This window comes from Cnephaeus nilssonii, assembly GCF_951640355.1.
Source record: "Cnephaeus nilssonii genome assembly, chromosome: 6".
Classification (NCBI taxonomy): Eukaryota; Metazoa; Chordata; class Mammalia; order Chiroptera; family Vespertilionidae; genus Cnephaeus; species Cnephaeus nilssonii.
Genome location: NC_137077.1, coordinates 86,191,121 through 86,479,478, shown reverse-complemented (window position 1 = coordinate 86,479,478; position 288,358 = coordinate 86,191,121). Strand labels below are relative to the sequence as shown.

At 41.8% G+C, this 288,358-nt stretch overlaps 1 protein-coding gene and 1 pseudogene across 3 annotated transcripts; one reads left to right on the top strand and one right to left on the bottom strand.

Annotated features, from left to right (window-relative positions):
- The first annotated feature begins 18,553 nt into the window (after positions 1–18,553).
- On the top strand, positions 18,554–22,849 carry LOC307101102 (translocation protein SEC62-like; annotated as a pseudogene). Its single transcript has 3 exons — positions 18,554–18,562; positions 21,453–22,230; positions 22,515–22,849. The product of its transcript is annotated as a translocation protein SEC62-like (transcript).
- Positions 22,850–58,389: 35,540 nt separating this feature from the next.
- Positions 58,390–255,914, bottom strand: CRADD (CARD and death domain containing adaptor protein). Of its 2 annotated transcripts, none has more exons than XM_079773943.1 (3): positions 255,783–255,914; positions 254,113–254,416; positions 58,390–60,614 (listed from the first exon to the last, which is right to left on the bottom strand). In XM_079773943.1, the coding sequence occupies exons 2-3, from the start codon at positions 254,408–254,410 to the stop codon at positions 60,313–60,315; spliced, it is 600 nt and encodes a 199-aa protein (XP_079630069.1). In that variant the 5' UTR covers positions 254,411–254,416; positions 255,783–255,914; the 3' UTR covers positions 58,390–60,312. The 2 variants fall into 2 exon arrangements, with proteins under 2 accessions (XP_079630069.1, XP_079630070.1); XM_079773944.1 differs by lacking the exon at positions 58,390–60,614 and adding an exon at positions 205,570–206,332.
- Between the last annotated feature and the right edge of the window lie 32,444 nt (positions 255,915–288,358).

The following is a 288,358-nucleotide window of genomic DNA, read 5'->3' as shown; positions in this document are numbered from 1 at the left end:
AACAATGACATAAAAATTATACATGCATGTGAATGAGAATAATAAAAGTGCTTATATAACAAGGGGGTATGGTTAAAGGATAGGATGCTGATCATTTTTCTTTCATTTAAAATTTCCACATCTCTTCATAGTGTCTTTGAAATCCCTCTTTTTAATAGAAATTATTCTAAGAAAAGACTTTGGGGGGGCGGGGGAAGGGAGGGGCGATTCTCTCAAGGACTGAAAGAAAAGCGCACCTACTGCCTCTCGGGGACCGCGGCCTAAGGAGCTGTCCTCTTTGTCCGCACCTGGGATTTCAAGAGCAAGCATCCACCTGCCCCTGACAGCTCCATCGATCTCTGTCAGTAAAAGGTTTTCAAAACATTGCTTTTTCCTTATAATTTTCTTCTCTCTTTGTTCATTTCTTTTCCTTTCTCTCTTTGTTTGTTTGTTTTTTTTAATACATATTTTTTATTGATTTCAGAGAGGAAGGGAGATAGAGAGATAGAAACATCAATGATGAGAGAGAATCATTGATTGGCTGCCTCCTGCAAGCCCCCCACTGGGGGGATTGAGCCCACAACCTGGGCATGTGCCCTTAGCCGGAATCCAACCTGGGACCCTTTAGTCCGCAGGCCGATGCTCTATCTACTGAGCCAAACCAGCAAGGGCTCTCTCTTTGTTTTTAAAGAGACTCATATAAGTGAGTTGTTATCCATTTATCCTTGGAATATGTGTGTTGCAAGCTCTGGGTCCCTCAAGTTCCAACGGTGTGATGGATGTCTTGGATTGGAAGAGTTCTGGGAAGAATCACTGAGGATTGGGTTGCTTTGTTGGTTTTCCTGAACTGTAGAATATTTTATTCTCAAAGCAGTAAGAAAACCCTGACCTCACCACACCCACCCTTGCAAGCCAAGTTCTAAGTTGTTCTCTAAGAAATTAGTAAAGTCTCTGTGAGGATAGTAAGAAAATTCCTCCCTCTGCAAATTGTTTAACTTTTCTGAGTTTCATTGGGGAAAAAAAAAAATCTTCTGCATAGTAATTTCTGACTTCTTTGCCCTAAACCTTGGGCAGATTTTGATCTTGTATGATCAAATCCATATGAGATGTGTAATATCAGAAGTAATTAAGAACCCTCAAGACTCTCTCAACATGACCCAATCTTACCTTTTCAGCTTCATGGAGAGCTCGCTGACATCTCCAACTCACTCGTGAGACCTACTGGTTTCACAGCTGGTTACACGGCTTCTTCTCAGAAAGGTGGGCCTTCACACCCTGCATCAGGGGACTGCTCTAGCCAAAGCCTCCGATAAGCACCAGACCTAAGGAGACCGTGAGTGGCCTGCACTGAGAATGGGGCCCAGTTAGGAAGCTTCATATTAGATGGCTAATATCCATTCAAACCGATGCAAGACACAGAGCATATAACCACAGCAACAGAGGCAGAAAGAGGAACACTGGAAAGAGAGGAGTATAAATGGAAGGAGTCTTGAGCAGGGAAGAATCCTATCTAATAAAGAGGGAATATGCTAATTGACCCTCACACCGTTGCAAAGATGGCGGTGCCCACAGCCAATAAGGAGGGAATATGCTAATTGACTGCCACGCCCTCAAAGATGGCAGTGCCCACAGCCACAAGATGGAGACACCCAATCCCCTCAGCCCCGCCAGGGCAGCAGGTGCGCGGCAAGGCCGGGCCCACCCCCAGGCAGGCCCAGCCGCTCCGTGCACCTGCTTCCAGAGTCCCCCAGTCCCCTCAGCCCCCCAGCCACCCAGGTCTGGCCCGAGGCACAGGCAAGCCTCGGATGGCGGCTGCCCAGCCACCCAGGGCTGCCCGAGGCTCAGGTAACCCGGGCCAGCCGAGGCTTGTGCTGCTGGCAGTGGCAGTAGCAGAGGTGTGATGGGGTGTCGCCTTCCCCTGATTGCCAGGTAGTCTCCCACCCTTGAGGGCTCCCGGACTGTGAGAGGGGGCAGGCCAGGCTGAGGGACCCCCTCCAGTGCATGAATTTTCATGCACTGGGCCTCTAGTCTATAATAATAAAACATAATATGCTAATTAGACCAGATGACCTTCCAGACGAAGCCGGGGCTATGAGGGAAGCCCAGGTCCCGGGTGTCAGGGGGAAACCGATGCCAGCAGCCGGGGGAAGGAAGGCCTACTCTTGCACAAATTTCATGCATCGGGCCTCTAGTTGCTAAATAAAGAACAATGGTTTCTGCTCTCAGAGGAGACCAGACCCCGGTGACTAGAGTTGCTATGGTTTCTTGCAACATCTTCCAATTCTCCATGAGGCCTGATGTATAGCTGCTGAGATGGCTAACTCATTAAACATATATGTATCTCTATCAAAAACCTCAATCTCTTGAGGTACTCTCAAGTATGTCATTGGTTTTTGGTTTTATTTGTTTTTGCAACTGAAAAGAGTCCAACACGCTTGTTCTAAAAATTAATTTTATAATCCTTCTCTCCTGAACTTTCTTACTACCTACTTGTGGTATCATCATTCTTGTTTGATTTCTCTTAATACCTTACTAGACTCTGTCAATCCATTTTCCAGGTCCTATCAATTTTACCTCCACACTACAGTATCAAAATGTTAGGGTTGGTAAATATTCCTCCCCCGGCATGCCTCTCCCACCCTTCACTCCTAGCACATCTCAGTAATTGATCACTGCATTCCTTCCCACTTATCTAAGCAAGGCTACCAAAATAATAGCTCTAGTCTTTGAATGCTTATTATATATCAGGGATTGTGCTAAGCATTTTGCATGTCTTATCTCATTTAATTCTCATAAAAACTCTATACATATATACTATTGGTTTTTCCATTGCACAGGCGAGAAAACTGAGGCCGGGAGCTGGGAGCCTGGCTCCTCCCTCCCTCCAGTCCTCCAGCCTTGCTCTGTGGCCTCCCACTGACGGAGCCTAGCTGGAGCCAGTTGGCAGGGCAGCAGGGAGACGAAGTCTGCTCCTTGTGGTGCAGAGCAAAGCAGAAGGGCAGGGATTGGATCTGAGACCAAACAGAAAGACTGGCGAGAAGCCGCCTCTGATTCTGCAGCCAAAAGGAATCTGTCCTGACTCGGAAAGCCCATAAATTGATCCAGAAATTTCCTCTGCACTTAGCACTGTTTATCATATAGTTATACATTGGCATTGGTATGGAATATATATTTGCGTGTCTTTTCTCCTTTGGACTATAGGTTCTGTAGGTCTATTGGGTAAGACACAAGTGAATCATTGTCGTTCCTGAACGCATGCCTCGCCCCATGCTTTGCTCAATAAACATTTATTGAATGATGAATGATACATACGCAGCGCCTGTGCTTCTTCAGACTGAGGTGTGCAGCAGTGTGTTGGGTGGGTCTGCCAAGCCACAAGATAAACACCTTACATTTCCCTGGAGAGCCAATTCACAGGGTGGTGGGTTTCATATATTTTTTTATATGAAAACAAAAAAATTAAGTCAAACTTAAAACTTACATGTTTTTCTTTTAGGTAAAATAATTACTTCCCCCAAAACTAGGCTCTTCATGCATTCATTTTTTCCTTTCGTTCTTTTCTTTCAGCGAGTGTTGACTGAGCATTTTCTATATGCCAGGCACTGTTCTAGACAGACAGGATTCCTGCCTTCAAGGGTTTCACAGTGTAATGCCCACAAACATCTATAAAGGACCAGAGAGCAACTGTTTTAGGCAATGTGGGCCAAACATTCCTTGTTGCATTACTCAGATCTGCCATTGTAATATAATAGCAGCCACAGACAATACCTAGACCAATGAGTGCCAATGTGTTCCAGTAAAACTATATTACAAAACAGGCAGCTGGCTATTGGGGGAAACAGACATTAAATAATTTAGGCTGATACATTGTTAGAAAACAATACAGGATGTTCCACAAGCAAAGCTAGTGTTGGTCAGTCCAGGAGCAGGACGGGCTCCAGGGGTGTGCAGCCCGTGCAGTCAGGCAGGGCCCCTCAGAAAGGACACCATGCTTCGTTTCATGCTTGGTTGTCACCATCTTGAAATTCTTAACAATTTTATCTTTGAATTCATGAAGTCAGAAGGGACATGGAGCATGCAAACGAGCAGAGGAGCTATGCTAGGTATTAATGTGCACCTATGCAGGCTCAAGCCTGCCGCCATGGCAGCTGGCCTGGCCAACCGGCGAGCATGTGCACACCTGGGCCTGTCCAGAGCCCTGAGGAGCAGCCCCGGCCAGGACCTGGGCCCAGATTGGTTGATGGAACAGGGCATAGCAGGGGTTGTTTGTGTGTGTGCGTGCGTGTGTGTGTGTGTGTGTGTGTGTGTGTGTGTTGTTGTTGTTGTTGTTGTTGTTTTGTCTCTCACTATGCCTATCTCCCTTTCTTCTTGGCCTTTCTCTTGCTACCCTCCTTCTTCCCTGCCTTCCTCCTCTCTTAACTGGTATGGTCTTTCATATATGTTGAATATGTGTTGATGTTCCCTCTTTTTAGCAACTAGTCAATTTATGCCCCAAATAGAGCCACCAGATTTAACAAACAAAAACACGCGTCAATTTGAATTTCAGATAAATAGCAAATAATATTCAAGATATACTTATACCCCCCAAAATTATTTGCTGGTTTCCTGAAATTTAAATTTATCTGGGCCTCTGATATTGTATTTGGCAGCCCTTCCCACAACTAACTATAGCTCAGTGTGGGCCTCAAATATTTGTCCTGTCAGTAGCTTTTGGAAATAAGATGTCTCATGCCTATTCTATGATAAACTTTGTAGTTCTAGTATTATCTTTAAAAGGTGAGTAACCAATAGTCCCTGAACACAGAGAGCAGAGAGTTTTGGTCTCTGCTTTTATAGGATGCCTACATCGTCAAGGAGCTTTTCCTTGAAGGCAGCTGGTCTTAAGGCATCCCCTGCCGGGCCACCCCAGATCCACCCGCCAGATGGGAGAGGCTGTAGTTCAGAGAGCAGAGGGCCCAGGGGGCTCAAATTTCTATAGGTGTGTCAGGCTTCTGCGAGGGAAATGGTTACTTCTGCATGGGGGTGGGCAGAGGAGGGTGCCTTAAAAGACATTTCTTTCAATTTCACATCTTTGCCTCTTATTTTTGCTACATCACCAGAGTGATGGGGGGGGGGGTGTGTGGAGTGGGGGCAGAAACTCCCCCTTTCAGCGCTCCTCTGGCTCTCGCTGGGACTGAGGCTTATAAGAGCAGGAGTGGTGGCCAGTGACCCCAGATGACATAGAGGTTGGTCGCTGCTGACAGTTAATCCCTGGCCTCCCAGCGCTGTGGCCTTCCTGTCTGCTGGTGTCTGAACAAACAGCCAGCAGGTGAAGGTCACAGGGTTGCATCAAGTCAGCAGGGCCTCAGGCCTCTGAGGGGGTGACGCCTCCTCCCATTGAGAACATTTTTAAATGACTCCAGAAGCTACAAAGCCCCGCGAGCACGGCGCCCCTCCCCCAGGAGGCCCCTTGCCTGCAGCCAGGCCTTTGCCGCTCCTCCGTGCGCGGTCCAGGCCAGGCTTTCTGCTCTCCCTCCTGGAGGCCTGCCATCCTTATTGAGTGTATTTCCAAGAAAGCAGTTGACAGGCTTGGCAGGGCTATTCCTGGAAATGTTCAATAGGCCATCTTCTGGCAGGGCCACCACTGACGGATGGGTCGGAAGGGGAGAGCACGTGCTCAGCGCCCTCCCCAGGCCTCCCCCAGGTGCCTCCGAGCCCGGCCTCAGGAGCGGAGCGCGCAGGCTGTCGGCCTCCCTGGAACTCTCCCTCCCTCCCCGGCAGGGAGGCTGCCCGCCGCTCGCTGCTAACTGAAGACAGGCGTCCTGTGTGTGACCAGAAACTTTAAAACACAGCTGCGGCTGATGCACTGCGTGTCCTGCAGTAAACTCTGCAGGGGCCACTTGGCCACTGCTGAAGGGCATTCTAGACAGCGGCCTTAATTCTTGTGGCTGCCGGGGAGGGGGCCAAGACTGCCGCTGGGCAGAGGAGCTCGAGGCTACTCTGAGGTTGGGACTCCCCTGTGAAGCGGAGCACAGGAGGACCAGGGCCTCTCCCTGAGCCCTGCTGGCACGTAGGGCGGGGGACGCTGGGTTGGGGCTGTACTCTGAGATGTTGAGCAGCACCCCTAGCCTCCACCCACTAGGAGCCTATAGCCCCTCCTCCGGCGCCCCCTTCCCCAACCGTGATAACCAAAACACCCGCAGACATTGCCAAATGCCCCCGAGAAGGCAAAGTCGCCCTTGGTGTACAGGGAAGGAGATGGGACCTTCCCTGGGGAGGCCGGGCAGAGAAAGACAAAAGCTCAGCATTTGGTCTCCAGTTGAGCTGTGTGACGCCAGGAGAGTCGCAGAATCCTTGGGCCTCAGGTTCCTCTTCTCTAAAACAGAAGTCAGAGAAGAGCAGATGAAGGGCACGTGAAGGTCAGTTGAGATAATGCATGGTTTGCACTTCAAGAGGCATTGAAGGGCCACATTAAACAACGTAGATGATTACTGATAGATCCTCCCTTCCCCCAACTGATGGACGGAGCATGACGTAAACTCCACCTGCAGCCGGACATTCCTGAACACCTTATATGGACTGTACATTGAACCACCAATCAGCACCTGCCATATACCCTAAGCCCCCAATTCCTAAATCCCTAGGCCCCTAACCATGTACCTTACATGAAACCACCAATCAGCGTGTGCTGAGTGCCCTAAGCCCCGTCCCCTCTTTTCCTCCCCTTAAAAGACACTCTCACCCCAGCTCTCTCTCTCTCTCTCTCTCTCTCTCTCTCTCTCTCTCTCTCTCTCTTCCCTTTTCCCTTCTGGAAGGCGGCAGGCAGGGTGATCTCCAATAAAGCCTGTGTCCAGGTATCCCATGGTCTCCGGCCCTCTGTTTCATCTTTCAATTACCTAATGCTTCTCAGTCCTTCCCTTCCTCAAAGGGCTTGGCTCCCTTTGAAAGGAGAAAACAGCTGACTATTCATGAAAGTTCCAAGGCTCTTAAAGTAAACGAACAAATGCTTTAGAAAACTTTTCTTTTTATTTATTTTTTTTTCTTCTGAATTCAAACAAGATGGCTATCTGAGGTGAAGGAACATATCTTCCTTGAAAGAGGTTTTTGTATTTTTTCTTTTATCAACACGTGAGAAGTGGCATCCCTCCATTAAAACACGGAAAGTAAGGAAATGGGAGGGTCCCTCTATTTTCTTCACAAAATTAGTATCTCGTTCTTTGTCATTTGTAAAAAGAACAAAAACAAAAAAAAACTGACAAATGCCATAGCCTTGTAGAAAGACACTGTCGCTTTAAATGAGCTTTGCTGTTATATAATTCTCTGGCTCAATTCACCCTGCCGGCTTTCAAGGAACTGTAAAGAAATCTTTAAAGGCTAATATTTCTCCTGCTCACACTGGCAGAAGGACATAAAGGAAATGAGTAACCTGGGCGCCCTTGAAGGTACAAAATGAAGGCCTCGTCCTTGAGGAAAAGGTCACAGTGCCTCCCTCCTCCCCGTCTCGGGTCCTTGTCGAGATCCCAGCAGCAGCCGCGGCCCTTCCTTTGCAGCTGTGCTCCTTGGAAGATCTGAGGCCATGTTTGCTTTGGGAAACAGGACACTGATTAATCAAAGACAACAAAAACAGCTTCATTTCCCATCATGGGCTCATCCAAGGGCTTTTCTAGGAAAAGGCCTGATCAGGCTGTTCCTTCTATTTCCCTAAAGGCTAACCGTGGTGGGGAGGGGGCTGGGGTGCCTGAGGAGGTATCCATTGAAGTGTATTCCCTAATTGTCCCTTGCCTGAAAAAGGCTTCATTATGCTAACTCGCTCAAAGCCCTGAGCATCCGCTCACAGCCAGAGCCCGTGGAGGAGCACAGGCCCGAGGGCCCCACCGGCTCCCGCAGAACCACTCTGATCAGACAGGCTTCCGGGAAGGGCACCTGGGGAATGAGACTCCAACGTTACAGAGAAGGTCGGAGAGGGAGCCAGGCGGCACTGCTGTAAAACTCGCTGACCTCGTTTGAAGTCAGCAGTGTTTTTCTGATACTAGGCAGGGCTGGGACTAGGGGGAGAGGGTGAGGCATCACCTCGGGTGAGAAACTTACAGACACAAATGCACCCAGCAGTCGCTTGGAGTGGCCTCAGGACTTTGGAGGGTCTCAGTGAAGGAGAATAAGCCAAGCAACCAGGGCGCAGAGTCAGGGACAGAAGTGTGGCTCGTGGCTAAGTGGCCTGCAGCATGTCCCAGCCTCTGAGAGTTCTGGTTCTTGTTTGTAAAGTGGACTTAATATTGGCCCCGACTACCTCACAGGGCCTGCTAGGACCAAATAAGATATTGTTCAGAAAGCATTGGTAAACCCTAGCCTGTGGCATCCTCAAAATGTGTCACAGGAAGTATAATAATAATGCTGGTCATTGTAGTCCATAGTAGGCGACATGCAACAGCTTTGGAGAGGAAAAGAGAGAAAAGGCAGGAGGGATGGGCCTAGCTGTGGGGTGGGAAGGGCGAGAAGGCCCATTTTCCCTTTTCTCAGAGCTTCCGTCTTCTCAGTCTTAAAATGGGAATAATAATGAATGACCATGAAGTAATGTGCGCACAGCACACAGTATAGTCTGGTGTAAGCTGATGTTGGCCCTTTCCAACACACACACACACACACACACACACACTCACTCTTATACACACACACTCACTGACACTCATATGCACACATACACTTATACACATACACTCATACACAACACACATACATGCACACACACCCTCACACTCGCACACACACACACACATCTCCTTGCATTCCCACACCCCCACCTCGGGCTTCTCCCATGAAGAGAAAAGAAAGAGAAAGGAGAGAAACAGGAAAGGCAAGAAGAACATAAGCCAAGACTGGATGAAACAAGAGAACAGGATTTGGGGGAAGAGGGCAGAGGAAAGGAAGGAGGAAGAGAAGGTAGAGAAGAAAGTGAGGACACTCAGGCCCCGTCTTAGGCTGAGAGCTCTCTGAGAGCAAGTCAGTCCTAGTTTTCTGGGAAGCGTCATGGAGAGAATCAAACTCAACAACTTATTTTAAATCTATCTGTGATGATACACAAAACTGATTCATTTGTTTTACCTGCTGTAGAATATTCTGGAACATGCCTCCACTTATATAGCCATTCTCCCAAAGGTGGACATTTAAGTTGTTTTAAGGGGGCCTCAATGGTATCAGTAATGTTTTATTTCTGAAGGTGGGTGGGAGGTATGGAAAGTTCCATCTATTGGTCAGTTTTTCCTATGTGATGTCTGAAACGGTCAAGCTCATCTAGAACCCCTGGTTTAGCCAAACTTCCAGGCCTTGTCCCTCGTCAGAGGCAGCCAGGATTTCTGGGAGTGGATGAGGCAATCCACACGAAGGGTCTGAGCGAGTGGGCAGCCACCTGCCCCGCAGGGGGACGGTGCTCCTGGTGGTAATGCCTGCCCTAGGAGAGCAGAAGCCCAGCCCTAGGAGAGCAGAAGCCCAGCCCTAGGAGAGCAGAAGCCCTGCCCTAGGAGAGCAGAAGCCCTGCCCTAGGAGAGCAGAAGCCCTGCCCTAGGAGAGCAGAAGCCCTGCCCTAGGAGAGCAGAAGCCCTGCCCTAGGAGAGCAGAAGCCCTGCCCCAGGAGAGCAGAAGCCCAGCCATGCTGAGAATTGGTGTGCAGGCTGGTGGCGACTCAGGCTCACCCACTACCTGGGACCTGGAAGCCCAGGGTTGGGCCCCACAGGCATTTTCAGACCCCGTGCTGGGATTTTGGGGAAGCTGCAGATATTAGATGCTTCAGGGAACATAGTTTTCTCCCTGACCAGCTGAGCTCCTCAGAGACAAATCTGTAGCTTTCATAATTGGACAAGGGAGAAAGCTATTTGTAAGCTTGGGAGCTGCAGGTCTTAGTGGATCCCCTGGAGGTCAGCCCGTGCATTTTCTTACTACAGAACAGGGGAAGGAAGACATGTCAAGGATCCAAAAGAGCCCTGGCCAGGTAACTCAGTTGGTTGGAGCATCGTCCTGATACACCAAGGTTGCTAGTTCGATCTCCCCTCCCCCATTCCCCTGTTGGGGCACAACAAGAAGAAATCAATGAATGCATAAATAAGTGGAACAACAGATTGATAGCTCTCTCTCTCTCTCTCTCTCTCACTTCTTCCCTTCCCAGCCCATTCCTCTCCCTCTCTAAAAATAAATTTTAAAAATTCCAAAAGAATAAATCTCTGAAATGGTTCTTATTTGCCTTTGGGGTGTGTCGCTCCTTCCCTCTGCTCCCCCAGTAGATTTCTTAGAGTCTAATCAAAATCGGTCTGCTCAACCCCTGAGGGCTGAGCACTGGCCTCCTAGAGTCCACCTGCTGCATCGACAATCCACCAATCCACTACTCTGCCCTGGGATTTAGTGCAGGGACTAGGGTGAGGCAACTGAAGTGCTGGCCTTGGGCACTAAGTTTAAGGGGACACCCAAAACTCAGTAATTGAGACGAGTGTTAACTTAAGAAACATTCAAACTTGTAAAGAATTTGTGTGAGTTTATTTGAGGCAAACTATCAACAATTGCCGGAAAGCAGAATAATGCTCCAGAGAATGGCAGTTTTGCCCCTTATTTTATACACTAGAGGCCTGGTGCACGAAATTCATGTACTGGGGGTGGGGGAGGGGGAGGTGGTCCCTCAGCCTGGCCTGCGCCCTCTCACAGTCCAGGAGCCCTTGGGGGATGTCTGACTCTCAGCTTAGGCCTGCTCCCCACGCGGGCCTAAGCTGTCAGTCGGACATCCTTAGTGCGGAGGCAGGAGAGGCTCCCACCACTGCCGCTGCACTCGCCCCATGAGCCTGGCTTCTGGCTAAGCAGCGCTCCCCTGTGGGAGCACACTGACCACCAGGGGGAAGCTCCTGCATTGAGCGTCTGACCCCTGGTGGTCATTGAGCATCATAGCTACCGGTCGTTCTGCCATAGGGCCGAAACTGGCTCTCCAACATCCCCTGAGGGGTCCCAGATTGCGAGAGAGCACAGGCCAGGCCGAGGGACCCCACCAGTGCACAATCGGGCCTGAGAAGGACTCAGAAGGTTGGCCAGGCAGGGAGGGACCGCGGGAGGGCTCCAAGGTGTGTCCGGCCCATCTCGCTCAGTCCCGATCAAAGTTTTAATTTTAGACCATCTTTTGTGGATACTTTAGGTCTCTGAGTTTGCAAGGCCACCACACAGGCCTTCCCTGAACTAGGTTAGCATGTGGCTCTTATTTATTTATTTTTTTTCCACACAAGTAACATTCTAATGCAATATTTTTAAAAAACAAAATTAATGCCAAAAAATTCCATGATGAACAAAATATCAACATTTCAAATAAAGACAGGGTCCGTGCAGAAGCCCCTGAGTTGAGTTCAATTGGGGGGAAGTGAATCCTCAGACCATCTCCGCAGGTCAGGGATGAGGATGTCCCACCGCCCAGAAACAGGCATCTACCCACAGCAGGGTGGCACAATCCAGCCTCCCCCGAACATGGCCTCCCACAGGCCCCTGAGCAGGGACCAGGCCCAACGCCGGGCCTCTTCCTCCTCCCAGCTGCTTAGCCTCTCTGGTGCAGACGCCCCATCCATTGCAGACTACAGATATAGTCAGGCTCAGTACATACCATGTGCAATGACTACTCTAGTGGCCCCAAATGACTGCTGGAAGACATTGTATTTCATCATACAAAGTTGTGTTTTTTAAATTAATTACTTGACAACATTTAAAAATTGGAGCTATTCACAGAAAAAATCCAAATTTCTAGCCTGTCTTTAAAAAAAATACAGATTTCCATCTGATCTTGAAAAATCCAAAGTTTAGCAACTGATTAAAACAACAATAATAATAATTCCCGTTTATTGAGAATATGCTCAATGCTAAGCACAAGCGCAACACTTTATTCTCTTCTTTTAACCCTCACAGCAATGCCATACTCGCTATCCCTGTTGTACAGATGACGAATCTGAGGCTTAGAAAACGTAAATGTGTTCAAAATAACACAGCTAATAAGTAGCTTGGCCAGATTCAAGCCCAGGGAGTTTGACCCTAACATCTATGCTCTTATACTTCTGTACCTTCCACCCTCCCTGGGCCATGGACTAAATTACTGGTTTTCAAAAGTGTTCCAAGAAGCCTCAAAGCCTCTGAGTATATTAGGTGTGGGGTCTCCCTTCCAAAGGAGGTGGCTCAGCACTCTCCCCCCCCCCCCCCCCCCCCCCCCGCCAACCCCCGGCCCCTACACCTATCAGAGAAGTTTTGTTTTCCCAATTTCATATATTGGAGTCTTGTTCAAACTTTTTTTTTTTTTTTTAAAGGAATTCCACTGCTCAGAAACAAAAGTGGAACAAAGCCACAAGCCCAGATGGTCTCCTTTTCATGTCCTCTCCAAGGTATTATGATTTCCTGGATCAGAAGAACTTCCTTCTCCCATTCCCAACTTACCAGATATCTCCATGGTATTGCAACATTTAGGTTCTACCTTTGAGCACTTGGGTGCCGGTTGGACTTCCTCTTACAACTGGAGACTGGCCAAGCGTCCAGAGATGTAGGAGCCACCGAGCCACGGACCTTTCTCGGAGACCCGCTGAGTGTGGACAGGGAGCGCTGTGTCTGTGACACTATGCTGAGGCCGGCACAGGTGGGATGTGCTGAGTGAGGAAAGGGAGATGGGGGGAGGATGGAGGAAGCTAAAAGCCACTGAACCTGGTAGGAGGGTTGCCCCCTTGCTTCTCTGAGTTCAAGTCTTGTATGGGCCAGCATAAATTTCAGTCCTGTCATGGCTGCCCATATTCTTTAGTGAGTGTCAGGAAGACAGTCTCAAGAGTGTAGTGGGAAGCACCAGGCAGGATCCTGAGCAGGGCTTTGTCACTGCTTGGCACTTCATGACCTTGGACATAATATAAAAAGTGCACTGCATCTCTACACACCTTACCGAATAGTCCAAGGGACACGGGGAGAGATGAAAATGGGTTTTCTGTTTTAATTATAAGCATACGATCTGACAAGTGCAAACCAAGAAAAAGTACGAGCCTCCCAACCCTCTTTGAAGACAGGACTGCCGGAGGCAGTCTTTCCAATGTGATTTCAGCTTTGATTTCAACTGCCAGTGACTTACTAGCCAATGACTCCCAAATCCATAACCCGTTCAGGTCTCTCTCCTGATTCCTCCTCTGTATTGAAGGTACCTTTCCCTTGAATGCCCCACACATACTCCAGCAATTTCCAAAATGGAACTCCTCAGCATCTCTCTGGAAGCCGCTCCTGTAGCAGGGTTGGGTACTTCAGGAGCTGACGTTCTCACCCCAGAAACCTGGGAGCCTTCGTAGCTGCTTCCCTACCTCATTCCTCATGTTTAATCAATGTCAAGGCTTTATTGATTCAATCTACCCCTTGAGAAGTTCTTGAATGTGTCTACTTATCTCCAGCTCTAATGGTGTAACCCTGGTTGAGGTCACCCCCACCTCTGGACTGAATGACAACTGCCTCCTCTTGGTTGTCCTTCTTCCACTCTTGTCCCCCATCCCTTGCCTCATGCTCCAAGTCACTAAACAAACTCTTCTGAAACACATACACACAGAACCATGGTCTTTCTAAAACACAAGTATGATCATCTTTTCCTCATGCTTAAACCCCTGCAATGGTTTCCCATTTGTCTTAGGATAAAGTCCTAACTCTCACGTGGCATTCAAGGCAAGCCCCTGCCCATCTCTCTAGCCATCTCTACTCTCAACATTCCAGCCAAACTGCATCTCGTTCAGTTCCCCAAACACAGTCCTTTCTCTCACCTCCACTCCTTTGCTCGCATTCCTCCACTTGCTGAGAATATGCCCTCTGTGATGGTTCATCAATGTGTCAACTTGACGGGGCTAAGGGATGCCCAGATAGCTGGTAAAGCATTACATATGGGTGGGTCAATGAGGGTGTTTCTGGAAGAAATCATTTTTGAATCAGGAGATGAGTAAAGAAGACTGTCCTCACCAATGCAGGTGGGCGTCATCCAATCAGCTGAGGGCTTGAATAGAACAGAATGGTGAAGGCAGGGCAAATTTGCTGTCTGCTTGAGCTGTGACATCCATCTTTGAACCAGACTCACACCATTGGCTCCCTAGTACTCCTGCCTTTGGACTCAGTCTAGATTACACTCCGCTTTCCTTGTTCTCCAGCTTGCAGATGATAGATCGAGGGACTTCTCAGCCTCCCTGACAGATAGCCAGTGCCTATAATAAATCTCCTCATATATCTCTCTCCATGTTTCCTATTGGTTCTGTTTCTCTGTAGAACTCTGCCTAATACATTCCCATGAACTCCTGTGCATCCCTGGGGCCTTGGCTTAGATAGCACTTTATCCAGGAAATGTTCTCTGATCTTCCAGGCTGAGTTAGATGCACCTCTATTGCTTTGCCATGGGCACCATGTTTTGTGTTCATTGTAGGTCCTACCATAACACACATGTTAGAATTCCATGTTGACTTAATTGCTTTTCCTAACAGGCTGCCACTTCGTGAAAGCTAGCACGTAGTCTGTTTACATTTGTATCCCCTGGACCTAGGTCATAGCCAGGCAAATAGCATATGCTCAATAAATTTTATTTTTTCTGATTACTGTGGCCAGACTAACAAATGTATGAGTTGACTTTTAAAAGAAACACTGAGAATGACTACCAGGAAAGAGTGTGCTTGCTAAGGAAAATATTTCAGTCAGATACGTAAGTCAGACTGTGCTTTAACAATACCAAGAACTGACTATTAACCCCTTGGCAGTCTGTTTCCTAGAAGTGCACATATTTTGAAGTTTGTTTGTATAAGTTGTGAAACAAAATCTCTTTCTATGTATTTGAGAACTTTCTGAGTTTCACTTAATTTCTTTTTGCCAGACTGACACGGCAAATGCTTGGTGTAGGTCTCTATTTTGTTGTGACTTTCCCTTCTGCCCACTCATTAAAAGCCCTGCTGTTAGACTTTCCCCTGATGACAATGTCTGAAAAATGCTCTCATTAAAAGCCTTCTGTGGCTGCTGTTGAGAGTCAGAAGTGCGAGGCTTTTATTTTTGTTTTTGATCAATGTTTTGATCTCCCTTTTGCCCAGAGTTTCCAAACTCTGGACAATTCGTTACGCTATTTTAATTATTTATTTCCCAACACATTTTCTCTCCTGCATTGGCCCCTCCCTGGTGTGAGACTGCAGGAAGTGAAAGGACCTGGATTCAAGTCTTAACTACCATTTATAAGCTTGTGACCTTGATAAGCTACTGAGCCTCTCTGAACTTCAGCTTTCTCCTCTGCAGAGTAAGAGCAACACAACCTCATACCTTACTCTCTGCCTTGACCGTGGAAGGCTCTCTATAAATGTTAATATCTTTGCCAAATGCTTCTGTTATTAATTATACTCCTGACCATGCAATGGCCCCTATGGAATCTCTGCGGATTGAAATGGTTTTCTATGATAATAAACCTACTCTGTTAGCAGGAGCAATTGCCAGCCAGTCTGGGTGTCCACATTCACCCCAGGGGCTAAAGCTTTTAAGATTCACATTAAATGATAGGATTGTTTGCTTTCTCCCCTCCACAGCAGTGCTCACATACTCTGCTCATTCTTGTAGTCTTGGGGAAGGGAAAGAAAGCCTCATCCCACATAGAAAACCCAGTCACTGTCTCAATACTTAAACTCTGGCTCTGGAATTCAGGACCACCATTAGTAACAACAAAATCATGCAAAGAGGGTGGGGGATGCGTTGTCCCATCCCGTGCACCAAAAGGATGTGGTTCGATCTGGTGGGTAGGCAACCAATAGATGTTTCTCTCTCATCTCTCAATCTCTCTTCCTCTCTCTCTCTCTAAAATCAATAAAAACATTCCTCTGGTGAGGATTAAAAAGAAAAAATGAAGTGAGGTGTATGGCCATCCTAGTTTGGCAGTTGGACATCTAATACATTTAGATTTCCAAATACTGATTCCTTACCTTTGCCCAGCACCTGGACCTTACAGAGATCTTTCGCAGCTAACATCTCCTTTCTTCCTTACCACTATCCCGAGAAGTTAGCAAATATTATTATACTCATTTTTCAGAAGGAGAAACTGAAGAGAGTATGCCGAGATTTGACAAGCCTACCCAAGATGCAGCTGGGACTTAACCTCAGGCTTCTAGTTCTGAGACCAGTGTTTTTTTCTACCACATTCTCTTGCCTCTCATACAGCTGGGGAAGAGGAAGATTCCAGTCAATTTTAGAGGAAGCACATACTCGGAACCTCTTCCCAGTGCCACAGAGAAAAAGCATCAAACTGGGGTTAAAAAAAGAAGAAGAAGAAGAAGAAGCCTAGGCCCCATGTCTAACGATTAACTCCTGGGACACTGTCTACTTAACTCTGCAAAGAACAGGTAGCAATACATGATTCCAAGTTTCCTCTCATGTTTATTGTTTTATAACTAGATGTGTATCTTTAGTTATTTTAATATATAACCCAAATACCTGTGGCATAGAAAAAATGCTTTAAAAAAATTGGAGTTCATCACAAGTTCAGCAGCAACTATGGTATCTTTGACTCAACGGGACCACTATGGCTGAATTCAAAACTTGGGATTTTTGATTCATAGCTTCTTGGTAATAGTCCTCACTCAACTTCAACTTTTCCATATTTCACTTTCCTGAAAAACAGAGATGACAATATTTCTGTACAGAGAAAGAGGAATTTTCAATTCCTTCCCCCCTGTCATCTTGTCTCCTCCCATCCCTCCCTGCCCCATCACAAGGGAAGAGGAGTTGCTAACCTGATTGGTGAGAGTTTGGGGCCAAGATAGACCCTGTAATGAGTGGGCAGAGTCACTGTCCCCAGGAATGGTTCTCTGTCTTTTTTACTATATGTAGGATAGGCAAGTGGGCTCTGTCCTTACTCTCCGCCTCCTATATGCAGGTGCTTAGGGAGATGTGTTAAATTACTAGCCATCTTATTTTCTCTGTCATTTGGTCATTGTTCCTTCATGCAACCTTCTCGAGAGTACTAAGATCCAGAGATTTTAATGAAGGAAGGAGTAAAGGAATAAGAGGTCCTGTTTAGGCCTCAAAGCCTAAGTCATATGCTTCCATTCTTTTTTAATCATAAGGATATTAGATGGTGGCTCAGTTGCTAGAAGGCAGCACTGTTTATTTGACTCATGCCTTCCACCTGTCTCTTTCTACAGAACTGTGGTAATCAGTCTCCAAGACAGTCCCCATTGAGCCCCACTCCTGGTATTCATACCTCTTTATAATCCCCCCTACACTGTGCCTGGATTGAACAGTGTGACCAATAGAATATGGCACAAGTGATGCTAGGTAACTTCTGTCTCGGCTGTTCTCTCTCGAATCATTTGCTCTGGGGAAAGCCAGCTGCCATATCTTTAGAAACCCTCTGGAGAGGCCTCTGTGATTCCTTCCTAGAACTTCTCTTTCTCTTCTCTTTCTTCTTTATTAAAGCTAAATAATATTTATATTAATATTCATATTTTATTGTCAAAAGCATGGGGTTTGAAATTTCAGTAGAAGCCAAATGTAGCAATCTATGCTTGATTTCACAGACATTTAAGATCACTGTGTGTGAAAATTAAAGACAAGTCTAAGAAATCTCTTGAACTTAAATAGGGGTTTCTATTCTGTCTCCATATTTGTCCTTATAATTTTAGTTCTATTGTGTACCATAGAGTGAATCCCTTCTTCATAATGGAGCACTTAATTTTTTTCACCTCTTTGTCTATATGCATAATTAAATTATATCTAGTTTATCAAATTACACTTATTCAAGATGAATATTTTGGACCAAAGATGTATTAATTCTAAGTCTTACTGTTGACATTTTGGGTCTGTTTTTACTCAATTACACAGTCCCCTGAGGTTGGCAGGCGTTAGTTCCAAAGACTGAGTGGACCTCTGAGAAGCAAGACAAAGGAGAGGAGGACAGTCTGACATTTCGTTTGTTTCCTAAATCTGGATTCTCAGAATTGAGCTCACATTGAGCCAAAGGGCCCAGCATATCTGCTCCGATCTTCCTGTGCATTCCTTCTCCTTCCCTTGAAGGCAAAGCAGTCTTCAGAAGTTAACCAGTTTATTTGTAGGTACTGAAAAGTTCAACACCTTTCACTCAGAAAGAGGCAACATTTATTTTAAAGATGATTAAGGAGAGAAATGGGAGAGTTACCAAAAGGAATAGTACGAATAGACATTATGTTAATGATGTATCTTAAAAAGTTCTGAAAATAGTCAAACCTCTATATACAAATTTAGGTGAGTGTGTGCATTTATGTATGTGTGTGTGTGTGTATATATATGCACATGTTAAATTATACATATATCCAAACGTTACATATGTTTTTTGAAGCATCCACTTCTTTGATTTAAGGTCCAGCATTCTCTTCTCTTCCTGGGAGAACCTCCCAAGGAGCCATTTTATCAGAGCGCACAGTTCTATTTATCCAGTTTCTGATGACCAGCCTCAGGGGCAATTTTATGTAATACATGTTGGCTACAATATAGGGCTTTTCTACTTAAACCAAACATCCAAATTATGATCCAGTGAGACAAACAGTGCCTTCTCTCCTGCACATGCATGTCTGCGTAGGTGGGGTGGAATATGACTCTGGTAGTGAGACAGCCAGTTCTCTTGAAAATCTTTATCCCTTCCCTCTTCCTAGAGGATTCTGGCATTAGATGTGCGACAAACAAAAAAGAAGAGAAAACTGTTTTTTTTCTTAGAATTCGTAAAAGACCAATTTCCTTATTATTATTTTTTTTCGAGTGCTGCAAAACACACAAAAAGAAGACACATCTCTAAAAAGCTCTGAAAAGCCACAGTCTTTTTTGTGTTAAAAGAGACCAGCCAGGGAAATATTGTTACTTCCCTAAAAAGTGCTGTCTGAATCTTTTTTCACTTCCTCCTTCCAAGGATGACTTGGGCTTTGTAAAAAAATCACCAGAAGACAAGATCTTTTTTGCTTTGAGGAAGGCAGGCCAGTGGAGGTGTAATAACTTTGTCCCCTTAATGTGGTCACAGAGGTCTCAGAGGTTGACCACGCAACCACGGGTAAAAAATGATAATCATCTAAAGAAGAGAACATGAATAGTGTCTTTACTTTCTTAGAATTGGGACTTGGCTTCCTGGGACCCTCTCCCCTACTTTCAGCTTCAAAAAAAGGAATTGCTAGATATTCATTTAGGTTTTTGCCTACTGAGGGTGTTGATCCTCACTCAGGATAAGAAACTGAGGGCCATTTCTGAGAAGGCAGCCTATCACTCAGTTTGGTTCTAACAAAAACTAATGTACTTAAACCAGTGGGGGAGAGGAGACTTACCAACAAAGCCAACTAGAATTGATATTGGTTCTGAAAATAGGGTTTTCCATTAAAGCTATAAGAGCAATTGAATGGTATAAAGAGATCTTTTGGTTCCAAAGGTGATCTGAAGACTCCACCTGTCTGGTTGATCTCCAGAAAGCAGTGAGTGAGGCGAAATTTGTGTAGTGTCAGCAAAAGCTCCTTCTTTAGAAGCATAGCTGCGGGGTGTGGGGTAAGAATGTGTGGGGGACAAGAGAGGACCCAATGCTCTTCTGTTCCTATTAGAGGCCTGGTGCATGAAATTTGTGCACAGGTAGGGTCCCTAGGCCTGGCTGGACATCAGGGCTGATAGGGGCCTTCCAGCTGCCGGCTGGGGCCTTCCTTCATTCCGCGCTGCCCCCTGGTGGTCAGCGCACATCACAACTAGCAGTAGAACTCTTGGTCAGTTGACCTCCTGGTCTGTCAAACTCCCAAGGGGACAATTTGCATAATAGCCTTTTATTATATAGGATGCTCCAAAAGTGGCACTTTTCAACCATATTTTAAAGTCACAGTTGTTAAGGTGATCATTGAGGATGTTAAAAGAAGTGGAATGAAAATGCAAAATGCACAGTTTCTCACTTCTAAGCTTGCTTCAAATGCCAGAATCTAACAAGAACTCTGAGATTTCTTCCTCCATCTCCAAAGGGACTCCAGTTCCAGGGCCAGAGCCAGTGTAAGAATAATTTCACTCAAAGCCTTCCTTTGGGACTCCTATTTTGTTCCTAGATTATAGACTAAGGACTTGGGAACTCCACTAGCCATCCATCTTCCTTCCACCTGAAGAAAAATAAGTTAGTTCAAATGGCGGACTGAGCCAACACAGCTACTCCTTCACAAATCCCAGGGAAATGGGATACATAAAATAAGACTAAGTCCTAGGCATTACCTAGAAAATGCTGGTTGAGTAGAAAATGAAGAATTAGCTTCTAGACACATGGAATTGCTTCCCCACTCAGAAGTTTGTACAGTACATATGCAATTGGAAGAACAAGAAAGAAATTAAAAGGTTATCAGTGGTGTAATTTAAACTTAAATCAAGAATAACAGGTATCTACTTCATAAACAAAAATGATTTCCAGAAAAAAAAATATTTTACACAAAGAGTTTAAAAATAGAAAGGTTAGCAAAACAATAGGTGACTTGAACAAAAGAGGTTTTTATTCACATAAAATAAGCCTGGTAAGTAGTTCAGGGCTTGTATACCAGGAACAATGTCACCAGAACCCTAAACCCCTAAATTTCTGTCCTTTAAGCCATCTGACAGTCCAACAGGCCTGCTGGAATTCCACCCATCATGTCCAGATAGTAGGAAGGGCAAATGAGCATTCACAACTGGCATAACATCTTTTAAAGTGAGTCCTTGGATCCCATTCAACACTTTCACTACTTCTCACTAGCCAGAACTTAGTCACATGCTCATACTTAGGGCAAGAGAGGCTGGACATTTAATCTCATATACTATATGGCAATGTATGCTGAACTGAAAATCAAAGGAGGAAGGGAAAAGTGGATACCGGGAGGCCATTAGCAGTATCTGCACAGAATAATAGCTTCCTTATTAGAAAGACTCAGTATTTTTAAACACTCAAATTTCCTCAAGGTAAATCTACAAATTAAAATAAAATCTTTTTAAAATTTGCAAATAAATTTTTCCCTTCTAATTTAAAAATTTGAGGTGAAACTTGATACAATAAAACACACAGTTCTTCATTGTAACAGCTTAATGAGTTTTGATAAATCCAGGACACCTGGGGCAGAGCTCCGCCCTACCAGCGGGGGACTGGGTGGGGGAAAGATCTAGGTCCTTTCTGCCCTGCATCACAGCAAGAGAGCCCCTTCTACCTGGGACTGGAGAGAGTTAAAAATACCAGCAGTCTGCCCCTCTAAGGGTGAAACTGTAGCCCTAGATGAGGTGCAGGTGGGGGGAGGGAACCCTCCCATGTCACACACAGCCAAGGCACAGCTTCCATATGCAGAGCTGGGGGTGGGGAGAGTAATGGAATAGTTGTGGCTTAAGTGCCACAGATTCTCACTGTTCTTGCCTAGATTTAGTAGATTTTCTTGAATGAATATTTCTGTATGCCCTTAGGACAATTTCCAGAGACTTGGAATGATTTATTAAAATATATATTTTTCAGACACAAGAAGTAAATTCAGGAAATTGGTGAACCAACTAAAGAAGAGAACTCTGTAGCCAAGTATCTTCAATTCAATTGTCCGACAAAACCCACCAATATGATGGGTCACCCAGTTGATTATTTTACTTCTTCAAAAGCAGTGGATTGCCCTTTGGATTCAAAGTAGGTAAAGCAAGAAAGGAGAGGAAGCTTTATTTATAAGGGATTCTGTGGTTGACTACTGTAACAGACTTTTAAAGAAAAAATTTTTCACTGGGCACTAAAAATAATGAAAACAAAGTATGATAAAGACAAAAAGGGGGGAAAGGAAAAGCTAAAAGTGGAAAAGAAGAACATTAAAAGAGCAAGAAAGAAAATCTAAAGGATGAAAAAACCAAACAGGAAAAAGAAAAGAAAAGAAAAAAAAGATGGTGAAAATGAAGAATCCAAGAAGGAGGAAATTCCAGAAACTCCCCAAAAGATGGAAACTAAGAAAAAATTCAACTTTAGCCACATGATGATCAAGTTTTTCTGGATGGAAATGAGGTATTTGTGAGGATCTATGACCCAGTTCACTTTAAAACCTTTGTCATGGGATTAATTCTTATGATTGCTTGCATAGCAGCCACCCTCTGACTGGCAGGAATGAGAGTAGGTGTGGGTGCAGGCTGATTTTTGGCCAGCATCCTTCTCCTTGCTGCTGCTCCTTGCATTCTATTTCTCGTCATTTAGCTCATAACTGGAGGAAGGCGCCTCTTTCGGTTCTTTCCAAATCTGACCACCAATGTGTCCTTCAGGCCTCTGTACAATCCTATATAGTAAAAGGCCAGGGACCATAAGCATAACGACCAGAACGACCACTCGACCAGTCACCATAAGGTGCATTGACCACGTCTCAGTCCCTCCCCCCACTTGCTGTGGGCAGGGCGTGGGGCGGTGAGTGACGAGCAGCAGGCGGGGTGGCGAACTATGAGCGGCGGCCCAAGCGACTAGCAGCAGTGGGCGGGCGGCAAGCTACAAGCGGCAGGTGGGGTCGTGAGCGACAAGCAGCAGCAAGCAGCAGTGAGCTATGAGTGCACGATTTTGTGCGCTGAGCCTCTAGTGTGAATATAAAGGACCAAAAGCAACTTAAAGATGAGAAATCTGAAACCAAAAAACAGCAGAAGTCCAACAGTGAGGAAAAGTCACAGTGGGGAAAAAGGAAGATGAGGAGGGAACAGTAGGGCCAGGAATCATAGACGACTCAGGTGGAGAATGGCATTCTGACACAGAGAGTGACAGGCGGGAAGGTGACTGATCCCACACAGTAGTGGAAATGGGAATGATTTTGAAATGATCACAATAGAGAAACCAGAACAACAAACAGGGGGGAATCATGAAGAGGAGGAAGAAGATGACAACGGAGAAACAACCAAATCTTCACATGAAAAATCATAATCTGCCCAATTTGAGGACTAAAAAGGCACAAAAGGTTGGATTTTTCTATGTTGGCTGATCATCATGATGCCTAGAGGACATTTGTGGCATTCTTCACATCCACTGACTGAAATATATTTGACATCCAAGGACTATTCAGTCCCTCATTCCACAGAATACTATTATTGGTACAGTCAAAGGCCATTTATAAGTATTATCTATTTGATAATTTTACAGTAAGTAGGTCTCATTAGTTGTCAAAGGTTCACTTTCCACAATGACATTTAGATTAATGGCATTTTTGATAGTCGTATGGCTTTTTACTATTAGATTAATCAAAAATAACTAAAAGGGATAAGAATGAAATACCAACACTTCAGATTATGTGTAATTATGGAGCCATTTCATAGTTTTGTTGCAATGAAATGTTTAAACTCATTGTTTTTGATAGTTAAGCTTTTGTTGATTATAAAATTACTAGAGGCCCAATGCACGAAAATTCGTGCAACAGTAGGCCTTCCTTCCCCCAGCTGCTGGCACCGGCTTCCCTCCAGCACCCGGGACCTGGGCTTCACTCCGTCCACTGGCAGGCACCCAGGACCCGGGTGGTTTTGCTCCAGCCCCGGCTTCATCTGGAAGGACACCTGGAATGACATCCAGAAGGATGACCAGTCTAATTAGCATATTACCCTTTTATTATTATAGATACCAGGAAATTTCTAAGATTCTGAGTTAACAGGGTTCAAAAGCATTTTGTGGAAAAAAGCCAACTAGTAATACTGCAACAGCACTTTTAGTTTAGCTACAAATTCTCCTTTTGCAACTTGGAAATCCAAACTGATTTGCGCACCTGACTCAGAGAAAGGTGGCCATCTCTGCTCCCAGAGTGAGCAGCGCTGCTGGAGGGTGATGGCTCTGCTTCCCATTTTCTTGTCCTAAAGTAAAATGTGTTCTGTATGTAATTTACAGACAAACATTGTCTTTTAATTGTTACTTGTTATTTAGACATTTTCTCAACAGTTAAATTTGTAAAATTAAGGTCATTTAAGGGTATGTTTTTAGAGAAATGAAAGTTTCTGTAACCCACAGAACATCTGTGATCTTTCTACAGCAGCTTCAAGTTTCATGCCAACATTCCATGTATTTGAATGAGTTAAAATGATCCCTGTTAATTAAAAATGGACTTGAAGTAGCTGTTTGTATGCCTTACTGCTCACTTTGATTTATCTTAAATCTCTGCATTTGGAAGTGGGGTACTGTATTACCCAACCAGGAGGCACTACTATCTATATTAATAAAAGGGTAATATGCTAATTAGACCAGGTCAACTGGACATCTTCTGGACATCCGACTTCCTTCTGGACAAAGCCATGGTGGTGGGGGCTGAGGCAGAGGCAGTTAAGGGTGATCAGGCTTGCAGGGGAGCAAGCAGTTAGGGGCAATCAGGCTGGCAGGGGAGGGCAGTTGGGGGCGATCAGGCTGGCAGGGGAGGGAAGTTGGGGGCGATCAGGCTGGCAGGCGGAGATGGTTAGGGGCAATCAGGTAGGCAGACAGAGGCGGTTAGGGGCAATCAGGCAGGCAGGCAGGCAGGCAGGCAGGCAGGCAGGCAGGCAGGCAAGCGGTTAGGAGCCAGCAGTCCAGGATTGTGAGAGGGATCCCAGATTGGAGAGGGTGCAGGCCGGGCTGAGGGACACACACCCCCATGCACAAATTTCATGCACCGGGCCTCTAGTAAGAGATAATTTACTGTTCTAAAATATCAAATTAAAATAAAGAGCAATATATATATAAAATAAAGAGCTAATATGCTAATTAGATCGAACAGCAGGACGACCATCCAGACGACCTTCTGGACGAAGCCAGGGCTGTGAGGGCTGAGCCCCTTGCATGAATTTCATGCACCGGGCATATACTAGAGGTCCAATGCACGAAATTCCTGCACAGGGCGGGAGTTCCCTCAGCCTGGCCTGCACCCTCTCGCAATCTGGGATCCCTGTGGGATCGAGCTTAAACTGGTAGTCAGACATCCCTCTCACAATCCGGGACCACTGGCTCCTAACCACTCACCTGCCTGCCTGATCGCCCCTAACCACTCACTTACCTGCGTGATTGCCCCTAACCACTTGCCTGCCTGATTGCCCCTAACCACTCTGCCTGCCTGCCTGATCCCCCTAACCACTTGCCTGCCTGCCTGATCACCCCTAACTGCCTCTGCCTTGGCCCTCACCTTGGCGGCTTCATCTAGAAGGTTGTCCAGAAGGTCATTCAGCTGTCTGATCTACTTAGCATATTTCTCTTTTATTATTATAGATACGTTCATGAGTTAAATTGTTGTTTTTCTAGGAAGAGGGGTCTGGAAAGTCCTGCCCCTCTCCATGTCACTCACCACTTTTTCTCTCCATCAGTTTTCAGCCACTTGACAATGATGTGCCTTGGTATGGATTTATTTTTTTTCTCTGTTTTGGTTTTACTGGACTTGTTAGATTTATAGATTGATATTAGTAATCAAATTAGAAACATTTCAGCCAAACTTCCTTAAATGTTCTTTGTTCCATTAATGCTCTCCTCTACTACTGAATAACACTTATGGTAGATTGCTTATTTTCCTATGGGTAGTTGAGGCGCTGTTCATATTTTTTCTTTCTCTTCAGTTTGGTGATTTTTGTTGACTTTTCTTCAAGTTTCTTGATCTTTTTTCTTCCACTTTCAAACTGATGTTAATCCCACACAATATTTTATCAGATAGAGTATTTTTATTTCAGATATTGTATTTTTCATTTTATCATTACCATATGGTTCTTTTTAAATCATTTTCATATCTTTCCTGAAATCATCATATTTTCACACATTCTATTTTTCCTGTAAATTCTTTAATATATTTATAATAGTAACTTTAAAGTCCTTAAATGATCATTTCAACATCTGTCTTGTCTACGGGTCTCATTTTTTTGCTTCTTTGTTTATCAGATGGTTTTTATTGCATACTGGACATTGAAAACGATATATTGTAAAAAATCTAAATTCTGTTATCTTCCTCTGATGAGTATTGGCTGTTGGTTAAGAAAGGAGCTAAATTGCTTGTGGCTATCCTTAATCATTTGCAGGCTTCTTTCTATGTTTCACTGGGCTAGTTATATTTTATTTTTTGCCCTTTGTCCTAGGATATAGCTCAGAGTCCTGGGATGTGGTCCTTATATCTAAGATATGATGCTTCTGCATATCACAGAAATAAAAGAGATGTTTATTAGTTTAAGCCCCTCTAATTTTGTAGATTTTAACTTCAAATTCTACCTCCCCAGCACCAGGCAGCTGCTGAAATCTCTGCTCAGCTCTTTCGGCCACCCAGCTGTTGTTTTCTGCTGTGCTCCTTGGAGTCTTGCCCTGTGCATTTGCAGTTAGAGGGTTAGCCAAGGTTTTGGGAAGAGTTTGTACATAGATCTGGGGACACCCCCCCCCCCCATTAGTGCCCCCTTCAATTCCCAGTTGATCTGGCAGTCTGTGCACTGGCCTTTTTTTATTCAATTCAATAAGTCTGTGCTCTGCAGACCAATGAATATCTGCAGGGCAGAGCCAGGTAAATGGATTCTAGCTCCTCAGCTTGTGCCTGCTCTCAGCCCTTACTGCTATCGCAAATACGTAAACAGAGTTTGTAATTACTGTCAGTGAGAGGTTTAGTCTGACACACACTACTCTGCCACTACTTGAAGCTGGAAGTCTTTGTATTTTAAAAAACAAATGAGATCATGCTATATATTTTATTTCACAATTTTTTTCTTTTATTTCAGAGAGAGAGAGCGGGAGGGAGAGGGAGAGAGAGAGAGAAAGAGAGAGAGAGAGAGAGAGAGAGAGAGAGAGAGAGGAGAGAGAAGCAACAATCAGTTGCTCCCTGTATACATCCCAATTGGGGATCAAACCAGCAACACTTTAATGCAGAGGATGATGCTCCAACCTGCTAAACTACCTGGCCAAGGATATTCTATAACATTGAACAACATATTAAAATTGAACAACATATTTTAGATATTGTTCTGCATATATATATATATATATATATATATATATATATATATATATATCCACCCACCTTATTTCCTTAGTCTGACATACAGTGCTCCAAGTATTCATCTATAAGGCAATATAACAAGGATAAACTCTTCAATGAAGCCCAGAGTTATGAGTTAGATATTTTCAATATTCTTTAAAGATACTAAATTACTTTATTTTTAATATAACTCCTTATGAAAAATAGACCATAAGGTACTAGTTATATTTGGGTCTGTGGCATCATGAATTTAAATAACCCTCTATTAATGTGCATTTTGTTTTTTTCCAGTTTTCTCTATTATAAGCAATGATATAATGAACATCTTTATACATTAATTATTTGGTCTTTCCAATAGAATTATTATCCTGGAAGTGGAATTGCTGAGTCAAAGTAAATCTACATTTAAAAATGTAATGTGTAATTACCAATTACTCTCTAATAAACCTATATAAATATTTGCTCTCCAATAGTATATGGGAATCCTTATTTTTTCGTAATTTTAAATAACATTGGATATTGTTAGTCTTTTAATTCTTTCCCATAAGCATACACCATGCATATGACATCTCATAAAAGGGGGATATCCAGCCCTCTTCTGCTGTCCTCAATCTTGACCCTGAGCTTTTGCCCCTTCCAATTTTCCAACATCACGTCTCTGTCTTGCCTGCCTTTTGAATAGGACAATCAATGCTGTCTTCTGGGCTCTCCTCAAAAACAACTCGGGTCCTAGCTCCAGGCATGCTTCCCCCACTGTGCTGATAAAGCTTTGTCCCCTACTGCTGCTACTCCGTGGGTATCCCTTCCCCACAACCTACCTCATTCCCTTCACAGTCCCTCATTCACTGTCACAATTTACCTCATTCCTCCAAATTTAAAATAGTTTTGTTTGTGTGAATTAAGGTCATTGCAATTTCATTTGATCCTGCAACAATTTTGCCAACTTTGTCAGCAGGAAATGCTCTAATATGCCTCCAAAAGTACTGCTATCGCTTCCTTACCTTCCTTACTTAAAAGATACACATTAAGAGAGCAAATTGCATACTGGAACATTTTCTCAGTAATATACATGTGAAGAAAGAGTCGAGTGCACTTTAAAGATAGAGAATGAAACAGACATGTTTACTCATACTTCTCTGGATTCCCACTAACTTACACAAAGGGATTTTTAAAAATATATATGAACCCAAAGGTAAAGGGAATTGGAGAGAAAATAATAGCTACAAAGTGATGCAAGTTAGAAAGCAGAAGGAGGAACGACAACTGAGCTAGCTGACCCAGGAAAGCTATATCCTAAGTGAGCATGCTCAGTAGGAGCCATTTTCCAATACAGAGCGTCAAAGTCTCAAGAATTAGAAGTGTGAGGAAAGATAAAGGGGAGGACAGAAGTCTAAGGGGCAGCTAGACGACCCCCCTCCCGCAACAACAACAAAATTCCTCTTCCTTATTTTGTACAACCAGGTGGCTAGTTCTCCTTCCTATCTCAGCAGAAAATGGGGACTGATACTCTGGAGAGAGTGAAAACAGGAGGTCTTTGAGACGGAGAATACATGGTTAGTGATGGTTTTGAAAACAGAAGGATTAACTACTAAATATCCAGTCCCTCTCCTACAGTTCCTGGCCCTTTTTATTTCTTGGTTCCCAGAATACTATGCAGGATATTAGAAGATTCTTCTGTGAAAAACATCTGACAAGCCAAAAGAAAAGACCTAAAGAGAATGGCATTAGGGCTATCCAATTAAATGCCCACCTTATCTCCCCGCGATGATTAGGTGGTCTTCAAGGCCCACCCACAATACAGAGTTGCCATTAAGCTTTTTTTAGTGCCCCCATTTTAAATATAAGCGAACATCCATGGATCACCAGACATTAAAGACAGAGATTAAAAACAGATTAAATTAATTTGGGGAAAACAGAAATTAGATAAGAAGATCAGAGAGCTAAGAGAATATATTGCAAACACGAAGCAATAGGATGCTATTTTAAAAGGAACATTCACAAAACAAAAAAAGTCTTAGAAAACTTAAATATGGCATAAATTAAAAATCCAATTAAAAAGTAGGAAAAATTTTTGATGAAACCTTCCAAAGGATAACAAAATGACAGGAAATAGAAGAGAGAAAAAAATAAGAACATTTAAGAACTGAGCCAGGAAGTCAAATATCCAAACAATATGAGTCATAGGAAGAAGGAATAGTAAAAGGAAAATGGAGGAGATTAAATCTCTGAAAAAAATTCAAGAAAATTTCTTAAAACTGAAAATCATTGTCATATAAAAAGGATCCATCAAGTGTCCAGCAAAATAAATTAATTGTATTAGTCAAAACATATCACTGTTTTAAATATAAGAAAATTGGAGATTTTCAAAGAAAAAAAAAATCCTAAAATTTCTAGAGAGTGAAAAACTGATTAGAATCTCACAGAAATACCAGAATGGCTTCAATCTTCTCAACAGCAACCCTGGATGTTAGAAGGAATTCTGTAGAAAAATGAATTTTTACTAGTGAAACGTAAAAATTAAAATTAATAAAAATAAAGTAAGTAAAAATGAAAGCATATAAAGCTTTTTCACACATGCAAATTCTCAAAAGGCATGCCCACTGTGCAGTGTCCTAAGGCTGCAGGCTGATGAGCTGCTCCACAAAAACAGGGGAGTGAGCCAGAAAGGGAAAGACCTGGGGCCTGGGAAAAGGGATCCAGCGCCAGAGAAGTGAAAGCAACGCTCCGCACGTTGTTGAAGGGAATCTCAGGATAAGAGCCACGCAGCAGGTCTAGAGGACCGCTAGTCTAAACTGGAGCCAGTCAGAAGACAGGAATCTAAGAAGGTGAAATCGGCAGATGCTTAATGTGCATGAACATTTGGAGAGGAGATTAAACTCCCTAGGGAGAGTTTTAAAAATGGATTAGTGGTAAATACATAGACAATAAACAAACAAGGCAAATAACTCCAGGTAAAACCAAGAGCTCTGTAAGGAAAAGCAATCATAGTTCAACATTTATATTAACATATTAATATAAATCCAACCAAAATTATGGCATAAATACTGGGAGAATGAAGGAGAGGAAGTTCATGTGGGGGAGGGGGTATTAAATGTAAGTGAAATTATTCCGTCGTCCACAATGAGAAGCAGTAAATAAACCCTAAGCTTGAAAAATCAGTGACTTAGCAATTCCACTCCTGCGTATGTAACCAAGACAATAGGAAACATATGTGTGCACAAAAACTTGTACATAAATGTTTCTAGCAGCTTTCTTCATGATAGCAAAAAAGCAGAAACAAACCAAATGTTCAGCAATTGTTGGATGGATAAACAAAATATAATGCATATATCCATACAATGGAACACCATCCAACTATAGAAAGCAATGAAGTACCAATATGTACTACAACAAGGATGAAGCCTGACAACATTATTCTAAATGAAAGAAGCCAGCACAAAAGGCCTCACACTGTATGGATCCCATCATATGAAATCTCCACAGTAGGTAAATCCATAGAGACAGTAAGTAGAGCTGTGGTGTTGGAGACTCGGGGGAGAGAGAATGGAGAGTAACTGCTAATATGTATGGGGTTTCTTTTGGAGTGATGAAAATGTTCTAAAATTAGACAGTGGTGATGGTTGCACAACTACTGTACAAATATACTAAAAAAATAACTGAACTTTATAATTACTTAAAGTGGTGAATTTTATGGTACATGAATTATATCTCAATATGACTGTCATAAAAAGAATCAATGCATGGCAGCTATTTAGAAATACGGTGAATCCCAAATGAAACAGCTAAATAAATTAAAAGTGGTTTCCACCGTGGGGCTTTAAATGAGGGGAGAAGGCCATTATGGGACTGATATTCTTTGTAATCAGTCTTACAAGGCTGTTTGGGTCTTTACAGAATTGCATTACTTCAATGACTGTAAAAATTAAAGAGCAAGTGACTGAAGACCATGTGGAAAGATTTGGAAGTTCCAGCCAATACCTGGCAGGTGTTGGAAAGTCTGGGCCATGTGAGTTGGCCTTAACATGATTGTTGTCCCTTCGGGGTGGCAGTTCCTCTGCTGACTTCCTGGTGTGTCCATCTAACTTGGCAACAGTGGGCACAGCTGCATGGAGCGAGGTGCTTCTCCAGTCCTGTCCCCACAGCCCCCATTGCCTTGCACAGCACCTGACACATTGGCTTAAATACTTTTTGAATCAGGGAGTAAATAAAACAACATTCTTAAACTAAGTCCTATAGGCAAATTAGAGGCTAATGAAATAATAGTATATGATGCCACCTCCTAGAACACTGGGGTCCTGGGATACAGGGCCCAGGATGGTACATGATGCCTGACTATGGTGAAGGGCCGGGCCCAAGAAAGGGTTCCTCGCTGCCAGTCCTATAGAATTGGCGCAACAGATTTGCTGTAATGTTTCCAGGTTTCAAGCTGTTGTGTATCATGTCAACTGCTTTCTCCCTGTTTCCACAGTCATTGGCTAGCGTTTGTAAAAGAGATGGCCTTTTTAGAGCTTTTACCCTGTTGTCTTTGGCTACAGTTCATAGAACCAAGGGGCATTGCTGAGAGATGGCATTTTGGTGAGAAGGACCCACAAGCCAAATAAATGGTTCCAGTGAGCCACCAAGATGGAAGGTTACGAGCTAAGGGAACCCCAGGACCAGGCCGGAGGCAGCGGAGCCTGGCTGGGGAACCAGAGTGCCCTCACAGGAACCTGTAACCCCCAGGAGAGGGAGGTCTCCTTTCAGTTTGCTCTCATGGCTCACTGATCCTTTCCTTCTTTTTTCTTTTTTCTAATATATTTTATCGATTTTCTACAGAGAGGAAGGGAGAGGGACAGAGAGTTAGAAGCATCGATGAGAGAAACATCGATCAGCTGCCTCCTGCACACCTCCTACTGGGGATGTGCCTGCAACCAAGGTACATGCCCTTGACCAGAATCGAACCTGGGACCTTTCAGTCCGCAGGCTAACGCTCTATCCACTGAGCAAAACCGGTTAGGGCAGTGGTTGGCAAACCACGGCTCTTTGGCCCCTTGAGTGTGGCTCGGCGTTAGAACCACTTCTTCAAAATAGACTCGCCCAGGCCGAAAACCGACTTCTGCGCATGGGCCACAAAGTTACAATCGCACTGTCTGTGCGCGCCCGCACGTGGTATTTTGTGGAAGAGCCACACTCAAGGGGCCAAAGAGCCGCGTGTGGCTCGAGAGCCGCAGTTTGCCGACCACTGGGTTAGGGCACTGATTCTTCCCTTCTTATCCCGCCTGTAACTTTTCACTAGCTTGTTGGCTCCAGGAGGCAGGACCAATGCTTGTTTTGTTCACTATGACATCCCTCCCCCGTGCTTGGCACAGAGGAGGTACTACAAACATTGTTTGTTAAATGAATGAATAAATGAATCAGGTAAGAGCAGGAACGTGTGAGGTGGCAAAGTGAGATGCAGAGGCTGGAGAAAAAAGGGGAGACCATGGTGTCTTGATGTGGGACACCCACAGCCTGGATGTGGAGGGAAGGGGTTCTCACAGGGGCCGACTGTGCCTGGCGACTCCAGCAGCTGGGGTGCACACAGGTGGGGTGTCCTGAAGCACCCGCCGTGAACCTTGACTCCCGGGGCCGTGATTGCCCAAGCAAGCCCTGTCCTAGAGCCAGGCCCGTGGTCGGAGAGCAATTTAGCTCATGGACAATGTGGCCGGGAAGGGAATTCCTCAGATTTTTAATTAAGAGCCCAAACTTCAGGTTGACCAACAGCAACCGCACACAATCTTTGTTGGAATTAAATTCAGATGATAGTCCATTTCCCAACTGAGGAAAAAAGTCGCTGTTTAGAAGGTGGGATGCAGTCAGTCATCTTTAAAGGGCAGAGGATTATTCCTCAGAGCGGAGAGGAGGCTAATGACATTCCACTTTGAAAATAGTTTTGGAGTCTGCTTTGGGGTGGGGCTAGCTAGCACCGAGGGCTCTTCAGTGAAGTCAGGAAGGAGCTTAGGTTTCACTTGGCTCAAGTCAGAATGCTCCCCAGAATGCTCTGTGGCCAAAGTCAGCTCCAGAGACATCCTCTTGGGCAGCCTCCTTAACTGTGGGAGAAAGGAAATGTAAACTGCTTATCTAAAATCAGTGTTGTCAGAAACAGGACGTGGGATCCCCTGCTCGGCGAAAGGGAACAGGCCTCTTCCCGGAGAACCTGGCTGTCCTGCACTTTTGCATGCAAAAGGCTATCAGGAGGAGGTTATGAATGGAGCTCTTTTCCTTCAGCCAATACGACAAATACCCCATTCAAAAACCCGGGATTATCTTGGCTTTGACCAAATCCCAGGGGGCAATAACTGCAACCTCACTTTGCTGTGCTATTTCTCATGACTTGTTGGCCGGTGGCAAGCAGGAGCTATTAAAGAGCATCTTTTCCAGCGATTTTCAACCGGTGTGCCACGAGAATTTTTAAAACATGCAGCGCCTGACTGTTTAGTCAGGGGCACCTACCTCTTTTCCCTTACACTGTCAAATAAGAGAAAATAACAGCAGCCAGCACAATAGCCATTCGGGGTGAATGAATGAAATTCTCCCAATGTCAGTGTGCCGCAGGACGCTAGCAGTAGTTCATGTGCCGTGAGTGAAGAGGGGCGAACACCGCGGCTCTCTTTTGGGACTTCCACTCACTTATTCTCTGTAATGTGAGGGGAGAGAGGTGCTGACAGCAAAACCCAGCAGGTGGGCTGGGGACATTTTGGTCTGGAGCTGACAGAGCCATTTAGAGGCTCTGGGCGGTGCCTCAGGGGGTTTCTAAAAGACCACTCTGGCCTGACCCGACGTGGCTCAGTGGTTGAGCCTCCACCCAAGAACCAGGAAATCACAGTTTGATTCCCAGTCAGGGCACATGCCCGGGTTGCGGGCTCAGTCCCCAGTGTATGGTGGGCAGAAGGCAGTCGATCAATTATTCTTTCTCATTATGTTTCTTTATCTCTCCCTCTCCCTTCCTCTCTGAAATCAATAAAAACATGTTTAAAAAAATAAAAAGATCACTCTGATGGGCCTGTGTTCAAATTTTGGCACTGCTATGTATTTTAGTGAACAGCCTTGGCTGAATTAGTTAACTGGCTTGAGCATCAGTTTTCTGCCCTGGGAAATAAGGCCCAAACCCTGGCTCCGAACATTGTCCGAGGGTTAAATGACATGACATGACACACTTCAGTCACCTTCCAGTCACCTGGCTCAGAAATGCTGATCCCTCTCCGTTGCCCCCTCCCCACCTCTCCAGGCTCATTGCCTGCGAAAGCCGCGTTCCTGCCGAGTCTGTCAGCTGAGATGGAGCAGGAGTTCAGTTACCTGGACGTGTTCTAGCATTGCCTTAAATAAATACCAAGAGGGAATCTCTGTGTGGCCTGTACCTTTCTGTGCCGAGAACCGCGGCAGGACCCGCCCGGAGCCTGGGAAGTTCTCTCAGCATCCGCGGCTGCCTCTGGGAACACGGGACACCAGGGATGTGGAGTGCAGGAGCAGGCGGCCCAGCATCTGTCCATTCACTCTTTCACCAAACATTGAAGACCTATGTACAAGAATGGCACCATCCATTCACCATCAAATGTTTCTGTAACATTTATCCTATGCCTGACATTGCTCTAAGCACTTTCAAATATCTTATTGACCCTTCATAACAGTGCTGCGAGGTTGGTACTGTTATCCCTGCTCTCAGAGGTAAGGAAACTGAGGCGCAGAGAAGTCACAGAACTTGCTCGAGCATCATGTGCGCAAGACTCTTTTGACAGTAGCGTTGACAGTGCTCTGTTGTCTGTGCCGGGTGCTTTCCTTCATTCACGGAGACGGTCAGTAACCACGAAGCGTGTGCCAGACTCTGCGGTTGGAAAGGTTGGGGCACAAGACGCAGGTCTGCCCTCGCGGAGCCTACAGTCCCAGGAAGCAAATGCCAAGTGAGCCTAACTTTAACCCTCTGACATTGCAACCAGCAGAGAGACAAAGAGACAGCTGGCTTGGGTCAAGTGCAACAGACGTCTGTATGTAAAACAAATGCCCGTAAGGGACCTGAAACAGGTGGGCTTTGCCCTTATAAGGCCCGCGCCAAGGAGTCTATCAGGTGCACTTGTTTATACCTTCATAGTTCCGAAGAGAAAATGTGTGTGAGGCTGACGTTCCCATTGAAAACCCAGCAGGGTATGTGGCCATGAGAAGGACCCAGGGTTCCCAAACTTCCTATGTGAATCACTAATGAAAAATGTTCTATATCAGGTGTTAGGGATTTATGCTTATATGTGCTATAAAATATAGAAATAACAATATCCACCCATTGCTTAAAACACACGATTGCTTAGAGTACAGGAATTTTTTAAAAGTGAGCTAATACAAAGAAGAAATATTAAACTCATGATGGCACAGATATTGAAAATTATCAACAATTGGAGTTTAGGCAACATTGTGGTTCCCACTGGGCACTGGCATGTTGGGCTGGGCCACTGTTCTTCATGTGGGGCTGTTGCCCACACAGCCAGAGGCCTTGTATCCCTAGCCCCTGCCACTACACAGCAGCGGTGCCATCACCCGTCCCCCCTCCTCCGCCCTCTCCGGCCCCCCCCACCCCCCACTGTATGATGACACCTCCCCAACACACACAAAATGCCTCCAAACATTTCCAAAATGCCACCTGGTACAGGCTGGGGCTGTGGGACCGCTCTTGGGTGGGAACCACTGGGAGGGCTTGCTGCAGGCCCCACTGGAAAAACAAACAGGCTATTTTCAGATCTTTTTCTAAACAGAATGAAGGGAAGATGAAAGTCAAGTTCAATTACCCAGTGACTTAGTTCTGGAGGCACAAGAGTAAAGAAATGAGAACCCAAAGAGAAGACAGCAAAGACAGAGGAAGTCAGGCCCAACGAGGACTGGCAGAATGGGGCTGCCAACGGGCCTTCCTGGCTTGGGGCTGCTGTTATGGGACCAGACCGGTTCCTTCCTGCTTGTCTTACAGGTGCCGCCTGGCATCTGACAATGACCAGAGAGAGTGCCCACTGCCTGCTGAAGAGCAGGCAATACAGCCCGTTGCTCAAACTAAGTGCAGTACCCTGCCAAGCCAGGAAGAGATGTTGCAAGGATATGAGAATCACATGACGAAAAATGTAGCGGATTTATCATCATGAAAAAAGGCAAAGAAGGTCCCAGAAAACAAGTCTCTTTCCAAGTGACCCAGAAAGTGCTGCTTCCAGTGGGAATTAATTGTGGGAGGATGAGAATAAACCAACACTGCTTGCACACCACCCAGCACACTGTTCATGCCCTTTAAAGGTCCGAGGTCTTTCGGGGACCTCTGAGTCACCAGTTTTCCCGGCACACTCCAAAGCTGAGTGTCCTCTGCCTCATTGTGTCTACAGAACAAATCTTTGCAAAGAAGGTAATAGGTGGTGTCATAGAAAAAAAGTCTCCAATGCCAAATAAGTTTGGGAAACACTGCACATGCTGCTTTGGGGTTCCCAATGCACAGCGGCTCCTTGAAGGTGTTGAGATGTCTTCTGTTCCTTTGGTAATCTCAAAGGTAAAATCCAAACTCCAGGACTGATTGTTAAAACTTGTCCCACTTTACCCAACCGATGTAATTTGCTTGGAGGCAAACTCATCCCAACTGTTCCCAGGATCTGTCTTATCCATCCCCACTTCCAGGCCTGCTCTCGCCTTTCTCCTTCCTCTAGAAACACACTTCCCCAGCCTTCCTACCTACTCTGTACTCTTCCGTGCCCCAGCCCAAGGTTCACGTCCCGACTACTGTTCCCCACAGTGAGCATGCTCTTTACTGTGAGCTTTCTCAGAACTGTACCAGGTGGTGTCCTGTTACTGTGACTGCATCCATGCTGCCGTGGGATTCCCTTCCAGGCGTGCGGTACATGCAGTCTGTAAGCAGTTTCACTTCTTCTCAACATCTCATGGGACCCGTTACTGTATTGTGGAATATAAAGACATTGTAGAAAAAAACCACTTCTTGGTACATATCCTGACGGATGTGCCAATGTCTGGCTTTGTTCCCTTCTAAAACCACTCAGACTCCCTATGTCTCTGTGAATTAGCAACCACTGGGGAATGACTGGCATATGTATTCATATATTCTATGTTTAATTACTCTGATGTTTCTCAAATTAAATGAAATGTCCGCTACAGCAGATTCGATCTAAAACTGCATAATGTTGGGTGTATTTAAAGAATGTACTTCCTAGAAATGGAATTTGACCTTTTACCTGCCTGAATATTAACCGAATATTTTTATTGCTGATATATTCCCTACCTTCCCCCCACCACTTCAAAACCTGCCTTTCCCATGGTCTTTCTCATATCAGTTAATAGTGATGCCACCCTTCCATTTGTTTAGGACAAAGATCTTGGTGTTTCATCATTGATTTTTTTTTTCCCCCTTTTAACATCACCTCTCATCCATCAGCAAATTCATTTGGTTTTATCTTCAGAATATGTTCAGAAGCTGACCACTGCTCAGCACCGTATGTCACAGGTGTGTTCCCTGGGAGCTGCTTCTGCGCTGGAGCTAAGGGGCAGGAAGAGTATCGCTCCTGGGATGGATGCCTGCGCAAGGGAAGAAACAGGCTTGGACGGTGATGCCGCCCCCGCGGAAGGCCTGCACTGACTCCAGGGGGAGCTCTGAGCTGGGGTGGCCCGTAGGAGATGTTCTGAGCTGAGGTGAGGTCAGGCCTCCTTACTCTCACCAACAGCTCACTGTATACAGGCTGCCCTGTGGAGGCGGAATGCCACTGGGCAAGACAGCTCTCTTCAGAGGAGGCAATTTTTGAGCAGGGCTGACAGCCAAAAGCCATTAGCTGGAGGAATAGATCTTTCATCCCTGAAGGGAGCTGAGCAGCACATCTCACATCCACCATACTTGCCATGACCATCTTGATCCAAGCCCCCGTCCTCTCAAGATGAGTGTGACAGTCTCTTCACTGTTGCCCGGCTTCGGTCCTCTTGGACTGAACGTTAGCTGGAGGGTCCTTTGAAAACATAAGTTAGACAATGGTATGTCTGCTGAAAACCATCTAGTAGCTTCCCATCTCACCCTTAGTAAAAGCCAAAGTCATTACAATGACCTCACACCCTCCACCCTCTGCTCCCCACAACTCCTGACCTCAGCCCCTACTACTTGCCCTACTACTTGGCACGCTAGCCACTCTGACCTCCTCGCTCTTCCTTGAAAACATCTCGCAAGTTCCCATCTCAGGCCTTCACATATTACTCTTCCCTCCACCAGAATGTTCTGTGGGGCAGGTTTTTTCTCAGGTCACCCTCTTACTGAAGCTCCTCTGACCAACCTAAAACCGCACCACTCCCTCCCCTGGCTCTCTCCCCCTTGCCACACTCTTTTCCTCCACAGCAAGGAGCTCCACGAGGGGAGAAGTTTTGGACTGTTGCATTGACTGCTGGATTTTTAGTACCTATACCCATGCCTGGCACATATCATGTGGTCAGAAAATACATGTTAAATTCATTGCTGGAGTATGCTGCTAAGATGGCGGCATAGGTAAACACCTATACTTGCTGCCTCTCACAACTACATCAAAATTGCAACTAAAAGGCAGAACAACTACCACCCAGAACCGCAGGAAAGCTGGCTGAGTGGAAGTTCCACAACTAGAGAGGTGAAAAAAGCACATTGTGACTGGTAAGAGGTGCAGAGGCATAGAACGGGCTGGCACCTGGATGTGCTGCTCTTTTAACCGGGAGGGAGATACAAGCTCCCGCTTGCTCTGAACTCCAGTTCCGGGCAAGACTCTGGGGGACCCAGACACATATGGGGAGAAACTGGACTGTCTGGCATCAGGACAGGAACACAAGGGCAGCTTTCTCTCAGAGGTGCTTGCAGCGATCATTGTTCCTGCGCCGGGACGCGGAGACCCAGGGACCTCTCCAGTGCAGGGCTGACTGGCAGCCACTGCTGTTTGCTCTGCCCTGTGATTCCCAGAGACCCTGCCCCACCCAATTTACAACCCCACCCAAGCTGTGCGCAGCAGCTTTTGCATAAGAATGGCCTGTCCTTTCTTCTCCTAAAACCTGTCCAACTGCAGCTGGGTCAGAGAGCCCCAGAGCTTCCAAAAGAAGGCCCAAGGCCCAGCAGCAGCAGCGTGCCTTGCTTCACAGCTGGGCCTCGCCTGGGCACTTCCAAACCCCACACAAAGAGGAGGAATCTGCAGATGTCTCTATAGCTCCTGCTGGGAGGCCCCAGACAGTGGCTGACCTTGCACCTCCGTGGAGATCCAAGAGCCAGTGTACCCAGTGGTCAGAGTGAGACCATACGAGATTACAACTCTTCACATCCATAAGAGACACACTCAAGGGGCATACTCAGTGAGTACTAAAGCCCCACTGAAGCAAGTCCTGCCCCACAAGGGTGTCTCCTGCAAAACAGATCTTCCAGTGTAGACACAGCTGGTCATCACAGCCAATTGGCCTGGAGGTGAATACCTCCCAGTGATACCAACAGCAATCAAGGCTTAACTACAACAAGACTGTGCACACAGCCCACAAAGGGGTGCACCAAGAGCATCCACCTCAGGTGACTGGGGAGGCTGAGCCACTGGGCCCTATAGGACACCTACACACAAGGCCATTCTATCAACTCAAGGACACTTAGCAGCTATCCAGTACATAGAAACAAACACAGGGAAGCAGCCAAAATGCAGAGACAAAGAAACAAGTCACAAATGAAAGAAATGGATGAAAGCAAAATACTGGAAATAGAGTTCAAAACCATGGTTATAAAGTTACTCAAGAATCTTCTAGAAACCTCTGAGAAATTTAGTGAGACCCTCAAGGATATGAAAAAGGACCAATCAGAAATTAAGCATACACTGACTAAAATAAAGAATAATATACAGAGATCCAATAGCAGACTAGAGGATCCCAAGAATCAAGTCAAAGATTTGAAATACGAAGAAGCAAAAAACACCCAACCAGAAAAGCAAAAAAGAAAAAGGAATAAAAAAATATGAAGATAGTGTAAGGAGCCTCTGGGACAACTTCAAGTGTACCAACATTCGAATTATGGGGGTTCCAGAAGAAGAGAGAGAACAAGATATTGAAAACATATTTGAAGAAATAATGACAGAAAACTTCCCCTACCTGGTGAAAGAAATAGACTTACAAGTCCAGGAAGTGCAGAGAACTCCAAACAAGAGGAATGCAAAGAGGACCACACCAAGACACATCATAATTAAAATGCCAAGGGCAAAAGACAAAGAGAGAATCTTAAAAGCAGCAAGAGAAAAACAGTTAGTTACCTACAAGGGAGTACCCATACAACTGTCAGCTGATTTCTCAACAGAAATTATGCAGGCCAGAGGGAGTGGCAAGAAATATTCAAAGTGATGAATAGCAAGGATCTACAACCAAGATTACTCTACCCAGCAAAGCTATCATTTAAAATTGAAGGTCAGATAAAGAGCTTCACAGACAAGAAAAACCTAAAGGAGTTCATCACCACCAAACAAGTATTATATGAAATGCTGAAGAGTATTCTCTAAGAGGAAGAAGAAGAAAAAGGTAAAGATAAAAAATTATGAACAACAAAGTGACAACAAATACATATCTATCAACAAGTGAACCTAAAAATCAAATGAATAAAAAACCTGATGAACAGAACAGACTGGTGAATGTAATAGAATCAGGGGCATGGAAAGGGAGCAGACTAACAATTCTCGGGGGGGAAGGGGTTGTGGGGGTGTGGGAAGAGATTGGACAAAGAGCTTACACCTATGGATGAGGTCAGTGGCGGGGTGGGGGGGGGCGGGGGGGAGGCCTGGAGTGGGATGGGAACTGGAGGGAGCTACGGGGGGGTTGGGAGAGAGGAACATCTGTAATAATCTGAACAATAAAGATTTAAAAATAAATAAATAAATAAATTTTTAAAAATATAATTTCTGTAAGTCACAGAGTTTCTATGATGGGCCCAAATGGAAAATTGTTCCACAGTTTCTCTAGTTTTCTAGGAAAGTCATAATAGTTTCATTTCATTTTTTAAAATATTTATTGTTTTATTTCAGAGAGGAAAGGAGAGGGAGAGACATAATAGCTTTGTTTTTGTTTTTTTTTCTTTTCTTAAGCTTTAGTCATATAAGCCATTTGTTTTTCTTTTTTTAAAAATATATTTTTATTGATTTCAGAGAGGGAGAGAAATAGAAACATCAATGATGAGAGAGAATCATTGATCAGCTGCCTTCTGCATGCCCCACACTGGGGATCAAGCCCACAGCCCAGGCATGTGTCCTTGACTGGAATCGAACAGGGTGGGGACCCTTTAGTCTGCAGGCCAACACTCTATCCACTGAGCCAAACCAGCTAGGGCCATTTGTTTTTTCTTTATCTACATTAAATGAAGAGATAGTTTGTGTCTTTTATGGTTCAGTCAAGATATCAGAATTTTGTTGTTGTTGTTGTTATCTCATACGGAACCTTACAAAAACAACTTCTTTCAATGTGACAATGTTAAATTTTATCTGAGCCCTGTGCTCCCTGAAAGCAGATTTGGTTAAGAAATTCCTTCACCCTTTTGTATTCCAAGAAACAGCTAACCACCAACCACAAAGGATAGCCCAGCCTTCCCATGTTCTGAGATAAGATCCACCTCCATACTTCCTCATGATTCCCATAAGACTTGTGGATGACACCCTTGTTTACCTGCTTCTATAAAACTCTGGCTTCCTTCCTTTTCTTTAAGACATTTCCCATTCATAAATGTTCTCCCTACTGCAACAGCCTGAATAAAATTATATCCATAATTGACTGGTGTATTTTGTCTTTCACACTTTCATAAAGAGGGGACTGGTGCTGATGGGTTTATTTTTAGCCTCAAAGATAATGTCTATTGGAAAATATGCATTAACAACAGTGACAAAAGAACTCTTGCTAATAAACAACAGACAACCAAAGGCTGCACTCCCTCAGCAGAAAGCCAGTGTGGAGCTCAGTTTCAGAGAAGGAAATAAATACCACTTTCAGAGGCTGACAGAAATTTGATTCAAGCAGATGGGTGGACAAAAAGGGACTGTTGGAGTCTTGGCCAGTTTGGCTCAGTGTATAGAGTGTCGGCCTGTGGACTGAAGGGTCCCGGTTTCGATTCTGGTCCAGAGCACATGTCCGGGTTGCAGGCTCAATCCCCAGTAGGGGGCATGCAGGAGGCAGCCGGTCAATGATTCTCTCTCATCATTGATGTTTCTATCTCTCTTTCCCTCTGCCTTTCTCTCTGAAATCAATATATATTAAAGGGGACTATATATATATATATATATATATATATATATATATATATATATATATTAAAGGGGACTGTGGGAGATAATTTCCCAGTATATAAAGTAGATACAGTCCTATATAATTTCTCCTGAAATCAATTATCCCCAATATACTAGGCACAAAAGTTTTAGTCCATTCCAGTCTAGGGTCCCTGGTTCTAAAGAGATGGGGTGGAGGCAGGATACTCCTAGAAGCTAGAGATTGTCATACATTGTATGTCTATGAGCTCTTACCTTTCTAAGAAGTGGGTATAGGAGGGGCCCTTGCCTGCCCTCCCATAGGGCAGAAGATTTGTGACCAGCCATATAAAGATCAGGGTGTAAGGGTTTCACCTTTATTCCAATACCTAGTGAGCTCTTTATATCAGGAGTTACATCCTAGTGCAATCCAACAGAAACACTTAGCTCCAGTCTGTTAGACACACAAGAACTCCAAATACTCTACAGAATAAAAAAATGACCAGTCAAGCCCAGATGTCAGTGAAGTCTGATACCAGGGGTCCATTTATAATCTACAGACAGCTTTCTTGGGGTGAGTGAATTGGATTCAGGTGTACTGGGAATCCTCTAAAGATTATATACCAAATGTTTTGTGTGTGTGTGTGTGTGTGTGTGTGTGTGTGTGTGTGTGTGTCTGTGCATGTACATTTTTCTAAAGAATGTTTCCACAATCTTTTCACATTATTAAAGCGATACATACCCCCTGAAAGGATAAGAACCACTAACTAGTATCTTGGGCCTTCAAATAAATATTCCCTAGACAGATCTCCCTCTCCTTGGTCATAACACAAGCAGGAGCACCAAGTTCACCACCAGTGATTTGTAGGTACTCGGTCTTCTCCTAGGACTAGCAAATGAGCCAATAGGCCTACCAAAGACCTTGAATCTGCAAAGTCCTGATTAAATCAATTCATCTCCTAGAAGCTGACAAGAAGGAGGTTATATGCCACCAAGAGAAAGACTAATAATTACTTGATCAAATCTAACCCATTGGTAGTGTCTTAGGGTGTTTGGGCTGCTGTAACACAATACCACAGACTGGGTATCCTATAACCAACAAAAACTGTTCGCAGTCCTGGAGGCTATTCAAGATCAAGGCACCAGCATGGTCATGTTCTGGTGAAGGCCCTCTTCTGCTGCATAGCTGAATATGCCTGCTGTGTCCTCACATAGTAGAAGGGGCTCTATGGGGTCTTCATGAGGGCTCCGCCTTATGACCTGATCAACCCCCAAAGGCCCCACCTCCTAATACCTTCATCTTTAGGGGTTAGGATTTCAACATATGAATTTTAGGAGGACACAAACATTTAGACCATTGCAAATATTTTTCATAAATATTCTTCATTTATTAAGAATATAATTTGACACCCAAAATAGCACTGGCTAGAGCTGAAACTTGAAAATGAAGTGGAAACATGTAGTATTATGAAGAAGTTGGGTCTGGTCTTTTTCTTTTTAAGTACTCAAGTCTGGATTTCATGGTCTATTTTTTTAATTAATAGTAGCTTTCAGAATTATTGCCATATATTTTGCATAAGTTCAACAAACAAGACTTAATTGGTTCACTGAACTGTGTCTTTGTAAGACCTTAATTTTCCAATATAAACAGTAAATGCCAACAAGATAGACATCCCTGTTATTTTAAGCTGTTTACAGTTCCAAGAAATAAACAGGCAATTATTTCATTAAAAACATTCCCTATATGCCAACAACATCCAATTTTAATCTGTGGGGCTATTGGAGGGAGAACTAAGAGCTAGGGATGACACAAAGAACTCCAAAATATTCCTGATATCTAAAATCCGACACCTGATCTGATTCCATTGTGAAGGAATGAACCACATGCTTCTCAATGTCATTGCTGTCTTGATGTATAGAATCCTATCTAATAATAGACAAATATGCAAATTGACCGCACCTTCGCTACGCCCAAGCCACGCCCACCAACCAAGCCACGCCCACCAACCAATCAGGACAAATATGCAAATTACCCCAACAAAGATGGCGGCTAATTTGCATATCAAGACAGCGTAGAAAGAAGCCAAGAGCTGCAGAAGGGAGCAAAGCTGCAGAGAAGCAAGCAAGCCTGGGGGGAGGAGAAGGGAGGAGCGGAGGCGGGGCCGCAGGAGAAGGAAGTTGAGCAGGCGGGGCCGGGGGAGAAGGGGCGGGGCCGGGGGAGAAGGGAGGAGCAGAGGCGGGGCTGGGGGAGAAGGGAGGAGCGGAGGCGGGGCCGGGGGAGAAGGGAGGAGCGGAGGCGGGGCCAGGGGAGAAGGAAGGAGAGCGGGCTGGCGGAGAAGGCGGGGCGGGGGAGAAGGGAGGAGCGGAGGCGGGGCCAGGGGAGAAGGAAGGAGAGCGGGCTGGCGGAGAAGTTAGAAAAGCAGGGGGGCTGGTGGAGAATGCGGAAAACGCGGGGCGGGGGACAAGGGAGGAGAGCAGGCAGGGCTGGGTAGAGTGCAGCAGGAAGCCCTATTGCAGGATTTTTCCTGCAATGGGAACGCTAGTGGGATAATATTGGCCACTTAGTCTATCAAATAGATTCTCTGAGTTTCTAAATTGCTTTGAGGCAGTATCTTGGAGGCACCTTGTACAACCACAGCAAGAAGTGCCATTTGTCAAATTGGATGTCAAATATATTAAGTGGAATTCTGATGTCCATATGCATTAATGTCCCCCAAAGGGACCAAGATACTAACTTGGGTAGAACTTACAAAGCTCAGTTAGTGTCACCTTCTCTGAGACCAACTTAATTGCTCCCTCCTCTGTGCTGGCCAAAAGCATCATAATTGCTGGCTGTTGTTTGTTGCCCCAATAGGCTAGTATCCTATAGGAAGAGACTATGTCACCCTGGCCAGTGTGGTTCAGTTGGTTGAGTGTCATCCCATGCATCTAGAGGTCACAGGTTCGATTCCAGATCAGGGCACATGCCGGGTTGTGGGCTTGATCCTCAGTAGTGGGCAGGCAGGAGGCAGTTGACTGATGTTTCTCTCTCTTCCCCTCTCCCTTCCTCTCTCTCTTTCTCTCTAAAAAATCAATTAAAAAAAAAACATTTAAGACAGAGTCTTTTTTTATCTCTGGTAGTTCACACAAATTGGTAGTCTGCTGATTGTTTTGTGATCAGCAAGAATTTGTTCAATGACTGTAGAAAATTTTATTTGATGACTAGTAGCCCATTTGCAGGAAGAATCCTGCAAGCGGCCGCTTCGGCCGCGTGCGCAGCCAGCTGCCACCGCCTTTGCGGCCGCCGCGCCTGCACCCGCGCACCGCTGCGGCCCGCCCCGCTCCGTCCCGCCCCACCCTGCCCGGGCTTTCCGCTTTTCCTCCCTCTTCCTTCTAAGTTGTCTTCAGTCTTCACTCCTCCCTCCCTCAGTGTATGCAAATTAACCGCCATCTTTGTTGGGTAATTTGCATACTTGCCCTGATTGGCTGGTGGGCGTGGCTTTTGCTGGTGGGTGTGGCTTGGGTGTAGCGAAGGTGTGGTCAATTTGCATATTACTGTTTTATTAGGTAGGATAGTCAAATGCTAGATCGGAATTCTATCCCAATTCTGAATATGCTCTGAAGTGTGTTTACCAGTTCATATTCCTTATCTTTAAAGTCCTGGTAAAAGTACTGAAGGACCATGTACTTCATATTTCTATACCACAACTGATAGAACAGAGAAGTGATTCTGATGCCCACACTTCGCAGGACCCAGGCAGGGGGAAGAATATGAGAGAAATTCTGATAGCTAAAATAATTCAACTCAACAAGTTAGCAAAACATTTTTCTGTGCCAAGCACTGTTCTAAACTTTGATCTCATAGGCTCCTCACTGTAACCACAGGTGGGTACTGTTATTGTATGCATTTTACATTTGAAGAACTTAGGAGAGAAAGATGGGTAACTTGCCCAAGTGAGGGAGGGTGTATGAGTATTCCATATGCTTCCCACCGCTGAAGAAGGCAGAATAAATCCCTTCTCTTCTACGTTCCTATGGCTTGACTCAGTCCACAGGCATAGACCGCACTGCACTATGTGGTGATTAGAGAGCCATGTCAGACTCCCTGGCCAAGCAATGTGTTCCTGGAGGACTGGGACTGTGTATTTACTGGTCACATTTGCCTCCCCACTTAGCAGAGTGACTGGCTGACAGTAGCTTCTCAGTAAGTGTCTTCTGAATAAGTAGATGAGGGAGTCTCTTTCCAAAACTACTGCTGCTGTGGAATTGCCCAAAGAAAGGTATGAAGACAAACTCATTCTACTGCCTCAGTTGTGTTGGTGTGTGTGTCCACAGTGGGCTACTGAAATCTGGTGGAACTAAATGGCATTTAAAACCAGCCTCCTATATTTTGCTCAAGTAAAAGTAGTTTTTAAAATAACTTTCAAAAATGTTTTTAAAGTATATGTGACTTTAAAGTGGGCGATTCCACTTCAAGTTTATGCTAAGACTCTTCAAGGCTGTATGCCTAGAGGTACAAATGTCTATGCGTGGGGGGCTGAGCAGGAAATGCATCAGGCGGAGGAGCGGGTGAGGGGCTGCATTCTGCAGATGTCATGCTGGGATGGGCCTGCCCATGACTGCAATGTGATGAGGGGGATCCAGATTAGCCAAACTTTGTTTTTCAATGAGCCCAGAAATTTCAATTTTCAAATATTGGCTGTGGTAGATTGCAAAAAATGGACCCAAGTTATTCCTCTCCCTCTCTCCAAGCCCTTGGGTCAAGCTGACTCTGGGCTGGCCTTGGGATCCACTTTAGCCAACAGGATATGAGTAAAAAGGATGCAAACAGAGGCTTAACCTTTGCACTCGGATGTCGAGTGTGACTCGACACGGTTAGCATCGGTAGCAGCTCTTTTTATACTCTTTGAATGTATCAATAATTTGAAATATAAAAAAATCCAAATAAATAAGTTTGTATGAAAAGAAACTCCAGTTTTTTATTCTACTGCCGCGCTTTGTAAAATCTGGGGTATTTAAAGAATTAAATCCCGAGTAGAATAAAGGAATCGAGAAAAAAGCAAGCGAGTGCAAAGGGTTAAAATTTGCCTGTACACTGGAGCTTGACTTCTTGTTTTTTTTTTTAATATATTTTATTGATTTTTTACAGAGAGGAAGAGAGAGGGATAGAGAGTTAGAAACATCGATGAGAGAGAAACATCGATCAGCCGCCTCTTGCATACCCCCTACTGAGGATGTGCCCGCAACCAAGGTACATGCCCTTGACCGGAATCGAACCCGGGACCCTTGAGTCCGCAGGCCAACGCTCTATCCACTGAGCCAAACTGGTCTTGGCTGGAGCTTGACTTCTTGCTGCCTATGGGAGCCCTGTCCCCACCACAGCAGTGAAAAAAGTGGGGCAAACTTTGAGTAGAGGTGTGTGACCCAGATATCTCTGTTGCCCCAGGCAGCAACATGCCACTTGCCACACAAGCCAGTAAAGCCATCTAAAGCACCAGCCTCAGCCATCCCACCTCAGATTCAAGGGAGCCCAAGAGGGTTCAGCTGAGTCACCCCAGAGCAGAGCAGTCCAGCCAGCTCCCAGGATTGTGAGATTGTGAGCTAAGTTTTAAGCCAATACTAGTACATGTTGGGGTGGTTGCTCTATAATAAAAGCTAACTGATAACAAAAATTTATATATATATATATATATATATGTATATACTAGTAGCCCATTTGCAGGAAGAATCCTGCAAGCGGCCGCTGCCGAGGCGTGCACTGCTGCCGTTGCTTCCGCCGCGCCTGCACCCACGTGCCGCTGCCGCCCGGCCCGCTCCGCCCCTGCTCCGCCCCGCCCCACCCGGGCTTTCCCTCTGGCAGCCACCTTGCTTTCCACTTTTCCTCCCTCTTCCTTCTAAGTTGTCTTCAGTCTTCACTCCTCCCTCCCTCAGTGTATGCAAATTAACCACCATCTTTGTTGGGTAATTTGCATACTCGTTCTGATTGGCTGGTGGGCGTGGCTTGGGCGTAGTGAAGGTGCGGTCAATTTGCATATTACTATTTTATTAGGTAGGATATATGTGTATATATACACATATATATATATGTATATATATGTATACACACAAGCACACACATACTAATATATATATTGATTTCAGAGAGAAAGGGAGAGGGAGAGAGAGAGATAGAAACATCAATGATGAGAGAGAACCATTGATTGGCTGCCTGCATGTCCCCTACTGGGGATTGAGCCTGCAACCCAGGCATGTGCCCTTGACCAGAATTGAACCTGGGACCCTTCAGTCCACAGACCAAGGCTCTCTCCACTGAACCAAACCAGCTAGGTTGATAACAAAATATAAATATGTTTTGAGCTGAACAAAAGAGGAATCCAGTTCACTATAACCTCTGGTGAATGTAAAGATTTAACAAGGGTTTCTTTTACATGACTTTCTAATTGTGAAAAAGCAGAGCACCTAAAGATCCATGTAATGTGCTAGGGAAGTGGTTAACAAGTAATAACACATGCAGATACTAGAAAGGTACCACTAAAAACAATGGTGTAGAATGGCAGCCACACACAGATCTATCAAATCTATGTGCCCCAAATCTGGATCGATAGGCATGATTTTACTGCTCCCAGAATACATGCTCTCATAGGATCAGAATACTGAGCTGAGTGGATTATGCAGTGCAACGCAGTGGGCATCTTGCTGTAAGGAAGAGCTAAAATGCTCAGAAAAGCCCAGAATATTTAGAAGAATATGCTCAACTTTGCTTTTTGAAGATAAAGAGTGCACAATGGGGGCAGTAAAAAGCTCTACTCAAGTGATGACAGGTTTTAAAGGGGGATCAGGCAAACATGATTTAACGGTGAAAGCCTTTGTTATACTTAGCAGCTAGTGTCTTTTGATTTCTTAAACATGCTGCCAAAACTTATAGGACTTAAAAGAGTTCTCCAAACACAAAGGACGATGACTATCACTGGTATAGAAAAATCTTAACTGAGGTGAAAAGATATGTTAACTAAAAGAAGCCAATTATAAAACAGCATGTACAATACAATAAAATTTTGTTATAAAAAGAATATGCAGGCATAGAAAATAACTGGAGGATAGAGACCAAAATTGGGCTTTATCAGTGATTATCTTTGGAAGATGGGAGAGGGGTAATTCTTACTTTTTTCTTCTTGCTTATTGGTATTTTTTTCAAACTGCTATAGTACTATTTCTGCAGTGAGATAATTTAATGAAAGTTATGGTTTTTTAAAAGTTTGAGGGCAGCCCTGGCCAGTGTTGCTCAGTGGATAGAGCATTGGCCAATAGACCAAAGATTGGAGGGTTTGATTCCCAGTCAAGGGCATCTACCTGAGTTGCAGGTTTGATCTCCAGCCTGGGTCAGATCGTGTGTAGAAGGCAACCAATTGATGTGTCTCTCTTACATAGAAGTTTCTCTCTCTCCCCCTTCTCCCTTACACTCTCTCTAAAAATCAGTGGGAAAAAAATATCCTCAGGTGAGGATTAACCAAAAATTAAAATTAAAAGTTTGGGGGCAGATTCAAGGTGACTACAGAATAGCTGGAATAATTTGAAAGAATAATGTTAAAGTAATATAATATGAACAGGAAACATAACAACATCCACAACATAAGGGTACCAGAAGAAGAAAGTGATCAAGGGGAAGAGAACCTGTTTGAAGAAATAATGACAGAAAACTTCCCTAACCGGGCGTAGAAAAAGTCACACAAGTTTTGGAAGCACTGAGAGTCCCAGTGAAGATGAACCCTAAGAGACCTACACCAAGACACATCATAATTAGAATAACACATGTTAAACACAAAGACAGAATCTTAAAAGCAGCACAAGAGAGACAGGTGCTGTGAGAAGGCCGTTCCCCTAAGGCTGTTCCCATAAGGCTGTCAGCTGATTTCTCAACAGAGACACTACAGGTCTGAAGGGAATGGCATGAAGTACTCAAAGTAACGAAAAGCAGGGATCTGAAACCAAGACTACTCTATCATTTAAAATTGAAGGTGAAATAAAGAGCTTCCCAGACAAAAAAAATAGCTAAAGGAGTTCATTACCACCAAACCAGCATTGCAAGAAATGTAAAGGGACTGATGTAATAATAATAAAAACTATATAGAGAGAAACATAGGCAGAAAGAATAAAAATGGCAATAAGCCCTAGCCAGTTTGAGCATAGGCCTTCAGAGTGAAGAGTCCTGGGTTCAATTCCAGTCAAATGCATGTACCTAGGTTGCAGGCTCAATCCCCGGGCTGGTCAAGGCCTGTATGGGAGGCAACCAATTGATGTATCTCTCTTACATTGATGTTTCTCTCTCTCTCTCTTTCTCTCTCTCTCTCTCCTCCTCCTCCTCCTCCTCCCCCTTTCACTCTCTCTAAAAGTCAACGGAAAAATATTCTCTGGTGAGGATTTACCAAAAAAAAAAAAAAGGGGGTGGCAATAAATAAGTACCTATCTATATATATAAAAGCCTAAGAGACCAGACGACCAAACAACTGAACAACCGGTCAACTGGTCACTATGACATGCACTGACCACCAGGGGGCAGACACTCAATGCAGGAGCTTCCCCCTGGTGGTCAGTGTGCTCCCACAGTGGGAGTACCACTCAGCTGACCAACCCATCCCAGCGGCCCACCAGCCCTTCAGTAGTCCTGGAGGTCCACTCTTCGGAGAACGAGCCAGGCACCGACAGACCCGTGTCGCTGGCACAATCCTGACAGCACCATTGGCCTCCTGGAAGCCGGCCTCAGGCACTGCCGCTTCCCCTCCCTCGACGCTCCGCACGGAAGAAATGATATAAAAGCGGTCACCAGGTGGCTCTGGCGTGAATGTCAGCCAGAAGGATCCAGATCCCGGGCCAGTCCTGATCAGAACTGACTGGGCACGAGCCTATGGCAGGCACAGTGGGGTCGGGATGAGCGAAAGGGGCAGGCAGGAGCGGCAGGCAGCACTGGACTGCCGGTTTCGGTCCAATCCCCGCAGGCCACGCCAAGGGACCCCATCCATGGGCCAATTCGTGCACTGGGCCTCTAGTTAATAATAACCTTAAAAGTAAAATGTTCCTATCATAAGACATAGGGTAGCTGAATGGATAAGAAAACATGATATATACACACACACACACACACACACACACACACACACACACACCACACACACACACACACACACACACTAGAGGCCCAGTACACGAAATTCGTGCACTGGGCGGGGGGTGTCCCTCAGCCCAGCTTGCACCCTCTCCAATCTGGGACCCCTGGAGGGATGTCCGACTGCCCGTTTAGGCCCGATCCCAATAGGATTGGGCCTAAATGGGCAGTCGGACATCCTCTCACAATCCAGGACTGCTGGCTCCCAACTGCTCGCCTGCCTGCCTTCCTGATTGCCCCTACCTGCTTCTGCCTGCCAGCCTGATTACCCCCTAACCACTCCCCTGCCAGCCTGATTGATGTCTAACTGCTCCCCTGCCAGCCTGTTTGCCCTCAACTTCCCTCCTCTGCCAGCCTGGTCACCCCTAACTGCTCTCCCCTGCAGGCTTGATCGCCCCCCAACTGCCCTCCCTTGCAGGCCTGGTCCCTCCCAACTGCCCTCCCTCGCTGGCCTGATCGCCCACAACTGCCCTCCCTTGCAGGCTTGGTTCCTCCCAACTGCCCTCCCCTGCTGGCCATCTTGTGGCAGCCATCTTGTGTCCACATGGGGGCAGCCATCTTTGACTACATGGGGGCAGCCATCTTGTGTGCTGGAGTGATGGTCAATCTGCATATTACTCTTTTATTAGATAGGATGCTGTCTATACCTGGTAAGAGATCCACCTCAGAGCAAAAGATTCACACAGGCTGAAAGTGAAGGGATGAAAAACAAATTCCATGCAAATGAAAACAAAAAGAAAGCAATACTCATATCTGACAAAATAAACTTTAAAACAAAGGCCATAACAAGAGACAAAAAAGGACACTACACAATACTAAAGGGATCTATCCAACAAAAGGATATAACCCCAGTAAACATGTATGCACCCAACATAGGAGTACCTATGGTGGACTTTAAGAGAGAGATCAACAGCAATACAGTTTGAGTAGGGGACTTTACGACCCCACTGACATTACTAGATAGATCTCCCAGACAAAAAATCAACAAGGAAACAGCAACCTTTATTTACAGAACATTTAATCCCAAAACAGCAGAATAAACTTTCTTCTCAAGTGCACATGAAACATCCTCAAAGATAGACCACATGTTAGGATATAAAATAAGTCTTAACAAATTCAAGAAGATAAAAATCATATCGAACATCTTCTCAGGTCACAATGGCATGAAACTAGAAATCAACTACAATAAAAAAAAACCTCAAAAACATTCAAACGCGTGGAGACTAAATAGCACATTATTAAACAACAAAAATAATATAAAAGATCAATGAAACCAAGAGTTGGTTCTTTGAAAAGATAAACAAGATTGATGAACTTTTGGCCAGACTCATCAAGAAACAAAGAGAAGGGACCCAAATGAATAAAATAAATGAAAGAGGTGAAGTAACAATTTACATCACAAAATACAAAGGATTGTAAGAAAATACTATGAACAATATATGCTAATACATTGGACATCCTGGGCAAAATGGACAATTCCTAGAAACATACAATCTTACAACACTGAATCAGGAAGAATCAGAAAATCTAATTAGACAGATTACAACTAATGAAATTGAAGCAGCAATTTAAAAAAATTCCCAACAAAAAAAGTCCTTGACTGTATGGATTCACAGGAGAATTTTACCAAACATTCAAGGAAGAACTACCACCTATCATCCTCAAACTATTCCAAAAAATTCAAGGGGAGGGAAAACTTCCAAGCTCTTTTTATGAGCCCAGCATTTTTTTTTAAATCCTCACCTAAGGATAGTTTTCCATTGATTTTCAGAGAGAATAGAAGGGAGGGATGAGGGGAGGGGATTGATCCAACAAAAGAATAAGGAAGGAGAGATAGAAACATCAACGTGAGAGAGACACATCAATTGGTTGCATCCCACACAAGTCCTGACTGGGGCAGGGGATCAAACCTGCAAACAAGGTACATGCCCTTGACTGGGAATTGAACCTGTGACTCTTCAGTCTGCAGAACAACACTCTAACCACTGAGCTAAACTGGCTATGGCAGGCCAGCATTATTCTAATTCCAAAACCAGATAATGACACGACAAAGAAGGAGAATTATAGGACAATATTCCTGATGAACATAGATGCTAAAATTCTCAACAAAATATTAGCAAATCAGATCCAGAAATATATTAAAAAGATCATAACCATGACTGAGTAGGATTTATTCCAGGGATACAAGGTTGGTACAATATTCACAAATAAATAAATGTAATACATCACTAAATGAAGGATAAAAATCATATGATCATATCAATAGATGCAGAAAAGCATTTGATAAAATCCAGCACCCATTTATGATAAAGGCTCTCAGCAAAGTGGGAATAGAGGGATCATACTTCAACATAATAATATGGCAAAACTATAGCCAGTCTCATACTCAATGGGCAAAAACTACAAGAGGAACACCGGTGGTCTTGATAAGGCATCTAGAAGGGTTCAGGAAACCTGGAGAAGGGGCTGTGCATAAATTAAATAAGAGTCCAGAGATGAAACATAATTTTGAAAGGTATTGGGGGGGGGAGGGGCAGAGGAGCTTGGCTGAAGAAACCAAGTTCTCTTTGTCTCAGGACCTCTTGCTTTTTATTAACACAGCTAGAGGCCCGGTGCACGAAATTCTTGCACTGGGGGGGTGTCTCTCAGCCCAGCCTGCACCCTCTCCAATCTGGGACCCCTCAAGGGATGTCCGACTGCCCATTTAGGCCCGATCCCGGTAGGATCGGGCCTAAACGGGCAGTCAGACATCCCTCTCATAATCCAGGACTGCTGGCTCCCAACTGCTTGCCTGCCTGCCTTTCTGATTGCCCCTAACCGCTTCTGCCTGCCAGCCCGATCATCCCCTAACCACTCCCCTGCCAGCCTGATTGATGCCTAACTGCTCCCCTGCCAGCCTGTTTGCTCCTAATTGCCCTCCACTGCAGGCCTGGTCACCCCTAACTAACCTCCCCTGCAGGCCTAGGTCCCCCCCAACTGCCCTTCCCTGGAGGCCCGGTTGCCCCCAACTTCCCTCTTCTGCCAGCCTGGTCAACCCTAACTGCCTTCCCCTGCAGGCTTGATTGCCCCCAACTTCCCTCCCTTGCAGGCCTCCCAACTGCCCTCCCAACCGCCCATCTTGTGGTGGCCATATTGTGTCCACATGGGGGCAGCCATCTTTGACCACATGGGGGCAGCCATCTTGTGTGTTGGAGTGATGGTCAATTTGCATATTACTCTTTTATTAGATAGGATAGAGGCCTGGTGCATGGGGGGGGGGGGCAGCTGGTTTGCCCTGAAGGGTGTCCGGATCAGGGTGGGGGTTCCCTTGGGGCGTGGGGCGGCCTGGGTGAGAGGCCTGTGGTGGTTTGCAGGCTGGCCATGCCCCCCAGCGACCCAAGCAGAGGCCCTGGTATCTGGGATTTATTTATCTTCTATAATTGACTTTGTAGCCTTGAGTGGAGTCCAGAGTGTGCAGACAGCTTGGCTTCCTCTATTGCTGGCAAAACCCAAGCCTTCTGCTCGCTCCGTGGCCGCAGCCATTTTTGTTGGGATTTATTTATCTTCTATAATTGAAACTTTGTAGCCTTGAGTGAAGTCCAGGGTGTGCGGAAAGCTTGGCTTCCTCCATCACCAGGGAAACCCAAGCCTCCTGCTTGCTCCGTGGCCGCAGCCATCTTGGTTGGGTTAACTTGCATACTCGCTCCTAATTGGCTGGTGGGCGTGGCTTGTGGGTGTAGTGGAGGTAAGGTCAATTTGCATATTACTTTTATTAGATAGGATTACTAGAAATTACTAAAACATGAAATTTGCAAACTTGGGGGGGGTCCCTCAGCCCAGATTGCGAGAGGGGCAATCAGGCTGGCAGGGGAGCAGTTAAGCATCAACCAGGCTGGCAGCGGAGTGGTTATGGGGTGATCAGGCTGGCAGGCAGAAGCGGTTAGGGGCAATCAGGAAGGCAGGCAGGCAAGCAGTTGGGAGCCAGCAGTCCTGGATTGTGAGAGGGATGTCCGACTGCCCGTTTAGGCCCGATCCCATAAGGATCGGGCCAAAACGGGCAGTTGGACATCCCTCCAGGAGTCCCAGATTGGAGAGGGTACAGGCTGGGCTGAGGGACAACCCCCCGCCGTGCACGAATTTCGTGCACCGGGCTTCTAGTATTAGCATATTATGCTTTGATTGGTTGAATGGATGACAGGACACTTAGCATATTAGGCTTTTATTATATAGGATTATCATTATTATTATTAAACAGTATAAATCTATTCATTTAAAGTAATCAACTTTCTGATGAACATAATATAATTATTTTAGTAATATATATAAAACCTTTGCTTCCTAGGCAAATACAGGGAAAATCTTTGTTTCCTTACTTTCAGAAATAAGCTTATTTTTCTAATGGAAAACATACTCACATTCTTAAGAAGCATAACAGAGATAGTGAATTCCTTAACTGAGAAACAATTCCCTCGAACTTGGAAATTCAAGTGGGCTCCAATGACTCATTGCACAGTTACTTTTATTGTCTTACTTTTCGTTTTCGAGGGTTCCTTTGTATTTCGTTGCATTCCTGGTTCCTTACACGGGGCACCACTTTGCCAGGGCTGACTGGAAGACCCTGAATGATGGATGAACAGATTGCTCTGATACATGTTTCTGTGAAAGAGAGGGCTGAGGAACTACTTGGCTATCGCCACCAAGTAGCCCTGTTCACCTGCCTTTTTTGGCTTTTATTGCCATAACAGTTTGAACTAAAATTAACTTCTAGATACAATCAGCAGGGTAAGCATCCTTGAGAAATCACATGCTTCTACAAGGTTGTGTCTAAAGACCAAACATGGAGATTCTAACAAAACACCCAGGGGATCAGACTTGTTTGGAAAAGTCAAGGTAGGGGCTGCTGCCTTCAGTAGGTCCCTCCAGAGGCCCCCAACCTTTCAGAGAATCCTCGTTACTCCTTAGTTAGACATTCTAACTAAGTCCCATGCTTCCCCACATGAAACCATAAAAATCCTAGAGGAAAACATAGGCAACAAAATCTCAGACATCTTGCATAGCAATATTTTTGCTGATATATCTTCTAGGGTAACAGAAACAAAGAAAAAATTAAACAAATGGAACCACATCAAACTAAAAACCTTCTGCACAGCAAAGATAGCATCGATAAAATGAAAAGGAAATCCATAGTGTGGGAGAATATATTTGCCAATGATACAGCTGATAAAGGGTTAATTTACAAAATATATAAAGAACTTATACAATCTGCACCAGGAAGACAAACAACAACCCAATTAAAAAATGAACAAAGGATCTGAATAAACACTCCTCCAAAGAAGATATACAGGTTGCCAATAGACATATGAAAAAATGCTCAATGTCACTAATCATCAGTGAGGTATCTATCACCTCACACCTGCCAAAATGGCTACTATCAAATAAATCAATAAACAGCAAGTCCTGGGGAGGATGTTGAGAAAAGGTAACCCTTGTGCACTGCTGGTGGGAATACAGACTGGTGCAGCCACTATGGAAAACAATATTTTCCCTCAAAAAATTAAAAATGGAACTGCTTTTTGACCCAGCAAGCCCACTTCTGGGAATATATCCTAAGAATCATGAAACACCAACCGGAAAGAATATATTCACCTCTATGTTCATAGCAGTGTTGTTTATAATAGCTAAGATCTGGAAACAGCCCAAGCGCCCACCTGTAGATGAGTGGATAAAAAAGCTGTGGTATATTTATACAATGGAATACTATGCAGCTGTAAAAAAGAAGGATCTCTTACCCTTTGCAACAGTGTATGGACTTGGAGATTATGATGCTAAATGAAATAAGCCAGTCAGAGAAAAATAAATACCATAGGATCTCACTAATGAACAAAATAAACTGATGAACAAAATAGGGCCATAGACATGGATGCATGGATGCATGAAATAGACTGACAGATCTCAGAGGGGAGGGGATGGGTGGACTAACATAGATTAGCCAAAGAATATCCTATATAATAAAGAGGTAATATGCAAATTGACCTTTGCACAAGATGGCCGCCTCCATGTGGTCAAAGATGGCCACCACAAAATGGCTGACAGGGGAAGGTAGTTAGGGGTGACTGGGCCAGCAGGGGAGGGCAGTTAGGGGGACCAGGCCTACAGAGGAGGGCAGTTGGAGGTAATCAGGCCGGCAGGGGAGTAGTTAGGCATCAATCAGGCTGGCAGGGAGTGCTTAGGGGGTGATCAGGCTGGCAGGCAGGTGAGCAGTTGGGAGCCAGCAGTCCCGGATTGTGAGAGGGATGTCCAACTGCCGGTTTAGGCCCAATCCCACAGTGATTGGAGAGGGTGCAGGCTGGGCTGAGGGACATCCCCCTCCCCCCCCCCCAGTGCACAAATTTCATGCACCAGGCCTCTAGTATATGCATATATGCATAGATCAATGGACAAGGACAACAATGTACTGAAGGCCTGGGGTGGGGCATGGGCCGTGTGGAGGGGAGAAAAGCATGGGGGAAATAGGGAACATATGTAATAGTGTCCCCAATTTTTAAAAAAGGAATTAGAGGAAATGGGAAAATAAAACTTTGGGGACATATTCATATATGCACATACACGTGAATATGTACAAATAAACACATACATCAAACCAAATGGGAGCAAGACTTTTTTTTAATCAGTGTCTGCAAATGCTGGGCCACACCACTGAACTCATTCAGGATATTATTGGGAGTAGGCATCCTCTGGAATTGTAGAGTCTTCTTCCATGCAAAACCACATGGACTCCTTGCCAGCACAATGCCTACCTGATTCTCTTGGGAGGTAGTTGTCATTGATGTCATTTCGTCACTCTTTGCTGCCAGAGGTAGAGATGAGGCTGTGATCTGGATGTTCTGTTCTTCCATTCTGCAAATCTTCTGCAATAATGTGAGCAGGCCCACACAGGTGCAGCTGCCAGGTGACATTGGAGACACCCTGCTCATGAAGGGCAGCCAGTCAGAGCTCTCTAATGGTCCCAGCAGCCCACCTTGGGGAACTTTGTCATGACTTGTTTTTCACTGCTCACAGAGCAGTGTCTTTGTATATGACAGACTCCTTGCAAATGGCAGGAACATGACTTAGCTAATCATCTGACCACTTCTAAACTGCCATCTAGTCAGACACAACAGAGCCCAGCTATACTCTCTCATATATAAATCTGGTGTGAGCGAATGCCAAAGCAACTCTCTGTTAGCAAACTCAGGGGGATAAATAGCAACAACATAACCAGTCCATGGTTCAAAATGACAAGCAGTTTATTGAAGATACCATAGAAGTACAGTCTATCACTGGATGCAGTGATGGGGCCAAACGTATGAGAATTTTTACAAGATAATGAATTAATGGCTAGGCTACAAAATGGAAAATTAGAGCTAATTAAACCAGTAGACCATTCTTCTGAACTGTTTGTTGAACTATGAAATAACTGACCTTCTTTAGTAAAGGGAATTTGGTTGTCAGACATCCAAAAGGATGTTATCAACACGCCACTGTCATCATTTTGAGCATCCACTTCATGTTCAAGTCTACTACTCTATGCACTTTGAACTCAGAATGGAGAGACATAAAAAGTACAACTGTTTCCCTTTGAAACATCCTGAGTTAGATTAGGATTAAGCAATGGATTCTCTGATTATTGAGAAGCTCAGATCACAAACTGGGATGTTCACCTGTGCCTCTCTTGAGTGGACCCATTGTAGAGTTAATAAAATCACATCACGTTTTAAAGCTTAGCAAGAAGCAGGGGTAGCACTTCCTACAGTGGCTCAGCTTTAGCCACCATGCAGCTTTGTCTGTGAACCGCACCCGGGGTCAGCCACAGCAGCAGGTTCCCAAGAGGTGACTATGGACCAGGCAGCAATATTCCTTTCATCATCCCAAACATCTTGGAGGTGGGGACAATCATTTCCTCATTTTACAAAGGAGGAAACTGAGAGGCTGAGAGAAGTGAAGTAACTTATCCCAGGCGATGCTGCTAGCCGGCAGAAGGCAGGACTCAGTTTCCTCAATGAGCATGAATGAGAGAGGAGAAGCCGTGTGAGTAGTTGCAAAGGATTGCAAAGGACACACGGGAACAGTGCTCCAAAGCACACATTCTAGCTCAGTCACCAGGCTAATCACTTAATCTCCCCGCAGAGGGCGGCTCACCTCTCTTGCCCAACTGCTTCAAAGGATCTTTGTGAGGTCCAAATGAGATCCCATATATGAAAAGCCTTGAAACAGTAAAGCATTTGACAACATGTTTTTAGTAAAAGGACAGAAGTCTAAATCGTACTCCTTAAGAGCATAACACTTCAATCATCAGGGCTTCAGTGGGAAGACTACACCTCCTTCTGTCCCTGGACTAAATCCTTTAAATAAATGGTACAGGATTTTCTTGAGCAATCTTTTAAAGATGAAGGGCTCAGGCATACATGCTGGTACTTGAACTGGTCTTTGCAGGAGGCTTTAGTGACTTAAATTTAATGCAGACACCCTGCCAGAGCTATTTATCTTGAATGAAGAAAGTAGCCATTTTCCTGTTGCTATCGATTCTGTTCCAAAGAAACAACTTCTGTAAATTTACACTCTTAATCTATGCAATACAAGAACGAGGAAAAAACAAACAACACTTTCTCATGAAAGGGCCACATTATATATAGTAATTCACTTTTTATTATAATCATCATTATAAACAGCAAAGTCCACAGTTCAGTTCCCAGGCAACGCAAAAGCAGATGATCTATGTATAGGAAGGACACCTGCATGTAATGTGATAACACAGCATAGCTTTGGAGCCACAATGTTTTGCCAGTCTATTAAAAGGTAACCACAGAATTAAAACCTGAACAATTAAGACAATGCAGTCTTTGAGCAATTAAAAACAATGAATTGTCATGCCAGTGTGGGAGATCTGAAGATCTGAGCAATCCAGCCTTTTAGGTAATGTGGAAATCCTATTTTCTCCTTTCATCTAAGGATCATTAAAAAGAAATCACATACACACACACACACAAAAAGACTACCTGCCCAGGGCACGTGACTTGGGGACACACTTCCCAGAGGGTTGATAGAGGCACCATCATTCCAGCATGTGCTGCAGTACTGAGAGGTCCCCCTCCACAGCCTGGAGGCCCCTTTGCAAGCTCTGGAAGGTGGCCTGCTTCCCGTAGCGCTGCCTCCAGCGGACGAAGGCCTCCACCATCTGTGACTGCACGTTGTGGGGGTGGTTGGCCTTACAGCGGTAGATATCTGTCTGGGACAGTCCCAGAGACAGCACCATGGGCTCCCACTCAGGGCCCAGCCTCTGGGCCAGCTGGTTAATCTGCCGGTCTGATGGGGAGCTGTTGAGGATGTGTGGAGGGATTCCAGTTACCTGGTTACCTGGGGAGGAGAAAGACACAAAGGTGAAGAGCAAGTAAAAACATCACGGGGTGGGGGTGGGGGAGAATGGAAAACATGGGGAGAATGACGTACATTTCCAAATATCAGGGACCAATTTTTCCTAGTCTTCTTGGCGGGTGCTCAGTACAAAGCCAAAGATAGGGGCTTGAGAAATACCATTCAGCATCTATGAAAATTCAGCGTTTATTACAGAAAATTTGAAAACAAGAAAATAAAAATAACTAGAAATCTTACCAGAGAAACCAATTGATTTGATCTATTTCCTTTCAGTCCTCTATGTAAAACATTTAGGATTACATCACACATACTGCTTTGTAACATGCTGTTTTCACTTCCATCTCTCTCACCGGAGAGGCTAAGAAGGGGGTTCCGGAGGAATGTGAGGATGCCTGCAGGGGCCCCAGTTCCCTCTAGCACTGGCCAATGGGCACAGGGGTGACACTGTGGCCTGCAGGACTGGCTAGTGCTGGAGGGTAACCTGCTAAATAGAACAGCTACCCTCTCCTGACAAACTTGAACATCACCAGTGAAGGGAAAGGAAAAGTGTGTATGATGCACCCTGTGCAGAAAGAAACTGCATTGTGCAAAAGCCCTGAGACAGGAGAACATGGTGCATTCAAAGAAGTGAAAGAAGTTCATTGTAACAAAGTGCAAAGATTGAGGACTCCAAATATCCTCAGTTATGGTGCTGGTTACTCTTTAGGCCAGGACTAGAAGTGGGGTATCCACATTCCTGGCTCAGACATCTGCACAATAGCACATTGTACTGCATTTTCTGTCACCAGCATCACAGGTCAATCCCACTTCACACTCACCAGCTCACTGTTTTGATTTATGAAGTCACCTAGAGGCCTGATGCATGAAATTTGTGCAAGGGGCTTGGCCCTCACAGCTGCAGTGGTTTGCCTTGGCCCTTGCAGCCCCAGCTTTGTCCAGAAGGTTGTCTGGTCTAATTAGGATATTACGCTTTTATTATTATAGATAAGAAGACAAAAGGTATCTTATTAGAATAGATAATGTTTTGGCATGAGTTGTAAAATTATTGTCAAGGGCTCTTTCTGGTGTTTATCAAGATTATAATTTTTTAAAAAATGACTAAGTAGCAATTAGAACAATGATACCACTGACCAGTATTTTATATTAACAGTATTAATTTCATGACTTTTATAAAAAAATATGAGCTCATTAAAAGATTCAAGCAACTCAAAAAAGTACAAAGAAGAAAACAAATCATCCAGTATCCCACCATTGTATTCACAGTTGTTGAACATAATTTTGGACATATACTGTTAGAAGAATAATCTAACGGCTATTTTTCTAAGAGTTATTTAAATTTTTAAATATAACAGAAGAAGAAAAAAAGAGAAACTAAATGGCTTTCTGACCTGCAGTTAAAATACTTAAAACACGTGCAAACCACACACACACACACACACACACACACACACGAATCAATACTGAGAAAAAATTTATGAAAATTTAAGAGATATATTGCATATTTTAACATTAATGCTCTACAATGAATACTTTATATTTCCTCTCCCTTTCTTCACACCTCTTGATTTTTGTTGCTCACATCATTTTATTTTGCCAGGTGCATAACATTTACATTATAATGGTTTGAATCATCACCCATGGTTTTTTTTGTTACTGTTTTATAACCATGGAATTTTTATTCCTGAGTTTGTCCTTTTGATTTGAGTCTTTGGGTCAAATTCATCATAGGGCAATTTTTCTGAGGAAATGCTCATGGTTACCATCTTCCTTTAGTTCTTTCAAATCAAGACAATCTGCTTATTCCTTCACTGCCAAATAGTAACATATATTTATTTAAAATGTTCATATTATATTATTTTAATATTATTCTTTCAAATTATTAATACAATTTTATATAACTTTAATAATTTTATTCTTCTTACAAGTTTGTAGACCGTGCTTATATTTCATGGTAGAGAACATTGGTGTGGAGAATTCTGAAACCAATTTGATATCCCCATTTTATATAACTTGTTTTTTCTGTCTGGAGTTTATAGTACTGAAGCTTTAGATTAGGGCATAACTTGGTCATTTTATTTCTGCTTTGCCGGGCATGTGGCATGACCTTGTGACCAAAGATTTAGTTCTTCCTTCCTTTCAGAAAAATCTTGTTATATATTTTTTTGTTAGTCCTCACCTGAAGATATTTTTTTCATTGATTTTTAGTGACAGTGGGAGGGAGAGAGGGGAAAGAGAAAGAGAGAAACATTGATGTGAGAGAGACACATTGATTAGTTGCCTCTCGCATGCACCCTGACCAAGGCTGGGGATGGAACCTGCAACAGAGGTATGTGCCCTTGACTGGGAATCAAACATGCGACCCTTCAGTGCACAGGCTGATACTCTAACCACTGAATCACACTAGCCAGGGCATTCTTATCATATCTTTGCATTATTTTTCTGCTTCATATATTGTATGGCTTTGCCTATCCTCCAAGGCTATCATTTTCCCTCTTACTGCTTTCACTCCCTGTGATAAGCTCCTGGCTTTCCCCAGGCCACTCATTTGATTCCACACTGTGTGTGTGTGTTTTATGGCTCAAATCTTGTATTGTGTTTTGTCCTCAATTTCTTTTCTGGTTCTTCAATCAATCTTTTACAAATCCCATTTCATCTCACACCCATTGGATGGCTACTATCAAAAAGAAGATGGCGGAGTTGATAAATGCTGGGCTGGCTTCCTACCACAACCACATCAAAATTACAACTAAATTAAAGAACAATCATTCTTGGCAACAAGCCAAAGACTAGCTGAACAGAAGTCTTATAACTAAGGATAAAAAGAAGAAGCCATGTTGAGGCTAGTAGGAGGGGTGGAGATACAAAACGAGCTGGTCCCACAACCATGGAGTGATGGTTAAGAAATAGGAGGGATAACTTGGCTGTGAAGATCTCCCCATAAATAATGAGGGGATCCCAACCCCACACAAGGTTCCCCAGCCCAGGGTTCTAGTGCTGGGAAGAGAAGCCCTCATAACTTTTGGCTGTGAAAACCAGCGAGGATTGCAGCTGAGTGAGACAGAGGGCTGCTGGAGTCCAGGCATTCCTCTTAAAGGGCCCATTCATGGACTTACTAGCTCTGAGCTCCAGCATTGGGACAGTAGCTCAAAAGGCACCAGGAACATAGGAAAGGAACTGACTTATCTGGCTTTGGGAGAAACAGAATTGTCCAGCTTCAGGGCGAGGGCTGGAGGGGCAGCTTTCTCCCAAACAGAAGTGCTGGCAGAGCCATTGTTCCTGTGTTGAGCCCTCCCACAACACAGTCTGTAGGCACAGGTGGGAAACAGGTCCGAATCTCTACCAACATAGCTAACACTATTTTCCCTGCCCTGGTGATTTTCTGAGACCCTGTCCCACCCAACTCTCGGGCCTGTCCAATCTGCTTTAAGTAGCTTTTCCATACAAATGGCCAGTCTCAGCTTAAGCTATGAACTTTTCTAAAAATTTTCAAAGGCTCACAAATCCCAAACAAGCAGTGTCTGGCCTCAGTGTGGCCAAACTAGGTAGCCCCAGGCTGGGCACAGGCAGTGGCTGAAGTTGCCTGCACCAGAGCCCCTCCTAAAAGGCCCAGAACCAACATACCCAGTGGCAGGCTTCAGACCACCCCAGAATACTATCCAGTTAGCTCTAAAATGACAAACACAATTAGTGGACTCAACAGGTACCAGAGTCCTGCTAAAATGAATCAAGCTCCATGGGGTTAGCCCCCGCACAACAGCTCATCCAATTTAGTCACAGCCATCCCTCACAGCAACTCAGCCTAAGGATCAAATACTTTCACTGATGTACCAACAGCAATCAAGGCTCAACTACAACAGGAGGCCACACACAACCCACACGAGGACACTCTTGAAGCACCTGGCTCAGGTGACCAGGGAGACTGTGCTACTGGGCTCCAAATGACATCTACTACATAAGATCAATCTACCAAAATGGGAGACAGAGCAGAACCACCTAATACATAAAAACAAACACAAAGAATCAGCCAAAATAAGGAGACAAAGAAACATGTCCCAAATAACAGAATAGGACAAAACTGCAGAAAAAGAACTAAAGGAAATGGATACAAGCAATTGACCAGATTCAGAGTTCAAAACACTGGTTAAAAGGGTGTTAAAAAAAAATGTAGGGGAAGAGAAGATGTACTCAGTGAGAACTTTAACAAAGATATAGAAAACACAAAAATGGAAATGGAAAACATATAAAATAGCCAATCAGAAATTAAGAATACAATAACTGAAATAAGGAAGACTATACAAGAAATCAATAGTAGAGTAGATGAAACAGAGGAGTAAATCAGCAATTTGGAAGACAAGGTAACAGAAAACACCCAAACAGGACAGCAAAAATAAAAAACATTTTTTAAAAATGAGGATGATTTAAGGGATCACTGGGACATTAAATATACCAACATTTGCTTCATAGAGATACCAGAAGAAGAAGAGAAAGAGAACAAGAGATTGAAAACCTATATAAAAAAAATGACAGTATAGGGGGACCATTTTGTAAAGTATGTGATTGTCTAACCACTATGTTGTACACCTGAAACAAGCATAAAATAAACTTTAATTAAAAATAAAATTTAAGCCCTGGCCAGTGTGACTCAGTTGGTTGGGCATCATTCTGTGCACCAAAAGGTTGCCAGTTTGATTCCCAGTCAAGGGCACACGCCTGGGTTGCAGGCTCAATCCCTGGTAGGGAGCATGCAGGAGGCAGCTGACTGATGTTGTGTTCTCACATTGATGTTTCTCTTCCTCTCCCTTTCTCTCTCTTTCTAAAATTCACTAAATAAATAAATAAATAAATAAATAAATAAATAAATAAATAAAATAATATTTTATAAAAGAAATGATGAGAGAAAACTTCCCTATACTGGCAAAGGAAATACATATACAAGCCCAGGAAACACAGAGAGTCCCAAACAAGATGAACCCAAAGAGGCCCATACCAAGACACACCATAATTAAAATGCTAAGAGTTAAAGACAAAGAGAGAATCTTAAAAGCAGCAAAAAAAAAAAAAAAGGCAGTTAGTTATCTACAAGGGAGCTCCCACAGACTATCCACTGATTTCTCAATAGAAACTTACCTGGTCAGAAGGGATTGGCATGAAATATTTAAGTGATAAAAATCAAGGATCCACAACCAAGATAACTCTACCCAGCAAAGTAATCATTTAGAATTGAAGGACTGATAAAGAGCTTCCCAGATAAGGAATAGCTAAACAAGTTCATCACCACCAAACCAGTATTACAGAAATGTTAAAGGAACTTCCTAAAGAAGAAGAAACAGATCAAAGATATGAATAATAAAATGGCAATAACTACATATCTATCAACAATCACTTTACATATAAATGGATTAAATGCTTCAATCAAAAGACATACAGTGGCTGAATGGATAAGAAAACAAGACCCTGAAAAATGGTGGCAGAGTAAGTGGATGATGCACAGACATGCTCCCAGGAACAAGCTGGAATTACAACTGAAATATGGAAAGGCTCCTGAATAATCAATGGAAAACTCGCAGGAGAGAACCCTGATACTCAAGGACCGAAGGTGGAGACCACATAGAGACTGGTAGGAGAGGTGGAGGCATGAAAGGCCTTGCCAGGTGCCCACAGATAGCAACTGAAGTCCTGGAAAGATATCTCATCTGGGGGAGGTGGGGCGGGTGCAACTGAGAACACTGGGATCTAATCCCTAAGCTGAGCTCCTGAACAGAGACCACCAAACTGAGGAGGGTACCCACATAACATCTAGCTGTGAAAAACAGTGGGGTGCTGTCTGCCAGGGAGTGGCAGCTAAAAGTTCGGGCACCCTTTTGAAAGCCAACACACAAAAATTCCCTGTAGTGCCACCCACCTTGTGCTCTGGCACAGGGAGGGTGAAGTGGACTGGAGCTGTGAGAGCAGAACCCAGGACTGGGGACTCAGGGGATAGAGCTCAGAAGGCAGACACCCCAAGTTTCCTGGGCTGAGTCATTCCCTCACGCAGTGGAGGACATCTTTCCCACACAGACATTTGCCTTACCTGGGGGGAGACAGTCGACACACCCTATTGGAAAACACCTTGCCCTGAGGCCACTTAAGAGATAAAGAATAACATCACACAAATAAAGAACACATTGGAAGGAATACACAGCAGATTAGGGGAAGCTGAGAATTGAATCAGTGAATTAGAAAACAGAGTTGAAAATATCACTCAATTAGAGAACCAAAAAGGAAAAACAATTAAAAAATAGGAGGACAGCTTAAGGAGCTGTGGGACAATGTGAAACGTAACAATATTAGGATAGCAGGTGTTCCAGAAGAGGCAGAAAGGGAGAAAGGAATAGAGAAGGTGTTTGAAGAAATAATGGTAGAAAATTTCCCTAACCTGGTATAGAAAAACTCACACATGTTCAGGAGGCACAGAGAACTCTAAACAAGAAGAACCCAAACAGACCCATGCCCAGATACATCATAATTAAAACATGAAAAATTAAAGACAAAGAGGGAATCTTAAAGGCAGAAAGAGAAAGGAAAACTGTTACCTACAGTTCCCATAAGGCTGACTTCTTATTGCTCATCAGAAACTCTACAGGCCAGAAGGGAATGGCATGAAGTACTCAGGTAATGGAAAGCAAGGAAGGATCTGAAACCAAGATTACTATATCCATTCAAATCTAGAGGCCCGGGGCACAAAATTCATGCATGGGGGTGGGGGTCAGGGGGAGGAGGGTCCCCTCAGCCCAGCCTACACCCTCTCCAATCCAGGACCCCTTGGGAGATGTCTGACTGCTGGTTTAGGCCTGATCCCCTAAACGGGCAGTCGGACATCTCTCACAATCCTGGACCACTGGCTCCTAACCGCTCACCTGCCTGATCACCCCTCACTGCGCCCCCTGCCAGCCTGGTCACCCCTAACTGCCTCTGCCTGCTGGCCTGATCACCCCCAACCCCCCCCCCCCCCCGCCAGCCTAGTTGCCCCCAACTGCCCCCCCCCCCCCGCCTGGTCGCCCCACGCAGCCTGCTGCTTGGTCATTTGGTTGTTCCTAATAACCCCCCTGCCAGCCTGGACACCCCACGCAACCTGCCATTTGGTCGTTTGGTCGCTCCTAACTAACCTTCCTGCCGGCCTGGTCACCACACGCAACCTGCTGCTCAGTCATTTGGTTGCCCCTCACTAACCTCCCTGCTGGCCCAGTCGCCCCATGCAGCCTGTTTGGTCATCCATTCGGTTGCAATGGTCGCTTAGGCTTTTATATAGATAGATAAACAGTCAAATAAAGAGCTTCAAATAGGTTTTCAATATCTTGCTCTCTCTCTTCTTCTGGAACCCCCATAATTCGGATGTTGGTACGCTTGAAGTTGTCCCAGAGGCTCCTTACACTATCTTCATATATTTGGATTCTTTTTGCTTTTCTGGTTGGGTGTTTTTTGCTTCTTTGTATTTCAAATCTTTGACTTGATTCTTGGGATCCTCTAGTCTGCTGTTGGATCTCTGTATATTATTCTTTATTTCAGTCAGTGTATGCTTAATTTCTAATTGGTCCTCTTTCATATCTTCAAGGGTCTCATTAAATTTATCAGTGGTTTCTAGAAAATTCTTGAAAAACCTTATAACTGTGGTTTTGAACTCTATATCCAGTCATTTGCTTTCCTCCATTTCTGTCATTTGTGACCTGTTTATTTGTCTCCGCATTTTGGCTGCTTCCCTGTGTTGATAGAGTGGCTTTGTGTGGTAGGTGTCCTATAGGGCCCAGTGGCTCAGCCTCCCCAGTTACCTGAGGTGGACTTTCTTGGTGCACCCCTTTTTGGACTGTGTGCACAGTCTTGTAGTTAAGCCTTGATTGTTGTTGGTATCACTGGGAGGAATTGACCTCCAGGCCAATTGGCTGTGAGAATCAGCTGTGTCTGCGATGGGAGAACTTCTGTGCTGGAGACACCCTTATGAGGCAAGACTTGCTTCAGTGGGGCTTTGGTGCTCACTGAGTCTGTCCCCTGATTGTGTCCCTTATGGATCTGAGGAGTTGTAATCTGAATGGTCCCACTCTGACCACTGGGTACACTGGCTCTTGGATCTCTAAGGAGGTGCTAATTTAGCCTCTGCCTGAAGCCACCTAGCAGGAGTTATGGAGAGATCTGTAGATTCCTCTTCTTTGTTTGGGGTTTGAAGAAATAATGACAGAAAACTTCCCCCACCTGGTGAAAGAAATAGACTTACAAGTCCAGGAAGTGCACAGAACCCCAAACAAAAGAAATCCAAAGAGGACCACACCAAGACACATCATAATTAAAATGCCAAGGGCAAAAGACAAAGAGAGAATCTTACAAGCAGCAAGAGAAAAACAGTTAGTTACCTACAAGGGAGTACCCATACAATTGTCAGCTGATTTCTCAACAGAAACTATGCAAGCCAGAAGGGAGTGGCAAGAAATATTCAAAGTGATGAATAGCAAAAACCTACAATCAAGATTACTCTACCCAGCAAAGCTACCATTCAGAATTGAAGGTCAGATAAAGAGCTTCACAGATAAGAAAAAGCTAAAGGAGTTCATCACTGCCAAACCAGTATTATATGAAATGCTGAAAGGTATTCTTTAAGAAGAGGAAGAAGAAGAAAAAGGTAAAGATAAAAATTATGAACAACAAATACATATCTATCAACAAGTGAATCTAAAAATCAAGTGAATAAAAAATCTGATGAACAGAATAAATTGGTGAATATAATAGAATCAGGGGCATAGAAAGTGAGTGGACTGACAATTCTCGGGGGTAAAGTGGTGTGGGGGGGTGTGGGAAGAGATTGGACAAAAGTCGTTCACCTAATGGATGAGGACAGTTGGGGGTAGGGGGAAGGGCAGAAGGTGGGGTGGGAACAGGGTGGAGGGGAGCTATGGAGGGGAAAAAGAGGAACAACTGTAATAATCTTAACAATTAAGATTTATTTTAAAAAATAATAATAAAGTGGCTGTGATTTGAAGCCTAGCCTTACCTTCAACTGGGAAGAACTCAGATACCTCCCAGGACCCTACAACTACAACACCCAGGGACCAGCTGCGAACCCACGAACACTGGGTCTCAAGCAGTGCAAATACGCAGACACGGACGAGCCCTGCACATTCTCACGGAAAGGTCAAATATTGCCTAGAGCATATATTAGAGCGGCATTAGAAAGGTTGAGAACCACTGGCCTAGAGAAAGGTGAGGTCTACGATCCAGGCTGGAGGGTGAAACACACACAGTGGGATCTAGAGTTTCAAAGGAAGTCTGCGACCCACAAATCTGTGGCCATTGGGGTCAGCATGGCCCGAGAATGTGCAAGGGGGTCCACAGGGCTGCTGGCAGAAGAGAACTCTAGAAATCAACCCATAGCTGAGCTGGGCACAGAAAGGCAGCCTGACGTTCTACCAGTATACTGGCTGTGCAGTGCCAAGGGAAAAAGACGTGTGCAGAAATGCACACAATGCTGGGGGGGGGGGGGGGGCGGAAAGTTACGAGTCTGCGCTTACTCTGGCTTTTTTTTTCTCTTTAAATCCTTGCTTTTGATTCCTAAGCCCAGTACACAGGATCACCCAATTGGGGACACTCTCAGAGACTGCAGGGTAAAGTTGTCTTTGTGGAACCTGGGGATCAGAGCAGAAAGAAATGATCAGAAAACCAGCTCTGGGGCAGTCCATTCCCCCAACCCAGTATTAATTGTGGCAGGGAAAACAAAAACTAAATACTGGGTAGAGAGGATTTATAGCCCCAGATGTCAATACAGAAACACTGCCACCCAGGGGTTGAATCACAAATTGACTCTTGTGTAAATACAACTAAAGGCAGGATGAGAAACAAAGAAATACCGCCTGCTTGAAAACAGGATTGTGGCTTACGACACAGAGGGGCAGTGGAAGGCAGGGAACTTCAATACTGTCCTGACTACCTGACAGGAAACAGGAGTGCCAAACAGAACAGTAGAGGAAGTGAATGACCTTCACTACTGCACATTTTTATTTTTTATCTTTTACTTAAGAAACTAATTTTTTCTTTTTTCCTCACTTGATTTTACCTTTTTAATTATTATATTTTTAATTAGCATTATTACTACTATTATTTTACCTTTTTTAAAGGTACTTTTATTATTTATTTATTTTATTTTATTTTGTTTCATTTTATTTTATTTTGGGATTAGTGTCCTACATTCTATTTTCATTTTTCCTTTAGCATCATTTTACTCTATCTCAACTTTACCTTTATGCCAACACTCTTTCTCATTTTTCTCCTTTTGTTGTCCTGTTTCTCTTACCCTATTCCTGCTTTAGATTTTCCCTATTCTTTCTTTTTACCGCCCATTAAAAATTCATCCTACTTATATATCTAATTACTGCTCCCCTGCTCCAAGTCCATACACACTTCTCTCTTCTCTTTCTTCACTATCCAATTCTTTTTCTCTCTTCCCTTTTTTTCTTTTTGTTTTATGTTTTTTGTTTTATTTTGTTTTGTTTTGTCCTTTCTCTCTGTCCTAATGTTGTTGTTTGTTTGATTGTTGATTAGTTTGGCTTTTTTGTTTGTTTGTGTGATTGTTTCTCTCTCTCTCTCTCTCTCTCTCTCTCTCTCTCTCTCTCTTTTTGCTTCTGTTTTTCCTCTCCTCACTTGTTATTAGTTATTGTTTGGAGATTGCATTCATCTCTGGTTTGTTGTTTGCATTTTTGGGGGTTAGTTGTTGTTCTATTGGAGTTTTCTCCCCATATAAATAGTTTTTCCCCTTCTTTTTTTATTCTCTTTCTTTTCTCTCTTACTTTTTTTCCTTTTCTCAATATCATTTTTGCACTCTTTTTTTAAAATCCCCTAATTCTCTTTTCTCTGGTGGTCACCTTTATTTGGGGTTATTAGTATCATAAATACATCTGTGTTCAATGCCTTGTGTGTTGTGCCTTGTTTGTTGTATTTTGTGCCTTTAAGTCAACGCAGGAGAGAGAAAGCTACATATCCAGACACCGGGAGAGGAGCAATCATGGGGAGACAAAGAAACAGCCCTCATACAAAAGAAAAGGAGGCATCACCAGAAAAGGAAGTAAACAAAATGGAGGCAAGCAATATGTCAGAGAAAGAATTCAGAGAAATGGTCATAAGGTCGCTGAAAAGGTTGGAAGACAAATTCAACAATATGTCTAAGAACCAAGAGGAAATGAAGAAGAACCAAGAAAAGATGAAAAATGACATCGCTGCAATAAAGAACTCAATAGAAAGCATCAACAGTAGACTACGAGAAGTGGAGGACCACATCAGTGAGCTAGAAGACAAGATAGGAAAAAATACCCAAGCAGAGCAGCATCTAGAAAAAAAACTTAAAAAACAGGAGGAGAGCCTAAAGGAACTTTGGGACAACACGAAACAAAACATCTGCATAATAGGGGTGCCAGAAGGAGAGGAAACTGAGCAAGGAATAGAAAACCTATTTGAAGAAATAATGACAGAAAAGTTCCCTGATATAGGGAAGAAAAAACTCACACAAGTCCAAGAAGCTCACAGAGTCCCAAACAAAATGAACCCCAAAAGACTGATGCCAAGGCACATTATAATTAAATTGGCAAACACCAACGACAAAGTAAGAATCTTAAAAGCGGCCAGAGAGAAACAGAAAGTTACCTACAAAGGATCCCCAATCAGACTAGTGACTGATTTCTCAACAGAAACACATCAGGCAAGAAGGGAATGGAATAAAATATACAAAGGCATGCAAAGAAAGGTTCTGAATCCAAGAATACTGTACCCAGCAAGGCCATCAATCCAAATTGAGGGTGAAATCAGGAGCTTCACAGACCAAAAAGGACTAAGGGAGTTTATTTCCACCAAACCAGCAATGCAAGAAATGCTAACGGGTCTGCTGTAAAAAGAAGAAATAGGAAGTGAAGAAGGAACACAGGCATAAAAAATAAAAATGGCGAAAAACAAGTACTTATCAATAATAACTTTAATGTAAGTGGATTAAATGCCCCAATCAAAAGACATAGGGTAGCTGAGTGGATATTGAGCTCTTCTATAGCATGAAATACTAGTGAGGTTGAGTTTTCCTGAATTGGGTTTCCTCTCAGACCAGGTTGGTTATATTTATTTTTTGAAAACATGTTCCTTTTTTTCATTCCTCTGCTGCAGTAATTCCATAGTTGTCATGACACTTACCTTCATCTTGTACATACTTAATGTGAGTATCTCCATCCAAAACTTCTGTTTGCTCTCTTATAGTAAGTTGATATATCTTGACACTCTGCTCACTCTATAGGGGACCAGTTGTCTTTCTCCCCTGAGCCATAATTTGATGTTGGCTGGCACTTTCTGCACAGTGTTTTACAAAGGAGCACTAGGATCACTACTCCTGCCTTTGTTGGGGGGTCCTTCGTTCTGCCTTCTCTTTTGCAAGCTAGCACTCACTCCTATGGTCTCCCTCTGTAACTCAGCATGGAGACTGAGATTGCCTGATCTGGGTTGCCTTCCTGCCTCTGCTGAGGGTGATTCCTGACTTTATGGAGGCTGTCTACTCACTTCTTCAGCCAGATTCTTTCCAAACTGATCTGTATTAGTAGGAACCCTTGCTCTCCTTTCCCAGTATTGCCTCTGGGGAGTCAGGTTGGGATATTTCCTTCATTGCCTCCCACTTTTCAAAGTATATGGACTATTACAAAGCCGTGGGGTTTTTTGATTGGTTGGTTGCTGTTGCGAATGTTTTTGTTTTAACTGCTTTTTGGTTCAGCTCATTGGGTGTCAGGGAGGGAGCATCTGTGATCCTGCTACACTGTCATCATTCTGACTTCTGGCCAACTGTTAATGTAATATATACTTTGAGCAATTAATTGGAAGTGAGGGCAGTATTTTCCCTCATTCCTCCACACTTTCAGGGCCACATATTTCTTGTGAATACTTCCCCATGACTGGGAGATGGCTAGTAGTCTGTGGACATAGACTGGAGCAAAGAAAACTGGCACATAAACATACACAGCCAAGAGCAAATCGGGTCTTCCAAGGAGAGCTTATGCACATAAAGTAACAGCTGTTTGTGCCATCTGACCTCTATCTGGAAAAGTATCCTCATGAGGCCCTTCTAGCTTGTGAATTCTGCTGAATACACGGTTACGTAAAAATGAAAGTTCTAACTCCCAAGGATATACTACATAAAATCAGGTCAAGCTATAAGTTAGTCCACTGTGACCATCTGGCCACTGTTTCTCAAAACTCCATGTGCATTCCACTAGTGGTGTGCGAGATGATGTCAGGTGGTACATGGGTGAACATGCTGTATTTCAACAGTCATGTATCTATTTTTAACACAATTAGAAAAGTATAAATAGCATTTCAAACTCATGATTGCAATGATTAAGATAAGTAAGTAAAAAGTAAATAAAGCAGATATAGAATGACAAAAAAGTAAACAAAAAGAAAAGTAAATTTAAAAATAAAAAGTAAAACTGGAAAAAAGGGTTAAATTAGTAGTACAAATATATGGCAAAAACTGTACAAGTAGAGTCAAAATGATTGAAGTGTTGGAAGTCCAGTGTTTCTCAACAATTGCACCATTGGCATTCGGGCAGGACACTCCCTAGTTGGGTCTTTAACATCACTGACCTGCACCTACTAAGTGCTAGTAACATCCCCCAGCCCAGCCTGAGCACACATGTCCACATACCTGGGGTGAGGCAGTACTACCCCCGGTTAAGAGCCATACGACACTGACATAAGAATGTCCAACTAGTTTTTTTAATTCTAAGCAAGGCGTTAAACCCTTTCATACTGATAAAATGTTCTCCCTTATACAGATCCTAAATGTTTCATGCAACCCTTTAATCATATTCTCAGGGAAGTTAAAACTCACCTATTTCAAAAAGGATCAACATTCTCTGATAAACCCATCTACCACAATGAAGCCAGGGATCCATTTGAAGGAATGAACATTCCCACTCCCACATCCCCCATCCCTTCACCTCTACTCTGCCTTCCCCCCACCCCCCGGCCCCCCGCCATTTTGTGGTCACTACATAAATGAAAGCAGCATAGTGTTCCCCTCTCCTTCTCCAACTATCTCTTTCTCTCTCACTCATACCTATCAATTACTGTTCTGGCCTCAAACCTAAAAGACTCCTTTCCAATTCCTACTGCGTTTAGTGGCAGGTCTAAAATATTCACACAACTTTTCTGTTTCTTAAATGACACTGCTGTTTCCCAAGCTCTTTATGGGCAGAGACTTCTATGTTCTCCTTTTTCAACCTTTAGCTCCATGCTGAGCACAGAATAGAACACGATGAATACTTTTTCAGTAAATGATCATAGTTTTAAAATAAAAAGTTCCTCCAAGTTGAGTTTTTGAATCTCTGTGCGGACAGCTCTCCATGGTCCATCGGGGTGTAGGTTTTCTGAGTGAAGGAGAGTCCACAGGCCCAGCATCCTGTGTACCTCTCTCTTTTACCCTGTTTCCTATGATATGTGGCTAACTTAATGGTGACCTGAGAAGAGGAACTATACAGGGTTCAAGAGCACAGTTAAAAGACTGGACACCAAGGAGTAAAAGAGGCACATCAGAGATGTAAACAACTGCTAGGAAAGTCAGGTACATCTGAGGTCAGAGATCTAGAAAAACAGAAAGGTATTAAACTATAAAACACCTTTACATTAGTTATTTTGTGACATAACTGGAGATGTTATAAGCATATATGAATTCTTTATAAGAGTGGCTCAGTTGGACATGGGTAGCACTTTAGAAAACTGTACACATTCTTTTTAGAGAGCCTGGTAATTATACCAGCCTCCCCAACTCACTGTTGCAGTGAGCCACTGTCACTGATGGAAGTGTCATATGCTTCAGGTTTGCTGGGCCAAACAAACAAACAAACAAACAAACAACAGTTGAGCTAAGAGATCTTTCCCTTCTAGCACAGCCACTTTTAGGACTAAAAGGCTAACCCTGGCTTAAAAACATTTAAGGATTCTGCTCAGATCAAGTATACTAATGTTCCATTGACCAAAGCAAGACATGTGGCCAAATACAAGACTCATAGGATAAAGAATTAAATCTTCTCACAGGATGAGAGGTGTGAACATTTGCTAATCAATCATCTATAAGCACTCACAAGTATACTAATAAATTTTTAAAATCTAGATGAAGTGATACATTACTAGGAATATATAAGATGTCAAAATTAGTGCAGGAAAAAAATAGAAAATTAAATAGACCAAGTATTAAATACATTGAAATGGCAATCAAAACCCTCCCTTGCTAAAGAGCCCTAGGCCCAGATGGTTTTATAGGTGAGCTCTACCAAATGTTTATAAGACATTAAATTTCCAATTTCATATAAGTTTTTCCCAAAAAAAAAATATCTATATAGCCCATTTTATTAAGCTTCTGTACTTTTTATTCCAAACAGGGTAAGGAGAATACAAAAAAGAAAAATCACTGGCTCATTTTGGTTATGATTTCCAGTGCAAAAATCCTAAATATGAACTAAATGAGTAAAAAACCCTTTAAAAATAATAGATATGAACTAGTAGAATTTATCCCAAGATTACAATAATTTCAAAATCATCAATTATCAATTAATTTAAGATATCAATAGCCTAAAGATAAAAGTCATTATCTTAACAGATGCAAAAGAGCATTTGATAAAATCTGACATTTATGATTTTTAAAAAGATTCTTTAATAATTAGGAATATAAGGAACTTTTTTAATTTGGCAAAGATGGTAAAAGCCTTCAATAAGCATTTGATTTAATGGAGAACTTGAAAATATATTCTCTTTAAGAATGGAGCCAGGGCCGAAACCGGTTTGGCTCTGTGGATAGAGCATTGGTCTGCGCACTGAAAGGTCCCAGGTTCGATTCCGGTCAAGGGCATGTACATTGGTTGCGGGCACATCCCTGGTAGGGGGCGTGCAGGAGGCAGCTGGTCGATGTTTCTCTCTCATCGATGTTTCTAACTCTCTATCCCTCTCCCTTCCTCTCTGTAAAAAATCAATAAAATATATTAAAAAAAAATAAAAATTTAAAAAATTTAAAAAAAATTTAAAAAAAAATAAAATACATTTAAAAAAGAAAAAGAAAAAAAGAATGGAGCCAGGCTGGTATGGCTCAGTGGTTGAGCGTTGACCTATGAAGCAGGTCACGGTTCAATTTCCGGTCAGGGTATATGCCTGGGTTGTGGTCTCAATCCCCAGTGTGCAGAAGGCAGCTGATCAGTGATTCTTTCTCATCATTGATGTTTCTATCTCTCTCTCCCTCTCCCCTCCTCTATGAAATCAATAAAAATATATTTTTTAAGAAAGAAGAATGAAAACAAGACAAGGATAGCCACCATCACCATTACTGCTGAATACTGTAATGGAAGGAGGTCCTGACAACGTTATAATGAAAACAGCAGGATCCAAGTTGACAGCAGAGTAGGTGGATTCCCATCACCAAACTGGAATTACAACCAAAATATAAAGCAATCAACCTAAGTAAGTAAATAAAGACTAGCTGAAGGATTTACAGAAGAAGCTCATCCAGACTGGTAGGAGGAACAGAGACTAAAAAAGGGCTGGTCCCAAATCCATATGTGGTAGTTAAAAATTGGGAGGAATATCTTGGCTGCAGAGGTCCCCACTGAGGAGCAGAAGTCCCAGCCCCACTCTGGCTCTCCAGCACAGGGTTCCAGTGCCAGGAAGAGAAATCCTCATAACTTTAAGCTGTGAAACCAGGGGGAGATTATGATTGAGGAATGAGTGCTGCTGAAGTCCCAGGTTTTCCTCTTAAAGGGCCCATGAACAAACTAATTCACTGACAGTCCCTGGGGCAGTAGCTTGAAAGGCTGAGGAACAGAATTGTCTGGCTTCAAGGCAAATGCAGGAGAGGTAGCATTTCCCCAGACAGAAGTGCTTGCAGAAGCCATTGTTCCTTTGCTGAGACCTCCTCCTGTAGGCACAGGTGACATGACATCTGAGTCCCCAACAATCAGGCTAACACTGATAGCCCCATCCTGGTGATTCCTTGAGACTTCACCCCACCCAACTTGCAAGCCCACCCGAGCCCCTTCCAGTGGCTTTTCTATACAAACAGCCTATCTTGCCCAGTGCTGTGAACTTTCCTAAAATCTTTCAAAGGTTCAAAAACCCCAAACAAGCATCATCCAGCCTCATGCGTGGACCACACTTCTTATTAAGCAGCCCCAAGCCCAGCACTAATAGCAGCTGGCCTCAGTTCACAGCTTAGCCTCTTCCAGGAACCTCCAATCTCAGCACAAGTGGCAACCATCTGTAGATCACTTTGTAGCTCATACCAAGTGACCCTGGGTAGGATACAGGCAGAGGCTGACCTTGGCCTGCACCTCCCAAGAGGCCCCTGCACCAACACATCTGGTGGCCAGCTTCAGACCACAGTAGAGAATAACCAACCATCTCCACAAATGACACACTCATAGGGCAGGCTGAGCAGACACCAGAGCCCTGTTAGAGCAAATCTTAGTCCGTATAGTCAGCCCCTGAACAATAGGTTCTCCACTATAGTCATGGCCAGTCCTCACAACCAATCAGCTCAAGTTCAATCCCTCTCATTGATATGCCAACAGCAATCAAGACTCAACTACAATAGAAGGGCACACGCAACCCACACAAGAGATACACCTAGCTCAGATGACTAGGAAGTCTGCACTACTGGGTCCCATAGGACACCTACTACATATGGCCACTCTACAAAGACTAGGATAGCAGTTCTATCTAATACATAGAAACAAACATAGGGAGGAAGCCACAATGAAGGGACAAAGAAACATCCCAAATAAAATGACAGAACCAAACTCCAGACAAAGAACTAAATGTAATGGCAACAAGCCATCTACCAGATGCAAAATTTAAAACACTGGTTATAAGCATACTCATGACTCCGTGAAAACGTCAACAAAAGAGTTTAACTGATTTGAAAGACAGGGTAACAGAAAACACCCAATCAGAACAGCAAAGAGAAAAAAGAATTTTAAAATATGAAGATAGTTTAAGGGATTGCTGGGACAACATCAAGCATACCAAAATCACTTCACATGGGTACTAGAAGGAGAGGAGAGAAAGCCAAGAAATTGAAAACCTATTTGAAGAAATAATGACAGAAAATTCCCCTTACCTAGCAAAAGAATTAGACACACAAGCCCAGAAAGTGCAGAGAGTCCCAAACAAGATGAACCCAAAGAGGCACACACCAAGACACAAAATGCCAAGAGTTAAATACAAAGAGAGAATTTTAAAAGCAGCACAAGAAAAGCAATTAGTTACTTACAATGAAGCTCCCCTAAGACTGACAGTTGATTTTGCAACAGAAACTTACCAGGCCAGAAGGGATTGGCATGAAATATTCAAAGTGATAAAAATCAAGGACCCACAACCAAGATAATTCTATTCAACAAAACTATCATTTAGAATCAAAGAACAGATAAAGAGCTTCCCAGAAAAGAAAAAGCTAAGCAACTTCATCACCACCAAACAAGTTTATAAGAAATGTTAAAGGAACTTCAAGAAGAAGAGAAAGACATAAAAAAATATGAACAATAAAATGGCAATAAATACATATCTATCAACAATTATTCTAAATGTAAATGGATTACATGTTTCAATCAAAAGACATACAGTGGCTGAATGGATAAGAAAACAAGACCCTCACCTATGCTGCCTACAAGAGATCCACTTCAGACTGAAAGACACACACAGACTGAAAGTAAAGAAGTGGAAAAAAATATTTCATAAAAATAGAAATAGTTCATAAAAAATCTGGGGTAGCAATACTTAGACAAAATAGACTTTAAAACAAAGGCTATAACAAGAGACAAAGCATGACCCAGCAATTCCACTGCTGGGTATATATCCAAAGAAACCCAAGAGGCTAATTCAAAAACACATATGCATCCCTATGTTCACTGTAGCATTATTTACGATAGCCAAAATATGGAAGCAACCTAAGTGTCCATCAATAGATGAGTGGATAAAGAAAACGTGGTGCATATATACATTGGAATATGACTCAGCCATAAAAAAAAGAATGAAATCTTGTCATCTGTGACAACATGGATGGACCAGAGGGTATTATGCTAAGTGAAATAAGACAGAAAGAGACAAATGCCATATGATTTCACTTACATGTGAAATCTAAAAAACAAAATAAATGAACAAACAAAGCAGAAACAAAGTCATAGATACAGAGAACATTTTGATGGTTGCCAGAGGAAGGAGGTTTGGTGGGATTAAGGAGAAAGGATTAAGAAGTACAGATTTGTAGTTACAAACCTAAATATGGCAATTCTTGTAATGACAAAATTTCATAATGGGAAATGAGAGACTTTCTCCAAACTGGGGAAAAGGACTTAATTATATAAAGGAAAATAAAACTGAACTTTTATATCATACCATAAAGAGTGACAGATTCCATGTGGGTAAAGGCCCAAGTATAAAAGGTAAAACTATAACATTAATGGAAAACAATGTAGGAGTATCTTTATGACCTGCAATGAGAAGACTTCAAATTAATACCCAAAAGATGAATGTTTAACATTAAAATTAAAGATTTCTGTTCATCAAAGGAAACCATGATTCAAGTTGACAGACAGAATTGGAAAAGATATGTATTAATACTATTTAGATAAGGTCCTCCTGAAACCAACAGGAGAAGATAAGAACTTCCACAGGAAGAAGGACAAGGGCATTACCAGGTCATTAAAATGAGAAAAGATGCAAAGGCAAGCCTATGAAGCGATGCTCTGACAGAAATTTAATCAAAATGAAAACAACAATGAGAAATCACTTGATGTGCATAGAAGCCTAGACAATACCAAATTTTGGGCTGAAATGTGGAGATGTGCGGAACTATATTCACTGCTGGTAGGAATGAAGATTGGACAGTCATTCTAGAGAGCAAGATTGCGATGTGAGTAAAATTGAACATAGTTTACCATCTTGTTCCTGGGTATATGTACCCAAGAAAATTCTGAAAAAATACCCATAAGAGACACATATAAGATTGTCTGTGCAAAGTTACATTATTTGTGTTAGCAAATATACATATACCTTATAACTCAGCAGTCCTGTTTGGGCTTATGTATTCCAGGAGGATTTTCATATAGATCCATGAGGGGTCATGTATGAGGTTGTTTATATCAGACTAGAGGCCTGATGCACAAAATTTGTGCAAGGGGCTCAGCCCTTGCAGCCCTGGCTGCCTCGGCCGGCCCTCACAGCTTCCGCTGGCCCTTGCAGCCCTTGCAGCCCCAGCTTCATCCAGAAGGGCATCCAGAAGGTCGTTTGGCTGTTCGGTCTAATTAGCATATTAGCTCTTTATTATATAGGATAACACTGTGGGAAGAAAGAAGTGGGAAACGATCTAAGAGCCTACTGGTAGAGGAACAGATAGATAAATAACATGAAGGGGCACATAGGAAGTAGCAGGCCAACTTAGAAAAAGGATCGCCTAAATCAAAAATGTCAGAAGAATGAAATCTATAGCAATGAAAAATTTTAAATATATGTTCAAAACAACACCATTTACAAAAACACACAAATAGAAGAACATCTATCAGACAGAATAGTTGGTTATGGGAGGAGAGGGAATGGGGAGTGGGCTGGCTGCCAGGCTGAGAAAACTAATCTGACCCGCCACCGCCCTGGGCCACGTGTTAACCTTGGTCCCTGAGTGCAATGGCTGGCAGAGAAATCCCTCTGGCTCAGGGACTGGCTGCCTGGAAATGAAAGAAAAGCACGTTGAAAAGAAAACTAATTAGAACCCCTTGTTCTGATAGATAATCACAGAGAACAATCTGGGCCTCTTAGAGAGGTGGAGAAATAAACTGTTCGGTCTTTCTAAAACCGATTTCCAGGATGATGAAGTGACAGCCTACTCCAAATAACAAGGCCGTGTTGCAAAATACAAGTAAATCATACTTACTGTAATGGAAAACTTGATTTGACTATCAAGTTCATGGAAGGTCAGCAACAAAAACGTTAGCAATAATTGAGTTCTCAGTGAATTAAAAGGTAGGAGATAGGTGGACACAGCTCTGGGCTGAGAATGAGCAGGCCTGTGTACTATCTAAATTTGAACCTGCCACCAGCTAGACATGTAACTTGGGATAAGTCATTTGGCCTCACTTAGATTGTTTTCTCAATGCTAAAAGGTAAAGCCAGATACTTCCAAAGCCTTGTTTAAATATAACATGTTATACTATCTTTTTCAAATGCAATTTTATTTCCTGCAGATCTTATGTTTTTGACTTCTCATTAATTAGTAATTATTCATTTATTGATGCACCACTTTTTCCTACATGTATTCTAAGATAAAACCAAGGCTTTTGGTGGCTTTTATAATATTTTTATTTTTTGCTTATTTACTTCTGCTTTTCAAAGATCACTCATGGAAAACATATCCTTACATAGTAAAAAAACAGGGAAGTAAATATTGGCACAGTAAAATTTTTCAAAACAGTCTAAAACTTTTTAAAGTTCAAGCTGCTGGGCCACTCATTTTTCTCACATACTCTCACAAACCTGACTGAACTCTATCAATCTGTCATTCATCCTGCTGCTTGAATACACTGGCCAGCCTGGAACCTACGGCCTTGCACTAACTGGTCCCTCTCCCTGAAACACTGTTCTGCTGACTCCCTCCATTAAGTGTGACTTCTCAGTGGAGCCCACCCTGACCTCTCTATTCACAATTGCAACTCCCATTCTGCCCTGTGATTGCCCCTTATTCACATATCACCTTCTAACATATTATATATTTTGTGGGTGTGCTATATTTGTTGTTACTGACTGCCTCCACCCCACACATCATCCCATTCCTTCGAGAATATAAACTACTCACAGGCAGGGGAGTTTTGTTAGTTTTGTTCAGTGACATACCCAGGCACCAAGGACAGTGCCTACCACATAGTTGGCACTCACTACCTATATGGATACGATTGGATAAATAAACAAATTGAAAGGAATGATCCATTATAATTACAACATGTTCATTTAGCTCTGCTCTCTAGTGCCACAGTGTTACCAGGTGCTCCCACTTTTAGTTTACTTAGCACTTAAAAACCAAAGAAGTTATATTGCATAATCTGGGCATTGGTAGAAAATTAAATTGGGGGGCAACTCCATAACAGCCCAAATCTGTCAAAATTAAGGATAGGTAGCTACCTACTTTCAATATGAACTGGGCAGCAATAAACTCCTCCTTCCCATATTCATGTTTAATTTGAAAAGAGTTAGAAGGCAAAATCAAAAAACATTTCTTACTATGAAAAAAAATGTTTATTCAAAATTCTGTAATTTCTTAATTTTCACTTTCTTTTTCCCCAATTAAATTCAAGTAAAATTAAATGTAATGGTTTTTAAATTTAAAAATTAGAATGCATCATGATCCAACATTTATGAAAGTCCTTCTATCCATCCATCCGTCCATCCATCGAGAACATCTACAAATATGCTTAGAGAGCTGTCCAACATGATTCACTTAATGAGACACATTTTTAAATGATAGGATTTGTGACCTTTCTTTTTGCTTTTCTGTATTCCTTGAATTCTCTATAATGAGATGCATCATTTTCATCAACACAGTAATTATTAGAATATGAATGAATTGGAAATAACACTTGACCTTGAATTATTGAAACTTAAAAACACTGGGTAGCAAAAAAGAGAAAAACAAGTTTTTACATTGCTATAGAAAAGGAAGGGGGATTAAAAGAAGAGAAAGTATGATATTTCATGATTATGCACTGTTTGAAATTACAAAATGGGTAAGTGCTGGTACCCTCAGGCCATGCAGCTGGTTTAAATCAGCTGTATAAAGAACATACATTTCCATTTTTACCAATTTTTAAAAAGTCTTTTATATCTTATTCAGAATAGTTCTTCATATAGGTCAGGGCTAATGGAGGTCATTCTTACCAAATCAAATATTCAGTTGTTTGCCCTAACCGGTTTGGCTCAGTGGATAGAGCATCGGCCTGCTGACTGAAAGGTCCCAGGTTCGATTCCGGTCAAGGGCATGTACCTTGGTTGTGGGCACATCCCCAATAGGAGGTGTGCAAGAGGCAGCTGATTGATGTTTCTCTCTCATCGATGTTTCTAACTCTCTATCCCTCTCTCTTCCTCTCTGTAAAAAAATCAATAAAATATATATATATTCAGTTGTTTAATGTAGGTGGTTCTAGAGAAATAGAGTTGGCTTTTTCCAACTCTATGAACATCCTATCTAATAAAAAGGGAATATGCTAATTGACCATCATGCCCTCACAAAGATGGTGGTGCACACAGCCAATAAGGAGGGACTATGCTAATTGACTGCCACGTCCTCAAAGATGGCAGCACTCACAGCCACAAGATGGCGGTGCCCAGTCCCCTCAGCCCTGCTGGGGCAGCAGGCGTGCAGTACGGCTGGGCCTGCCCCAAGGCAGGCCTGGCTGCTCCTCGTGCCTGCCTCTGGAGTCCCCAGTCCCCTCAGCCCCCCAGATGCCCAGGGCCAGCTCGTGGTGCAGGCAAGCCTCAGATGTTGGCTGCCCAGCCAATGCCCAAGGCACAGGCAAGCCTCAGATGGCAGCTGCCCAGACACCCAGGGCCAGCCCAAGGCGCAAGCAAGCCACTGATGGTGGCTTCCCAGCCACCCAGGGCTGACCTGAGGCACAGGCAAGCCTTGGATGGTGGCTGCCCAGCCACCTGGGCTGCCCGAGGCTCAGGTAACCAGGGCCGGCCAAGGCTTGCACTGCCGGCAGTGGCAGCAGCAGAGGTGTGATGGGGCATCACCTGCCCTGATGGCTCCCGGACTGTGAGAGGGGGCAGGCCAGGCTGAGGGAACCCCCTCCAGTGCATGCATCTTCATGCACCGGGCCTCTAGTTAAATATAAAGGTACAATTAATAAATTGAAGAGGAAAAATAACTTCTAATCAGAGCCGACATCCATTAGGCAGGTGGGGACAGTGCCAAGAGCCCACAACCCTTTTTGCAGCCCATGAAAATATTTTAATTTCTTTTAAAATCAGAGGATAAATGAATCTTAGGTCAAAGAAAATGTTTGAATATATAATATATATTTATCTTCACACCAACTCAGTCATAAGCTGCAATTTTTAATATTTTTTTAATGGAGGAATAGACCCACAAAGGCCTCCAGCCCATGAAAATCATAATGTGGCTCTGTTTCTCACATTTGTAAGTCACAAATTCATTACCCCGCTGGCAAAAATTACTTAGTTAGTTGAAACATGTACTTAAAAACTACCTTTTGAAATTAAAATCAGTGTAGTTATAGATGGACAGAATTCCAAAGAGCTTTGGTCAGTTACTCAGAGTGCACCATGACTAATGTAAATTCCCAATATAAATGACAACACTTTTTTCACAGACTATCAATAAACAGCATTAAAGATTCCTTTATACGGAAGATTTATTATACAGATATAACGTTTTGACTCCCCCCTCCCCCTTTTCTTTTGTTAATCTTCACCCAAGGATATTTTTTCCATTGATTTTTAGAGAGAGTGGAAAGGAAGGGGAGAGACAGAGAGAGAAATATTGATGTGAGAGAGATACATTGATTGGTAGCCTCCCACATGGGGATTGAGCCTGCAACAGAGACATGTGCCCTTGACCTGAATCGAACCTGCGGCCCTACCGTCCATGAGCCGACTGAGTGTCGGCCCGTGGACTGGTTAGGGCTCCCCTTTTCTAAATAGGAACAACAACTCTTGAATCACATCATTTCCCACAAATGATTGTTCCTCACATTTTCAAAATTTAAAAAATTTATAGCTTTATTTTAGTCTTTAAGATCAAATACATAAATTTTTAAACTGATGCACAAATTAAAGAAAACAAGCTGGCCCTGTGCTCCCTTGATACTTTCTTTGCTGCTGGTTCCTGGGCAGTAACGACTAAAGAGAGAATTCGTTTAAGAAACTTCAATTGCCTATTAAAATTATAAAAGAACAGCTCAGATGGATGTAAGTTTTATAAGTCCTAAACCTGCTTAGAAGAAGGATATCAAGTAAGGAGTTGCTTACAGGCATCAAAAGTACACTCCTTTGATGCGAGTTCTGCTGGGTTGAATGCTTGGCAGTAAGACCCAAAAAATAAAAAAGGAAGAAGGTCACATAAATTTGACAAGAAAAATTTTTCAAAGCTCTGACACAACAATAATCTTAAACATAAAAATGTTAGTCCTCTTATCAGGAACCTAGGGAGAGAGACAAAAGGCAGGCTTTTTAATTTGCTGCCATTCCACAACTGGAAGGGACAATGAATGTGGTGACTGACATAATCAAGAATCAAAATAATGTGGATAGATTGATGAAATGATACTAACAAGATTTAATTTATTTTGGAATAAATGTGACATCTTACCAAGCTTAAAAATCAATTATGAAGACAGATTATTTTCCACTTGCCTTAAATGCACTTTAGGAGAAAAAGTTCATATGTTTTAATTGATTGCAATATGAGAAACACAACTCAAATAACAAAAAACAAAACCAAAAAAACCCGAGTATAATCTTGGTTCCAAATACCTAAGTTTGGATACAAAACAAGGGAGATGACAGTCTCACAGAATTCACATTAGTCAGAGAACCCTTTCCAAATCAATGACCTGATTGCACACTATATGGATAGAGAGGCAGGCAAAGCCTGAATGCAGGGTCTGACCAAAGATGCTGGCCTGCAAGCACGTATGAACTCAGTATGAAAGCATTTGGCATCTACCATGATGAACTGTGAACTCTAGCAAGGCAGGGACTGTGTCTGTCTGGTTCATAGCATGGAGCTAGCACATGTCTGGGACCTCAGAGCTCCCAAGAAATATCTTTTTAAGACTTGAGCTTTAAAAAGTTATGGAGCAGTTGCATTTTCTGCAGGGAATGCATTCAGAAGGTCTCACATAATGTGAGACTAACCTAGTTAAGCACAGCAGCACTGCCATGTAGCAAGAGCTAAGCTCAGTGGAGAATTCCACTTTGTAATTCTAGGCAAAATTTTAATTTTCTAGGATTTGCATTATTTCAAATTTTACACCTAAAGTGAGATTTCGGTAATAAATTTTATCAACTACTTCAAATATGCCTAATTTCACATGAAATGCACTGGCACTCTGAGGATAGTTACATTAATTCAGCAAATATTAATTGATACCTACTATGCTGCCACATACTTTTTAGTGCTAAAGATATAGTAGTGGGCAAATTTAGCTATTTATGTAAATTGTTTGCACTTTGTCTAAAGCATCTTCATGGAATTGAGGGCTTGAAAACTCTCTGTCTAAATCAATTCACTTAGATTACCAATGAAGGGAATAAAATCAAAGGAATTAAAGTCACTTGTTCACTCTCACAATTAATTGGTGATGGAGCTTGAAAGACAGTGACCTACAGAGCCCTGTCCTAGCAGGTATTCGGTGCCCACTTCCAGTTGCAGGTAAGCAGCTGAAGTTACAATTTGGAGGCACATTTATGAAAGGATATCACAAATAACATTGGATTAATATTAATAAATATTCTGATAATCTCCTTGTTAAAATTTTCAAAAATGAGAAATTTTCCAGACTACGTTTTTCTGTTTTTTAACCAAAAAATTTTTTTTAAATATATACATGTATTAGAAGCACGTGCATATATGTGTGTGTGAAACTGAAAGAAAAGTTTAAGAAAACAAGAAATACCTATATTTACTATATGCTATCCTATTTTATTTTATTTTAATCCTGCTTAGGAACCACTAAATTGACTTCATGTTCCACTGCCAATAGCAGCCAGAAGTCTGATGAACACTGTTCTGGTGTACATTCGGCTGGCTAATTACTGCTCTATATTCAGCAATTAGGGCACATGCCACCTCCTCAGAGAAGCCTTCCAGGACTCCTCCAAGCAAAGGCAACCATGACATTTTTAAAAGCCTGAAATCAGTGACAGTGAGGATCTAGAGAAGGAGCAGATCCAGGAGAGACTAGAAGGTGGCACTGGAGTGACTCTCTATGCCACACCTAAGCCCCCACTGGAGCAGGAGTCCCTCAAGCACAGGGGCACAGAAAGTACTCCCAACCCTCTTCCCCAGCCCATCATACATTGTCTCTCAATAAGCAATTGTTGAAATAGACCTTTTAGGGAGCTGATAAAAGAACTGACCCAGAAAGCAAATGAAAGAACCCATTCCTCATAGGCTGCACACTGATACTAGTGGACTGAATTTGGCCCACAGGTGTGTTTCATTTTGTCTGTGCAGTTCAAAAACTACAGAGACCGCATTTGAAAACTGGGAGGTTTTGCCCTGGCCAGTATGGCTCAGCTGGTTGGAATGTCATCCTGTACACCAAAAGGTGGCGGGTTTGATTCCCAGTAAGGGCACATGCCCAGGTTGCAGGTTCAATCTCCAGTCGGGGCCCATGCAGGAGGCAACGGTTTCTCTCTCATATTCTCACATTCATGTCCCTCTCTCTCAATCAATCAATAAAAACATCTATATATATAAAAGGCTAGTATGCAAAGTGTCCCCTCAGAAGTTCAATTGGGAGACCGGGAGTTTGATCGCTCGCTATGACGTGCGCTGACCACCACGGGGCAGTGTGGAACGAAGGAAGGCCCCTGCTGGCAGCCAGAAGGCCCTGATCAGCCCTGATCTCCGGCCAGGCCTAGGGACCCTACCCATGTATGAATTTTGTGCACCAGGCCTCTAATATATATATAAAAGGAAATAAAATGGGGAGGTTTCACAAATTTCCAGATTTCTGGCTTTGCTTGCCAGCTCACCAGAGTTACCCTCATGCTGGTTACCCCCAACATCCACTCTCTCCCACAATGCATGTGAAAGCAACTGAAAGCCAGTTGCTGGGCTGCTTTCCCATGTCCAGCACCTCTCGGGCCCTACAGGTGTTTCATTTGTGATTCTGTACCAAGCAACAGGAGAAAATTGTGTATAGTACAATAGTCAAATACTTGGTGAATGAGCCTCTAGCCATCTGGGGGAAGGAAGAAAACAGCAAAAAGGATCCTTCTTTCTCAAGAAAACACAGACCCTTCCAAGTATTTGTGACCCTTTCCCAGGGGTGAAAGGCTGCCTGAGAGAACTGGCTTTACTCTTTTCTCTCTCTGGGAGGACATGGAAGAAAAGGGAGGGAGGGTGGTGAAATAATAAGAAATAAGGACCAGCATTAGAACATTTTATTTTTCCTGTATCCTTTGGCATTGAATAACACCATTTTTCACAGGTGGGTTTTCAATAAACTTGGAAGCTAGGCTGTGGAAAATATTTTAAATGCTGTATTGGTCTCAAAAATTCCAGCTGTACAGATACAAAAATGATGTTTGAATACCTTCCTTCTATGAACACATCCTCATGCAATCTCCAAAACTTCCAGACAAAATGACTCTCGATCAAAATCCCAGCATATTTTAAAATAGAAATTGACAAACTAATTCTAAAATTTATAAGGAGATGTGAAGGAACTAGAAGAGCCAAAATCATTTTTAAAAAAGAGTTGGAGAAATTATACAACCTTGTTTCAAGACTTATTCTAAAGCTAAAAAATAAAGACACTGTGATATTAGTGAAATGACAAACAGATCAATGGAACAGAAATTAAGTCCAGAAATAGATTTACGCCAATGTGGAAAACTAATTTTCAACCAAGGTGCATAGGCAATTCAGAGGAGAAAGAAAAGTCTTTCCAACAAATGCTGCTGAAAAAATTGGCTACCATATGTACACACAAAAAAGAGAACTTTAATCCATACTTTATACTACATACAAAAATTAATTCAAAATGGATTGCAGACCCAAATGAAATACCTAAAACTGCAAAACTTCTAAAAGAAAACAAAGACAAAAAATATTTGCAACCTCAGGCAAAGTTTTCTTAGAAACAATACCAAAAGCATAGTCCACAAAAGAACAAACTGATAACATCAAAATGTAAAACTTCTGCTCTTTGAAATACAATGTTCAGAAAAAGACAAACTGCAGACTACAAGAAAACATTTGCAAATCATGTATCTTATAAAGGACTTACAGTATATACAAAAATTATCAAAGCTTAATAAAAAAAACTCAATTAAAAAATGGGCAAAGATTTGAACAGACATTTCAATTGAGAATATATGGATATGGGAAACGAACACATGAAATGATGCCCAACATCATTAGTCAATAGAGATTTAAATATAAATTAAAACCACAAAGAGATACCACTATACACCTATTAAAATTGTAAAAATTAAGAAGACTGATATACAATGCTGGCAAGGATGTGGAGAAACTGGAACTCTCAAACACTGTTAGTGGGAAAATAAAATGGGACAACCACTTTGGAAAACACTTTGGCAGTCTCTTAAGAAGCTAAACATACACCTACCATACAATTCAGCCTTTCCACTCCTACTTATACACCAAAGAGAAAAAAAGCCTACGGCCATACAAAAACTTGTACATGAATGTTCATAGCAGCTTTATTTGAAATAGCCAACAACACAGGTGTTGATCAAAAGGTTAATGGAAAAACAAACTGTAGTGTATCTGTATAATGAAATATTGTTCTGTAACAAAAAGGAATGAAATATTGATACACACTTCAATATAAAAATAAATATGCAGAATGAAAGAAGCCAGACAAAAAAAGAGCACTGTATAACTCTGTCTATAAAATTCTCAGGAAAGGCATCCTATCTAATAAAGAGGTAATATGCAAATTGACTGTCACTCCAACACACAAGATGGCCACCCCCATGTGGTCAAAGATGGCCGGCAGTGTAGGGCAGTTGTGGTGACAAGGCTGGCAAGGGAGGGCAGTTAGGGGTGACCAGGCCTGCAGGGGAGTGCATTAGGGGTGACCGGGCCAACAGGGGAGGGCAGTTGGGGGCGATCAGGCTGGCAGGGGAGCAGTTAGGTGTTGATCAGGCTGGCAGGGGAGTGGTTAGGGGTGATCAGGCTGGCAGGCAGAAGCAGTTAGAGGCAATCAGGCAGGCAGGCAGGCGAGCAGTTGGGAGCTAGCAGTCCTGGATTGTGAGAGGGATGTCCGACTGCCCATTTAGGCCCAATCGGTGGGGTCCCAGATTGGAGAGGGTGCAGGCTGGGCTGAGGAACACACCCCCCCCCACTGTGTACAAATTTCATGCATTGGGCCTCTAGTCTTATATAATAAAAGGCCAGTATGCAAATGGACCAAATGGTAGAACAACCGGTCGCTATGATGTGCACTAACAACTGTGGGCAGACGCTCAATGCATGAGCTGCCCCCAGGTGGTCAGTGCGCTCCCACAGGGGGAGCGCCATTCAGCCAGAAGCTAGTCTCACCGCTGGCGAGTGCAGTGGCAGTGGTGGGAGCCTCTCCCGCCTCTGCAGCAGCGCTAAGGATGTCTGACTGCTGGCTTAGGCCTGCTCAGGGCTCCCGGACTGCGAGAGGGTGCAGGCCAGGCTGAGGGACACCCACCCCCCGAATGCATGAATTTCATGCACCAGGCCTCTAGTTAATGTATAATTGCAGAAAGCAGATCAATGTTTGCCTGGGGAGGGGAAGAAATTACAGAGGGGGATGAGGAAACTTTAAGGAGTGATAGATATGCTCATCATTATTTGATTGTAGTGATGGCTTCATGGGTGTATACATGTGTCAAAACCTATCAAATGGTACTCTAAGGATGTGTGTGATTTATTGTATGCCAATTATACCTCAATAATTTTTTTAAAAACAAAAAAATAACACTCAGCTGTGCTGTCCCTTCTTGTCCCCTGACCCCACGTCACTGTGATGGTCCTCTTTCCTAGACTTCCTGTAGCACTGCATGCTGGACCCATTGCAACATACTTGCAATAGTATAGTTTCATCTGCTTGTTAAGTTGAGCCATATGAAAATGCCAATGTTCTACCATTTCTGACCTTAAAAATGGCAGCGTCCCATGGCTCAACCTAAATGCTTTCTTGTTTACTGTACCTGATGGTGTGCTCTCTGAGGTCCGAGAAGGTCTAGCCCAATGATGTTTGCTGAGTGAATGTGCTGCCATTTTGAAAGTCCTTTTCTTTCCAGCTACCACTCTCTGCTGGGTCATGGCAAGCATCTGAGAAAAAGGCTCTGGGCCCTGCCTTTACAGCCTCATCCCTTTTATCTACTCAAAATCATGCAAGCACCCTGTACTGTAAAAACTTTTTGCATAATCTTAACACTTCCCATGTGCAAAGGATCTTTTAAAGCAACAGAAACATATCCTTAGGCTGCTAGAAGTAGAAGATGTAGCTTTGAAAATGTAAAAAAGTGTTCAACACTTAAAGCCACCATAAATCAAAGTAAAACTCTGATTCTGGACATCTCTCTGAGGAAAAATTCCAGAGGCTGCAGCACTTTAAAATATCATGTGCTTTGGCCCCCCGCCTTGGCTGCTTCTCCCTTAGAACAACAAAGAGCAGCATGCCAGCTATTACAGGCAGGCTTGTTATATAATGCAGTTAATCTCACATACTCTTCCCTATGGGACTTAACCCAAGTTTCACAGTGGTCTATTTTATTTAGCATTGATAGTTTTATTCATTTCTTATTAAAGAAATCTTTCCACAAAATTGGCTGCTCTCTCAGCTTGGCTTGAGAAGGAGGAATATCTGAATTAAAAATCTGTGCAGCAGATGGACCTCAGTTACAAAGAACATCTCTGGCTTCAGAAGTTCCTCACAGAGGCAGGTGTCAAGCCTGTTACTAAGTTCCTGGCTTTCAGATTTTCCTGAAGACACTTCCGCCTTCCATTTAAGCACTTTGTAGGCAGAACAAAAAGTAAAAAGCAAAGAGCTCCACAAATACTGCTTGGGTTCTGGGGGTGTATTTGCCTCACTTTTTTAAAAAAATTTAAAAGTAACTTACTTTTATTAATGGGAAAACAATGCCATCAGGCAGATTTGGGGAGGAGGGAGAGAAGAGGTGTGTCATATTGCCCACCCTCCTGTATAGGTGGGGTCCCAGGCAATGAAGGGTGGGGAGAGGTGTACTGGATGGACATCCTGTTTGCCCATGCTTCTTTACGAGAAAGGGGCCGAGAAGGGCTGCACAGAAGAGGTTCTCTTGGCCTCTTCCTGCTGTTCCTCATCCTAGCCTTAGCCTGCCTCTATTTTTCCCTCCTAGCTACTGGGTGGACAACAGAGAAGAGCAGCAAGAAGAATCATTTCCTTCTCTATGGTATATCTGAAATGACAAATGCCGTGTTTGAAGCTTGCAATATTGTCTGGTTTCAGAGATTTCTCATATGTGTGTTCCTTCCTTCTATCATTTTAACACAAGCAGAGGGAAGATATAAGGAACACTTTTATTCTTAATGGCATCACCATGAAGTAGGTATTATCATCATATTCTTTTTATAATGAGGGCACTCTAATAGGAGTAGTTGAATGACTTGCCCCAAACCATTCAACCTAAGGAGTGACGGTGCCTGGTTTTGAACCCAGGTCTGTCTGGCTCCAGAGTGTGTGCTTTTCTGATGAGTCTCTCTATGCTCACGAATGAGTAGATTGACTATGTCTCTGATTGACTAGATGAGTGCTGACAAATCCCTTGAGAGAGAAGATTACTGGACAGTGATTTCACCCTGGTGCAAATACAGTTCCCAAACTATAGGTGGTTGAGCTGGAGCCAATATGGAAAGAGAATGCCTGCAGAGAAGAATGTATTCATTGTACAGCCTGAGGATCCTGGAGGGAAATAACTCTGGTCAAACAGTTTGTGATTACATGTACTTTCATAAATAAAACCAACAACAAAAACAACAAGACTTTATTTTCATGATTGGCTTAAAACCAGCCCCTTATAAATCCATACCTGTAAAGTCTACCTGACTAAGAGGATAATGTGACCATTTAAGTGCAAAAAGATGGTGGGTCCCAAGGGACACCTCCTATAATGTGCTGCCACCTCACACCAACACACTCTACTTTGTCTAGTTTCTGCTGATTAGTCACATTCCGTGGACAGAACAGCCATCCCCCTCTACCCCCCACCCTGCCCCAACCCTATGCAGGAGATGCAGACACCACAACCAGCATCTAAAATTTTGGTAACTGAATCCTGTAGCTTTCCAGCGTGCGCACCTTCAGGAATATCACTCAGCAGAAGGCTAGGGTTTTAGTTTCAGGTACGATATGTCATTTTAAAGTATTCTTCAGTGTTAACACAATTGTTCCATAAGTAACCTGAACTCTGACAAATACATTCAAAGTAATTTTTTTGAATTTCCTTCTCCAGCATTAAGAAGAAAAAAACCAAAACAACAGAAAACCGCATGTAATATTTTTCAGCCTACTTACTGGCAGCATTCTGTGTGTGTGTGTGTTCCAAAGAGCATAGAAGCAGCTTTTATGGTTAGAAAATTGAAGTGCTATCAAACCCAGGAAATTATAGGGATGAAAAACAAAACAGCTTATCTACACATGTCCCATCTGCTTTTGGTTTTGTGTTTTGCACAGTCAATTACTGGAAGCATTGGAGAGTATGCGGAGACACTGAAAATGAAACCTGGGCTGGGTCATAACAGTGACCTGGAGTGGAAGTAACGCTCCATAGAGCTTGCACCAAAACCCAGACTCGCAGGAGAGCTTCCAGGAACTATCAGGGCAAGCATCACAAATAAAATCACAACACACACCAAACTGGAGCCAGTGTTTTGGAACATGGTAAAAGCAAATTTCCATTCACTGGGAAATGCTATCTACTTCATTATTTTGTCAGTGTAGATCCTTGTGTTCCCCACAACTCAGCATGTTCACTGCAGAGAGCAGTTTGCTCCAAGCTGCTTGGATGGTGGACTCCACTCTGACAATTTCCCAGACTTGTGCAGCTGGGTTTTATGACGGGAGCCCTTTAGAGCCTGGTCTTTTTGGACCACTCCATTCCAACAGCCCTCCTTCTTTCTTCTCTGACAATTCCCTACTCCACACCCTATATCCATTACCTACATCTAGACTCTCCCTGCATTCTCCACAAAATCATTATCTCCACTTCTGCAAGAGCCACAGTCAAGATAAATATTTCACTTTTAACTTTTTTATTTTGTTATTAATTAGAGAGAGGAAGGCAAAGAGAGAAAGAGAGAAAAAGAATCACCAACCCGTTGTTCTACTTATTTATACATTCATTGATTGATTCTTATATGTGCCCAAAACCCTGGTGTATTGGGATGATGCTCCAACCAACTGAGCTACCTGGCCAGGGAAAAAAGACCTCACTTTTAAAAAGGCAAAGTTTGACAAAGATGAGAATAGCAATGAATTCACACTTTAAATCAGGAGTGGGGGATGTCCAGCCCGCAGGCCATTTAAGACCTGCAAAATCATTTGATCTGGTCCTGCCAAGGAAATCACTGGTGGGACTTGAAAATCAATAAATCTAGGAGCTTTTTTCATAACAACATACATTTATATTAAGTGAATTATATTAAGTGAATGACGTTATAAATATCCAAATGGCCCTTGGCAGAAAAAATATTCCCCACACCGAACTTAAATGAATACAGTGAATGCCTGAACTACTGTTATGAAGAAACATTCCTTAGCTGAAAGAGCTTGGTGGCAGAAAATTCTTAAAAGGAAAAAGCTTTCTATCCCTGTTGATCCAACCAATTAATGAAAATACATGATCAGTAGAAGCAATTTTAGTCTGAATTTTGAAAACTACTTTTGTCTAAGGGAAAAGGGAACAGAGGGGGGTGGTATGAGTTATTGATTCATTACTTACTCTTTTGGTATATTCTTTAAGGGAGCAAAACAGATAAAAGCCCCAAGGATTCTAGAAATAAAATCAACAATGTGAGCTTTGATTTATTTGCATAAATCACCATATTCATTAATCTGCCATCATAAGATGACAATCTGTGAAATCATAAACCTGATTTCCATTGTTGAGCAATGACTTAAGAAATTTGAAAGAGTGATTGCAACACCTATATCTAGAGGAAAATATTTCTTTCACTGATAAAATATTCAAATTACATTGGCTTAGCATAAGAAAGTATTAATGTATGCAGAAATTCTTAGATACACTTGAATACAGATAAAAGAAGCACTATTAGGTATCATTAAACATTTTTAGATTCCAATGGGAAGCAAAAAAGAGAATAATACAATAGAGACAAAGCCCATAAGGTGAATGCATGTAACACCAAGCTGGCTCCCATGACTTGAGTTTGGGAACCTGTCCTGTCACTCACTCCTTTTCCCTCATAAACAATCTGCCTTTCTACAGCTAATAAAGAAGGAGCCCTGAGTTGCTATGAGGATGAGGTCTAGTGTCCTGATTCGTGACTCAAAGCAGTCTTGTCTCTCATCTGCTTGGCATTTAAACACTGTGGTGCAAAGAGGATGCAGCATCTGGGAGGAGCTGGTAGCTCTCAGGCTAATTTCCCTATGGCCTGATATGGCCTCCTTCTCTAAAGAGCACAGGAAAACTTTTTTTCTTCTGACTCAGGACTCTGAGATTGCATTTCATTCCAGTTTCTCTTGATTAGTCAAAGCCATTGTTTGCCAAGGTAAATTGCAAATTTCCCTCTTTGCAGTGATTGATCTATACACAGTAATTTTCAGGGTGTGATAGCATGGCACAGGTCACCAAGCCCAAAGATCTGCTCTTCAGTCCTCTTCCTGCCAGTGACTCATTGCTGTCTACATCTCAATTTCTACATCCCTGAAAAGGTGACAACCCAGCTGACTCCCCTTCTTTCTGCAACACAATAAGGTTTAGTTTCCATGTCATTTTCAAACCTATTTCTCCACTTTTCTTATTTGGCTAGAGTCTCGTGCAGAATAGGTGATCTTCACAGAACACCATCTTAGTCCTCAAAATCGTATGTTCTAATTTTCACGTGGCCACATATATAAACCAAAGGGCACATTGGCTAGCACTTGTAGCAGGAAGAATAATTAGCTAAGTTGCACAATGTATTTCCTTTCACTCTTCAACTGAGAGGCAGCTGTGATTCAGTAGGCAGCAGAAGCCAGGATAGTTCATGATCCACCTTGCTAGCCTCCACTTCGTCACTTGCAAAATTAAGGGGTTGACCAAGCTTAAGGGCTGCAAACGCAAATGTCAGCAAATGCAAATGTCTGCTGGCCTGGTGGGGAACACACAGTAAATGGGTATAAATCTGAAGCATGGGGCTGGGAGGACAGGTGGGCATGCTCCAGCTAAGGGAAGCAGCTGCTGCTCAGCAGCCGCCAGCTGTCACCTGGGAGGAGGATGGCCCAACATCTCCACATCTTCTTTGAGAGGAGCCAAGAATCTATATTTTAGGTGAAATCTTGATTTTAAATAGTGTCAACTAATTTGAAATTTTTAAAAATGCTTCGTGATCCAAGCAAAATATGTCCGCATGCTGGCTACAACCCTTCGGTGTTCAGTCTATGGCCTCTGCTCTACGTGGAGTGTCTCTCAGCTCTCCATAGGACTAATATTCTATGACCTACCCTGGGTCTAGTTTTTATAGCAAAATCTTCTACCTTATTAACAGCTATTAATATATAATTAACATGATGGATATTAATATATCACTGTAGATGGAGCTCAAATTTGATTTGGAGCTCAAGGGTAACAGGAAGCTACAGAAGGCTGGGGGTAGGGTGATATTGGAGAGAAGTGAGGCATGATCCAATTTACATTTTAATAAAATCACTCTGACTGCCATTGGAAGAATGAACTGGAAAGAAGGGCCAGTGCATATGGTTGAGCAGGTATTGAAGGGCAAGGGCACCAGTCACGTGAGCAAGTTAGGGGTGAAATCTGGCTTTGGTCTGCTCATGAAGGCCTGGCCCCAGCTGCATCCTCCCATCAGGGCAGTGTACTTTTTCTACACCAACATGCCCTGTAGGCTTTCTGGTCTTGGGGCAGAGGTAAAACAGGAAGGCCAGTGTGAAAGTTGCTAGAGGGGAGAAATGATGATTCCTTGAACTAGAATAGAAGCAGTAGCTATGTAGAAAAGCAGATGGCTCCAAAGATATTAAAGAGGTGGCATGGACATCTGTTGGTGACTGACTAAATATGAGGACAAGGTAGAAGAAGGCATCAGAGAACACTGTCATGTTTCTACCTTGAGTGACTGGGTGGCTGGTATTGAAATGGAGAAGGCTAAAGGAGGAGCAGGAAGAAGCAGGATCCCCAGATGAGTTTTGAATACGTCAAGTGTGAGATGCTGGGAGCTATCCAAGTGTGAGATGCTGGGAGCTATGTCAAGTAGATGATTAGATATGCAGAACTCAAATGGTTCTGGGTTCGAGAACAAATCCATTTGAACTCTAGCTTTCTTTGCTCATTGTTTTTCAAGGTCCCCTGTTGGGTAACTCTAATATTAAAAGAAGCTAATCTATTAATTGAGGTAGATTTTCTACTGATCTCACTTTGATTATTGGGTGGAACCCACTATCTGCTCCCTGCCTTCTTGTGCATAATAGCAAATATATATGTAGTGCTTACCTTGTTAGCACTATTACAAGTGCTTACCATGTATTAACCTGCTCAACTTCCACAACAGCCCTGCGAGACAGGTATCGTCCTCACTTTCTTAAATGAGGACACTGAGGCATGGAGAGGTGAAATAACCTGCCTAAGTCTGCATAGGTCTTAAGTGCCTTAATCAGAATTTGAACTCAGGCGATCTGACTTCTATCCACCACACAATAAGTTTCACCGCCTCTTCAAATGTGGGATATGGTGTACACGGCTTCTTTTGGCCCTCCGTCTTCCGCAATAAATACCTGGTTCCTCACTTGAATTGGCTTCTAGATCCCTCGTTAGTTTTATTTTCCTCACTGGTTTCTAGACACCCCACCCCACCCCCGCTAACTTTATTTTCCTGCTCTTGACCTACCAAAGTTTGTTGGCTTGGACCATGTGTATGAATGAGTTCTCTTCAAGATGAAGGGCAAGAATCATGCCCTGTGTTTTTTCCTTCTGAATCCTTTACAAAGATGCCAAGAATGCACACACAGGGTGAGCCCTCATACGCAGGGCCAGACCCAGTCGGGATAATAGGTCTGCCCACGTGGATAACAGGAGTCAGCTAGGAACATGCTTTTATTTGTGACAGCCCTAATTAAGGGAAAAGGTCTTACCTGGTGGCTACAAATACAAACATAAAGAATTTCCTAATTGTTCCTTCTTGCTGTAGGCCTTCTCCAGCACGTGTCCAGGTTAATGCATTGAAGCTAGAAGGCACCTTAAGTGTCCACATCATAAGATATGACTGACCCTGTGTATAACATGGCTGCTCTGGGGCCAGACCACTCCTCACAGTATATTTGACCCTGCTCCTCTGTCTCATTGGGGTATCTTTCTGGGACAGGGTAGTTGCCCCCTTCAAGACAGTGTCTCCCTGTGTGGTTTTTCCTTGCTGCCCTGTTCCTCATGGCCTTGAGGAGTGCGGGGGCGGGAGCGGGGGAGAGAATACCCACCATCTGCTCCCTGCCAGGGGCCTGGGAAGACTCCTTTCTGCTGTCACTAGGTAGCCCCTGGCTTAACCCCCTCCCTCTGCACATCCTCCCCTCTGGACAGCACAGATCTTTCTAACTCAGCAGACCCCAGCGTGCCTCTTCTCGCAACTGGCCTCTGTCATTCCCACTGCTATGTCTGTCCCCACTCCTGCCCCTAACCTGTCAAGAAAACATTAGTCCAGGAAAGGGGCCTAACCAGAAGACATAGTAACCTGGCCTACGTGGCAGGTACATCCTGTTCAGGAGGCGGAGGCCTCAGACAATCTAACTTGTGGAAGAAGTTGGTAATAAGGGCTGCCTCTGGGAAAGGGGATAAAAAGAAAGGTGGTGGGGGAGGCCTGGAAGGAGGCTGACCTTTTTCACTAGGTGCCTTTGTAATAATGTCCTCCTCAACTATACTTAATTTTTCAATAATCCAACTCCCCTAGTTCTGATTCCAGAGGTGTTAAGCAACCTTCTTATAAAAGTCTGGCTCCTCACACAAGTTTTCTGTGTGGAGAAATATATGCTGACCTGCAAACATAAATATGTCTGTCCTCCGTAAAAAATAATATCAATAGAGCCACTTTAACATGGGGTTAGAGCTGCCTCTGGAGCTTTCTGCAACCCATAGGAACTGCCTTGCCCATCTTATGCCTTTGGACTGGGCCTAAGGCAACATTGTGTCCCGAAGAACTGTTTGCAAGAATAACAAGAAAGCAGACATGATGACTACTGGGCTGCTGACTACCAAACTGAACATTTTAAACCCTGTTTAGAATTAGTGTCACTATGCTAGCTTACCTGCACCAATAGCAATGCCTCCCCCATAGTGATGTAATTGTTCCCCTTCCCTTTCTCATAAATACCCCTTGTCTTTGTCTCCTAATGGCCGCACCATTTGGGCTTCTGCATGAACCAGAATAGTTATAATTTTTATCTCAAATAAATGCTGTTGCCTCGCACTTTGGCCTTTTATTTTTAGGTTAACACCTCTTAGGAGGAATTTTTCTTTCAACACATCAATGAACAGGTATTGTAGTTTATACGTATATCAGTCTCTTATAAAACTGGTTACCATGAATCAGATTCTCCCATATCCTCTCCCAGCCTCCTCTGCTCTGGGTCTGAGAATCCCTTGAACTGCAGAGCTGAGGTGCAGACCTGGAAAGAAGGGATCCTGGCAAGGCACTACCCATCTGCAAGGCCTGCCTCGGTGGGCAGACAGCCCCCGTCTGGTCTTCGGAAGTAGCTTTTCGTCCCAGGAAAGGCTGAGGCTGCAGGAGCAGCAGCTCCCTGTCTGGATCCCTGATTGGCTGTATAATGTAAAGCTGAATCCCATACTCCCAGCTTGAGCTGCCAGAGGAAGCAATCTGAGCCATCAAATGGAAAACAAGTTTAGAAGTCTGAGGGCCACAGACAGTGGATTAGAGGCCTCCAACTTGTTTTATGATGAGCTGCTCCTCACTCACCTGAAGCACATTTGTGTGGAGGGTGAGGGAAGCAGGGAGAAGAGGATGTTCATGGAAAAGAAGGGTGAATAAGAACGGGCAGGCAGTTTTCTGCCAAGAAACAAAATTCTGCACCCACCCATAAAGAATGGTGTGATGACAGGACTGGGTCCTCTTTTGCCTCCATTTGCTTTTGTGAAAAATGAGGACAACTATGGCATCTACCTCACTTGGTTGTTCTACTGATTCAGCAGGGCAATATACATCAAGCACTTTCCCATCCAGGCTCCACATTCTCTGCGCGCGCGCACACACGGCCATTTTGAAAACATATTTCAAATACTTTAGAGCCACTGTGGGGACACCTGGCCAGAATGCGTGTCTCTTGAAGGACTAGGTCCAAGGCTTTGCTGGACCAACCTCCTTCCAAATCAGGAGGCAATAACATGGACAAGGAAGGACCTTGGGAAGTTACCCGGTCCAATCCCCGTGGTATATGCAGCATCCCATAAATGAGCTAAATAAGAAGGTGAGGGTCAAGCGAGAAGGAAAAAGGATTTAAACAATAGATTTGTGAAATTCTATAGTAAAGTTCTATAGTACTGAGGCCTTGCATTCCTGGCACTCAGCCACTTCTCCAAATCCACATCTCCCATTCCAGGTCATCAGTGTCCCTTTCCGGGGCTGGCGCCTGAGCACCCTAAGCAGTGCGAGTAAGACTTAGCAGAAGCTCTCCCGTGTTTTTAAGACCTTTAACTCTAGTGCGGGGCGTGAGCGAGTGGTGGTAAACGTCACCTGCTGCACCCGCATCCCCCACCAGCATTTCTCAGGGCTGAGGTATCCTCCAGACTGGGAGTCACTGCATGTAATGAGAGAAGTTATGGATGCGAGAGCCTAGACAAGGGAACCTGGTAGAGACAGGAGAAGGTCTGAGAGCCATTATGGTGGCCTCCAGCCTCCTATGAATTGAAATTGCTGTAAGTGTGAAGTCCACAGCAGATTTTGAACCTAGTATGGAAAAGAGTGTAAAATACCTAATAATCATTTGCTATTCTTTGCATGCCGCAATGATAATACTTTTAATATACCGGGTTAACTGAAATATATTAGACTACTTTAACACGTTCATTGTAGTTTTTTAAAGGCAGAACATTTACAATTACACACGCGGCTCACACTAATGTGTTAGATGGCAGTGCTGCAGGCCAGCTCTCTGTGCTCCTTTCCCGCTCACGCTGCTACCTCATGGCCAATTCTCAGCCTTCACATGAGTGAGCAGTGATGCGGTGGGGGTGCTAACTGGACACTCCTGGGCCTTTGCTACTCTGAAAAAGAACGTAAAATCATATTCTTTTTGGGTTGGTGGTATATTCCCCACCCACCCAATGATCAGAGCCAGAAACATTTCTGGCCTTAGATTGCCAGGCCCCTGCCCACCCCCCCTCCAGGCCCCCGGAGCACCAGTCCCAGAAAACCACTGTTGAGGGCAATGGGTTCTCGATGCAGCTGAGCTGCCTAACCAGCTCTGAGGTTTTCTATTTTTAATTTCTCGGCATATATCTATCTTGGCTGCCAGGCTGGAGGCTCTTTGAAGACGGGGATCATTTTTTTGTCCATGGTACCTAGCTATGTACCCACATCCTTAGGACAGAGTCAATAATTATTTGCTGAATGAGCCCATGAAAGACTTAATGGACTTCAGTTTACCTGTGAAGACATTAAACTAAATAATCTCAAAGGCTCATAGAATTTTAAAAAGTTAAAAGGAAACTTAGGATCCTCTAGTCCAGTGGTTGGCAAACCGCGGCTCGCGAGCCACATGCGGCTCTTTGGCCCCTTGAGTGTGGCTCTTCCACAAAATACCACGTGCGGGCGCGCACGTACCGTGCGATTGAAACTTCGTGGCCCATGCGCAGAAGTCCGTTTTCGGCCTGGGCGAATCTATTTTGAAGAAGTGGTTCTAACACCGAGCCACACTCAAGGGGCCAAAGAGCCGCATGTGACTCGTGAGCTGCGGTTTGCCGACCACTGCTCTAGTCCACTGATTTTCAATCCAATCAGAAACAATGCATTTTTATAACATTTTATAGTACTACTAGAGGCCCAGTGCACGAAATTCGTGCATGGGTAGGGTCCCTAGCAGCTGCTGGCTGCCAAGTGAAGCCTCCCTTCGCACCCACCTTGGCCTGGCACCACCCACTCACCCGCTCCACCATCCTGCTGCGGTCCGACTCTCATGGGGGCCCATAGGGGCCGATAGCACCTACTGCCACCCACTGCCAGCACCACGTCGCTGATGCCCGCCATGTTCCGCGCTGCCCCCTGGTGGTCAGCGCACATCTAACCACCGAATGGTCGAACTCCCACCCGTGGGGACAATTTGCATATTAGCCTTTTATTATATAGGATATTTACTAACCTGATATAGGGTAATATAACCTACCTATACACACATTTTTAAATTAATGTACAAATTGTAATACAAAGGAGAAATGAAAAGAATGTCTATAAAATAATATGTTTTTCAATATATAAATACTCTGCACAACCATTCTAAAGGTCAATGGAGACTCAGATTCACACACCTATAGAATTACCAGGAATGTGATCACTACAGTGTAGACTATACGAGTGTGTTGTTTTGGTGACTCAAACATCATTAGTATTTGCTATTGGTGATATGATTTTCCGAAATGATGAATAACTTGTTTCAGTTCTGAACAAAATTCTATGAGCCTTTGAGATTATTTAGTCTAATGTCTAAAGTATAATCTTACCTTGATTTATACATATTCCTAGACAATTTGGTGTATATTTTTAAATGTGTGGAAACTATTATATGTTTTTATATGTAAAACAAAGTTGGATTCTTTGAATATTCAGCAGGACATAAAATCCATGCAGGTTGTGGGACAATTCTTTGAGGGATCATCCAGAATATTATTTAGCAGCTCGGCCCATGCCCATCGAATGTCGCCAGCACTCTATCCCCAATCACTGTGACATCTAAAAAGTACCCCCACAGATTGCTAAAAGTACCCAAGGTGGTAATTCCAATCTCTGTAGAGAACCTTTGACAGGCCAAACCTTTTATCACTGGCGTAATTTGAATAACATGTAGGGGAGAGGCACAGATATGACATAGTAAGTTTTTATATTCTATTTTGAAGGAAAAGTTATGCATATACACTATCACAAAATGAATGGAACCATGCACTTAGGTTTCACAATCTATGTGGTTGATTTCACCCATCATTACTGGTTCTGTCGTGTTTCAAATTATAAAAATGATGTCCTCTGAGAGGCTTTGCCTGTGTCCTTAATTGACAAATGAGGCCTAGCGGCTCGGAAAGCCTGCGGTGGGCTAAGCTGGAGAACCCTGGCCTCGGGGCTGCCAGTTTTATGTTTTCAGGCTTGTTTCCTCTGGCGTCTAAGACGTCACAGCAGAAACTGTACTAGTTGCAACACTTCTGACTCCAACTGCAGTGTTACTTTCGGTCATTACTGCTTACATATGGTTCTGGATTCATGATGAGGGTAGGTTACATATTTCAATCCCTCAAACCACTTAAATTACAGTTGGACTGGATTCCTATTGGCCAATTCCATTTGAACCTTGCTTACTTGGGTTGGGGGGGGGGGGGGGGTGTGTGTGTGGAATATGGACTCTATCCACTTCATTCCGAACCTGCATACACAGAAGATGAAGTTGCTCCTCTCCATGTCCTCCACCCCCAAACTGCGTACCTCAGCATGGGGAACCCATCCAGTTCTTCAGAGGGTTTGCCTTGCCTAGCTCACAACACAGTGTGCGTACTCAGTGGGAACAAATCTGCTCATGCCAGGAAACTAGATCCTGTTTTAATGACAGTAGTTATGGCAAAACAATATGTCTACAGCCAGCACCAAAGTATGGTTGGTACTCTGTGGCTGGCATTGTTTCAGCAGAGAATCAGCAAGCAGCTGAGAAACTTCACATGACCACCAGGCTCTGACAACCAACTCGACTGCTGCTCTTGCTTCCCCTTAGCTGTCTATACCCCTCAATTTAAACATTTGGTCTGGAGGGCAATTTCCTCTGGCTTCAAGACCATTTATTTTCTATGACACCCTCAGCAAGGGTGGTTCTGGACTCTAATCTGCTCCCAGATTCTTCACAAATACCTTAGAAGCACCTTTTTGTTTTTTTCCCAACTTACATTCTTTCCCTTTCCTAGGTGGCTCTAAGCTCATCCTGCCCCTTCCCTGGCTCAGCTTCATGCCCTTCCTCAGGCCGGGGGTTGCCCAATGTCCACAGAACCCAGGCCAAGCGTGCATCAAGCCAGAAACTGCCCCTTGTTGCTGGCACTGGACCACCAAGTGCTCTTGGCTTTGAGATAATCTGTCAGACAGAGCCCAGTACATGAGCCAGAGACCTCAATCTAAAAGGTTATAGGACAAAAGAAGCCAACCACATTGCTCATTAGTTTCTCCAACAGGCATGGATAATGCGGGTGTGAGAGAAGGTATATAGGCACAGATATATGAAGGAAAAAGAAAAGAAAAGAGAGAGGAGTTTCTGTCCCAACTTCCCCTGATTACATGTAATTCCATGTCACAGAAATGAGCCAAGAAAAGCTTCCAAGCAAGAGGTGGAGGATAAAGACATAAAAGTACCATTTAGTTTTTAGTGCTCCATAGAAGCCCAAAGACTATGTGCTCACTTCCGCCCCCCCCTCCCCCCAGCCCCCCCCCCACCCCCACTGACCTGCTAGATTCAAGTTCATGGGATTTGGCCACTCTGGACAAGTTTGCATGTCTACATTTTTAGCATCTAGTGAAAAAGGGAAAGGGATTCTGATACACTCAATTTCAGGTTATAGAATAGGTGTTAGCTCTTATTCAATGAAACAATCCCCTTTATCAGATATTGGCAAAGTTTTCTGTGCACCATTTTAACGCTTTGTGATGCAATTCTCTTATAATTTAACGTATGTCACTTAAATTTATATTTTCTGATTTTTCTTCCCACACTAATTTGAATCATACCAAAAAAAAAAAAAAACCAAACCAAAAAACTTATATTAAAGAGGAGAAACTTCATGCAGGACAAAAAAGGAGATTGCATTTGGGCAATTCTTGATTACAGTCAGCATTTTACATAACAATACAGGATATGGCAAAAATCAACTCAAGATGCTGTATATTGCAATTGCATTACAACTAACCAAGTCCAGACCCAAATTTTACAACAACTGTAAATCATGGACTGAAATAAAACTCAATGAAACTCTGACTTGAGCCAGAGTTTTCGTTCCTTCAATTTAGCAACAAATTATTATTAACTTTGCATAGGATAGACACTAAGTGAGAAAATATTACATTTCTTTGAACCAATCCATGGTTATAAAGGACAGCTAATTGGTAAACAGCTAGATTTTTAAATAATAATATCACTTTTAATTAAAATTGATACATCTAACAAAAACAGAAACTATGTCTGAATAACATTATTGGAACTTAGAGTAAGAATTAAAAACAATATTTATAATTTATTAGAGCATAGTATGAACTGGTTAATTGATTAGGTAGTTTGTGTACATCAACCTATTTGATTTTTTTCTTTTGTTAATTTTATTGTTTAAGGTATTACAAATAGTAGTACATATGTCTTTTTTTTTTCCCCCTGACCTGCCCCCAGCCTCCCCTACCCGCCCGCACCCCCCCCCCCCCCGCCCCGGCACTTGCCCTCATCCCCTTGCCCCCAGTGTCTTGCATCTGTTGGTTGTGCTTATATGCATGCATAGAAGTCCTTCAGTTGATCTCTTGCCCCCTCAACCATCCCCTACCTTCCCGCTGTAGTTTGACAGTATGTTTGATGCTTCTTTGCCTCGGTCTATTTTTGTTCAACAGTTTGTAATGTTCTTTATTATCCATAAATGAGTGAGATCATGTGGTATTTATCTTTCGCTGACTGGCTTATTTCACTTAGCATAATGCTCTCCAGATCCATCCATGCTGTTGCAAATGGTAAGAATTCCTTCTTTTTTACTGCAGTGTAGTATTCTATTGTGTAGATGTACCACAGTTTGCTAATCCATTCATCTGCTGATGGGCATTTAGGCTGTTTCCAAATCTTAGCTATTGTAAATTGCACTGCTATGAACATAGGGGTACATATATCCTTTCTGATTGGTGTTTCTGTTTTCTTGGGATATATTCCTAGAAGTGGGATTACTGGGTCAAATGGGAGTTCCACTTTTAATTTTTTGAGGAAACTCCATACTGTTTTCCACAGTAGCTGCACCAGTCTGCATTCCCACCAGCAGTGAAGAAGGGTTCCTTTTTCTCCGCATCCTCTCCAGCACTTGTCATTTGTTGATTTATTGATGATAGCCATTCTGACAGGTATGAGATGGTACCTCATTGTTGTTTTGATTTGCATCTCTCAGATTAGTGACTTTGGGCATGTTTTCATATGTTTCTTGGCTTTCTGAATGTCCTCTTTCAAAAAGTGTCTATTTAGGTCCTTTGCCCATTTTTTTATTGGATTGTTTATCTTCCTTTTGTTGAGTTGTATGAGTTTCTTGTAAATGTTGGAGATTAAACCCTTATTGGAGATAACATTGGCAAATACGTTCTCTCATGCAGTGAGCTTTCTTGTTTTGTTGATGGTTTCTTTTGTTATGCAGAAGCTTTTTATTTTGATGTAGTCCCATTTGTTTATTTTCTCTTTAGTTTCCATTGCCCTAGCAGCTGTATCGGTAAAGATATTGCTACAACAAATGTCTGCTATTTTGTTGCCTATGGCTTCTTCTAAGATTTTTATGGTTTTCCATTTTACATTTAAGTCCTTTATCCATTTTGAGTTTATTTTTGTGTATGGTGTAAGTTGGTGGTCTAGTTTCATTTTTTTTGCAAGTATCTGTCCAATTTTCCCAACACCATTTATTAGAGAGATTGTCTTGTCTCCATTGTATGCTCTTGCCCCCTTTGTCAAATATTAATTGAGCATACTGGCTTGTGTTGATCTCTGGGTTCTCTGTTCTGTTCCACTGATCTATATGTCTGTTCTTGTGCCAGTACCAGGCAGTTTTGAGAACAGTGGCTTTGTAGTATAGCTTAATATCTGGTATTGTGATCCCTCCAACATTGTTCTTCTTTCTCAAGATTGCTATAGCTATTCCGGTTCTTTTTTTTATTCCAGATGAATTTTTGGAGAATTTGTTCTAGGTCTTTGAAATATGCCGTTGGTATTTTAATGGGGATTGAGTTGAATTTATAGATTGCTTTGGGTAGTATGGACATTTTAATGATGTTGATTCTACCAATCCATGAACATGGTATATTCTTCCATTTGTTCATGTCATCCTCTATCTCTTTTTTTAGCATCCTGAAATTTTCTGAGTACAGGTCCTTTGTCTCCTTGGTTAAGTTTATTCCTAGGTACCTTAATTTTTTTTGTTGCAATAGTAAATGGAATTTCTTTTTTAATTTCTCTTTCTGTGAGTTCATTATTGGTGTATAGAAAAGCCATAGACTTCTGGGTGTTAATTTTGTATCCTGCTACATTGCCGAATTCATTATTAAGTCTAGTAGTTTTTTGATGGAGTCTTTGGGGTTTTCTATGTACAATATCATGTCATCTGCGAATAAGGACAATTTTACTTCTTCTTTTCTAATTTGGATGCCTTTTATTTCTTCTTCTTGTCTGATCGCAATGGCTAGTACTTCCAGTAGTATGTTGAAGAGGAGTGGGCATCCCTGTCTTGTTCCTGTTCTTAGGGGAACTGGTTTTCATTTTTGCCCATTGAGGATGATGTTGGCTATGGGGTTCTCATATATGGCTTTTACTATATCCTTCTATTCTCACAGGTATGATCCTTCTATTCCCACCTTGCTGAGAGTTTTTATCAAGAAAGGGTGTTGGATTTTGTCAAATGCTTTTTCTGCATCAGTTGATATGATTATATGGTTTTTATCTCTCAGTTAGTTTATGTGATGTATCACATTTATTGATTTGCAGATGTTGTACCATCCTTGCATCCCTGGGATAAACCCCACTTGGTCATGGTGTATGATCTTTCTAATGTATTGCTATATTCGATTTGCTAGAATTTTGTTGAGGATTTTGGCATCTATGTTCATGAGGGATATTGGCCTGTAATTCTATTTCTTTGTATTGTCTTTATCTGGTTTTGAGATTAGGGTAACGCTGGCTTCGTAGAAAGAGCTTGGAAGTGCTCTTTCCTCTTGAATTTTTTTGAATAGTCTGAGGAAGAAAGGTTTTATTTCTTCTTTGAATGTTTGATAAAATTCCCCTGTGAAGCCACCTGGTCCAGGGCTTTTGTTCATTGGAAGTTTTTTTATTACTGCTTCAATTTCCTCCATAGTTATCAGCTATTCATATTTTTTTATTCCTCCTGGTCCAGTTTTGGAAGGTCGTATTTTATTAGGAATATGTCTATTTCTTCTAGGTTGACCAGTTTGTTGGAGTAGAGTTGCTCATAGTATTCTTTTACAATTCTTAATATTTCTGTGGGGTCTGTTGTTATTTAACCTCTTTCGTTTCTGATTTTGTTTATTTGGGTCCTCTCTCTTTGCTTCTTGGTGAGCCTGGCTAGAGGTTCATCAATCTTGTTTATCCTTTCAAAGAACCAGCTCTTGGTTTCATTGATCTTTTGTTTGTTTGTTTTGTTGTTGTTGTTGTTTTTTGTTTTTTTTTGGTCTCTATGTCATTTATTTCTGCTCTGATCTTTATTATTTCCTTCCTTCTGATCACACTGGGCTTTTCTTGTTGCTTTCTTTCTAATTCTTTAAGTTTCAGAATTAGATGGTTTATTACCAGTTTTTCTTGTTTTTTGAGGTAGGCCTGTAATGCTATGAACTTCCCTCTCAAGACTGCTTTCACTGTGTCCCAAAGATTTTGGATTTTGGATTGTTGTGTTTTCATTGTCGTTTGTTTCCAGGATGTGTTTTATTTCTTCTTTGATCTCTTTGGTAACCCACTCATTGTTTAATATTGTGCTATTCAACCTCCAAGTGTTTGAATTTTTGTGGTTGTTTTTACTGTAGTTGATTTCTAATTATATGCCATTGTGATCTGAGAAGAGGCTTGATATAATTTCAATCCTCTTGAATCTGGAGAGACTTTGCCTGTGATCCAATATGAGGTCTATCTTTGAAAATGTTCCATGTGTGCTTGAGAAGAATGTATATTCTGTAGTTTTGGGGTGGAATGTTCTAAAGATGTCAATTAAGCCCATCTGATCTAGTGAGTCATTTAAGATTGATGTTTCTTTACTATTGATTTGCAGATGTTGTACCATTTTTTGTCTAGAGGATTTATCCAGTGATGTTAATGGGGTATTAAAGTCTCTTACTATGGTTGTGTTGCTGTCAATCTCTCCCCTGATATCTTCCAGAAGTTTTTTTGTGGTTATTTTTATGTATTTATGTGCTCCTGCATTGGGTGCATAAATGTTTACCAGAGTTATATCCTCTTGTTGTATCAATCCCTTTAGAATTATGAAGTTGCCTTTATTGTCTCTTGTTATGGTCTCCACTTTGAGGTCTATTTTTTCAGATATAAGTATTGCTACCCCAGCTTTTTTTTCATTTCCATTTGCCTGGTAGATATTTTTCCATCCCTTCACTTTCAATCTGTGTGAGTCCCTTGTTCTGAGGTGTGTCTCCTGTAGACAGCATATGTATGGGTCATGTTTTCTTATCCATTCACTCACTCGATGTCTTTTGATTGGAGCATTTAATCCATTTACGTTTAATGTTATTATTGATAGGTACTTGTTTGTAGCCATTTCTGTACTTTATGCCTATGTTCCTTCCTCTCTTTCTATTTCTTCTTTTTACAGCATTCCCTTTAGCATTTCTTGCATTTCTGGCTTGGTAGTGATAAACTCCCTTAGCCTTTTTTTGTCTGCAAAGCTCCCGATTTCCCCTTCAAATTTGATTGATAGTCTTGCTGGATAGAGTATTCTTGGATTCAGTCCTTTGCTTTGCATCACTTTGTATACCTCCTTTCATTCCCTTCTAGCTTGATATGTTTCTGTTGAGAAATCATTTGATAATCTGATGGGGGATCCTTTGTAGGTAACTCTCTGTCTCTCTCTTGCAGCCTTTAAGATTCTCTCTTTCTTGTTAACATTTGCCATTGAAATTATGACATGTTTTGGTGTGGGTCTTTTGGGATTCATCTTGCTTAGGACTCTTTGTACTTGTGTAACTTTTTTCTTCCCCATATCTGGGAAGTTTTCTGTCATTATTTCTTCAAATAAATTTTCTAATCCTTGTTGCTCTTCTTGTCCTTCTGGCAGCCCTATTACACATATATTACTTTGTTTTGAGAGCTCCCTTAGGCTCTCCTCCTGCTTTTTAATTTTTTTCTCCAGTTGCTGTTCAGATTGAGCTTGTTCTCTACATTATCTTCTAACTCACTAATTCAGTCCTCTGCTTCTTCTAGTCTACTGTTGAAACCTTCCATGGTGTTTTTTATTGTAGCTACCGTATTTTTCGGCGTATAAGACAACTTTTTAACCCAGGAAAATCTTCTATACGCCCAGTTGTCTTATACACCGGAAAATATGGTATATCACTTTTCATTTCTTCCTGATTCTTGCATAAGTTGTTGATTTTCTCATCCATCCGGTGTATGAACTGTATGACCATTACTCTGAATTCTTTTTCTGTCATGTTGCATGCTTCTGTTTCACTTATTTCCTTTCATGGCAACTCCTCATTTTCTTTCCTCTGGGGATTGTGATGTCTCCACATTCTGACTATCACCAGAAGGTTCAAATGTTGAGTTGTGTGGGCCTGGGCCATGTGTAGTGGGAGCTTTGCACCACCCGAGTGTCACTGAAGAGCTCCGACACCAAGACGTGTGGCTGCCGTGGGTTTGTGGGAGCCACACTCACCCAGGATCAGAGTCACTGGCACTCAGTGTGGCCTTGTGCTCGTACCTAGAATCAGGGACCCCACCTGTACCACGCTGAAACAGAGACCCTCCTGGCGTGTGCCAAAAATCAGAGTACTCTAGCATGTGCCAGGAGTCAGAGTTCCCCTGTGCCCACACCAAGAATCAAGTATCAGAGTCTCTGTTGCTTGGTGTGGCCTCACACTGAGAATCAGAGTCCCTGTGTGTGCATGCGCCAAGAATTGGAGTCAATGGCTCTTAGTGTGAATACACTGGGAATCAGGGATCCCAGTCGCACACAGTGAGAAACAGAGTCAAGTCACTGGTGCTCAGTGCTGCCTCTTGCATGGAGAATCAGCGTCCTGGTCAGCTTGGGGGACCAGATTGCACAGTAGCACTGTGTCGGCAGGAGGTCCACTCCTGCACTGCGAAAAACAGACTTCTGTGTGCACTTGCCTAGAATCGAAATCAGGTGGCACTGCCGCCCTGTGTGGGCGTGGGGTTTGGTCACCTGATTGCTTTGTGGGGAACAGATTCCCAGTGTCTGTGCATGCCCAGGCTCAAATTCCTATAGCAGCGCTGCGGCCCTGTGCGAGGGGCGGGTCTAGCAGTTCCTATGGCACTGCTGTGAGCCTGCGGGGAGGGGGTTGGGATCTGTGACTCACAGAAATCTGCAGCCGGGATGTCTGGATTCTTGGTATCTGTGGTTCTGCAACTGTCATCACAGGTCTCTGTCCCCAGTGGCTGAGGGTCCCGGTTTGTGTCTGAGACCAGACTGGGTGGTGCTGATGCCAGGATCCTAGTCACAATCAGCTCTGTTTTTCATTTTCTTTTTTCTTTTGAGTTTGAATAAATCTTTATTGTTCAGATTATTACAATTGTTCCTCTTTTTACCCCCATAGCTCCCCTCCACCTGGTTCCCACCCCACCCTCTGCCCTCACCTCCCCCCCGCCACTGTCCTCATCCATAGGTGTATGATTTTTGTCCAGTCTGTTCCCACATCCCACACACACCTTTCCCCCCGAGAATTGTCAGTCCACTCCCTTTCTATGCCCCGATTCTATTATATTCACCAGTTTATTCTGTTCATCAGATTTTTTATTCACTTGATTTTTAGATTCACTTGTTGATATGTATTTGTTGTTCATAATTTTTATCTTTACCTTTTTCTTCTTCTTCCTCTTCTTAAAGAATACCCTTCAGCATTTCATATAATACTGGTTTTGTGGTGATGAACTCCTTTAGCTTTTTCTTATCTGTGAAGATCTTTATCTGACCTTCAATTCTGAATGATAGCTTTGCTGGGTAGAGTAATTTTGGTTGTAGGTTCTTGCTATTCATCACTTTGAATATTTCTTGCCACTCCCGTCTGGCCTGCATAGTTTCTGTTGAGAAATCAGCTGACAATCGTATGGGTGCTCCCTTGTAGGTAACTAACTGTTTTTCTCTTGCCGCTTTTAATATTCTCTCTTTGTCTTTGCTCTTGGCATTTTAATTATGATGTGTCTTGGTGTGGTCCTCTTTGGATTCCTTTTGTTTGGGTTTCTGTGCACTTCCTGGACTTGTAAGTCTATTTCTTTCACCAGGTGGGGGAAGTTTTCAGTCATTATTTCTTCAAGTAGGTTTTCAGTATTTTGCTCTCTCTCTTCTTCTGGCACCCCCATAATTCTGATGTTGGTACACTTGAAGTTGTCCCAGAGGCTCCTTACAGTATCTTCATATTTTTGGATTCTTTTTTCTTTTTGCTTTTCCGGTTGGGTGTTTTTTACTTCGTTGTATTTCAAATCTTTGACTTGATTCTTGCATTCCTCTAGTCTGCTGTTGGATCTCTGTATAATTTTTTTTTTCAGTCAGTGTATGCTTAATTTCTAGTTGGTCCTTTTTCATATCCTCGAGGATCTCGCTAAATTTATCGGCCTTTTCTAGAAAATTCTTGAAAAACCTTATAACTGTGGTTTTGAACTCTATATCGAATCATTTGCTTTCCTCCATTTCTTTCATTTGTGACCTGTTTCTTTGTCTCTGCATTTTGGCTGCTTCCCTGAGTTGATAGAGTGGCTTTGTGTGCTAGGTGTCCTATAGGGCCCAGTGGCTCAGCCTCCCCAGTTACCTGAGGTGGACTCTCTTGGTGCACCCCTTTGTGGGCTGTGTGCATAGTCTTGTTGTAGTTAAGCCTTGATTGTTGTTAATATCACTGGGAGGAATTGACCTCCAGGCCAATTGGCTGTGAGGATCAGCTGTGTCTATGATGGGAGAACTTCTGTGCTGGAGACACCCTTATGAGACAAGACTTGCAAAAGCCTCTGTGCTCAGCTTGGATGGGGCCGAGTCTCAGGGCAGAGCAGACAGCAATGGCTTCCTGTCAGCCCTGCCCTAAGAGGCCCCTGGGTCTCAGTGTCCCACAGTAATCGCTGCAAGGATCTCTGAGAGAAAGCCGCCCTCGAGTTTTGCCTGCTGCCAGACAGCCCACTTTCTCCCTGAATTAGTTTGGGTACCCAGAGTCTCACCCGGAACTGGAGTTCAGAGCCGTCAGGAGCTTTTGTCTTCCTCCTGATTGAGAAAGCCAGCTGCGTACTCAGTTGCCATCCCTCTCCACACATGCGCCCGTGTGCCTCGGTACCTCTGCCTTCTGCAGCTCCTCTGAGTCTCAGTATGCTTTTCTCTTTCCTTCTAGTTGTAGAATTTCCACTCAGCCAGCCTTCCTGTGGTTCTGGATGATGTCCGTTTTGTCTTTTAGTTGTAGTTTTGAAATTGTTGTGCGAGGCAGCAGTTTAGGTGTTTACCTATGCCGCCATCTTGGTTTCTCCATCCAGCTCTGTTTTTCCAGATGGCATGGTCTCTGTGCCAACACTGGCCACCCCCGGAGTGTCCGCAGTGGCAGCAGGGCTCCGCCATCTAAGACTGCCCAGTTTGGCCGCCCCTTGGAAGACCTACAGGATCTAACTGTCCCTAGCTCATACACACACACCACACACGTCCACACACTCCTCTATTGCTCCCTCACTCTCTCATACTCTCTCCCTCCCTACCTTCCTGCCAGTTGCCATCTTCAGCCTCCTTATTTGATTTTATTGCCGAATAATATTTCATCACATGCATGTACCACAGTTTATTCATTCAATTATTGAAGGGCATCTTGGTTGCTTCCAACTTTTGGCAATTATGAATAAAGCTGCTAGAAACATCCATGTGCAGGTTTTGTAAGGACTTACGTTTTCAACTCATTTCCTAGGTTCAGGATTTCTGGATCACATGGTAAGATTATGTTTAGCTTTTTAAGAAAGAGCCCACTATCTGCCAAAGTGGCTGTGCTATTTGCCTTCTCACATTTTAATATTTTTAATGTGTTTTTATTTATTGAGAGAGAGAGGAAAGGAGAGGGAGAGAGAAAAAACCATTGATGTGACCATGGCTCAGCTGCCTCCTGCACACCGCCTAATGGGGATCAAGCCCCCAACCTCGGCATGTGCCCTCCCAGGGAATTGAATTTCTGGTGCATGGGATGATGCTCAAACAATTGAGCCACACTAGCCAGGGCTCTTAATCCTTTAATAGCACTTCAATGTATAGTTTACACCTGTAACCTACATGAGAAAACTGAGACTCCAAGAGGTTAAATAACTTGCTCAAAGTCACACAGCAGAGTAAGAGCTAATGCTGGAATTACAGCTTGGGTTGGTCTGGCTTTAGTGGTGGTGATCTTTCTACTAACCTATTCTGTGTCTCTGAGCAAACCAACACTCAGCTGGGCAGGGTCCTTCAAGGGTGCATGTGTATATAACCAATGTCCACTGTATGTATTAATGTCCCTGTCCTGAGTCTAAAGCCAGACATCAGAAAATGTCTGGTTGAACAACTTTCTACCTTCCCCTGAACCACAGAGTCACTGTCCCCTTCTCCCGAGCCATAGCTCCAGGCAGGGCTACTAGACCAGTGAATACCGTATACCAGAGGACAGGCATTAGACATATAAGCCTCAATACAACTCTAGGTGTCGTTTGCTATCATTGAACTTTGCATTATCATGCCCAAAAGCACTTTCAGTAATGCAAATATTGTACTAACCAAAAGCCTCAGCATTGGTCACTGGCTGCCACTTGTAAGTTGTTTTATTAGAATCTATTTAAGATAAATATTATAGATTCACACTTGGATGCTAACTAAGGGATTTTGGTCACTTACAATGTTTCTAAGATTTTTAGCTCCATACAGGGGAGTTTTGTATTGCACTGCTGAGGGGTGGTCTGAGATAGTCCTCATTACCAACCAGAGCAGAAATTAACTAATTATTAACCAGGACAGAATAGTTAACTAATCACCACAACATAAAGCTCAGGTATTAGGGAGGAGTGACAGGCAGTGTGGTTGGAAGGAGCAGGGGACATGACTCGCTGTTAGGAATGGGTTTGAGGCCCAGCCCTGTCACTTAGTATGACCTTGAGGCATGATCTGGAAACCATTCCACCATCTGGAAGGTGGGACTATTTGCCACATAATAACACACTTATCAGATATACTGTATACTGCAAAGGGTCTAGTGCAATTCCCTATTCTTAAAGCATATCAGTTCCTTCTCTTTCTCTCTTCTCCTTTCAACAATGCCAGCTACATTAGTCAAACCAGCTTTCAAACAGGGCACAAAATGTCCTACTTCAAGAGGTAACACAACTTGTTACAGCATGGAGAAATAGCTTTAAAAACTTAGGAAGAAGTGTGATGCTTGTTCTCATGGATAATACAATTTGGTTAATTTAGGGAGTGTGCTTTACACAGAAATTTGGACTATCACAGAAGCACCACTCTTCTGTAGACAGTTATTTCTTTTAAAAGTTTATACAAATTTTCAACTGTTGGTTGAGGTTATAGGGGAATATTTCTTTGGCTCTCACTTGTAGAAGTGGCTAGATTTCTATCAGGAAGGACACAGGTTGAGGGGAAGGGATGAGAATGCTGAATATAAAACCAGGCTCATTCATTGAAATCTTATGCCCATGCCTTCATTTGCCAACAGAGGACTATGGGTTAAATTCATATTTCCATCTATGCAGGAAAGGAAAAGAATAATGTATAAATCAACTATGCCATAATGCCCACTCACTCTGTATTCATTCAATAATCAAAATCCTTACTATAATTACAAGATAGTTGTTGACCCCCGAGAAAGAAGATACCTACCAAGAAGGATTCCTGGTGGCTAACTGGGCTCAAATTTATGAACAGAGCCTAGCAGCCATTTCTAAACAGGTTTCATGGAAGCCATGCTTCAGAGAGAAGTCTGCACTGAACTGCCTGCCTGCACTTAGTTCCTGTCTGACCCTTATAAAGGAGTTCCTGGAATCCTATTTCAACCAATAGGACTGAGATGTTCACTGTCCAATTGCAGCTATATCCTCATTAGCATTTTCACTGACCAATCAGAGCAACTCCATTCCAAACAATCAGGACAGTGCTTTTTGGACCAATCAAACTGTGAAGATTTGGAGTTCTCATCTGAATCAAGGACCAATCAAGGACCAAGGGTGGGGACTTCTTTCTGTATAAATTAGCTCCCTTCTAGATCCAGGAGCATACTTTCTCTTTCCATTGAAAACTGAAGACCCTGCTGGAGCTGAAACACCAAAGCAGTCTCTCAGGGTCAGAGTGGAGCAGAACAGGAGGAGTGGATCAGAGCATAGTGAACCAGACTGGGCCAGAGCAGAGCTGTCTAACCCGAGAGCCGCCTTGCCCCAGGGCTGCCTCACAGCCTGCTGTTCCATAATTGAGCTGTAAAACTAGTGAGCTATTCCATAGCTGTGCTGTATCACAATTGAACTATTTGCATTGAATAGTTTCCTTCTTCACCGCACCCCAAATCAGAGATTCCTGCTAGCATTGAATTGGCTACAATGACCACCGGTAGACATAGTAAAGATGGTAAGGGCTGTGAGTTGTACACACTGGACCTTGTGATCTATAAAGTGCAACCACACAGGTCCTCCGAAGTCATGGATCTGGCACTCAAGATTCTTTGTTATTATAGAATGACAAAAGGAAGGAACTTTGTGATTATCTAGTCTGATTACTCATCTCCCCTAAGTAATATAAAGGAAATGGAAACCAATAGGTTTAAACCATTTTCCCAAGTCACAGTGCTAACTTACCACAAAGATCGGTTAAAACCCAAATACCTTCACCCACCAACCCAGTATTCTTCCCAGTGCATCCACGTTCCTCAAATTGAGGCAGAACCACTTCCTGGGGTGCCAAGAGCATGCAAGGCAACAGGATAACGTGGCACATTTTCCTGGAGGGTTGATTTTTATTAAATGATAAACATTTTTATATATAAACATAGTATACAAGTCAAAATTCTCAAAAATGTTTAAGATGAAAGGAAGGCTTCACAAAGATTTTGTGCTTGAGATGAACTACTGCAGTTTACCTTCCCAGATCCTTCTAGGAGCAAGGTCAGGCTGAGGTAGGGGTTCTTTAGAAAAACCCTGGAGAAGCACTGGGTATTAATGGTGGTCAACTATTTAACAGCATTGGTTCACTGTGAGGTGATCAGGGACTAGAAATGTATTAACTAAAGTCACAAGTAGCTGGACTGATAAAACACAATGCAGAGCAGATTAAAATACTGTCTCACTTGCCAATACCTTCTAGTTTCACTGGCCTCCTTAAGAAACTGGGTAGGAATAGTTTTGGATTAAAGGGGAGATGGATAACATCATGATGGTACTTTCCCAATAAATGTAATACTTACACTGGCCAATCAGGACACCTTCTCCCTTTCCCTTAAGGTTAAACTTCTTGAATAATTTGTCTTTTCTATTTTCAATTTTTTTCCCTCCCTCCCTCTTGAACATATGGCAGAAATGAATGAATGGTTCATTAAAATTAATTTATAAATTTATAATTAAAATAAATTTAATTATATTAGATATATTTCAAATTTCTTTCTGAGTTTTGTGAACTATCCTAATTGCATAATGAAATTTGAAAACAGTTAAGTATCACTGGCAACACTGAGCTTTTTTGTTTTTTAATCTTCACCCAAGCATCCTAATATATAAAAACCCTGGGTCCGTCAGAACCGGAGACTCGACCAACCAGAAGTCAGTCCTGCAGTCAGTACTGGGTTGCCGTGGTGACCCAGCACTGACTGCTACGGCAGCAGGCGCGGGGACCCAGCACTGACTGCTGAGGGGGCTGCAAACCAGGCCCAGAGAGAGGCCTGAAGAAAGAAGCAGGCCTGATCCATAGCCTCTGTGGCAGCTGTTGATCAGCACTTGCCTCTCTCTTTTTCTCCGGGTCTGGCCAGCAGCCGCACCTACATTTCTCTCCAGGCCTCCACCAGGGCTGCTGATCAGCCCTGCCTTTCTGATCAGGCCCCGTTGATAGGCCCAGAGATGCTGACTGGCATAAAAACCGACCAATCAGAACCAAATTGGCCAGCAGAGGAAGGCAGTTGTGGGCGAGATCAGGCCTGCAGAGGAGGGCAGTTGGGGCGAGATCAGGCTGGCAAGGGAGGGCAGTTGGGGGCAAGATCAGGCCAGCAGGGGAGGGCAGTTGGGGGCAACCAGGCCGGCAGGGGAGGGCAATTGGGGGCGACCAGGCCAGCAGGGGAGGGCAATTGGGGGTGATCGGGCCAGTAGGGGAGCAGTTAGGTGTTAATCAGGCCAGTAAGGGAGCGGTTAGGGGGTGATCAGGCTGGCAGGCAGAAGCAGTTAGGGGCAATCAGGCAGGCAGGCAGGCGAGTGGTTAGGAGCCAGCAGTCCCAGATTGTGAGAGGGTGCTAAACCAGCCTAAACTGGGATCAGGCCTAAACCAGCAGTCAGACATCCCCCAAGGGATCCCAGACTGGAGAGGGTGCAGGCTGGGCTAAGGGACACCCCCACCCCCAGTGCATGAATTTCATGCACCGGGCCTCTAGTATACATCTATAATAATAAAAGCATAATATGCTAATTAGACCAGACAGCCAAACGACCTGCCAAACGTCATTCCGGACATCCTTCTGGATGAAGCTACAGGCAGAGGGGGCTGAGGCAGAGGCAGTTTGAGGCTATCAGGCAGGCAGCCGAGCAGTTGGGGGTGATCAGGCAGGCAGCAGAGGTGGTCAGGGGTGATCAGGAAGGCAGGTGAGCAGTTAGAGGCAATCAGGCAGGCAAGCAAGTGGTTATGGGCAATGAGGCAGGCAGACAAGCGGTTAGGAGCCAGTGGTCCCGGCTTGTGAGAGGGATGTCTGACTGCAGGTTTATGGGATCAGGCCTAAACCAGCAGTCAGACATCCCCCGAGGGGTCCCGCATTGCGAGAGTGTGCAGGCCAGGCTGAGGGATGACCCCCCATGGACAATTTCATGCACCAGGCCTCTAGTATATATATAAAAGCCTAAGCGACCATTATGACTGGTCATGATGACACACACTGACCACCAGGGGGCAGATGCTCAACGTAGGAGCATCAGTGCACTCCCACAGCCAACCTCTAGCGGTCCCTCCCCCGGCCAGCTGGCCAGCTGGTCCCAATCTTCCCAATCGGGACTGGATGAGATGGCCCTGATCAGCCTGATCACCAGCCAGGCCAAGGGACCCCACCTGTGCATGAATTCGTGCACCGGGCCTCTAGTATATATATAATTATTTTTTATTTATTTTAGAGAGAGAGAAAGGAAGAGGGAGGGGGAAGTAAGAGAGAAAGAGAAAAAAATCAATCAGTTGCCTCCCTCACACACCTTGACAGGGATTGAACCCACAACCTGGATATGTGCCCTGACTGGTAATTGAACCTGTGACCCTTCGGTGCACAGGATGACACTCTAACCAACTGTTGCCACACCAGCCAGAGCTTTTTTTTTAATTTTGTTTTAGCTTTTAAAACTTTGTTTCTAAAATATGGGACTATAGCCCGTGTAGTACCTAGATACTGAAGAGTTGATATGCTCAACCCTAAAGACTGCACACTGTATTGTATCAAATTCAGAAAATATTTTTAGATACTAAATAATTACTTCCTTATTTTATCTTCATTTTATTGAAAGAGGACACAGACTATAGAAGTTTCTGGGACCTATTCTATTAAAAACACTGAAACCATTTAGGGAAAGTGTTCTGTTATTTACATAAGATAGGAATAAACAGCTCATGTGTATGTATTTAAGTCCTCATTGTTTACACAGCACACCTGTACTGATAATCCAGCACACCTGTACTGACCAGCTCACACACCTATGCTCAAAGGTCACTAAAGGTAAGAGTCAGTCTGATTTTCAGAGTACCGCCAGCCCTCATTCTCCCTGACTCTGGATCTGCCTATTCCATTCCAGTTTTCACCACGTCCAGACAAGACTTCTGCTCTTTGTGCTTTAGAATAACCTTGGTTTCTCCATCTTGACCCCTATGTCCTCTAAAAGACTATTGATGTGTCCAAACCTATGGTTCTTTGGGCTCCAGGTTGTTTTAAATGGGTTATATCACTCTGGCCCCTAAGATCCAACCAACTCTATTTGTACTCCAGCTTCTCACAAGGAAGAATGCAGACCTCAGAAATTACATTTCTTCCATATTGACACAAATCAAAGAGCACCTTAAATAATTTTTATTGCTTTAATCAATGGCTAGTAATTATATTTTTAAGGTGGTGGGAAGCATCAAATATATGCCAAAATATTTTACAGTACATATGGAAGTTGCAAAATCCAACTTTAATGACCCCAATAAAACTATTTCAGGAAAATATTAAAGTTTATAAACTTCTAAACATCAAATTCTAAACATTAAAGTTACTAAAATAAGTGTGTGTGGGGGGGGATTTAGCCACTTGTTTCTTGGAATATCAAGTTTAGATGGGAAAAATAAGTTTGACCATTATCAGTTAGTTTAAACAACTACTTTCCCAAAGGCAAAACATTTTTCAGGTAATCTACTTGTTATACCATGTCTTAATCTCATGTTTTTCTGTTTGTCAGAACTCTTTGGTGTAACTTGATTTTCAATTTTATTCTTGTTGCTAGAGCTAAGAAAATGGAATTTTGTTCTATTTAATCCAGCCTAGGAAATAAAGAGATACCTCTTTTACCATTTCTTCCTGAATTCTACAAACAATACCATAAAATCTAAATCAAATTCCATAATAGAGTATTTCTGCTACCTGCCTTTAAATCTTGTCACCATAATGTGGTCCTCATAGCTTTTAAATTTAAGCCTTAACTAGCCTTTTTTAAAAACTAAAATGGTTGATATGTTTAGTATAATTAGTATCTCTAAATTAAAATAAGTATAAAAGGTTATAAAATAGACTCAAGAAAATGAGATTCATAAAAATGATAAACTGATCAGAAATCTTGAGAATGAAAAGACATAATTGTTGAAATAAAACAAATAGCACAGCTGAAGCAGAGAATCTGAGAGCTGGGGAGTTGCCAAAGGGTTCTCCTTCCATTCTGGCAGGATGCAGTTCAAATTGAGGAAGCTGGATAGTATGAAAGGAAAGTTGAGAGACAAGGAGAATAGATTCATAAGTTCTAATACCCATATAACAGAAGTTAGAAGAGAAAAGGAAAAAAAATGGAAGACAGGAAATAGCCAAATAGTTAAATTCTCTGACTTGGAAGAAAGTCATGTCTTCAGATTACAAGAGTCCCATCAAGTACTGAGCCTTCTCTTCCTATTCCCCTCAATACTCAATGGAGACCTGATCTCTTTAATTATCATGAGCTCAGTCTCTACTCCCTCTTCCCAACAGCAAGACCAGCAGTATCAAGATATCAAATTCCCAGTATGCCACAGACCTCCAACAGCACGTGAGATCAACTTCCCTAAAGTTTTGAGTCTTATTAAGTATTCAACAAATGTTAGCTGTTGTCATCATCATGACCATATCATCATAATTATCATCATCATCCATACCCATGGCTTCAGATGTCACTCATTTGCTAATGACTCAAATTTAAATCTCCAGACAAGATCTGTTACCTGAGTTTCATATATTTAACTATGTATTTGACATTCTCACTGGAATGAAAAATAGGAATCTCAAATTAGAATAACCAAATCAGATTTATTTCTCTCTCCCTACTCTTCACCCCAAATCTATTTCTGAACATAAACTCCCCTGCCCAGCCTTCAGCATGTGGGTAAATGGTAGTGCCCTGCACCCATTTTCTCAGGCTAAGATTTCCTTGATTCCTCATTTCTTATTGGATCTACTACCAAAATACATACAGTGATCCAACTGTATCTCACAATCTATGCTACTAGTACCCTAATTTAAAATAGTAAATTCTTCAGGATATTGTTATATTAGCACTTATGTTAGAGATATTAAGCTTTTGTCATTTGTGCTACAAATATTTCTTCCTAATTTGCTTATTTTTACTTTGCTTAAAGTTGTTTTACTGAACAGAAGCTTTCGATATTTATATAATTAAACTAGAGGCCTGTTGCACGAAGAGATTCGTGCAATAGGCCTTCTTTCCCTTGGCTTCCAGCACCGGTTTTCCTCCGACACCTGGGACCCAGGCCTTCGCTCCGGCTGGAGTCTGCCGCCTTTGCTGCAGGCTCCAGCCAGAGTCTGCCTTCTTCGTCTTCGCTGCAGACTGCTGCCTTCGTCTTTGCTGCAGACCCAGCTGGAGTCTGACATCTTCGTCTTCACTGCAGACTCCGGAGTCTGCAGTCTTCATCTTCGCTGTGGCCAGAGTGGCCGCTCCTGTATATTCCTTCGTCCCCTGCCCTCCCTCTCATAGCAGGCGTCCTGCCCCTGCCCGGCCACTCCACACCTGGAGCAGCTGGGTGGCCGCCATGTTTATCCTTCTAATTTGCATATTCCCTCCTGATTGGCTGGTGGGCATAGTGGAGTGATGGTTAATTTGCATGTTTCTCTTTTATTAGTGTAGATTATTTTTTCCCTTTTATGGCTTCTTGGTTTTATATCATGCTTATAAAGACCTTTCCCTTACCAAAACTATAAATATACTCATCTACATTTTCTTCTTAGTTCCTTTGTGGTTTCACTTTTGTCTTTGATCCTTCTAGAATTTTTAATGATATAACATTAAAGGTTGGGCTATGCAAATTTCTTCCTCTTCTCTAATCAACTTTGTCAATTGATATGTTCCTAGAAATATCTGTTTGATCTAGATTTTCAAGTTCTTTGCATAAATCTATACATTAAAGGGTAGTAAAGGATAAAAAAATCAATATCTCTGATTTTTCATTCCTAAAATTCCTTATTTTTGTGATATAACTTGCCAAAGGCTTGCCTGTTTTATCTGTCTTTTTGAATAACTAGCTTTTTATTTTATCGACCAAGTTTACTGATTTTTTTGTACCTATTTGATTACTTTCTGCTTATGGTTGTTTTTAATTCTCTTCCATCTACCACAAGCTATTCCAGCAGTCTCTATTCCAGAAGTCTTCAAATGGACTTTCCAAAGGCACAGATTTACGGAAATGAGATTCTATACTCTCAACTTCCATATGTACTCTTTTCTAAAACTGCCTGAAAATTTTTGGGTATTAGCCATATTCTTTCTCCTACTCTACAGAAAAAAAAGTCATACTATTCATATTGCTCAAATCTTACTATGGTGTTCTGCCCTACATGATTCTAAATATTAGTTGGGAAAACCCCTTCCTGTCTCTCCCTGTCCCATAAACAGGATGACCTTGGCCAATATTGGAAAGTCTGAATTCACAGTAAAGTAACATATTAATGATGTGGGTTACTTTTAAGTTTACTGCAGTGTTTAAAAAAAACAACAACCCTGGAGTCACCGGATTTCTCAAGATGTGCTAGATAAAGTCTCTATGCAAGTTTTTTTATTGACTTATTTCAGATTTAATGTTATTCAGTAATAGAGTCATTAAAACATATTTTATAAAATCATGTCATGAAATATTTATTTTCACATAAATCAGTCTTCATCTTTCAACCTATGAACTGTGTTATTTTTTCTACCTTCTATTTTAAATTATTTTTTAAAAAAACATTTAGATGTCAAGTTATAAACTTGAGAAAGTACATCATTTTAAACAATCCTTTGGGGGGGGGCATCTAGTTTGAAGTTTGAAGACCACTGATTTACACCTATTGCTATGAAGGTGATGCTTCTGCTTTGTGAAGTTGAATTGAAAATGAATTCTCTGGGACCAGCTATACTGCATCTAGTAGGAACCCCAACTTTCTGGCACATGAACAGCACCCTTCTTTGACTTCCAGCATTTAAGCAAACTATTTACTTTGCATTTCATTTTGGATAGGAGAGAGTATCCAATTATTATCTTCAAGCACTACCCACTATTTAAAAAACAATCTGGCCTCCATGGTGTAACTTTTAGCAATCCAAAAGTCTCTCCTTGATCTCTTCTAAACATTACCTGTAATACCCTGGGATAAAGCAAATAGTATGCTTTGCATTCACAGCATTGTCCCAAAAGAATACACAGGAGCAGGGGTTGTGGGAGAACAGAAGAAAAGCAGAAGTGGCTCATTCACTGAATAGAAGACACTTTGTTTGTTTCCAAACCATCAGAGGAACAAAGAATGGCAGTGTGTTGATCTACCACTTTTGTTTTTTAAAAAGGTCAGCTACACTTGTTTGTTGGTAGCTGACATTTTCAGTCACTGAACGCAAACAGAGATATACCTGGAAAATTTCCCAGGGCAAAAAAAGAAAAAAAATGTTGAAATACCTAATCTGCTCATTACCAGAGTACTGCCATCACCAACATCTAAGGACACAACAACTCTACCACAGCATCCTGTAGGGGCTTGCTGTCCTTGCCCAGCCAAGCATCTCATGGAGGAACTGAGTCCTAGACAGCACTATGAGGACCTATGTTCTCCTCTTTCTGTCTGACAGAAATGGCACCAGGAAGGCACTTGCTACACCTGCTTCCTGACCAAGAAGCAGCCTGTTGCCCAGGGTGCAAGGTGTGGGCAGCAAGCAGTGGGAACTGGTTTTAATGTTCTAATTTCATATAACAAATAAATGTGAATTTCTGTCACTCTTGCTAATATATATTTCTTCAGAGAATTTGTGTGCGTGGGTGGGGAGGTTCTTAACATTAGTTTGCTGAGTTTTACACACACACACACACATACACACACACACACACATAAAACACTGGGGATTTTTTTTTATTTTTTTTACTGATTGACTCAATTTACTAGAGAGGAGAAAAGGGCAAACAGGCTCTGAGAACTAGCTTTAAAAAAAAAGGTAACTGACTATAAAGTAACTACAGGCCCAGTGCACAAAATTCATGCACTGGTGTGTTTGTGCGTGTGTGTCCCTCAGCCCAGCCTGCACCCTCTCCAAACTGAGACCCCTCGAGGAATTTCTGACTGCCCGAGATCAGGCCTAAACGTGCAGTCGGACATCTCTCTCACAACCCAGGACTGCTGGCTCCCAACTGCTCGCCTGCCTGCCTGCCTGCCTGCCTGATTGCCCCTAACTGCTTCTGCCTGCTAGCCTGATCACCCCCTAACCACTCCCCAGCCAGCCTGATCAACGTCTAACTGCTCCCCTGCTGGCCCGATTGCCCCTAACTGCCCTCCCCCGCCATCCTGGTCACCCTTAACTGCTTTCCCCTGCTGGCCTCATCACCCCCTAACTGTCCTGTCCTGCAGGTCTGGTCACCCCCAAGTGGCCTCCCCTGCTGGACCGGTCACCCCTAACTGTCCTCCCTTGCCAGCCTGGTTGCCCCTAACTGTCCTCTCCTACAGGCCTGGCCACCCCCAACTGCCCTCCCCTGCTGGCCCGGTCACCCCTAACTTCCCTCCCTTGACAGCCTGGTCACCCCTAACTGCCCTCCCCTGTTGGCCTGGTCACCCTTAACTGCCCTCCCCTGCCAGCCTGGTCACCCCTAACTGCCCTCCTCTGCAGGCCTGGTCACCCCAACTGCCCTCTCCTGCAGGCATGGTCGCCCCTAACTGTCCTCCCCTGCAGGCCTGGTCACCCCAACTGCCCTCCCCTGCATGCCTGGTTCCCCCCAACTGCCCTCCCCTGCAGATCTTGTCCCCCCAATTGCCCTCCCCTGCATGCCTGATCGCCCCCAACTGCCCTCCCCTGCCAGCCTGGTCACCCCAACTGCCCTCCCCTGCAGGCCTGATCACCCCCAACTGCCCTCCCCTGTAGGCCTTGTCACCCCAACTGACCTCCCCTGCTGGCCTGGTCACCCCCAACTTCCCTCCCCTGCAGGCCTGATCACCCCCAAATGCCCTCCCTTGCAGGCCTGGTCCCTCCCAACTGCCCTCCCCTGCTGGCCATCTTGTGCGGCCAGCTTGTGTCCACATGGGGGAGGCCATCTTGTGTGTTGGAGTGATGGTCAATTTGCATATTACCTCTTTATTATATAGTATATAAAATCTTTTAAATAAATATAGTTATTAAAATAATTCATTAAATTTTTAAATAAAAATATATGATTTAGACTGTATATACCCCTTCAAAGTATTTTTTATACTGTAATGATTTCTCATTTCTTGTTACTTTAGTTATATAACATACTAGAGGCCTGGTGCACGAAATTCGTGCATAGGCCTGGCTGGCAATCAAAGCAGGAGCATCTGGAGTGGAAGGGCAGGTCCCAGCTGACCTCTGGGCTCTGGGCAGCACCTGGGCCCCTAGGTCCCCATACGCCACCCTCCGCCTGAGTTATCGGACCCCCGCCCAGCTCCCTCAATGCCTGGGCGCCGGGCAGCAGCCCCGCCCCCACTGCCACCTCTGGTTGCTGTCTGCACGGTGATCAGTGGGGTGTTCGGGCCCCCACTTGCACCCACCTTGGCCTGGTGCACCCGCTCACCTGCACCACCATCCTGCCATGGTCCTGCTCTCGTCAGGGCCCATTGGGGCTAGAAGCGCCTCCACTGCTGCCCACTGCCAGCACTGTGTCACTGACGCCCGCCATGTTCCACGCCACCCCCTGGTGGTCTGTGCACATCATAGCGAGTGGTCAAACTCCTGGTTGAGGGGACAATTTGCATATTAAGCTTTTATTATATAGGATATGTTAAGAAAAAAATGACCGAGAAATATCTTTTGGACCCCAACTGATTTCAGTATAAGGCTGATATTTGTGTTATAGGATGCCACATATGTTAAGAGAGAAAACCTCAAATGACTATGTACAAAGATGATATGATTTGATTTTCAGAATCACATTATAGCTATAGCAAGGAAATTACTGTAGGCTTAGAATATTTAGCACACAAAGATAACTGGTGCCCAACTCAGAAATTACTTCACTGAACTCTTCACAGACCTTAAAGCAAAAGCAACATCAAGGTATTCTAAGAAATCTTGAAAGAAGTAACTGTTATACTTGATTTACGCTTCACCCCTAACTACCGTTTATTAATTCTTACCACCTTTGTGCAACAGGTATTATTCATCACCTTTTAGAGTTCTGGAAAGATAAGGATCAGGGAGGTTAATGCAAGGTCACACACACACCAGGTCTACCTGAACTAAGATGAGATCTGAATCTATGAGTCTTTCCTTCAGTTTTTGGTTCCAAATTATGTGTTTCCTCCCGTCCTCTTCCCATTCCCCGCTCCTCTCTGTCCAGCCATGAGGTTTTATTTTTCAACTCTTTTTGTTTGGTGTGAATGAGAAGGGTGACACCCTAATTGGGAAATAAAGAAGCTAGTCACATTTCAACAGTAGAGGAGGGGTGGTGATTTAGACGGAAACAAGACTGCAATTGTGTCACCTGCCCAAGGGCCTGACCACAGCATTCAGGGTTCATCCTAATGAAAGCACCATGACTCCAGCAGACTCCCAGGGCCCATTTCATTGTTCTCCTGAGGCCCAGGGACTTCTCTGTTTCCAGCTGGACCTCACATAATCTGGAAATGTCAACTCTTGCCAGATGAGAATTGAAAAGTTCCCTTCAGATATAGCTGGTCTACACCTAGTTGTAATAATTCCAACATTCAGATACTTGGAATCAAACAAATGACTAAATGTTTACATTTTTCCCTTGTATGTCTGGCATCATTTCAACAGCCTGGATATATTTCAGCTATTGAGAAACATCCTCATTGACATCACTCTTGTCAAATGCACACAAGTTTCCAGAGATAGATTCTAGGCATTAAGGATCATTATTCTGCCTACACACGGGCACACACACACACACATATACATACACACACACACACACACACACACACACACACACACACACAGGGGTGGGCAAATGTAGATTTACAGTTCTAATACAAATAAATAATACAACAATTAATAAATAACAAATTAATAATGATAAAAGAATAAACTCTTATGTTTCACGTATTCACAACTATAAACCTACGTTTGCCCACCCATGTATATTTAGTTTAAGTGCTTTTTGTAAAATTTTGTTGATACCATAACAAATGACCACAAACAATAATTTAAAACAACATTTACTTATCTTATAGTTATGTAGGTCAGAAGTTGGACATGGGTCTCACAGAGCTAAAATCAAGGGATCAATGAGGTTGTGTCCCATTTGGGAAGCTCTAGGAGGGATTCTGTTCCCTAGCCTTTTCCAGCTTCTACAGACTGCCTTCATTCCTTGGCTCATGGCCCCTTCCTTCCTGCATCTTCCAAGATAGCACCAATGGATCCAACCCTCACATCACATCTCTCTGATCCACTCTTCTGCCTCCCTTTTTTATGTTTCTTCTATGATTATATTGGGTCCAAAAATCAGTTCCCTAATCATATCTGCAAAGTTCCTTTTGCCATATAAGGTAAGATATTCCCAGGTCCTGGAGATTAAGACATGTACAACTTCTTTGGGGGATGGAGGCATTATTCTGCCTACCACAATGAGTTAGTTCCTGCCTTGTTTCACTTATTTTCCATTTCACCTAAAAGTAATTTGAGATTTCTGCTTCTCAGAATGCCTGGAGAGACAGATCTCCTGAGTTAAGACTTGCTAACAGATTATTGGCAAGGAAAGGCACTTACAGTTTTTTGGATGGTTTCAGATGCTTACTGCCAAAAGGTGGATATGGAATGGTTTTAAGATGGAAACCGTATTTGTTAAGGTAGGTTCAGATACAGTAAATATTTCTTTTCTTGCTCACAAACAGTACTGGGCAGGAGAACAGATTGGAGAGGTGGGCCTCCTCCATGATTACAAATGGGACTGCCTAGTCTTATGCACCTTCTGATGGTATGCATTTGAGAGCATACAGCATATATTCTGAAATATTTAGCCTGAATCTAATCAAGCCTCTAGACCCAACTACTAACTTCAAAAAATACAGGAAACAAAAACAACTAAACATCACCACAAGAATAAAAGCACCCAAATCCAGAATGGGTAAAATTATACAAGATAAATGATCCACCCTCTTTAATAGCGTGTCCCAAAATAAACAAAATAAAGATTTCAAGTTTAATGAAAAAAGGATCTACTTGTTACAGCATTTTCTACTGATGACTTTCTGTAAGCTGGAGCATTCAAAGGCGGATCCATGTTCTACATCTCACAAAGGAAATAAATAAGGCCCTGAGCGCTACAGCACAGGTGGTTTTGATGCAACTGCTTATTGACCTGCTGCAAAATCTCTGTCCCAACAGCAAAGAGACTCTGATTTGGCCTTTTCTTGGTGTGTAATTCCAATTCACAGACTTAAATAGCCATGTATTTCTCTCAGTAATCCAGAACAAAACAGCTCTATTTCATACCTTTAATTTGTTCTCATTATCCAAAGTCAAAGGCTCAAGTTGTTAAGTAACTTAAGAAACCAAACACTTATTCTGTAAAATATCTTTCATTGGAAATTTTCACCGCAAAAGAAAATAGCAGCTTAAACATGTTCGCCATTAAATGCTGTGATCTTTCTAACTGAAGATTGTGAGTCAGGACTGGCTGGGGAGGGGAACGAAGAGGAGGGGCACAACAAGGTACTTTCTATGTAGAAAGGGTAAATAATACGTCACGAAACATTTGGTTGCAAGATATCAAACATCTGGTCCTGAAATCAAGAGGCAGGAGTCCATTAGAAAATGACCCCAAAAAAGATTATATTTATTTGTTAATTAACACCTAACTAAAAATACCTAGTTCTCATGGAACTTTTGGATCCCCTGGGTTCCCAGACTCCAATTTGAGAAAGAATTATACAGTTCAAATCCCAGGTTTTCCCAGGTCACAGAGAGAAACTCCTTAGCAGTCCTTGGCCTGGACTCACCTGTCCTGCCAACTGAGCGTTCAGCAGGGGCACATCTAGAATGGAAGGGCTGGCAGGAAAGTCAGCCACATGGTTCAGTTGAGCTCCGTAGCAATATTACAGTAACAGTAACAGCTGTGACCTGACAGGTGTTCAGGAACTGAGCTCTCTCAGTCACTTCTAACCTCAGAGAAAGAATGATGGTTAAGGGCCCAGCCTTTGGGGTCCAACTCCTGACTGCCACCTACTAGCTGAGTGGCTTTGAGCAAGCCACTTGACCTCTCTGTCTCTTTTTCTTCCACTGGAATGCTTAGAACAGTGACTGGCATAGCTGCTGTTACTATTCCATTCATCTTACTTCTCACTGTGCCTCTTCCCTTACCCTTCACTCCAGGAAAAAAAACAAAAAATAAAACACCTCTGCTTCTACTATACCTTTACTCATGTTCCCAGCATCGTTCATTCGGCAAATATTTCTGGGGAGCCACAAACACAAACCAGAGGTTGCTGCCTTCAAGAAATGTATAATCTCAAAGAAAAATACATACCAACAATTACAAATTACGTGTCGACTGTGAAAACTAAGAAATGTACAAAATGCTATAGGACTAGGGAGGAGAGAGTGATTGAGGGATCTCCAAGGAGGCGTCTCAGGTGGAGTTAAGGAGAGAGGTGAGGTGGCAATGCTTCAGGTGAGGCTTAAAGAATGGGAAGATTGTTTCTGATCTTGAGTAAAACTTTACCTGTTCCCTTAATAAATTACCCCAAGCCTGAAAGATGTTACTAGAATGGAAAAATAAAAACAGCTGATTCATAGGTTGCTAGGATTGTGGGCTCAATCCTGTGCGCTGCTAAAGACAGGAACCACCTCCTATTGAACTTTCCATTCACCCAGCTGGACAGTGACCACCTGTCTGCCAGACATTTGAGACTCGCATGGCTGAACACGTTCCTTTGTTTTGATTTTTAACATTGCTCTTGGTATATAGTTATGTATGACTACAATTTATTTTGTGCAATAAAGAAATTTTTAGAAGAACTGCAGACATGTTAACACACCAAACACACATAAAATACAACATTAGTAGTTGAGCTACCTATTACAGTGGTGTTGAAATTCTTTTGACAAAATGATGCCAGTATGACCTAGATGTAACTCATATGTTAGCTGGGCACTCACTGTCCTTCAAGATGTGGAAAAATGGCTCAACATCCCCCCCCAAAAAAACTCTACAGCCTCTGGAACCCAAAGCCCTTGTCAACATTTTGGGGAGATTCTGTTCTCGGGGCCTCTTTACTCCTGGACCTGGTGACATGAGTGTTGTGTCCACACTGCACTGCATCTCCGAGCTCACCCCCTGAAACCCGCTCTCTGCTGGGCCTGCACTAGCAGAGCAGACTTCACAGAGTAGTCGGGGGACCACAAGGAACAGCTGCAAGATCCTTCCTCCTCTTCCCCCCGTCCTTAGTTCTTGCATGCTTCCCCCTCCCTCTCTGACCAACCAATAAAAGCTTCAAGTAGCTTTGCCAACATCCAGGCCTTCAGGGCCTCATATTCTTCCTCAAGCACTCATCCAGGTGTTTTTCCCAAGACTAGTTCCCTCATAAAGCAAATTCTGATACCAGATGTTTGGATAATCACATTTCCTTCCCCAGCTCCTCACATTATATGGAAGAGGAGGGGCGGGTCCCAGTGGAAGCAGCAGCTGTGCCGAGCAGAGGGGCAGTGGCCAGTGCCAGCAGCAGAGGTGGTACCAGGATACGTCCCAGGACCTCAGGCCTAAGCTGCCATGAGCACATTAGACACGCCAAGGGGGAAAGAATGCTTTGCAAAGGGATAGAGTTCTAACAGAGCAGAGGGGGGCAAGCACCAGCACAATAAAAAGAATTAATGACAAAGAGACCCAACTAACCCTAGGGCTGTAGGAAACAGGGGCTTCAAGTAGAAACTCCTAAGAAAAAGTATATCCTTGACAAAGAAAGGTCTAGCCTCATAGAAATGTTTTCATTGATCCAAAAGTAAGTTCCTTAATAGAAGGGATACGCACTATTCCGATGACTTTTATATGGTAGTTCATAAAGAATGATCTTGGCAAACGAACAGACTTCTATCTAAATGCAAAAAGATGTCAATAACAAAACTGTTAGCTGTGGACGGAAATAAAATATGTCAATGGCTTCAGTTTATATATCAAGTTTTTCCTTAAGATATCATTCTTTGAGAAAAAGCCCAAAAGTTATTTTTAAAAATCTCCCAACCACTCTATCAGGTAGACACAGATAGCTATTATTACACCCATTAGATAAATAGATAAAATTAAGTGATTCCAACTTATACCCAGTCTAGAAGATTCTTGAAGTCCTGACCTAGTCTAGGATGTAACAAAGGATTTCACGTTGGTCAGGAATTTCCTTCTGCCCTCCTCAGAAGGCTAGAATCTGTTCAATCCCCTGGGTTAGTCCCAGCCTGTCTCAGTTAAACTGGAAACCTTGCACTTGGCCTAGCTATTTTACAGAGGGTGCTTAATTATTACTTTAAAATTAGAATTTGAGCATAGTTTTAGTTACATAAATAAGCCTGGGAAAGATCCCATTAAACTAGAAATGTATGAGTTGTTTGTGAACATGAAAAGAAAAACAGAGGGGAAAGGAAAGGAAGGGGCAAATTGATAAGACAAGAAGAAACCAGTGTGTCTTAGACTAAAGAGCGATGGGGAGGGTGGATCTCTGTGGCTCTTTGCTCAGATCGCAAAGGGTCCTAGTTCTGCAAATGAACGGTGTGAAGTTCAAACACTGCTGGAGAAGAGGAGATGCAAGCAGCCACGAAATATTACTGTCTTTCTTAGAAATTGGGAACCTGGACAGGACCCCAAAGTACAACACAGTTACGAAGTGCAATACTCAGCTTTCACACAGTCCACAAGCACAGAGTCCAGATGAGCAAGGGATGGAGTTGGGGGGAGAAGTATAGGGTAAGACTGTATGAATTAGTCCTTGGGAGCAACGTTCTTTGCTCAGAAACAAAAGTCAGCCGTTGGTTCGTTCATGTAATGAGTATTAACTTCCTATATGTTCCAGATATTACTCCAGGTACTGGAGATGCAGCACTACAAAGACAGACAAGGAACCTGTTCCTCTGGAGTTTACAGGCTAGGGGCAAAAAGTGAGCACACAAATACGTGCAAGCTGTTACATAATTCAAACAAAACAGGTTATAGACTACAGTGCGACCTGGGCTAAGCGAGTACTCCTCTCTGGACCTAAGGTCTCTTGAGCTGAGACCTAAATGAGAGGAAGCCAGCCTATAGTGATCTGTATTCCAGTGAGAGAGAAGAGGGCTGCAAACACTGGTTGGTATATTAAGAACAGAAAAGGGACAGTGCGGCTACAGTAGTGAGCCATGGGAGAGCGGTAGGACGTAAGAGACAGATGTAGGCAAGAGCTACATCATAAAGGAGCTTGAATTTTCTTCTAAGTGCAATAGGAAGCCAATGGAGGACTTTAAGTAGGCGAGTGACATTTACATTTTAAAAGACCTCCCTGGCCTCTCTGACGGTCACACAATGCCTGGTGCTGTTGCAGAATACATACACAGATAGTTGGAGTTTCTATAAATAGGAGGAATGATGTCTAATTGCCCATACATATCTTGAGTTGCTTATAGTTTGCTATTCTTCTATCCTTGCTTTTTTACTACAAGTGACTTATCTTTATTAGAGACAATTTCGTTTATTGAGGGTTATGTAGCTAACCCCTTAGCATATAGGGATGTATATTTGTATCATTAATAGTTATTTGCCATTTTGTCATTCATTGGTAATTGTGTTTCTGTGTATATATAGATTTGAGATAGAAAAGCTTAAAACCTAGAAAATTCTCTATATTGTTAACTTCTGTGGACTTTATCATTTTATTTTAGCTGTGTAAAACCTTGATCTTTTGAGACATTATAGCAGTTAAGACAAATTCTGGATCTCAACATACTTAGTACCTGTGTCACCCTCAGAAATTAAGTTACTTTTCTGTTCTTACGTTTCATCATCTGTGAAATGGGAATAATAATAGTACCAGTTACGAGTGAATATCCATAACTGGAACACGATGTGGCACATATTAAGTCTATATTTTTCCATAGAAAACATTACTACTACACCTACTACAGCAATTGCTACTACTGTAACAACTTGTGATACCAGGGTTCTAAGAAAAGGCACTTTGAAAATCACAAACATATAATTTGAAATCCACATAAGTGGTAAATATAATAGCATAAATAGTGGCTAGCTTTATAGCAAAATCTATTTAACCCATAATATAAGTAAGTTATTCACTAGCCATACTGGCCTGAATTCAAGATCTTGGACCTCTGTACAGAAAGCAGTGAGAAGACATGAATCCTTCCGTGAACACGGTGTGAGCCGCAGGTAACATTGTAAAACAGGTGGAGGAGGGTCTTGCTCCTCTCCTTACCACCTTTCTGCAAGCCTGTCCTGCTTTCTAACTCCATGCTTTCTAAGCCCCCAATCACCCTTATTTTGTCCCGAGTCCTTTACTGTAATCCTTACCAGGACAATTCTCCCTTAAAGTATTCTCTTCAAATAAGAATTCTTTCTCTAGGACCTTCTACCCATAGCTATGTATGAGGTGGAAAAAATGTGTGTGTGTTTTTTAATTTTTACAATTAATTGTATATGGCTATTAACACCGTAAGGGTCTCAGAAGTATATCTACTCTTAAAAGAAAATTATTATCAAAATACGAATTACTGGTAATTTAGGCAGTGTAATGAAGCTAAGTAATAAGAGAGAAGCCGTCTGGGCCATTGCAGAACCTTTTCTGGAAGCTGGCCATCAGAAAAAAATCATTAGCAACATTTTCATGTAATTTTTCCCCTCTCTACTTTGAAACAATGTAGTATTTTGTTTAATCTACTTTTTTCTACAATAGCTTCTGTGGTATCAGAGTCCCCAGTGCCTGAATGAAGGGAAGGAGGGAGAAGGGGAGTGGGATTTTCCATTTGCATGACTAGAAAGAGTGTGTGTGTGTGTGTGTGTGTGTGTGTGTGTGTGTGTGTGTAACATTTTACTTCTTGGAGGAGATGCTGATATTCAATAATCACTAGTAATAAAGTGATTTGTTTTCTGGGGGCCTAGAGAGTCAATTCCTAAGAACAGGAGCAAAATTGAGGACTGATCATGCTTAAACCTAGGGACCCACATTGATTTTTCAAATCTACCATAATCTTTGACTTTCTAGCACAAGTATCCCTTACCCAAAGAAAAATCAGTGGGTTAAACCACAGATTTCTGACTCACTACAAAAAGGATTTTATGGAATTTCTATTAAGAACATATTAAGCTGGATTCTTTAGGGTTTTCTATGTATAATACCATGTCATTGGCAAATAGTGAGAGTTTTATGTCTTTTCCAATGTTGATGCTTTTTATTTCTTTTTCTTGCCTAATTCCCTTGGGTAGGACTTCCAATATTATGCTGAGTAAAAGGGGCAATAGTGGGCACCCTTGTCTTATGCCTGATCTTAGAGGGAAGGCTTTCAGCTTTTCACCATCGAATATTATGTTAGCTGTAGGCTTGTCATATATTGCCTTTATTATATTGAGGTTTGTTCTCTTTATACCCACTTTTTGAGAGTTTTTATAATAAATGGATGTTGAATTTTATCTAATTCTTAGTTGCTTAGTTAAAACTGTTAGAAGTAAACAAATTCAGTAGTTGTAGGTACAATATCAATACACAAAGCTTTTTGTGTTTCTATCTATAATAATAAAAGCATAATATGCTAATTAGACCAGACGTCCTTCCGGACATCCTTTTGGATGACCTTCCGGACGAAGCCGGAGCTGCGAGGGAAGCCCGGGTCCCAGGTGCCTGAGGGAAGCTGGTGCCAGCAGCCAGAGGAAGGAAGGGCTACTCTTGCATGAATTTCGTGCATTGGGCCTCTAGTATAATAATAACGAACTACCAGAAAGAGAATTCAAGAAAACAATACCATTTACAATTGCATTAAAAAGAATAAAATACCTAGGAATAAATTTGACCAAGGAAAGGAAATATCCATGTATTGAAAACTATAAGACATTAAAGAGAGAAATTGAAGATGACACAAATAGATGGAAAGATGTTTCATGATCATGGATTAGAAGAATTAATATTGTTTAAATAATCTACAGATTCAAATGCAATCCCTATAAAATCTCTAATGACATTTTTCAAAGAAATAGAACAAATGGTCCTAAAATTTGTATGGAAACTTTTAACAGCATTCTTCAGAAAGAAGAACAAAGCTGGAGGCATCACCCTCTCTGATTTAAAGCTGTACTACAAAGCTCTAGTAATTAAACAGCATGGTATTGGCATGAAAACAGACAAACAGATGAATAAAACAGAATAGAGAGCCTAGAAATAAACCCATTCATATACAGACAGTCCTCGGGTTACGTCGCACTCTATGTACGTCGTTTCGTGGTTATGTTGCCATCTCCAATTTATTTGTTAAAAAAAAAAGTTCCATCATTTTGACATATGTACATATGTGCTTTATGTTTTTTATTGTTTATTTACCACAAGTAAAGGTCAGGAATTGTTATCTTTCGTTTAAACTTTTTTTTACTGTTTCACTTCATTACTGCTGTGTATGTGCTCCATGTGAGTGACGTAGGTGCTTTTGTAGGTGGGTTCTGACTTACGGCGAAAATCGCGTTATACCACGCCATAGGAACGGATCTCCGACGTAACCCAAGGGCCTACTGTATGGTCAATTAATTTATGACAAAGAGGCCAAGAACATACTGTGGGTAAAGAACAGTCTCTTTAATAAATGGTGCTGGAAAAATTGGATAGCCACATGCAAAATAATGAAACTCAACCACTATCATACACTATACACAAAAATTAACTTAAAACAGATTAAAGACCTGAATGAAACACTAAAACCATAAAACTCCTAGAAGAAAAATAAGTGGTAAGCTTCTTGACAGAAGTTTCGGTGATGATTTTTTTTTAATCTGACAGCAAAAACAATAAAAAATAACAATACATCAATGGGACTACATCAGACTAAAAATCTTCTACACAGGAAAGGAAACCATCAACAAAATAAAAAGGCAATCTACTGAATGGAGAAAATAACTTTAAATCATATATCTGATAAGGGGCTAATATCCAAAAGATATAAAGAATTCATATAACTCAATAGCAAAACAAAAAACAATCTGATTTAAAAATGGGCAGAAGATCTGAACAGACATTTTTTTTTTTCCAAAAAAGATACAGAGATGGCCAACTGGTATATTAAAAAAATATTCAACATTATTAATCATCAGGGAAATAAATGCAAATCAAAACCTATTAGAATGGCTAGTATCAACAAGACAAAAAATGACAAGTGTTGGTGAGGACATGGAGAAAAGGAAACCTTTGTGTACTGTTGTGGGACTATAAACTGGTACAACTACTGTGGAAAACAGCATAGAGGTTCCACAAATTAAATGTCCACTGATTAATAAATGGATAAAAAATGTGATAGATATACACAATGGAATATTATTTGGCCATAAAAAATAATGAAACCTTGTCATTTGTGACAGCATGGATGAACCCTGAAAGCATTATGCTACATGAAATAAGCCAGAGAGAGACAAATACTATAGATCACTCTTATATATAGAATCTAAAAACAAAACAAAAACAAATCTAAGCTCATAGATACAGAGGACAGACTAGTGGTTGCCAAAGGTATGGATGAGGGGTGGGAGAAATGAACTGTTTGATATTTTGTTAGTTTAAATAAATCATTTACATTTTAAAAAAGAACATATAAAGCTATCAATATTCAAAAATTATAAAGACTAATCCAGGAAAATATAAATAAAATAGAAATTCAAGTCCAGTGAAAATATAAACACCAGAATGCAGACTATACTTCAAGTTTTCCTTTGAGTTTCTTGGGGACCAAAAAGAAGAGAGGCGTAGCATGCATTACAGTTATCAAAAAGGATAATACATACACTCTTTCTACCCACAAAAGCAAAGCTCTCCCTGCAGCTGGGTTCCACAAGATACTTTTCAAGTGGGTTATAAAGTTATGGCCTTGAGTAACAGCATCCTCGACTCTTCCTTCTATGGGTTATTTACATATCTTCAGTAGTCAAGATTTTCCAAGTTCAGAGACTGTGGTGGTGGGGTTTCCCCCACCCCCAGTCTTTCTCTTTCCCACTTCCTATGTTGACTGACAGCAACTTCTTATTCCCAGAGTTGCCTAACTGCCCACACTGTTTAGCAGTTCCCACAAAATTCCCATGCTCCCCTAAGGGGTAGGGATGAGGATGGGGGCTTGTGTTCAATTCAATTTACAGAGGCAACATATGCTACAACTTCCTGAAACCTCGTCTACTACCTAGATTATAACTTAAATGAACTTCTAAAGAGTTCAGACTACTTTTACATATTGTGAGATCTCCAATTAGAAGGCCTAAAACAGAATTTGTGGAGGAAGGGAAAAAACACAATAACTGGGCCTATGTTTGGCTCTTCTTTCTAGAATGCTATTTTCTACAGCAAATATCTCTCTTCCAAAATTTCCCTCCTTCCAGAATAATGAAACTATACAATTTTAACAACTTCACATATGATAAACTGCATATATTTTAAATATGGAATTTGATGCAATTTGAAATATGTATACATTCATGAAATAATCACCACAACCAAGATAAATAACATATGAGTCCAACATGTCCCAGTCTCTGCCTGCACGTCTGTCATCCTCCTTCCTGCCATACCCACCTCCTCATACCCACCACTCATCTGCTTTCAATTTTTAAAGCTATATGATTTAAAACTAATTTTAGCCTGGACAATGTTTAGCATTAACCTATGAACCAGGAGGTCACGGTTTGATTGCCAGTCAGGGCACCTGCCTGGGTTGTGGGCTCAATCCCCACATCTACACAATGGAATACTACGCTGCTATAAAAAAGAAGGAAGGTGGCATGCATGGCCACTCCGGAAAGATGGAGCGACCAACTTTCCCTCAAAGATTCAGCTGTCCAAGTAATCTTGTGGAGATAAACTAGTCACATTCTGAAAACAAATGACTGCATCAGGCACTTCTTAGCCTCTGCTTGGGCAGAAACACAAACCTAGCCTCTAAGAGAAGCACTTAGGCAACTCTGGGAAATAAGAAGTTGCTGTCAGTCAACATAGGAAGTGGGAAAGAGAAAGACTTGGGGTGGGGGAAACCCCACCACCAGTCTCTGAACTTGGAAAATCTTGACTACTGAAGATGAGATATATAAATAACCCACAGAAGGACGAGCTAAGAGCTGTGCAACTAAGTGCTAAGGCGCTCCAAGGGAAAGAGAGGTGCTTCCATCTCAGCGCAGCCAAGGCGTCATTGTCAGGTTAGTGGAGGCAGCAAGGACTAACATCCACTGTTCCCAAACGCTTTCATATACCCAGCCTCCTGCATCACCCACCCTGCGGAGCCTAAAACAGTGCTTCTGCTCTCCCTTGGAAGGTGAGGTAATCGAGGCTCATATGGGTCAAATGGTCAAAAGGAGAGCGAAGCTGAGACTGGAAAGTGTCTTCTGATTCCAGAGCCATTGTTTCTTCTTCCCCCGATGGGATCCTCAAGAAGTGATAGAATGTAACAACCTCAGAGCCTCCTTCTAGAATCAAGAATGTCACTCTAACAAGGGCTCAGTAAGCATGTGGTGAAGAGCGCTCTTGGATCTCGGGGATTCGTACATGATGACCAGGTGCTGTGGCAGAGATGTGTTTCCTCAGGAGTGTATACACATTACAACCGTCATAAGATGAACCATATTTGCAATGCACTAGAAAGGCTTGCCACTTCATGGAACTCTAAATAATCTTTTAAGGAAAGAGTAGGGTCATTGACAATACTACTATTGGTTACACTCAGGCAACTTGTGGAGTAAGTCTGTATTCTTGCGCATCAGACTTCCTGAAGTGAAGCATGTTTGTATCATCACAGCGCCTGACAATGCCTGGCACACAGGAGTCCTCAACAGATGTTTGTGGGATGGATGAATGAGGGCAACAGGCCACACCACAGAACTCTTTGATTCTAATGTTAAACATTCTGATGGAAAATTTATTTATCCCCATATTATGGTAGAATAATCACAGTCAATGAGGCAATCCTTGCCAGTTCAGAGAGTTTTAAAGAACTAAGTATAAACATGTATTTCTTTCATTAAAATCTCCTGAGAGTGGATCTCATTTGTTTTATTTTCTTGGAGAAAATCTATCTCTGAGTTCGATAGAATGACATAACATTTAACCCTTTGCACTCGCTTGCTTTTTTCTCGATTCCTTAATTCTAATGCTAACCGTGTCGAGTCACACTCAACATCCGAGTGCAAAAGGTTAAAAGAAAAACCAACTAGGTTTACCAAGAGGCCAGGGCAAGGCTCTTTAGGTAGACCTACTACAACACGAGGACGATGAGCACCACCCCTTTAAAGCAATCCTGCTGGGAAGCTAGAAATATAACCAGTGATACTGGTTTTGAGCAAAAAACTTGCAGAAAGACTCTTTTGAAACTGCCTTTATCCCTACAATCAGTTTATGTGACATACAAGGAAACCTGTTATAATACTTTATGGTCCTGGCTCGTTTTTAACAAAAAACTACGCTAGTCAGTTTGATCACCACCTATGTGGCAGACTCAGTGATGAACAGTCCTTGGCCAATCCCACAGATCAAATCCACATTCTAAGAATGAATACCAAAGGTGAATACCAAAAATCTTCAGACAAGTGGGCTAAGAGCTCTAAAGGCAAATTCTAAAGAGAGATTTCAAAGATATCTTTAACAATGGCAACATTATTGGAAGATGTGTGCAGCTCTCAAGGCCCTCATATATAATTCTGCACAAACTGTAATCTAAAAAGGCAAGGCAGTCCTATACATAACAATTCCATTATGTTTTAGTCGTCTTTATTTTACTTCCCTGGCATAGTTCCCTACACATAGTGGGCATGTAGCAAAATGCTTTGCACAATAGATTTCCCTTGGGAATAATCAAACTATGGAATAACCATCTCAGGGTCTTTAGCCACTAAACTTTATACCTACAGTCTTGTGTTTCCTTATTGTCAAAGATGGTTTTTGATCTATTTGATTTTACTGCCTCCTATATCCACTGGCAAATAGAAAATGTATCCCTCCAAATCTCTTAAAGATAAAATTTCTATTTTTAATCAACTGAAATGTAAGTTGAAGAGATTTCAGAATCTATGAAAAAGCACTGGCATCTACCATTCCTTTCTGAATTTTGAGCAACTCCCCATCAAAATAAAAAAAGAATTATATAAGGTCTGTCACCATAGCAAAGGTACTGATATTATCATTTAGAATGTACCTATTCTGTATTAAATACTATGTTTTGTGTGACCTTTAGGAAATCCAACAAAAGAGGTACTACCATTCTTATTTCTACAGATATGGAAACTTGAAACTTTGAATTTGAATATAGATGTACATAGAAGCTGACATATTTATTAGAGGGCAAAGCTAAGGTTCAAACTCAGCTGTGTCAAAATCTAAAATCCTGTCCTTTACCTCCGGAGTGTATGGCAGAAGTCTAAAGCAGAAGGCCCATGAGTGGCCTACAACAGTGATATGATAAAAATAAAATGACTCGCCAATGTTTAAAAATACAGGTTTTCCATGAAATACAGATTTGTACCCCCCACACTAAACTTACTTCACTCATATGCCAACAAAGACCAGGAAAGTAATGCATTTGGATCTGTAACCACTGCTATCCTCTGCTGCCTCTCCAATACTTTCTGTTAAGGCAAAAACCAAAAATAAGGTTTTACTTTTCACATCTTCTCTGGATGTCCCAGAGTAACTTAGAATTATAACATTTTGATGAAGTAGAAAATAATCACTGAGACCAAGTATAAGCCCATTAACTAAGGCCAAAATGTTAAGAGACTGTTTCGTGGTCACAAGCTACAGGATTAGATCTCGAAGGACCTTGTTCTTGTCTACTCTACTGCCCAGCCTCTCTTTGGTAGCCAAACATGTGTGTGAGTTAGTGACCTGGGAAATGAGACATCACTATTCTGCCAAAATTCCCTTTGAAATGACTGTCATGAGCTTGCATTTCTAATAAACATTGCTGGTACTACCAGGACTTCGAATCTTTTTTCTTTCATTCACCAAAAGTCTCCATGAAAATCACTCTGCTTTGACAGGTCCACTCCTTCACCTCTCTTTCTTGCTCTGACAGGAGCTGCCAGCAGCAGTTGTAGTTGAATACTGAAGGGTAAAAGAAGCTATGAAAAAAGCCCCAAAGGAGTTCCCTTAACTTCTCACCCACAGGTCAGGGATGGGGACAATGATATGCCAGTGGGTGACTCCAAGCATACTACCCTCTGGAGTAAAAGTAAAATAATTTTTATTTTTAATTCTGATGTTAGCCAGAGAAAATCAGTTTGAATCATTCTAAAATATTACATAAATACTAAAGCATAGTCCAATCATATAAACTAGAAAAGTTTCTCCTCCTTACTCCAAAAGGAAGTTTATCGAATTTAAATGTTAAAACTTTCTTTGCTAGATTAGGAAAAGAAACCAAAGAAACAGCTTGCCAACTGCAAGTTATTTTTAGAGGTGTTTGTAGCACAGGCATTATCAAATATACTACTTCAGTTCCTATTTTTACAAAAAGGAAAACACCATGTATGCATTCCAATGTTTCTATATGTGACTGAAGCCAGAAACAGCATTGTGAAAATGTTATTCATTTAAAGAAAGGAAACCACCTTGGTAATGAGTTGGGCCTGAAGAGGTTTTAGAATTTCAAAGTAAGTAGGTGGCGTGCTTTTCTGAAAACTTGAAAAGGAATAGACACCTCCTTAATTAAGCAAGACAGATTTTTAAAATTATATTTATTTTGCCATTTGTTTCATTTCATTTCTGACCTAATCTCGTTCTGATAGTCTTCAATGAATATCCTCCATTCTTATGTCCTTTAATTGTTTTTGCAAGGTAGCCAGGCCAACTGGTTTCCCTGCTGGACAGGAAATCACTCTGGGACTCTGTGTTCTACTATCAACTCAGTATACCTAATATCAAATACCAAAGATTTGCCCCAGGTGCGTTATCAACCTCTTCCTCGCTTTCAGCGTGGCTCCAGACATCTGTGAAACCGGAGAATGGAGCCCTGGCACAGAACAAAGGTCTCTAAGGTGCTCTGGAAGACCGCAGAGGGACAAGGCATGGCTGTGGGTTATTGGCGTTCACATCGCTCTGCTGGCGCTCGGAGACTACACCGTGGTTATAGAACAAAGGCTCTAGACTCAGAAGACCCGAGTTTAGAGCCCAGTTCTGCCACTTCCTAACTGTGCAACCTTGGGCAAGTCACTTAACCTCTCTGTGCTTCAGCAACCTCAGCCATAAAATGGGATTGCTGAGAGGGTTAAACGTGTGATTAGGTATGTAAAGGACTGAGCACAGTTCCTGGCATACAATAAGACTCAATACATACTAAAAACATTTATTATTTGTCCATTTTGATGTCCTCACTGGCATATCGTGAGTATGGGTAAAATTTTTGTCATTCAGCTTGAATATACTTAGTGCCTTGATTCTTGAAGGAAACAACGTCAGACCCATTAGTATAATTTTCTAAGATCCAGTCAGACATTTCTAGGGCATAAATAATTATGTGGGACCAGCCATGAAGTACTGCACTGCAGGTGTTTTAGAAAGTCAGAGAACCTTGTGAAGCAGAGGGTCTGATTCACTCACACCCTGCAGCAGTAATCAGCCATGGGGCTTGCTATCATTCCCTGACTAATGACTGCGATTTCTTCCACCTAGAGCTGCACATATCACAGATGTCCATGACATGGCTGCACATGTCCATGGGCACACATGGGTTTTGCAAATGCCAAAATAATTTTGCAAGAAAGTAAAGGAAATGGTGGCCCGGAGGGAAGTTCAGTATTTTTTCTGTTTGTTTTGTTGGTCTTAAATGATTTCTTTATTGTAATAGTCCTTAAAAATATTTTACTAACACATGAGAAATGAAATCGGCCATTTTCCTTTGGCCTGCATTTCTAGTAAAAAGATAATCAGCCCTGGCAGCTGTGGCTCAATTGGTTGGGTGTCATCCTGTGCACCAAGAGATCACCAGTTTGATTCCCAGTCAAGGCACATGACGGGGCTGTGGGCTCTATCCCCAGTGGGGGTGTGCAGGAGGCAGCCTATAGATGTTTTGTTCTCACATAGATGTTTCTCTCTTCTCCCTTCTTATCTCTAAAAATCAATAAACTATTCTTTAAATTTTTTTTCTAAATAAAGAGATAATCAAATACATGATGTCGAAGAACAAGCCTAAATAAGTGTTATTTGTGGCTTAAAGTTACAATTTATAGAGTTGTACTTTTTCATAAATATGAAGAAAGTTGCTATGCATTTCACTCTCATCACTGCTTTGCCTTTGATTACGTCTTTGTAATTACAGTAAGAAAGATATTTTGCATCTTTCTCATACACATAACAAAGGCTATATAAAGATGCTACTCTACTTAATTTATTCTTATTTACTCATTGTTTAAAATGTATCTGTAAACAAAAATTTTTAAACTATAAAATGAAAGCACTACTACTGAGAAGCAGCACAAAATAATGTGTAAGAGCTTAGAACTGGTGACAGGCAGACATGCATTTGTGGGCAAGAAACTTATTCCTCTAAACTTCAATGTCCTCATCTATAGTGAGAATAATAAGAGTACATCTTATAAAACCCGTGGCACCACAATAGTGCCTGGTGCAAACTGTGGGTCACTAAACAATTTTTAAAGACATGGAAGGAATGTAAAAAGGGAGGGAGGGAAGAAAAGCAGGAATGAGTAGCCATGACTCTCCTTGAGTTATACAAATAGTGGCTATAATCCAGGCCTTTTGCTAGGATTCTGCCCCCTAAAATAGCACTTTTTATTATGTAAATTTTCCATATTCAAAAAAGTAGGGAGAAAAATATAAACAACCACCATGAACACATCAGCAAGCCTCAACAATTCTATCATTCTGATTTCATCAATTTTCCTAAACACATCTTTCTTCTTTTGACACAGTATTTTTAAAGAAAATATCAGGCATCATAGCAATTAAATAGCAAGTGCTTCTAATAGATAAGGACTTTTAAAAATATCACACCATCATTATCAAAATCAATAAAATAATAATTTCTCAATAACATATAATAAATAGAGTATGTTTCAATTTCTCCTATTGTTTAAAAAAAAGAATTTTTAATGGTCTTATGTTCAAATCAAACTCCAAACAAGGTTCACACAGTGCATTTGGTTTATTGGTCTCCTAAGTCTTTTTAATTTATGAGTTGCCCCTCCTTACTTTTTCCCCATAACATTTATTTGCTGAAGAAATTGGTTCGTTTGTTTTGTAGGACTTCCCACATTCAGGACCTGGATGATTTGTATGCTTGTGGTGGTATGTAACATGCACCCCTACTTTCTATATTTCCTGTAAACTGGTCATTAGATATGGAAGCCTATTGAGATTCTGGTTAAAATTTGTGGGGAGGGGATGAGGGCAAGAAGACTTCACGGGTGGGGCTGTATTTTTTCTATCAGATCACCTCAAGAGGAATATAATGTTCTACTATCCCACTGCTAGTGATGTGGAGACTGAGCAGTGGGCCAAGTATTATCAGGTTGGTTCTCCATTATAAAACTCCAATTTCATCTAATGATTTCAGTACCCACTAATGATTATTGCTTAGTTCCATTATTTCATGAGTTGTTGCAAAATAGTGGTTTCCTATTTCTATCACCTTTCAGCATTTATTAGCTGCAATTCTCTATAATGAACTTATCCTATATGTGTGTGTTTTTATACACACATGCACATGGACACACACACACAAATATATTTGTATTTTCTTTTCTTATGCTGTAAGTAAATACTTTTTTCTACTTTCCTTTTATCATTTAACAGTAGATCCTGAAAATTTTTACTTCATGGCAAAATGTAGAGATTTTCCTCATTTTTGCTTATAACTGCATATTATTCCTTTTTATGAATGTACCATATGGTTATTTAACCATTTCTGTATTGATGGATATTTGGAAAGTTTCCAGTCTTCAGTGATTACAGCAATTTTGTAATAAATAAAATTGTCTGCATTATTCTGAATTTTGGGCACATTTAAATGAACTTTTCAGTCCTCTCATAACTTAAACATGCCATCTTAAAATTTACATTTTCAATACATCACACTTAATTAAAAAGAAGTTCAAATCCAAGGTACAATATAGTATAGAGTAGGTGTGTGTTTTTAAATGTGATGCAATACATGCCTGCATCACAATCAGTCTCCAGGAGTGTGACAAAATGTGAGTTTGTAATCCCAACCCTAGGTCTTTGGAACAGTCAAGTGTGGGATTCCTTGATCCAGTGGGGAAAGCATCGTACTTAGAATTGGAAGACTGACATCTAGGTTCAGTCATGAGATCCAAACCAACACAATCAGCTCTGGTTTCTTTAGGAAAGATTCTTTGTATGTTTGAGATAATAAATACCTTCCCTACCAACTTCACAGGCTTGCTGGGAAGTTCAAATTCAATTATGTATAAGAGAGCAGTTTGGAAACTAAAGTAGAATTTAAATGCTAACATCTAGCAATAGAAGGGCATCTGGGTTTTGTTGTTGTTGTTGTTGTTGTTTTTACTCTTCACCCAAGGATATTTTTCCATTGATTTTTAGAGAGAATGGAAGAGAGAAATACTGATGTGAGAGAAACACATTGATTGGTTGCCTCCTGCACACGCTCCAATCAGGACCCAGGCCGGGAGGAGCCTGCAACCGAGGTATGTGCCCTTGACCGGAATCGAACTCGGGACCCTTCAGTCCATAGGCTGATGCTCTATCCACTGAGCCAAACTGGCTAGGGCAATAGAAGAACATCTGTTGAACCGACATCATCACCTTTACCATTAAGAAATATCCTGCCCCACCTTCGATCTTAAAGACAAAAATAAGGGCCTAGTTTTTGCCCTTAAATGCCTGCACTCCTTCATTGATTCATTTTTGAAGGTTTGTGTGAAAGAACCTGGACAGTCAGAATCCCAAGTACACAGTGCTCTTTAGGAATACCCACCTCTGTCTAGGACACCACAGGCAATCCAAGGATTCAGTCCAACATAGTGAGAAAAAATAGCTCAAGGTCACTAACAGTCTGCCTTTGATTAACTTCATACAAAGGTGGAAAAATGCTTGATGCCTCAGAAATCATTGCCAGTAATGAGAGACACAAAGAAAGAAAGAAAAGGCCAACCATAAATGTCTTAAACAAGAATTTGTTCTGCCATAATGTGGTGCATGGTGTACTTTCAGTCTGGTTCTGTAAAGCCAATAAATCCAGACAGGTTCAGTGTCTGTTTATTTTTTAAATGACAGGCAAAACCACTATAATTTTTGTTATCCTTTTAAAATAGAAGACCATGCACTATTCAGTGGCACATTTTTCTTAAGGTTCCAGAACAGTTCCTACCATTTGATTGTGAAAGTCATTCCTCTACTCAGGACTTGAAGTGTAAGGTATGGCCAAACAATATGCAGGGACAAATATGAAAGCTTTCAGGAGAGGGGGGTGGCTGGATGGGTGAGAGGAAGCACGCATGCTTCCTATGTTCACTCTGGGGAAAATATCTTTAGTCAGCATTTATTAATGATTCAGAGAAATTCAGTAAGATGAAAAATCTATAGATAACCTTTCAACTGTTGGCCCTGAGTAAAGCATTGAACATCCATTTTTAGAATGCATGCTAGGGGTTAGGTTTTTTGGGGAGAATTAAATTTAAATTGCCTTTTCCCTGAATCAAGACTATCAAGAATTTACTATTCATAGATGGCCAGTTGACCCTGGAATAGGCACCTGTGAAGTCAGAGCCTCGGTTCGCTGTGAGCTGTGGGCTCAGAACAGGCACAAGCAGAAAACAGCACCCTTTTCTAAACGAATGTTATCTTCTCCAGAGGCGGGGAACCTCTTCTCTGCCAAGGGCCACTTGGATATTTATAACATCACTAGAGGCCCAGTGCACGAATTCGTGCACAGGTGGGGTCCCTTGACGTGGCCTGTGGGGACTGGACTGAAACCGCCTGCTGCTCCTGCCTGCTGCTCCCACTCATCCTGGCCCCGCTGTGCCTGCCACAGGCTCACACTCAGCAGTCCTGATCGGGTGAGGTTTGCGCCACCACAGCAGTGCTCACCAGCTGTGAGCCCTGTGTCTGACACCCATCCCAAGGGGCATGGAGCGGGGAGCGGGACACGATCAGCCCTCCGGGCGGGCAGTGGGACACCCTTGCCGGCCAGGGATCTGGATCCTCCCACTGATGTTCACGCTGGTTGTCGGGAGCCACCTGGCAGCAGCTTTCTTCCTTGAGGAGCATCTAGGGAGGGAAAGTGGCCACGGTGCCCGAGGCCAACTTCCAGGAGGCCAGCGGCACTGTCGGGATCATGCCGGCAGAGCCAGTCCATTGGTGCCTGGCCCATTCTCCGGAGATTGGACCTACAGGACTACTGAGGGAGTGAATGGCTGCAAGATGGGTCAGTCAGCTGAGCGGCACCCCCGCTGTTGAAGCACACTGACCACCAGGGGACAGCATCTGTGTTGAGCGTCTGCCCCCTGGTGGTCAGTGCGTGTCATAGCAACCGGTCAACCGGTCATTCAGTCACTTAGGCATATATATATATATATATATATATATATATATATATATATATATATATATATATATATATATATTTGAGGTCCATACAAGATTATCAACTTAAAAATTATGTTGCTATGAAAAAAGCTCCTAGATTTATTGAACTTCAAGTCCTGCCTGCGGTTGCCTTGGCAGAGCCAGACCAAATGATATGGCCCTCCAGCTGAATGTTCCCCACCCTGGTGATTAAATCTAGACACACACTCAGATACAGAGCAAATAGTGAAACAGAATGATCCCTTTTCACAAACATGCTCAATGCCACTGTGTTGTGGTCAGGGGAAGTTGCATGCTCAGAAACAGTGCAAGCAGGGGAATTACTCACGCCTCTCACTCTTAGTAAGAAAGCTGTCATGAAGGAAAGGGGATTTTTGAAGGCTCTTACATCTCTGTAAAGGAGGCCAAGTGACAGAGGTGGACAGGAGGATCAGCCCAGTGCAGAGAGTGGTTTGCAGGTGGAAGATAAGGCCCAAGCTTGGGGGTGGACACTGGATTTGCTGACACAGACTTGAGAAACACACAGAAAATGGGAAAGAGGGATGAATGGGAAGCAAAGGATCAGGAAAATCCAACCTACGAATGAGTCTTAAGTAGAGGGAGGCTTTTGGCCTTTATTCAAAATAATACCTAACATTTATTGAAGGTTTTACTGTGGGCTTTCTACTTTAAGGGATTTTATGTGGATTAAATCAATGACCCTGGGATATCGGTACTATTCTTTCTCCTCTTCACTTTTCAGGTGAGGAAACTGAAACCCAGAGGTAACTTATCCAAAGTCACACAGCTAGGAAGCAGGACGAGCCAGCTCTGAACCCTGGCATTCTGACTCCAGTGCCCACGACTTCAACCACCCTCAATGCTGCCCCTCTGGAAAAAAAGAGGGAGAGTTGCCATGGAGTATATTGGAGAAGAACGGTACAACTGGCCTGGCAGAAAGATGAATTCTTCCATAATGCTCAGACCTGTTCTGGGAAGAAACAGGAGGGACAAAGACTAAATTATTATAAGTGGGAAATGTCCTGGCTTTGACCAAAGGGTTAAAGAGGGCTGAAAACTGGGGACATGAGATAACATGAGCCCAACTTCAGGGTGCTTTGAAAGTGGTGTGCCAAGGACCCACCCCAATCTGTGTTTTGGGTAAAAGAAGGGGCAGGTGAGGAAGGACAGGGATGATAGAGATAAATAAAAGAGTAAAGGCAAGGCACAATCCAGGGAGGCCAAAACCTTGGCACTTTCAGTTTATTTCTGTGTAACAATGTGTAAGGTAGCTCTGTGTTTTTGTTTCCATGACAGTAAAAAAAAATTTTTTAATATATATTATTAAAACAGAATATATGCAAAAGCACCAGCACAGTACTTGGCATATGTGAAGTATTCAAAAAATACTGAGAATCAAAAAAAGGGGGGGGGGGGCGGAGAAAACCACATGCTAGCTGCTGCTTCATAGGATGGGGAGATTGGCAGGAAGGACTTCCAAAGTTTCAGGAAGAGAGGCAGGTCTGCAGCAATATCACAACTACCTTGAATAGTACCTGCATGCTCCATTGGCCACACGCATTGTAGGACACCAGTGTCTGTACTGGTCAGTCCTATCTCCGGAAGAATATTCCACTTCACAGCAAAAAGTTTGCCTGTTCATTCGTTCCTCCTTTTGTTCATTCAACAAACATTTGTTACAGCCACAGAGCTTGGCTAGGAAGTCTGTGCAAATGAGAAGATTTGGGGGAGGTTCAAACCATCATGTCTATGGAGCTTTGTGATCATCTGCCTAGTGACTTACATGCAGCCGTCAGGAACTAAGTACAGTATAATAATGACTAAGACACACTCCACAATTGCCCTCAAGGAGCTTACACTCAATCTACTAAGAAAGACACACATGAATACATTTTTACAACACAGTCCACCTAAGAAGTGCTTTAGAACAGGGGCACAAAAGAAACAAAATCCTATAAAAGATTTCATAACTTTTTTATACCATCATAGTCAATGTTCTTACAGTCAAGCAAGACCACCTGATGGTTACTCCAACATTACTCTTAATGCAACTTATTAAACAACAGTCATATTTCATCAGTCCCTTGTTTGTTTCGTATTGTTAAGCACCAAGTGTGCACTGAACAATGTAAAACTATTCCCTGTTAAGTTTTCAAATGCTGATATTGCCATGAAATTCACCCAAAGACTGGTCCTAAAGACCAGCTATAATTCCTGGCAATGTTTTGTTTTAAAAATAAAATACAATTCTGTTAATCCCATTACTTTAGGTATTTATTCATTAGTTTGGGGAAATGAACTATTTTCAAAGAACCATGACTTGTTTTGAAAAAGTGAATACTGACTGCAGTTCTTTATCCTGGCAAAAATCTCACAAGCATTGCTTCCTACCTGCAGGGCAAGATTAATTCCATTTTATTTCAAACTTCTGCAAAGTTTTAATCTCAACACAGTCATGTTATATGCAAATAGGTGCCTAACCAAAACTTGGTTTTTCTTCTTTGAAGATCAATAAAAAGAAAACTACTTAGAATAGTGCTATTGTAGGAGCAGGCAGTGGTGGCAACCAACATTTCACTGTAACAAACTAAAAGGTCTCTAAAATAGATCCATTATCCAACCACCCATGCCCTTTGAATAGCCAAGGTAGCAATTACTCTTCAGAACTTAAGATGGCACTGCTTTTTCTTGGATAATGATGGTACCACAACAAAATAGCCATTGATTTCCAAGGTTTTGACAGTACCCAAGGACTATCCTATTTCTGACTATGTATGAAACAGAAATGCCTATAATCAAAGAATCTTAGCGTCAGAAGGTCCATCTTCTCTAATATCCCATCCAATGTATGAATCTCCTCTTTATTTCTCTAATGGATATAATCTCTATTTGAACTTTTCAAACTATTAGAAAGTACTTCATTATACTGTGAAATGTCTCTATTTGTATCTGCAAATTACTGTTCCTACTTTAATCTATCAGACATTACACATACCATATCTAATTCCTCCTCAGATCTCAAAAGGTAGAGCATAAATAGGGATTAAAGCCCAAAACAATTAAGAAGGTGCCTAACTCCTTTAAAGGACTTCAAATCACCAAGCCAACATGAATTATATATATTCTAGAATACTGAATGAACAGATAGCTATATACTATATAAAGAGTATAAAGAGCCCAGCCAGTGTTGCTCAGTGGTTGAGTGTTGACCTATGAACCAGGAAGTCCCCAGTTTGATTCCCAGTTTGATTCAGAGCACATGCCAGGGTTGTGGGCTCAATAGCCAGTGTGGGGCTCCCCGTGTGGGGCTCGCAGGAAGCAGCCAATCAATGATTGTCTCTCATCATTGATGTTTCTATCTCTCTCTACCTCTCTCTTCTTCCCTGAAATCAATAAAAAATATTTTTTAAAAAAAAAGAGTACAAAGAGAAATCAAAGAAAAGGCAAACAATCCTGTTCAGATTTTGAAAAGAATGGAAGAGTTTGATTCCCTAAATCACAGGTCAATGAACATGATGTGGATTCCTGGCAAAGATTAAGAAAAAACTCTTACACAGATCAGCATTTCCCAAACTGTGTTATCATGAGATGATACCTATTAACTTTTCTAGCATCTTTAGAGTTCTTCGGAAAACAGCTTGAGGAATGCTGACTTCTATAGATTATTCATAAGCACTTAGAAGGCAATAAATATCAGGAACCAACAGGGGTTTACCAAGAACAATTCAGGCCAAAAACCTACCTACGTTTCCTTTTTATAGAGTTGCTATCTGGATAGACAGGGGGAATTCCATAATCAAACAGGGTATTTTAATTTCAATAGAACCTGTCTATCTAAAGTAGTTCAAATCAGCCCTGGCCAGTTTTGCTCAGTTGTTAGAGCACTGGCCTGCAGACCGAAGAGTCAAGGCTTCAATTCCCCATCAGGGGCACGTACCTCAGTTGCAGGTTCCCAGCCCCAGTAGGGACACATGCGGGTGGGGGTGAGGGGAGGAGGAAGGAGGGCAACCAGTTGATGTGTCTTTCTCACATCGATGTTTCTCTCTCTCTCTCTCTCTCTCTCTCTCTCTCTCTCAACCCTCCTCCTCCCTCCCTTCTACTCTCTCTAGAAATAAATGGAAAAATATCCTCGGGTGAGAATTTAAAAAATAAAATAAAAAAGTAGTTCAATCAAACATGAATCTATCCAACTGAGCCTACATTAATTCAACTTGTTTATAAGCCATGAGGAATCGTCTTTCAAACAATGGGTTTCCAGTTAAGTAAGAAGGAAGAGAGGCAGGAAGGTAAGAGTGTACTTTGGGATGCTTTTGTGAACCTATGCAGTCTCCTAAGGATCCTTATTTTCATTCACAATTCACTTACATAACATAATTTCAAGTGTGCTAAGGACCAACATCAAGCTCCTTGCTCTAGATAGTCCAAGGTGAATCTTCAAAAAAGAAATCAAGACAGACTTTGTTTTTATCATTTTGATATTCCATCTTCCTTATTTCTCCTGCAATTACACACCATGGCCCTTCAATAACATCTACTGGTTTTTGTTTATTTATGTGTCTTACAACATAATTTAAGCTTAAAGATACAACCCTGTTTAAAATAGCTAGAGACTGATAAGCCTGGGAGTCAGGGTATCCAGTCAAAGAGTCAGACTTTGAAGCAGGTCAGACCAGGATCTTAGTCCTAGCCCATTACTTACGGGCTATGTAACTTCAGGTTTGTTATTAAATCTTCCTGAGCCTTAGTTTTCTCGCCTGTAAAATGGGGTTAATAGCAATAGCTACCATGCACAGCTGCCATTAGCACTAGAAAAAACGTAACTAAATTTTCTTTCCCAGTGCTCAGTCTTGAGTAGAAACTCAACAAATTGCAGTTGCAACTATTATTATCATCACCAATCTTGTGCTTCAATTTATTTCTTAACTGTGTTTCTATTACACATTCCAGGTTGAAGATCACTCTCTTTGATAAAGAGAGAAGCCAAATAGTTGAGTAGGTCTGCTTTCCATCATGTTAATATTATTCCATCTGCCCCAAGCAATGAGCTTAGCCTTTACTTGTTCTTCCTGTTTTGAATGCAGCTTTAAAGAGCCTTTTCTGTTGTCTTTAGCATTCTCTCCAGCCTCCGCTTAGTCTGAACATGAGCTTTGCAGGTATTTTCTTACTGGTTTTATGACCCTCTTCTGAATTTGTCCTTGAGCACATGCTTGTATTTCAATTTTCTGTACATGTTCTCTTCATATCCAAACCCATCAGAAATGTCCTTGTTCTTAATGGTTCCCTCCCTCTTTTCCTCCTAATCAAAAAATGTTATATTTTTGCCGTAAAGATTTTCTTTTCTTCTCTTCTCTTTTCTTTCTTTCTCTCCTTCTCTCTTCTTGTACTGTCGTCTCTTTCCAAGTCTCTGGACATTGAAAAATATCTATCCTTTCTCTAAAATATATTTTCTAGAGTCAGTGTTACTATCTGATATGCCCAGTTTTCCTTTCTTTTGCAGTTATAAAAACAATGCTATCATGGTTACTCCCTCCCAAGGTTTTAGTCAATTCTACTTTGATAGTGTTTCTAGTTGGTAAGAACTAAGTTCAGAGCAGTATTTCCATCTCATTGTTTCCTCAATCTGTGGTTTAAAAAAGAAAAAAAAAATGACAGAAAGGCTTTTGCTTTCCATGGATTAAAATATGTATCAGACATTGAAAAAGTTAAAGTCCTCATTAGTGACTATATGTTGGCTTGTGGTGATTTTGACATTCAGCCAAATCTAAATACATGCAATATCATCAACCAGCAAAGTAAGACTCTTACGTTTTACATTAACCTATAGTAGATATTCAAGCGTAATGAAAATGTTTTGGCTTTACTACCAAGAGAATAAGCTGTGCTTTGAGGTGAAGTCATGACAATTCACAGTCACAATTTCTAAGGGGGCTTGCAAAGGATGAAGATTTATACCCCCAACTCAGTAAGTGGTGGAAACACCTTGCTCTTACATTCTTCTTTATTTTGTTTTGTTTATTTGGGTTTTTAAATTTTTTTTTAATTGAGATATAATTGACATAAACATTCTGACATTCTGGAGTCCTCTTGTGGATTCATTGCTATTTCCAAAATTTTAACACAAAAAGATATTCTAATACAGGCCATAACTGATTACCTTAAAATGTGTTTAAGAGAACCCCCAAAGTAAACAAACCAAAACCAAATCAAAACCCAGTGTGGCTATGTGGAGTGGTTAAGATTTAATTAATAGCCATAAATAAAGAACAATTTTAACTATCTTGTAGTTTAATCTGTTAAATTTTTATTCTTCATTTATTAATGAGAGGGAATTCCATGAGAGAGGGTTTGCATTTCAACAATCAGCTAAACATAGTGAAGTTTTCCCAAAGGCCTAGATATTGAAATATTCAAAGTAAAATCTCTGAGTCTGGTAAGTTTAACTGAGTTTAATTACTCCCTAGTTGACTACAGGCCTTAGACTAAGAATAGCGATCAATATAAAAATATCCTCCAGTTGTTATTCAACTGGTGTACATGTGCCAGAATCACTCCCTTCCTTTCCCTCATTCTCTGAGTCATCACCCAAGTGTTCTCTCAATGCTAAAAGTTCTTTAGCAAGCTAAAAGTAAAATCAAAGGAAAAGTTATTTCTTAGAAAGGTTTAAATTAAAAGTAGGTGAGACTCCTGTATACATCTTACTCAACACAAAGACTAATAGTTTAATATCCATCATATATTCTTAAATGAAGTTTTTGGGGAATAAAACATATTCAGGGTAGTAAATCAAAAGAAGTGACAAAGAAAAAGAATTCTACCTTATACAAAATAATATTGCCATTAGGTCAATATAGATTCATACATGTGTTGTCCTTAGCCTCTAAAGTGAACTGTTAGAGTGTGGTGATTGCTGTGGGGAGAGGTCAGGAGGGGGAACATGGAGGAGGCTATCGGAGGTATAAATGGTGATGGAAGGAGACTTTACTCTGGGTGTTGAACACACAATACAGTGTACAGATGATGTATTGTGGAATTGTGCACCCGAAATAATTCTGAAACACTGTCATTAATAAAGTTTTGGATGTTATAGTTTGATCTGATCTATGCTACAGAGCCAGATTGGGGGAAATTAGAAGTAAAGAGCTTGCTCAAAAAGCCACCAGCACAGGAAAAACTGGGCTTCTGCAAAAAGGTGTGTTGATTTCCCTTTAACTTTCTGTTTACTGCAAGATTAACCCTCTTTCCCTTGAGCTAAATTTTATGAATCAGTGAAATTCAGAAGCCACTTATAATCATAACTTCCTTTGAAACATTCTTATCTTGATATTCACTAGCAAACACATTCCAAAAGAACAGTCACTTCCACTAAGTGCAAAAGCTTAATTGCTGAATTTAAAACTAGCTACTAGTTCTTATTCACAAATGAGGACCTCATTGTTCTTTGTGACCCTAGGTCTTTCTTCCCTTCTCCTTGACTCAGCAGCTGAGCTCAGCTTTCTCTCTCTGACCTTCCTTTTCCAAATGCTAGAGCACAGCAGGCATTTCTAGGTCAGCAAAGGAAACTATTACTGCCTTCCAGAACAGTACCTTCTGTGTATTCGAGGACTGAAGAAGGACAAGGAGTCAGTAATTCAGTGTACTAACCCCACCCTCATCCTGACAAGGGCATGGCATTAGCGTCCGCTTGTCTCTGTTCTGCTGGAGGAGGAAGCCTACCATCCACCTCTGCAGCTGGCTATCAACAGCACCAGAACCAGAGGAATGCTGTCCGCACCCAAGTTCCCTGCCACACTGCTCTAGCATTGTCTTCCAGCCTGTCCCACAAGCCCATCATAATGGCCATCCTTTCTATCCCATTCCATGCATTCCACAACTACTCATTTTTTTAACGGTTTTATTGACATAATTCACATACCATAAAATTCACCCATTTAAACTGTTCAACTCAATGGTTCTTATTATATTCAGAGTTGTGCAACAGTCACCACAATCTAATTTTAGAACTTTTCATCAGCCCAAAAAGAAAACCTAATAGCAGTCACTTTACAAATCTACCCTCCACTCACCTCCCCAGCCCTAAGCAACTACTAGTATACTTTCTGTCTTATGGATTTGCCTATTCTGGGTATTTCATATAAATATGTGTGGCATTTCTGACCGGCTTTTTTCACTTAGCATAAGGCTTTCAAGGTTCATCCATGTCATAGCATGTATTAGTACTTCATTTCATTTATTGCTGAATAACATTCCATTGTATGTGTGAATCCGGATAAGAAATATTCATTTGCTGTGAACCCAGAGAAAGAATTTATCTACTGCAATAGACTCCCCGTGGTGAACTGAGTGCCAAAATTTTACAAATAATAAGAGCCTAGCGGACATTTGCTGACAGGGGCTTCTCATGTGCTTTGCACACCAGGAAGAACTTCAGACTGAACTCTGGGCTTCCCCACTATGCCTTGCTCATTTCTGACATCTGAATCCACTATTATGAGGGAATTCCTGGTTTTATCTGTTGACCAACGGACTAAGACCTGTGCTGTCTAACCAGAACTGTTCCATAATACCAATCAGGATGCATAATGCCAACCAATCAGAACTGAGCAATTTGGACCAATCAGAGTGTATGAATTTGGATACCTTACATAAAATGGGACCTAACTGGGAACCTGGGCAGAAACTTTCACTATTTCAGCAAAACACAATTTAGGTGGCTACCTGAATCTTTGTCTCCCTGGCTACAGCTCCTTTTGCTCAAATAAATGCTTTTATCTAAAATCTACACACCACATTTTGTTTATTTCTCAATAGTTGAACATTACGGTCATTTTCACTTTTTGGCTATTATGAATATGCTGCTATGTATAAGTTTTTTGTGTGAATATATGTTTTCTAGGCCACTTGTTTTTAGCGGGCTCTCCCTCTTTGCCTCTCCTTCTCTGGCCCCAAGTCCAGGATTGAAAGATACTGGGGAGAAAAGAAATTCACATACAGTGTGGATAAAATGAAAATAAGTACAGTCTTTCTAGAGGACAATTCACCAATATCTATCGAACTTTTAAACACATGTACTTTTTGATCTAGGAACTCCACTGCAAGTTTCTTCAAATGACACAAGTTTACTGATGGCTACAAGGATGTCCTCTGCAGCAGATTGTATAATAAATGGCAAAGGATTAAGAAAGTAAATGTAAAGATTGTTCAATAAGAATTATATAGAAGCAATATAGGGACAACTATTCTGTTTATTTAAAAAAAAACACAAGGTAGAACTATGTAGTAGTATGAAAAGCTATACCACATTGTATTCATCAAAGAAAGTTACAGAAAAATGCATATATTAAGTGAGTCCACTTTTATTAAAAAGTATATATCTGTGTATGCAGGTAAGTCTAAATAAAATGTCTAGAAAGATACTTTTTAAAACATGAGTATAAACAGTTTGGGGAAAGAGGGACAAATTACTTAACATTTATGTATCTTTTATTTTGTACAACTTCAATTGTTACTATAAGAATGCTTTTAGAATTTAAAATGTTATTTTAAAACAATACAAATTCTCATGACACCCTACTGTTAATATTTTATGGGAAGGTGTGAGAAAATGAATGCCAAGGAGAGAAGAGACAGCAAAGAGGAGCTGAGGTGCTGAAAACAAACACCTCAGGCTTCCTAACTGATCCCAGGCAACCCTGATCTAACCTCCAAAATGGAAAGCATCACAGGCACCTGACTCCTGCCTGCATTCTCAGCCAGGGAATATGGCACTCGGAGAAGGACAGACATCAGACAAACCCGATACCTGAGATGCCAACTCCCCAGCATTTCCGACAACCCTACAAATCTAGGCTCTAAATAGTACTTCTCAGAGAAAATTCCTGAAAATCAAGCCCCTGAACCCAAACCTGTATAAATGTTCGCACGTCCTCCACAGTGGATGTGTACCTCTTTGGACTGACTCGTAGTTTTATGGTGTTTCATGCATCTTAACCCTGCCTCTACAAATTCTTTTAAGGGTCAGTACCTAACTAAAACGTATGCAAAGCCCATTGGGCCTAGAAGGATGGCATCAAGAACTTGCTGGCTCACAAGAAAATATTTGTTGATGATGATTGACCTGTATCCAAAAGATTATTTTTTTAATTGTTGACTGGTAAAAACTAGACAAAATGATAGGTGAATGGCATGTGTGAGTACTTAGTGCTAATTTAACATAGCATTATGGTTTTGGTTTTTTGTCTGTTTGGTTTTCTTCCCCCATTTTTCCTCAATGCACAGCTATAGCTAGCCAAGATTATCAACTCCGATTATACAAATACACACACAAGTGTACTAGTATATGATTCAGAGCAATAAATTCTGACCCATTCTGTAAGATCCAGACCCGTTTCCTCCATGAAGCTTTTCTTACTTCCTCTCTCTCAGCACCCCAGCAGCTGGTCACTTCCACATTATTGCTGCCACTGCACTCTCGTTTTATGCAGTAATTCTTGTTTAAATATTTGACACATTCCCTAGTCTGTACATTTTATTTTAAACACTGCTGCATCCACATCATCTTTTATACTTTGTTACATATAGAAGGGGGCTAGGGAAAGGTTGCTTAAATACGTGAGCAGGTGAGTGAAATTGAATTCTCATTCTCAGTCCCAAATGAGAGGCTGTGGCACCTTCAGGGATTCTCACTACCCTAAAATACCTAGTTCCTTCATCCAAAGAAAACTGAAGTCTACCTATAATGACCAGAATAACTTATTTTTAAACTCCCCATCTTCACCTGCCACAAGGCAAGGGCAACCTTATGGCAGAAAACCAAGAATGTTTCAAATAACTAAAAAGAATAAACAGCAGCATTTGGGAGAAGCAGATTCAGGTTCTCCAGTCCTGCCACTAATAGCTGGAAGAGCTTGCATAGGTCACTAAATTCCCCAGGGCACTCAGGCTCCTCGTCTATAAAAAGAGAGGGTAAAACTTGATCACTTCTAAGACCCCTATCAGCTCTAACGCTCTAGGAGTCCATGGAAAGGAAAATCAACGAAGAACCCATTCATTTTTTCTTTCATTTACTCAACAAATATTACTGGATGCTATTAGCAGAGGACTATGTGTTCACCAAAAACACCCATTTTGTTTTCCTCCTGAGACATTCTCCAGGCTCACCTGGAGTGGTAGGCACGTCTATGGAACTGAGTTCTGGCCAGTGGGATATGAGTGGAAGTGATGTGTACCATGTCCAGCCTGGCCCATAACGCCATCTGTGCAAGCCACATGTTCATGCTCTTCCCTTACCTGTCCGCCAGAGACAGATGATCTAATGAAGGGTGCCAAGACCCTAGCGCAGGGGTCCTCAAACTTTTTAAACAGGGGGCCAGTTCACTGTCCCTCAGACCGTTGGAGGGCCGGACTATAGTTTAAAAAAAAACTATGAACAAATTCCTGTGCACACTGCACATATCTTATTTTGAAGTAAAAAAAAACAAAACGGCAAAAACACCCACATGTGGCCCGCGGGCCGTAGTTTGAGGACGCCTGCCCTAGAGAATGTCAGGGCCACTGGATGAAAGAAGTCTGGGTCGCTGAATGTCTGCATGGATCAGAGGCCCCTGTCACCCAATAATAAATATCCTAAGTTAAAACACTGGGATTTTGGAGTTTTTTGTTATAGCGGATAACTTATGCTGACTGTGTAATGCTTTATACACCTTTAATGCTCCCAAAAACCTGAGTGGTAGATATTACTATTTATATTTTACTGATGAAGAAATTGAATCTCAGAGAAGGGAAGTAAGTTGCTCAAGTCACACAGCTTCAAAGTGGCACAGGCAAAATTTGAATCTATGAATATCTAACTTCAAAGTTCATCTTTATCCTTTTTAATTTCTATTTATTGACTAGAGGCCAGGTGCACGGATTCGTGCACTGGTGGGGTCCCTCAGCGTAACCTGCAGGGACAGGGCTGAAACCGGCATCCAACATCCCCCGAGGGGGATGAGCTCCTGCTCATCCCGGCCCCACTCATCTGATCAGCTGACCAGCGCTCCCACTGTGGGAGTGCACTGACCACCAGGGGGCAGCTCCTGCATTGAGAATCTGCCCCCTGGTGATCAGTGTGCATCATAGCGACCGGTCGATCAGTCGTTTGGTCACTTAGGCTTTTATATATATACTAGAGGCCTGGTGCATGAAATTTGTGCATGGGGGAGGACCCCCTCAGCCCAGCCTGCACCCTCCCCAATCTGGGACCCCTCGGGAGATGTCCGACTGCCGGTTTAGGCCCAATCCTTGGAATTGGGCCTAAACCGGCAGTCGGATATCCCTCTCACAATCCAGGACCACTGGCTCCTAACTGCTCACCTGCCTGCCTGCCTGATTGCCCCTAACTGCCCCCCCTACTGGCCTGGTCACCCCCAACTTCCCCCCATGCCGGCATAGTAGCCCCCAACTGTCCCCCCACCAGCCTGGTCACCCCTTAGTGTCTTGCCTGCTGGCTTGGTTGCCCCCAACTGCCCCCTGCCAGTCAGGTCACCCCTCACTGCCCCCCTCTGCTGGCCTGGTCGCCCCTCACAGCCCCCCCCCACCAGTCTGGTCGCCCCCAACTTCCCCCCATATGGGCCTGGTCACCCCATGCAGCCTGCTGCTCAGTCATTTGGTCGCCCTTCACTGCCCTCCTGCCAGCCTGGTCACCCCCAACTGCCCCCTCTGCTGGCCTGGTCACCCCATGCAGCCTGCTGCTTTGTCATTTGATCACCCCTCACTAACCCCCCTGCCAGCCTGGTTGCCCCACTCAGCCTGCTGCTCGGTCGTTTGGTCATCCCTCACTAACCCCCCTGCCAGCCTGATTGCCCCACACAGCCTGTTCAGTCGTCCATTCGGTTGTTTCGAATGCGATGGTACTTAGCCTTTTATATATATAGACTAGTAGCCCTGTGCACGAATTCGTGCGCCAGTAGCTCTCTGTGGGGCCTGGCCACTCCATGTCCGCTGCCCAGAGGCCCATCCGTAGCTGGGCGCAGAATGCTTGCCTCATCACCATGGCAGCAAAGCAAGCATTCTGCCAGGCCACTCACACTGCCCACTCTCAGCGGCCGCCCTCCCGGGACTGGGGGACTCCGGCGGGGCCGAGAGGACTGGGCACTGCCATCTTGTGGCTATGGGCACCACCATATTTGTGACAGAGTGACAGTTAATTTGCATATTACCCTTTTATTAGATCGAACTAGTGGCCCGGTGCATGAAATTTGTGCACAGGGGGTGTCCCTCAGCCCAGCCTGCACCCTCTCCAATCTGGGACCCCTCGGGAGATGTCCGACTGCCGGTTTAGGTCTGATCCCTGCAGGAAGGGGCCTAAACCGGCAGTCAGACATCCCTCTCGCAATCCGGGACCGCCGGCTCCTAACCACTCACCTGCCTGCCTGATCACCCCTAACCACTCTGCCTGCTGGCCTGATCGCCCCCAACTGTCCCCTACTACTGGCCTGCTCACCCCCAACTGCCCCCCTGCCGGCATGCTCACCCCCAACTGCCTCCCTGACAGTCTGCTCGCCCCCCAAATGCCACCCCTGCAGCCTGATTGCCCCCAACTGCCCCCCTGCCAGCCTGCTCACCCCCAACTGCCCACCCCCCGCCTACCTGCCCACCCTGCCAGGGCTCTGTGATCAATGCTGCGCAGAGGGAGGCCCTGCCCACCCAGCTGGGGCTCTACGATGGACCCTCCCAGCCTTGGCAGCTTACCTCGGCCCTCCCAGCCACGGCTTTGTCTGGAAGGAGGTCCTGAAGGTCGTCTGTAAGGTCTGCCAGTCTAATTAGCATATTACCCTTTTATTAGTATAGATATTTTTAGAGAGAAAGAGAAGAAGGGAGAGAGAGAGGAAGGGAGAGAGAGAAGAAGGGAGAGGGAGAGGGAGGGGAGAGAGAGAGAGAGAGAGAGAGAGAGAGAGAGAGAGAGAGAGAGATTGAGAAACATCTATTTATTGTTCCACTTATTGATGCAATCATTAGTTGCTTCTCATATGTGCCCTGATGGGAGATCAAACCCACCACCTTGGTATATCAGGACAACACTCTGAGCTACCCAGCCAGGGCCCATCTTTTTTATTCTTTACCACAAGATTGCTAAAAAAGCCCCTCTACACCCCCTTCTTTGCTCCTGGAAACCTTTACTTGCTGCTAACAGTCCTTGCAGGTGCTGCTCCTGCATAAACTTATTACTGAGAAGCAGTACAAGGTCTGTCTATAAACTATCAGCAAAGGAAGACCAGAACTCACTTGCTGCAACCAAGTTTGTTCTTGGATCTGACTCAGCCTGTAAACAGTAGAGGACTAAAGCTCCCACTAAGACCAGATAATCAGAAATACCAATAACATGCTCTAGAAAATAATCAGGAGGTGACTATACCACTTTAATTTTCTCTTAAGAGTCAGTCTGACATCATTAAGAGTGACATTTAAATGCTAATCAAAAAATCAGTGTTCCCAGGTCTGGAGACAAGTATTCATTCATTTGCATGTTAATTAATTCTGTGGATAAAAAAAATCAGCTTCCAATATGAGGTGTCAAAATGAGGTCAGTTCCTTTGCAAAGGAAGATAAAAGGCTGTGGCAGAGACATAATTAAATTACCTGATTTTAAGAGTCTAAAAAAGAGGCTATCCTTTGCAATACGAGCTCATATTGCGTCTTTGTAAAGAGTGCATTTTAATGAAAGGACCAAAATATAGATTTTTCAACATCAATGCAGTGCCCTCATCACAGATCAAAATGGCTTTTACAGAATGATGGCTCATGAGCTCACAAAAGCTGTCAATATTGGAGACAGAAGCTCAGTGCCCTAGAAGCCAATATACTACAAACACACTGAATTGTCACATAGAACATCAGCTTGATTTTTTTTTATCAACAAACCATTTCTTTTTAAAGGAGTCATGCAAGTTAGTATACCCCACAAACCACAGACTCAGATGTTAAGCTGAATATTTCATAAATTAGGTTACCTCAAAAGATGATAATTTTAATAAAGTATACATTAAAATTTATATACATATACTATACTTATTAGCATTATAATTTGTATTTGTAACTTTTGTTTGGAATACTTTTTTCAAATACTATCTCATCTTAGCACAGTGATATATAGAATATAAATGTGCCCACTGCACAGATGAGGAAATTAAGGCTCAGAAAGAGTACGCAGATTAACCAAGATCACAGAGGTAAAGAGAGGTGGGGGCTGGATCTAAAACCCAGGCTTCTGGCTCTAATTTCAGTGATCTTCCCATTCTATTATAATATCTTTCTTCTACTTTATCAAGTTGCTTTAGTCCCTGTTACCAAGCACACTATTGCTATGATATTACTAAATATGTCAATGACATAAATATTTGGGGAATAACCACAATTTGAATAGGCTAAACAGAATTCCTTTTCTGCTCTTATGCGAAGGCCCGCTCTAGTAACAGAAGTTAACAAAATTTAACACTGGTTAATTCATTTATTGTACAGATTTATATTTTATAAATATGTGTGATAAAGAATTTCTATCTGTGATATATAAAGAGCAGTGACTAATTAATAAGAAAAGATAAAAACACTGATAGTAAAGAAACAAAAGCCACAAACAGGCTATTCACAAAAGAACTATAAGTAGCCAAATGAAACCTTGCTCAATCTCACTAGTAATAAAAATGAAAATTGAAATGAGATATTATTATTTTTCAATATATTGATTTTAGAGAGAGGAAGGGAGAAGGATAGAGAGATAGAAACATCAATGAGAGAGAAACATTGATTGGCTGCCTCTTGCACACCCCCTACTGGGGATCAAGCCGGCAACCCAGGTATGTGCCCTGACTGGGAATCAAACTATGACCTCCTGGTTCATGGGGCTGATGCTCAACCACTGAGCCACACTGGCCAGGTAATGAGTTATTAATTTTTCCCATCAAATTGAAAAATACTAAAAATAAATTACTAATTCTCTACATTGGCAAGAGTAGAATCTATTATAACTGTAGGTTAGAGTTAAAAATGATATAATTCATAGGGAAAGATAAAAGTGCATGCTGTATGACCCAGAAATTCCAGTTTCAGGAGTTAATTTTAAGGAGACAGATACTACGGTAAAAAAATGTATATATGTAAATGTTCATAATCATACTGTTTATAATAATGAAAAGTATAGAAATAATCTAAGTTTACAACATATGCTATTAATTAAATTTATATGTTAACCACAAAATTCTATAGCCATTGTAAAGAATTATACCAAAGCCAAATAATTAAAATATAAAACATTGAGCAAATTGAATAGGACCCAAATGGGAAGATATTCCATGCACATGAACTGAAAGGCTCAATACTGAAAAGATGTCAATTCAATAGATTTGATTGTCAAAGCAATTGATCTACAGATCCAGAGCAATATTGATCAAAATCCCTGCAAGTCTGAGTGTGTCTCTGTGTATATTTGTGGAGACTGACAAGCTGATTCTCAGCTTTACTTGAAAATGTAAAGGGCCAAAGAATATCATGAGAAATTAGTACAAAGAAGACAGTCTTCAGTTTACTAAACTACAGTAATCAAAGCATATATTAGCAAAAGGAAAATACACCAATGAAAGAGAACTGAACTGTGCATGTATGGATACTTGCAGACACATAAATTGATTCCATGTGAATTGTAGACCTAACTGTGAAAGGTAAAACAATAAATTGGATGGATGATAACATAGAAGGATATCTTCATGTCCTTGGATTGGGAGTAGGCAAAGATTTCTTACAAAGGAGTCAAAATACACTAATAATAAAGGGAAAATTGTTAAATTAAATTACATTAAAATTAAGAACTTACATTAACCTGTGTCAAAAGAGTAACAAAAGCAAGAGTGGGAAAAGATATTTTTAGCACATAACTAACAAAGGAACTCATATCTAGAATATATGAAGTATAAGCAAATAAGAAATAGTCTGATAATTCTACTGAAAAACGGGCAAGATATTTAAACAATCACTTCAAACTCCACCACCACCAAAAATACCCTAAATAGGTAAATTAATATATAGAAAAAGTGTTCAATTTCATTAAGTACCAGGAAAATGTAAATGAAAATCACAAGATACTACGACAAATCTACCAGATGGGATAAAATCAATAAAACTGACAATACGAAGTATTTGTCAAAGATCTGGAGCAACAGAAACTCACATTCATTTGATGATGGGGTACAAATTGGTGCAACCACTTTAGTAATATTCCCTAAAGTTCAACACAAATATATCCTATGACCCAACAATTCCATTCCCAGGCACATAAACTTACAAACAATAAGTAAATATTTTGGCATGTTCTTTCAATGAAAAAATATTCAGCAGTGACAATGAATGAACAAATAATACACATTAAAATATAGATTAATTTCACAAACAAATGTTGAGTAAAAAAGTAAAAACTATGTATATTTCTTTCATATAAAGTTTAAAAATAGACTATAGAATTAAAAGTCAAAACAGCAGTTCTTTCTGATGAGGAAGAAGAGGTCATAGGGGGCTCCTAGGGTACTGGAAATGTTTTTCTTTCTATTCTTTTTTCCAATACGTTTTTATTGATTGTGTGTATGAGAGAGAGAGAGATCAGTTACCTGCCATATACAACCTGATGGAGGATCAAACCTGCAACCTGGGTATGTGCCTTACTGGGAATCGATCCTGCAACCTTTTGGTGCATGGGACGATGCTCAACAAACTGAGCCACACCAGCCAAGGCTGGAAATGTTTTTTTTTGACCTGGGTGTTGGTTACATGGATATGTTTGCTTTGTGATCATTCACTAAGCTGTACACTTAAGATTTGTGCACTTTTCTGAACATGTTATATTACCATAAAATATGTTCATCTGTATGGAAATATGTCCATGATATATTAAGTAAAAAACAAACAAACAGTAGCTTAGCAAATTATATAATTCTCCTTTTCAGATATAAAGAGTAGAAGTATCCTTATCTAATGCATCTAGAACCTGAAGTTAATTGCTTAATTTCAAAAGCTAAATAAAGTGAGGATTCATAACAACTGCTCCCTAAAACTTTTTATTTAACACTAAGGACTTGAGTATTTGCTTAACAGAATTCCATATCACTTTCCTACATAAATCATATCTATAATCCATTTTCTCTATTTTCAGTTTAGTTTTTTACTACCAAAGAACAAAAATGTAAATACACTTATGAAGCAATAGGAATGTGGAAGCCGTCATGACTTTTAACACTTCTTCTTTAATCTTTTATAGTTATTCTACCTACTCTAAATTCTAGAACAACTGTTTTAGTGATTCATCTTGATTGCATTTTGCTAAGACATTCAACCTAATTTTAGTGATGAAAACAGGTCTATTTTTATACTCACATTTCACTGGTTTGTGTAATATTTAATTAGATTACATAATTGCGATAATAAGTTCAACTGGCATAAACAGGGCTAAGAAAAAATACAAATGGTTCTTAGTAAGCACATGATTTGGGGTATATTAAAGAGAAACTTATTAGCAGAATTCAGTTATCCTAAGAGCACTTCCAATATATATATACTTAATTCTTCACATAAGAAACATGGAATGATATACTCCAAAATGTTAATATTGGTTTATCTTGATTGGATGGGTTTCTGATAATGTTTAATTCAATTTGCTTATATGTATTTCTTCAGAGGACTTGTACTCATACATTCTTTTGATGTCATAAGTAGCTTGTTATAAGACTACTTTAAGACCTACTCTTAAAGAATAGTGGGAGTTGGGGGAAGTAAAGGACATGAACCCTGTCCTCCTCTAAGAGAGTGTGAAATGTGCTTAAGGCTTTTAAATCAAACAGATCAAGATTGAAACCCAAGCTCTGTCATTTACTAACTGTACATCCTTGGGCATGTCTCCTCTTTTTATTTTTCTGTAAAATGGGGCCAATACTGCTACTGGAGAATCAAACTCCCCTGTCGCTCATGGTAGTGAGGTTCTTGCAATATATTCAGAAAATGAATTTTCTAAGATTCCCATGGGAGGATGGGATGTGGAAGAGGCTTTATTTGCATGAGGTAATATTTCTCAGGTCCCAGTGTCCCCTTTCCTCCAAGCCAGTCCTGAAAGATGGGCAGCTGGGAGTTCAGCAAAGCCAGAAACATGGCCAGTGTCCAGAGCTTTCGTTGCATGTTGCATCCAAGCTAATTAACGTCCATTAGTTGACAGGATAGCCAGGGACCCAGTGCATGAAACTTCCTTTGTGTGGAAGTTTCAGATATTTAGGTTTCATACACTTGCAGTGACCACGCCCATCTTGGCCACTAATTTGTTCCCAGGTATGACTGGCAGACAGGTGGCACCTTTCCACATCACTCAAACCTTACTGGGCATGTGTCTAAATTGTCGGGGGGAGGGGGGAATGGGAGATATATGTAATACTCTCAACAATAAAAACATAGTTAAACAAATAAAAATAAATTTAAAAAAATAAATTGTCTTTGTCCAGTCCCTTCCCCCATCGGTCAGAAGGGAACAGATTTGGAGAGTGTTAAATGCAGCTTTTTGGCAAAGCTGTATAAATGGCATGCCTATATCCAATCTTCCCTTTCCTCCTTTCCTATTAAATAACTAGAGGCCTGGTGCACGAAATTCATGCACGGGGTGGGGGGTGTGGGGGGGGTAGGTCCCCTCAGCCCGGCCTGCAACGACGCCAGCATCCCTTGCCCCGGCCTCCGGCCCTAGGCCCCTCCCCTCCCTCCACGCAGCCAGGGTGCAGACGCTGGGCTCGCGTTGCCGGGGCGACACCACCAGCGTCCCACCCTGGCCACTATGGGCACCTCCATCTTTGTCACGGAGTGATGGTTAATGTACATATTACTCTTTTATTAGATAGGATAATGGCACCAATACCACCTACTGCAAACAGTTGCTATGAGAATTACTGTGATAATGTAGGATCAAAAGCCTAAGCACAGTACCCCACACACAGTAAGCCTCAATAAATGTTAGTTAAGAAAACAAAAACAGGAGGGTCCAAAAAGGCAACATAAAAGGTTCCTAAACTTCCTTCCTCCCATGGACTCACTGAATGTACAGCTACACACAGATCAATTCCCTCTGAGAAAAATCCAGAAACTGGCTGAGTGACTCCTACACGTGAGTGAATGAGAAAACACCCACATTGAAATAGTTAGGAAAGGCTGAGACACACTCTCACCAAACACCAGATCCTCAGCATGTGCCATACACTCAGTAAGGAACTTCCAACCCTCAGTTTCTCCCTGAGAAATTAAGTGTTTGGACCGCACATCTAGTGCCCAACTTTTAAGACTCCCACTGAAGGGGCAGGCCCCCAAAAACCTAACTCTAAAAGCCAACAGGGCTTGTGTCCATGAGGCCCTTAAGACTAGCAAAGAATCAATTCTTAACATGAGCACTTGCCAAGGCTATCCCTCAATGGCTCAGTTCAGAGAAAGCAGGCAAAAACTCCCATCTTTCCGTCTTTACCTAGAAGGGGTTTGAGTGCATACTTTACAAGCTGCTGCCTGAAGGTCCAACTTCTAATTTGGCAGGCATCTAAGGGCTGGCTGGGATCCATCCCATCCCGGAGCCTTGGGGAGCTGGCAGGCACTTCCCCCATCTTCTCCCTCTGGTCTGCTCCAACAACAAAACTAGGTCACTATCATCTGTCTGGAAGGAGCTTATACACATGTCTGGCACCCCAGCTTTTGTAGCTGCCACCTGAGAGATGGCCTCCAGATTGCCTAGTTCTGATAGCCAATAGAGCTTGCATTCATGAGTCTCACAGGACCATACCAAACAAAGAAGCAGTTCTTAACAGACACAAATGAGTACTCACTGCAACTATACCCCCAAGGCTCAGTGCAGTGGAAGCAGGCAAGAATGCATATCTCCTAGTTTTTACTGCAAGGGGTTTAACTGCATACTCTATAAGTTGCTGCCTGAGGATTTGGTTTCTAATTAGCATACATATAGGGGCTGACTGCAATCCTCCCTGGAGTCCAAAAGAGCCGTAGGAACTTCCAGCTCCTTCTCCCTCTGGCTCACTCCAACAATAAAATCAAGTCATTAGTATCTCCCTGGAAGAAACTCCGCCACACATCTAATGCCCCAACTTTTATGGCTGACTTGCTAAACAGCCCCTGGATCACAAAGCTTTGATAGCCAATAGGCATTCTTCCCTAATCTGGGGGGTGGGGGGGCAGAGAGGGGGAAGGAGTGGGGATAGACATCCAGATGCAAGAAACCTCAAAAGTACCAAGTAAGATGAATCCAAAAAGACTATACAGAGACACATAATAATTCAAGTATCAAAAATTAAATACAAAGAATCTTAAAAGCAGCAAGAGAAAAGCAACTTGTTACATATAAGAGAACCCCCATAAGATTATCAGCAGATGTAGCAACAGAAACTTTGCAGGCCAGAGGGAGTAGAATGATAGATTTAAAGTGCTGAAAGAAAAAATGCCAGCTAAGAAGACCCAACCCAGCAAAGCTGGCCTTTGGAATTGAAGGAGATATAAAACGTTATTCAGATCTACAAAAGCTGAAGGAGTTCATCATCACTAGACTGGTAGAAGAAATATTAAAGGGTGTTCTTCAAGTTGAAATAAAAGTATGCCAATTAATAACAGGAAAACATATAAAAGTATAAAACTCACTGATAAAGGTAAATATATAGTTACATTCAGAATACTCTAATGTAATGGAGGATAAGTCACAACTCTAGTGTAAAGTCAAAAGACAAGAGTATTAAAGGTAACTATAAGTAAAATAGTTAATGGAGACATAATATAAAAATAGGTAACATCAAAAGCATAAAATATGGGGGGAAAAGGAGTGTAGCAATATAGAGCTTTTGTATGCATGTGAAGTTAAGTTGTTATCAGCTTAAAATAGACTGTTATAATAAACTAGAGGACCGGTGCATGAAATTTGTGCATGGGGGTTGGGGGGGGGGGGTCCCTTCAGCCCGGCCTGCACCCTCTCCAATCCGGGACTGCTGTCTCCTAACTGCTCGCCTGCCTGCCTGATCGCCCCTAACTGCCCTCCCCTGCTGGCCTGATTGCCCCTAACTGCCCTCCCCTGCCGGTCTGATTGCCCCTAACCACCTCTGCCTTGGCCCCCGCCACCGTGGCTTTGTCCAGAAGATGTCTGGTCTATCCAGTCTAATTAGCATATTACCCTTTTATTAGTGTAGATACTGGTGGCCCTGCACAGGAATCTGTGCGCGAGTAGCTCGCTGCCGCTTGCCTCAGCTGGCCGCCCCATCCACTGCTGCTCATAGCTCTTTGCCGCACGTACCTTGCTGCCCCACCCTCCTGTAGCTCTTCGCCACCTGTAACTTGCTGCCCCGCCCTCCTGCAGATCAGTCATTATGAGACAGCATCCTGACCAATTTACATATTACCCTATTATAAGTATAGATAAGATGTTTTATAAAAGTCTCATGGTAACCACAAAGCAAAAGCCTACAGTGGATACACAAAAGATAAAGAAATCTAAGCATACCATAACAGAAAATCATCAAATCACAAAGAAAGTAAAAAAGAAAAAATGAAACTATAAAACAGCCAGAAAACAATTTAAATAATGTCAATAGTAAGTCCATATCCTATATAATCCTATATAATAAAGAGCTAATATGCAAATGGTCATCATGCCCTCATGCCCTGGCGCCCTCGTGCCGGGACCGGGGAACCTAAGACTGCACCGGGGAACCTGAGGTCGTGCCCCCCACCTGGCGGGGCTTGACAGGGAACCTGAGGCTGTGCCTCCTGCCTGGCGCCAGGCTGGGGGACCTGAGATGCGCCCCCCGCCCTGCGGTGCTTGACGGGGGTGGGGCCGGCCAGGTCTGGGTCTCACGTGATTTCGAGGCATACGCGGGTGGATGGGGATTTGACTCTGGGTCCCATGGCACGCCCCAGACTCTGATGGAGGGAGATTTTCATATACATTTTACTAATTTTCTTTTATCTCTGATACTTCTGTTATAGAGAAAGGGCAAATAGCAATATTAAAATATTTCCTCTAATTCCCTTTTAATGTGCATGAATTTCATGCACCAGGCCACTAGTAAATCTATAATAGCAAGTCCATAATGTAAATTGACTGAATTATCCAAACAAAAGACACAGAGTGGCCAAATAGATCAAAACAAAAAACAAAACAAAAAAAAAACACCCTGGCTGGTGTTGCTAAGTGGTTAGAGTGTCACCCTGCATATTAAGGGTCATGGGTTCAATTCCCAGGCAAGAGCACATTCCTTGGTTGCAGAGTCACTCCCTACTCCTAGTAGGGGAGTGTGCGGGAGGCAACCAGTTGATGTGTCTCTTTTACATTGATGTTTCTCTCTCTGTGTCTCCTATCCCTCCTTTCTACTCTCTGAAACGCAATGGGAAAAAAAATATCCTTAGGTGAAAATTAACAAAAAATAAAACAAAACAAAAGACTTAATCATATGCTACCTATAAGAGATTCACTTTAGCTTTAAGGACATACATAGATAAGTAATGGGATAGGAAAAGCTAGTTCATGCAAATAAAAACCAAAAGAAAGTAGAGTAGCCATAATTATATTAGACAAAATAAACTTTAAGCCAAAAATTATAAGAGACAAAGAAGGTCACCATATAGTGACAAAGGGATCGATTCATCAAAGGGTATGACAATTGTGAATATTTATGCACCCAACATCAGAGCACCAGCCAGGGCCCACTTTCAACAGTATGACAGACCATCCAGACAAAATGTCAATAAGGAAACACTGGACTTAAACTAAAACGTTAGACCAGGCTGACCTAACAGACATGAAAGAACATTCAATCCAACAGAACAGAATACACATTCTTCTCAAGTTCACAGGGGAGGGGTGAGGACAAGACACAGCCTAGCAATAAGCTTGGCCCCAGAATCTTAAAATTCCCTAAGGAAATCTTAGGATAAAAGAGTCAAAAATTACAGAGACCTAGTAACAAGGCTTCTTTAAGCTGTCAGAAGATGAAGGAAGACAAGTAGAACGGGCAGGAACTTGAAATTTTCTGTGAGAAAATTCAAATACAAATAATTTAATATCTACACAAATGTTCCTCAGAAGGCAAGAAATGTCATTTCAATCACTTTCAAAATATTTGTTAGTGGTTCTCAAACTATGCCTCAAACTGGTTGGAATTCTGTATCTGGACTAAGATAATCAGCTAAAATCATACACAGCAATCTTTTACCAATTCACAGGTAAGAAGTTAATAAATAAAACATTCTCGATGTAAGGTATTTTAACTTTTTTTTCTTAAATCTATGGTACTAATTAATGCTTTCCCTAAAGAATGCCAGAGGGAGATAAGGAAACAAAGAACAAATAAATTATACTGGAAAAAAATAATAGCTGATCATTGTTCATGTTTAGTCCACATCTTTTTTTTCCCCACTCACATGTGTGATTGGAGCTGTGCTTTTTATATTGCAAACCTCTAACATAATCCTAGGAGAGAACAACCAGGAGACCCTTCACTCCCTCACCCTCCATAAAGAGGCTTACCCTCTCTGAACATAGCCACTCTGCGATACCACTGTTAGAACAGAGAACATTGGTATTTGCTGGAAAAAATACTGTTCCAGGAATCAGATGACCTGAGGTACACTTCTTGGATCTCGGTTTCCTGGTTCCTAAATGGAGATAATATTGCCCTGTCTCCTTCACAGAGGGCTAAATGGGTCATGCATTTTCAACAGCAGTATAAACTAAAAAGTGCTATACAAATATAAGCCATTATTATTATTACTTTTATTATTAATTAAAACCTTCATTAAAAGCAAAAAAAGAACACCATTGAGTCCCGCTTGACCTCTTAAATAACTGTACAAAAAAGCCCTTTATGCCTGGCTGGTGTGGCTCAGCATCAACCTATGAACCAGGGGGTCACAGTTCGATTCCCAGTCAGAGTACATGCCAGGTTGCGGGCTCAATCCCCAGTGGGGAGCGTGTAGGAGGAAGTCGATCAATGAGTCTCTCTCATCCTTGATGTTTCTATCTCTCTCTCCCTTCCTCTCTGAAATCAATATATACATATATACATATATATATACTAGTAGCCCTGCGCACGAATCCATGCGCCAGTAGCTCTCTGCAGGGCCTGGCCACTCCGCTCCCGCTGCCCAGAGGCTCTCCGCAGCCCAGAGGCCTATCCACGGCTGGGCGCGGAATGCTTGCCTCATCACCAGGGCAACGACGCAAGCGTTTTTCCCGCCCCCCGCCCCCCAGCCGCTCCGTGCCCGCTGCCCAGAGGCCCTCCGCGGCCAGGGTGGAACACTTGCCTCGATGCCACAGCGATGAAGCAAGCATTCCACCAGGCCACTCATGCTGCCTGCTCTCAGCAGCCGCCCCCCTGGGACTGGGGGACTCCAGTGGGGCTGAGAGGACTGGGCGCCACCATCTTGTGGCTATGGGCACTGCCATCTTTGTGACGGAGTGATGGTTAATTTGCATATTACCCTTTTATTAGATAGGACTAAAGGCCCGGTGCATGAAAATTCAGCCCAGCCTGCCCCCTCTCACAGTCCACGAGCCCGCAGGGGTGGGAGGTGACCTGGTGATCAGGGGAAGGCAACGCCCCATCACACCTCTGCTGCTGCCACTGCCAGCAGTGCAAGTCTCGGCTGGCCCTGCTTACCTGAGCCTCGGGCAGCCCTGGGTGGCTGGGCAGCTGCCATCTGAGGCTTGCCTGCACCTCGGGCTGGCCCTGGGCGGCTGGGGGGCTGAGGGGACTGGGGGACTCCGGAGGCAGGTGCGCGCCTGCTGCCCTAGCGGGGCTGAGGGGACTGGGTGCTGCCATCTTGTGGCTGTGGGCACCACCATCTTTGAGGGCGTGGCAATCAATTAGCATATTCCCTCCTTATTGGCTGTGGGCGCCACCATCTTTGTGATGGCATGAGGTTCAATTAGCATATTCCCTCTTTATTAGATAAGATATATATATGTGCTAAAATGTTTATCTACAAGCATATCAAGCACACAATCTAATCATTGATAATTTCAAAAATATTGAGCCTTTTTTGCTCTCTGGATTGGACCTAGACTATACCTTACATTTTCAATTTATAACCACACTCAATATTTAAAATATCCATTCAGCCTTATCTCAATTTCTGAATTGAGGAAATTTATTGATTCCTTAAGTTCATTTCTCCATGGGGATTTCTTTCCCAAATAATTCAAAATTGGATGTATGCCTTTCATTTATATGAGATAGTTATCTTCTTTACCGTGTTCATAGAAGGTTGAATTCCATAAAGATAATTCCCTTACACATAAAATTTGAATCAAAAAATGATTAGGAATGGAGGCGGTGAGGACACATATGTAATACCTTAATCAATAAAGAAAAATTTAAAAAATGATTAGAAAAGATAAGATTAATTTTTACATACTATAATGATTTCCATCCCAATCCCTATAGATGATGATGACAATAATAATAATAATAATAATAATAATAATAATAATAATTACTAAATACCACAAAGTATTCTAGTTAGGAAGAAAACTGTTCTTAGCATACCACAGACTCTTTCCTAGCAGGAAAGTGAATTTCCTGAGCAACCAAGACTCTTAAACCCTCCTCCCATGAAAAATTAAGAAGAAAAAAAGGGAAAGAACATGAAGAACTGTGGTATTTAAAACTCTGAGATACTTTATTTTATTAAAATCCAGTAATAAAAGAAAGACTAAGAAATGCTCCCTCTCTATGCTGCTTGTCAACTAAGAACACGATCCAACGAGTTATACAAACCAGAAGCTCCAAAGTCACTCTTTTTAAAAATATATATATATTTTTATTGATTTCAGAGAGGAAGGGAGTTGGGGAGAGAGACAGAAACATCAATGATGAGAGAGAATCATTGATCAGCTGCCTCTTGCACACACCCCACTGGGGATTAAGCCCACAATCTGAGCACATGCTCCAACCAGGAATCGAACCATGACCTCCTGGTCATGGTTGACACTCAATCACTGAGTCACCATGGCCTGGCCAAAGTCACTCTTGAGTCCTCCAACTCCCTCTTCCTCAATGTCAGGCCTTGTTCTTTTCCATCCCTAAACATTTCTAGAATTTTCTCACTTCCCTCATGCCCACTGAGATGATCACCACTCACTGGGATTGCTGTAATAACCTTCAAACAGGTCTCCCTACTTCCAGTTTTGTCACTTCCAAGTCACTGTTCACAGAGCAGCCAGAGAGATTATTCTTAAACCAAAAACCTGATCACGTCTGATCCCCTGATTAACTCACAAGGAAAAAGTCCTAAATCCGTAATGTGGTTTACAAGACCCTTCCAAATCTGAGGCATGCAAATGTCTTCGGTGTCATATCTCAACTCTGACTGGACCCTCATACTCTGCCCACTAACCTTTCTGAAATCCTTAAAAATTCCCTGTTCTCTGCTTCTGAGCTGTAGGGATTACAGAAACCTAAGAAATAGGGTTTCTTTTTCTCACTGATCCAGAAGGCCACAGATAAGTGGCAGGAACCACGGGTGAACATCAGGATGGTTCTGAGCCAGTGCATCTTCTATTCCTTTGGCCTCTTTCTCAAGGTCCCAGATGAAAGCCACAGATAATGCAATCACATTCTAGGCAAGAAGAAAGTAGGAAGAAACTAGAAAATGGGGTGGGATTAGTAAAAATAATAACAATAGCCAAAAGTACATTTACTTTGAACTAAACATTGTTTTAAGTGTTTTATATTCATTAAATTCATTTAAACCTTTGAGGCAGACATTCTGTTCTATTCCTCATTTTGTGGGTATCACTTGCCCAAGGTCCCACAACTAGTAAGTGGAAGATGTAGGATTCAAACCCAGAGGTCATGTTCTTTAACCAGATCTACTCAGCCTCCCAAAATCAAACAGAAATGGCCTGTGGGAATATCTGCTAAACAGGAGCTTTGTCCCCAACCTCAGATTGTAATTCACCACCCTGATAATATGTAAACCCACTGCCACCTTAGTTTAAGCCACCATCCTCTCTTGCCCGCTCCTAGAACCTCCTAACTGGTCATCCTGATGACACCCTTCACCTTTCTCCAGCTTACCCTTCACATATAGCCTCAAAAGGATCTTTGAAAGAATTACAACTTGATTATATCACTCCCCTCCAAGGCTTCCCAGGACAATTAGACCAAATCCAAACTCACAAGAGAGTCACCTGGGGAACTTTAAAAAATGCTGATGCCATGGTGATTACAGAGGGAAAGGGGGGTGGGGGGAGGGTAGAAGAGGGTATAGGGGGGATAAATGGTGATGAAATGAGACTTGACTTGAGGTGAACAATAATCCTACCTAATAATAGACAAATATGAAAATTGACCGTACCTTCGCTATGCCCACGATTGGCCAGGAGGCGCGGGGGGGCGGGACTCGGGGTGGCTGGGGTGGCTGATTGGGCTGGCGGGACGTTGATCTCGCATCGCCAGCGGCGGCGCGAGCTCAGTGTCTGCGCCATGGCTGTGCTGTGGCACAGAAGGGGCCTCTGGGGCAGCAAGCTCACATCCCGCCACGGACCATCAAAAGTGGGGGAGCTAGGTACCTGTCCGCTCCAGCACCAGGCCTTTCAGAAGCCCCTGCCGCGCCGGAGGCTTCTGAAAGGCCTGGTGCACCAGCGGACAGGCACCCAGCTCCCCCGTGATCAAAAGCGAAAGCGTGTAGGGGACCCTACTCGTGCATGATTCAATCATGCACTGGGCCTCTAGTACAATATACAGATAATCCTCTCTAATAAAATGGTAATATGCAAATTAACCATCACTCCGCTACATAAGCCACGCCCACCAGCCAAGCCACGCCCGCCAGCCAATCAGGGCGAGTATGCAAATTAACCCCAATCCAAGATGGCTACAGCCACAGAGAGCAAGGTTTCCCAGGTAACAGAGGAAGCCAAGCTTTCCACCTGCCCTTGCCAGGCCTAAGCCTCCAGTCAAGCTACAAAGTTTCAATTATAGAAGGTAAACAAATTGAAACAAATGGCGGCAGAATGGAGCTTGAGAGAGCAGGCCAGGGTTGCCGGCGGCAACAGGGGAAGCAAAGCTTTCCGCACACCCTGGCTGGGCTCACCTGCTTAAGGCTACAAAGTTTCAATTGTAGAAGGTGAATTAACTGCCACAGAAATGGCTGCCGCCCTGGAGGGAACAGCAGGCTTGGCTCCGCTCCAGGCTACAAAGTTTCAATTGTAGAAACTAAATAAATCCCAGATACCAGGGCCTCTGCTTGGGTTGCCAGGGGGCATGGCCGGCCTGCAAACCACCACAGGCCCCTCGCTCAGGCCGCCCCACGCCCCAAGGGAACCCCACCCTGATCCGGACACCCTTCAGGGCAAACCAGCTGGCCCCCACCCGTGCACCAGGCCTCTATCCTATCTAATAAAAGAGTAATATACAGATTGATCATCACTGCAACACACAATATAGCTGCCCTCATGTGGACACAAGATGGCCACTACAAGATGGCCAGCAGGAGAGGGCAGTTGGGAGGCACCCGGCCTGCAAGGGAGGGCAATTGTGAGGGATCAGGCCTGCAAGGTAGGGCAGTTGAGAGGGACCAGGCTTGCAAGGGAGGGCAGTTGGAGGTGATCAACCCTGCAGGAGAGGGCAGTTAGGGGTGACCAGGCTGGCAGAGGAGGGAAGTTGGGGGCAAACAGGCTGGCAGGGGAGCAGTTAAGCATCAACCAGGCTGGCAGCGGAGTGGTTAGGGGCTGATCAGGCTGGCAGGCAGAAGCGATTTAGCGGCAATCAGGAAGGCAGGCAGGCAAGCAGTTAGGAGCCAGCAGTCCTGGATTGTGAGAGGGATGTCCGACTGCCCGTTTAGGCCGATCCCAGGGATCGGGCCTAAACGGGCAGTCGGACATCCCTCCAGGAGTCCCAGATTGGAGAGGGTACAGGCTGGGCTGAGGGACAACCCCCCGCCGTGCACGAATTTCGTGCACCGGGCTTCTAGTGTATTATAGAATTGTATACATGAAATCTATATAATTTCATTAACCAACGTCAATCAACTCAATAAATCAATAAAAATGTTGATGCCTCGTATCAGCAGAGATTCTGATTTAACTGGTCTGGGGTGTGGCCTGAGCCAGCTAGAGGACTGCAATGTGCAGCCAGAGCCGAGAACACTGCCACCTATTCAGTCTCATCTCCCACCGCTTCCCACCTCATTCACTGGAGCCCAACCACAAGGCATTTTCTCCCTTTCTCACTTGCCTCAAGCTCATGCCTACCTTACAGCCTTTATGTTGTAAGCCCATCTGTTTGAACCAGTCTTCGCCTTTATCATCACTTAGGTTTCAGCTCAAATGTCACTTCCTGGAGGAGACTTTCCTGACCTCGGTGAAAGCTGTTTCCCACTGTGCATTATATCCCTAAATTGTCACTAAAGAAACTAGTAGAAAGCAGCAAGACACATGGAGAGCAAGAGCCTCTCACACTCACCCAGGATAAACAGTATCTGCAATAGTGCTGGTGCTCAGTGGACACTTGTCACATAAATGAATGAACGAAGACACAAACTCTTAAATGTAAGCTCCTACTGAGGAGCCACCCCTATACATCCAGGCTCTGGGTTGGCACAATGTGAGTGGTAAGATATAAACTGCCAGTGACTATGAGACAGGGCAAATTATATGAAGAGTCTAACACCTCGAACATCCTATTTTCTAAAAAAAGACAATGGAAATTGCTACTCTAATTTTTCTACAAAAACAAAAGCAAGAACTAGGAAGACTTTTTAAAAAGATTCTGTTGTTGTTGTTGATTTTTTTCAGAGAGAGAGATAGAAACATCAATGTGAAAGTGAAACATTGATTGGCTGCCTCTTGCATGCCCCCGACCGGGGATTGAGCCCTCAACTTGGGCATGTGCCCTAACTAGGAATTGAACCAGCAACCCTTCAGTGTAGGGGACTATGCCCAATCAACTGAGCTACACCAGTCAGAGCTAGGAAGATTTCTTATAGTAAACTAGAAGCCTGGTGCACGAAATTTGTGCAGGGGGGTGGGGGAGGGGACCCTCAGCCCGGCCTGCATCTCTTGCAATCTGGGACCCCTCGGGGGATGTCTGACTGCCAGGAGTCGGACATCCCTTTTGCAATCTGGGACCGCTGGCTCCTAACCACTCACCTGCCTGCCTGATCGCCCCTAACCACTCTGCCTGGCTGCTCATCGCCCCTAAGCACTCTGCCTGGCTGCTCATTGCCCCTAAGCACTCGCCTGCCTGCCTGATTGCCCCTAACTGCCTCTGCCTGCCTGCCTGATAAACCCTAACTGCTTGCCTGCCTGCCTGATCGCCCCCAACTGCCTCTGCCTTGGCCCCCGCCACCATGGCTTCATCTGGAAGGACGTCCGGAATGACATCCGGAAGGTTGTTTGGCTGTCCGGTCTAATTAGCATATTACACTTTTATTATTATAGATAAAACATGCCTAAACAAAATAAGCAATGAACCTTCTATATATATTAGCCAAACTCCCAAAAATGTAGTCTGGCATTTAAGACCTTATATTATCAACCAAAAAGATACATGTTTCTCCCCTTACATACACCCTCCTCTCCAGTCGTACTAAGTAGGACGGCCCTTTTCCAATCTTGCCACATATCTCTCACCCTCCATTCATACTTTGACATCCTGCTTCTTGCTCTAGAATGATCTTCTCTCCAAATCTCTGCTTGTCAAAATTCCAACCATTCTTAGAAGCCCAAATAAAATGTCACCACGTTTGCTGAAACCGGTTTGGCTCAGTGGATAGAGCTTCGGTCTGTGGACTCAAGGGTCCCGGGTTCGATTCCGGTCAGGGGCATGTACATTGGTTGCGGGCACATCCCCGGTAGGGGGTGTTCTAACTCTCTATCCCTCTCTCTTCCTCTCTGTAAAAAATCAATAAAAATATTTTTTTTTAAATGTCACCACGTTTTATAACACAATTCCTAATCCCATAAGTTCCTAATACTCCATTTTCCCCTATAGTATAGAGATTTTATTGTGATTTCCATGCTTCTGCTCTGGCTCCATAAAATGTATTCTCTATTCATCAAAAAGTTTGGACTTCTAAAACTAAAAGTCCAGCAAGACACTCCCCTTCAGGGGCTTCCCACTGCACTTAAAACACAACCTCAAATCTTTATGGTTCCAGGCCCACCTCCCTCTTGGATCTTGGATCTTATCTTAGACACTCCTATCTTGCTAGCTCCACCCATCCCACCTCCTGCCACTTAAGCAGCGTGGCCCACTCTTTAGCTCAGGGCTTTTGCATGTACCATTCGCTCTTACCAGGAAACTCTTCTCTTGGCTCTCCCCAAAACTGGCTTCCTCTAACCCTTCAGGTGTCTCCTGAAATAGCCCTCCTCAAGGTGCCTTCCCAGCCTGCTCTAGAAAGGCAGCTTCCCCCTTACTTCTCTGTCACAGCAGAAACTTTCCTTCCTAGCCCTTTTACAACCTGTAACTATTTACTATTTATATGCTTGTTTTCTGTCTCTCCATTGGCATACAAGCTCCTGGGAGGTGGTGACCACACTTGCATTATAACCATTGTTCAACTGTCCCCTCAGTTCATGGGAGAATGCCTAGCAAATGGGGGTGAATGAAGGAATGAATGAGTGCAAAAAGTCATGTCTAATTCTTGGTCTCCACATCAAATGAAGTCATTTTTCTCAGAACCCCCATGGAATTTTGTTTTCTACCTCTAGTAATATTCTCATGGAGTGCTATATGGCAGTTATTTCCTTGTGAACTCATCATAAACCAAGCTAAATTTGTACTTAATCATCTCTGATCACAGTACCACATTTAGCTCATTAAAACAACAGCTCTGGCTGGTGGCTCAGTTGGTTGGAGCATTGTCTCATACACCAAAAAGCAGGTTTCTCTCTCTCTCTTTCTCTCTCTCTCTCTCTCTCTCTCTGTCTCCTCCCTTCCTCCTTCCCTCCCCACCCCCTTCCTCTTTCTCTTTCTCTCCCTCTCCGCCCCCCTTCCTCCTCCCAAAATCAATAAAAACATATCCTTGGGTGAAGATTAAAAAAGAACGACAAAAAAAAAGGAGAATCAGGAGAGAAAGCAAAGAAGAAAGAGAAAACAGAGGAGAGGGGGAAATGGGAAAGAAATCATAAGAAAGAGATAAGAAAAGAAAAAGTGAGTCTAGAGGGAATATGAATATTAGAAAACTTTTATTTATAATTGATTAATGACACAGAGATTAGTAAGGTGATGGTTTTATCCTAATAAATTTTTGTCCAACATTTCTCTATTTTTCCCTATCATCTTTTCCATCTTTTTTTCATTTCAACTAAACATCCTCCCCATTCCCTTGTGTTGTTTTTACCTTGGGACCCAGATTGACAAGTGACTAGTATTTTCCACTTCTTTTGCGGATGGGTTATTCCAGTATATCTTCAATTTAGCAGACTGACCTTGAAAACCCAACAAGGGTAGCTGCCACTCCTCAGCCTCAGAAGGTAGTAAGTAACAGGACAGTCAACTCTAGATCAAAGTTTATTTTGGAAAAAATAGACAACCAACAATTTCCATTCCTAGAGATCAAATCAACAACAGTCTTTGTTATTCTCTCATTCTCTTTGTCCACTTCTACCTGTGTTGAAGGAATGAAGACCCTTCCAAATATGAGGTGTGTGTTTTCCTATACTTCCTGTTGTTTAGGCTGTATGTTTTCCTGAACTTCCTGTTGTTTAGGCTGTATGTTTTCCTGTGCTTCCTGTTGTTTAGGCTGTATGTTTTCCTGTACTTCCTGTTGTTTAGGCTGTATGTTTTCCTGTACTGCCTGTTGTTTAGGCTGTATGTTTTCCTATACTTCCTGTTGTTTAGGCTGTATGTTTTCCTGTACTTCCTGTTGTTTAGGCTGTATGTTTTCCTGTACTGCCTGTTGTTTAGGCTGTATGTTTTCCTGTACTTCCTGTTGTTTAGGCTGTATGTTTTCCTGTACTTCCTGTTGTTTAGGCTGTATGTTTTCCTGTACTTCCTGGTGTTTGTTTTTTTCTGGGATCAGACTGAGGTATGGTGCCTATGAATGTATCATATCAAAAAGATTCTTCAGTCAGTTCGTAATAAAGTCTCGGTAACAAGTTCCTTCCTTGGCTATAGGAAAAGAGGTGGACGTAAACTGAGGAGTGGGGCAAAGGAAAAGGAAGAATGAGATGGGGAAAGGCTCTCACTGGGCAAAGTGCAAGTTGAAAACAGAAATGATTTCAAAATAGCAAAATAGTATCCTCTGGTGATTAAAATGAAAGGTGAAGAGCTTCAGAGAGCAAACAACTGGAATTAGTGTTCATCCAACGAACCAGAGAAACTTTATTCCCTTACCAAGTACCTAAGCAAAGAAAGAAGTTTACAAAATTTTCAGGAAAGGTGAGTGGACATTTTATTATTATTCATTCATCTATGCAACTCTTTTTTAACTAGTAATTTTACTCTAATTAGTAAACAGATATTTTTTCTCTTCTTATGCCGTACTCCCCATTCCCCATGCCCCTCTGAGGCAAATTATATCAACAATTAGGGTTTCTGTGCGTGTTTTTTCCATTCTGGTTACATCATGTACAATAAAAGTAAACATACTTATAACAAAATATGTTGTGTAACACAATACACTTCTCCATTTTGCTGGTCCTTAAACATAAAAGTTAATAAACACTCTACACTCCCACAAAATTAAATGCCTTCTATTTCAAATTCTTAGTACAATGTTCCTTAGCCCTTGAATTCCTGGAAACATGTAAGGATAGCTCAGAAGAAATAAGGTACCGCAAAAGCACACAAATAATGGCTGCAAATGATTATGAGAACTTATTTGATTTCATAAGAGTCAGCTGTGAACCGTTCCAGCCTCAAGGTTCCAAACTTTTCTTTCTTATAATCAGATTCGACACTTAAGGTTAAACTGTATACCCCAAAGATCTTAATGAATGCTCCAAATGTAAATTAATATAAAGTGGTATCAAGTTAAAATTTAACAAATCTAAAATTAATAACATTTTCATGCCAATCAAATTAATAACAAATCAAACAAACTGAATAATGCCAAGTATATTACTTTCCACTACATTTCTTGGAAACACTGAGATGATCTTATTTTATTCAATTTTAAAGAACCACAAAAATTTTAACTAAAAGAAAGGAGTGAAATTATAAGTTGTATTTCTTAGTAGCCTATGAGAAATATTTAATTATTGGTTTGGATATTTGTGTATTTCCTTAAAAATGGTCAATTGTCAAGTTTCTATAACAGGCCCCCCAAATTGTCTATTTGATAAATAATATAATAAGGATAGCAAGGAGGGGAATCTCATATTCATTGCTAAACACATGTTCTGATAAATCTTCAGAACCATATTCTAGATTCTAATGTCACATATTTGTATTGCTGGCCCATAGGGTTGGGACAGTTTTCATTCTATATTTGGTAATATACTTTTTAAAATATATATTTTTTATTGATTTCACAGAGGAAGGGAGAGGGAGAGAGAGAAACGTCAATCAATAATGAGAGAGAATCATTGATCAGCTGTCTCCTGCATCTCCCACACTGGGGATCGAGCCTGCAAACCAGGCATGTGCCCTGACCTGGAATCAAACCGTGACTTCCTGGTCCATAGGTCAATGCTCAATCACTGAGCCACACTGGCTGGGTGGTAATATACTTTTTGAAGCAAATCTAGCCACAGTAATAATAGTAGCAATGAGAATAAGCTCATACACTTAATTTCTTAGCAAAAAACAAATGTAGGGTGTGAATACACATCATTAAACTCTAATAACAGGAGCAATGAACCATAATATTTACTCAGGCCCAGCACATGGCCCTGTGGGCTCTTGCTACATTACATACTCTTAGCCTAACCACCCTTTCCTAACTGCACCATTTCCACTCTCATCCAAGCCAACATCCCCCTTGGACATCTACCGTGGCCTCCTGACTGACCTCTTGGCTCCCTCCTTAATCGCCTACAATCCATTTTTCCACTCCAAAGCCTGAGGAATCTTCAAAACTCTCTCTCTAAGAACATGACACTCGCCTGCACATTTTCCCTCCCCTTCCTCCTCCTCCTTATCCTTCCTTTCCTGCAGAAATAAAGAGGTTAGATCAACAACATCCTATTGTTCTTTTCTCCTTCTCAAGTTCTAATGAGAATGGGGCTAAGAAAAGTGGTCCCCCAAATTAGCATATTTTTGGAGTGATATTCTCCTACCTTCAAAATTTGGAACAGAAAAATTGCAGGTCACTAACGCCACATGTCTGATGACCCAAAACACTTGCTGGGAAGAACCAGAGATGTGAGGGATGAGAAAGGAGAGTCATGGCTATCCCAAAGTCCATACCTTAACGTCCCCTCATATTTTAGACAAACCTCAGTCATCATTTTTCTATATATAACCAGAGAGAATACATTGCTGGGGACTAAAGCTCTTGAGGCAGGCATGTGGGAAGCATTAGAAAGATAACTGTAATTTGGAATGCTACCTGGAAACCTTCAGCAGAAGCCCTGCTTACCCTCCACTGGAGTTCAGTGGAAATAAAGTCCCAGGAAAATGGCCATGGCCCACACTTGGCAAGTAAAGCCACCCCCCAGGGTTCCTCAAGTACAGTGCAGGCAGCTACTTGCCTGCCCTCTATCTCACCCTCAGAAGGCGAAGTTATTCTATTTTTTATTTCTCCACTACCTTCGTCAGAGTCAGGTATTCAGAAGCTGCTGCTTTGTTGCCACACATTTTTGGATAGCACTTCTAAGTTCAGTCTGTACCAGAAGATGAATCATAACTGTAGATTTTAAAGCAAATACAAGGATATTCTGTTATCAGTGGAAACTGGGCAAAACAACGGATATGGGTATATTTTAAAAACTTCGTTAGTTTGTGAGTAAAAGAATCTAAGTTTTAGGTTTTAAAATTGTAAGCCTTAAAAAATCATTTGTTTTAAAACATATTAGCCCTTTTGTGATAACCAGCCTGCAAAATGACCCAGTGATTCCTGCACACGCCTGTGTGGCCCTCCTACCCCACCCACCCAAGGTGACCTGTGTAACCAATAGGATATTGCTGATATGACGAAGGAGTGTGACTTCCAAGACTAAGTCAATAAAAGGCATTGTGGCTTCCACCTTGCTCTTTAGGATTGTTCGCTCTGGTGGAAAGCCAACCTCCGTGCCAGGAGGACACTCAGCAGCTCACAGAAGGGCCCAAATGGGAAGAAAGTGAGACCTGCCAACAACCAGTACCACGTGAGCCGCTGTGACAGTCTCAGCCCATTGATAGTGATGCTAACAGCTAGGAACGTCTGTATGATAGGGGCCACTGCATTACTGTGGTGAGCCCCCGTGGACATTTCCCGAACTGATGCCAATGTTGTGGCTACACGGGCCCTTGTGGTTCTTATTATGATCACAGGACACACTTTAGCAAACCGTCAGGGGACTCTGAAGAATAAGATTTGTTACTCACAGGCCCTGGAGGGTCCATGGCACCATGAGGGCCACACAGCAAAGTCTTGGAGAGAGAGAGAGAAAGGAAGTGAGGACCTGGGGCTTTGTCCTTGTTAGGGTCCGGGGTTGGAGGGAAAAGCTGCCAAGTATTTTACGGGGCCACTCTTTATTAATAAATTTAAAGAATATGAGCAGGAATTAGGGTGTGGGAAGGGAGAAGTAAGGTCACTGAAGTGGTCAGTTATCTAGGTCCAGGACTTTGTAAAAAAAGGAAGTTCGTGGGTGGGGGTAGGATGCCTCAGTTCCTAATCTAGTTGTTTTGCTAGTAGCTGTATTATACAGTCAAAAATATGTTTATTAAAACATATGTGGATATCTTTGAAATGGAAGCTTTGGGAATCTAAAGCTTAATGCTAGCCACTTAGATTATAATCAGAAATCTTAATTCTAGTCACTTGTACCACCTGAAATGTCATGAGAGACCCCAGGCAGAGCTATTTATCTAACTAAGGTACTTCCAAATCCCTTATCAAGAGAAACTGTGTGAGATAATAAATGCTTACTGTTTTAAGCTGCTAGATTTGGGGGTAATTAGTTAGTTATATAGCGATACATAACTAATATAAAACTTTACATTGCTAAGTTGCTAGCTGACAAATAAACCACTAGATGTTAACTATCAATTTATACTAGGTCCAGGAAGTACATACACTTGAATAAACAATACATATAAACTGGTAGCTAACAGCATAGACTCTAAAGTTAGGCTGACTGGGTTCAAAGCTAATGCTCCATATAGTGGGACCCAAGACAAATTATTTATCTATATAATTTTGTAAAGTGGACATAATATTAGTACTATCTCATAAGGTGGTTGTGAAAACTGAGTTAAACCTGCCTGGATGGCATGACTCAGTGGTTAAGTGTTGACCTATGAACCAGGAGATCACGGTTCAATTCCCAGTCAGGGCACATGCCCGGGTTGTGTACAGGGGGCAGCCCATCAAGGATTCTCTCTCATTGTTGATGTTTCTATCTCTCTCTCCCTCTTCCTTCCTCTCTGAAATCAATTATATATATGTATGTATATTTAAAACAGAGTTATTCCTAATAATGAACAGTATCAGGAACATACTGAGTGTTCAATTAATGCTAGCTATTATAATGTATGAATAAATAAACAAGGGTGTTCCTTGTAAAAGGGAAAAATAACAATAAAATTTATTGGAAAACACACTCATTTGGCCGTTGGCTTCTGCCACATGTTGGGAAGGAAAACAGGGACAGAGAGACCAAAGAAAGTAGATAAGTCTTAGGTAAATAAGTCTTAACCACACCTGCCACAATAAAGTAGGGTGACCATATAATTTATAATAGAAACAGGGGTCTTCTGGGAGTGAAAAGGAGCACTACTAAGAATGGTATTGACAAAACAGGCATAAAACAGGGCCATTCCTAGCAAACAAGGTATATAAACACCCTTACATAACTACAGTATGAAAATCACTGTTGCAGTTGGGAATAAATCTCTGGAAAAGAGAGTCAAGTTCCAGAGCAATCCTGAGAGGAATAGTCAAGGATAAGGGTTTTGAGTCAAGTGCGTAAAGCATTATACTAAAAACCTGACTGAAGTCAATACAAGGATTCCTTTAAGCAGTGATTGGGAAGGTAACAATTTACCAAAAACTAATAAATGAATGTTTTATTTCCTTATTTTTTCTCTTAATGTGTCATCTGTTCAAATACAATATTAATCTTCCTTTTCTTAGGTTTTTAATGGGGCAGAACACATACTATGTAGGCTTAATAGTGACTTTCATTGAACTTGATAAGGCACCGGCTAGAGACAGCCTGCCTTCTTTGTAGGAAAGGATCGTTGAGGAAATAAGTGCCATCCAGCACTGCACTTTCAAATGTGACTGGTGAAATTTTTGTGATCTGTACTTAGTGACTTCTTATGCTAATGGTCTTCATGGTAAACAACTCCTATAACTGTGTTGTGTGTGTTTTTAAGGTCAAAGAAGCAAGATTTGTATTTGTGGAATGTCTCTCAAGTTTACTTACTTATTTTTCCCACCATACATGAAAGCGTATGAATACAGACCAGTATTCCCAGTTCAATGAGAGCCTTCCCTGAGACTGGCTTAAAATTCATTAAGATTGTGCATACTTTAGGGACAGATGCCCTCAGAGAACCTCTTAAATTAAAGTACAGGTTTTCTGTTAGTGACATTTTTACTTCTGTGTGTAATTCCCCCTATTGTGACATCTATGATATTTCTATTCAGAAATATTTTGGTAGCACATAACTAGGTAATTTGGATAGTGACATATACATTCATGTCTCAGTACTTTACTTAATGTGAATGTCGAAACAATTTTAAAAGGTTATATAATGTGCATACAAATATATAATGAGCACATGTTAAAGACATGTAACTCATGATAAAAACAGCAAGGTGGCAAAGAAGTTGATATAGTGCATTTTTAAAATTCTGGTACAAGATTGCTAAATTATATACAAAACTAGTTAATAATTTATAGAGCAATAAAACATAAGATTTGGGGTTATCTTTCTACCTGCAAGAAATCATTTGCTTCACAATTTTCTGTAAGTTAACTTCTAACTTTAACACAGTGTGAGTACTAATTAATAGCAAATAGTAAGTAAAACAAAGTTATACTTTCTAGATAATCAGATGACACTTCGGTTTTGTTAGACATGCTATATTACGACTTTGAAAGGTTATACCTTCATTTTGTTATCTTATTACCAATTTTCAGATCACTTTTCTTAATATAAATAAAATTCTCATCCAGCTGCCCATAAAGATAACAACTATACCTCTTTCTCCCTAAAAAAAAACACAAAAAAAAAACACACCTAATTAAAAAGCCTGAACAGAGAGACTAGATATAATGTCACATTTATATTCCAAGTTCCTTTCCACACTGTACTCATTTCCCTTATTAGGGCTCTATGACTTTAGGTTCTCAAGTGACCCTGCTGAGACAACAGCTTTAAGGGCATCAACATAACATATTCATCTTCCTGTTCATCACAAACCCAGAAGATCTTCCTCCTAAAGGTTCACTGGTTCATATAAAAAAGCTTCACTATGTACCTACAATGTTCAAGGAGCTGTGTTTGGTGGTTATATTGAACTGCGTTCTATACAGGAAATCTGCATGGCCAAGAGAGAATGCCCCAAAGGTCATTTAAGAAATGAGCACACACAAAAAAATCTATCACAAGGAAATCAAAAAGGATTAGAAGAGGCGGCATGTGAAAGCTGGTAGCAAAGGATGGGTGTGTTAGAAGATAAACAGAAAAAAAAATCCATAGTAGGAAACAAAAACACAGGTAATAGGAGAATTGCTCAATATTACAGAGGTGACTGGTCATGTATTCTTTCACCAAAAAGCTAAATTAATGATGACAGTTACTTAGATTTGAAGAAAAAAATCTTAATAATAAAGAGAGACAAGTGACTGCAAATCATTTATATTTGAATGGAAAATGGAACTGGAATATTACCAAAGGAGCCTAGCACTCTGCTGGTTAATGCTGCACGGCATCCAATCGTGAGGCAAAGTGGACTCATGCGAACCATGACTCCCCACTCCCACCCCACACTTAAAGACCTTCAGGGGCTTCTTCTTCTTCTTCTTCTTTGAAATTCACACAACTCCTGTCCAGAGCTTACAAGGTTCAGCAAGATCGAGCCCCAGCCTGCCTTTTCCTCCACCCCGATTCTCTCCCCTTTGCTCATGAAGCTACAACAAAACAGCTTCCAACAGGTCCTAGGACACACCAAGCTCCTCCCCATCTTAGGTCCTTTGAACTTATTGGGCCCTCTCTCTCTGAAGCTCCTGGTGTGCCTAACTCCTACTTATCCTCCAGGTCTCATCTTCAATATCATCTCTTTGAACAGATTTTCCCTGAACACCTTATCTCAAGGAGCCTCATCCACACCCACCCATCAACACCCTATTATTTTCTAATATAGTACCCTGATTTTTTTCCATGACAGTAGCAATCTTACCTATGTCTTTAACCATTATATCCCTAGAACAGTGCCTGACATACACTAAACACTTAATATTATTGAAAGGATACATGTAGTCAGTGTGTTGAACTAGCTAGCCACCAAACAGGGCCCATGGCAAATCCCTAGAATAGTTGTAAAATTTCTAGTGGCTTCTTTTTTTTCATTATTAAATTGATTGGGGTGACATTGGCCAACATGAACATATAAGTTTCAGGTGTGGGTTTCTATGTTATAAGATCTGTATATTGCACCATGTGCCCACCACCCAAAGTCAAATCTTTTCCTGTCACGTTATATTAGGACCCATTACTTCCCCCACCCCTTCCCATTGGCAACCACCACACTGCTGCTTATGGTATGCTCATGAGTTTCAATTTTATATCCCACATATGAGTAAAATCATATGGTTCTTAGCTTTTTCTGACTTATTTCACTTAGCATAATGTTCTCAAGGTCCATCATTATTGTTGCAAATGGCGCTATTTCATCCTTTTTATGGCTGAACTAGAGGCCCGGTGCACAAAATTTGTGTGCCTGTGGGGCCCCGCCCCCCAGCGCCCCACTATTCATATATTTATGTATATGTATGTACTAGAGGCCCTGTTCATGAAATTTATGCACTTGGCGGGGGGGAGGGGGAGGGCGGTGTCACTCAGCCTGGCCTGCACACTCTCGCAGTCCAGGAGCCCTTGTAGGATGTCCGACTGCTGGCTTAGGCCCACTCCCCACGGGACATCCAGCAGTCGGACATCCTTAACCCTGCTACAGAGGCGGGAGAGGCTCCCGCCACCACCGCTGCATTCGCCAGCTGTGAACCCAGCTTCTGGCTGAGCAGCCCTACCCCTGTGGGAGTGCACTGACCACCAGGGAGCAGCTCCTGCATTGAGTGTCTGCCCCCTGGTGGTCAGTGCATGTCATAGTGCCCGGTCATTCCGCCATTTGGTCAATTTGCATATTAGCCTTTTATTATATAGGATGTATGCATATTTTGTTTTTGTTTTTTTGTTAATCCTCACCTGAGGACATTTTTCATTGATTTTTAGAATAGAAGGAAAGGCGAGAGACAGAGAGAGAAACATGGATGTGAGAAAGACACATCAATTGGTTGCCTTCTGCACACGCCCCAACTGGATCGGCCGAAACAGCGTCCCCAACAGAGCTGACTGCTGGCGACCCACTGGAGTTCAGGCATTGAGCATATGGCAATTTTCTGTTTCTGCTTCCACTTCTGGTGGAGATCCCACTTGTAGGAGCTGCTGATGTAGCGACCACTTTCTGTCTTGATCTTCTTGTCCTCCTATCCTGACTGTCCCACAAACCACTTCTCCCTCCAGTCCCACTTGAGCAGCTGCAGGTCCCTGGTCAGGTTCTGGGCCTCATCCCCCATCAGGTTCAGGACATCGCCAGCCACCTGCTGCTCAAAGGCACACCTGTCCCCACCAACACTCAGACCCCGTTCACTGTCGAAGTCCTTGGGCTGATAGGGGACATAGAAATCCTGGTCCAGCAGCCAGGCCTCCTCCTTCTGCCTCTTGGCTCCCCGCTCAGGTCCTGGCTGCTGCCATTTCTGGCCCACGACCTCTGTGAAGACATCCTCCATGCTCTCTCTCATGCCTCCTCCACCTCCTCCTCTTTCCCAGGCTGCGACACCTGCTGCGCTGGGCAGCTCGGGGCTGGGACAGCCAGGCCCTCCTGCCGCTCCTGCCGGCCCTGCTGAAAGCTGGCGATGGCCTTGCAGTCCTTCTGCCGCTTGGCCCGCATCACCTGACTGCTCAGGTCCTGTCTGGAGGCATTGATCTCAAAGATGGTGGCCCGCGAGCGATACTGCTTGATGCTGTCCACCAGCCTCAGCCGCTGCAGCTCCTCCTCCTCAAAGCTCAGGCTGAAGAGGGCGTGCAGGCCCTGCCCCGCGAGGTCCAGCTCCTTGGCCTGCTTGATGGACTCTGGCGAGGGTACCAGCTGCAAGCACACGTACTGCTGCTGGGCATTGCCAGCCACACGGCCCAAGCCCCACAGCTGCAGCGATGCCTCCAGGGTGTTCTGCAGGCCGCAGTCCTCATTGTCCACCACTCTGCGGCACCCAGCCCAGCACACATCCACACCGACTGCACCTAAGGGCTCCTCATGGGGGCAGGCGAGAGAAAAGGCACAGCCCAGGAACAGGTGCAGGTCCAGCAGGTAGGGGACCTCATCTGGGTCCACCAAAGAGTAGGCTGTGCCACTTCAGCCAGCCCGGGCCACACAACCTACGAGGTACAGGAAGAGCTTGCCCTTGGCCAGGAAGCTGAAGTTGATGACGTTGTCCAGCAGCGGGATGTCCAGGCCTCGGGCCGCCAGGTCAGTCACAATGAGGGTGGAGCACTTGCCATGGGTGAACTTGGCCAAGTTGATCTTGCGGGCCGTCTGGTCCAGGGCGCTGTAGACATGGGCACAGCTCACCCACTGGAGTGGCCTCGGCCCCGGGAGACCAAGGGCCTGGGGGAGGCAGACGCTCAACAGCTGAGCCGGGGGTGGGGAGGGCCAATGGCGGCAGAACAGGACAGTTGGCCACAGTGCACATCATAGCGACTGGTCGTTCTGCCATCCCGTCGATTTGCATATTAGCCTTTTATTATATAGGATAGTATTCCATTGTGTATATATACTACATCTTCTTTATCCAGTCCTCTACCACAGGACACTTTGGTTGTTTCCATGACTTGACCACAGTAAATAATGTTTCAATTAACATAAGGGTGCATATATCTTTGTGAATACATGATTTTGAGTTTTTCAGGTATAAACCCAGGAGTAGGATTGATGGGTCCTATGGTAGCTCTATTCTTAATTTTTTGAGGAATAGCAAGACTGCTTTCCATAGTGGTTGCACCAGTCTACATTCCCACCAGCAGTGAATGAGGGTTCCCTTTTTTCCACAACCTCTCATACACTTGTTATTGCTTGTCTTGTTGATAGTGGCCGCTCCAGCAAGTGTAATGTGATAGCTCATTGTAGTTTTGATTTGCATTTTCCTAACTGCCAGTGAGGTTGAACATCTTTTCATATATCTATTGGCTGTTCATATGTCTTCTTGGGAGAGGTGTATTTTCAGGTCCTCTGACCACTTTTTCATTGGGTTGCTTATTTGTTTGGTGTTGAGTTTTACAAGTTCTTTATATATTTTGGAAATTAAATCTTTGTCAGAGCTAGTGTTTGCAAATATCATCTCTCATCTGGTTGGCTGTTTCTTTGTTTTGATGTCAGTTTCTTTTGCTATGCAGAAGCTTTTTAGTTTTATATAGCCCCATTCACTTATCTTTGCCTTTATTTTCCTTGCCTTTGGGATCAAGTTCATAAAATGTTCTCTACAACCCAGGTTCATAAGTTTAGTACCTATATTTTCTTCTATGTAACCTATTGTTTCAGATCTTATATTTAGGTCTTTGATCCACTTGGAATTAATTTTTGTACATGGGGACAAACTGTAACCCAGTTTCATTCATTTGCATATGGCTTTCCAGTTTTCCTGGCACCATTTATTAAAGACACTATTTTTACACCATTGTGCATTTCTGGCTCCTTTGTTGAAAATTATCTGTCCATATACATGTAGTTTATAGCCTGGCTCTTTATTCTGTTCCATTGATCTGTGTGTCTGTTTCTCTGCTAGTACCATGCTGTTCTGGAGGTCATAGCTCTATAGTATAATTTGAAGTCAGGTAGCATGATACCTCCAGCTTTGTTCTTTTTTCTCATGATTGCTTTGGCTATTTGGGGTCTTTTGTAGTTCCATACAAATCTGATGATTTCTTGCATCTATTGGCTTCTTAAAAGGCTTACTGTGAGTGTAAGAGTGTGAGTAAGGGAGTGAGGGAGAGGGCGATTGTGTGGGCGTGCGTGCATGCGTGCATGTGTGTGTGTGTGTGTGTGTGTGTGTGAAGGTCAGTCAGATCACATGTGGGAGTCTCAGGGATGAGTGGTTTGGGCTCTCCTGGCCTGGGACCCACTACTACCACCACAGCCACTCCCCAGGCACAGCTCCAACTTGGAAACCATGACATCTTGAAGGTTTTACAAGATCATCCTCGGGAGAAGGCTGTGGGGAGTGGCAGTGGCCTCGTGAGCACTCAGATTCACCACGGCCCAGGTCTAACCCACGCAATTGCCACTAACCCAGCAGGACTCTCACCCGTGCTGTGGACTTACCCACTGCCACCGCTACTGTGCTGCCACCGCCACTATGCTGCCACAGTCATTCTAGACCCCAGCTGCTCTGCTACACTGCCAACGTTTAGGGGCAGGAACTGTGCTGAAGGCTGGGGAGGTGGATGTAGTCTCCTCTATGCTGGACCTACTAGAACTGAACACCTGAGAATACTAAAGAGGCTGCAGATCTGTAGGTTGCCCAGAGCCAAAAAGGGACAGTAACTCACACTGGCCTGTACCAGAGAAGATACTGGGAGGCCCAGGATAGACGCACAAAGGGACCAAATTCAACAACATCAGAGCAAAATCCAGTGAGCTCCACAAATGTGCACCAAAAGGTTTTAGAGTGTGTAAGTGTGTGTGGATTTGGTTTGTGTGTGTGTGTGTGAGTGGCTTTGTTTTTGTTGTTTGTTTGCTTTTCCCTCTTGTTTCCTTGCTTCTCTTTTTTCTTGCATATGTCTAATTTTCTTTCTTTTCTTTGATTCTATTCTCTTTTTGTCTCTTTTTATTGTTATTATTAATTTTTCTTATTTTATTTTTCTCTCCTTTTCTTTTTTTTTCCATTTAACCTTTCCTATCTACATCTTAATAAATCCATTCTTACTACATTTTGAATTCATTATTATTATTTTATTTCTTTTCTGTTTCCTTTTTTTTTTTATTCCTATACTAGTTCTTTTAGCTTCCTTCTTGCTTCCATATTGCCTTCTCCAGCTTTCTCTCTTTTTCTTTATAGCTTCTCTAAATCTTTGGTCTCGTGACTTTTAGTATCATTTTTATTTTTTCTTTGCTTTTTCTTCTCTTTCCTGCTTAAACTTTCCTGTTGTTGCTTTGTGTAGCTTGATATTTGTGGTGTTTTTGGTTTGGTCCTATTGTGTCCTATCCTGTTCTGTCATCACCTGTATAACAGCTGGCACAGCAAGGTTGGGGTTAAGTCTCACTGTCAGCAAATCAGATGGGAGATCCCTCTCAAGAAAGGAATATCAATAATCAAGTTCCAATTACAACAGGAAAACTCAAGTAACACACACAAGGGGAATCCCTAGAGCAGCCAACTCAGGAGATCAAAGAGTCTGCACCACTGGACCCCTCAAGACCCTAGATAAGGCCATCCCACAATGACTGGGAGACATAACAGTTTTATCTAATACATAGCAACAAATACAAAAAGACAGCTAAATTGGGAAGACAAAGAAAAAAATGAAAGAAAAGGAGGGATCTCCAGAAAAAGAACTACATGAAATGGAGGCACTCAACTATCAGACAGAGAGTTTGAAGTAATGGTTATGAAGATTCCTAAGGAACTGAGTGCAAATTACAACAGCATGAAAAAGGAAATAGAAACTCTGAATAAGAACCAGACAAAATGAAGAATAATGTATTTGGTATCAAAAACACACTGGAAGGAATTAAAAATAGATTGGATGAAGCAGAGGATCGAATCAGCAATCTGGAAGACAAGATAGAAATAGATACCAGTTAGAGCAGCAAATACAGAAAAGAATTAAAATGCAGGAGGATAGCTTAAGGAAGCTCTAGGATAACATAAAACATAACATCCATATTATTGGAATACCAGAAGGAGAATAATATGAGCAAGGAACAGAGAACCTGTTTCTTCTGTCAAACAAATAATGACAGAAAACTTCTCCAATCTGATGAAGGAAAAAGTCACACAAGTTCAAGAGGCACAGAGAGTCCCAATCAAGATGAACCCAAAGAGACCAAACCTAGACACATCATAATTAAAGTGACAAATGTTAAAGACAAAGATAGCTGTGGCCAGTTTGGATAGAGCATCCACCTGCGGACTGAAGGGTCCTGGGTTCTATTCTGGTCAAGGGCAGGAGGCAGCCAACCAAGGATTTTCTCTCATCATTGATGTTTCTATTTCTCTCCCTTTCCCTTCCTCTCTGAAATCAATATATATATGACAAAGAAAGAATCTTAAAGGCAGTAAGAGAGAGACAGAAAATTACCTACAAAGGAGTTCCCATTACAATATCAGCTGACTTCTCAATAGAAACACATCAGGCCAGAAGGGAATGGCATGAGATATTAAAGTAATGAAAAGCCAGGGCCTGAATCCAAGACTACTGTATCTAGCAAGGCTATCATTAAAATTGAAGGTGAAATAAAAAGCTTCTCAGACAAAAACAGGTTAAAGGAGTACATTACCACCAAACCAGCAATGCAAAAAAATATTAAAGGGACTGCTTTAAGAAGAAAAAAGGAGAGAATGAGGATCATAGAAAATAAAAGAAAATAAAAACAGCAATAAATAAAGACCTATCAATAATAACCTCAAATGTAAATGGATTAAATGCCCAATCAAAAGACATAGGGTGACTGAATGGATAAGAAAATATGACCCATACATATGCTGACTACAAGAAACCCACCTCAGGACAAAAGATACAGAGTGAAAGTGAACAGATAGAAAAAAATATTCCACACAAATGAAAATGAAAAAGAAAAAAAAAAGTTGGGGTAGCAATACTCATATCTGATCAAATAGACTTCAAAACAAAGGCCATAACAAGAGACAAAGAAGGCCACTTTATAATACTAAAGGGAATGATTCAACAAGAAAATATAACCCTGGTAAACATTTATGCACCCAATACAGGATCACCCAAATATATTTTAAAAAACTCTTGATGGACTTTAAGGGAAAGATCAACAGCAAGTCTTAATAGGGACTTTAACACCCCAATAACATCACTGGATAGATCTTCCAGACAAAAAATCAACAAGGAAACAGAGGCCTGAAACAACACACTAGATCAGATAGATCTAACTGATATTTACAGAACATTTCATGCCAAAGCAACAAAAATACATTCTACTCAGGCACACATGGAGCATTCTCAAAGATAGACCACATGTTAGAACACACACACACAAAAAAAACTATACAAATTCAAGAATGTTGATATAATACCTAGCACCTTCTCAGATTACAATGGCATGAAGGTAGAAATCAATTACAATAAAAAAAAACTCAAATGCACTCAAATAGCATGTTATTAAACAGTGAGTGGAATACCAATGAGATCGAACAAGAAATTAAAAACTTCCTAGAAATAAATGAAAATAAACATACAACCATGCCAAACCTATGGGACATGGCAAAAGCAGTCCTGAAAGAGAAGGTCATAGCATTACAGGCCTACCTCAAGAAACAAGAAAAAGCACTAATAAACTATCTAACGCTACAACTAAACAAATTGGAAAGAGAATAGGAATAAAAGCCCAGAGGAAGTAGAAGGAAGGAAATAATAAAGATCAGAGCAGAAATAAATAACATAAACACTAAAAAAACAAACACATACACACACACACACACACACACAAAACAGTACAAAAGATTAATGAATCCAAGAGCTGTTCTTTGAAATGATAAACAAGATTGATGAACTTTAGCCAGACTCATCAATAAACAAAGAGAGAGGACCCAAATACATAAAGTTAGAAATCAAAGAGGTGATATAACAATTGATAAGGGGTTAATATCTGAAACATATAAAGTATTCATAGAACTCAACAAAAGGAAGACAAACAAGTGCTGGCAAAGTTGTGGAGAAAAGGGAACACCAGTTCACTGCTGGTGGGAATGCAGATTGATGCAGCCACTGTGGAAAACAGTATGGAGTTTCCTCAAAAATTTTAAAATGGAACTTCTGTTTGATCCAGTGATCCCACTTCTGGGAACATATCCTAAAAACCCCAAAACACCAATCAGAAAAATATATACACCCCTGTGTTCATAGCAGCATTATTTACAATAGCTAATATTTGGAAACAGCCCAAGTGCCCATCAGTAGATGAATGAATAAAAAAGCTGTGGGACATTTACACAATAGAATGCTATGCAGCTATAAAAAAGATGGGTAACTTACCCTTTGGAACAGCATAGATAGACCTGGAGACTATTATGCTAAGTGAAATAAGCCTATCTGAGAAAGACAATTTTCACATGATCTCATTTATTTGTGGAATCTAATGAACAATATAAACTGACCAACAAGATAAGACCCAAAGCATGGAGGCATGGGACAGACTGACATATCTCGATGTGGGGGTGGGGTGGATAAGGAGAGAGAAACCAAAGAACTTATATACTTACTAGAGGCCCAATGCACAAAAATTCGTGCAAGAGTAGGCCTTCCTTCCCCCAGCTGCTGGCACCAGCTTGCCTCCGGCACCCAGGACCTAGGCTACTTCCCTCCTCCGGCTGCCAGCAGGTACCCAGGACCTGAGCCAGCTTTCCTTGGACTGCTCACTGGCACCCGGGACTCTGGCTGGCTTCCCTCCAGCCCCGGCTTTGTCAGGGAGGACATCTGGAATGACGTCCAGAAGATGTCCGGTCTAATTAGCATATTACCCTTTTATTATTACAGATATGCATAGCCCATGGACACAGACAATAGGATGGTGAAGACTGGTGTTGGGTGGGTAGGGGCTGGGTGGAGGGGGTAAAAGGGGAAGGGGAAATGGGAGACATCTATAATACTGTCAACAACTTTTAATAAGGCTTACTGTGGACTCCTGGTTGGCCCTGGCCAATGGGGCAACATCAGCCTTCGTGGCTGCAAGCTGCTCAGGTAAGCCCAAAATATAGCTGCTTCCCACCTAACTCCCAGAGAGCCTGGAGATTGTTCTTTCTTCCAAAAACTTTCAATTCCTATGGTTTACCAAAGCCAAGATTGAGCCCCAAAGGGGGATTGGATGCCTTGTTCAGGCCAGATACAAGTACCCACACTTTGGAGCCTTCATGGCTTTGCAGACCACTTCTCCATCACAGCTATCATACTCATCACCTGAGAAGCTTCTCCCAGCCCCTTACAGATCTCCATGCTTCTTGCCAATGTTCAGGAGGAGAGGGAAAGAATTACCGGAAGATATGAGAGGGAACAACAATGCTGAAGGAGAGATACCAGCACTTATTGAACACCCATTCTGTGTGAGGCACTTGGGTGTAGCATCACAATGACCTCAGAACCTAAGGTCTTCTCAACTACCATAGGAAGCAGATCAATTTTTTTTACCCATTTTACAAGTTGAGCAAACCACCTGAGGTCATACAACTAGAGGGTGGCAGAGGTAACAAGATTTAACTAACTTTAAAAACAATATTATTACATGGATGAAGATGGAGAGTATTATGCTAAGTGAAATAAGCCAGGCAGAGAAAGATAAATATCACATGACCTCACTCATTAGTGGAATATAATTAACAACATAAACTGATGAACAAAAACAGATCCAGAGACAGAGAAACATCGATCAGAATGTCAAACCTCAGGGAAGGTAGGGGACGGTGGGGGTAAGGGGGAGAGATCAACCAAAGGACTTATATGCATGCATATAAGCCTAATCAATGGACACAGACAACAGGGGGGTGGGGGCATGAATGGGGAATGGGGGGGAATGGGGGAACAAGGACACATATGTAATACCTTAAACAATAAAGAAATTTAAAAAAAAACCACAATATTATTTCTGGCACCATTTATTATCTTTATAGGCAGTTTGGGGGAAAGAATGGGAGTAGAGGGGAGGGAAAATGCCACACTGATATTGTGCCCCCTGCCCTAACATTAGAAAGAAAGAAAAATTAAGAGAAAAGGGGGGGGGGAAAGAGTAGAGAAATGAATAATAGGAGAAAAGAAAGAAAGTCCCCACCCCTGCTCTTCCATCTCCCCATCTCATGCTTTGTACCTATCCCTTGCCCTTGGCCTTGCACCTTCACCAGCACCTGTCTGACAAGAGCCCTCTCCTAGGTTACAGGAGGGCACTTCTGCTCTGCCACCAGCCGGATGGAAACACTTCATTCTTGCTGCAGGGTCGGCACACTGATGACCTATTGGCTTCCCTAATTGGAATGCAACTTATTTTTCCATAAAATAACATTACATTGTGGTTAGGATTTATAATACCAGTGGCTTTTTATTTAAAAAGAAAAAGTATAATAGAGATCTACTCATCTGAAACCCAAAATGCTCTGAAAACCAAAAGTTTTTTCATAATTCATTTGGCAGCAAAACCTGACCTGACCTGAACTCATTTGGCCTGAATTCATTTGGCGACAAAACCCGACCTGAACTGACATGAGGCTATTTATAGTTTTTATTTATCCCACTGAGTGTGAATATTCATCAGTTTCACTGCAGAAGTATTAATGTGTTTGACTATAGTTTCCTACTCCAGACCACACTGCAGTGCTATGTAATAACTGGTATATACACAGTATTATCCTTCTCAAAAAAAGGAAAAAAATCCAAACTCAGCAAAAGCTGACCTTAAAGGTTTTGAATACAGAATTGTAGATCTGCATTTATTCAGATTTAACCTCTTTGAACCTTGGGTTCATTACAAATCTGAAATTAAGTTGTAAACAGCATCATTTCTTTGGGAAAATATATTTTTTACTAGAGGACCGGTGCATGAAAATTCATGCACTGGAGGGGGGTCCCTCAGCCCGCCTGCCCCCTCTCACAGTCTGGGAGCCCTCAGGGCTGGGAGGCAACCCAGCGATCAGGGGAAGGTGATGCCCCATCACACCTCTACTGCTGCCGCTGCCAGCAGCGCAAGCCTCGGCCGGCCCTGGTTACCTGAGCCTTGGGCAGCCCTGGGCAGCTGCCATCCAAGGCTTGCCATGTGACTGCTGCCCTGGTGGGGCTGAGGGGACTGGGCGCCGCCATCTTGTGGCTGTGGGCACTGCCATCTTTGAGGGCATGGCAGTCAATTAGCATATTCCCTCCTTTTGGCTGTTGGTGCTGCCATCTCTGTGATGGTGTGAGAGTCAATTAGCATATGCCTCTTTATTAGATAGGATTTCAAACAAGCAACTTATAAATGAACTTTTGGAACATCACAATTCATCACTTGGAAGCTACATAAAAATATACATAAAGAAATATTCTTCATGGTAGAAGTTTTCCATTCTGTAAAAAAGAAAAAGGGTGATCAGATTCTGCTTCCCATTCCCACAGACTCTTTAGGGAAGTCTTCAGCTTTTGAAAAGAATGGCCAAACTTCTTGGAGCCGTCTGTGTGCTGAGGATAATGCTGGGATATTAGAACACGGACCAAAAAAAAGAGAAGCAACACTAGAAATCCTATTAATTGCTCCCATTCTGTCATTCTATTCATTTATCTTTTTGCCAGAATTATGTTTTTTATTACTTTTATTGCAATTCAAAGTTAATCTTTCTAGCAGAAGGAAAGCATCAAATGCCCTTTTCAATAAAGATGAGTTCAAGGGAAAATCCCAATCATCTTATAATAATTTTACAAATGTGATGAATCTTGTAGCCTATTATCTATCTCCAATTTTCTTTTGGCTGCTAGAAAACCTAGAGCCAAAGGTATAGCTTAGTTCTAGCACCTATATAAAATTTTATACTATACTAGAGGCCCAGCACACGAAATCGAGTGCAAGTAGGGTCCCTAGGCCTAGCCTGCGATCAGAGCCATCTTCCGCCCGCTCGCCAATCCCCAGTCCCGCCCCGCTGCCACCCACCCATTTCCCATGGTTCCCTGTTCACCATTCTGCGATTGGAGCCTACAGGCCAGGGGGAGGGACCGAGAGATGGTCAATGCACCTCATAGCAACTGGTTGAGCGGTCGTTCTGGTCGTTATGCCATTATGGTCACTGGGCTTTTATTATATAGGATGTTCTTTGCACTAACCCTACCCATACCAGCCTTACTATTTTTCTCCTGACCTTACTTTCTTTTTGACTCAGTTCTTTTATGTGGTGGTGGTGAGTGTGTATGTATGTGTAAATTTTCATAAAATCTTTTTGTAATGAAGTAGAGTATGGATAAATAAATAATTGTACACTTAATAATGTACTGGCATAGATCCATTTACTTCCAGTTATAAAAACATGCATGGATTCTGAGCCATGATTAAAACCTTCTATACCAAATGCCATGACCATCATTCATGACAGGAAAATAATCATAAAGTAGGAAAAGCAAAATGAGCACCTTAGCTATGCTCTGTTTCATATAGTCACACAAGATATGTGGTTAAGATTTGACCATCATGTTACCCTGAGGGCAGAGGAGACTGAGTTTCCAGTCTCAGCACACATGCTGTCTATCCCCTGCCCCACATCCCTAGTAGTTACTTCCTCAGAGCACCACATCTGAGTCAGAGATTGTGACATCCCCACTTCTCGCACCAGGCCCTCCTACTTGCTGGAGTTACTGGAAGGCACTGGAGTAACTGAAAGATGGGGAAATCCCAAAGAGTATTCATAAAACTCCCCTGAAAGCCAAACACTTTCTGTTTTACTGCTACATCTGGTGATTGTCTTTTGACTTTCTTTTCAGTAGTTACAAAGCACTAGATTTTCCCAAGTGTAATCCATATTCTGAATAGTTGTTTAGTTAAAATTTCTGAAGAAAAAAAATAGAATTTAAGTAACAAATAGTAATCAAGATTTATAAATAGTAAATTAGATTATACAATGTAAGCCTGCCCTCCACCTGCCCCAAACTGTAAGAACCATGCAGCTCAATAAGAAGTGAGGAGGGGGGTTACATGTGCCCTACAATGAGGAAGTTGCATATTCAAGGACATTTTAGGTATGAGTAAGTGGCAGCTAGGTCAGGGGACCTGATCTCTTATCCAAAATTAGACTCCAATAAAATTTAATTTGAACATATCACAAACTCTCCAAGGCTAAAATGGGACTGCAGAGGAACACCACTATTTTTAAAATGCAATTGTTAGTAGTGTTTATAATCCTAATATATAAAAACCCTGGGTCTGCAACAACCGGGAGGCTCAACCAACCGGAAGTCAGTCCTGCAGTCAGCGCTGGGTTGCCTTGGCAACCCAGCGCTGACTGCTATGGCTGCAGGCACGGTGACCCAGCACTGACTGGTGAGGGGGCTGCAAAGCAGGCCCAGAGAGAGGCCTGAAGAGAGAAGCAGGGTCTGATCTATTGATCAGCACTTGCCTCCCTCTTTAGTTCCGGGCCTGGTCAGCAGCCATGCCTCCATTTCTCTCCAGACCTCCACCGGGGCTGCTGATCAGCCCTGCCTTTCTGACCAGGCCCCGTTGATAGGCCCAGAGATGCTGACTGGCATAGAAACCAACTAATCAGAACCAAATATGGGTCAACTGTGAGGAGCCAATGTCTGCCTAGGAGGCGGAGCTTTTGACGCTGACTGGCATAGAAACTGACCAATCAGAACCAAATCTGGATGAACTGTGAGGAGTCAATGGCTGCCTATGAGGCAGAGCTTTTGACACTGACTGGCATAGAAACTGACCAATCAGAACCAAATTGGCCAGCAGAGGAGGGGAGTTGGGGGCAATCAGGCTGGCAGGGGAGAGCAGTTAGGAGCAAGATCAGGCTGGCAAGGGAGGGCCATTGGGGGCAAGATCAGGCTGGCAGGGGAGGGCAGTTGGGGGCAACCAGGCTTGCAGGGGAGGGCAGTTGGGGTGACCAGGCTGGCAGGCGAGGGCAGTTTGGGGGCAATCGGGCCAGCAGGGGAGCAGTTAGGTGTTAATCAGGATGGCAAGGGAGTGGTTAGGGGATGAGCAGGCAGAAGTGGTTAGGGGCAATCAGGCAGGTAGGGAGGAAGGCAGGTGAGGGGTTAGGAGCCAGCAGTCCCAAGGGGTCCCAGATTGAAGAGGGTGCAGGCTGGACTGAGGGACAAGCCCCCCCCCCCCAGTGCACAAATTTCATGCACCGGGCTTCTAGTATGGTATAAAATGACTGCTTCTGATGCTATCCTATTATGATGCCAAAGCAAAACAAAACAAAAAGATTAGGGAAGTTTTTGCAATGTAGAGGTTTGAGTTTTTAAATAAAACAATTTATAGATGAATGTTTGTTGTTTTATTAAACCTCTAAAAAATTCTTTATAAGCAATATTTGATGTTAACTGACCTTTTTAGTTTTAATTTTACCTTGCAAAGTTTTGAGAATTAAGATGTTTCTAATCTCTTTAAAATGATGGTTTATTACTATTGCCACCACAGGAAAGCTATACTTAGAAAGGTGTAGTAAGCAGAATTCTAAATATGTTCTCCAAAGATTCTCATCCCCTAATTATTCAATCGAGCACTAAACCTAGGTACTGCTGTAAGGGAAAGGATTTTCCCATGTAAGTAAGGTTACTAACCAGATCATTTCAAAGAGATTATCCTGGATTGTCCAGATGGGCCTAAGGTAATTACATGAGTACTTTATTTTTTTTAAGTATTTAAGTATTTAATATATATATATTAGAGAGGAAAGGAGAGGGAGAGAGATATAGAAACATCAATGACAAGAGAGAAACATCGACATGCTGCCTCCTGCACAACCCCCCACTGGGGATTGAGCCTGCTACCCCGGTATGTGCTCTGACTGGGAATCAAACTGTGACCTCCTGATTCATAGGTCGACGTTCAACCATGATGACTGGGATACATGGGTACTTTAAAAGCAGCAGAAGAAAGCAGAAAGAGAAAGCAGGATATTTGAAGCACAAGGGTCCACACACCATTAGTGGCTTTGAAGATGGAAGAGGGCCATGAGTTAAAGAATGTAGAGCTGAGGAAGATCCCTGGCTGACAAGTAGCACAGAAGCAGGACCTCAGTCCTACAACCACACAGAACTGAATTCTGCAAATGAGTTTAGAAGTAGATTCTCTCCCAGGACCTCCAGATAAGAACCCAGGCCTAGTGATACCTGGACATCAGCCTTATGAGGCCCTGAGCAGAGAACACAGAAGAGCCATATTGTGCCCAAACTTCTGACCACAGAAATGGTGAGACGATACATAAATGTTGTTGTAAGCCACTAACTTCGTGGTAATTTGTTATAGCAGCAACAGAAACTATTACAGAGGTAAAGCAAAATAAATAAATAAATAAATCTACATTAATAAAAGAGAAAGACGCAAATTTACCGTAACTTCACGACGCCCACCAGCCAATCAGGAGTATGCAAATTAACCCACCAAAGATGGCTGGTTAATTTGCATATGCAGGCGCTGAGGGGGCGGGGCGGGATGCTTGCTTCATGGTGACGACACAGGCGTTCCACACCACCCCAGCAGCTCTGGGCCTCTGGTAAGAGTGGGAAAGCAGAAAGGCGGCTCCAGCTGGAGCGAAGGCAGTGCCGGCAGCCAGGTGAAGGAAGGCCCATTCTTGCACGAATCTTTGTGCATAGGGCCTCTAGTGAATAAATAAAACCACAAAAATTAGCATTTCTGAGTCTGTTAAACTCACTTATCTTTATTTCATGAATTCAGCTAAAACACAGAACATTACATAGAACATACAATTAGAATATAAGTGTGAAATCATTGAAGGGATTTTTAAAATAAAAAATGTTGCCAATATAACCTTTTATTGTTTAATCTCAAGTACTACCTTGAAATGGGAAATTTTGCTATTGTTTCTAAGCAGTTCCAAGGGAGGTTCAAAAGGCATAAATCAAGAACTTGGAACCTAAAATATGGTTATCATTACTATGAATCTAATCTCTTATTTTATCATGATCTTCCGGTATATACCACAATCACTAAAATTTATGAATAAGAATAATTTTAACTTGGGGTGGTAAACACACAATACAATATACAGATGATGTATAGTAGAATTGTATACCTGAAACCTGTATAATTTTATTAACCAATGCCCCCCCCCAATAAACTCAATTAAAAATATTTTTAAAAGAATAATATTATATTTGTATTATTTAAGAAAGAGCAAGAACCAAGGGGGACAAGAACAGAAAATTCAATTTAATATAAGGAATAACGTTCTAATAATTAGAGCTCTCCAGCAATGCAATGGAGTGTCTTAAAAAGCAGTCAAGCCCTGGCAGGTGTGGCTCAGTTGGTTGAAGCATCTGGTATACAAAAAAGTGGAGGGTTCGATTCTCGGTCAGGGTGCAGACAATGTTTCTCTCTCATATCCATGTTTCTCTCTCTCTACTTGCTCCCTTCTCTCTCTCAATAAAAAGGCATATCCTCGGGTGAGGATTAAAAAAAAGAAAAGCAGTCAGAAATGTTATAAAAGAGATTCTTACAATTCCAAGAAAAATTGGCCTAAATGACCTCCACACTATATTCCAACTCCAAAATGTGATCTACTCAGTAACAGTTATACTGGCCGCTACAAGAACACTGGCATTATCAGAGTACTTGCTAAATTACTATTATTCTCCATGCCAGGTGAACTCATTAAACTTTAACATTAGGTAAGCAGAACAATTTTCACAGCAACACAAATTATTAGCAGTCCAAGTTTCTAAACAGGAATAATACATACAGAATATACAAAACAAAACTATTTTAAAGAACAGACGTTTATTTTTGATTCCGCAGAATTCCTTTTCAATCGTGAAGTTTGGGTGTACCCTTCTGGTTCTGAGGTAGAAGATGAGAATGGGAGAAAGACCTGGCTAACCTGCCGTGAGAAGGGACTCGGAACACAACTTGTTAACGTTCTTGAGTGGCACAGACACGGGACTCTACTGGTACCAACTGCCCTTTCAAAACAAAACCAATCCGGGGAACTCGCTCATCACAATAACAAGAAATTTCCCGGCAACCTGTGATTGCTAATTTACAGAAGATGGGCGGCAGGCTATTGAAAGGAATGCCAGTTTGCCCTGTATTCTCTTTCCTAAACACAAATGCAAGTGTTTATGCAAGACTCGCATTTCACTCAGGTTCGTGTTTGGTTTGGTTTGTTTCCTTGAGATTGGCTGAATTTCACTGGTTTTGGTGGAGTGAGAAGGAGCCAATCACTTCATATTTACCTTTCACTAAAGCCAAATTGGGCAAATGCAAATAAACACGTCTTTCAAGTATACCTCTGTCACTCGGCGCCGCCTTTGCGTAATGTGCAGGGGAGAAGGAAACTGCCCTGGGGGCGGCAGGGTGACTCGCGGCCTCGCCGACCAGGCTGCACAGGACCGCCAAGCGCCCGGAGCCAAGCTCGGTGCTTATCTGCCGTTCGAACAGCGCCACCGCACTCACCAGTTCCTAGAGAAGGGATTCTGAGAAAATAGAAAGAGCCCAGTTCCCTAGAAACATTAAATTAACACAAGGGATCTGGAAACGAAACAGCAGATGCCCGAAAGCTTTCCCCTTGACTGTTTCCTGCCTTCTTGGAAAATCTTTGCATTAAAATAGATTGAATTACCCAGCACCGCCAGATGCTACTCCAGAACTACATTTTGGGCTAACGTGAAGGCAAAGTTTTAAAAAGATTTTTCTTTCCGATGTGGTTTGAATAGCGCCTTTGGGTTACAGACCACAGCAAGGACCCAAAGCTGAAGCTTGTTGCGTTACAATACAGAACTTTCCCTGACATTGACTTGCAAATCAGATGGCAGGGAAAGTAGAAAGGTGGAGCACAGGAGTGGTGAGCTCTGGAAACTCTAGGAGCACTTTCCAGACCTTTTATTTTTACAAAGGAGAAAATAATATATGTTTTATTTTTAAGCCTATTTACCTTGACCACAGCTATGAGAACACAAAGGAGTGAAACTATCTAATAGCATTTCCAGAGTCAAAAACAGAAGCAGAAAGACTGAGTAATATTTTACCAGTCTCTTCTTTCTTAACCCCATTGACCCTATCTGCAAATTAATCGCATACCATATAATTTGTAAATATAAAACCAAGATTAATAACCATACACCTTGAGAACATTAGGTCTTCAGTACAGAATGTATTACACATTCATGTTATCTTTCCTTTCATATTTAAACATTTTTGATAGCTGAGATTAAGAGACACAGCTTCCTATGAGAGATCAGGCTTTCACAGAGGAAATAAAGTTTTGACTGCAGTTGTACCTTCCTTGATTATTTTAACTTTTTTTCTTGATAACTTTTAAGGCAGGACTCCATAATCCTTAGCCACTATTTTACATGTCATGCTTTCTAGTAAATCAGACAATAATCTGCAGTCCAAAAAGGATTCTATATTTATCCCAAATTTGTGAGTACGAGATGTATAAATATTTTCAACAAAAATAAAATTAAATATCTTTGCCTAAGCATGATATAAATATGTTGCTTAAGCATGAAAGCAACAAAACTCATTTTAAAGTAAGGCAATAAGACAAAATCATTTCATCTGTAATAAAGCAAGTATACAGCTCCATGAGAATAGCAGCCCTAAGTATTTCTGTTTTAACAACTCAGGGGATACACAAAATCAATCATTCCTCCTTGATATATGAAAAAAACAAAGGGCAATTTCATAATAACTTCAGAGCTTTCTAACTTAATGGTTGGACTTACGGGAAAGCAAGTAAAAATTTTAAGTGTTTATAAGAAAGCAAAGAAAAATGCTTCAAAAATTATTTGGCTGGCAGGCCATGGAGAAAGCCAGAAACTTTGCAGGACTCACCAAACTACAGAGCTATTTTAAAACCGAAAGTCAGCTTTTAACAGGTATTAAGTATTTTATACAACAAAATTATCAAATGCATATACCTTTTTTGATATCACAAGTAGATTTATTCCTATTAGGAAAAAACTATACTTACACAAAAATAACTAAACTGCTATAAGAATAACTAGCCACACAATATTATTGGTTGGCTTTTTACAAAGTGACCAGAGAATTTAAAAATGATTATGAATAATCAAATGTGACTTCTATATTTTCTAGATAGGTATTGATGTTAATTTAAGAATATGGCTTCATAAAATATATTCCATTCTACCTTATTTTCATGTATTAATCACAGTAACAATCAAACAATCTACAAACAAAAATGAATTGAATCAGAAAGATTCTTATAAAAACTTCTATTAAAAATAAAACCTTTGGTAAATCACACATTAGGGAAGATTTAAAAATCCCCCTCCAAATTATTTTTTGAAAAAAGAGTCTTCATGCCATAGAAAAATGTGGATAGCTTTAATCTTCAGAATTCCTTTCACATAGCTAACGGTATCTCATTTCTGGGATTGCTCCAAATTTAACTGAAATGTTAAAGAAAACAAGAAATATTTAGATGTTGATTTTTTAAAAATTATTCTAATTTTCCTACTTCATTATCTAATTCAGCTTTTCGAAGTTAAATATCTAGTTAAGTGCCTGGTCTGCCTCGGCAGATTTTTTTTTTTTAATCATTACTAAGCAGATGAGGTTACTATTAGTTAAAACTCTGAATCCAAATGCCATATACTCTGTTGTAAAAATGTGTACAGTTTTAGTTATACTTTCCCTTCTATATACTTTTGTATATTTGGCCAAACTCCCCCAGTAAAGTTTTTATTTATAATTTGTATACTAAAATAAAAAACAAAAAATTATGCTATAAAATCAGTAAACTTCTAAAGGTAGATGCTTCAAAATAAATGTTTAAAATGTTTTAATGAAGGCCTTTTTATCACTAAGGAAGATGATTGGTAATAAAGAAGAAAATTGAAGGCATATTTACAATAAATCAAGATAATTGTAATTAGTAGCCTCCACAATGAGTATTAATGTTTATCTATAATATATTGGCTGGTCTTTGTATTAGTTCAAAAGTACAAGCTTGGTTTCTTAATAAATGAAAAATAATTTTCTGGCTTTTTCCTATTTTTAAGATGAGAATGACTATTTTAAAAACAGAAGACAATTTCCAGGGTCTTTCCCCTTCTCCATTTCAAAACTACAAGTTTTATTTTTATTTATCTTTTTAAATTCAATCACGTTGTCCGAGCTCTGAGAACCAAGATAATAGAAACCACCAACTGTAGGAGATTGCCTTGATGCTTTCAATTATATTTTCCTAGAAAAATTTATGTGATATTGATATTTAATCTTTTCTATATTTTTTTCATATTTAATCTTAATAGCTTTTTTAAAAAGAAATCCTCACTGCCAATAAAATCCAGATAATCTAAATCTCAGTAGTTCAGACAAATTTAACCCAGTGGCATATCCTAAAAAAGGATAATTTATAAAATCTAAATAATACATTGTATTATAATTTAAATAATATATGTTATATACTTTACTATACACGTCCTATTAAGGTTAGTGGGTACCAACCTCAAATATGTGTTGGCAATGAGCAGAGTACACATTTTTTAAAGGAGACAAGGCTATATTACTACTGCTCAAAGTCTTCACATTTGAGTGTAGGAAAGACATGAAAAGAAAGTATGTAGGGCCAGCCCGGTTCTTTATCCGGGTACCTGCCTATCCCATGGCCCCACACTTGCTTCTATGTCCTATTGTCCAAGACAATCAGAATAGCTCAGCTCAAGTATCTCTACAGTCAAATACCTATGTATTCTGCTGTCAGAAGCAGGGGAAAACCAAAAACTATAAAAGTCTCTATTCCCAAACTCCCTATATCCTTTCAAATCACACTTTACTAATGTAAGTTAGTATGATACAGAAAGAAACCACCAGTAACCTAAATGATTTCCCCTTCAGACACATTTTATAGCCAACGAGAGGACACTTTTTTTTTTCCTTTCCTTTTACTTTTTGTTTTCCTTTTTTTTAAAAGCCAGACTCTGACTTACTAATGATTTTATTCTGTTTGAATCAGGTCCCTGTTTGTCTTTTGTGATTTTCTGGAAAGAAAGAAGATTTCTGTTGTTTATGAAGATAAAACAGGAGGTTGATGCTTTATGGACAAAAAAAGAATAACCAAAGGTTACAGTGACGTCGGTTTTAGTTTTGCTGAGGGCTAGTGTTTTTGCAGGGACGTGGGAATGAGGGTGGGTGAGGCAGGTGTGAGGAACCCAGTGTTTTCTTAGAGGAGGAGAGGATTTTCACTTCATGCTGGGGTTATCCTAGTTCTTAGAATGGGCCTGCTCTGCCAGCCCTTCAGGGTAGACTTCATAACAGAGTCAGCAGGCTCTATTCTCTAGGAAGACTGCAGTTGGCAACTGCATCTAGTGGAAGATTCCACAAAAGACTAAATTAGGATGAGGTTGTCAACAGGCTTCAGAAAGGCAGAGTTCCAGGCCCCATCCCTGAGGCCAAGCGGGGCTCCTTCAGGTCCTTGTCCCCACAGTCCGACACTTTTGGCCTCTCCAACTCTCCTTCAGCTTCCCACCCCACTCTTCTGCCAACCCTTCGTTTTTCCTCCAACCCTGCAAAAAATGAGCAGTGCTGTTGTTTTGCTCCAACTGACAGAACAGCTAAGAAACAGCAGAACATGCCTGCCCTTTTCAAAATGGGCCACATGATCACCCTATTTAAATCTAGCTCTTACAGTAAAAATGAATAGAGAGGGAGCTGTTTATGAAACTCTCCTGCTTGCCTTCATAATGCTCTCATGCCCTCCCCTCTCAGCATCCTAAATGCCCAAATGAAATTACATAATGAGCTTTATTTTCTCACTCAGAAATTCTTCCTTAGTCCAAATTGCTAATGCAGCAGGTTCCAGCTGCCTAAATTCCCTAAACAACATCCCCTATTCCATAAAAAGTATGCATCTGCAAGCACAGCAGTCCTGCTCCAGTTCTTAGACCTATAAACTGATTACCCAGTTCCTCGGCCTGGCAAGGCCATGAACCAAGCCACATGGATGATTTAAAGTTATACAATGTCCAAGGTTCCATCTCACTCCCAGGTACCCAAGAGTGGACAAAGGAGAGACCACCTTCCATTTCTCTCTGACTCTGACTCTGATTCTCAAGAAACTACCTCTGCTGCAAAAGAAACCATCCCTCCATGGGGAAAAGGTGACATTCATGTGTACTGCATATTATGAAGGCATTTGTTTCACCAAGAGGGAGCAGAGTTCCATACAAAATACTGCCTTCGTCAGGTGACTTTAAAGCTATATATACCAGAATAGCAAATACAGAAAAGTGAAAGTTTGAGTCTTCTTTTAAATTAATTAAAACAATTTCAATGTTTACATAACAATCATTGACTTTTATCTGATACAGAGTATATGTCTCTACCTCTGGCAAAAATACCACCCAAACCATACTAAGCAGATATGAATTCCTTGTTATGATTCTTAAGACCCCAAAGAAAGAGATTCCATAACCTACCTTGGCCTTGCCAGACATCACAACAGCCTTTGTACTTAACAATCCTATATCATAAGAGGCTTAATATGCAAATTGTCCCCTCGGGAGTTCGACCAACTGGGAGTTCGACCGCTCGCTATGACGTGTGCTGACCACCAGAGGGCAGCATGGAATGCAGGGGGCGGCACAGAGCAAAGGAAGGCCCCGGCCGGCAGCCAGCAGCCGGGGGAAGGAAGGCCCCGATTGTCCCTGATCGCTGGCCAGGCCTAGGGACCCTAACCGTGCACAGGCCTCTAGTCTAACCATATCTAATTACTTGGAGTTCCCTGCACACGCCATGATAGTTCATGTCTTCCTGTCTCTCCATGTACTGATTCCTCTCCTTACAATACAACTCTGTGCACATTGCAAACTCTAACTTATTCTTCAATATATGCCACTACGCTCACCGGTCCCACACCTGTCATCACTGCCTCCTTTGTTGCTTGTACATGTGCCTATACTGCCCCTGTCACCCAGTAGCATGTTTGTTCATGTGTCCATCTCCCCTGCAGACTCGAGTTCCTTTAGGAACTAATGGTTTTTGTATCTCTTGTGCCTTACATATTTTGCACCCAAAAACAGGTGCTATACAAGAGAACTAAACTGATGTGGCTATAAAATGACTTCTAGCTTTTAAACCATAATAAACCTGGCATAAGGCTCATGTAGATCCTATTGGTTGATCCTAAGTCTGTCATGCTATATTCTGAAAACATTTATCCTCAGAGGAAAAAGAAAAATTAGCCATAATTCTCTGTCCTCTGTATCATAATTAGATGAGGGGTTGATAGCTGGGGGACTAGAGAATTACTGGCCTACCTAGTCACCTCCTAAAAAGAAGTAAGTGTGGAACTCAAGGAAATCAGTGGATCTTTCAAAAAGTTTAACATACCCTCCATTACCTATCATACTGTTTGAATTGGCATTGATGGAAATAAAAGAGAGAATTTACTGTGAAGAACAGAACAAAACTAGTAGAAATAATCTGAGGAAGAGGTGGGGTTAGGTGATATTTGTAAGTAAAGATGGGAAAAACAAATGATGGCGGTCAAAACAGAAAGTTCTGAATATAAGGACTTTAAAATTAGCTTGGTTTCTCTTTTTTAGTAATAGACTGACCACAAACAAGAATAATAAGAATATTGTTCCCCAATTCCTACACAATGTACTGCACTACTGTTTAAGCATCCCAACATCAAGGTCGCTTTGATAAACACAAGTGCTATATACTGACTCATGTCATGGCTCCATTGCCATAATTCTGCTCTGAGGTTCTCTTTCTCTAACAATTATGGACCATATTCCTTAAAAATCTTTCTGGGAATAGACCAAAGGGAGAGAAGCAGAAAAGGGAGCAAAAATCTCCTGAAGACCTATACATGTGCCTGACACTTGCTAAGCACGTTCTATACACCTATGCACCACCCACTTGAAAGGCATAATTACTCTCATTTTCAATCCTGTTTAAACCTAGGTATCTCTGATCTTAAATCCAGTATCCTTTCCAGAAGTCATACTATTCCTATTTCTAATATCTGCATTAAGAATACAAGAAGTCAACTTCAAAGGTAAGAGGTATATTATCCATTCATTTAATATTTACTCAGCAGCTACTATGCGCCAAGTATTGTGCTCTCTTTGAGGATATAAACACAAGTTCTGGTACTTGACTTTAAACTGCTCACAGTTTGATGGGAAAGAGATACAAAAACAAGTAACTTGGTTTAGTCTCTTTACCCCCAGATTCCATATTGGGTTTTGTTTTCCTCGTTTTCCACTTTTTGCAGCAATTTTACTAACTTTCCAAATCTTGGCTGTTGCTTTTCCATTCATTAAACATTAGTAAAACATGACAAATCTACACCATTTCATAAACAGTCTTTAATGCTAGAATTATATTCTGGAGGGAAGTGAAACAAAACAAACCATAGCATTTAAATTTCCTCATGCGCTCTTGGTTCTGTACTTCTAAATTGTTCATTCCTTCATTTATTCACATATTTTCATTTTAATAAAATCTAATATAAGGCCGAGTGCTAGCTGGGGAAACAGCAGTGAGAATGAGATAACCAGGGTTCCTGCCCCCAGGAAGCTTATCTTCTAACCTTTCTAAGAAGGGAGGAAGGCAGTAAACAGATCCATGAATTGGGATAGGCATGCTATGAAGGAAAAACACGGAGTGCTATAAGAAATTGCATATGGCACAGGAACCTGACCTTGGCTTGGGGGCGGGTGGGCAGGGTGGGAAGGCCTCCCTTCACAAGAAGCACTGAAGCTGAAATCTGTGAGTTGAGTGAAGCTTGATGAAGGTGGTGTGGAGGGACAGGAAGTTGGAATAGAGGAGCAGTCCAAGCAGAGGGAACAAAATATGCAAAGGCCTGAAGATGGAAAGAACACGTTTCTAAGGTGAGGAAGAAGACCAAAATGTTCAGAAGACATGTAGTAAGAGGAAGAGTGTATCTTCATCCCAAGATAAAGCTCAAAAAGTGTCACAGTCAGATGATCCCAGGCATTGTAGCCTACATTTTGGGTTTCAAACCTCACCCAAAAAGCAATGGGAATGTCCTGAAAGGTTACAACAGGTCCACTGAACTCATCTAATATTCTTTCCAATTCCCTTGGCTACCTGTGACTGATGTATTAAGGGGTGGGGGGTGGGGGGAACAACAGTGTAAAAAAGTATTTTTAAGATGCAACACATATTAAAAATAGAGAGCAGGGTATCATAGAAGAAATGGTACTAAATTAAGAATGAAAAATAATGGGTTCTATTCATAGCACTATTATCCTGAGTAGGTGATTTAATTTCAAAATATCTCCATTTCCTGATCTATCAAATAAAAATACTAAAAAAAAATTCAAAATGCATATACTTATAAAAAGCCAATGAGGTAATACATTTGAAAATGCTTTGAATCTCTAAAATATAAGCTCTTTGAGGCAAGGATTTTACCTGTTTTGTTCACTGCTATACCTAGGGAAGGATGGAGGGACAGATGGATCACATCAAGCACCTTACTGTGCAAACATGAAGCAAGATATAGCATGTGTGGACAAAGGTCCACCTAGGAAGGCAGCCTCCACAGGGGGACTCAACAGCACAACATCACAGGTGCCTGCGAGCCAGCCGGCCTTCCTCAGTGCCAGTGCACCGCCACCTCCAGTAGCTATTCTAGAGGACTGGCCAGCTGGCCACCCAGCACAGGATCAGAAGAAGCCCATGACATCCACTTCCTCAGTGAAGTAAGTGAGGAGGCTGATTGTGACAAATCCTTCACACTTCTTCCTAAGATTTTGGTCCCTGACAAGCACCCAGCGCTGGGCCCTATGCACACATCCTTCTCTACTAATATAATCCAGCACTTCAGATTCATATTCTTTTTGTTTACTAAATGTACTATTTTTTTATTGATTTCAGAAAGGAAATGGGAGAAGAGGGGGAGAGAGAGAGAGAGAGAGAGAGAGAGAGAGAGAGAGAGAGAGAGAAACATCAATGATGAGAGAGAATCATTGATTGGCTGCCTTCTGCACACCTCCTAGTAGGGGTTGAGCCCGTAACCAGGGCATGTACCCTGACCAGGAATAGAACTGTGACCTCCTGGTTCACAGGTCGATGCTCAACCACTGAGCCATGCCAGCTTGGCACCAAATGTACTCTTAATGATCAAGTTTCATATAACTTTGTAAACTTTTCTTACATTGCATCATCTTGGATATGTGCATCCAATTTCTTAAAAAATTATAACTAAAAGCAAAAAAGATAAGAAAGAAAATATAAAAAGCCTTAAGATGTGCTTTGATATTAACTTTATAGCAATAATAATAATAATAGCATTTGTTGAATACCTACTTTGTTCCAAACATAGAGTTTGGCACTTGACCTATTATCTCTAATCCTCACATCTGACAAAGTACACATTACTGATGCCATTCCATGGATGAGAAAATTAAGGCTCAGAGTATAAATGACTTGCCCACGATTACGGGGTTATTAAGCCAGGGTTCAAATCTGAACCCTTTATATCAATCTACATATATAAAAGCCCAAGTGACTGGCCAACCAGCCGGTAGCTATGACACCCACACAGGGCAGACACTCAACACAGGAGCTGCAGAGCGACAGCAACTTTGCAGAGTGCCCTCTTGCACTCCGGGACCCCTCGGGGGATGTCAGACTGCCGGTTTTGGCCTGATCCCCATAGACCAGGCCGAGGAACCCTACTGGTGCACGAATCCATGCACGGGGCCTCTAGTATTATTATTAAAAGGATTCTAAAAGAGATTGAAATATAATACAGGGTGGGGCAAAAGTAAGTTTACAGTTGTGAGTTCACAAAATAATTATTGTATTATTTACCCCACCCTGTATAAGGACAACCTGAACATTCACTTTGTGCCAGATGCTATTAAGCTCTTTATAAAAAAATTTCATTTAATCTTCTCAACAGCCTTATAAGGCTGATATTTTTTAGATAGGTGGGTAACTTTCCAAAGGTCAAAAAACTATTCCATAGTGGAGCCTGAATTTTAACCCAGGTTTGCCTGACTCCAAAAATGCACCCTCTTAATTGCTGCATAAGAATTCTACTATTCAAATATTATCAGTGTAACTTGTATGCCTTTGAAAGTTAATGTCAAAACAGAACAACAGGGTCAATAAACCACCTTAACGATAATTCAAAATAACTACTAAATTAAGACACTGTCTCTAAGAGTCCATTACTAACTACTTTCTTGGCGCTTGGCACCTTGTTCTGTTGCCCCAAATGGCCTTTAGAATGATCAATCAGCATTTTCATTACAAGTGTTTTCCTTTTTCACTTGTATGCAATTTAAAAATCTATTTCTTAAACATCTAGTTCAATCAAAATAGAACTTATATCTCTGCATCCAAATCTTCAGATACCACCAAAATGTATACAAGTTACCTAATCCACAATTCTCATCATTAAACAATGTTGAGTGGTTAGGAAGGTGTTCAAAGTCACTGTGCAAATTGCTCACATGCCATATAAAACACTAGTTTTCACAGTTTCATAATAAATTCTAGGTTATAGCAAAGCTTTTAAGATATTCCCAACATGACTATCTCCCTATTAGAAATAATACTTTTCTAAACCAGGAGTCTCCTTGGGCAGGACTACTCAGTATTATTAGTGAAAACTATTTTCAAGCATTCCATTTGTTATTAAGAGGGTGTTGGCCCAATAATGCAACCTGACCTTGTTGATCTACTGATTGGGCAAACATGAATAGGACTTCCTTATATTTATTGAGAAGTTTACTCATGTCAATTTCACATTGGCTGGATTTGTAAACCAAATAGCTGGCAAACTATTACTTTAAACACAATCAGTGAAAAAGAAGCCTGGCAATTCTTGGAAAAACATGTGGGAAATCATGCATACGTGTGAACTCATGCCTATGTCAACTCTCAAAGAGTATAGGAGGTACCTAAGTACTGCCTAACAAAAGCAAAGTAAATAAGCAAACCAGGATGAAATACCAAATTTTGTGCTTAATCTTCAAGTTGGGATATTCCATCATATGGGAAAATTATAATATGTATTTTTAAATACTTTTAAAAATTCAGAGTATATGTGTATAGTAAAATTAAATCAATAAATGCTGCAGAAAATATAAAGGAGTCATAAATCACTTATAATTACACCACTGTCAACACCATGTCCAACTTTTTTCCTGGCATATACGGGTAAATAAACACTTTTGAATTTCTCAATTAATAGGGTTGCACCACATGTACTGTTTTGCAACCTGCCTTTGTTTTGTTTTATTTTTCCATCCAATAAGAAATCAGGAATAAAATTTAAAAAATTCATAAATATAGTTCTACATGTTCAGTTCTCCATAACAAGATTTAACCAATTTTTCATTGATGGACAAGTAAGTTTCTTTCAACCTTGTGCTTTTATAAACAATACTAAATTAAACATCCTTGTATATATGAGTACTTGCCAAATTAGTCCTTTCAGACAAATTCCTAGAAGTAGAAATACTATGTCAAAGGATGTGGCTTTTGATACATATTGCCAAATTGCCTTCCAGAAAAATCATGCCAATTGACACTCCCACCAGCAATGGAAGAGAGTACAGGCCTCTCCACACCCTGACCTTCCCTAGTGATGAGTATTCTCTTCAAATTGTTGCCAATCTGATAGACAAAACAAACCGTAACTTCAGGTTGCTTTCATCTGCATTTTCTTTTCATAAGTATATTGATATAAAGAGGCAGTAAGTCAGTGTCCACTGAAGAGTGAAGCTTTGGAGGTGGTCCTGAGTTACAAAAACCCTACTAAATGTCTGACCTCAAACATCCTGCCCTGACTCCCTAAATTGGACTCTTCTCATTGCAGATAATTACACCTGTCTCAGTATTTTCTTAAGCAGTAAATGTAAATTCTTAGCCCAGGGTGTGGCACACAAACTGCTAGTTATAGTAGTCATAATTGTCATCGGAGTTGTAGTAGTATTGGCAGCCATTTGTACTTCTACTCCTGCAAGCTGTCTTTTCATATCTGTGATCCACTTTGTGCCAGAGAATTCATATTTTGTTTATTAACCTGTAAGTGCTCAATATAAATTACTAGAGGCCTGGTGCATGAAATTAATGCATGGGGCGGGGGGGGGGGGGGGGTTCCTCAGCCCAGCCTACACCCTCTCACAATCCGGGACTGCTGGCTCCTAACAGCTCACCTGCCTGCCTGCCTGATCACCCCTAACCATTCTGCCTGCCTGATCACCCCTAACTACTCGCCTGCCTGCCTGATCGCCCCTAACCGCCTCTGCCTGCCTGCCTGCCTGCCTGATCACCCCTAACTGCCTCTGCCTCGGCCCCTGCACCCAGGACCCAGGCTTCCCTCCCTCTTGCCAGACACAGGCACCCGGGACTCTGGGCAGCTTCGCCCAGGCCCAGGCTTTGTCAAGAAGGACATCCGGAATGACGTCCAGAAGACCTCTGGTCTATCCAGTCTAATTAGCATATGACTCTTTTATTAGTTATAGAAGTGCAATAATTCTTTGGCTGCTATATATGTAGCCAACATTTTCTCAATGTTAGCATTAGTTTTTAACTTTATTTTTTGTTGTTATTAATTATATAGAAGTTAATTCTCTTTCCCTTTACTTTCTTTTTTTAAAAAAAACTCTTCAATTTCTGCCTTTGATATCATGCTTACAAAGATCTTCACTACCACAAGATTATAAATAAAGATTGGGAATATAATTTACTCTATAACTTTTATAGATTCTTTAATATTTTAATAGTAAAATCTTTAATCAGAATTAATTTTACTAATAAGATTTAACTTTATCTTTGCTCTCTTATATGCTATTGTATAATCCCAACACTTTCAAAAATCCTTTCATCATTGATTCACCTTGATATATAATAAGTTTATAATTCCTTACCTGAGATTCTGAAATCATAAAGCTCTGAAAACAATATTTTGTTTGTCTGTTTTTTAAAGCTTAATGCCAAAATTTATTTAGTAGCAAAGCCTGAGCTGAGCTAATTTTGAGGCCATTTCTTTATTTATTCCACTTAGTGTCATTATTAATGTTTTGTGAAAACAACCATGAATTTGTCTATGAGATGTTGCTAAAAAACCCAAATTCTGAAACATGACTGGCCCCAAACATTTCATATAAGGAGTTGTGAACCTGTACTAGGTTTCCATATATACTCAAACCTGCTTTTAGACTTCCTATTGTAGCTATGCCATTCTAATTTATTTTATTCTGCTAATACAATCTATAACAATAAAAGCATAATATGCTAATTAGACTGGACGGCCTTCCGGATGAAGCTGGGCTATGAGAGAAGCCCAGGTCCCGGGTGCCTGCCGACAACCAGAGGGAAGCCTGGGTCCCGGGTGCCAGAGGAAGCCGGTATTGGCAGCCTGGTGAAGGAAGGCCTACTCTTGCACAAATCTCGTGCATTGGGCCTCTAGTTAATATAATAAATGACATTGACTTTTGAATGCTAAACCAATCTTGAATTTCTGGGATAAATTCCATTTGGTATAACGTATAATCCTTTTTCTGTTGTGTTAGATTCAACTTGTTAGTATTTTGTTAAGAACTTTTGCATCTATGTTAATGAATTCTATAATTTTTTCTTATGTCTGTCAAGGTTACACTGGCCTCTAAGTTTATATGCTCTTTTGTTTTTATGTACTATATTTTATAATGTATAATGATCTTATCTCATCAAATATTAAATCTCATCATTTTTCATTCTTCACTAGTCTCAATATTTTTTCTGAACTTTAGAATTATTTTATCAAATTCAATACAACAATTTATCCCATTGCAATTTTTGTCTGAATTGCATCAAATTTTAGATTAATGTGGGTAAAAGTCATATTGATATATTTACTATATTGACACTTCTCATCAGTAAAAGTGATATATTTCGTGTTCTTTTATGTGCCTCCAGTGAATTTGGAAGTCATCTTCACATATGTCCTACCCAGTTCCTACATATTTTATAATCTCCTTTATTTTTCAACTTTACCCATGTCTATGCTACCATGTTTCATTAGTTCTGATTACCAACTGTGGCTAACTGGTATAGTTTTTTTTCTTGGAATGAATAGAGAACTATCTGGAAGAAAGCAGCTAAATATCACTATTTCATTAACTTAACAAACATCTATTTAACTCATATATACCAAGCACTGAATATTCAAACAGTGATAAGACACTATCCCTATCCTCAAAGTTTCAAAATCTAGGGAGGGAAATAAGTAGGTAAACAGGCAAGCATAATAAAGCAAGGTAAGTTCTGTATTAGAGGAGAACCCAGGAGAAAAACATAAAGCCCTCTCTCCTCCAGGAGTAGAGTACTGTCAGGAAAAATTTCCTCAAGAACTGACCCCAAGTCCTGAGGTGGGTCCCAATTTCACCCTTGAACATGCCTGGCAATGAGTAGGTACATCTAGAAACTACATTAAATCCTCCAGACTTAATGAGTGCCATTAAAATAGAGCTGAATGTGCTATGCTGTCTTTCATTTCTGAACAACGAAGCAAATCCTTGCAATCTGAAGGCTTCTCCCCTTGGCTCAGCTATCCACGCTGCCTGTCTCAGAGCTGAAGACCTGGTACTGTAGATCAAGGAGCTGCATTTCCCATACCCACCTCTCCTCATTAACTCAGGTAAAGGCCATCAAGGTCAAGTGGAGTCATTGCAGCTTCAGTTACTAATGGGCCTGACTCCAGATCCCTTAAATCCCACAAAGTGCTATCACTTATTTCCATAGAGGGACATTACTTTTTGGGAGAAAATGTTTCCGTTTTATGCCTAAAAAGGTAACAGAGCAAACAAAAGCAAAACTTCTATGTGTCTCCTGGATAGTGATAGGTTCTGGTACCCAAATAAGAAGACCTAGCAAAACCCAGAGATTCCCTGTTTAAATGAACTATCTACCATTCCTCCTCAGTTCAGTATTAACTGTGGAATCATTGCCCAACTACAGGGTCCTTTACAGAGTGACCACAGGAAGCTGTGCATGGAGGAAGGGGTGAGAATACACAGTCACTTGTGTTATTCCCGAAGAGACCCCAGGGATCTGTCCAGTTAGTCAACAGCACATCTGGAAAGAATTCACCTGTCATGAACTCTGCTTGCTCAACAGCAAAATAAGTGAAAACACCACAAAATGCTCAATCATAGTGATCTTCTCAATTGCTCACACTAAAAGTTTTCCCACCTGAGCATCATAAATGAAACAAATTGCATAATAGGATAATAAGAGTTGTTGCTGAAAGATGCAATCACAAAATAAAAGAACCTTTCAAAACCTGAGTATAGTTGGTGATTATCCAGGAAAGGCATATAAAGACGAGCAATTCCAAGGTTCCTGCTTCTTCATGTTATCGTGAAACTGAGATGGCCAAAGATTACTTTCAGTTACAACAGATCTTCCTAAGTCTTTGGCAACACCTCTATTCCTTCTGGTAACTAGGGTAATGTGGTACACCGTCCTGTTTATCATTTTAATCTCAAATGCCACAGTTCACAAAGTTGCTACTCGTGATATGATTCATGATATGATAAGATTCACAGCAGGAAAAAATAACAACTTGCAGTAAGTAGGCCTTTAGACTTCAATTGTCATGGAGTGCATTTATCCGAATAAGATTTTTGCCTCATGAGAAATGTACCCCTCCAAAAAGAGTACTAGTAAAGCCTGGTTCTCTAATAAAAAATGCAAGACCTGAGAAAAATCAAATATATCTAGTTAAATATAAAATTACATTTATTGTCCCAAATAAAAAATGCATGATCTCAAAATAAATAAGCCAAACAAAGTTGAGAGTCATTAAGTAACTAAATTCTTTACTTGTTACCAGTTCAAGAACATTAACCACAAAAACAATTAGAGCTGCAAACTTCAGAAACATTCAGATGAACTCAATAGAAGAATCACAGGTGTTAGAGTTAGCCCTGGGTTTGAATAACATTAGTGTGATGTTTTAGCTTTGAGACTTGGAAATATTCATCTCTCTGAGCTTCCTCCTCTGCAAAATGAGGAAAATACCTACCTCATTGGGAGAGGTTTTTGAGTTAAGAGAAATAGGTATATATAAAGCCCAACAATGGATAAGACAGAGTAGGCACTCCCCCACACAGCTAGTTCCCTATCCAAATTCTCTGCACATTAAAGGGTGAAAACACATGTCCCCAGCTTCTCAACCCTTGCTGTTTAACATATCAAATTTTTTCTGTTACAACACACCAACCTCATTTTTAATTACAGTACTTCATAAGTCAATTCTCCTCTTCAGGAAAAATTTGAATTTCTTATGCATTTCCAACCTTTCATTTTCATGCTCTTTTGAAGATACCATTACCACCATCATTTCCCAAAGTAGTTCACAAAGGATGTACAAGGGAGGAGTGGGGCAAGGTACAGTGGGGTGAGGGGCCTTGGGTCTTTAAAGGCAGTAGTAGCCCTAGCCGGTTTGGCTCAGTGGATAGAGCATCGGCCTGTGGACCAAAGGGTCCTAGGTTGGATTTCAGTCAAGAGCACATATCTTGGTTGCAGGCTCCTCCCTAGCCCAGGCCCTGATCAGGGTGCCTGCAGGAGGCAACCAATAAATGTGTTTCTCTCACATTGATGTTTCTCTCTGTCTTTCCCTATCTCTTCCACCCTCCCTAAAATCAATGGAAAAATATCCTCAGGTTAGGATTTTAAAAAAAAGCAAGCAATAGTGGCATCTTGTTCAATTCTATTTTCTTAATTAATCAATAATATTTTCTTCTTCAAAACAGAACATGCAACTGCATACCTAAGGAGTACGTGCAACAGCTGATGACAACCAGAAACTCAACTGAACATTGCCAGTAATGGGTCAGAGGGAACATTGATAGGAAAATATAACATGCTAATGGAGCGATGAACACAAAGATAAAATACATGTTACATTCATATACTCAGAATTCCTTTGTAGTAAGACAAATGTCTAATGTCCAAATCTATTGTAAAAAGACGCGAGATTAGAAACAACTATATCCTACATGTCTTATCATTCTGAAGGAACATGCTCTCCTTGCTAATGAAGATTGGAGATTTGAGGGGAAGCAAAGTAAGAAGTCTTACTCCTGCACTACAAGTAATTTATATAAGAAGCAAAGGCATGAACTTCTCTGGCCCTCAGTTTTTTCATCTCTAAAAAGAAGGTATTGTTTAACAAAACTCAACCTAGGCAACAATCATCAGTAGAAGCTAAAACCACTTGGTGAAAGAATTGCTTTTTAATAAAAAGAGGGGATTGGATCATGTTCTCTCTTAACTCCAAAACACTTGAATTTGGCTTGGGAGTAGTGCCCTCAATCACACCTAAGACTACCTGTGGCAGACCCTGCTCTTTGAGCTAAGGAACCCAAAACACAACTTCTATTTCCAATCTCCTCCTCCTGTGCCGTCTCCATTCTAGATACCAGAAGAGCAAACATTCCCTTTGCAGCCTCCCTTGCAATGTGACAGTTCTGGCCAATAAAACAAAAGAGGGGGTATGCGCAGTATTTCTGGGATGACTATTGCTTTTTCTGATAAAAGTGACAGCCTCTTTCCCCTTATCTTTCAGCCTTTCAGATACCGTGTTGATAGCTGCAGCCATCTTGCTACCACAAGCAAATGAAAAGCCAAGAGAAAAGTAAAGACACCTACCCTGATGCCTTTGAGCCAAAGAACCAATACCAGATGCAGCTGACACCAGACTTGTTATATGATTAAAATAAATACCTACTTATTTTGCCATTGTCAGTTTTGTTTTTGTGTTTTGTTTGTTTTTCCACTTGTTGCCAAGCATATTCCTAACTGATACACTGCTCACCAGATTCACTAGGCTTAGAGTGAATATTTCTGAAACCAAGAATGCAACAAAGCTCTTCAACTAAAGAATATTCATATGAAAGTTTAGAGGAAAAGAACATAAAAAGTGAAGTAAACTTCATAATCCATTTGTATCATATTCTATAAAAATCAACCCTTTGCCTGTTTTCATCTCAGGATTGAAATTTTAAACACCTGAATACTCTAACCCTAAATAGGCAGCTGTCTAGCCTCTGCTCGAATCTATATTATAAAAGGCCTGTGGCCATAACACCGTAAAGACCGGTCACCAGGAGGTGCATTGGTGGGTCTCGCAGCACAGCGGAGTCTGGGGTCTCTCAGGATTTCGCATGCTGGGCCTCTAGTTATGTATAATGATGAGGAATTCACTAGTTCTAGACAGAGTCTGTACTATCTTTGGACAATACTTTTAGAAAGGTCTTTCTTATATTAACCTGACATTTATATTTGTCTTCCTCTACCTTCTGAGAAATACAGAAGAGAATAGAATCTCTTTTATGAATGCAAGCCATCCAAATAGTTGAAAGCAGTTGTCATATCACCTCATCTGCACAGTGATGTTCACAAATTCCTTCAGCATTTCCTCATGAATGAAGCAACAAATTCTAATGCTGCACCATCCAATAATGCCAACCAAAAATGTAATTTTAAATTTTCTAGTGGCATAGTTGCCACATTTTTTAAAGGGGGAAATTAATTTTAATAATATATTTTATGTAACCTAATATATATTAAAAAAAAAGTTCAACACTCAAAATAAAATAAATAATGAAATATTTTACATTTTTGCTACTAAGTCTTTGAAATCACTATGCCTTTTCCACTTCAGAGCATATCAATTTGGAGTAGTCACATTTTCATTGTTCAACAGCCGCATGTGGTAGAAGCTACTGTATTGGATAGCCCAGGTCTAATGGAAGAACATATGCTGTTTTCTGTAGAGGAATAACAGGTAGTTAATCAGATGAATTGGCAAAATACTACAGTGCCAAGTTTCTCAATCTAGAGTACTGCACAGATCTATTTTGAAGGACTGCAAGGCGGAATTACATCTCATGGACCTCTGAGACTATGCCCTTGTACTTCCAGAGGTCAGTGTTCCCCAACTGAGAAACTGTCTTCAAAAGCAGCTTTTTTTTTCTTTTCTTTTTTTTTTTTTTTTTGCTTATCCTCAAAATAAAAACATACAAAAAATATTCTATTTTGTATAGAATTTGAGGAGCTCTAAGATCCCACTTTGAAAACACTGCTGGAGCAGAATCAGGTCTTTATTCTCAATTCTGCCATTGAATTAATATATATACATATATATATATATATATATTTCCAGGCCACTTTCTCACTAAACAACACTGTTCTAAATATTCACAAACCATCCTTCCAATAATCCATTCTAGAATTATTTCCACAAGTAGCATAAAGTTCCCTCCCAGTCTATGGTTTTTTGAACCGTATTCCTCACTATTGGAAATCAGGATTGCATTTACCTACCTTCACAATTCTAACATTTTTTCACTCATCAAAATTTCATAAAATAAAACTTAAAAATTATCTCCAAGTTTTTTCAGCACCCTTGAATAGAGTTCTTCTGAATCAAAAATCTTAAACTCATTTTGAGCAACTAAACAGTCTTGTACAATCTATTCAACTTTTGCAAGCTTTAATTTCATGTCACTAAAAATTTTTTCTGTTCAGGATGACCATTCCTATCTTTTATTTACTCATTTTAAAAGTACTTGTTGGGAATCTACTGTATATGTGAACACAATGGAAATACAGGTAAGACATACGATAAGACAAGCAAAGGCAGTTCCTGCTTGCAAAGAGCTGACATTCTCATGATGAATGAAAAACAAACAAGCTAATAAATAAACAGGAGAATTTCAGGTAGTAAAGATAATAATACAGCTAACATTTGAGAGCATATTATATGCCACATACCCTTCTAAATATTAGATAATTTAATCCTCATTATAACTATGAAATATATGTAATATATTTCATATCAACCACATTTTATAGATGAGAAAGTTGAGAAACAGAGAAATTCAGGAGAGTTCCTGGTGTACCACTATAGTCTGGGAGGTCAAGAAAGGTCTCTCTGAGGTCCTGTGTGCTGGGTCTTGAATGAAGCACCAGCCACACATAGATCCAGGGGCGGAGATCCAGGGCAGATTGTTCCAGAGAGAGGAAACACCAAGTGTAAAGGCCTTTGGATGGGATGAACTAGGCAGGATGCATGGCGGCGGGGGCGGGGGGGGGAGGGCAGGGGATGGGGGGCTCTAGGAACACAAAGAAATAAAAGGTGTCTGAAACATAAAGAGGGAGGAGACAGCAGTAGGAGGTGAAGTTGGAGAGATGAGAGCAGGAGCCAATATATGATAATGATGAGTCTGTATTTTATTATAAGTACAGTGAAAATCTATTGGAGTATTTTAAGCTGATGAACAGCATGATCTGATTTATATTTTCAAAAGATTCCTGTAGTTGCTATGGGGAAATCTAGGAGGAAAGAAAGAAATTAGAGAAAACAGGACAGAGAAAATGGAAGCCAAACAGCAGCTGAGTAGTTCTAGCTTCCCTCTGCCATCTGTTAACAGTATAATATCAGCCCAGAGCAACAGGCTTGTTTCCTTTTGCTTCTTGGCCTGTTGCTTATTGACCCTGCTGATGAAGTCACTTGCTCTAGGTTACACTGAGAACCAGAGAAGAGTCCAGGACCACCCTTCAGATCCTTTGGCTTCTGATTCCAACCTCCAATCAAACAAGGGGAACATATACAAACAATTGAAAGGCAAGGAAAGCAGAAAACAAGAGCAACACAGTCCGTGATCATCTTCAGCTGCTGCTCAATTAAACCCAAATTGTACACAGAATTCTCTCTATAAACAATTCACAATTCAAAACCATGGGTTCAAATAATACTTGAAGTTCTGGAAGTTAACAATGCTTTATTTCTCTGACCGGTGTAGCTCAGTGATTGAGTATCAACCTATGAACCAGGAGGTCACAGTTCAATTCCCAGTCAGGGCACATACCCCAGGTGGCAGGAGGGACGGTGGGAGGAGCTGGAAGCAGCCAATCAGTGATTGTCTCTCATCACTGATGTTTCTATCTCTAAATCCCTCTCCCTCTCAGAAATCAGTAAAGTGTTTGGTGTTTTTTTGTGGGTTTTTTTTTTTTTTAAAGAATGCTTTATTTCTCACTGAAAAGATTAATTATACTAATGAATATCTAAGCATTCTGAGGTGGACTATCTGCAAACACTGCCACTAATTCCTCCCATCTGCTTACCTGCTACCTATCCCATCAAGTCGACTTCACTTCCCCTCCCTTGAATATGGCCTGGTCTTGTGACTCCCTCTGACCAACAAAATATAGCAGTTATGCTGTGCCAGTTCCAGACCTAGAGAGAAGTGGTATCTTCCATATTCAGACACTTGGAACTGAGCCACCATGCTATAAAGAGGCTAGTCAAGATACTGGAGAAAATTCTCTTATTTTAATAAGAGAATGAAGGTGCCCCAGCCTATAGCTAACATAAGACATGTGAGTAAAGCTTTCTTGCACATTCCAGTCCCAGCCAAACTCTGAAACTCAAAGCACCTCCTATATTAGTGATACTAGTCAACACCACATGGAAAAGAAGAACATTCATATGATCCTAGCCAACCCACAAAATTGTGGGAAACAATAAGCTGTTATTGTTTTAAGCCACTAAATTTTGGGGATAGTATGCTATGCAGCAATAGATAATTTTTTAAAATATATTTTTATTGATTTCAGAGAGGAAGGGAAAGGGAAAGAGAGCTGGAAACATCAATGATGAGAGAGAATCATTGATCAGCTACCTCCTGCAGGCTCCCCCTGAAGATCGAGCCCACAACCCAGGCATGTGCCCTGATTGGGAATTCAACCATGACCTCCTGGTTCAGAGGCCAACACTCAACTACTGAGCCAAACTGGCTGGGCAGCAATAGATAACTTAAAAATGTGTGAATTGTTGATTCTGCAGGTCCTTTATAAACATGAATACAATGTGAAGATGCTAAACAGATCAAACCAATCAGAAAAAGACCCTGATGAAGATACTTAATTATTGTTTAGTTTCTTCAGGAATTTAGCATTGCTTCTTCTAATTTCTAGGCGTATGTATTTATTTTACATTACAAGCTGAAGTACTGACTACTCATATTCAATTAAGTTTAACACATTTTTAGTAAGACTCTCTTATGTACTAACATGGGTAAATAAAAGCTAAACTAGACCCAAGCTCTGACCTCTAAGAGTTTATATTCAAGGGAAAGAAATACATGTACACAAATACTTCCAGTTGAAGAAGAATGTGTTTATGTGATAATCAAATCATGTAAATATTAAGTACAATGGAGGAAAGGGATCATTCATGTGGAATTTCAATAGTTTAAGACAAAAAGCAGAATATTCCAGATGGAAATAAGAACAAGAGCAAAGACAAAGAAGTGGTATATAGTACAGAGTATTTTTCAAAAAATGGCAAGTTTTCCTACAACTGAGACCAGGCATGACCTAGCTATTCTGGTCTGAATGAATCATTCCCTGTGTAAGCCCTATTATAATGTTTATCACATGGAGCATGAAAGAGGGTGATTTGAAGGGCCCAAGCTGTAAAATGAGGACCCTGATATCATGTGTTGAAACAGATAATCTATAAATGTATCATGTACATTTTGCTTCTCTTTTACTCTACCTTGCAGGCAGCCAGAAACATCATCTGTTCTCCACTTCGCGAAATCCTGCTCCTGTTTCCGGGTTCTTCATTCACTCATTTATTCATTCAGCCATCTTTTATTGGGTACAACCTATTTTCCAGACATTGTTCTAGGTGCTAAAAATACAATGATGAATAAGGCAGATGAGAGCCCTTCCTTCATGGAGATAAATAGTAAAGATAGGTAGGAAGTAGATAGGGTGGGTGGTCAGAGAAAGCTTGAGAAAGGCATATTTGACCAGAGATCTATTGAAGTGAGAAAGCTAACCATGGGAATATCTGGGGAAAGAGCATTCCAGGCAGAGGAAGAAACTAGTGCAAAGATCTTGAAACACCTGCATATTCAAAGAAGGAGATAGAAAAGGAGATGAAGCAGGGACCCAGGTCACACAGGTAATGGCCTGTAACTTGGATTTTAAGTTTTAAGTGTAATGAAAAAACCCATCTCCTTATACCCTTTCCCAGCCCCGACCCAGCCCCAATAGCTTCTACTGATCATTTCTTATACACATATCACCTATATTTTTATTTGCCACTCAGTCTACATTCCATTCCATGGATTTCTATTCATCTTTTAAGCACCAGTCCTATTTCCTCAACTATGTCTCAAGATATAGGGCAAGAATTCTGTCTTACTATCTTTTGCATTCCCAGGTTCTGGTGCTCAATAAATCTTTTGTAAGGTGAAAATGGTGATGCAATCCCTTTGAGTCCTTTCCAGCTGTAAGATCTGATTCCTTAGAACTCTTTTGACAAATTAGTTTGCGCAATGACTTCAGAGGACTGACATCTTTCTTGATATTTTGAGATTACACTAATGTACTTTTAGAGTTTCCATTCTTCAAATGACTGGGATGAATTACATCAGAGTTTTTGCTTAAATGAAGGTTGTGCCACTTGGAATGGGGTCCCCTTACACGAAACTAAATATTGGTATCTGTACTTTAAGCCTCTTGAACCTCAGGAAGGGCATAAATTGCTATTAAATAAATGCTATCCTGATATTATCCCACTGTCAGCCAATAAAGATGGCCTCAAATTCTTTGCTGCTTCTCCTAATGAAATGTGGAGAATAATTCCCCTCCTCTGAGTCTGGGTTAATCATAATAAGTTATTTGAGAAATGGGGTTGTTGAACTTATGAAGCTATATCATAAGAAGCCTTGAGCCTTAAGGTTTCTACCCACACCTTTTGGGAATGGTCCCTGTAGATACCCAGTTGCCATGCTGTGAGTAACAAAAGCACAAATGGAGAGATCACCTGTCAGTCAGTGCTCAGGCCAACAGGCCCAGCTGAACACCTTCCCAAGAGCCAGCACCAACTGTCAGCCATCTCAGCCCAGGTATCAGATATATGAGTGAAGAAGCAATCTTAGAAGTGGATCATCCAGCCCCAACTGCCTCAGCTGTGGATCAGAGACAAACCACCCAGTTCAGCCTTTCCCTAATTCCTACCCCAACAAAATCATGAGCAAAATAAAAGTTATTTTAATCTGCCAAGTTCTGCGTAAAAGGGTTGTGGGGTTTTGGGTTTGCTTCTTTGTTTTTTAGAGTGTAGAGAAGAAACAAGAGATACAGATTCAGGGTGGTGGTAAGGCAGTGTGAATAGTAAGAATAGTAAGAAGCCAGGAAAATTCCTTGGCAAGAGGAATGGGGAAACTGAGTAGGCAGCTAATTCAAACTGGCCTCATCTAGCACCCTGAACCACCTACCTCCTTCTCCCTGGCAGGACCACTCCCTTAAGCATTGAGCCCTCAGGACAATGAGGTTCTGATCAGCATCAAATAATGTTAGGAACAAAGCCTCAGGTCTATTGACCACAGAAACAGAGTTTTGGTCATACTAGAGATAAAATCTAGGCCTCAGTTGTATTTTAGCTCCAGGCCTAGAAAAGCAACAAGACAAAATGAAGCAAGGCAATGGATGGCATCAGGACCAGATGCAATGACCAATGATCCTAGCACTGACCAATCAGTAGAGACCACCACCCTGACCCATTTTGATGAATCTGCATATTAAAGGACACACTTGGACAGCTGATGAATATTCTATTGAGATCCTCCCCGTAGACCTCCCCTAAAATTCCCCCGTTTAGAAAACATATAAAAACCCTTAAGACAAAGGACCCAGTGCACACCTACACCTTCCTTCTTCAGGCGTATATCTTTGCTTTCTCTCCCAAGCTCTAAGAACCCTTCTTAAGCCTCTATACCTTGTTTCTAGAGTCCACCCAGGCCAACTGGCTCACTTCTTCTGCCTCTATGACTTTCTTTCTAGAAAACCAAGGCAGCTCTCTGAGCAGCTCCCTTGAATTTTCTCTTTGAATGTCATGCTAAATAAACCTCCTCTTGTGCTCGAGTTCTTGGCTCTGAATTCTTTCTTTGCTAAACTCAAGAACCGAGGTTGCTACAACGAGGTTCAACATTGCTGCTAACATCAGGACAATGTGAACAAGGCACTAAGAAGTCTGGAGGCAAGAAGACCCTGAAAAGGCTGAGATACTTCCCTCTCACAAGGGAAACTGCAGAGTTGAGCATCTTCATGCCATGCAGAGACACCATCAAATATCACCTAAGATATAAGATTCTCAGTTTTCCCCAATGCCTATCACTATCAGGCCTACCAGCAGCACCAACCTGAAGCCAATTCAGGATGGCTTTTCTTAGTTAAGATAAGAAGTGGAATGAAAGTCTCTATCTCAACAAAAATCTGGAGAAATCTGGAAGATATGGGGCAGTTAATGATGTCAGCCCTGGAAGATGGGAGTTAGAGTGGTATTTTTCTTTCTCCCTAGGCCAGTTTCCTCACACCCAAGGCTCCTTCCCCTACCTATCAAGCCCAAATCCAAGGCCTAGACATCAAGATCATCTATCAACTCATTTCCTCTCTCTTACCTACCTCTCTCTCTCTTTTTTAAACACAAGAATTCATTTGATCCAAACAACCTATTTGTTGTCCTTCCCCTCACAACAAGAACTGAATTTGTAAAAGACAGGTGCATAATTCAGAAAACAAAATGACATTGATGAGAATACTGAAGATAAGAAGAGGCCTGAATTTAGCAGAAAAAAACTCATTCCATTTTCCATAATAGGTTTAACATTCTAGCAAGGCATCCTGGGAAGATATCTAGGAGGAAGTACTCAGCATCTGCTCTGTCTGGACTAGCCTCTTCCCTAGTAATCAATGACTGCCTTCCTCAAAAACTCAGTCACCCTAGGAGCATTCTCAACTTTACCCACCTTCCTATTAACAATTCTCATGCTGCTTGCTCTGGTGGAACTCCATTCATTGATAATTCTTATAGCCTGTTGTTAAATGTTCAGAAATTCACATGCATGTCACCCTCTCCTGCCATATAGACTACAAACTCCTTGAAAGACAAGGGCTCTACCTTCTATTTCTGATGTAATCCTTTTGGTGCCTTTTAGAGGCCACAGCACTTGGTGAACACTCAAAAAGGTATTATTAACAAATGCCTGAGGGGATTAAGAAACCCAATATAGTCACACTTCTGAAAACAGAGAGAAAGAGCACAATGGCTATCTTGGGGAATGGGAAGAAATTCTTACCCTTGCTTGGCATTACCTGTCAGGTTTGAGTTTCAATGATAAATTATTTCCTTCAAAGAAGGTAAAAACAAAGACATGATTGGCTGGGCCAGGGAGAGGGGGAGGAGGGAGGCATAAAAATACACAAAATATCTAATGGATGGGAACAAAAACCAAATGCTCATGACTACAAACCTTGCTTAACTCTTTTTGTGGTTAGTACTCAAATGCTAACATTATCTCATTGCCCCAATACTTAAAAATCTTGAGACTAAACCATGAGGAAACTGTAATTAAATCCTCCTGTGAGTATGCGGAGTACAAAGGAATTTCGTCTGTTTGGTTTACCTAATCTTTCTCTATTATGCACAATATTAGAAATGAAAGAAAAGGTTCAATGGCCCTGGTATGATAAACCTCTTCTGGCAAAATTAAATTCAAAAGAAATGGCAAAGATAATAACATTCTTTCACAGGAAAAGTCTGCCCTGAAGAAAGGCTTCTCCAGTTTTGACTCTCAAAGCAATTTTAGAACTAAGCATTAGGTTTAATCTAGCACTCTGTTAAGCACCAAGAAAAGAAAGGTAAACAAAGCTGATTCCTGTCAGGAAAAGCTATTTTCCAGCCCTTCTCGCTCTTGAGTGGCCAGACTTTCTCTGTAAAAGGCCACACAGTAAATATTTTTTAGGCTCTGTCAGACACAAGGTCTCAACTCTGCTGGTACAGTGTGAAAGCAGCCATAGACAACATGTAAACAAATGAGCACGACTGTATTCCAATAAAACTTTATTTACAGACACTGAAATCTGAATTTCATATAATTTTCACATCATGAAATATTATTCTTTCATTTTGTTTTTGTTTCAACCCTTTAAAAATGAAAAATAAAACATTTTTAACTCACAGGCCCTATAAAAACAGGTAGTGGACTGGATTCCACCCATAAGGAATAGACCTCTGCTCTATACGAAAAGCAAGAAGGCAAGGTGGCGAGAAAATAGTCAAAATAACTTAGAAATCGTTCCATTTGTTTCTGAAACAAATCGTTCCATTTGTTTCTGAAAAGAGAAGGCTATTGTAGAAGAAAGAAGAAGGTAAATAAAAAAGGAAGAAGGAATGTCCATGAGATATTAAGAAAAGTAGAGCATATATGGGAGTGGGGTGGGGGGGGGGGCAATGGTAAGATATGTACACATATAATACCTTAATAAAAAAATTGGAAAAAAAAGAAAAGAAAAGTAGAGCCTGAGAAAGGAGAAACCCAAGCAACAAGTGGTAAAAGTTGGGGGGAGGAGGGGAGCAGTAAAAAAATAAGCAGGGTCCAAGTCTCTAGCATTTGTGGGAAATAAATGGGGTAATAGCTCAGGGGACTGGATGTAAAATAAACCAAAAATGCAGATTCTTGGGGGAGCCCAGAATCTAAGAATCAAGGCTACTATGTGCACAAAATTATTCTCTTAGCAAAGTACAGTTCTGGAGTTAGAAGTCTGTTGGGGTATGTGCATTCTGGAGAGGGTGATTTTCATTTTGTTTTGTGCAATGTTCCTGGGAGTATCAGCTCAAAGGGGCTAATGTTTAGTCTTAGAATTTAATCTCCTCTTTAAAATGATTTGGCCCTAGACAGTGCTGGGTTTCTAGGGTTCAGATTGCTGTACCCACTCCTATAATTAACCTGTACTTCCACAACTAGAATATTCATCAATAAGAAAGGCAAGAAACACCTTCCCATGTGAGATTTCATTATTATAACAGTTACTAATAATGCTGACAAAATGAATTAATAAACAGACAGACAGGTTAGAAATTGCCTTAAACAGAGACCAGAACAAATTTTTAAGTATGAATGACTAATGGCTGGCATTCAGCTAACACTAAATAGCAACCAGTAAGAAATGCCAAAAAAAATCACTTTCATGGAAAGTTAAGAACTAAGGAGTTATTAACTGCTGGCTATCCAGGAAAAACTGAAAAATAAGATAAAAATTTTAAAAATTAGTGATAATAGTGCTATGGGCTAAATTGTGCCTCCCCAAAATTCCTATGTTGAAGCCCTAACCCACCTTGGAATGTGAATGTATTTGGAGATGGGGTCTTTAAAGCAGCAATTAAGTTAAAATGAGGCCATGGGGGTAGCCCTAACCCAATCTGATTGGTGTCCTCATAAAAGGAGATTAGGACACATGAAGAGACACCAGGGATACTCACATGCAGAGGGATGACCAGGTGAAAAAACAGGAGGGGGCTATCTGCAAGCCACAGAGGCCTCAGAAGAAACCAAACATAATGACACTTTGATCTTGAATTTCCAACCTCCATAACTGTGAGAAAATAAATTGCTGTGGTTTAAGCCACCTAGTCTTATTTATTTTATTATATTTTATTATAGTAACCTAACAAACTAATATTAATAGTTAAGGTGCTTGGAGATTAAGAGAAAGGTGAGGAAAGCAAATAAGGTGACCACTTATTCATTCATTCAACCAACATTTATTGGCCCCACTAAGTATCTCGCAATGTGCTAGGTTCAAAATATATAAAGATAAAAAATTAAGCTCTTGCTGAAACCGGTTTGGCTCAGTGGATAGAGCGTCAGCCTGCAGACTGAAAGGTCCCAGGTTCGATTCCAGTCAAGGGCATGTACCTTGGTTGCAGGCACATCCCCAGTGGGGGGTGTGCAGGAGGCAGCTGATCGATGTTTCTCTCTCATCAATGTTTCTAATTCTCTATCCCTCTCCCTTCCTCTCTGTAAAAAAATCAATAAAATATTTTAAAAAATAAAAAAATTAAAAGAAATTAAGTTCTTGCTCTAAACAAACTCATAGTCTACTGAAGAACAAAATTCTACCATAATATGGACGTGCCATAAATAGATATATGCTCTTGGTGCTTTTGGAAACACAGGAGTTTTCAGCCAGCCATAAGGGGTCATGCAAAACTTCAAGAAAGAAGCAATATCTGGGCTACATTATTTAAAACTAAAATAAAACAAACAACAACAACAAAAACCTGACTTTAGGGGGGGGGAATGTTTCTTCTATTTGAGTAAGGGAATATATTATTTGAGCTGGGGAAAATAAATTGAGAAGCAGGAGGTTGGATCTGAGAGATGAGGTGTTTTATTTTGGCCATGTTGAGTTAAGGTACAGAAGACCAGAGTGAAGGTATCTAGTTGGGCTGAAGATAGAGATTTAGAGGCAGTTAGCAATGAGGTGGTCACCAAGCCATGGATGCAGATGGGCTTTGCCCAAGGAGAATGGTGCCAGTGAGAGGAGAAGAAGGATTTAACACAACTTGGGAGAATACAAGTATTTAAAAGGCTAGCATATGAGAGAAGTAGTAGATGGAGAGACAAAAGGAAAACAGGACCAAGGAAGGAGGAAACACCAAGAATGCAAGAGAGAGTGGCAATCTGAAAAATGTCCATGGATATAACCAAAGGTCAATGATGACCTCTGCAAAAACAGCTATAAGGGGCAGATGTCAAATGACCACCGCTTGAGAAGTAAATCACTGTGTTTAGATGGGAGGGCATTCATGAAAACCCAAGGAAATAAAAATTGCTAGAGTCATCTTCTGAGATTGAAGAGAGGGGAAGAGTCAGAAGACACAGATACAGTTGCAACAAAAATGGTGGGCATATTGGGGAGATTTCATGCTTTCCTTCCAATCCTCTGGGAGCTATCTGAATACAGAGGGGAGAGGCAGGGGAGAAAAAATGGCACTTATTGACTACCTAGGGGGTAGCAGCTAATGTTAAAAATACTACTTACATTTACACAGCACATTATGTATTAAAAGATTCATTCATATGTCCTCTTATTTAACCTTAATAACTACTCTTGGAGATGAGCAAGAGGCAGCTTTGTTTTATAAATGAAGAAATTAAAATTTAAAGAAAGAAAACAAACCCAAAATAATCCACCTGAGAAGATAAAGGTAGAAGCAGAACTTCTACCTTAGTCTACACTCATATCTTACAGAGCATTTTCATTGAGCAAATGCTGTGTGGCTCTAGGCTAGATCTCAGCTTCCTCATCTGAAAAAAATGGAAACAAAAATAATATCTGTCTCACACTATTGATAAATGTAAAGCTCTTAAAGGGCCTGTCTTCAAATAAGTGCTCAATTAATGTGAGTCATTATTAGCTTAAATTCATAAACAGCATAACCTATGCACTAACCACTCACCCTGTATACCCTGTTCGGTGAATTTGAATAGCTGTCTAAACCAGAAATCAGAGCATCAGCCTAGAATCCGCCTTCTCCCACAGCCCAGAGCTCAGTCAGGTGATGAGTACTTTTAACCCAATGCTTTTCACCCCTTTTTTTCAATATTGTCTCCCTAAAAAGATTTTTTGGACATTTTTGCCCCTAATTGCATCCCTCCCACTAAATTTTAAAACTATAACATGTAGTATGTTTATTTTCTGTAGCCCTTTGGAAGGCCACAAACAATTGTAATAGCTAAGATTTTTTTAACACCCCTTCCCCAGAACCAATTTTGGCCCCCATGGGACCATATCCCCCATTGAGAACTCATATACTAATTCTTCCTCCAAATCTTTCTCAGTCCCGTTCCCCTTTTCTCTATCCTCAATGTCAGTGCCTTGTCACCACAATGTTTCATCTGAATTACTCCAACAGCTTCCTAACTGGGTTCCTTGCCTCATTTTCACCAGCTTCCCATCCATATGTCACTACAGTGAGCTTTCTAAATGCAAGTCTGTTCATGTCAATCCCTTTCTCAAAAGTCATCAGTTGTGCTCCATTTCCTGTTGGACCTTTACATGGCCCACAATGAGCAGTCCTGGGCTGGATCCCCCCGCCTTAGCTGCTGTCATCCCACCCCATCATGTTCACAGTGCCTCCATGCCTTGGCACTTTCTGTTACCTCGCCTAGAATGCCCTTCCCCTTTTGCCTTCCTAGTGAGCTCCTACTTACCCTTCAACACTCAACAAAAGATATACACGTTCTCTTTAAAGCCTTACCCGTACTGTCTTCCCACAGGCCAAGTGGAGCTATCCCCGTTCCTTTCACAGGCCTCTCTGTGTCACACTCTTCAGTCACATCAAATGATATTAAGGACAACTAACATCCAGTGAATGTTGAATAGATGCCTTACTCTGTTGTAAGCACTTCATAGGTATCATCTCATTTATTTGGAGCACCTTTGAAGGTAGGGATCATACCTTATTAAATTCTGCCCTGTTTAACTGGCACATAGTAAATATTAAATAAATGCTTGCAGGAAGCAAAGTTTTGGAGTTTCAGGTACTGCTCTTTCCAATGACTATCTGTCACCTCCTCCTAATTCCTACAGTGGTTTATGGTAGCTACCCTGGTAATAAGAAGTGAGGAGGATGGGATATGATTATTCCACCAAAGGTTTTAACAGGTCCTTTGAAATACACTCTGATTAAGTGAAAAGAGTCATTAGAAATGCCTTTCTAAGTGCAAGGGTGAGGGAGGAATCTATTCTACTATCCAGAACACTTATATTTTTTATAAATATAGTCCATTTGAAGGACATAAATTTATTTTAAAATGGCACAGGTAGAGGCTTAATCACCTACAGTCTAACTGCTTAGGGAAAATAATAAATAGAAAAGATTCAGAACTATAATATTTAAAAGCATACCAAATAGAAGACATTGAAAAAAATCGGGTTATGTAATATCTAGCGAAACACTTTGAAATAGAATACTCATAGAAAACTCATAGAAAGATAAACAGAAAAGAAAAAAAAAACAGCTGAGTGAAAAATATTCCTCATAGTTCCTTAAGAGTCATTTGGAGAAGGTCATTTAAGTCCATTGCTCCCCACCCCAACCTCTGCAAATTGAAATAGCAACAAGCCTTGGAAATAGCAACTAGCCTTGGTAATAATTTGAAAAGACTACTTCAAGTTGATTCAGGAAGTTTTACTCTCTGGAGGAAAAAAAAAATATATATATATATATATATATATATATATATATATATATATGTATCACACATACATATAACCTAAATTTTAGTCTTTATTTGACATCATATAAGAAATTCAATCTTTAAGTTTCAATAATAACTTTCTGAAAATGAGTGGAGTTTGGAAAAGAGAGAGCTTCAAAAACAGAATTTCCTATGGTAAAAAAAAACAAATATTGCATTTCACTATTCATTTATTTTAAATCATGATTATCTGGGGGCAATCTTACATAAGAAAAAGGTAATATTTAAATTACCATCACTCCGCTATGCCCATGATTGGGCCAGCGGGTGACACAGGGGGCGGGACTTGGGGTGGCTGGGGTGGTGATTGGGCCGGCAGGACGCTGAGCTCGCGTTGCCAGCGGCGACGCAAGCTCAGCATCTGCGCCTTGGCTGTGCTGCGGCACAGACAGGCCTCTGGGGCAGCGAGCCCAGCCGGCGTTTTGGAGGTTTGGAGGAGGCGGGCAGTGGGCGGGCGGTGGGTGGGCGGCGCGGCTCCCCGGGGAGGAGTCTGGCGGCAGTTGGGCCGCAGGAGCACATGGCGGCGGCCCCAGCCTTCCTGGGTGGGAGGCAAAGGCAAGACCCTGGCCTGGGCTCCGGCCACAGGAGGACCATGCCCCCGCCCCGCCTCACCCTAGGGGCCCAGGGACTTCGGAGCTGCCGACCAGCGGACAGACAGCTTACACGTGCATGATTAAATCATGCACTGGGCTTCTAGTATAATTATTAGAGACTAGAGGCCTGGTACACGAAATTCATGCACGGAAGGGGGTTGTCCCTCAGCCCAGCCTGTACCCTCTCCAATATGGGACCCCTCAAGGGATGTGCGACCCCTCAAGGGATGTGCCTAAACGGGCAGTCGCACATCCCTCTCACAATCCAGGACTGCTGGCTCCCAACTGCTTGCCTGCCTGCCTTCCTGATTGCCCCTAACCACTTCTGCCTGCCAGCCTGATCACCCCCTAACCACTCTGCTGCCAGCCTGTTTGCCCCCAACTTCCCTCCTCTGCCGGCCTGGTCACCCCTAACTGCCCTCTCCTGCAGGGTTGATCACCTCCAACTGCCCTCCCTTGCAGGCCTGGTCCTTCTCAACTGCCCTCCCTTGCAGGCTGGGTGCCTCCCAACTGCCCTCTCCTGCTGGCCATCTTGTGGTGGCCATCTTGTGTCCACATGGGGGCAGGATCTTTGACCACATGGGGGCAGCTATATTGTGTGTTGCAGTGATGATCAATCTGTATATTACTCTTTTATTAGATAGGATAGAGGCCTGGAACAGGGGTGGGGGCCATCTGGTTTGCTCTGAAGGGTGTCCAGGATCAGGTGGGGGTTCCCTTGGGGCGTGGGGTGGCCTGAGCGAGGGGCCTGTGGTGGTTTGCAGGCCGGCCACACCCTCTGGCAACCCAAGCTGAGGCCCTGGTATCTGGAATTTATTTTCCTTCTACAATTGAAACTTCGTAGCCTGGAGCGGAGCCAAGCCTGGGGCTCCCTCCAAGGCCGGCAGCCATTTGTGTTGGGGTTATAATTGAAACTTTGTTGCTTTAAGCGGGTGGGCCCGGCCAGGGTGTGCGGAAAGCTTTGCTTCCCCTGTTGCTGGCGGCAAGCCTGGCCTGCTCTCTCAAGCTGCATTCTGCCGCCATTTGTTTGAATTTGTTTACCTTCTATAATTGAAACTTTATAGCTTGACTGGAGGCTTAGGCCTGGCAAGGGCAGGTGGAAAGCTTGGCTTCCTCTGTTACCTAGGAAACCTTGCTCTCTGTGGCTGTAGCCATCTTGGTTTGGGTTAATTTGCATGCTCGCTCTGATTGGATGGTGGGCGTGGCTTGTGGGTGTGGCTTGTGGGCGTGTCAGAGGTATGGTCAATTTGCATATTTATCTATTATTAGGTAGGATTTCCATTTTCTTGATATCTTTCTAGAGCCTTTTTTAAAAACAATAAATATGTGTTGCTTTTACATTCAGAAAAATAGAGCTATGTCACTTTTTAAAAAACATTTTCTATTAAACTAATAATAAACATTTGTCATTAATTTACATCATTCTCGTATATGACAGCAAATTTCCCATTTATGATAAAAAAATATATTTTTTAAATCACTTCATCTGATAAGTGCTATAAGGCCCCAAAATGATTTTACACCCCCCCACATTTTCCCCCTCCCCCCCCCCCCCAAGGAAATGTGAGTACTCTATTATCTCTCTTTGAATCTGGACCTTGGGGCAGCTTAACCAAAAGAATACAGTAAAAGTTAACAGGATGCCATTGTCTGGGCCCAGACCTTAAGGAACTGGCAGCCTCCGCTTCCTGCCTCTTGAAACTCAACCTCATACTTTGAGGAAATCCCAGCCTAAAGCAGAAAGGCCCAGGTGGAGAGCAACCAACAAGCAGCACCAATTTACCACCAACGTGAGTGACCTAGCTAGGAAATGGATCCTATGGCTCCAGTTAGGTAAGCCACCTCAACTGACACCAGGTAGAGCAGAAATGAGCTTGTCTTTTCTGAGCCCTGCCCAAATTGCACATTCATGAGTAAAATAAATGATTGTTATTTAAAGCCACTAAGTTTTGGAGTAGCTTGTTGTGCAACAAAAGATAACTACAATACCGTGTTGTGTTGTGTTGTGTTGTGTTGTGTTGTGTTGTGTTGTGTTGTGTTGTGTTGTATTTACCTCTACCTTTCCCAAAGTACAATTTAAACTAATTGAGGGTATGACTGTTTTTATATTATCTTTATAGTCATTCCTTCATTCGTTTAATAAACATGTGAAGATTAACATGTATCTAGCACTATGCTAAACAAATTCTGCAGGTACAGAGATAAAACTAGACTGTAATCTCCTCTGCTTTAGAGGAGATTACAAAACTAGACTGTAATCTCTTCTGTTTTAGAGGAGATTACAGTCTAGTTGCAGAGACAAAGAAACAATAGACAATGACAACCATAATCTCAGAGCCTTAGCAGAATAGCCAGAAATGGTAGATGGTCAATAAATGTTGGCTAAATGAATGAATGAATGAGGTTCCCAGAACTACTTTGGGAATTATGCACTATCATCATTTTACAGATGAGATGCTCCAATTAGCAATGCATTACTTCTCAGCTCTAAGTTCACCCCCTTCCCCTACTTGGTGATACTGGGGCTAGACTCTATAAACATTTCTCTTTTGCCAGATGGTTCAGTGTTAGTTTCATCAATAGAGGGGCACTGCAAGGCCATAGCAGAAGGAGGGGCTTTTCATTCTGGTTTGGGATGTGTTACGCCCTCTAAAGGGGACAGTGACGGCAGAGGCATCTGGAAAACCCCATGGTGCTCATTCTCCAGGGAATATCTCTGCCACTCAGCAGGAAGCTTTCTGAGGATCAGCTCAGGTCCACCTACATTCCCTACCAAGTTTCTCAATCAGCTAGGCTGCTCTCCCAGACCAGCTCCACCCTATACCCTCTGGAAAGATGACTGGCCACCAGCAGGCTACAAATTAATGAGGCAGTCAATTCATTTCCAAGGAGGTCTTGGGGTGGGGAGGGACCTCTTGCAAGCTCTTAGAGCTTCCATCCTTTACTCTCCTTCAGCTCTAGAAAAAAGCAGCTTCTTGCAATCGCTATTTCCATATTGCTTAGAGACCTCATTTACCCCTTTAGTAGTTAACCACAGTTAACTTTTTGCTAGTTAATAATTCATTATGTTAAATTTTTCTTGTTCAAATTATTGTGTGGTTTTTGCCTCTTGGATGGATCCTGGCTGGCACATAAAGGAATAAAAGGGCTCAAACAAATATGAGAAGCCTGAAAAAGCACATTTGCCCATAGCACCATCAAATGCCTATTTAAAACGGGAAGAGATACATATTTAAAAATTCAATAAACAAAAACTGCCATATCAATCCCATTCAAAATCTTTATTTTGTTTAATCCCATTTCTTAGAAAACATTTCTTATCTTCTTTGGAGTTCTTTTTGTTGTTGTTTAATATCCCAACATTCTCCTTCCTTAAAGAGCTGTCATTTGGTAAGCTCTTTAAAAAAAACACTCAATGGAAATGTTGGCTAACTGTGAGAACCAAGGCAGGAAAGGGTCGGAAAAGAAAGAAGCTATAGCTTGCCCAAGTGACTCTGAGCAGAACCAAGAACTGGTATTAGGGAGAGACAGGGTAGCCTAGTGATTAAAAGCAGGGACTGGAGGACCAGACTGTCCATGTTCAAATCTCAGCTCTGCTACTACCTGAGTTATGCCACCTTGGGCAATTTAGCGAATACTTTCATTTTTAAATGCAAATAATTTTAATAGTACTTACCTCAAAGACCTATCCTCAAATATGAGGATAAAGTGAGTTTACGTATGTAAAGCCTTTAGCTAGAACCCAATCCAAATTCTCTCTCTAATCTCCTCTCTACTTTAACATCCTCAATCCATTTTCCCCCAATATCTCCTCATTTTGAAAAAGTTTAAGACCTATCTCGCTCTAAACATTGCTCTCTTGTACTTTTCCTACCACCTCTGGCCTTCAACCTGGGCTTTGCTGTAGAACATTCTCCTTCCTTAAAGAGTTGTCATTTCTGTTCAGGCCTGCAAGTGTGGAACCTGTTCAATATAAAAAGAATGGGAGTGACAGAGTACAGCGGACACCTTTTAAACAGCTTTCACCTCTTCCTCTTGGAACTGTTTCTTCCCCACTCCTAGAACTTTAGGAATTCTTTAAAGTTGTGGTCTACCCAGTACACAGTGGGAAAATCCCTATATTTGCTTATGTTATCAAGAAGTCTACGCTTATGTTATCAAGAAGCCCTAGCTGGTTTGGCTCAGTGGATAGAGTGTGGGCCTGTGGACTGAAGGGTCCCGGGTTCGATTCCAGTCAAGGGCACATGCCTGGGTTGCAGACTCCATCCCCAGTGGGGGGGGCATGCAGAAGGCAGCCAATCAATGATTCTCTTTCATCATTGATGTTTACATCTCTCTCTCCCTCTCCCTTCCTCTTCTGAAATCAATAAAAATATATTTTTTAAAAGAAGAAAAAAAAAAAACAAGTCTACGCTTGAACCAAAGAGCCCATATACATGCTAGTGGACTGACTTTCATTCCTTAGTTTCCTATCTGTAAACTGGGGGCTCTCAGATCCCTCCAGCTCTAGCCTTCTGCAGTTCTAACAACAGGACAAGTCCCAGCAGATGTGCTCTGCTTGCTCTGGAATTCTCTGTAACCACTTCACCATTATCATTCAGCACCCATATACCTTACGCACAAATGGTGGAACTGAGAGATGTTATTAAAGCCTTCTATTTAGGTATAAAACCTCAAGCCTCCTGTTTGCCACTTACTACAGCTCAGCGATATTATTTTGGTAACAGCGTCACCAGCCTCTCTGCTACGGTGCTGAGCATAAATAGAACATGGACATTTCCAGGAATTGTCAACTTGGCACTTCTTATAAGGAGTTAAGATTTCTTTTATAACATTAACAAAAAATAAAGCCTAAGACTAAAACCTGCCCCAAACTTCTAGAGTTTATATTTCCTTCTCAATTAAAATTTACTGTTTGGAAAAGTACAGTACTTTTTTTTTCTCTGGGGGCAAAAGTCCTCCAAAGAATCATATGCCGCTCAAACTAAAGAACAAGTATAAACACAGCTGCCTATTAAAATTAAGCAAAAGCAAACATTCCTGCAGCTAGCTATAACAACAGCCTGCAAGTCTGAACTGCACTCATAAAAAAGAGAAAGCTACCTTGCTAAGTGTATGATTAAACTCTGAGGCTGCACCACCAGAAAAGCTGGTTATTGGAACTGCAGCCTGTTGATAGCAGGATTTAAGAGCTGTAAAAGTGGGACCCGACTCGCAGTATCAGGAGAGCCGACACAATGTCTGTCTCTAATCACAGCCAAGAAAATTTAGTCTTTTTTTACTCTCAAGGTATCAAGATGGGATAGGAGCAACCCAGGGGCTCTGCTCCTTGACCCCATATGGCCTCACATTAGACCTTTCCAGCCAAACACACACACACACACACACACACACACACACACACACACACACACACACATAAAGTAAGATGGGGGAGAGAGAGGTTCCAACCAGGAATTAGTCTTCTGACAATAGGCAGGAAAGAGAAAGTCAGAAAAGCCCCTAGTGCTATGCGTCTGGGAGAGACTGGAGTAGGAGAGGGCATGGGACTGATAAATGTTGGGCTCTGGTGCAGCCACAAGTAATCAGAATTAGGAAGGAAAGAAAAACTAATTTTGAGAATTTGTTTTTATAGGCTATGAATTATCAGGCTTTGACATTTAACTGCCTGGATTCCACATTATATGACCTTGAGCAAATGACTTAACATCTTTGTACCTCCATCTTCTTTATCTATGCAATAAGGGTAACTGTCAGGATTACATAAATTAATAAGTGTCAAGGGCCTGGAACAGTGCCTGACACAGAGTAAGTATTTTACTGATATTATTTGAGGTTCTTTGTGGAACACAGAAAAGATTAAAATTCATTTTTAATTACAAACAGATTGTCTGACCAACCCACAGACAGACTAAGCTGGTCCTATTCTTCCCCGCTGGCCATTTGTCTCTCATCCATCCTTGAGCCATCTTCAGCTCACTTTGTATCTGAGAGCAGCATCCAACGCATTCTCCACTGGCAGTTTCCGTCTCCATTTGGACATAGCTTGATCTACAGAGCACAGAGTATTGTGGGTGGTTTTTAATTTCCAAACAATGCGAAGAAGCGATGAAAATAATTCCCCAAATCCAAATTCACCAGCTTATTCAAACCCTCTGATCAAATTCGTTCTATGTATGAATGTATTCCCCTAGAGTTCTAATGCATTTTAAGGTTGATGTCAGAGTGACACCTATATGGGGTCTAAGATTCCGGAATATTCTTAAGCAACAATGTTCAAGATATTCAGAGAATTGGAAACATCTGTGATTATAGATTTAAGACAAAACTCTATATCCTTCTACATCTCCATTCCTACTACCCTTCCACCTCCTCCCCTGCAAAACCAAGAACAGCTCCTCAAGTAAGTGTACAGCTGTGCGAGGCCCATATTTAGGGAGCAATAAGGAGAAAGAAGCCATGCACCTAATCAGCTGGTCAGAAAACAAGAAGCTCAAACCTGGCTTTCCTTTAAAATAACCTATTAGGGCATTGGTGCATGTGCATGGGTATATGTGCATGTGAGAGTGTGTGTGTATCTTTAATACCACTGCCCATACCCCACCTCCACATATTTTGGCATGAATTGACATGGGTAAAGTCTGGGGATCAGTAGTTTTTTAAAAGCCAAAGTTGAAGCTAAATCAACCTCTTATGGTCAGTAAGGTGACTGATGTAGCCAAATGACCCATACAGCCACAGGGAAGAGAAAAAAAAGTCACAGTGATAATTTCTAAGAGAAAAGAACAATAAATCCACTCTTTAAAGTGAGATAGATGCATCCCTGCTGGGGAGAGAACTGCCACATGGTTTGCTATTCCTAGAAAGAGCTGCAATTAGCTGCCAACAGATGCATTATTTCATCAGTCCCGTAAATACTCAATAAAACTCTTCCTTTATGTCAGCCTTGGAGGGGGAAGAGGGTCAGGGGGCAGGGAATCTTTTGATGAAATGCAGTACTGAACTATCAAAATTTTCTTTTCAATCATTAAAATTAGCATTCATTAAAATAAAATATTTTAGTAAAATCTTATTCCAAAATACCTCTAAAAGCCCTTAAAATTTTTCTTCTTAAAAGTAAAACAAACCATTAACACAATTTTTTACAAAGCTAATTTCAACTATTAACACTACAGCATATACAATTCCATTTCAAACCCAGTGGGGAGCCAAGATTGCACAGCAGAAAAGGTCGTAAATCAAGAGTCGGGAGGCCTGGATTCCAGTGCTGGCAACAAATAAGTAGCTATGTGATCATGGCTAAGTATTGACACTATCTCCCTAGGACTTGGTTTTCTCAGAAAACTTAGATGAACTGTAAGTCCCTCCCAGTCTAAAAGTCTGGAATACCAGGATATGTCTTCATCTTGCTGACTTTGTTATAATAGCAAATTAATGTGTTTACAATTTAGGCAGTCTAAAATTAAGTCATTCTGGCAATTCTACTAATAAATTTAACCAGTTCCCAGCCACTATACATAAACTGAATGAGCAAAACAGTAAAAACAAAACAAAACAAACAAACAAACAAAAACCCTTGAATATGGCCATCTCTTCTATCTGAGCTAGAGCTAGAGTCTTCTTCCCCAACTATGCCATCCAGACAATGGTTCCTGCCTCAAACTCCAGTCACTCTTTTTAAGTGAGAAAATAGATGAAAAGCAGCTTCATGTTTTAGGCCATAGTCTCATACCATTATTATTTTCTTAGTATTTTTCTTTAAGTTGAGTCATTTTAACTTAAATAAAAGTAATGTGGGTTTCTTTAATATGTTTTTATTGATTTGAGAGAGAAAGGGAGAGGAAGAGAAAGGGAAACATGGGGAGAGGGAAAGATAGAGAAACATCGATGTGAAAGAGAAACATCCATAAGTTGCCTCCCGTACACACCCCGACCAGGAAGCAAATCCCCAACGTGGGTAAGTGCCCTGACCAGGAATCAAACCCAAGACTGTTAGGTGCGTGGGCTGATGCTCAACCAACTGAGCCCAAACAGCCAGGGCAAAGCAATGTGTTTTTTAAAGGAACTTCATAAATAGAAATCAGTTTTACTTGCCACAAATGGAAGAAAAATGTTAAATGGATATAAGAAAAAGAAAAAAAGCAAAACAATTAAATTTGAGCTAAACACTGCTGTCCAAAGAAGGCTTTACGCATGAGGACCTTTTTTTCTATTAAAAAGAAAGCTGGCAAGTATCAAGCAAGATGTTTCAGAAATACTTGTACCAAACAGAGGCTTTCACCTGGCTTTCAATATTGAAAGAGAAAATGAATTTCTCACCATGTGATTCAATCCCATTCCACTTACCATCGAAAATCATTTTAAAAGCTACCAAGACCATGGCTCTGCGCGCATCTTACATTTTGGGAAGCACAACAACAAATGGTTGCAACTGCACTGATGCTGACATGGGCTGTGATTCATCTCCAGGAGGAAGGTTCTTATCCCAGAGGGGCCTGCGCTCCAGCCACACTGTCACCTGGGGCTCCCACCATCTGAACTGCTCTTCCTCCTGTATCCACTCTGTGGCAGAATTCAGGTCTCTGCTGAACGTCCCCTCATCTGAAAGGCTTTCTCTGACCGTGCCTAATGATATGCTAAGCCCTTCCTTACCGCACACATACTGTTTTTCTTCACAGACTCTCATCACCTGATGTACAGCCATGTGCTGCTTAATGATGGGATACATTCTGAGAAATGGGTTGTGGTGATTTTGTCATTTTATGAACATCATAGAGTGCACTTACACAAACCTAGATGGCATAGCTTACTACACACGTAGGCTATACAGTACAGCCTCTTTCTCCCAGGCTACAAACCTGTACAGCGTGTTATTGTACAAACAACATGAGATTTAATCAAGTACAAGAGAAAATGATGCAATCAAGAGATGTGGTAAACATGAGGTGCATGAACCTGCTGACAGCGTAACACAGCACACTATCGTACAGCACAATTTTTTTAATAAGTAGAAAGATTACATGCTAAAAGAATGAGAAAAAAATACATTATGATAAATATATAAGTCAGTAACATAGTTATTTATTACCAAGGGTTATTTACTGTACATAATTATATGTGCTATCCTTTTATAGAACAGGCAGCAGTAGGTTGACACCAGCATCACCACCAACACCTGAGTAATGTGTTGCTGTATGAATTATGACATCACTGGCAATAGGAATTTTTCAGCTCCTTCATAAGCTTATGAAACCACCATCGTAAATGCAATCAGCCATTGATCAAAAGGTTGTTATGTGGCACATGACTGTATTATTTATTCATTTGCTTGCTCTCTGTCCCCATTGGACTGTAGAGTATAGTGAGCTCATAAGAGTAGGGGCTTTGTTTATTATAATATCCCTAGCACCTAATGTCTGGCACATGATCAATATTCATTATTTGATGAACGAACAAATGAATCCCCTCAGTTAATCGGGAGGTCCTTCATGTGTCTTTTTTACCTAGTACCTGGCACCTCACTGTTGCTCAGGAAGATGTGATAATCATGCCGAGGATACACAGAAATCTATACTCTCTGCCCTTACCACAAGAAGGGGTCTTGCTGTGGATGTTCACCCACCATTCCCTCTCTAGTACACACAATGCTATGAAGTAAACTCTACTCAGCTACAGAAGTACTTGGATAGACCACAAGCTAGATAAACTGAGATCAACACTGAACTTATGCAGAGTATGGTCATGGTATGACTGGAAAATCCCAGGCTAGAAATCTCTCTAATAAACCTATAACAATGCCTAAAATTTTTTGCCATTATTGCTCAGTAATTTCAGATGCATCCAAGTATATATGTGAGAGCCAGAGAGCACCTCGAGACAGTGACCAGTGTAGCTATCTATACATGACCAGGCAATGTCAGCTCCAGAGGGACAGGCTGAGCCCTGGAGCTGGTAAGTAGAAGAAAAACAGGCCAGCCCTGCATCTTGTTCCAGTGAGGGCAGCCAAGGAGTCTGGGGCACAGGGTCCATGGCAAGGACCAGCTCAAGCTCAGGCAAGGTTGAAGCAAATGTCACCCCAGGTCAGCCACTCCAGCAGGCTAAAGAACTGAGGCATCTGATGCTAACACAGGAGGCACAGAGCTGTGTTCCAAGATATTCTTGCCAATGGTAAGAGAACGTGAAGCAGGAATCTAGCTTAGAGAGGAGGAAAATAACTCCCAAGCCTAAAGGAAGCCTGGGGTAAAGGCAGGGTTGCCAGGCTGACTGTTACATGAGAATCATGACAGAAACCCAGTCCCACAGCCAGGACCAACACAATGGAACAGGAAGTCCTGGGGCCCAGAAGTCACGCCTACCATCACTTAGGCTAAGTCCTACCAACAAGTGAGACTGGGGCTGCCCATAAACCTCCTTTGTAGATCCAGATTAGCTCAGGCACTGGAGAGAGGCTTCAGTGTAGACAGAGCCCATGAGTACTGGGAAGGCAGACAGGCCGGCCCACGCTGCCTTCACCCAAATTCAGCATTACACTCATCTCCTAAATGACCTGACAGGAGCCCAGAGAGGACTTTCAGCTGATCTACTGTCTACTGGCCAGTAAGGGATACACTGTCAAGTGTTCCTGCCACGGTGCCAAGCTGGATTACGTCATTTTACTGCCAGAATTCCTCTTTTAAAATATAAGAGTCCTTATAGGGTGAGAAAAACACAAAATCAATTTTCTATTAACATCTTAGAGTTTTATTAACAGAGATAGGGAGACCAGTCATCTAGGCAGATTCTGAGAGAATCAAAGGTTTAATTCCAGAACATAAATAAAAAGAACTAAGTAGGATCAATCACCAAATAAGGACTTTGAGGCAGCTCAAAATTTACAAGTGAAATACAAAAATTCAACTAACAAAGGGGAAACCAAGAATCTCTGAGAAGACCAGAACAAGAAAACTTTTTAATAAAGTAAAATCAGCTCATTGTTGGAGAAAGACCCACCTCTTGGCCAAAGAGAAAACCATTCTTTTCTATACAAATTAATTAATAATTACAACCAAAACTATTATAAAAGGTCAGAAGATGGTGATGTATATACATACATATACAAGCACCACATTTTCCTGCAGCCTAGTTCTTCAAAATTCAAAATGCCTTTACAAAAATTTAAATGGAGTATTTAAAAGCTTATTAAAATTACTCAATTACAACACTGAAGAAACACCGAGGTCCTGGGAAATAGGCCTGTGGGTTCATTCACATTTTTATAGGGACATTAAATTGAAGGCACTTTAATTTTAATTTTTTTCTAAGACTTAAAAAAGATTTCAATGAAGTCCCAATTTAATTTTAGAATTAAAATACTGCCATCAAATTAATTCATTTAAACACAAAGCTAAAGGCCTCAAAAAGAGGAGGTTGTTAACTAACAACTCCTTTAAAATAATATCATTTCCTCCATCCCTTACATAGACATATAAAATTATGGCATAGTGAATTTTCTATAATGTATGTAGGTTTTTAAAGTGACTATAAAATGGAAACCTACAAAGTGAAAAAGAAAATTATAGACTCCAAATTCAGGGTTCCTCAGTGAGTAGGGGTTGAGGATAAGCTAGGGTTGGGGAGGAGCACCCAGAAGTCCTCACAGGCAATGGTAGTATCTTTTTTTAACAGTGATGGGGATAAAGATGTTCACTGTACCATTAGTCTTCATACCTTATTTATATTTTGCAATCCTACTTAAAACGTTGAATAATTAACAGTAACTATTTAGAATGTGAGTTTATGTAATTGTCACTGTAGGCAGTATATAGAGGCATATGTAAATCAAACTCTCTTCAGAATATTTTTTCAATAGTAGTGTGACTCAACAAGAGTACTTAATTTGTGCAGCAGCCAACCTATCATCGCATTTGACCACTTCCACATAATTAACAAACTAACATTATTTTTCTAAACTTCAACACAAATACACTAGATTTTTCCCACTCGACACTGTTTCGTTCTGTTTACTTAAACACACATACATACACACACACACACACACACTGTTTTTCCCTTAACTTCTCTGTAACTTTCACCATTTGTTTTTTTAAAAATCTTAATTTTTTTCTTGTTCTCTGAATGAATCTGAAGAAATGACAATGAGGTCATACCTCTATTAAAAATATACAGCAGTACTATTTACATCACCCAAAACGATTATAAAATTAAAGTAAATATTTTGATTGAAAGAGACTTTCAGTTTGCCTGTTTTGCTATTTTCAACTATGTGTTGCCAAAGGAACCTCTAAGTCAAATACCAGGAAAAGACACTGGATACCCTAATATTTTTTTAACTTCTCCCAATTCTATATTATTTTTATTCTGCTTTCAATACAGTGGTAGAAATGTCTTAGATACTTTAATTAGGCTTTGTACCTGAAGTATTTAATTTGGTAAAGACAATCCAACCTGAGAATTCCTGTGGTCTTTAAAGGCCAGCTATTTTCAAAAAGCATAAAATATACATTTGCCTGTCATTTGATTATGCAAGGAAATGAAAATAATATTTTTTACACTGGGATTTTACTAGGCCTTCCCCAGTTAACTGGTTATCTCATGATGATCAGATATTCAGACATATGTCATTAATAAAAATAGAAAAATTAATCATGCGTATTGACTAAATGTGGTCTGGAAAAATCATTCAAAATATGAGGTCCTTAAGGCAAAAACAATAAAAGTGGTCTTTTATTACTCGTGTTTGCTTTTTAGCCAGATATACTGCTATTTTAAAAACAATAATAACAAAGGCTAGGGACCACTGACTTGGAGAAATTCTATTACTGCTATCGAAAACTCCAGAGAATGTTGATTTCCTAACTGTTAAAAATTTACAAGTTAACTTTTAATTTTTTTTTTTTTTTGGCAGTTCAGTTCTCTGCTCCTCAATTTTTGTAAAAAGCATAAATCAGGGGAGCTGTTAAGAGAAACAAGTATTTCATTTCACATCTTCTTCCTGCTACAAGCCAGGTTAATGGCACTAGGACTATTTCTATTTTCCATAGCTCCCAATTTTCTTAAAAAACAAAATGAGACCCTGCACTAACTACTACCCTTACAAGTTAAATACTCTGGGTGTCTGAACAAAACTAAAAAGGATGACTTTAAATCAATAACCTTTAAAAACAAATTGAGCCAGCCTCCCAAACAATCCCTTCCGGCCATGTAGTACCGGCCAGGGAACAGGTGCAGGGCATGCCTTCCTAGAGGCTGCCTCCTCCTTCAGGAATCTGACCTTTTCCAGCAGGCAGGGCTGGCACCCCATGAAGCAGCTATCAGGAGGCCTAACCGCTGCTCTCCCATCTGCACTTTCCAAATGGCTCCTGATGCCAAGGGCCGAGATACGACCTGGCTCTCAGATGAGAACATGTCTCCCAAGTGACTCGCCAAGTTTCCCTGGAAGCATTTCTAAGTATATTCTCTGAGCTCCCTCCTCACCCTCTCAATCATGGTTCATTCTTCCTTCCTTCCCAGCGCGTCCTAATGCCACCTCTTCGTCCCATCCTTGTAACGCCACGTCTTCAGTCCAAACTCCTTACCCACTCTTGGGAACTGCTGATCCCCTCCTAGCCTAAAACCTCAACTTCAAATCCAAAGGCCATAGTCCAACAATTTGGGAGCTGGTTTGGAGTTATCTTGTTGATGCCTACCTGCAGGCAGCTCAGTTATGGCTTCTTCTCTTGCCTTCTCCAGCTTCTCCCTGACCCAGGGAAATTCCTGCAGGGAATCGAGGAATGCATCAAACGCTTTAGGACCTCTGGAAGGTAGGATATCCAGCAGCAGCATTGTTTTCCGGAGGCCTGTGGTTTGAGCTTTGATTTCTTGAACATGGTTTTCCGTCAAGACCCCTTCCTGGTAAAGATACTGAAGAACCAGTCCCTCCACCAGAACCTCTGCACCCAGCTCCAGGCGGAGGGAGCGAAGCACTTGCTTGTCTCTAGCCTCCATTTCCCCCTGGGAAGAGACAAAACGGAAGGTCAGATGACAGGAACGATGCGCCCTGAAAGCCACCGCCCTGCAATATAAGCTCCTTAAGGAAATGGGCATCCTTTGAACCCTAGCAGAGGGCCAGACCACGGTGTTTAACACAGGGCTGTGTTAATTAATTCACCTCATTAATTTCAAGTGTTTCTGAAAATAATTAGCAACACTGAACACGAATCATCTGTTCTGTTCTTGCTTCCCACACAAGGGGGTCAATTCCTCCAGCTATTAAGAGATTTGGGAAAAAAGGGGGGTCAGAGACCCTGCTTAAAAAGCAACTTTTTATTCGAGTATCACAGAGCGACGTTTCATTAACATCGCTGAGAAGAAACAGTGGGGAGTTTTTTAACGTTGCCTCCTGCAGCGTTGCCCCACCGCGGCAGAAGCCGCCCATGTGCGCGCAGGTGCCCTTCGGCGCGTGGGCATCGGCAGGACCTGATCAGCCCTGGGCGTGGGGACCAGACACCGGCAGGTGCCCATCAGCTGAAGGATCTCTTACCCTAGGACACCGGTCGGCAAACTCATCAGTCAACAGAGCTAAATATCAACAGTACAACGATTGAAATTTCTTTTGAGAGCCACATTTTTTAAACTTAAACTATATAGGTAGGTGCATTGTTATTCACTTACTTAGGGTACTCCTAAGCTGGCCTTTGCCAAAGACTCCAGGGGCCAAAGAGCCGCAGTTTGCCGACCACTGCCCCAGGAGAAAAGGCTTATACACCATCACCTCCAAGAGTGACATTGCAGTGTGTGTGTGTGTCCAGTCTACTGTAAAGCTTCTATGTGGTCAGAGATGCCATCCCTTCCCTCCAAGGATTCGGAATCTGCCATCGCGACACGGCCATGGCCACACGTGCCGGGGGCATTCAATGGGAGTTCTTTTTCTGCAAAAGGAAAACGTCCAGACGCCCGTCCTGGTCGCAGCCACGCACGGTTGGAAGGCACATGGCCAAGACTCTGCCGCAGAGAGCTGAGGGGTGCGGTGCGGGCGGCGGGGACACCCGCGGGCGTGAGCCGGGCCGACCCCGGTGCTGGCAGGTGAGGGGGCGGCGCTTCCGCTGCCGCCGGCGGGACGTCTCCTCCTCCCCGTCTCAGCCGCCGACGCCCGGTGGCATCACCAACAGGGCGGCTACGAGAGGTTTTTCGGGGCACCCTGAGCCGCTAAAAAGAGAGGACTTGGAATGACTTTCAGAGCGGGGCCCCGGGCACCCCCACCGCCACCCTCCCCGGCCTGGCTCGGGTCGCCGCGGGGCGGGGAGGCCCCGGGCCGCAGGCGCGGTGCGCGGGCCCCGGAGAAAAGAGGGACACGGGCTCCTGGTTTCCTGTTACTTACGTCTGCGAACACGTATCTTAAAAAAAAAAAAAAATAGATAAAACTGCAACCGGAATCCAGACTGTCAGGGAACCTGTGCCACAAGCACCATCTTTATTGAAGGCGAAAACCGAGACCAGGAAGCGTGGCCGCCATCTTTGTTGAGGGCAAACACAGGAAGTGCTGCAGCCATCTTTATTGCGGGCTCGAGGGTCGGGCTGAAGTCGAGCCCGCCATGTTTGCTGTGGGTAAAGAGCAGCCGCTTAGAGGGGTTATCTGAGAACAAAATAACTGGGTAATTGCGTTTTTAACACAGTAACTACACTTCAGCCTTGCACACAATTGAAGTAATAGGTCTCATAAGTCATTTTTATCAGCGAGGCTCTCCAAAACCACTCTATTTAAAATTGCAACATCCATCTCCCGCACCCCCACCCCCTTTACCAACTTTATTTTTATCTGTAGCACTCAAACATCTTACTGAAACTTACACTTAATCATTTATTTATCATCTGTTTCACTCCAGATAAAATGCAAGGTCATTTCTTTATATCACAGGGTTCCTGCCCATAAAGCATTTACAAGTCAATCAATCAGGATTCAGTGCAATAATCAGCTTGCTACGCTAGACAGAAGGGGATTTGTCTGGGCAATCTGGGGACATTCACAATCATTGGAAAGGCTGGAGAAGGCCTAGCATCCAAGCATAACTCCCTAAATAACACTGACAAACTGGCTCACGGCCACAATCAGGAAGATAGAATCAGGAACCTATACCCCATAGTTCCAGGCTTCTAACACTGACAGAGTAAGTGACTGCTGCAGAAAAACCAAGGTCTCCGCAGCTGTATTTGCCAGCAGCATCAAAACAGGACCTGTACGTCTTAGTTTTGATGTATGCAATTCGCATCCAAACATTAGCAAGTAAAGGTGTCTGGGACATGTAGTTTGAGTTTTCCAGCTTCTGAAGCACAGAGAGGTATGCTAAAAAGAGAGGGGCTGACACTGGGGGCAGGTCTGCTGAGCTCACCACATTTTATATTTGGAAACCAAGACAAATGCATGATCCAAATATAAAGAAATATAAGAATGTCAAATTGAGGGTCCTTCCTCAAATTCCTTTATGAAACGAGGCATTCAATAAATACATTTATTGATTCACTTTTCAATAAATCGGATGGTATATACAGAGAGTTGTACTTACTGCTAAAAATTGGTTGATGGTATGAAAAAGAAACCCTTAACTATCATTAGTTCCATAGAGGTTTTCACAACCAACACCTCTAGTGGAAGATGAATATCTCTTTGTAAGCAAATTAATGGAAAGCAATTCTAAATCTCACTCCTCAAAACCTCCTAATTTTTGTAACTGGATTAAAGTATTATACCAATCTACCATTTCACTATATCAGTAGTGACAATATTTTTACATCGGTGGCAGGTATTAGTTTTATAACTAGCATTTTACACATGTGAAGAATGTGGAGTCAATGTGGCCAAGTGTCTTAGCCAAAATCTCACAGCTAATATATAGCAAAACCTGAACTCTAACCAGTTCTCTCTGGTTTCATGCTCTGTCCTGTACACAGTACACCACGCAGCCTTGTATGGTGAAGAGTCTGTTGTTCTAATGACAGCCCAAAATATTGACAGATCATTCTGGTGCCTCTTGATACTCTTAAGTTCCAGGTACTCTCTTAACCCTTTCCCTCTTCTTTTGTTCTGGAAATGCTGTCCTTTCCTGGACAAGATTTCCTTTGTGTGTGGATAGGCATTAGCAACATTCTCTGTCTTCATACAGGTCAAGTACAGACCTCTTGCAATACTGCCAATAGCTAAGGTTACTGGTTTTTGGGGGAGGAAAAGCATGTATTTTTTCCAATTGCAAAGTAAACTTTGGTAATTTTCAAACATACAGTAAAATTAAAACAAATAGCGCAAATGCACTCCTATAAAAACTACCTAGCTTAAAACACTTCCCGATGACTTGTTGCATTTGGAAAGGCTTTAGAACTCCTGATAACTAGAAGGAGACATTGATGAGGACATCCAAGAGAAGGCAAGGTGCCAACAGTGAGTTCCACAAGAATTCACAGAACAGAAGAAAAGAGAATAAGAGACAACATGAGAAGAATTCGTGCAGGAGCTAAGGGGCATGGAGTCCTATGGTGAACAACCTGAGAGGTTAGCAGTAGAGATCTGGATTGAGTTCATAAGGTGAAGTCCTTGGCCATCAAAATCCGCTTCCTGTGGAAAATTTAAATGAGCAGACCTGCTGCTTCCTAAGCAACCAGACTAGCTCTCTGATTGATTAGCCAGCTTGCCATCAATCAGCCTATTGGGAGGACCACCACCCATTCTAGTACACAGTGATACTTCTGAGCATCAACTAAGGGTTCACCTTCACTTACATGAGTATCTAAGGCCAGCAGGCCCAGAAGGAATCCACAATAGATCAGAATCACTATCACAGGTGGTTACTCCTCCACTCTGTCCAGTCCCTCTCTGTCAACGGAATTTTGCACCCACAGAGGATTAAGCACCTGTTGTTACCCAGTGATAATCAATCCATTTTCAGGAAGGACAGATATTTTCATTTTTCTCTCTCCCCTACCATGTTTACTTGCATCAAGATATATCCATTGCAAGATTGCAGAAGAAAGTGTCAAAAAGGTAGAAGAGCAAGTGTAATATTTTTCTCTCAGTTTGGTCTTTGGCTTTGCAACCTTCAAAACAAAACCCAAAGGAATTGGATATTTTTGTTTCTTCCTGCTTCATAGATGTGGAAATTAAGCCATGGAGAAAAACAGATTCATTTTAAGAATACTTGAAACAGATACAGAAATAGGTTATGAATTAAGTCACAAAGAAACTTCAATAGATTCCAAAAAAAATCAACAGCATACAAACTATGTACTCTACCATTTTACAATAAATGGGAAATTTTTAACAAAAGAAAAGCTTTCACAAATCCCATAAGTTTGGAAACTAAATAAATCAGCTCTTAAACTCTTGAGAGAGAGAGAAAAAAACACAACACATTTCTACTGGTACATCCATACAGAAAATAGTATGGAGATTACTCAAAAAATTAAAAATAGAATTATTGCCCTAACTGATTTGGCTCAGTGGATAGAGCGTCAGCCTGTGGACTGAAGGGTCCCAGGTTCAATTCTGGTCAAGGGCATGTACCTTGGTTGTGGGCACATCCCCAGTAGGGGGTGTGCAGGAGGCAGCTGATCAATTTTTCTCTCTCATCGATGTTTCTAACTCTCTACCCTTCTCCCTTTCTCTCTGTAAAAAATTAATAAAATATATTTTTAAATAATAAATAAATAAAAATAGAATTATCAAATGACCCAGTAATCCCACTTCTGGGTGTAGATTGAAAGGAAATGAAATCAGTATCTCAAAGAGATATCTGCACTCCCATGTTCATTATTGCATTATACACAACACTGCAACCTAAGTGTCCATCAATGGATGAATGGATAGATTATATATATAAAATTCAGCCTTGAAAAGGAAAGCACACCTATTAGAATTGCCAAAATTCAGAATTTTGACAACACCAAATGCTGACGAGGATGTGAAGCAACAGGAACTCTTATTCATTGCTGGTGGGAATGCAAAATGATACAGCCACTTTGGAAGACAGTTTGGCAGGAAAGGGCCAGCATATAAGGAGAGATGATCTGCCTCCAGATGGGTAGGCTCAATATTGTAAAGATGTCAGTTCTCCTCAAATCAATCTATAACTTCAGTAAATTAACCTCTATTTATGAAACTAGATGACAAAGTGCATCTAGAAGAGAAAACAAGGAAGAAGAGCAAAAACAATGATCAAAATAAACAATAAAGACAGGGAACCTGCCCTTCCAGGTACTAAAGCAAACTGTGCCTTCGCAATAATCAAAGCAAGGGGCATCCGCACCTTTACTGCTCTCACAGCCAACGCTTGCCTGTGCCAGGCACTGCTAGGAACACCTTTTCCTATCCTGACCCATTTGATCCTCATGTGAATCCCACTTTACAGCTGCTATCATCTCCGGATACGCAAACGGAAGCACTCAGGAGTGAAGTAACTGGTTCAGGCCCTAAGGGTTCTAAGCAGTTTACATCCAATATCTCACTTAATCTTCACAATGACCCCATGCAATAGGCACTATTACTAATTCAGTCCAGCTATAATGCATTAATACTGTGCGAAAAGCTATGGCATGGCAGTGAAGAAGAAGGTGGACTGAGCTTTAATGGGTCCAAGACTCATCAAGTGAAAACAGGTTACGGAATGAAGCATATATCATTTAAGAGAAATACAAGAAAATTGTATCCTGTGTACATGTGTATTTAGGGGTGTAGCTGCATAGAAAAGTGTCTGGAAGGAAACCAAATGAGACCCACAGTGTCACCTCTGCAGAGAGAAGAGGGATGGGGACTTTTGCTCTTCATATACTTTAAGTACCTTTTCCATCTTAAATAGCAAAATGTAACACACAGAAAAGTACCCAAAACTTTAAGCGCCCACATTAAAACTTGTTATCAAAGGAAGACCTGTGTGACCTCCCCCACAGAAGCAGAGCACTGTCAGCCCCCAGAAGCCACCTGCCTGCCCTTCCCAAACTTAGCTAGTTCCCTACCCTCACCCTGACTGCCACAGCTTACTTAAAAATTGTGATGTTTACCTCTTTGCATTTCTTTAATGTCGATTATAAATATCAATCTAGTTTCATTTTGCCTGTTTCCAAACTCTATATAAACATATGCATTCTGTTAGGCCTGGCTTCTCTCACTCAACTTTATGATTTAAAGACTTACCGTGTTGATGCACATAGCTGTCATTCATGCATTCTCATTGCTCTGCAGATTCTTACTCAATGCACTTAAACATGTTTTTATAATGAAACGAGAACAGGATGCTGCAAAACAGGTCAAGGTGCCAGCGGATTTGCTATCTGGTGAGAGCCCACTTCCTGGTTCATGGATGACCATCTTCTTTCTATGTCTTTTCACAGTGAAGGGGCTAAGAAGCTCTGTGGAGCCTTTTTTTTTTTTTTTTTTTAATAAGGGCACTACTAGTAATCCATTTATGAGGGCTCTACCCTCATGACTAAATCAGTTCCCAAAGGCCCACTTCCCAATACCATCATGGTGAGGTTTCCTAGGTTTTACCATAGGAATTTGGGGGAGGGAGAGACACAAACATTTAGTTTATAAGGAAGCCCCAAACAGGAAATAACCCAAATGTCCATCATTAGGAGAATGAAAAAGTCTATGTCCATACAATGGAGCACTACTCAGCAATGAGAATGGCATGTTCACATTGTTAATAATGTATCAAGCTGAATACTCAAGATATGCATTTTAATGTAAGTTACATATCAATTTTTAAAAAACTATATGCATATATTACTTTAATTACAAAAATTAATTATAAATAAATAAAAGCATCCTAATTTCTAAAAAGGACAGTTTGAAAGTTTCTTACAAAACTAAATATACTCTTATCATATGATCCAGCAATCATGCTCTTTGGTATTTATCTAAAGGAGATAAAAAGTTATGTCCAAAGAAAAACCTGAACACAGATGTTTATATCAGCTTTATTCATAATTGCCAAATCTTGGAAGCAACCAAAATGTCCTTTAGTAGATGAATATATAAATATACTGTGGTACATCCAGACAATGGAATATTATTCATCCCTAAAAATAAATGAGCTATCAAGCATGAAAAGACATAGAGAAACTTTAAATGAATATTACTAAGTGAAAGAAGTCAATATGGAAAGGCTTTATATTGTACAATCCCAACTATCTGACATTCTGGAAAAAATAAAACTATGGATATAGTAGAAAGATCAGTCATTGCCTGGTGGTTAAGGGGAAAGTTCAATAGAAGGGAGGGGTACAGAGGATTTTTAGGGCAGTGAAAATACTCTAAATGATATTATAATGATGCATATTTATCATTATGCATTTGTCCAAATCCACAGAACACAACACCAAGAATGAACCCTAAGGATAATTATGGACTTTGGTTGATTATAATGTGTTAATGTAGGTTCATCAATTTTAACAATGTATCACTCTAGTGAGGGTTTTTGATAATGGAGGAAGCTATGAATATGTGGGACAAAGAGCATATGGGAAATCTCTATATCTTCCCCTCAATTTTGCTATGAACCTTAAACTGCTCTTAAAAAAAAAATCTTAACTAAAAAACAAAACAAAAAGAAAATCCTGTCATACACTACAGCATCGATGAGCACAGCGGACATTATGCTAAGTGAAATAAGCCAGACACAGAAAGATAAATACTGCATGGTCTCACTTATATGTGAAATCTAAAAAAGTCAAACTCATAGAATCAGAGAATATAATGGTGGTTGCCAGGGCCTGGGGAGTGGGGTAGATGGGGAGATGTTGGTCAAAGGATACAAAGTTTAAGTTATGTGGGATAAATAAGTTCTGGAGAGCTAATGTTCAACATGGTGACTATCTATACTAATAAAAGGGTAATATACAAATTGGTCATGACGCCCTCACAGTAACAACTGAACAGCAGGCTGCGTGGGGCGACAAGGCCAGCAGGGGGATTAGCGAGGGATGACCAGGCTGGCAGAGGGGGGCAGTGAGGGGTGACCAGGCCAGCAGAGGGGGGCAGTGAGGGGCTATCAGACTAGCAGGGGGGGCAGTTGGGGGCAACCAGGCCAGCAGGGGGGGCACTAAGGGGCAACCAGGCCACGGGGGGGAGGCAGTTAGGGGCAACCAGGCAGGTGGGGGGGAGGGGGTAATTGGAGGCAACCAGGCTGGCGGGGAGACATTTAGGGGCGATGAGGCTGGCAGGCAGAGGTGGTTAGGGGTGATCAGGCTGGCAGGGGGGACAAGTTGGGGCATTCAGGCAGGCAGGTGAGCAGTTAGGAGCCAGCAGTCCAGGATTGTGAGAGGGATGTCTGACTGCCGGTCTAGACCAGCAGTTGGACATCTCCCGAGGGGTCCCGGATTGGAGAGGGTGCAGGCTGTGCTGAGGGGACCCCCTCCCCCCCATGCATGAATTTCATGCACCAGGCCTCAAGTTTATAATAATAAAAGCAAAATATGCTAATTAGGCAGGATGTCTTTCTGTCCTGCGTTTCGCTTATTAATTTGTGCAGTTATTCAGTGTCTGATAAGTTAATGTATAAGAAAAAAATACTAATTTTTATTAAAATATTCTATTATTTTATGTTAATAATTACTCATTTATTTCAGCTCTTTGTATTCAGCAACCACCATTATATTCTCTGCTTCTATAAGTTTGACTTTTTTAGATTTCACATAGAAGTGATACCATGCAGTATTTGTCTTTCTGTGTCTGGCTTATTTCACTTAGCATAATGTCTTCTGTGCAGTTATTATTGTTCTCCGAAAGCGAAATATTTCCTCTTGTGCACACCAAACAAGTCAGTCCAAGACTAATGATGTGCCAATTGGCTGCTAAGATATTCGCTGCTAGTATTAGTGGAGAGAAATGGTGCGCCTGCGTGTAAGGGAAATGAATGCAACACGATTATAGTAATTAGTCATGAGCAAACATTGTAGTTCGTTATTAATAATTATGTATAACAGGATATTGTAAAAATTAAGTTATGAGATTTTTATTAAAACATTTCTTACATATCGTTATATTGGCTGGGCTGCAAAAATATTCATTGTGGGCCACATGCGGCCCGCGGGCCATGGGTTTGACATGCTTGTTGTACACGATAAATACATACAATTTTTATTTGTCATTTATACTTCAAGAAAGCTGAGGACAAAAAGCACACTTCTATCCAATTGAGTATAGAAAGAAAAAAAAAACACTTTATAGCAGAGAAACCTAGCGTACAGCACCTAAACCACGTGATCCAGGTTAAAGTTACCAGAAAGAAGTCACGTTGATGTCCTGTGCCCCACCCAATATGATATGACAAGAAGGGCACATCACCTCTATAGTGTTCTTCCCTAAAATTCATCCCTGTCTTTTCATGAGAAAACATCAGACAAACCTAAATTGGGAGACTTTCCACAAAATATCTGACAGTTACTATTCAAAAGTGTCAAGGCCGTGAAAGACCAGGAAAGACTGAGAAACTGTCACAGATTGGAGGAGACCAAGGAGATATGACAACTGAAGGAAGAGAAGGTGGGAGGGAGGGAGAAGGGTAGAAAGGAAGATGGTAAAGGATTTTCCCGTTGTCAGGAAGATATGAATACTTCCGGACCTAAATTCTTATTCCCCATTTCATCTTTGCTATTTTCTTGACATGCAACAGGAATCCCATGTAGCCTTCCTTGCCTGTACCTCTCCCACCACAAAAAAAAGGTAAAACACAATTTGTCCAAGGAAATATATACAGGCATCTATCCCTGTAACTGTAAATCCTAAAACTACACTTGAAATATGCAGCCACACTGTCCCTTCTTTCTATATAACTCTGATACAGGTATTATGCTATAGATAATATTACCTGAATAATGCACACCAATTAATTATTAATTTACTAAGTTATGAATTCTAGTGATCTCTTTAGTTCTTTAATATCTCATTTTGATCTTAGGTTAATAATTGCTTATTGTGAAAATCCTGGGGCAGTGAGGGGTGACCAGGCTGGCAGAGGGGGGCAGTGAAGGGCAACCAGACCAGCAAGGGGGGGGGGGGGCAAACCTTTAAAAAGAGACAAATACATTATTATGTAAATTAGCATGTACTAATACCCCAACAACATTCCTAGATGTTTGAAATATTATGCTATAAGATTTTAGTGATTGATGCTACTAGGATTGTTGCAATTTATTCATAATTTGATAGCATTAAGTTTTTATTGAGCATTTATTATGTGCTGGGTTCAGTTAGGGCTAACATACTGCAAGACAGATAATTTCTCTATGATCATAGAGTTCAGAGTCTAGAGAAGGAGACAAACATAAACAAGGAAACAAAAACTAATAATTATAATTTTTTATAAATGCAATGACAGAAGAGTGCTTAGAAAGAAAAATTTGTCAAGGGACTAGGGGAAGGGAGCTGATTTCAATTGAGTCTGCAGACAAAGCCTCTTCAAGAAGGTGACCTTTCCTATTTGTCTTTAAAAACACATGCAGTAGTTATAAAACTGTGCTATACACATTTAAAAGATGGAAAATAAACCAGCTAAGAATTTAACATAATAGGGCACCTAAAGATATTAGATATTCATTCCGTGGCCTTTGCAATAAAAGGAAAAAAACATTTGTGCTGTACAGTTCCCACCTCTTAAATAAAGAAAACATACTGAGTCATCAGAAGTTGCTTCAATTTCTTTGACACTGGTTTCAAGCAGGAATTTATCATACGATTCTTTATATAAGAAATAGCATATAAATTAATAAACTATAATTTTCCTGTATTACTTTGCATAAAATAATAAAAATGTTCTTCAATTCTATATTTCTGATATTAATCCAGTATAAAGCATAACATAATATAAGCCAGGTACTGACTAGTATAGCTAAATTCAGTGACTGAAAGAAACTAGTAAATGGATACCATTTAAACTTTCTAAGTACTAGTTAACAACTGAACCTAAATATTCTAAACTAGAGGCCCGATGCACGAAAATTTGTGCAAGAATAGGCCTTCCTTCCCCTGGCTGCTGGCACCACCTTCTCTCCGGCCCAGAGCCTCCTTCCACCTCTCACCTTGTCACACCCATTTGCATATTCCTTCCTTATTGGCTGTGGGCGCCACCATCTTTGTCACGGAGTTATGGTCAATTTGCATATTCTGTCTTTATTAGATAGGCTGGCAACATTTAATAGCTAAATATCTACTGGGCTGACATCAGGTATCATTGATTGAAGAGAAACCCATACACTTTGGAAAGCAGACATAAAGAGGATTAACTTAACATTTTGTGGTGAGTAATTCAGTGTTCCATTCTTGTTCAAGCCAAGAGACATAGAAGCAAGTTGCACTGTTATCAGGGAAAGAGGCCAAGGTATTTCAATGAACAACAACAAAAAAGAGTATGAACCTGTTTAAGCATATGGTCAGGTATTTGGCTGTGACCACAGAATTTGACATCATAAAGCACAAAGAAATTATTTTGATCCTCCTCCAAAAAATCCTGAGTATTTCCATTACCAATTGGCCAGTGACCCTGAAAAACTTCATGTGGAGTTTACTGAGAGTTTCCTTGCAAGCAGAACCACATCATCATGGGTCTGCCAGGATGACTTAGCAAATGTATCAAGTAGTTTAAGGAGCCAAGCATTTATCTGGGGTTATTTAATAAATCCCATTAAATATCCTACCTAATAATAGACAAATATGCAAATTGACCATACCTCCGACACACCCACAAGCCACGCCCACAAGCCACACTCACCATCCAATCAGAACTAGCATGCAAATTAACCCAAACCAAGATGGCTACAGCCACAGAGAGCAAGGTTTCCTAGGTAACAGAGGAAGCCAAGCTTTCTGCCTGCCCTTGCCAGGCCTAAGCCTCCACTCAAGCTACAAAGTTTCAATTATAGAAGGTAAACAAATTCAAACAAATGGCAGCAGAACGGAGCTTGAGAGAGCAGGCCAGGGTTGCCGCCGGCAACAGGGGAAGCAAAGCTTTCCGCACACCCTGGCCGGGCCCACCCGCTTAAGGCAACAAAGTTTCAATTATAACCCCAACAGAAATGGCTGCCTGCCGCAGAGGGAGCCCCAGGCTTGGCTCCGCTCCAGGCTACAAAGTTTCAATTGTAGAAGGAAAATAAATTCCAGATACCAGGACCTCCGCTTGGGTTGCCAGGGGGCGTGGCTGGCCTGCAAACCACCACAGACCCCTAGCTCAGGCCGCCCCACGCCCCAATGGAACCTCCACCTGATCCAGGACACCCTTCAGGGCAAACCAGCTGGCCCCCACCCCTGTACCAGGCCTCTATCCTATCTAATAAAAGAGTAATATACAGATTGATCATCACTGCAACACACAATATAGCTGCCCCCATGTGGAGGCAGATCCTGCCCCCATGTGGACACAAGATCCTGCCCCCATGTGGTCAAAGATCCTGCCCCCATGTGGACACAAGATGGCCACCACAAGATGGCCAGCAGGAGAGGGCAGTTGGGAGGCACCTGGCCTGCAAGGGAGGGCAGTTGAGAAGGACCAGGCCTGCAAGGGAGTGCAGTTGGAGGTGATCAACCCTGCAGGAGAGGGCAGTTAGGGGTGACCAGGCCGGCAGAGGAGGGAAGTTGGGGGCAAACAGGCTGGCACCAGAGTGGTTAGGGGGTGATCAGGCTGGCAGGCAGAAGTGGTTAGGGGCAATCAGGAAGGCAGGCAGGCAAGCAGTTGGGAGCCAGCAGTCCTGGATTGTGAGAGGGATGTCCAATATTGGAGAGGGTACAGGCTGGGCTGAGGGACAACCCCCCTCCGTGCACGAATTTTGTGCACCGGGCCTCTAGTTAAACAATAAGCCCGGCCGGTGTGGCTCAGTGGTTTATTGTCAACCCATGAACCAGGAGGTCATGGTATGTTTCCAGTTCAGGACACATGCTCAGGTTGAGGGCTCCATCCCCTGTTGGAGGAGGTGGAGGGGTGTGCAGGAGACTTCTGGTCAATGATTTTCATCACTGATGTTTCTATCCCTCTCTCCCTCTTCCTTCCTCTCTCTGAAATCAATAAAAATGTATTTTTAAAAAATTAAACAATGTCCCTACCCGGTCTGGCTCGGTGGATAGGGCGTCGACCTGCAGACTGAAGGGTCCTGGGTTTGATTGCGATCAAGGGCACATGCCTGGGTGGTGGGCTCCATCCTCAGTAGGGGATGTGCAGGAGGCAGCTGATCCATGATTCTCTCTCATCATGGATGTTTCTATCTCTCTTTCCCACTCCCTTCCTCTCTGAAATCAATAAAAATATTTAAAAAAAAAATTAAACAATGATTACTAAATAAAATTATCTTTGTTTCACCATAATTGAAGCTGAGCTGTTCTTTCTAACAACGATCCACCAAAAGGCTTAGCTGCATTTTGATAAAGCAAATATAACCATCATCCCAGATAAAAGTGCTGCCTTTCCTTCTCATTTGCACTGATAAGTGGGCGTTCGTCCAATCTCTCCATCAACTGTACAAGAAGTATAGAATTTTGAACAAATAGTGAAGCATTAGAACTGTTCTTTTGGGAGACTGCTTGATTTAGCAGGGAAAAGAACTTCGCTATTTAAAGCGCTGATGGATTTTTATGTCTCTTCTCCCAGATAATGAGAATATGAATGCTGGGATGCTTTAAGTACCAGTCAACTAGAAGTATGGGATGGGCTGAGATAAGCTTCTCTCCACCCAGAAAAGCTCTCCCATTGACCAGAAGTATAAGGGAGGGGAAAAGACAGAATGAGTTACGGTCTGTGGCCTACCTCACCAAATGCATTCAGTCCACATAGATTTCCCCTAATGGCCTAACAACATCAGATATACTGAAGGAAAAGGAAGCATACTATCCCTGTGGCTTTTGAGTGGTTCGTTCTCCTTTTGAATGGCAGTTTTAGACTATCTTCTCTTAGGAACAGAGACTGGTTTTTCATTTTTGTGGTCTATGCTCAAATGACCTAATACTTTGCACACAGAATATGCTCAGCAAATATGTTTGACCAATAAATAAACTGACTGTTCTATTGATTTCATTTTTCACACAATGCCTAATATGATGCCTTGCAGTAGGCACTAAAAATCATGGGTCATTAAATGTATATAAGACCAGTGTATTACGACCGTATTTCTTTTGGGCCCCCAGTTATGTATGCTAAAGAAACCTGAGAAAGTCGCCCTGGCCAGGTGGCTCAGTTGCTTGGAGAGTCATCATGTATGCCAAAAGGTTGTGGGTTCAATTCCCCATCAGGGCACACGCTTAGGTTACAGGCTCAATCCCTAGTCAGAAGGCAGCTGATTGATGTTTCTCTCACATCAATGTTTCTCTCTCTCTCTCTCTTTCTGTCTCCCCACTCCCCCTTCCCCCTTCCTGTCTCTCTAAAAATCAATAAAAGCATATCCTCGGGTGAAGAACCTGAAAAAGTAAAAAATTCCTATCAATTCACTTTTATGTGGCTAATTTTATAAGGGTTGTAGGATATACATATATAGAGAGTAGTTATTTCTATTAGCTTTTGTTATGAGTTATAAGTATAAAAAATTGTAAGAATAGCTCTAACCTGTTTGGCTCAGTGGATAGAGCATCGGCCTGCGGACTGAAGGGTCCCAGGTTCGATTCCGGTCAAGAGCATGTACCTTGGTTGCGGGCACATCCCAGTGAGGGGTGTGCAGGAGGCAGCTGATTGATGTTTCTCTCTCATCGATGTTTCTAACTCTCTATCCCTCTCCCTTCCTCTCTGTAAAAAATCAATAAAATATATATTTTTTAAAATAAATAAAATTGTAAGAATATTCTAGAACCTCTATTTTCTAACTGTGCTTTTTTTCCTAAGTACTCCTATCCAGCCCATTTCATTAAATATTATCCAAAGGCAAAAAATCTTCTAAATGTTTAGCTCTGGCCTCATATATCCAGCTGTCTACTTGACATCTCCACTTGGAGTTTAATGGGCACTTCAAAGTTAATCTTTCCAAATCTGGACTCCTGATTCTTCTTACCCCCCACCTACTCCCCCTCAGCTTGCTCCGCTTCTGTATATGGTGCCAACATCACTCCAAGCGAAAAACCCACAGGAATCATCCTTGACTCCTCTCTTTCCCTCAATCCATCAATAAGTCCTACTGATTCTATCTCTACAACTTCTCTTAACCCAGTCACACCTTTCCATCCTAGCCACCACTACCCTCATCTAAATCATTATCATATTTCACTTGGACTCAGGAACTTTGCTCTACTTTGTCATTCAAGTGACATCTTAAATGTCATCTCCTTGGAGAAGCCTCCCCAGAATACCTGACCTAGAATTGCTCCCCAGATTCTACCACATCACTTTGTTTCTTTCTTTCTTTTTTTTTTCTTTTTTTTTAGCATTTATTACTACCCGTTAATTTTCTTCTTTATCTATTCGTTTGTTTATTGGGAAAGGGAGTACTTTGTCTCTCTCCATTAAAATACATGTCCATAAAAGCAGGGACCTTTGCTGTCTTGTTGACTGCTATTATCTCCAATATCTATAAGAGAATCTGACATATAATACATACTCAATAAATAGTTCTTAAATTAAGAAGTCAATAAATTAATCAATTAGTGACTAAGCCTAAAACACATTTGAACATGAAGAATAAGCAGAATGCCAAAGAATACAGATTTTTAGGTAAAGTTACATATTCATTGAGACCAATTTAAAGTATCCACTTTCCCTCAGTGGTGGACATTCTTTACACCTATCATCTCATTTAGTTTTGCTCAATCCTTGCACAGCCTTATGAAGTAGGTACAACTAGCAAAGTGGCAGAGCGAGGATGCATATACAAGTCTTACACCTAAGCCCTAAGTCCCAACTACTGCCCTGTGGATACTATGTTCCCTCTAGATTGTCCAGTTTCCCAGGAAACATTCATCCAGGAGAGTAAGTAAGGTGTGGGCAGCTTAGCCTCAACTTAAGCTCACAGCTCTCTCCTGGAAGGCTGCAGTGATGAGAAAGTGCACAGGGAGGTCAAGGCTTGGCTACGCAAGAACGTTCTTCCTGTGATGCGCAGCCTGCAAGCAGAGCAAGACATTGTTCAAAACAGCGTTTCCCAAGCTAATTAATTATTTTATGTCTGGACCTTCTGCCCAATCGATACAATGGTTATAACATGCTTTCTAAGATTCAGGTCTCCAAAATTAAACATTTATTTTACTGCACAGAAGGATCAGGTTCTTGTATAGGCCAAGTGAGATAACATTGGCAGATATGTTCTCCCATGCAGTGGGCTTTCTTGTCGTTTTGTTGATGGTTTCTTTTGCTGTGCAGAAGCTTTTTATTTTGATGTAGTCCCATTTGTTTATTTCCTCTTTAGTTTCCATTGCCCTAGGAGCTGTATCGGTGAAGATATTGCTACGACATAGGTCTGTACATGATAACTCCTTGAAAAAACTACAAGCTATTTCACACAATGTGGACCAGCATGCAATCACAGAATTCAGAAAATGGAAAGGAGCTAAGAAATGGCTCCTTATTCCACAAAAGTAAAAAAGGTATGGAGAAGTAGAGTGACTTGTGGCAATAGGACCAGTAGCTAGTAGAATGAAATTACATCATTTACCAAATTCATTCCTTTCTTTTTTCAAATGGGAACATTTTTTTATTTCAAGAAAAATTATTTTAAATATAATAATGTTACATGTAATAAACATTAATATCTCAAGAAAAACTATTTTAAGTATAATAATGTTACATGCAGTAAACACCAATTATTCAAGAAAAACAATCTTAAATATAATAATATTACATGCAATAAACATTCATATTTCAAGAAAAAAAGAATTATAAATGTAATAATATTACTGAAACTGTACTAATATAGTATGATATCACAAAAGTTGTAGGAAATATCAAAAATCTACAAATAACAGGATTACTTCTATTATATTCTAAAATGTTATTTTTTCCCTCTGGCTCTATTTTTATTCATCAGTTTATGTTGTTCATTATATTCCATAAATGAGTGAGATCATATTGATATTTATCTTTCTCCGATTGGCTTATTTCGCTTAGCATGATGCTCTCCAGGTCCCATCCATGCTGTTGCAAATGGTAAGAATTCCTTCTTTATTACAGCAGCGTAGTATTCCATTGTGTAGATGTACCACAGTTTTTAAACCACTCATCTGCTGATGAGCACTTAGGCTGTTTCCAAATCTTAGCTGTTGTAAATTGTGCTGCTATGAACATAGGAGTGCATATATCCTTTCCAACTGGTGTTTCTGATTTCTTTGGATATATTCCTAGAAGTGGGATTATTGGGTCAAATGGGAGTTCCATTTTTAATTTTTTGAAGAAACTCCATATTGTTTTCCAGAGTGGTTGCACCAGTCTGCATTCCCACCAGCAGTACACGAGGGTTCCTTTTTCTCCACATCCTTGCCAGCACTTGTCCTTTGTTGATTTGTTGATGATAGCCATTCTGACAGGTGTGAGGTGGTACCTCATTGTCATATTGATTTGCATCTCTTGGATGATTGGTGACTTTGAGCATGTTTTTATATATCTCTTGACCTTCTTTATGTCCTCTTTCAAAAAGTGTCTATTTAGGTCCTTTGCCCATTTTTTTTATTGAGTTGTTTATCTTCCTTTTGTTAAGTTGTATGAGTTCCCTGTAAATGTTGGAGATTAAGCCCTTATCAGAGATAACATTGGCAAATATGTTCTCCCATGCAGTGGGCTTTCTTGTTGTTTTGTTGATGGTTTCTTTTGCTGTGAAGAAGCTTTTTATTTTAAGGTAGTCCCATTTGTTTATTTTTTCTTTAGTTTCCATTGCCTTAGGAGCTGTATCAGTAAAGATATTGCTACAACATATGTCTGATATTTTACTGCCTGTGGATTCTTCTAAGATTTTTATGGTTTCCCATCTGACGTTTAAGTCCTTTATCCATTTTGAGGTTATTTTTGTGTATGGTGTAAGTTGGTGATCTAGATTCTTTCTTCCTTCCTTCCTTCCTTCCTTCCTTCCTTCCTTCCTTCCTTCCTTCCTTCCTTCCTTCCTTCCTTCCTTCCTTCCTTTCTTTCTTTCTTTCTTTCTTTCTTTCTTTCTTTCTTTCTTTCTTTCTTTCTCTCTTTCTCTATTTTTTTTGCATGTATCTGTCCAATTTTCCCAACACCATTTATTGAAGAGACTATCTTGACTCCATTGTATGCTCTTGCCACCTTTGTCAAATATTAATTGAGCATAATGGCTTAGGTCGATTTCTATGTTCTCTGTTTGGTTCCATTGGTCTATATGTCTGTTCTTGTGCCAATACCAGGCAGTTTTGAGAACAGTGGCTTTGTAATATAGCTTGATATCTGGTATTGTGATCCCTCCAACCTTGTTCTTCTTTCTCAGGATTGCTGCAGCTATTCGGGGTCTTTTTTTTTTTTTTATTCCAGATGAATTTTTGGAGAGTTTGTTCTAGGTCTGTGAAATATTCCATTGGTATCTTAATTGGGCTTGCATTGAATCTACAGATTGCTTTGGCTAGCATGGACATTTTAATGATGTTGATTCTACCAATCCATGAACACGGTATATACTTCCATTTGTTTATGTCTTCCTCTATCTCTTTTTTCAATGTCCTGTAGTTTTTTAAGTATAGGTCTTTCACCTCCTTAGTTAAGTTTATTCCCAGGTATCTTAATTGTTTTGTTGCAATGATAAAGGGGATTGTTTGTTTAGTTTCTCTTTCTGTGAGTTCATTATTGGTGTAAAAAAAAGCCATAGATTTCTGGGTGTTAATTTTGTATCCTGCTACATTGCCAAATTCATTTAAGTCTAGTCGTTTTTTGATGGAGTCTTTGGGGTTTGCTATGTACAATATCATGTCATCTTGAATGTTTTGGGGTGTTTTATTGTATGAATTTTACTTCTTCTTTTCCAATTTAGATGCCTCTTATTTCTTCTTTTTGTCTGATCACTATGGCTAGCACTTCCACTACTATGTCAAACAGGGGTGGTGAAAGTGGGAATCCTTGTCTTGTTCTTGTTCTTAGGGGAAATGGTTTTAGTTTTTCCAATTGAGTATGATGTTGGCTGTAGGTTTGTCATATATGGCCTTTATCATGTTGAGATATGCTCCCTCTATTCCAACTTTGCTGAGAGTTTTTATCAAAATGGGTGTTGGATTTTGTCGAATGCTTTCTCTGCATCTATTGATACGATCATGTGATGTTTGTCTTTCAATTGGTTTTGTGATGTAGCACGTTTATTGATTTTCAAATATTGTACCAGCCTTGCATCCCTGGAATAAATCCCACTTGATCATTGTGTATGATCTTTTTAATATATTGCTGGATGTGATTTGCTAATATTTTGTTGAGGATTTTTAGTATCTATGTTCATCATGGATATTGGCCTGTAATTCTCTTTCTTTGTAGTGTCTTTATCTGGTTTTGGAATTAGGATAATGCTGGCCTCATAAAAAGAGTTTGAAAGTGTTCCTTCCTCTTGAATTTTCTGAAATAGTTTGAGGAGTATAGGTGTTAGTTCTTTGAATGTTTGGAAAAACTCCCCCAGTGAAGTTATCTGGGCCTGGGCTTTTGTTTGGGGGGAGTTTTTTTTTATTTTATTACTGCTTCTATTTCATCAGTGGTTATTTGCCTATTTGGGTTATTTTATTCTTCCTGATTCAGTTTTGGGAGATTGTATTTTTCTAGGAATTTGTCTATTTCATCCACATTGTCCAGCTTGTCGGCATATAGTTAGTTGTTCATAGTATTTTCTTATAATCCTTTGTATTTCTGTCATGTCCGTGGTTACTTCTCCACTTTCATTTCTGATTTTATTTATCTGGGTCCTCTCTCTTTGTTCCTTGATGAGTCTGGCTAATGGTTTATCAGTTTTGTTTATCCTTTCAACGAACCAGCTCTTGGTTTCATTGATTTTTTTTGTATTCCTTTTTAGTCTCTATGTTATTTATTTCTGCTCTAATCTTTATTATTTCCTCCCTTCTACTTACTCTGGGCTTTTCTTGTTGTTCTCTCTTTAGTTCTTTAAGTTGTAGGGTTAAATAGTGTATTGCTGATTTTTTTTTTTTTTTTTTTTTTTGTTTTTTGTGTTTGTTTTTTTTTTTTTGAGATATGCCTGTAGTATTATGAACTTCCCTCTCAGGAATGCTTTTGTTGTGTCCCAGAGATTTGGGGTTGTTGTGTGTTCATTTTCATTTGTTTCCAGGAAGTTTTTTATTTATTTCTTGATCTTGTTGGTAACCCATTCATTGTTTAATAACATGCTATTTAGCCTCTATGTGTTTGAATGTTTTGGGGTGTTTTTATTGTAGTTGATTTCTAATTTAATTCCACTGTGATCTGAGAGGATGCTTGATATGATTTCAATCTTCTTGAACTTGAAGAGACTTTGTTTTGTGTCCTAATATGTGGTCTATCTTTGTGAATGATCCATGTGCACTTGAGAAGAATGTATATTCTGCTGCGTTGGGGTGAAATGTTCTATAAATATCAATTGAATCATCTGATCCAGTGTGTCCTTTAGAGTCTCTGTTTCTTTGTTAAGTTTTTGTCTGGAAGATCTGTCCAGTGAAGTCAGAGGGGTGTTAAAGTCCCCTACTATGACTGTATTGTTGTCAATCTCTCTGTTAAAGTCCTCTAGAAGTTTTTTTTATGTATTTAGGTGCACCTATATTGGCTGCATATATGTTTACCAGGGTTATATCCTCTTGTTGGATTGATCCTTTTAGGATTATGTAGTGACATTTGTTGTCTCTTGTGATGACTTTCGTTTTAAAGTCTATTTTGTCAGATATGAGTATTGCTACTCCAGCTTTTTTTTCTTTTCCATTTGCATGGAAAATTTTTTCCATCCCTTCACTTTCATCCTGTGTGTGTCTTTTGTTTTGAGGTCGGTCTCTTGTAGACAACATATAGTTGGGTCATGTTTTTGTATCTATTCAGCTACCCTATGCCTTTTGATTGGAGCATTTAATCCATTTATATTTTGGGTTATTATTGAGAGGTACTTATTTATAGCCATTTTAATTCTGTATGACTGGGTTTCTCTCTCTGTTTCTTCTTCTCAGCAATCCCTTTAGCATTTCTTTAATGCTGGCTTGGTGGTGATGAACTCCTTTAGCCTTTTTTTTTTTTTTTTTTTTTTTTTTTGTCTGGGAAGCTCTTTATTTGACTATCTATTTTGAATGATAGCCTTGCTGGATATAGTAATCTTGGTTTCAGATCCTTGCTTTCAATTACCTTGACTACTTCATGCAATTCCCTTCTGGCCTGTAGAGTTTCTGTTGACAAATCAGGTGTCAGCCTTATGGGAACTCCTTTGTAGGTAACAGTTTTCTTTTCTCTCGCTGCCTTTAAGATTCTCTCTCTGTCTTTCATTTTTGGTATTTTAATTGTGATGTGTCTGGGCATGGGTCTGTTTGGGTTCTTCTTGTTTAGGGTTCTCTGTGCCTCCTGAACGTGTGTGACTTTTTCCTTTACCAGGTTAGGGAAGTTTTCTGCCATTACTTCTTCAAATAAGTTCTCTATTCCTTTTTCCCTTTCTGCCTCTTCTGGCACACCTGCTATTCTAATATTGTTACATTTCACATTGTCCCACAGCTCCCTTAAGTTGTCCTCCTGTTTTTTAATTGTTTTTTTTCTTTTTGGTTCTCTAATTGAATGATATTTTCAACTCTGTTTTCTAATTCACTGATTCAATTCTCAGCTTCCCCTAATCTGCTGTGTATTCCTTCCAATGTGTTCTTTATTTGTGTTATGTCATTCTTTATCTCAGACTGTTCTTTTTCATAGTTACTATATCTTTTTTCATAATGTTGAGCATTGTTAACATCATTACTCTGAACTCTGTTTCAGATAAATTTCTTATCTCTGCTTCATTTATCTCTTCTCCTGGAGAATTCGCTAGTTCTTTCATTTGGGGATTGTTTCTTTGTTTCCTCATTTTGGTTGTCTGTTTGGGTTTATGATTATGTATTAGGTAGATCCTCTACACGTCTCAATCTCTAGTGCAGGACAGTGTTAAAGACTGTTTCTGACTAACTGGATCAGGCAAAGACTCAAAGCTTCCAGAGACAGTCTACAGACTAATAGGATTCTGACTTGAATTGCCCCCAGGCAATCATCCTAAGGTGTAGCGAGAGTTTTTTCAACAGAGTGGGGCAGTTGCTTCTGCCTGGAGGCTAATTGTTACTTTTAATTTCTTAAGTGGCCTCAGGGCAAGGTGTTTTCCAATAGGGTGTGTCAACTGTCTTCCCCCCAGACAAGGCAAATGTCTATGTGGGAAAGATGTCCTCTATGAGGGAATGACTCAGCCCAGGAAACTTGGGGTGTCTGCCTTCTGAGCTTTATCTCCCCAAGTCCCCAGTCCTGGGTTCTGCTCTCACAGCTCTAATCCTCTTCACCCTCCCTCTGCCAGAGCACAAGATGGGTGGCTCCATGGGGAATTTTTGTGCATTAGCCCTTCAAGAGGGTGCCCATACTTTCAACTGCCACTCCTTGGCAGACACCACGGCACTGCTTTCACAGCTAGATATTATGTGAGTACCCTCCTCAGATTTGGTGCTCTCTGCTGGGGAGCCCCGCTTGGGAACTAGATCACAGAGTTCTCAGTGGCACCCCCTCCCCCTCCACACACAGCTGAGATATCTCTCCGGGACTTCAGTTGCTGTCTGTGGGTGCCCAGCCAGCCCTTTGGTGCCTCTGCCTCTCCTACCAGTCTCTATGAGTCTCTACCTTCGGTCCTTGGGTATCCGGGTTCTCTCCTGTGTTTTTCATTGATTGTTCAGGAAGTCTTTCCATATTTCAGTTGTAATTTCAGCTTGTTCCTGGGAGCATGTGCGTGCAGCATCCACCTACTCTGCCACCATTTTTAATCTCCCCAAATTTGTTTCTTAATATGTAACTGAGCAATGGCTTTTTCAGTCATTTTTGCCTGAGTTAATATACATGATTTCAAACTTTCAAAACAATGCCAAGTTTAAGATATTTATGTGCCCATATTTTTTTCTAGACATTATGTTTTATTTTGTTTAAATCTTTTCAGGTTACCAATCTCCCATGTAATAATCAATGGACATAATGTCTCTGGGGAGAGAAAAAAACACACACAAAACCCACTATATATTCTTGATAAATTAGCTCTTCAAAAATTGATTGTTACAGATGCAACTGGTGGCAGGTGTTTATAAATGACTCCAGTATCAGCAGGAAGTGAAGGTTACCTTGAGGAATCTCCTCCATTACATACACTTCTTTCTGAGATCAAAATGGTACAGTGTCCACAGATTTTCTCTTCCATGTCTTTATTTTTTTTAAATGTATCTTTATTGTTGAAAGTATTACAGATGTCCCCTAGGTGACTCAGTTGGTTGGAGCATGGACCTGTACATGAAAAAGGTTTCCTGTTCAATTCCCTATCAAGCAGTGTGGGGGAAGGAGGTGAACTGATTCTCTCTCTCTCTCTCTCTCTCTCTCTCTCTCTCTCTCTCTCTAAATATATATATATATATATATATATATATATATATATATATATCCTATCTAATAAAAGAGTAATATGCAAATTGACCATCACTCCAACACACAGGATGGCTGCTCCCATGTGGTCAAAGATGGCTGCCCCCATGTGGACATAAGATGGCCACCACAAGATGGCCATCAGGGGAGAGCAGTTGGGAGGGACCAGGCCTGCAAGGGAGGGCAGTTGGGGGTGATCAAGCCTGCAGGAGAGGACAGTCAGGGATGACCAGGCTGGCAGAGGAGGAAAGTTGGGGGCGACTGGGCCTGCAGGGAAGGGCAGTTGTGGGGGACCCAGGCCTGCAGGGGAGGGCAGTTAGAGGTGACCAGGCCTGCAGGGGAGGGCAGTTAGGGGTGACCAGGCTGCAGGGGAGAGCAGTTAGGAGCAAACAGGTTGGCAGGGGAGCAGTTAGGCATCAATCAGGCTGGCAGGGGAGTGGTTAGGGGGTGATCAGGCTGGCAGGCAGAAGTGGTTAGGGGCAATCAGGAAGGCAGGCAGGCAAGCAGTTGGGAGCCAGGAGTCCTGGATTGTGAGAGGGATGTCCGACTGCCCGTTTAGGCCCCATACTACCGGGATCGGGCTTAAATGGGCAGTCGGACATCCCTCAAGGGGTTCCAGATTGGAGAGGGTGCAAGCTGGGCTGATGGACACACACACCCCATTCACGAATTTCATGCACTGGGCCTCTAATATATATATATATATATATATATATATATATATATATATATATATATATATATATATATATATATTCCTCTCTAAGAATCAGTAAACAAATCCTTGGGAGAGGGGTTTTTTAAAAAAGAAAATGCTACAACAGTTCAACAATGGTTCAAGATGTTCCACTAATGCTAAACTGAATGTAACTCTTCAACTGTTTACCTTTGTATCTCATATGGTGACCTTGATTCTCAAACTTTAAAGAGCATCTGAATCACCAGTGGTTGGTGAGAGCTGAGCGTCTGGCCCTGCCCCCAGAGGTTCTGATTCAGCAGGCCTGGGATGGGGCTCTGGAATTTGCATTTCTAACAGGTTCCCAGTGATGCTGTCTGGGGTCCATTGTTTTAAATTTAAATAAATAAATAGAGCCGATAAACACGCTTCAATCAAGATTAACCACTATTGAAATTATTTGAGATGGATTTTTATAATCCTGGGTTAAACCTAGAACACGGGGTTGGTGGTTTTTAATCCAGATGCCAGCTCTATGCCTTCTACAAAAATAAATATCCAAAGCTTTTTATTGAACTCTTTCATTCAGAGAACAGCACTGTGACCTATTGTCAGAGACTGCCATGAATATTAGTTATCAACTGCTGATTAGTGCTTTGAAAAATAATGAGTGTCATTGTTGCAAGTAAGATTGTATTAAGCATTTCCATTTAGTAATTCCTCATCATAGTGAACAAAGAAGCATGTTGACTCCTGTGCACTCCAGACCTGGTTCAGTTGCTTAGTGATGGCTTGCTTGTACCATTACAATATTGTGTTTTCCTCTTCAAGAAGGGACAGTGTGCCATAGGTACTTTTTAACTTTGCCGAGTGCTCCGGCAAAGGATTCACAAGCGTTTTTATTTAATCTAGCAGACTAAACATTCTCAAAGTGAGATGCTTTCTTTTAGGATGTTTTTAAATGCACTGTTCTCTTTCTTCAAAGTGAAGCTCTATGATTCACAATCATTGAATTCACTTCTGGGAAGGGATTCATCTTTCTGACAAAGAGCCATCAGTCAATTATTACATATTGTAGAGTGCTTCACCCGTGTTCAGCTATGGGCTGGGCAAATGGTAGATTCTAAAAACATGAAGGGAAGGGTGGGTGGGTGGGTGGGTGGGTGGGTGGGGAGAGGTTAACCAAAGAATTTATATGCATACATGCATAACTCATGTAGTGAAGGCCTGGGGGTGGGGGTGGAGGGAGTCAATGGTAAAAAAGGGAGAGATCTGTAGTACTTTCAACAATAAAGATACATTTTTTTAAAAATAAAGACATGGAAGAGAAAATCTGTGGACACATTTGCACACTACAAAGGAGCAGGTTTAGGTATTATTACCACTGTGTCTTCTTCATAAGATCTATGATGCATAAGAAAGACACAATTAACTTAGAAAAAACTACAGCAAACTACCCACGACAGTACGCAATTAGCTACTAAATTATGAAGCACTCCACCAAAAGCCTTTTTTAAGAATTCAGAGAGGGTAGAAACTAATAAGAAGTGGCATTTGTCAAGTGCTTTCTATATGCTAAGCACTTCAAATGCATGGTCTCTTTTAATTGTCACAGCAGTCCTGCGAAGGCAGAATTGTTATTACCCTCCTTTTCAGATGAGGACACTAAGGCTTAAAGGTTAATGGGCTTTTGAGTAAACAAATCTAGGTCTGGATTAAGTAAAGAAGAGCTTCTTGGAGTGCGGCTTGAGACCCACCCATCATGCTGCCCTTTTCCCTGGTGTCTCTCTGCATTATTCATAAGCGCAGGGCCTAATTCCAGGCTGTGTGTTCCTCAGGGGAAAGACATAAGCTTTAATCCATGCCTATTAATTTGTGTGAATACTATCTTTTCAGCCCTTTCAGCTAAGAGGAAATCCTCTGAGACAAAGGTAAAGGAAGGAGGATTTCTTTTCATATTATTTTTGAATAATGAGGGCCTTAGGATGATGTATGATTTGCATAGAACAATGTTGACCTATAAAAGCACACCCTATGTTTTCATAATAGCAGAACCAGATCAACCTCCCAGATTTGAAATGTGCAGTGTCTCTGACCGAACAACCATTCTCCTTAGTTACATTAATAATACCTCAGCCTATTTTGATGAACCTTTTTTTAAAATTTATCTTTATTATGGAAAGTATTACAGATGTTCCCTCCCTTTTTTCCACGTTGATCCCGCACCCCCCCACTCTTCTTCTTTTTTGATTCAACTATTCAGTGCACTATTGTCTGTGCCCATGGGTTATGCATATAAATTATTTGGTTATTCTCTTCCCACCCACCCTCCCTCTTTTTTGATTCAACTATTCCTTGAATTTTATCTCCAGCTCTTCTTAAAGTACCCCAGACTTTTCAAATAACAGTATGCAATTTTACCCTCAACACTCTGCCCCATTCTCCATACACACTTAGGGAAACACAACAGGATAAGTAGTCATGTTTTCCAGGAGGCTTTTGAAATAAAAGACTGGCTGTATGCCCTAACTGCCAGACTGGGGGTAAGGGGGATTATGAGGTCAAAAGGCAGACTACATGCCCACACTTGGTCAATCACCTTCAAACTAGAGGCCTGGTGCACAGATTTGTGCACTGGTGGGGGTGTGGCCTGCAGGAATCGGCCCGCTGCAGGAGCACCACTCATCCTGGTCAGCAAAGCAGCTGTGGACCCGCCCTCTGAGCGGCTGCTGAGTGAGGAAATTAGTCTGGGCTGATATTTTGGGGTAATGTCTTGGGTAAAAGCATGTTCTGTGTTCTTGAGGAACGTGGCGGAGAGCTTTGCACCCCAAAGCCACTCAGTGAATGTCCTTGATGTGTGATGCCAGGTTGGTGACACCATCAGGGATGTTCAGGGCAGCTGTGCTCCAGGATCCTCAGCCATCAGGACAGCCTCCCCGGGGATGTCCACAGTCACGTCCCCTCTTGCCATCCGTCTATGCCAGCTCCCCGTGCTCTTTCTAGAACACACCTTAGAGGGCCTGCATCAGCTTGTGGGGTCAGGCCAGAGTCTGGATTGTCTTGGGTATTTGATAGGTGCAGACACTCGGCCTCATCCCAGTCATTCAATCGGCACTCCCACTGTGAGAGCACACTGACCACCAGGGGGCAGCTCCTGCATTAAGCGTCTTTCCCCTGGTGGTCAGTGCACATCATAGTGACTGGTTGACTGTTCATTCTGGTCATTCTGCGATTCAGTCACTGGGCTTTTATATATATATATATATACTAGAGGCCCGTTGCACGAAGATTCATGCAATAGGCCTTCCTCCCCCTGGCTGCCAGCACTGGTTTTCCTCAGGCACCCGGGACCCAGGCCTTCACTCCTGCCGGAGCCTTCAGACTTTGCTCCAGCTGGAGCACCGCTCCTGTAGCTCCTTCTGCCCCCTGCCCTCCCCCTCATAGCAGGAGTCCCACCCCTCCCGGCCACTCCGCACCTGCATGTGTGCTGCCCAGAGGCCCAGAGCGGCTGGGAGGCAGGGCCACCACCATCTTTGTCAGGTTAATTTGTATACTCACTCCTGTTTGGCTGGCAGATGTTGTGAAGTGATGGTCAATTTGCATGTTTCTCTTTTATTAGTGTAGGCCAGAGGCCCAGTGCACAAAATTCATGCACTGGGGAGGGTGTCCCTCAGCCCAGCCTGCACCCTCTCCAGTCTGAGATCCCTCTCACAATCCAGGACTGCTGGCTCCCAACCGCTTGTGTGCCTGCCTGCCTGCCTGATTGCTCCTAACTGCTTCTGCCTGCCAGCATGATCACCCCCTAACCACTCCCCTGCCAGCCTGAATGATGCCTAACTGCTCCCCTACCAGCCCAATCGCCCCCAACTGCCCTCCCCTGCAGGCCTGGTCACCCCTAACTGCCCTCCCCTGCCAGCCTGGTCGCCCCCAACTGCCCTCCCCTGTAGGCCTGGTCCCCCCCAACTGCCCTCCCTGCATGCCTGGTCCCCCCCAACTGCCTCCCTCTGCTAGCCTGATCTCGCCCCCAATTGCCCTCCCCTGCCAGCCTGGTTGCCCCCAACTGCCCTCCCATGCCGGCCTGATCTCACCCCCAACTGCTCTCCCCTGCCGACCTGATCGCCCGTAACTGCCTCTGCCTGCCTGATCACCCCCAACTGCCCTCCCCTGCCAGCCAATTTGGTTCTGATTGGTCAGTTTCTATGCCAGTCAGCATCTCCAGGCCTATCTCCAGGCCTGATCAGAGAGGCGGGGCTGATCAGCAGCCCCTGCGGAGGCCCAGAGAGAAACAGGGGTGCGGCTGCTGGTGAAGCCCAGAGAGAACGAGAGAGGCAACAGCTGATCAACAGCTGCCACAGAGGCTGCAGATTAGACCCTGCCTCTCTCTCTGGGCCTCTCTCCAAGCCTGATCTGCAGCCCCCTCAACAGTCAGTGCTGGGTCACTGTGCCCGCACCAGTGACAGTCAGTGCTGGGTCACCACGGCAACCCAACACTGACTGCAGGACTGACTTCCGGTGTTCGGTCGAGCCTTCGGTCAGTCATTATGGACCCTGGGTTTTTATATATTAGGATATAAACTAGAGGCTCAGTGCACAAAATTTGTGTATGGATAGGGTCCCTAGGCCTGGCCAGTGATCAGGGCCGATCTGTGAGGTGACCAGTGGGGCTAACGGGGGGCCCTTGCTGGCACCCGCCTTGGCCAGCCTGGTGCAGCCTGCTCACTGGCCCTACCCTCAGCCACCGCCGGTTGACTCCCTCTATGGGGTGACTGGCGGGGCTATCAGATGGGCCCCTGCTGGCATCACTTCACAACATCTGCCAGCCAAACAGGAGTGAGTATACAAATTAATCTGGTCTGGGGCCTGCAGGCTGGGGCAGCTCCTGCATTGAGCATCTGCCCCCTGGTGGTCAGTGCGGGTCATAGCAACCGGCCATTCCACCAGTTGTTTCACCATTCAGTCGATTTGCACATTATGCTTTTATTATATAGGATATCTCTGAAAATTTTGTAGAAAAGAGAAGTAAAAGAGCATAATTGGTTATTATTTACACTAACTACTGTGCCCTGGGTTAGGAGTAAGGAGTCCTGGGTTCTAGAACTGTTTCCGTCCAAGTTCCAAGGCTTTCACAGTGTATAAAATACAAGGGACAAGAATGAAAAAATCTGACACTATCCAGCACTGTCTGGGATACAATGAAATGAGAACTCTCCTACACACCCAGTGGATTTCTTCTTTCCAAAAAGGAAACAATCAACAGAGTAAAAAGGCAACCTACAGAATGGGAGAAATACTTGCACTGATAAGGGATTAATATCCAGAATATATAAAGAAATCTTACTACTCAAAAACAAAATAAATAGCCCAATTAAAAAAATGAGCAAAGTATCCCTGTCCAGGTAGTTCAGTTGGTTAGAGCATCATCCTGATACACCAAGGTTTCAGGTTCAATCCCCAGTCAGGGCACATACAGGAATCAACCAACAAATGCATAAATAAGCAGAATAACAGCTATTGCCAGTGAACTCAGTGGTTAGAGCATCAGACTGCACACCAAAGAGTCATGGGTTTGATTCCTCATCAAGGGCACCTTTCTGACTTGCAGGCTTGCTCCCCAGCCCTGGTCAGGGTCCATATGGGAGGCAACCAATCGAAGTATTTCTCTCACATCAGTATTTCTCTCTCTCCCTCCCTCCATTCCACTTTCTCTGAAAAGCAATGGAAAAAATATCCTCAGGTGAGGATTAAAAAAAAAAATCGGAACAAGTTGATGTTTCTCTCTTTTTCTCTAAAAATCAATCAATTTTCTTTTAATGGGCAAAGTGGCCATCAGCAGATTAGTGGATAGAAAAGCTGTGGTATGTTTACCCAATGGAATACTACACAGCTGTAAAAAAAAAAAAACGAAGTAACTATTACCTTTTGCAACAGCATGGATGGACCTGGAGAGTACTGTGCTCAGTGAAATAAGCCAGTCAGAGAAAGGCAAATACTATATGATCTCACTAATATGTGGAATCCAATGAACAAAATAAACTGAACGAAATGGAGCCAGAAGCATGGATGCATGAAACAGACTGGTGGTTGTCAGAGGAGAGGGGGATGGGGTGATTGGATAAAGAGGGAACTAGCTAAAGAACATATATGCATATGCCATGGATACAGACAATAGCATAGTGAAGGCCAAGGAAGGGGGAGGTGAGGGTGGGTGGAGGTGGACAAAAGCGGGGGGGGGGGGGGCATCAATAGTGTCAAAATTTTAAAATTTTTAATAATAAAAAAATGGGCAAATGACTTGAACAGACATTTCTCCAAATAAGACATACAAATGGCCAACAAGAAGTACAAACTGGTACCTACAAAATAGTCACAGAGATGTAAAGTACAGCATAGGGAATATAGTCAATAATATTGTAATAATATGTATGGTGCCAGGTGGGTACTGGAAATATCAGGGAGAACACTTTGTAAGTATATAGTTGCCTAACCACTATGGTGTACACCTGATACAAAATAATATTGAATGTAAACAGTGATAATTTTAAATGAAATTTTAAAAAGCATATGCAAAAATTCTCAAGGTCACTAATCATGAAGAAAATGCAGATGAAAACCACAATGTAATACCACTTCACACCCATTAGGATGGCAACTATCCAAAAAAGAAAAACAAAAACTAGCAAGTGCTGGTGAGGATGTGGAAAAATTTGAACTATTGTGCACTGTTGGTGAGAATGTAAAATGGTGCAGCTACTATGAAAAACAGTATGGAGGTTCCTCAAAAAATTAAAAATACAACTATTATATGATCCAGCAATGTCACTTCTGGGTATAGATCCAAAAGAATTGAAAACAGGATCTTGAAGAGATATGTGCACAAACATGTTTATTGCAGCACTATTCCCAATAGCTAAGAGGTGGAAGCAACCCAGATGCCCAATGATAGACGAATGCATAAACAAAATATGGTATTGATCTACAACAAGCATGTCAAACTCAAAGACTAACATGGGCCAAATAAACAAGGTTTAAGTTTATGTGAGCCACACAAAAACAAAAGCTTCAATTTTCATAGAAACGTAAGTTTATTTCGATAGAGACATGCTGAATACAAAGTGCTGAAATGAATGAGTAATCGATAATATAAAATAATAGAACATTTTAATAAAAATTAATATTTTTCTTGAACATTAACTTACCAGACACTGAATAACTGCACAAATTAATAAGTGTAACACAAATAAACCTATTTTTCTTGTTCTCTAAAAGCGAAATATTTCCTGTTGCGCACACCAAACAAGTCAGTACAAGACTAATGACATGGCAATCGGCTGCTAAAATATTTGCTGCTAGTATTAGTGGAGAGAAATGGTGCTCCTGCGCGTAAGGCACATAAGGGAAATGAATGCAGCACGATTATAGTGATCAGTCATTAGCGATCATTGTAGTTCACTATTAATAATTATGTATAACAGGATATTGTAAAAATTAAGTTACAAAATTTTTATTGAAACGTTTCTTACATGCCATTATATTGGCTGGGCCACAAAAATATTCGTTGTGGGTCGCATGCAGCCCGTGGGCTGCGAGTTTGACATCCTTGATATGGAGAGTTGTTTACATGGAAAAGCAGACATTTCTGTGTCTACTTTTTGTTTTGTGATAATCATTCAGTGATTTTAGGAGAATCAAATTCCTATTTTTGTCTACCATCTATTGCAGCACAATCCCAATGTCACCTAAGGAGGACATTCCTGTATCACACTTGAAGTACCCATGCACAAGATGATTCCTACCCCTGACCTCCTGCAGATAACCTTTCAATTTCACCTTATATGAAGTTTGGTTGGTCAAATCCAATATCCCTACTCAAGTTAGCTCAGGTAGGTTTCTACTATTTACAACCCAAGAAAAAGACTGACAAATAACAAAAACACTTTTCAGATTATAAAGAATTTTGACCATTAATGATCTCATTTAATTTTTACATCAAACCTATCGGATAGGTATTATTATCAGATATCTGCAATAGGTCAGGGGCGAGAATAATTATCTTGTGGTCATCAGCCTGGTATGGCCCACAGGCTAGAATATGCAGCTCCTAATCCAGTGCCTCCCAAGACTAGATGGGCAATATTGTTTCATGAAACCTATATAGCTTGATGGTAACTGAGAAAGGCTGCCCAGCCCCAAGAAGTAAGTCATTATCTGATAACTAAAAAGCCAAAACCATCCTTAGAGATTCATTCTTTTGGAGGTACATAAGAAGAAAAGTACATCTCCACTCTTCTGATGTTTCTTTTTAAAAATGCTAACAGCAAGTATGAAACACTGTGGTAAATATGTTTTGGGTTGGCTGCCAAGGACCGATTTTCTAGAAATTGTTCCTCCTCCTTATCCTCCCAGATATCATTCATTGATTGGAATCCAACACTAGCTGGACTTAACCCAGTTCTCTCAAATAATTTGAAATATAAAACAAGCGCTTTTGGTTGCAATCAAGCTGTTCTCTTGAATGGAGGAGAGGTCAGCTTGGTTGCAGTTGCTGGTGGCCATTTTCCATCGTGATAGATAAGAAGGTAGAGAAAGCTGGTGTGCAGCAAAAAAATTTATATAATGTTATTAACCTATGTTACCAGAGGGCAGGGAGAAGTACTAGGTGTACCAGTTAATAATGGCAGATTTTGTAATCAAAGAAAACACAATAATTTCAAGAGAAACATCAAAAGTGCTTTATTCAAAGTAATGTCCATCGCTAGCTACACATTTCCCCCATCTTTCAGGTAATTTGTGGATACCGTCCCAATAGAACTTTTCTTGTTTTGAGGCAAACCATTCAGAGACCCAATTTTCCACTTCTTCGTACGTTTTGAAGTGCTGCTCAGAAAGTGCGTGTGCCATCGATCGGAACAAGTGGCAATCTGAAGGAGCAAGGTCTGGTGAATACAGCGGGTGGGTTAATGCTTCCCAGGCAAGATCTTTTAGCGTGTCTTTAACTCGTTTTGAAGTGTATGATGGTGCATTATCATGAAGCAAAATTACTTTGCCGTGTCTTCTGGAACATTCTGGTCATTTCATGATCAAAGCATGGTTCAAATTGATTATTTGTTGTCAGTAGCAATCAGTATTAACAGTTTCACTTGGTTTTAGAAGCTCATAATACACCATACCTTCCTGATCCCACCAAACGCAGAGCATTGTCTTCTTTCTGAAGCGATTTGGCCTTGCAGTCGATGTTGATGGTTGACCTGGATCAACCCATGATTTTGTGTATTTGAGATTCTCAAAATAAATCCACTTTTCATCGCCAGTCACAATTCGATGCAAAAAAGACTTTCTTTTGTGCCGTTGAAGCAGCATTTTACTGATGACTTTTCGGTTTTCCACTTGTATTTCGCTCAGTTGATGTGGCTCCCATTTTCCTTCCTTTAAAATCTTTCCCATTGCTTATAAATGATCGGAAATTGTTTGCTGAGCAACGTTTAATCTTTCTGCAAGTTGTTTTTGGGTTTGACACACATCTTCATCCAATAATGCTTGTATTTGTTGGTCGTCAAACTTTTTCGGTTGGCCTGGACATTTTTTGTCTTTCACATCGAAATCATCACTTTTAAAGCGTTTAAACCAGTGTTCACAAGTATCTTGGGATGGAGCATGTTCACCATAAGCTTCCTGAAGTATATGATAACTTTTTCTTCAAAATAAAGTAATGAATTAAAACTTCCCGCAAATGCTCTTTTTTTGGCACGAAATTCAACATTTTTAAGCGTAAAA

Coding starts and splice junctions, on each gene's coding strand:
- CRADD (XM_079773943.1), bottom strand. CDS start 254,410: ATGGAGGCTAGAGACAAGCAAGTGCTTCGCTCCCTCCGCCTGGAGCTG. Junction 60,615..254,112: donor CATAACTGAGCTGCCTGCAG/GTAGGCATCAAC, acceptor TCTCCTCCCCAG/GTAACCAGGTAACTGGAATC.